General features: G+C 38.7%; 3 protein-coding genes across 22 annotated transcripts in view; 1 reads left to right on the top strand and 2 right to left on the bottom strand.

The window, feature by feature from the left end:
- Positions 1–22,481, top strand: part of LOC143032486 (solute carrier family 23 member 2-like) — an 81,448-nt gene extending 58,967 nt beyond the window's left edge. For all 3 annotated transcript variants that reach the window (XM_076197353.1, XM_076197354.1, XM_076197355.1), the window contains 7 exons: positions 1,544–1,685; positions 2,621–2,734; positions 5,719–5,858; positions 8,007–8,246; positions 9,766–9,895; positions 10,529–10,664; positions 21,507–22,481. In XM_076197353.1, coding sequence (XP_076053468.1) covers positions 1,544–1,685; positions 2,621–2,734; positions 5,719–5,858; positions 8,007–8,246; positions 9,766–9,895; positions 10,529–10,664; positions 21,507–21,576 — 972 coding nt within the window. In that variant the 3' untranslated portion in view covers positions 21,577–22,481. The remainder of the gene's footprint in view (positions 1–1,543; positions 1,686–2,620; positions 2,735–5,718; positions 5,859–8,006; positions 8,247–9,765; positions 9,896–10,528; positions 10,665–21,506) is intronic.
- Positions 22,482–77,702: 55,221 nt separating this feature from the next.
- Positions 77,703–169,466, bottom strand: LOC143032485 (calpain-D-like). 4 transcript variants are annotated; one of them, XM_076197352.1, is made up of 16 exons: positions 169,306–169,466; positions 157,212–157,236; positions 138,132–138,357; positions 137,993–138,031; positions 130,235–130,350; positions 117,176–119,276; positions 112,555–112,741; positions 106,158–106,270; positions 101,853–102,086; positions 100,870–101,027; positions 100,263–100,460; positions 95,019–95,183; positions 92,837–93,033; positions 89,231–89,412; positions 88,297–88,443; positions 77,703–81,705 (listed from the first exon to the last, which is right to left on the bottom strand). In XM_076197352.1, exons 3-16 carry the CDS (start codon positions 138,342–138,344, stop codon positions 81,532–81,534), a joined length of 4,224 nt encoding a protein of 1,407 aa, XP_076053467.1. In that variant the 5' UTR covers positions 138,345–138,357; positions 157,212–157,236; positions 169,306–169,466; the 3' UTR covers positions 77,703–81,531. The 4 variants fall into 4 exon arrangements, with proteins under 4 accessions (XP_076053467.1, XP_076053463.1, XP_076053464.1 ...); XM_076197348.1 differs by lacking the exon at positions 157,212–157,236 and adding an exon at positions 138,693–138,792; XM_076197349.1 differs by lacking the exons at positions 137,993–138,031; positions 157,212–157,236 and adding an exon at positions 138,693–138,792.
- A 928-nt stretch (positions 169,467–170,394) lies between these two features.
- On the bottom strand, positions 170,395–281,927 carry LOC143032483 (uncharacterized). Of its 15 annotated transcripts, XM_076197337.1 has the most exons (21): positions 281,533–281,925; positions 278,415–278,477; positions 256,828–256,961; positions 255,090–255,493; positions 252,231–252,408; positions 247,184–247,260; positions 245,509–245,653; positions 241,640–241,733; positions 232,459–233,666; positions 231,844–232,086; positions 227,615–228,760; positions 225,695–225,976; positions 224,725–224,913; positions 215,887–216,069; positions 212,474–213,220; positions 202,606–202,793; positions 202,302–202,484; positions 198,980–199,117; positions 198,666–198,839; positions 198,414–198,554; positions 170,395–173,830 (listed from the first exon to the last, which is right to left on the bottom strand). In XM_076197337.1, the coding sequence occupies exons 4-21, from the start codon at positions 255,402–255,404 to the stop codon at positions 172,808–172,810; spliced, it is 6,654 nt and encodes a 2,217-aa protein (XP_076053452.1). In that variant the 5' UTR covers positions 255,405–255,493; positions 256,828–256,961; positions 278,415–278,477; positions 281,533–281,925; the 3' UTR covers positions 170,395–172,807. The 15 variants fall into 15 exon arrangements, 13 of the variants coding, with proteins under 13 accessions (XP_076053452.1, XP_076053450.1, XP_076053453.1 ...); XM_076197335.1 differs by lacking the exon at positions 256,828–256,961; XM_076197338.1 differs by lacking the exon at positions 278,415–278,477.
- Between the last annotated feature and the right edge of the window lie 6,431 nt (positions 281,928–288,358).

Here is a 288,358-nt window from a genome sequence, read left to right as displayed (position 1 = left end):
TCGATTTAAGATTAGACTACAAAGCTTTGCAACTAGAAGTAACCAACCTACGTACAACGAACGAGGTAATACTAAGGGAATTAAACGAACTAAAAAGTGAACTAATCTTCCATCACTCATTCTTTCCATGTGTCCAAACCCTGCCAATACTCTTTCATCAGCTCTATCTGCCATCCCCTTTTCCACCCCCACTCTCCTCCTCACTCCCTCGTGTCTCACGCTATCTAACCTCGTAGCTTCTATCATACTTCTCAGACATTTCATCTCAAGCACATTTAAACTTTTCCTCCCTGCATCTCTTAAATTTCATGTCTCCACTCCATACAGTGCCGTTGGCACAATCACCCTTTCATATAATTTCCTCTTTGCGTTTATTCCAAAATGCCTATTTCTCATTACACTTTTTAATCCCCCGAAACATTTACTTGCTTCTCTCAGTCTATAATTTACCTCCACCTCTACTCCTCCCTCCCCTGCTACATGCGACTCCAAGTACCTAAAACTATCCACTTCTTCTCCAGTCTATCTCCTTTAAGACTTACTTCCAACTCTACCCATGTACATTTCATCGCCTTACTTTTACCTCTGACCCTGCCACAAGCGCAGTGTGTTGTCAGCAAACAACAAATGGCTCACCTCCCACTTTTCTCCATATTCTTAAACCATCTTTAGTCTCCTGTCCATTATCCCCGCATTTACCTCCTGCACCCCACCATTCATGTACACATTGAACACCCATGGCGACATGATACATCCCTGTCGCAATCCCACCTCTACCTCAAACCACTCTGTCTCTCCATTTCCAATTCTAACACAGCCCCCACTACTCTCGTAAAAACACTCTACTGCCCTTAACAGCTTTCCTCAACCCCATATATCTGCAATACCTCAAACAGTGCCTTTCTGTCTACCCTGACATACGCTTTCTCCAAATCCATAAAAGCCCCAGAAATACCCCTACTTTTTGCCAGAGCTTTCTCACATATCTGCCTTATCACAAAAATATGATCCACGCAACCCTTACCTTTCCTGAATCCACACTGTTACTCACCAATTAATCCCTCTGTTTCTCTCCTAATCTTCTCAAGTTTCTCTTACTAATATGAAAAATATTAACGTTGACGCACCATTCATGGACAAGGTTGGGAGATGCCTCTGTTTAGCAGTGGACTTCATATTTGATGCAGGGATAGGAGTCTATTACTGTATATCCCTTATAGTTGTTACATCTTTATCGCCACATTGCCTATGATAATTATACCTCGTTCCTTTTTCTATAAAACTCCATATTGAGTATTATGTGCAGTCACCATTTTAGGTACTTCAGCGACGTCCCTACGAACCAGGGTCGTACATTTTTTTTTTTTCTTTTTTTTAATTGAAGACATAAAACAATCTGATAACTTTGATCTTCTTCTATCCCTGCTTTACCACCTTTATGACTACCTCTTCAGGGTTATATTGACACCAAGGATAGAAACCATAATTACTGCCGACGAAGCATTTGATAAAAACTAATTTTTTCTCACTTTTTATTTTCAAGGTGTTGATGGCCATACTCTTGGCGTGGTTCCTTTGTGCTCTGTTGACGGTGACCGACGCCCTGCCACCGAAATCGAGCGCTCGCACGGACATACGTTTGGATATTGTCTACGGGTCTCCCTGGTTCTATGTACCTTATCCCTGTAAGTTCTTTATTCATCCATCTATTTTATTTAATTGTTTCTTATATATTTATTTATTTCATTTATTCATTCATTTATTCACTTACCTATTGACTCATTCATTTTCTTATTTTCTATTTATTGTTATATTTACCTATTTGTTTTAATGTTAGCTTATTTTATCTATATTGTATTTATTTGTTTTTTATGTTGATCTTATTCTATTTATTTATACATTTATTTGTTTATTTATCCATATATTCATTATGTATTCATTCATTTATTTGTTCATTTATCTATCTATGTAATTATTCATTTTTATGCCTCTAACCCTGGCCATACGGTGAAAAAGGCAGTGAAATTTTATGTTTAGTCTTCTGGTATTGGGCCCGTCACCGAACAGTATTTTCGCAAGGGTCAACAGACAGTCGGATGCTCGTGTGGGCGTACCTACCACTAAAAAGTTCCTTCATCTTTATTCACTTCATCATACCTTTAACAGGGGGCAGCTAATTATGTACATCAAATAAATAACCAGATAGACGATTAGATGAGCAAAGATGAAAAGTTTGAGGCAGTTAGTGCTTTAAAGATTTTAGTGACATCCTTACAGTCATACAGTACTGAAAACACCTCTGAATATCTTACATAAACCTCATTAGCAACAATACAAAAATGCAGAGAACACATTTTGGTATCACACTCTTATAATAATTCTTGTTTTTTACATGTAGGTATAATTACAAGTACATATCTTTGCAGTAACTTAGTTCGATTACAGGAGGTTTTCAAACCACTGCCCCAGTTTGTCTAAATATTCTTGAATATCTAATTGATGGTGTTTAAAACAGAGGAGAAAATATTCCATTTTTGACTGAAACAACTAAAAATGGTAATTGTCAAAAGTTTGTATTTTTATAGACAGAAAGATGACCCTTCTGTCCCTCTTCATACAGGTCAGTTTGGGATGCCAATCGTGTCGACGGCTGGAGTCCTCGGAATGATTGCTGGCGTCATCGCTTCCATGATCGAGAGCATAGGCGACTACTACGCATGCGCACGAATTTCAGGTTGGAGTTTGTAGACATTTTGTTCTAATCCTACGCCACAGAAAACCTATGAGGGCTAAGCCCCTCAAGAAATCACCCCTCCCAAAAAAATACGAAAATAGTGATAATAAAATATTAGTAAATAATTAAACAAATACATGCAAATACCATCAAACCATGGCTGTCCCAGTCGAAGTATGCAGCCACCTTTCATCCATCCCATTCTCGACAGACATTTCCCCTGTACACAAGACCCCTTCATTTCGTCGCCCAATCTATCCATCCTGTTCTCGGTATTCTCTTCAGGATCACTCTATCCACCTCTACCGTCCACACATTTCTTAACTAATATTTCTTATCTCATTCTTTCCATATGCCCAACCATCCCAGTGTTCTTTGACTAACCTCATTTGCTAGCTCTTTTTTTCATCCATACTATGTGCTTTGCTGCCTCATCTCTTACTATATTCACCTTAAGAACATAAGGGCATAATAATGAAGGAGACTGCAAGAGACCATAAGGGCTACACTAGGCAGTTCCATGTCCATTACCACCTGTCACCCTCATCCATAAAGTTCTCTAACAGTTTCTTAAAACAACTGATAGTTTCAGCACTCACTACATGGTTACTAAATCTACTTCATTCAGTGACCAGTTCTTGCCTATTTCCTTCTTAACCCATTCAACTCATGTCAGCCGCTTGTGGTGTAGATACGAAAAACCGGATATGGTAGGCCTCGCGCCGGCCCGTACATCCGAATATCATCTGATGCGGCTTGACCGCGCGAGGACTGACATCATATTTTTTCTGGTGTTTGATCAAACATTTTGGTGTTTTATGATTTTTTTTTTTATTATTATTTGACCAAATGACAAGAACCTTGTCATCGGAGTTTAAAGGATTAAATATAAATTTGTTCAGTTTAAATCCATTACTGCGAGTTCTGCCCTGTTGTCTTAATATTATGACCTTGTTTGTTTCACTCTTGTAAAAGCCTTTGATCCACTTGAACACTTCTATTAGATCACCCCACATTCTGCATCTTTCCAGAGAGTGTAAGTTAAGGTGCCTAAGCCTCTCTTCGTAAGGTAAATTTCTGAGCCCGTGTATCATTTTGGTCATTTTCCTCTGTACTGATTCTTGTGAATTTATGTCCATTCTACAAGACGGAGACCAAAACTGTACCACATGGTCAAGGATGGGTCTAACTAACGCTAGATAGAGTTTGATCATTACCTCTACACTTCTGTTCGTAACCATCCTAGTAATGAATCCTAATGCTCTGTTAGCTTTATTCGTAGCACTACTGCACTGTTTCCTGGATTTAAGGTCAGGACTCACTAGAACTCCCAAGTCTCTCTCGCACTCAGTTTTCTCTAAAAACGTGTTATCTAAGTTATATCTGTTTTCGGGATTGTGTAGCCCTACGTTTACCATGCTGCACTTCGAGATACCGAAGTCCATATGCCATTTCACCGACCATTTGAACAATTTGTTAAGATCATCCTGCAGTATTTCGGCGTCGCCTCCTGACATAATTAGGGGTCATATTTTAGTGTCGTCCGCAAACTTACTAACATCACTATTAATCCCATTGTCTAATTCGCTTATGTACATAATGAACAATAAGGAACCCAAAACCAAGCCCTGGGGAACTCCACTGGAAACGCTCCCCCATTTGGATTTTACACCATTTATGGTGACCCGCTGTTTTCTGTCAATGATCAAGGCTCTAATCCATTTTAACACTTTTCCTCTGCCATGGGCTTTGATTTTATTTAGTAGTCAATCCATCTCAAATACATTCTGGCTCCTCCTTTTTAACCTCCCTTAAATTCGAAGTATCTGCCTCATACAGGGTCGTGGGCTCAATCACCCCTTCAAACAGTTTTTTCATTACGTTCATCATATTACACTTTTCATTCCTCCAATACTTTTACTTCATTCCCTTACTCTACGATTATAATTTACCTCCACCCTCAGTCCACCATTCCCCGACAGGTGACCCTATATTCTTAAAGTTGCTCACTTAATGCAGCCTCTCTTTTTCACTATTTACCTTCAACTCACTGCCACCCTTTTCAGTTGTACATCTCATCACCTCATTTTCGCATGCATTTACTATGAGCTTTCTTCTATAATATACATTCCCAGACTCCACCATAAGCTGTCTCTGACCCTTCCCTGACCCAGCCTCAAGCAGTGCCATCTGCAAACAACTGGTCACCTTCTCGCTTCCCTCCACTATCACTAGCTCCGAGCCCCTCGCGTGTATTTACCGTATCACTCAATCCATGTACACAATTAATACCCATGGTGACATCACACAACCCTGACGCAGCCCTACCTTCACCACAAACTATTCATTCTCACCATTCCTAGCCCTAACACAAAATCTACTGCTCGTGTAAAAATAACCAACTGCCTTCAACAGCCTTCGTACTATCCCATACATCTGCAACACATTTTACAATATCTTCCAGCCAATCTTGTCATGTCTTCTTCAAGCCCATTACAACTCGAAAGGCATCCTTACCATTGGCTAAAATTTCTCACACACCTGCCTTACAAAAAAAAAAAAAAAAAAAATCCCACACATCCTCTACCTTTCCTAAGCCCACAATATTCCTCCCTAGTTACTCTGTCTGATCACTTCTTAATCCTCTCAACACCCTTCCATATGTCTTTCCAACTACATTTAACAGAATTGTCTCCCTAAAACTATCACATTTGTATCTGCCCCACATTCATTTGCACAGTGGAACTATACATTCACTTCCCCAGTCTTCTGACGCCCTTAGGCACACATTAAATAGCTTCACCAGCCAATCCACCATAACTATTCCTTCCTTTGTCAGACACTCCACATGACACCCATCTAACCCAGGTGTCTTACCAACTTTCACCGCTCACGTTGTTCTTTAATGATAAATAATATACTTTATGATATGATATGAGTATTTTGTGAGATTAAACTTAGTTCATTACCTACAAACCCACCAGGTGCCCCGCCTCCTCCGATCCATGCCATCAACCGCGGCATAGGAGTGGAGGGCATTGGCTGTCTGTTGGCGGGACTCTGGGGGAGCGGCTCCGGCACGACGTCCTACTCGGAAAATATTGGCGCCATCGGCGTCACCAAGGTTGGGTCCCCTTTACCAGACGATTTGATTAAGTTTAAGAAATCTCGCCATAATAACTATGCTGTAGATTTTATTCTGGCTATTGACAGACAATTTTATTCAGCTCAGTAGCCGTCACCATTGGGAAAAAAGGTTCATACATATTAGAAAACGATATCCAAGGGACAGACCGGTGGTCCTGCAGCGGATCTTCAACTCTAAACATTTACTGTGGTCACACTATCAGGACCGAAAACAATGATGAGGAGCTTACGTCAGGAGCCTCTTAACGGCAGATAGGTGCATTACTTTGTCGAAATGAGCTTTGCTCTCGCCTTTAGGTCAAAGGTTTAGCTCCCATATTTGGCTCCCAGTGATCAGAAGTTGTCCTCGCTCTTTGAACACACAAGTTCAAGGTGAAGGTTTCAACAACAACAACAACAGAGTGCCTACTACTACAAGTTGTTTTGCACAAGGAAAACAAGTAGAAGATCAACGACAACAAGAGGAGGAGGAGAAATAGAAAAATGGACAATGATGATGATTATAATGATAATTGTTGCCTCGAATTTCATTGACCGGAAACCCGAAGCCCTACAGTGACCGGCAACGGTACTCGGCCCTCCCATAGATCTGATAAGAACCATCGTACTGTTGTCTGTGTCGTATTAGTATGGGATTTTCTATGTCACCAATTTATGGTAGTAGGAGGGTAGCAACCACCGGTTGACAAAAGAAGTTGATTAAGGTCTTGGACCTGGTCCTAGACCTAGTATTATTATTAGAGTTGAAGGTACTGACAGAGGGACCTGAGTGATGATTCTGACGTCTGTCTTACAGGATCAACGCTTGCATGTACTCGTCATTGGTTCCTTTACCCATGAGAACAGTAATAAATACTGCAGCTCTTCTTCCATTGCCAATACCAGAAAGTCTTCCTCCACTCTTATTTTTTTTTTTTAAGAAACTTTCTTGTCCGTCCTTTAAGAAAATTTTTGTCTGTCTTTAAGATTTTTTCTTGACCATTTTTAATAAGTTTCTTCTCCCTTCCTTAATATTTTTCCTTGTCCGTTCGTTAAGAAAATTTCTTGTTCATTCGTTAAGAAACATCCTTTGATTTCTATAAGAAAAAAAAATCTTGCTCATTCTTTAAGAAAACTTCTTGTCCATTTTATATATATATATATATATATATATATATATATATATATATATATATATATATATATATATACACATATTCCGTTCTTTAAGATTTTTTGGTTTGATCTTTAAGAAATTTCATTGTCCTTTTGAAAAAAAAATATAGTTTAATTTTTTTTCTTGTCCGTTCTTTTTTCTTGTTTTTTTTAAGAAAATTTCTTGTCCACTGTGCAAGACATGTCCCTGTTCATTCCCTGACTATATATATATATATATATATATATATATATATATATATATATGCAAAGTAGACCACTTGGAAAAAGGAAACTAACAAAGCAGAGCGCTTTCGTATATTACATCTTCAGTGCAACAAGTACTGATGTAATATACGAAAGTGCTCTGCTTCGTTAGTTTCCTTTTTCCAAGTGGTCTACTTTGCATAAGTGAACACACGTACCCGTGTTCTTATTAGAATATATATATATATATATATATATATATATATATATATATATATATATATATATATATATATATTTAAGAAAGTTTTTGGTCCAGTCTTTCAGAAAATTTCCTGGCCACTCTTTAGGTAATTACATTGTCCATTATTCAAGAAGTTTCCCTGCCTGTTATTTTTTTTTTTTTTTTGGGGGGGGGGGAAATCTTAAGAAAAATTTCAGACCTTTTTTCAGAAAGTTTCCTGTGCGTTCTTTAAGAAATTATTGTGCATTGTTTATGTTTTTCAAGATATTTGTCCATTCTTTAAGTAAATTTCCTGCTCATTAAGTTTCTTATCCTTTATTTATTCATTTATTTATTCATTTTAGAAATCGTCTTGTTCATTCTTTAAGAAAAATTATTGCCCGTTCTTTATATTTTCTTGTCAGTTCTCTAAAGTTTTGGTCTGTTTATTTTTTCCTGGCCGTTCTTCAGGAAATTTTGCTGTCCGTCCTTTAAGAAATTCCTTGTCCGATTTAAAGAAATGTTTACATCCGTTCCCTAAGAAAATTTCTTGTGCCACAGGTGGCAAGCCGCCGCGTAATCCAGATGGCCTCGTTCCTCATTATCGGCGTCAGCGTCTTGGGCAAAGTCTGTGCCCTTTTCGTCACCATCCCAAACCCCGTCATCGGTGCGATCTTCTGCATCATGTTCGGCATGGTCGCCGCCGTGGGCCTCTCAGTGCTTCAGTTTGTCGACCTCAACTCCTCCAGGAACATCTTCATCCTCGGCTTCTCCATATTCTTCGGGCTAGCACTTCCCTCGGTAGGTGGATCTCTCCTTCATTTGGTAACCTTGGTCCCCATGAGAATATACAGGCCCTACCTTACCCACCAGTGAGTAAATATGAGTGCATACTAGTTCATATGATCTGATCCTATTAAGAATGTCGCCTCAGATAGTGTATTTACCTAATTGTACCTAATTGTTTTTACCTAACTGTCTTGCTGCATTAATTCTCACCCTGGGGAGTGGGTGAGATGCAGGGATGACCCGTCATCCAGGAGGAGCCAAGGAAAGAGAGAGGAGAGAGTGGTGGTGGGAGTAGAGTATGTGGGAATGATATGGGTGGGAGCGGATTTATGCCTTTAATTTTGGCTACCTCCCCTGTAAGGGGGAAAAAGCCCTTGGTATATGTAAAACATACCTAGTCTCAAATTCATGTACTGCTCCAACCTAATCTATATCCTTGATTTCCAATATTGATATTAAGATTTGAAATCGTGTTACGACACTATGGGTACCTTGTACAAAAAAAAAGAAAAAAAAAACAATTAAATTAGAAAGAATTCAAAGAGCAGTGACAAAAATCGCACCTACACTCTCTAATTTGACATACGAACAAAGATTGGATAAAATTACATCTATCAACACAGGAACAGAGAAGAGAAAGGGATGATTTGCTGACCATTTACAGAATTATGAAAGGGATGGAAGTTCTTGATAGAGACGACTTATTAAAATGGGACAGAAAAGAAACAAGAGGACACGAGAAGAAGCTAAAGAAGGACAGTTACGGAAGAGATTTAAAAAAGAATAGCTTCCCACAGAGTGATCGATGTTTGGAACAAACTAAATGGGGAAACAGTGAGTGTCAAAACTATACAAGATTTTAAAAACAAAATGGATGCGGAGAGATACGAAAACGGGCCACTACGAGCATAGCTCCCATCCCGTAAAATACAACTAGGTAAATACACTAGGTAAACACACACGCACACACCAGAGCTTACGCCATAGATATTGCCACATGTTTTCGGCCTAGACAACACTACAGGCTCTCCTGTCTACATGGCAACCCCTACCCGTCACTCCCTTTCTCAACCCTCGCCCTCCCAGAGGGGCAGCCATTCGAGCAATAATAAAACACTCCACAGCTCCTTCGCAGTTAACAGGTTGTTTCTTCCAAGTAATATAACATTTGTGCAATATATAAAATTAAATATTTTAATATTTTAGATGTCTTCACTGAATGCTGCTATAATGAAGATGCACATTAATAAACTACAAAGCTATGAGAAACACTAGCGCATTGATACACAGACGTACCAACGGTTTCCAAGTTTTTTGAACAATGTATCAGTTTAGCGTTTACTTACGTCCATTTCCGCACGATTTCTTACCGATACCTTTTTTGAGTGACTGTACCAAACATTTTTTACGATCTCAAACGTGTTCGTCCATCCAGCTCTCCCTTTCCCGTCTTTGTCACTTGATTTTTTATCTATTTATTTGTTTTATTTTATTCTATTTTATCTATTTACTTTTTAATCATACAATGCAGTGGATGAAAAATAACAAGGGTGCAGTACAGACAGGCTCTCCTACCTTCGACCAAATTTTGACTGTGATACTCCAGACTTCCATGCTTGTTAGCGGCCTTCTGGGGATCTTCTTAGACAACACCATCCCAGGTAAGTTGCTCAGGTTTTGTCCGGGCAGTAGATGTTATGGAAAGACAGGAACAAAGGTTCTTAAACGCAGCTGTCCTTTTCTTGACCTTATTTTTACAAAAGAGGAGGTCAGTGAGAGGGGGAGATGTGCGAATAGACGTTGGTTTTGAATACATGATAAATTAATTGGCCCGAAGTGATTTCTTGTTCGCTCTGTATTACTTGTGAGTATGCGAGGGTGAGGATCGTTATGTAACGAAGCGAGCAGGTGAGGGTAAGCCAGTTTCGACTATCGAGGCCTGCTGTGTAAGTTCTGGGTCTTGCTGCATTGCCTCTGACCCAGACAGTGGGCGGAGCATAGGACTAGCCCTTCATATTCAAGGAGTTAAGATGGAAGGGAACACAAATGAGGGTTGTATGGATGTGTAATGGGTGCATGCCTTAGATGGCCACTTCCCTTATAAGGGGGAATGGACCTCTTGGCACTTTGGGGGGGCTAATGACTTTTGGGGACCTAAATCCCCCATACCCCACCATCCAAATAGCTACGGGACAGGTACCTTAAAAAAAAAAAAAAAAAAAAAAAAAAAAAAGACTGGCTCGTCGTTTCGCCTTACACGCCTGTATCACCTCAATCCCTCTTCCCTTCGACAGGCACTGATGAAGAGCGAGGTCTGGTCGCGTGGAGGAACCAGATGAAAAGCCCTGATGAAGGGGAGGACCCCCAGCAGGAGGAGGAAAACGACTTGTCGATCTACGACATCCCTTACATCACGCCTTGGATACGAAAGTAAGTGGGAAGTTCTATTTCTCTTGCCCTTTCTTCATCTTCATTTGCTCATCTTCATGTACTTACAGGTTAGCGTTTGAGCAGGAATTTGTGGGAAATGTAGCTCTATGGACGTTTTACCAACGTGTATAGTAGTTTTCAAAAGTTTTTTTTTTATTATAGTCTAAAAAATAATCCTCTATTGATTGTCTTGGTTTGCCTGTTCATTCGTGACCATTTCTCATATGTATATATATATATATATATATATATATATATATATATATATATATATATGTATATATATATGCTTTTTTTATCAATTTGTTCATTCAATTCATTCATGCATCTACTTGTGTACACACACACACACACACAGACACTTTCAACGAACGGACGGCTTGAAGAACGCTCTGAAGAAAAGTGCAGATTGTGGATTCCAACGCAAAGAGAAGTGCCTTTTTGTATTTGCAGGGTGGGGGAAATTGCTCGTGGGGTAGTGGGAAAGTAAGGAAAGAGGAGAGGGGGAGGGATTGCTGGGGAAATGGAAGGTAATGAGGAGGTGGAGGAAATGGCCCTGACGGGCCGCCGTAAGGTAGACAAACGACCCCAAGACGAGTTGGATGATAACGACATGTCTAATAGGAATGTGAAGATTAGAGGTATAGATAGGAGCAATATAGCAGAAAGTGATGAGAATATTTTCAAGGGATTTAAAGAGAGTGGGGGGGACACAAACCCCCCCCGACTGACAAGACTAGAGAAGAAGGTTGATAAGGTGATCGAGGACTTGGAGAGTAGGTTAGGTCATATGAACACCATTTTACAAAGGGTTGAAAGATTGGAAGAACTGGAAAAGGCGAATAAAAACTTAACTGATGAAATAGAAGAACTAAAAAGACAGTTAAGAGAGGTAAAGGGGGAGAATGAGGAATTGAAGAAGAATAGTAAAGAAAACAGAGAAACAATAGCTAAAGAAAGTAAAAATTGGAAGCAAACCCAAGAAGGAAATAAGATTTCATTCACTGACATAGTCAAACAGCAATTGAAAGAACATACTGAAGACTCAGTCATTAAAGTGATGAGACAAAAGGAGAATATAGTAAGGGATTTAGCAGACAAGAAGAAATGTATAATTATATTAGGAATGGAAGAGAAACACAACACAGATAGAACCACAAGAATCAAAGAGGAAAATGAAAAAGTAAGCCAATTACTAGAATCAGTTCAGGAAGATGAACCAGGAATTATGAAACAAATCGAAGAGAAATTTAGACTCGGAAAGTATAGCACAGACAAGACCAGACCAATTAAGATTAAATTCAAGTCACAAACAACGGCAGAGAATATCTTATCCAAAACAGGGAAACTAGCAACAAGTGAACAATACAAAAATATATGGATAAAAAGAGAAATGAATAAAGAGGAAAGAGAGGAAGAAAAACAGAAAAGACTGGAAGCTAAGACAAAAAACGAGAACAGAACGGAGTCAGAGAAAGAGAGATTCTATTGGAGAGTAGTGAACATGAAACTAAGGAAGTTCGACATACAAAAGAAAAACATAAGGGAAACAGAGAACACAATGGAAGTGGCAGAAAACTAAGAGTGTCTTACACAAATATAGATGGATTAATAACAGGATTGAATGAGCTGAATGATTATTTGAAAGAAAAAGAACCGGACATAATGGGAATTGTAGAAACAAAATTAAAAGGCCCACTACCACCCATCAGTGTAGGACATGATGCATACAATTATTGGATTAGAAACAGAGAGAAAAAGCAAGGGGTGGAGTTATGTTCCTGACTAAGAAGGATATAAATGTGAAAGGTGTCATATATGGAAAGAATACAGTAGAGATGATTATGATAGAAGTGGAAGACAGAGATAAGAAGAGCAGAAAATTTGTGATCAATTATGTGCCTCCGAAAACAGCCTCATGGGAGGAGAGTGAATATAAAAGTATGCTAGAGGACACAAAGATAGCATTAACTAAAATAATGGAAGACGGAGGAAGAATAGTTATGATGGGCGACTTTAATTGCAAAGAAATCTGCTGGGAAGAAATGACAGTAAAGAGTGGTGATGACTCATGGGGAAATGCTCTACTTGAGATGATTACTGACCATTCAATGACACAATGGATACAAGAGAACACTAGGTATAGAAATGAAGAAGAACCATCGAGGCTAGACTTAATAATTACATCTGAACCTAGAATAGTGGACAAGATTGAATATAAAACACCAATAGGTAAAAGTGACCACATATTGATTGAACTGGAACTTAATGAAGAAAAATATATGAAAAGAAATGAACAATATAGAAAAGGAAGAATGATGTATGAAAAAACAAACTTTGATAAAATAAGAGAATTCTTCCAACAAGAAAACTGGGAAGAAATATACAAAGAAGAAACATCAGTGGAAGAGAAATGGAATATTTTGACAAAAATTTACAAAAAAGGAGTGGAAAAGTATGTCCCAAGGCAAAAACAAGAAAAAGAATATGTAAAATGCTGGTACAACAAAAGTTGTAGGGAGTTAAAAGACAAAAGAGACAAAGCCTGGACCAGATGGAAAAAAGACAGAAGACCTGAAAAATGGAAAATATATACTGGTTATAGAAATGAATATGTACAAAAGTGCAGAGAGAAAAAAAGAAAATATGAAAAAGATGTTATAGAAAAGTGTAAAGATCAACCAAAACTATTCTACAGATTTGTAAACAATAAACTGAAAAACAAACAAGACTTGGAGAAATTGAGACAAGGAGGAGTTGAATACACTGAGGAAATGGAAATGGCAGAAATTATGAACAAACATTTTAAATCAGTGTTTACAAGGGAAAATATACAACCTGAAGAGATTGAGTGGAAAGAAAAAGTCCCCCCTATGGAAGAAATAGAAGTAACAAAGAATGAAATATTGACACACTTGGGTAATTTTGATGTCAGAAAATCGCATGGGCCAGATGAAATAGCAAACTGGATTCTGAAAGAATGCAGGAATGAACTGGCAGACAAAATACATAGCATAATAAGCAGTTCCTTAAAAGAAGGAAAAGTTCCAGAAGATTGGAAAAAAGCAAATATAGTACCTATATATAAAGGAGGAAATAAAGAAGAACCTACCAACTATAGACCAGTCTCTCTAACAAGTACAATAGCAAAAATTTGTGAAAGAATTATCAAAAGTAGATGGGTAAAATACTTGGAAAAAAACAACGTACTAAATCCAAGGCAATTTGGATTCAGACAAGGACGATCATGCGTCACCAATTTAATATGTTTCTATTCAAGGCTAATAGATATAATACAAGAAAGAGATGGATGGGCTCATTGTGCATTTCTAGACCTAAAAAAAGCTTTTGACAAAGTACCACATAAGAAGCTGCTTAAGAAATTAGAATATGAAGGAGGAATACAAGGTAAATTGCTAAATTGGATGGAAGACTTTTTGCAAGAAAGAAAAATGAGAGTAGTGATAAGAGATCAGCACTCAAAATGGAATGAAGTAATAAGCGGTGTCCCGCAGGGAACAGTTCTGGCCCCAATAATGTTTGCTATATATATTAATGATATGGATGAAGGAATTGAAAGCTATATGAGCTTCTTTGCAGATGATGCAAAATTACTGAAAAGAGTGAAAACTGAAGAAGATTGTGAATCACTACAGAGAGATCTAAATAAAGTACAAGAATGGAGTAGGAAGTGGGAGATGGAGTTCAATACAAAAAAGTGTAGTATAATGGAATTTGGAAAAAGCAAAAACAGAATAACAGGATCATATAATTTGGGAGAAGAAGGAATAAAAAGAGTAGAAAATGAGAAGGACCTGGGAGTCATTGTTATGAATAATATGTCACCTGAGAAACATATAAATAAGATTTTTGGAGAAACCTATAATTTAATAAGAACAATCAAAGTGGCATTTACATACCTGGATGAAGAAATGGTGATGAAAATCCTAATCACCCTGATAAGACCAAGATTGGAATATGCAGCAACGATATGGTCACCAAGTACAAAAAAATGTATAAAAAAACTTGAAAGAATACAAAGAGCAATTACAAAATTGGCACCAACACTCTCAAAACTATCATATGAAGAGAGACTACAAAAACTTAAACTACAGACACTAGAGCAAAGAAGAGAGAGAGGAGATTTGATAGCTATTTACAGAATCATGAAAGGCATAGAAATTACTGATAGAGAGAATCTGATAAAATGGGATGACAGAAATACAAGAGGACACGGAAAGAAAATAAAAAAGACAGCTATAGAAGAGATTTGAAAAAGAACAGCTTTCCTCACAGAGCAATAGACAGTTGGAACAAGTTAGATGAGAAAGTGGTGTGTGCAAAAACAATACATGAATTTAAAAATAGTTTAGATAAAATGAGATATGAAGACGGGACCCCACGAGCATAGCTCCCCTTCCCGTAAAATACAACTAGGTAAATACAACTAGGTAAATACACACACACACTTCAACGAATGGACGGCTTAGAAGACGTTCTGAAGAAAATTGAAGTTTTGTGGATCCCAACGCAAAGAGAAGTGCCTATTGTATTTACAGGGTGGGGGGAAATTGCTCGTGGAGTAGTAGGAAAGTAGGGAAAGAGGAAAAGGGGAGGGATTACTGAGGGAAATGGAAGGAAATGAGGAAGGAGTAGACTTGGCCCAGGCAGACAGGCGAAAGGTAAACAAAAGGCCCCCCGACGACGATGAAATGTCTAATAAAAATGTAAAGATTAGAAGTATAGATAAGAGCAATACAGTAGAAAGTGATGAGAATATTTTCCAGGGATTTAAAGAAGGTGGAGGGGACACAAACCTCCCCCCCCCCCCCCCCCCCCCCCCCCCCCCGACTGACAAGACTAGAAGAGAAGGTCGATAAGATGATCGAGGACTTGGAGCGTAGGTTCGGTCATGTTAACAATATTATACGGAGAGTTGAAAAATTGGAAGAACTAGAGAAGGCGAACAAAAACTTAACTAAGGAAATTGAAGAATTAAAAAAACAGTTAAAAGAAGTAAAAGATGAGAATAAAGTCTTAAAGGAGAATAATAAGGAGAACAAGGAGGGTTGGAAAAAAATTCAAGAAAATAGCAAAGTTGCATTCACTGACATAATCAGACAGCAAATGAATGAACAAACTGAAAACTCAGTTATTAAAGTGATGAGACAGAAGGAGAATATAGTAAGAGACTTAGCAGACAAAAAGAAATGTATAATTATATTAGGAATGGAAGAGAAACATAACCCAGATAGAACCACAAGAATCAAAGAGGAAAATGAAAAAGTAAGAAATTTACTAGAATTAGTTCAGGAAGATGAACCAGAAATAATGAAACAAATCGAAGAGAAATTCAGGCTAGGGAAATATAGTACAGACAAGACCAGCCCAATTAAGATTAAATTCAGGTCACAAACTACGGCTGAGAATATCTTATCCAAAACAGGGAAACTAGCAACAAGTGAACAATATAAAAAGGTATGGATAAAAAGGGAAATGAATAAAGAGGAAAGAGAGGAAGAAAAACAGAAAAGACTTGAAGCAAAGGAAAAAAACGAGATAAGAACGGAGTCAGAAAAAGAGAGATTCTATTGGAGAGTAGTGAATATGAAACTAAAGAAAGTCGACATACAAGAGAAAAACAAAAGGGAAACAGAGAACATAATGGAAGTGGCAGAAAACTAAGAGTGTCTTACACAAATATAGATGGATTAATAACAGGATTGAATGAGCTGAATGATTATTTGAAAGAAAAAGAACCAGACATAAAGGGAATTGTAGAAACAAAATTAAAAGGTCCACTACCACCCAACAGTGTAGGACATGATGCATATAATTATTGGATTAGAAACAGAGTGAAAAAGGAAGGGGGTGGAGTTATGTTCCTGACTAAGAAGGATATAAACGTGAAGTGTGTCACATATGGAAAGAATACAGTAGAGATGATAATGATGGAAGTAGAAGACAGAGATAAGAAGAACAGAAAGTTTGTGATAAATTATGTGCCCCCAAAAACAGCCTCATGGGAAGAGAGTGAACATAAAAGTATGTTAGAGGACACAAAGATAACATTAAACAAGATAATGGAAGAGGGAGGAAAAATAGTTATGATGGGCGACTTTAATTGCAAAGAAATCTGCTGGGAAGAAATGACAGTAAAGGGTGGAGACGGCTCATGGGGAAACGCTCTACTTGAGATGGTTACTGACCATACAATGACACAATGGATACAGGAGAACACTAGGTATAGAAATGAAGAAGAGCCATCGAGTCTATACCTAGTAATTACATCCTAACCTATAATAGTGGACAAAATTGAATATAAAACACCAATAAGTAAAAGTGACCACAGATTGATTGAACTGTAACTTAATGAAGAAAAATCTATGAAAAGAAATGAACAATACAGAAAAGGAAGAATGATGTATGAAAAAACAAACTTTGATAAAATAAGAGAATTCTTTCAAAAGGAAAACTGGGAAGAAATATACAAAGAAGAAACAACAGTAGAAGAGAAATGGAATATTTTGACCAAAATTTACAAAAAAGGAGTGGAAAAGTATGTCCCAAGACAAAAACAAGAAAAAGAATATGTAAAATGCTGGTACAACAAAAGCTGTAGGGAGTTAAAAGACAAAAGAGACAAAGCCTGGACCAGATGGAAAAAAGACAGAAGACCTGAAAAATGGAAAATATATACCTGTTATAGAAATGAATATGTACAAATGTGCAGAGAGGAAAAGAGAAAATATGAAAAAGATATCATAGAAAAGTGTAAAGATCAACCAAAACTATTCTACAGATTTGTAAACAATAAACTGAAAAACAAACAAGACTTGGAGAAATTAAGACAGGAGGGAGTTGAATACACTGAGGAAATGGAAATGGCGGAAATTATGAACAAACATTTTAAATCAGTGTTTACAAGGGAGAACATACAACCTAAAGAGAACGAATGGAAAGAGAAAGTCCCCCCTATGGAAGAAATAGAAGTAACAAAGAATGAAATATTAACACACTTGAGTAATCTTGATGTCAGAAAATCGCATGGACCAGATGAAATAGCAAACTGGATACTGAAAGAATGCAGGAATGAACTGGCAGACAAAATACATAGCATACTAAATAGTTCCTTGAAAGAAGGAAAAGTTCCAGAAGATTGGAAAAAAGCAAATATAGTACTTATATATAAAGGAGGAAATAAAGAAGAACCTACCAACTATAGACCAGTCTCTCTAACAAGTACAATAGCAAAAATTTGTGAAAGAATGATCAAAAGTAGATGGGTAAAATATTTAGAAAAAAACAAAGTGTTAAATCCAAGGCAATTTGGATTCAGACAAGGACGATCATGCGTCACCAATTTAATATGTTTCTATTCAAGGCTAATAGATATAATACAAGAAAGAGATGGATGGGCGGACTGTGCATTTTTAGATCTAAAGAAAGCTTTTGACAAAGTACCACATAAGAAGTTGCTTAAGAAATTAGAAACTGAAGGAGGAATACAGGGCAAACTACTAAATTGGATGGAGGACTTTTTGCAAGAAAGAAAAATGAGAGTAGTGATAAGAAACCAGCACTCAAAATGGGATGAAGTAATAAGCGGTGTTCCGCAGGGAACAGTTCTGGCCCCAATAATGTTTGCTATATATATTAATGATATGGATGAAGGAATAGAAAGCTATATGAGCTTCTTTGCAGATGATGCAAAACTACTGAAAAGAGTGAAAACTGAAGAAGATTGTGAATCACTACAGAGAGATCTAAATAAAGTACAAGAATGGAGTAGGAAGTGGGAGATGGAGTTCAATACAAAAAAGTGTAGTATAATGGAATTTGGAAAAAGCAAAAACAGAATAACAGGAGCATATAAATTGGGAGAAGGAATAAAAAAAAAGTAGAAAATGAGAAGGACCTGGGAGTCATTGTTATGAATAATATGTCACCTGAGAAACATATAAATAAGATTTTTGGAGAAACTTATAATCTAATAAGAACAATCAAAGTTGCATTTACATACCTGGATGAAGAAATGGTAAAGAAAATCCTAATCACCCTGATAAGACCAAGATTGGAATATGCAGCAACGATATGGTCACCAAGTACAAAAAAATGTATAAAAAAACTTGAAAGAATACAAAGAGCAATTACAAAATTGGCACCAACACTCTCAAAACTATCATATGAAGAGAGACTAGAAAAACTTGAACTACAGACACTAGAGCAAAGAAGAGAGAGAGGAGATTTGATAGCTATTTACAGAATCATGAAAGGCATAGAAATTACTGACAGAGAGAATCTGATAAAATGGGATGACAGAAATACTAGAGGACACGGAAAGAAAATAAAAAAAGACAGCTATAGAAGAGATTTGAAAAAGAACAGCTTTCCTCACAGAGTAATACACAGTTGGCCAGGAGGCCAGGAGTCTTGTAAACAAGAGGCGGACGGACAATAATGATTTTGGTGACGACGGGATCAACAAAAATGTAAAGATTAGAAGTATAGATAAGAGCAGCACAGTGGAAGGTGATGATAATAGTTTCCAAGGATTTAAAGAGGGTGGGGGGGATACCAACCTCCCCCGATTGGCAAGACTAGAAGAGAAACTTGATAAGATGACCGAACATTGGGAAAACAGGTTCGGTAATGTAGCCAAAAATTTGCCCAAAGAGTTGAAAAATTGGAAGAACTAGAGAAGGTGAATTTTTTTTTTAATGAAATAGAAGAATTAAAAAGACAGTTAAAAGAAGTAAAAGAGGAGAATGAGGAATTAAAGAGGAATAATAAAGACAACAAAGAGGCCATAGCAAAAGAAGCACAGGGTTGGAAAAAATCCAGGAAAACAGTAAAGTTGCATTTACTGACATAATTAAACAGCAAATGAAAGAACAAACTGAAGACTCAGTTATCAAAGTGATGAGACAGGAGAATATAGTAAGAGACTTAGCAGATAAAAAGAAATGTATAATTATATTAGCAATGAAAGAGAAACATAACCTAGATAGAACTTCAAGAGTCAATGAGGAAAAAGAAAAAGTAAGCAGTTTATTAGAATTAGTTCAGGAAGATGAACCTGAAATCATGAAACAAATTGAAGAGATGTATAGACTCGGAAAGTATAGTACAGATAAGACCAGACCAATTAAGATTAAATTCAGGTCACAAACGACGGCAGAGAATATCTTAACAAAAACAGGGAAACTAGCAGCAAGTGAACAATATAAAAAGGTATCGATAAAAAGAGAAACGAATAAAGAGGAGAGAGAGGATGAAAAAATGAGAAGGCATGAAGCTAAGGAAAAAAACGAGATGAGAACAGAGTCAGAAAAAGAGAAGTTCTATTGGAGAGTAGTGAATATGAAAGTAAGGAAATACAACATAATAGAGAAAAACAAAAGGGAAACAGAGAATACAATGGAAGTGGCAGAAAACTAAGAGTGTCTTACACAAATATAGATGGATTGATAACAGGATTGAATGAGCTGAATGATTGTCTGAAGGAAAAAGAACCGGAGATAATTGGAATTGTAGAAACGAAATTAAAAGGTCCACAATCACCCAACAGTATAGGACATGATGCATATAATTATTGGATTAGAAACAGAGAGACAAAGCAAGGGGGTGGAGTTATGTTCCTGACTAGGAAGGATATAAACGTGAGGTGTGTCACATATGGAAAGAATACAGTAGAGATTATTATGATCGAAGTGGAAGACAGAGATAAGAAGAGCAGAAAGTTTGTGATAAATTATGTGCCTCCAAAAACAGCCTCGTGGGAAGAGAGTGAACATAAAAGTATGTTAGAGGACACAAGGATAACATTAAATAAGATAATGGAAGATGGAGGAAGAATAGTTATGATGGGCGACTTTAATTGCAAAGAAGTCTGCTGGGAAGAGATGACAGTAAAGGGTGGAGACGGCTCATGGGGAAATGTTCTACTCGAGATGATTATTGAACATACAATGACACAGTGGATACAGGAGAACACTAGGTATAGAAATGAAGAACCATCGAGACTAGACTTAATAATCACATCTGAACCTAGAATAGTGGAAAAGATTGAATATAAAACACCAATAAGTAAAAGTGACCACATATTGATTGAACTGGAACTAAATGAGGAAAAATACATGAAAAGAAATGAATATAGAAAAGGAAGAATGATGTATGAAAAAACAAACTTTGATAAAATAAGAGAATTCTTTTTCAAAAAGAAAACTGGGAAGGAATATACAAAGAAGAAACAACAGTGGAAGAGAAATGGAATATTTTGACAAAAAATTATGAAAAAAAAAAAAAAAAAGGAGTGGAGGGAAGGGGAGCTATGCTCATGGTGTCCCGTCTTCATATCTCATTTTATCTAAACTATTTTTAAATTCATGTATTGTTTTTGCACACACCACTTTCTCATCTAACTTGTTCCAACTGTCTATTACTCTGTGAGGAAAGCTGTTCTTTTTCAGATCTCTTCTATAGCTGTCTTTCTTGATTTTCTTTCCGTGTCCTCTTGTATTTCTATCATCCCATTTTATCAGATTCTCTCTATCAATAATTTCTGTGTCTGTGTGTGTGTGTGTATGTGTGTATATATATATATATATATATATATATATATATATATATATATATATATATATATATATATATATATATATATATATACATATATATGAAACATACAAATATTGATATTCAAACAATTAATAATACTAAAATCCAGAATGACAGTAAAGGTTATATAATATGGTCGTAAATATTAGTGATTGTTTTAAGCTTTGCAAATGGCACGACTGGTTGATGGATATTGATTATGTAATTAATTATAAATTTCAGGGTGAAATGGATGTCCTACATTCCAGTGTGTCCTACCTACAAGGGCTTCAAGTGTAGGGGAAAAGATTAGAAACCTCGCAAGAACTGTGGCCACGTAGCTCTATGAAGAATGTTGTTAAATATATGAATTAATCAAAATCATGTTCTTTATTATCGATAACCCAACGTATTGGTTGAAAATTCATACCGTAAATACCTGTGGTACAGAATCTAAGAGCTCGGTGAGGAAGTAGTTTCTGTTCTCACTAATTCAGCTGTTGGTAAGTACCTTTTGTGTGTTAGTGCTGTTATAATTTCTACATTTAGAAATCGTGAGATTAGTTTATCGTGAAGTGGTGTTTGCATAGTAAACTAGATATGAAGCTTACTAATGTGAGCATTTTACCCTAAATTGTAGGCACAAGCAAACTCTACCTGCCGATACTTGTACAGGTATGACAATTTGACGAGCCAATAGTGAGAATTTCAATTTGATATTCTAGTGAATGAGGCATCAGCAACTCAGAAAACGTTGACTGTGGATAGAGTACAAGATGAGGATTTTTAGATTCATTCTATATTGTCCTGTATATATATTTCTTTCAGTATAGATTAAAACAATTGTAGGAATGATTATGAGGGCATGTGTTAGGGTTGGGAATGGAGTGAGTAATGGTTTCAGGGGAATGCAGGGTCGGGTAAAGGGTGCGTGATGTTACCCTAGTTGTTCAATGTGTATTTGGATAAGATGGTGAGAGAGGCAAAGTTTGGAAAGGGTTCGCATTTGACGGTCAATGGAGAAGTTGACGTGGAGGTGAATTATAGAGTGAAAATAAATGAGTAAATGTCAGGGTGAAATGAACAGTTTTTACTATGTTCACAGACAGTTCCAGTTGGTCTGGAGGCTTTTGGTTCAACAATTGATTTCCCCAAAACATCCTCGGGGATTTCGTCATCAATTATTCAGGTTGTCAGTAACTGATGAATAAAAACAATCTACACAATCTGTATTTTTATTCTTTTGCCATTTACCCTGAATCATTCCTTGGAAACATTTTTATTTCTAAAACATTAATTCAACGATATTCAAGATACTGTATCCAGAGATGATCCTTTTCTCGCAGGAAGTAGTGAGACAGCCGACTTGTGTACCTGTACCATAACTGAGTATACATGTGTGTGTACACACACACACACACACGCACACACAATTCGTGGCGCAGTTGGTAGAGTTCCCGGCTGCCACTACTGAGGGTTGAGTTCAAATCTCGGCTAGGGCTGAAATAATTTCGACTCGCGCCTGGACAAGCAGGCAGCTCTCAACAATGGACGCAATCGATATCGTGAGAAACGAGGTGGTCGGTCCAGGCTGCATTGTCGGTCTTCGGTGGAGTTCTTCACTCTAACACAAACATCGAGTGATGGTGCATGTGCGTACGTATCCCATTGTCGCGCCAATGTTCCCTCTGAGGAGTATATGCTCAGTAAGAAAATAGTGACGGGGCTTCGTGATCGCACCGTGAAAGCGAAGGTGTTACGTTGCCTCTCACGCCCCGATTCATTTAGTGAGGTAGTGCGTGTGTGGGAAATTGAGGCCGCGGAAAAGGATGTGAGTAGGCTAAGCGTCCTTCGGACCACGTGGCCAGTATAGCGGTCAACAACCCGCCACCTCCACCCGTCATGCCGAGGTGGCGGCAGGGGACCAGACGAGCCGGCCAGGTGGGTAAGGAAAAGCCCACCAAGAGGGGATAAGGCCTGGCCGCTATCGGTGTGCAGCACGCGGGGATTCCGAGTGCACAGGTGGACGTCAGTGCAGAGCGTTTGCAGCGACATGTCGTTGCTGCCTCCAGAAGGGGCATCTATGTCGATTGTGCTCAGCTCTCACTCCACAGTGCGGCGATCGTTCCCCCGCCCACCATTTAAGTCCTTTTCCCATCTCCAGTGCAGTGATCGTTGGAGGAGCAGAGATGACGGCATCGCTGCCTGTGGTGATCAGCTGCTTACGCCCCCATGCAACAGGCTCTGACACAGTAGTGACAGACACTGAGGCTCAAGTGTCAGCCGCGGGCCCCCCACCGCTGGGGAACCTCCGTATATCCCAACGTAAGTTCCAGACTGCACCCACTTCAGTCAGCCACATTGCCGGGGTCGGCATGAGTATTCTGAGAACATCACATGTCAGGTCTCTGTGGGTCCTGCCTCGACCACGGAGTGCATCTACATAACCGAAGGTGTGCAGCGGATGTACCTATCGCTCAAGGCAGGCAAGGCCATATGTCTGGTCCCTCACACCTTACCCCCCCCCCCCTAGCGCCCACCAGCGTGTGTGCTTTGGAACCATCAGACGCCCCGCGAGCCCCACCGAGCCCTGAGTCGTGGAAGAGCCTCGATCCCCTAGAAAGATGGTTCTTGGAGCACTTCGGGCTCACTGTGTTTGGCGAGAGGGGCACGCCGCTTCCAGAAATGAGTGGCCCGCTGCACCACAGCCATCACCCGATGTCTGTCCCCATGCAGTCTACATTCCAGCCACAGTCCCGGTCCACTTCTTTGACGAAGTAGGACGACAGTAGGACGAGGCGGTGCCCGCCGGCAAGCTCACCGGGAGGTGTTCCAGAATGGTGGTGCTGACAAAAAAGGACGAAAGGCCCCGTCGTACGGTCGACTTTCAGCGCCTCAACCGCGCGAGCCTTAAAGACACACTACACTTCGATCTGGTCACTAGTGTGCCTAAGCATACTCAAGCTGCCACAAGGCCCCCCCTCGACGAGGAGAGCTGCAAGCTCACAACGTTCTCGCATCCGACCTAGATATGGACCATAAGGTCTCCTGTCGGCATGCTCCGCCTTTGTAATCCTTTGTACGTTCATTGCCCCTTGAGGGCGCTACCGGTAGGCTACTGTCGCACCCCCATGGGCCACTGCTTGTCGCAGAACGCTTTTATTAAACGCTACGACAACATCACTGACTTGTCTAGGAAGCTCAAATGCGTGGACAACACGCCACTCCAGGACAGCAGCGTCAACGATGTCTTTTGACACACATACAATTTCCTCGAAAGGTGAATGGAGAATAGTGTCACTCTGCGACCCGACAGTTCTGCTTCTGCAGGAGCGTCACGTCACCTTTGCCTACTACCTCCTGGCAGGGCTGTAGCCACGGGGAGGCTATGGGGGGCTTAGCCCCCACATCGATTTTTACTCAAGTTTTATAAATACACTAACCGGAAAACTTACAAAAAATAAGCTAAGTTCATGGTGAATTTATAATAGCCTACATAAAAGGAATTGCACTATAAGGGATGAAATATATTTTTCTATTAATTTCTTAAAGAAATTGCATTGTAAGAAATTACACACACACACACACACACACACACACACTCACACACATTAACGGCCCGGTGGCGGATTGGTAAGGCACTGGCCTCACAAGCCGGAGAACCGGGGTTCGATTCCCCGGCCGGGCGGAGACAAGTTGGGTTTGTCTCCTTTCACGTGTAGCCCCTGTTCACCTAGCAGCGAGTAGGTACGGGACGTTAGTCAAGGAGTTGTGACCTTGCATTCCCGGTGTGTGGAGTGTGAGTGGTCTCAGACCTACCCAGAGATCTGCTAATAACGAGCTCTGAGCTCACTGCCGTAGGGTGGTGTCTGGCTGCCTCGAAAAGAGGCTGCAGCAGATCCGAGGTGAATACACACACACACATATATATATATATATATATATATATATATATATATATATATATATATATATATATATGGTGGGGGCACAGTACAGCGGAAGCCCCCCTTAAAGCATGATTTGCCCCCCAACATTTAATTCCTGGCTACGGCCCTGCCTCCTGGGCTGGGGAGGTTACCAGCCAAGCCATGATCTCGTCAGGAACATGATAGACTTAAGATACCCATCCAGCCACCCTGACTGACGGGCGGTCATGGATTACAAAGGATTACAAAGGCGGAGCATGCCGACAGGAGACCTTTTGATCCATATCTAGGTCGGATAAAAAAAAAAAAAAAAAAAAAAACCAGGTCGCGTCCTTCTTCGCCCCTGTCATGAAACCCCTTTGGGGAACTGTGAGTATTAAAGAATCCAGGTGGGAAGACAGTATATTTGGACACGTAGCTGGAAGCACTCTTCGCCTCCGGACCTCAGCTCAGTCCGCTCGTGACCTCAGCTAGAGACCTCGTTTTTCTGCACAGACACCAGCTAGTGAATACCTGTGAATTTTATATCTCCGAATAGTGTTAAGTGATTGTGTTGTGTTTTTGTAATTGTATACGTATAGCGCTATACAGTTACAGATATAAGATAAAGTGCAGGGTTCTATTTAATTTCAAAACAGTTTTCTGTTACCGTATTCCAAAGGTAGGAGAAATAGTATAAGGTAAGCAGAGTAAGCTTCGCGTATTTAGTTTATTAGAGACCGCTTTGATTTTTTGTTGTTGTTGATTTGTATTTTCTCTTTGCCGATTTTATTGCTAAAGGGGGAGCGAAATGGCTTGTGAAGGTTGCGTGAACCTAGAGGTCCGTCTCAGGATGTGTGAGGAGGAAATTCGGCTTCTCAGGAGTGCGCTCCGTGAGAAGAGTGAACCCTCCCCACAACCCAAAGAGCGTTCCACTTCTTCACCTACTGTCACTGCCATGAGCGAGTGGCGCTCCGTGGGGTCCCGTTTGTCGAGCCCGCGTTCGGTAGACGTGTGCCCTGTGGAGCAACCGCTGGCTCTAGTCAATCGTTTTGCTCTACTGGAGGATGAAGTGGCTGAAAACCAGGAGTTTTTGGTGGTGGGGGACTCCATGGTTCGAGGCTATGACGACATCCTGCAGCGAAAGACTAAGCGACGTTGCAAGCTTGTATGTCAACCGGGCCGTGGGATCGTTGATTGTACCCGGTCCATCAGGGAGCAAGGACGGAAGAACACGGTTACGATTGTACATACGGGTAGTAACGATGTAGGTAGGGTGAGATCAGAGGAGCTTGTTCGGAATTACAAGGTCCTCCTTCAGGAGATGAAGGAACGTGGGAGCCGTCACGTAGTCTGTGGGATCCTCCCGAGGATCTACGCAGGTTCGTGTTGGAACAGTAGAGCCATAGGGATCAATGATAGGATATCGCAGTTGTGCACACAATTGGGATACCACTTTCTTGATCCTTGGTATCTCTTTTCTAGGCGCCATGACCTTTACGCTTCTGATGGGATCCACCTTACCCGCAGAGGCAAAGATGTTCTTACAAACCTCATTGTGGGAGTTTGTAATGAACCAGCTCCTTTTTTAGGGTAGAAGGCCAAAGGGAAGGGGAAATAGAATGTACTTGGGAAAACAGTGTAGAGTATAGCATTAATGTAGAACAATGTACCAGTATAGGACAAAATATAATTTTAGGATATAATGTCGCTAGAGGACGAAATGTCACATTAGGATATAATGTCATAGGACAAAATGTCGCAATGGGATATAATGACAGTGGAGGACAAAAGATCACGATGGGAAGTAATGGTAAAGGAGAACAAAATATCACGATAGGATGTAATGATAATGGAGGAGAAAATATCACGGTAGGATATAATGTCATTGAAGGCCAAAATGTAATTTTAGGAAGGGATACCGGACAGAATGTCAATGAAGGCCAAAATATCATGATAGGATGTAATATCGCTAGAGGACGAAATGACACATTAGGATGTAATGTCTTAGGACAAAATGTCACAATGGGATGTAATGACAGTGGAGGACAAAAGATCACGATGGGAAATAATGATAGTGGAGAACAAAATATCACGATAGGATGTAATGATAATGGAGGAGAAAATATCACGTTAGGATATAATGTCAGTGAAGAACAAAATATAATTTTAGGAAGAGATACCGGACAGAATGTCAATGAAGGCCAAAATATCAAGATAGGATGTAATGACAGTGGAAGACAAAAGATCACGATGGGATGTAATTATAGCGGAGGAAAAAATATCACGGTAGGATATAATGTCACTGGAGGACAAAATATAATTTTAGAAAGGGATGCCGGACATAATGTCACTGAACGACGGGAGGCCGGCGTGAATCACGGTGACGTAGGGGGACAAAATGTACAAAATAGATCGGATGACCGTAATCGACCAGATGTCCGTGATGGGGGAAATGTTAATTTTGATAGGAGAAATGTTAATGAGGCATTGAATGTCAATGAAGGACCAAATAATAATAATATAGAGCAAGGCATAAATAAAAAACAAAATGATAATATAAGACATGATATTGAAACTCAAAATGTGTCAAAAAGAAATAATCAGGAGTTTCTTAAAACTATGTACTTTAATGCTCGTAGTATTAGGAACAAATTTCAAGAAATACAGGCGTATGTCAAAAGCGAAAATCTCGATATGATAGGAATAACTGAGACATGGTTAAATGGTACAGAGTTCGAAGCTGAATTTAATATTGCGGGATTTAAACACTTTCATCAGGATAGAAACCACAATAAAGGTGGGGGTGTTCTATTGTACGTTAAAAACAATGTTCATGCTTGTGTTTTAGAGAAAGTGAAACAGGATGCATATGACAGTTTGTGGGTTGAGTTAACCCAAACAAATGGACAAAAAATGAATATAGGTGTAATATATAGGCCAAAGACATTATCATTAGCAGACGACAAACTGTTATTTCAAGAACTGGCTAGTTTCTGCAACCGGGATTTATTGATAATGGGTGATTTCAATTTTACTGACATTGATTGGATGACCCTTGAACATGGCCATATAGGTAGTCGCTTGATTGATTTTCTTGGTGACAATTACTTAATTCAGCATGTAAAAGAGCCCACAAGATATGGAAACTTACTTGATTTATTGATCACTAGCCACGAAAGCATGGCAACTGATGTAGAAGTCGGTGAATCTGTTGCAAATAGCGATCACAACTTAGTCAGATTCAAACTCCTAAACAATTTTAGAATAGATACTTGTGCTTCTAAAATACCCGATTTCAGTAAAGCTCAGTTCTTAGAACTACGTCAGGAGCTTCAGCTTACAGATTGGGAGGAAAAATTAAACGAAAGGCCTGTAGATCAGATGTGGGAAATATTTCAAAATACGCTCACTAAGATGATTCAAACTTACATTCCTTTTAAGGACAGACGTCCCCCAAATCAGGCTCGCCCAAAGTGGCTCGACAAAGAAACTGAAAAAAGTATTGCTAAAAAGAGACAGGCTTATAAGAAATATAAGTGCTCGGGTGCATCTAATGACTATGAAAGTTATGTATCAATACAGAGAGATTTAAAAAAGACAATAAGAAAAAGAAAACGACAATACGAAATGAACATCGCTGAGAAATCCAAAGAGAATCCCAAAGAATTCTATAGTTACATTAGAGATAAAAAGGTTGTTAGGAATCACATTGGTCCACTATTATCTGCTGACGGTCAACTTGAATATTCAAATGAAGGAATGTGTAATCTCTTAAACAATTATTTTAGCTCGGTATTCGTAAACGAAACACCTCAAAGTGAATTCCAAACTGAAACCTGTGAAAAGTCTGGGGTAAACTTACTCACTACGGTAAATATAACAAAAGAAACAATTAAAAGGTGTATAGACAAACTCAAAGTTAATAAAACACCAGGGCCTGACGGTTGGCATCCAAGAATCTTAAAGGAAATGAAAAATGAGATTGTTGTTCCATTAGAAATTATTTTCAAGAAATCCATCATATCCGGAGATGTCCCAAGAGAATGGAAGCTAGCTAACGTTACTCCCATATTCAAAAAAGGTGACAAAAAGAAACCAAATAACTATAGGCCTATTAGTTTGACTTCGATCGTAGGAAAAATAATGGAAACTATCATCAAAGATGCTATCGAATATAATTTAGAAAGTAACCGTTTGATAAATGATAGCCAACATGGTTTCAGACGGAAACGTTCTTGCGTGACTAACTTACTCGAATTCTACAACACAGTTGTCTCGAATTATGACAAAAGAAACAATATAGATTTAATATATCTAGACTTTGCAAAAGCTTTTGATACCGTCCCACACGAAAGACTACTTACTAAATTAGCTTTGCATGGAATAAGTGGTAGCCTATTAGGTTGGACTAGTAATTGGTTGAAAGGTCGAAAACAGAGAGTTGTTTTAAATGGAAAAACTTCTGGATGGAAAAGTGTTGCAAGTGGAGTTCCTCAGGGTTCCGTTCTTGGGCCACTTCTATTCATAGTATATATAAATGATATAGACCATGGACTAAAATCTACTGTTTCCAAATTTGCTGATGATACAAAACTGTGCGGAGTGGCAAATGATCACTCAAACCAATTAGATATTCAAGAAGATTTAGATCAATTACAGCAATGGTCTGAAAAGTGGCTAATGAAATTTAACACAAGTAAATGCAAGGTAATGCACATAGGTAAAAATAACAGCAAGTACGATTACAAGTTATTTGGAAATTCGTTAACAAAAGTGGATAGTGAAAAAGATCTCGGCGTAATTATCAGTAACGACCTCAAATCATCCAAGCAGTGTATTTCAGCCTCTGAGAAAGCAAATAAGATTCTGGGATTGATTGCGCGATCTTTTGATTTCAAAAGTCCATCGCTCATTAACAAGCTATATAAATCGTTAGTTCGTCCACATTTGGAATATGCTGTTTCCGTATGGTCACCGAATCTCATTAAAGACATTGACAGACTGGAAAAAGTACAACGGCGAGCCACAAAACTGATTCCAAATATCAAAAATAAATCATACGAAAATCGACTTAAGCACATTAATCTGTTTTCCCTAAAAAAGCGTAGACTCAGAGGTGACTTGATACAGGTCTTTAAGATTTTAAAGGGAATTGACAACATCAAAAGTGACCAAATTTTCACATTGAATGAGAATCAGACAAGAAACAATGGTCTCAAACTGTCCGGAAATAGATTCAATTTGGAAGTAGGTAGAAACAACTTTGCCAACCGTGTAGTTAATGAATGGAATAAACTTCCTGCACAGGTAGTGCAATGTAGTTCAGTTCGAAGCTTTAAGAATCATTTAGATAAATACCTAAGTAAGATGCTGTAATTATTATAATTTATGTTATATTATTTGTTTTTGTTTTGTTATAATTGGTCTGTCTGATTTTCATTTATTATTAGTTATATGTCAATTTATTATCATTTACTATTTACCTATTTGTTTGTTATTCAACTATACCAATGCATTTATTTATGTATTTTAATTGTTATTTATATTGTTATAGTTTTGATTTATTATAAATTTGTTTTTTTTTTTTTTTTTTTTTTTTTTTTTTGCATCCGACCTAGATATGGATCAAAAGGTCTCCTGTCGGCATGATTTGCCTTTGTAATCCTTTGTAAAGACACTATTGGGCGACTGACGGCCATTTTACACCCAACGGCAGTCTACACGGACCGCCAGGACGTCGGTTTCATTATCTTGCAGCAGTACTGCGAGTTCGTCTCCGAAAAGTCGCCGTTATGCTCCTGGGGGATGGAAACGTGCTTTGCGGCAACCGACATCTCATAGCGGCGGAGAAGAACTACAATACCCTCGAGGGGGAAGCACTCGCCATCGCCTGGTTCTTCCCCTACTGGGCTGGAAAAAAAAAAAAAAAATCGGGGACAAGGAGCTCAAGGACATAGCCAACTCTCGACTTCTCAACCTGAAGGAGAAGACATTTATGTTCACCTTCCGGATCAAGTACCTGAATGGTGCGCACCAACTGCGAGGCAGATGCCTTGTCGCGCCATCCGGTTCTGTAATGTAAGCCAGAGGGGTCAGACGAAGAAAATGAAGAACTGGTATGCGCAGCAATGACCGCAGCCACGGTCGCAGTATCCAAGGACGAGGTGAGGGATGCTGTGGACCTTCGTCAAATGGAGGAAGAGGCCGCACAGGACGAGGAGTACCGGCTTTTGAGGGAGTGGGTAGCCAGTGACCACTAGGCCAAGCGCAAGGACCAGGAACCACTCGCTTTCTGTCAATATTTCAGGATACGGCGCTATCACTCTTACCAGAACATCATCCTGTACACCTGTGATTGAAAAACACCCGCAGTTGGTGGTACCTACAACACTCAGATGTGCAGTCCTCGCAAACCTTCACGCTGGACCAGGGCCCCGACATGGGCAAGTGCCCCCCACCCCCCCACCCACACCACCACTACCACCCACCCACACCACCACCTTCCACATCTGATGGTCACTAGCACGATTCACATGTCACATTTATCCACAAAACAACGTTTATACACACATCATTCACACACACAACTCATGATGAATAAATCATGCATTAAAAGTACAGTAGTGGGAATTTGCTTTCCCTTCTTTTCACCAAAAGTACCGCCCCCCCCCCCCAAGCATGTCGCCCCGGGGCATTGCCCCCCACCCCCACCCCTCCCCTTGTCGGGGCCCTGCGCGGGACACCAGGGCAGAGGGTCTATGCTACGCAGAGCGAGACAATCAGTGCTGGCAGGGGATTGACGCAGAGGTGGAGCAGCAGAGGACCACCTCTCCCCCGCAGTGGTGACAGACTTGTTTCAGCAGGGCGATCAGACCTACACCGCCTTAGCTGGGGATGCCACCAGCGCACGTCTCATCACAGTATTTCGATGGTGGTTCAGGCGCTTCGGCATCCCAGAGGAGCTGCCATACGACGGAGGAACGAACCTCACCAGCCAGGAAATCCAGGGGCTTTTTCAACGCCAGGCGTGTGCGGATGAGGGTCTCGTCTACACATCACCCCGGAGTCAAATGGCCGAGCAGAGGTGGCAGTAAAGTGTGCCAAGATGCTGCTACGGGGCAACACTGCCAGGAACGATTCCCTGGACACTGACGCTACTCCAAGTCCAGTATCTTAACCCCCCCCCCCCCGCAGGGTTCCGAGGCCTCCCCAGCCCAGCTGCTCACAGGTCGTCAGTTGCAGGACGCCAGACCCGTGGACTATATCTACAAGGTGAGCAAGCAATGGGCATGGCTGCTGCGGAAATGTGAACGGGCCAGGGCTCTGGGTACAATGGAGCAAGCACAACCGACATTCAAACGCTTGTTTCGGACATTCTTTGATTTTAAATCAGATTTTACAATTACCGATCCCCACACACATCAGCTGGTGAGTTCCAGCTAATAAGAACATTCTAGTCATGGGGCCTCAGCCAATGACAACACGTCTTAACCGCTAAATATAAATACAGCGCCAACAAAAAATCTAAATTTACTGATGAGATTATGGTGATAAATCAAAATTGAAAAAAAAAAAACAAATCCAGAGAAATTCTTATGAAAAGTGTGTGGGTGCTACAGGTACAAACGTTTACGGTGAAACCAAAAAAATAAAATGTCAGGATATATATTGAGATACGGCAGGTCAATGAGCTAGCAATTACAGATCGTAAGAATCACTCCTACTCCATAGTACAGACGCCGGAAATGTATCATATTTTCAAAGCTGCCCATATACGCAGACGACTGGTATCACGATTCTGTGATAATCATAGGCAACCCCACATACACTGACGATTGCCATAGGATTGGCATGAGGATAAATATCAAGGCGGCAGTCGTCTGCATGTATACGATCAGAATTGTAGAGGCACTTCGTGCCAGTCGTCTGCGTGCGTGGCAGCATTTCGCACCAACCGTCTGCCACTTTCGTTCGTTCTTAGGCAGAAAATAATGCTTTGTTTCAGCACAAAACATTAAATAATCTTCACATCGATTGATCTAGGGCTACGATCATAGCAAGGTCCAGGAGTCTACCTGAGAGAAACGCGGTTGAATCATATTGGGAAAGTGTGGAGTTGTTCCAGGAAAAAAAAAAAAAACGTAGTGGAGAGTTGATGGTGATATGTCTAGAGAGTTGATGATAGCAAATAGTGTTTAGGAAGAAAGTCATGCATTAATACACATGGGAGAGGGTGGTGGATGGAAGGGTGGTGCATAGGGCTTTAATGGACTACATAGTGGTAGCCAGAAGAGTCGGAAGAGTTTTGGATGTACATGTTCTACGGGGAGAGAGTGAGGGAATATCGGATAATTTTTTGGTGGAAGGTAAATTGAGAGCAGAGGACATATGGAGAAAGAGGAAAAGGGCAGAAGGTGGGAGGTTCTTAGAGTAATTTGCTTAAATGAGAAAGAAAAGGAGTACAAGGGGAAGCTGAGAGGGGAGAGAAGGATAGTAGAGCTACGAGTGAAGGAGGAATGGGGATGGTTCAAGGAGGGAGTTATAAGGTGTGCAAAGATGATGTGTGTAACAAGGAGGAAGGGGGAAATAGAAGGAAGGATATTGAGTGGTGGGATGATGAACAAAGAAGGCTGTATAAGAGAAGCTAATATTCACAGATTGGTTACAAAATAGCACAAGAGAATCATGAGAGGTACAAAAAATAAGAGATGTAACGCATAAGAAAAAGAATGCAAAGGGGAGAGCAGATGTTAAATGGGGAAGAGTATGACAGAAAATTTTGAAAGTAATAAAAAGATGCTTTGGAGGGAAATTAAGAGAGGAAGAGGGGAATCAAGTAGAGAAGGAAAGGTAAAAGGTGCAGATGGAGAGATGATAATGGAAGATAAAGCAGTAAGAGGAAGATGGTCAGAGTATTTCAGGGAGTTGCTAAATGTGAAGGATAGGGAGGGAAAGGTGGTTGCTGTGGGAAGCACAAAGACAATGACAGTGATGAATGAGGAAAATGGAGGAGAAATAAGGCAAGACGAGATGAAAGCAGTAATTAAAATGATGGGAGCAGGTAAGGCACCTGGGTTGGATGGGTGTCATACGGAGTGTCTAGAAAAGGGAGGTACAGTAATGGTGGACTGACTGGTGAGGTTGTTTTTAAAAGGGGCTAGAGTGTAGGAAAACTGGAGGAGTGCCTGTATATTTCCACTTTACAAGGGAAAAGGGGACAAATGTGAATGTAGTAGTTTTAGAGGGATCAATTTGTTGGAAAGGCTTATGGGAAGGTTTGATTGAGAGGATTAGGAGAGGAACAGATGAAATGTACAAGGGTAGAATGTGGCAGCAAATTGGAAGTGATTATTAAGGGAGAGAGATTGGAGGAAGTGGATAGCTTAAAATACTTGGGTGCAACTATGACAGGAAAGGAAGGAGTGGAGGTGGAGGTAGAATGTAGATTGAGAGAAGTGAGTAAATGCCTTGGGGGATTAAAAAGTGTAATGAGAAATAGACATTTGGGAATGAATGTTAAGAGGAGATTGTATGAAGTAGTGATTGTGCCGACAGTACTGTATGGGGCTGAAACATAGAACATAACAGAGGAAGAGCTTAAATGTATTTGAGATGAAATGCCAAAGAAGTATGGTAGGGATGCTGAATAGAGTGAGAAACGAGGAGAGGAGGAGAGCTGGGGTGGAAAGGGAGTTGGGAGATAGGGTTGATGAAAGAGTATTGGGATGGTTTGGACACATGGAAAGAATGAGTGAAGAAAGATTAGTGAAAGAGGTGTGGAAGGCAGAGGTGGAAGGAGTGAACATCAGGAGGCAACCAAGGATGAGATGGATGGATGGGGTAAAATGGGTACTGGGAAAGAGGGAGTGAGTGAAAAATGATTGTGTATGGAAGGGAGTGGGTGAGGGAGTATGTATTTACCTAGTTGTATTTTACGGGAAGGGGATCTATGCTCGTGGTGTCCCGTCTTCATATCTCATTTTATCTAAACTATTTTTAAATTCATGTATTGTTTTTGCACACACCACTTTCTCATCTAACTTGTTCCAAATGTTCTATTACTCTGTGGGGAAAGCTGTTCTTTTTCAGATCTCTTCTATAACTGTCTTCTTGATTTTCTTTCCGTGTCCTCTTGTATTTCTACTATCCCATTTTATTAGATCCTCTCTATCAATAGTTTCTATGCCTTTCATGATTCTTTAAATAGTTATCAAATCTCCTCTCTCTCTTCTTTGCTCTAATGTCTGTAGTTCAAGAGCAGTATTGTGGCATGAATGAGATGTAGAACATCATTCTCACTCTTAAGATCAGCTGTCCTTCATTTCAAAGGTTCCAGGTCCCCATCCCCTACAACACAGGTACAAAACCTTGATTTTGAGCAGCAGACTGTAGTAGAAAGTCAGATGAATTAACCGTTATATTAGGGTTATTTAAAATTCTATATATATATATACCAAGGGATTTTTCTCTTTTAAAAGGGAGGTAGCCAAGTCAAAAGGCTCCCCTCCACCACCCTTTCCTCCCTCTCATCTTAGCTCCTCGTGGGTGACAGGTCATCCCTGTATCCCGCCTACTGCCCTTAATTGAAATTAAAATAAAGCATGTAAGGGTTGCCGACCACAGTCACTAGTGAGGGTAGGGCCAATGGACTGTGGTGGTGGTGGGTGATAGTGGTGGGGGGGCGGGGGGCAGTGGCAGCGGCGGTGGGGGCGGCAGCAGCAGTGGTGGTGTGTGGGGGGGAGGTTGACAGCGGCGGTGGTAATAGTAGTAGTAGTTTTGGAAGGAATGTTTCTCCCTCCTTGTTATGGACAATGTTACTTTTTTTTTTTTTTTTTAAGAAACCATCACTCCCCAAATATGATAAAAAGAAAGAAAAAGAAAAATCAAACTATTTTTGGTGCACAAAGATTTTATTAATTCACAAAGAACCACTCAATAATTTATCACAAGGGAAAGGTGTAGGGAGAAAGGAGTAGGAAAATACATCTCATGATCCAGTGGCATCTTCAAAATGTTCCTTAACTATGTACCCAATGCATTGCCAGCTCATCAGTATAGACAGGGGTACAGCAGAAATGGAAAATATGTATAAAGGTATAGGTAAGTATAATAAACATGTATGAAATCAAAATATATTAGAAAATAATTATCAAATGTACAAAACTAAAATTAAATGTGAGCACATTTGTGCATTATATTATAAAGGCAGCAGAGTTTGTTTTTATTCCTTGAAACTATTTGTCTCACAAATGATCTATTGTTTCATCATGCACAAACCATATATACTTTGTTGTATACATTACCATGTTCACTGGCATTTCCCAACTTCTAGTAATGTAAATCATTCCATACATGATAGATACTATTGTGTTATATATGAAATGCTAAATTCATTGGTTCAGAATTACCCAATTTTATAAATTAAATGCATTCAAACTTAGGTGGCACTCTACAAATAATGTGTGTAGTTTTAAGTGCATCAAATCTGGCACATGAAAGCCAGGAAATCGACAATAAACTAATCTCTTTTATTTTTGCCATGCTTTTATCAAAATGTGCCCTTAACCACTTTGATACGATGACACCTATGTAGGTGCCATGAGGTGCGAGTGGGTACACAAGGATGCCAGCGTCGGCATCTTGATTATATATATTTTTTTGTAGTTGTACATGAGTTACCCCCGGATTCTGTGAACTGGTTTGATCACTTTTTCTGTGTTTATTATTAATCATAGTAAAAGAGAATGAGCAATACAGCAGTGACTTTATATTTCATAATGCAAGTAGTGTGATGCAGTGTACATATGGCAGCCAATGCTGCACACGAGAATTTGACTCGTACTAAAGTGGTTAAAGCCCAATTACACTAAACTTTGCTGGATTAAGAACATTCTTATGATGCTTTAAAATGTTAAGCACCATCAAAAGACAGTATAGTAATATCATGGCAATGATCAAAACCAACAGTTTTCACACACCACTCAATGCAAAAACCATGTTACCCTGCATATGAGAATGTCTGACTGTAGCACATAATACTACTTTGTAAACAGATAACTACTAAGCTGTTCATGGCTACATGCCAACAAAAGTAGATTTCATTTCCTACACTCAAACTTCTACTTAATGACTAACATGAAGAAAGAGTTCCTCAGCTATAACAGTCATTGACAGTATACATAACTATGTATATATAGTTGATGTGTCTTGTTTTGCCCTCAATGCTAGCAGCATCTAATACTTGTGTTTATTTTATGTACTCCAGTATGTTTAAAAAAAATTCAACAAAGTGAAACCAACTAATGGCAACTTTTTCCTACTCCCCACAGTAGAGAGGAGCATCTGGTAGCAATTAGGAAAGACAGTAGAGATTTTTGTCTACTGCTTGTCACACCTTAGTCTTTACTTTTTATTTTAGCAATGTTATTACATTTTGTATAGTTCAACCCCATTATCAAAAACCTATTTAAATTTGGATGGCATGACAGTAGTGGAGTGTCACAAAACTGGATGTAATAGCTCAAAAATTATTTAGCAAACTAGTGTGGCATTAACACTCTCTAAATTGACATACAAAGACTGTCCAAACTGGAACTACCAACCCTGGATCAAAGAAGAGAAAGAGGAGGTCTACTGGCCATTTACAGAATTATGAAAAGGATGGAAGTCCTCGACAGAGATGATTTATTGAAGTGGGATAAGAGAAAAACAAGAGGACATGAAAAGAAACTCAAAAAGGATAGTTATAGAAGAGATCTGAAAAAGAATAGTTTCCCACACAGAGTGGTGGATATCTGGAACAAATTGGATGAGGCAACAGTGTGTGCAAAAACTATACAAGAATTTAAGAACAAACTTGATGCTGAAAGATACAAAGATGGGTCACTACAAGCATAGCTCTCTTCCCATATAATACAACTAGGTATATACAGTACAGTGGCTGGTAGTAAATTTTGTGACCATAGGGAGGGGTGGGGTCCAATAAGTTACCTCAGCATATCTGGAGTATTGTCAATTTGCTATTCCTTTTCTAGGTTATTAAACCCAATTTTGTGATACTCCACTATCCTCATATCATCTAAATTTGTACTACATTTTTTTTCTTCTTCTTGACCTGTAATAGAGTTGCTTAATTAGTTCTGAATAGTAGCCACAGCACAGATAACCAAGTCATAAAATAACTAAACCAATGGGGAAAAAAATTAGCTCTAGACTTAGTCCATAATATAATCACCCTTTTCACTATAAGCCTGTTTGCCGCTCCCACTGTCCACTGAAGCATCTTCCTCCAGGACTTCATCCAACACAGCATAAAAAACATCAGTACAGCTGCCATGTGACCTCAGAATAATTAATAACTAAACTGACAATGTTCACAAAGTAGGCTGAACTTTAAGGGTTGGTTATCAGGATAATACACAATAAAAAAGTTACCCACATTATTTCTTAATTTGTGGGCCTGGCACAATGGTGTGCAATAGAAATCAAACCATACAGACCCAGGGAACTTGACTGTAACTGTAATATATAGTACTGGACTTATGTTCATAAGGTCTCATTTCCGTTTCTTCATCTATCATACTTTCTTTAAAATTAATCTATACTGTCAGCCCAGATTGTTTCTTCTATTTCATTCAACACATTAGTGCATATATATAGAAAGATGCATTTCTTAACATCCCTCAAACATTCTATCTTTAGCTTTTAGCTATGTCCTCTCGATATAAAATTATTTCATCCCATTATGCTAACTGATCCTACATATTTTTTCCAGACCTTTCAAACATTCGAAAAATAACTATCCCTTTTTCTTCTCTTTTCCAGTGTGGGCAATCTCAGTTTATCTAATCTGTCTTCATATGGTTCAGCCAGGCTAGGGATCATTTTAATTGCTGTCCATTATAATCTCTATTTTCTGTATTCACACTGACTGAGCAGATTAGAATGTCACTATTTGTAGCGGAAGATGGGACTGGAGGCAGTTCTAATCCTGCCTAGCAAGTGAGTTTGTAATAAGGGCATACTGATTAAAGTACCTGCTTCAAAAAGTCCTCTTTAAGAAGGCACTGTCCTTACATCCTCTGAATGGGGAAATTTGTGACATTAAATGGAATCATTTTCCTTTCTGCATGGAGACTACACCATTCCCATGAATTCCAATCTGGGGCAGACAAGTTTCCAGAATTTTTTCTCATCATAACTTCATAGTGAAATGCCAATCTTACATTCTTTAACCACTAATCCTCTCTGTTAATCCATTGATATGTTTTTCCATTGACAAATCATTCACCATCAAGACTCCCAAGATACTTTTCCTCTTCAGTTTTAGTTTCATTTCCCACTGATGGTGACATTATCTTTTTACTTTCATCCATTTCCAGTAATGTGTATTTTTTACAATATATTTCATCTCTCATTCTTGGCTCCATTCATAATCTTGTCTAGATCATCCTGTAGTAGTACAAAGTACTATGTAAAAAAAAAAAGGGGGGGGGTTGAACACACTGACATATGACATGCAAGAGATGAAGCTCTCCACTGCATCTCCTAATTCCTGCCGAGTACTATTGCCTCCTCTTCTGTGAATGTGGGTGGTGAAGTAGTTGCATCTTTTCCTTTTATAACTGGTGGAAGACATATTAAAAAAAAATATTGATTATGGGCAAGTATTTGATTCTGCTGGCACTACAGACAAAACAAAACATTTCCAATGTATATACATACATGTGTGAGCATATATAATAATTGTTGCCTAAAGTTTCACTGGCAGGAAACTTGCAGTCCCACAGCAGTCAATAAGTCTTTACAACCTCCTACAGTTCACTCTTAGAAGAAACTAGCCAGATGCTGAGATTTTAATTTTGCCTAATGCTGTATGGGCAGAAAAGAATTACAAGTTTCAGTTTGAAGTTAAATTGGCAAGGAAGTTGATGGAAATGCTGGAGAGGAAGGTGAGCAAAAAGATAGTTGAAGGCAGTTCAACATCAATCAATCAATCAATATGTTGCCCCAGTATCTCTTGCAGGAGATCCATGTCTCCCAGGTAAATGACAACAGCCCCCAGATTGGTCTATTTATCACTCAAGGAAGAGATATTGTTTTGTTGTCTGAGTTAGGCTAGAGTGGGGCAGAGTAGGATGATATCCTAAGTCTTATGTGTGGTGATTATATCTGGGCCAATTTACTTCTGTGGTATTGTTTTAAAACTGGATGGTGACCTGAATATAGTTGTGCTATAGAGTGGTTCTTGCTTACTTTGGCTGAGACAATCTTCTCTATAGTTCTAATGTCAGGAGGAGTTTGGTTGAGTAGGGAGTTTGGTAGACAGTCTTGGAGTGTGTGTTCTTGTATGGTGTAGGTGGAAGGTTGTTGTAAACATATGAATAGTAATGCTGCTTTTTTCTGTATTCAGATGGCTGTGCTTGTGTTATGTAAAGAGAGGGAAGGGTAGGATCAAGGGCTCTTGCATAGAACTGTGCTTATTATTTAATGTGGTCTTCCATGGGGATCTTGGTTTCTGAGTGTTGATGTTCTACTTGAGTAGTTTAAGTGCAGGCAGTTCAATAGAAGGAACTAAATGGACCATGGGTGGATTATTTTGAAAGGCTGCAAAACATGATCAAAGAATAGAAGGCTGAGTTGATAACAATGGGATTGGATAGAATGGTCCAGATAGGAGTAACAGAAGATATGCTACAAAAAAAAAAAGAAGAAAAAAAAAAGAAGGAGGCTGCTGTATGATGAAGTAGTGTTGGTGGTACCAGAAGAAAGCACTTGAGCCATGTTGTGAAAGAACAGTAAGGCCCACAATGCTGTATGAAACATAGACTTGGAATTTGAAGGTGGTGAAAAACTTGTTACAAATATGAAGACAGCAGAAGAATCCAAATCAGTTGTTAAGTGCTGAGAACTATGGGACAATGAATTTGGAAAATTACTATTAGAAATGGGAAATGTTGAACAGGGAAAGACAAGAATGACAATGATGAAGAACTAAAAAAGGTAGCATAAGAACAATTGAAACTGGATAAAGAAGAATCAGAGAAGGATTATAACAAAATGAATGATAGATAAAATTGCAAGACAGTGTAAAGCTAAATAATGACGAAACTAAAATCAATGAAGAAAATATTGAAGAAATTAAATACGATGGCAAAAAGGGTGGTTAAAGTTAGAAGAGGAATACTCTACTTACATCACATGTCTTCATCCTTTTAATGATGGCAAATGCTACGCTTCTCCTTCCTTTTATGATTTGTCTGCTGAATTGGCAAACAATTTGGTTGTTGTTCTATATATTCTATCTTATGTATATCCTCCTTTTTGTGAGGGGGCCACATCACTGCTGCATGTTCTAATCTGGGACACATTAAGTTCTCCATCCATGTGGTGAAAAGCCAGGTTTATGTTCATCAACATCCTGTATGTCTCACTCCCAATCTTATTGATATATTTGTTGGGTGACATATTATCCATGCCCAGCTACTCCAAGGTTCTTCTCTTTCAAGCTAGTAATTGTTTTACTTCTTATTGAAATTAATATCTTTATACCTCTGCCCATTTAAAAAAAAATTGCAGTGTTTGCCACCAAAATTATTTATCTACACTTGGCTCTTGTCATATAATTTATGTCTTTCTGTAACAACTTGCAATCTTCCTCATCTTTAATTATCCTCAGTTTTTGCATTACTAAGTAAACAATAGGAATTGAACATCTTTGCTCCACTACTCAGTGTGGAACCCACTGAAAGAAATAATTCATCTGCAAGGCAATGATGCACTAAAGCTAGATAAAACATTCTATTGATTGCATTCTATATATGTTCTGTAAGTGCTGCTGAATTCCCCAATTTAAGGAGATAAGCATCAAAATATGCATCAGTGTTCAGAACAACTCACAGCTGTGAGCAGTTCTTTTCAAAACCAACCATTGCAAAGAGTTAACTGTGTTCCAGATTGACTGATACAAATTAAGAAAAGCAGTTATGAGTAACACCACCATAAATACCAGCTAACATTGCACACAGAATATCGAAAGGTTATAAAATTGGTGAAGAGGTCAAAAAAGTAAACTTGGAAAAAGACCTTGGAGTGATGATCAGCAAAGACATGACACCGGATAAGCATGTTAATTAAATAGTGGGAGAAACCTATAATTTATTGAGGTCAATAAAAGTGGCATTTGCCTATTTAGACGAGGAAATGATAAAAAAAAAAAATAATAATAATAACTACACTAATAAGACCAAAACTCAAGTATGCAGCAACACTATGGACACCCAGTACCAAAAAGAATATAAAGAAGTTAGAAAGAATACAAAGAGCAACAACAAAGCTGGCACCAACTTTTTCCAAAATGACATATGAACATAGACTGTCCAAATTAGAATTACCAACTTTGGAACAAAGAAAGGAAAGAGGAGGCCTCCTATTTATAGAATTATGAAGGGAATGGAAATCTTAGATAAGAATGACTTATTGAAATGGGACAATGGAAAAACAAGAGGACACGAAAAGAAACTAAAAGAAAGATAACTACAGAAGAGATCTGAAGAAAAATAGCTTCCCACACAAAGTGATACATACTTGGAACAAATTGGACAAAGAAACTGTGTGCAAACACTATTCAAGATTTTAAGAAAAAACTTGATGCTGAGAGATACAAAGATGGGTCACCACGAGCATAGCTCCCTTCCTGTATAATACAACTAGGTAAATACCTGATAAAGGAGAAGCAGTTCCAACAATTGTAATTGGAACAAGTGGAATGTTTGACCAAAGTTCTGATTTCTAAGTTGATAATTTTGTACAGCCCACAAATGATGTTTTAAAATTACAGATGACCTTCAGTAGTAAAAAGGTTCCTCAACTCTTCTTTTGGGGGATTTTGTGACACTCCTACAAACCAAGAGGGTTGACTAAATCAAAGCATGTGCCCACTCTAAATGCATCCCACACCCATCCAAACCCCATTTGTTGCTCCTCTTATCTCAGCACCTTGAGGGTGAAGGGTCATCCTCTGTCCCCCTGCCATGCCATTCTAGTCAAAATCAAAACAGATACCCTCCCTATATCTCTCCTTTACTAATGTACCTCTATTACTCTACCTCTTCATTGCAATGTTGTCCCCACAGATAGAAACATATTGGCAATAATGTACTATCATTTTCAGTTCTTTTCTACTCCTGCATTAATAACACCTCTATGGACTAGTGTCACACAGCATTTCTTTGTGGTTAAAGACAAATCTCTACCCACAGAAGAATGTCTATCACTTTTAACTTCTACTATCCCTCCTTACTGCAACCCCTCACCACCTCTATGCCAAAATGTCCTCAAGGATAGCAGCACTGGTTATTAGCAACAAAAATATAAAAGTGTATTCTTGGAACCAATAATGGTTCCCTGCAGGTGGTCTTTGCCTCCCATCTTCAAAACCCATCAACATCCTCACCTCCAAAAATTGTGAAGGAAAAGTATTACAAGAATGAGACATTTCTATCAATGACTGTATAATACTAGCTGCTACTTCAGGTTCCGATGACTGGAAATCCACTGCTCCATAGCAGCTGGCAACTGTCCTCCAGCCCTACCATAGATCTAAGAAGAAACATTGGAATATTGTCTGTGTTGTGAGACTATTTCTATGTTACTGTCTTGTAACAGAAGAAGAGAAGCAACTGCTAGCTGTCAGCTTTCCTTGTATGAAAAGTTGGAGCAAATATAAAGTTGATGGAGAGAGATATTGGGTCCAGTCCAGAAACAGTGCTAGTGTCTCAGGGTTACATCTCCAGACAGAAATGAGGGTGATGATAGGTACTCGGGACAGGTGGCAGAGATGATTCTCTGACATTCACCTTGTGGAATTATCACTTACAGGTACCTATCACTCATCCCCCATGACTATTAAAGACAAGATAAAATAAAGAAGAAAATAAAAAGAGAAAAGTATAGTACCCAAGATACTTGGTATGTAGGAAAACATTACAAGGTACAACCTAAAAATTCTTAGTGAAATCTATCTATTTACCTTGTACATTGTTACTTGCAAACCGAGACAATGGTAGGAATGCATATATTGCTCAGTATGCCAAGAAAGGTATTTGCCTATCTTTTACTGGCATAAATTTGTTTCCATCCACTAAATTCCAAAAGCCTAAACTATCTGGTTTTGTGCCAAGTAAGTCAACAACTTACTGCATCCTAGTGTCTCATGTATTGTGGAATGCCAACGGGTTTCAACAGGGATTCCTTACAGCCTATGTAGATGTCAAGATATTTGATTCAATGCATTGTAGGGTGCTTTAGGAACTTCTGCAGGTCAACGAGATTTCTGGGAGGATTATTGACCTTAAGTCTGGCCCATACTCTTACAGAAAGTGCTGAGAAGTGTGAAGGCATGTCTATCTTCTTTCCTATTCATTCAGAAAAAGGAGCGACAAGTACCTACTTGCAATGGTCTTGCAAGATGTGGTAGAGCTACCAATTTTCAAAATCTGTCAACCCCTTACACCTTTTCACATGGTGAGATGGTTAAAAAATTGTGGTTACACTAATAAGACCTAAACTAGAATATACTGCAACACTATGGGCACCTAGCACAAAGAAGAACATAAGAAAATTAGAAAGAATCCAAAGAGCAGTGACAAAAATGGCACCTACACTGTCAAATCTGACATACAAACAAAGATTGGAGAAATTACATCTATCAACACTGGAACAGAGAAGAGAAAGAGGTGATTTGTTGACCATTTACAGAATTACGAAAGGGATGGAAATTCTTGATAGAGATGACTTATTAAAGTGGGACAGAAGAGAAACATGAGGACACAAAAAGAAGCTAAAGAAGGACAGTTACAGAAGAGACCTGAAAAAGAATAGCTTCCCACATAGAGTGATTGATGTCTGGAACAAACTAAATGGACAAACAGCGATTGCCAAAACTATACATGATTTTAACCCCTTCAATACGGGCCACTTCGCACGTCTGGCAGCATTAGCTGCCAGATGTGCGATGTTGCGTCATAATGCTCACATTATAAAAAATAAAGTCACTGCTCTATCGCTCGTTCTCTTTCACCCGTGAATTTTGATAACCATAGAAAATATGATGAATCCAGTTTACAGAGTATGGGGGTCATGCAGGTACGACTACAATAAATATAATCAAGACGCCAACGTTGGCATCCTTGTGTACCCACTTGCTCCTCATGACGCCTACGTAGGCGTCACCGTATGGAAGGGGTTAAGAATAAACTGGATGCAGAGAGATATGAAAACGGGTCACTACAAGGATAGCTCTCATCCCGTAAAATACAACTAGGTAAAACTAGGTAAATACACATGACAGCTGACAAGCACTCGCCCTGGGAAAAAGTGGTAAGTGGAGTCCCACAAAGTTCTGTATTGGCTCCGTACTTCATTATATACAATGATTTTTCTGCTGTTAGGTGATTTTATTAATAGAAGGAGGCAGTCTCCCACCCCATCTCTCTCTCTTATCCTAGTTGCTGCCAGGTGATTTTATTCAACTAAGAACAAAAGTTTTGAACACAATCTATCCTTTTCTATCATCAGATATACTTATCAGACGATTTCATTGAGATTTAAGAGCATATCTCTAATTTTTCTAAAACCCTTAATTGTAAGAGAAAGATATTGCAATGACAATTCTTTTTCCATTATTACTTGAATATACACTTTATCTCGAGAAAACCCCAAACCAGAACATTTCTCTAACTTCTCCAAGCCCATCAAAACCTTTCAAGAAAGAGAAATAAAACTCAAATGATATCTTCTTTCAATCAAAGCATCCAGCAACAGGGCATTCAACCAAGACAGCTGGTACCCCTGAGCATCAATGACCATCTTGTGTAATTTCCTTTTTTTTCTCTTGTGACTCTCCCCATGCCCGATGAATGGAAGCCAAGGTTATTCCAAGTGGGGCTTCAATTGCCCGAGCAGGGTTTAATCTTGGATCACATTCTTCCCCCAATTTTTTTTTTTTTTTTTTTTTTTAGGTCTCCCTTGAGGTTCCTATACCCTCTTACGTATCATAGGTATCCCTGAGCTGAATAGAATATACAGTAGCGATCCAAGATGTAGGACAAAATCTAGACACAGAAATTGATGATGTACACAGGATGGGTACATACTCAAAAAGAAAAAAACACAGACCAATGAAAATCAAACTAAGAACACAAATGACAGCAGTACTATCAAAAGCGGCAAAACTAGCAAACAGTGAAAAATACAAAAATGTATGGATAAAAAAGGAAATGAATGCTGAGGAATTAGAGAAAGATAGGGAACTGAGAAGTGAGGTCAAGGAAAAAAACGAGAAAAGAACGGACAGAAAAAAAAAAAAAAATTGGAGAGTACATCTGAGACTGAGAAAATGGTACATCATAAAAATGGGAACTTAAACCAAAAAAGAGAAGAGAAGAAAAAATTAAAAGTGGCATAAACAAATATGGACTGTATAATTTCAGGATTAAACCTGACATAATGGGAATTGCAGAGACAAGACTGAAAGGTCCTATACAATCAAGTATGGTGGGACAAGGATTATACAACATTTGGTTGAAAAATAGGATAGACAAACAGGGGGGAGGAGTCATGATATTGACTAGAAAGGACCTAAATGTAATAAAGGCAACAGAAGGAAAAGATAATGTGGAATTAATCACAGTTAAAGTTGAAAACAGCAGTATGAAAAGTAGAAGGTTTATAGTTGTTTATGTGCCACCAAAAACTGGACTGACAGTGAACACTCAAAATTACTACAAGACACAAAGAATGAATTAACCAAGACACTGAAATACTGTACGGAGAAAATATAGTAATTATGGGTGACTTTAACACAAAGGAAATAAATTGGGAAGAATTGACAATGGGAGGTGGAGACGAACTCTGGGGAAATGTCCTACTGGATATGACCATAGATTACACATTGACACAATGGGTTAAAGAAAATACTAGATTTAAACAAAATGAAGAACCATCAAGACTAGATTTGATATTCACCTCTGAACCAGAATTAGTGGAAGAAATAAATCATAAAACACCAATAGGGAAGAGTGACCACATACTAATAGAGATCGAACTTAAGGAACAAAATGTGGTAAGAAGGAATGCGAAACATAGAGAAGGAAAACTGATTTTGTAAAACTTAGAATTTTTTTTTTTAAATGCCTGTTGGGAAAAATTTGAAAATGATGAAACAAAGATGGAAGAGAAATGGAACATTTTCAAAGAAATATATAAAGAGGGAACAGACAAATATATGTCTAAGCAGAAACAGAAAAGGGAGTACATAAAGTGCTCGTATAATAAAAAGTGTAGCGATGCTAAAGATAGAAGAGACAAAGCTTGGAAAAGATGGAAAAGAGACAAAAAAAAAGAGACTAAATGGCAAACATACATTAAACTGAGAAATGAATATGTAGACATACGAAGAGAGGAAAAAAGAAACTATGAAAAAGATATAATAGCAAAATGCAAAGATCAACCTAAACTATTTTACAGATATGTAAACAACAAACTAAAAGATAAACACAAAATAATAAACTGCATAAAGGAAATCAAGAATATACAGAAGATGTAGAAATGGCTGAAGTAATGACCAGACACTTTAAATCTGTTTTTACAATTGAATGCTCACAATTGTGGGATGATAGTCACCAGGAAGGATCCTCTAAAATGAAAGAAATAAGGGATCAAATAAAGAAACTTGATATCAGAAAGTCACATGGGCCAGATGGAATAGCGAACTGGATATCAAAAGAATGCATAGATGAACTCACAGTCAAAATACACAAGATGATTGACTTCTCTCTCAAAGATGGAAAAGTACTACAAGACTGGAAAAATGCTAATATTGTACCAATATATAAGGGAGGAAATAAAGAAAATCCAACAAATTATAGACCAGTATCCCTTACAAGCACAATTGCAAAAATATGCGAAAGAGTTATTAAAAACAAATGGACTAAACACTTGGAAAAGAACAAAATATTAAACCCCAACCAATATGGATTTAGAAGTGGAAGATCATGACAAATTTAATATGCTTTTACTAAAGATTGCTAGACATAATACAAGAAAGAGATGGCAGGGCAGATTGTGCCTTCCTGGACCTACAAAAGGCTTTTGACAAAGTACCACACAAAAAACTAAGAAAAATATATGTAATAGGTGGAATACAAGGAAAATTATTGGAAAGGATGGAAGACTTCTTGGAAGAAAGAAAAATGAGAGTGATACTTAGAGAAAAGAACTCAAAATGGGTAAACATGATAAGTGGAGTACTCCAAGGCTCTGTGTTGGCTCCAATAAAGTTTGCTATTTATATAAACGACATGGATGAAGGAATTAAATGCTATATAAACTTCTTTGCAGATGATGCAAAACTATTGAGGAGAGTAAGTAACGAAGAAGACTGCAAATCTTTTCTGGGAGATCTGGACAAAGTCTGAAAGTGGAGTAAAAAGAATGAAGTGAATTTCAACATTAAAAAAATGTAGTATAATGGAATTTGGAAAAAGCAAAAATAGGATATCCAGTCAATACAAAACTGGAACAAAAGAAGTTACAAAAGTAAACTCAGAAGGAGGCCTAGGAGTGATCATTTCAAATGACATGACACCATGACACCAGACAAACATGTAAACAAAATAGTTGGAGAAACCTACAACTTAATAAGATCAATGAAAGTGACCTTTGACTACATGGACAAGAAGATGGTGAAGAAAATCCTAGTTACACTGATAAGACCAAAATTAGAGTATGCAGCGTCACTATGGACCAGTAAAAAAATAAATAGATAAATAAATAAATAAAATAAAAATAAAGAAACTAGAAAGAATTCAAAGAGCACTGACTTTACCAACTGAGCCATCAAAAGGGATGGCCCAACTGGTAAAGTCACAGTGTCAGAATAAAAACTTGAACTCAGCCCACAGTCACAGACTGACTGACTGAGACATCAAGAGGGATGGCTTATTTTGTAAAGTCACTGTGTCTCTGTTTATGACATGCAATCTAGGTTTGAGTCCTCAGCCCAACCATGTTTCAGTTTAATTTTTATTTTATTTATTTATGTTTATTATATATATATATATATATCATATTATATTAATCACGAAGAACCCACAGTCGGAATAAAAGGAAACTTTAGAAGAAAGTGTAACTTCTATATTTCGGCTAATAGCTATAGCCCTCTTCAGGAAAGTACAGATTACAAGAATTTGTAGAGACATAAGTACAATTGAGATGTGAGTAGAAGGGGAACATGCAGAGCTAAAACAGGACAACCCGTCATGCAGGGCAGAGTCTGAGGTGAGGGGATTTGTGATGGGTTGTCCTGTTTTAGCTCTGCGTGTTCCCCCTCTACTCACATCTCAATTGTACTTATGTCTCTGCAAATTCTTGTAATCTGTACTTTCCTGAAGAGGGCTATAGCTATTAGCCAAAATATTGAAGTTACACTTTCTTCTAAAGTTTCCTTTTATTCCGACTGTGGGTTCTTCGTGATTATTATTTACAAATGTGCTACAACATTTTGTCTAAGTTATACATATATATATATATATTATATGTATATATATATGTATTTACCTAGTTGTATTTTGCGGGAAGGGGAGCTATGCTCGTGTTGTCCCGCCATTGTATCTCGCAGTGTCTAGTTTGTTTTTAAACTCATGAATGGTTTTTGCGCATACTATTTCATTATCCAGTTTGTTCCAAGTGTCCAAAACTCTATGTGGAAAACTGTTTTTCTTCAGTTCTCTTCTATAGCTATGTTTTTTTATTTTCTTACCATGTCCTCTTGTGTTTCTTTTGTCCCAGTTAAGTAAGTTCTCTCTATCAAGTATCTCTGTGCCTTTCATGATTCTGTAGATGGTCAGTAGGTCACCTCTCTCTCTTCTTTGCTCCAGTGTCGGTAATTCCAGCTTAGCCAATCTCTCCTCGTATGATAGGTTTGCAAGTGCAGGTGCCATTTTTGTAGCTGCTCTTTGGATTCTTTCTATTTTCTTTATATTCTTTTTGGTACTGGGGGACCACAATGTCGCTGCATACTCTAATCTAGGCCTTATCAATGTAACCAATATTTTTTTCATCATGTCTTCGTCCAAGTATGTAAATGCCACTTTTATTGATCTTAGCAAGTTGTAAGTCTCCCCGACAATTTTGTTAATCTGTATATCATAGGACAAGTCGTTCGTGATAATTACACCCAAATCTTTTTCGGATCCTACTTTCTTTACTTCCTTGGTTCCAATTGTATATTTTCCTGATATTCTATTTCTATTTTTGCTTTTTCCAAACTCCATTATGCTACACTTCTTAGTATTAAAGTCCACTTCCCATTTCTGACTCCAGTTCCATACCCTATTTAGGTCTTCTTGCAGTGCTTCACAGTCCTCATCAGTTTCTACTTTCCTTAACAGTTTGGCGTCATCAGCAAAGAAGCTCATGTAGCAGTTCACGTCCTCGTCCATGTCATTCATATAGATAGCAAACATTATTGAGGCCAGTACAGATCCTTGCGGTACTCCACTGATCACCTCTTTCCAATCTGAATATTTTTCTCTGAGCACTACTCTCATCTTTCTACCAGTCAGAAAGTCCTCTACCCATTTTAGTAGGTTTCCTTGTATTCCTCCTATGTGTTCCAGTTTTTTTTAGTAATTTTCTGTGTGGTACTTTGTCAAAGGCTTTTTGCAAGTCTAGGAATGCACAATCAGCCCATCCATTTCTTTCTTGCACTATGTCTATTAGTCTTGAGTAAAAGCATATTAAGTTTGTGGTGCATGATCTTCCTTGTCTGAACCCGAATTGTCTTGGGTTTAATATGTTGTTGTCTTCCAGATGTTTTACCCATCTATTCTTGATTATTTTCTCACAAATTTTGGCTATAGTGCTTGTTAGTGATACTGGCCTATAGTTGGTGGGTTCTTCCTTGTTTCCTCCTTTATATATTGGTACAATGTTAGCGTTTTTCCAGTCCTTGGGTATCTTTCCTTCTTTGAGTGAGCTGTTTATTAAGATGTGTATTTTGTCTGTTAGTTCTTCTTTGCACTCCTTTAGAATCCAATTTGCAATACCATCCGGGCCATGTGATTTTCTGACATCCAGTCTTGATAGATGTTCTGATATTTCTTTTAGTGATGTTGTAAACTCACTCATGTGGGGAGATTGCTTGTTATTATCTATGTCCCAATTTTGTATTTTCTCTCTGGTGAAGACAGATTTAAAGTGATTGTTCATGACTTCGGCCATCTCTAAATCTTCTGTGTATTCTATATTTCCTTGGCATAGTTTCACCATTTCCTGTTTGGTTTTAAGTTTACCATTCACATACCGATAGAATAGATTGGGTTGATCTTTACATTTGTCTATAATATCCTTCTCATGGTTCCTTTTTTCCTCTCTTCTCACATTAGCATACTCATTTCTATAGTTTATATAAATTTGCCATTTGCTTTGTTTTTTGTCTTTTCTCCACTTTTTCCAAGCTTTGTCCCTTCTGTCTTTTGCCTCACTGCATCTTTTGTTGAACCAACATTTAATGTACTCACTCTCTCGCTTTTGTCTTGGTACATGCCTGTTTACCCCTTCATTGTAATTATCCATCAATATATTCCATTTCTCTTCCACTGTTGTTCCACTGTATATATATGTGTGTATATATATATATATATATATATATCACATCGAGGTAAACACTTTAGTTAGTCTCAATCATGTTGCTGGGAATTGAAAAAGAAAAGTTTATCGTTGTTGGTAAGATGAATATCTACATACTGGGGACCATTCAGTATTGGTACACACACACACACACACACACACATATATATATATATATATATACACACACACACATTTGAAGCTAAAAAAAAAAAGCGAGAAAAGAATGGAGACCAAGAAAATGAAGTTCTATAGTTCTATTGGAGAGACTGGAAAAATGGTATATTAAAAAAAAAAAAAAAAAAAGACAGATTATTCTTAGGATTAAATGAACTACCACCAATTAGGCAGGGGATGCAGGGGTTGGACAGAGATATATAATGAATAAATCAACTTAAAATGTGTTTGCCAAATTTTATAATGAGTAAAATGTAAAGATAGAATGAGAAAGTTGACGTACATGTAGAATATTGTGTGAAACCTGTCGAACAAAAGATCATTGGATATTTCCCCACCAAGCTAGATCGGTGCTGTCCTTGCGTTGTTCCTAATGGCTGCATATTTCACCGTGTATAAAAGGGGATCTATCACCTCTCCCAATATTCCTTTTTATAATATTTCTATACATGTATAGCTTTACAAATAAAATTACCAGAAGATGCCTGATGTATAGGCAAAACGTCATAATGCGCTAGTTTTCACATCCAACCATAATGGACACTCGGAAATTATTGTCTTTCCCTAGTTCAAAGAAGAGAATACAGGGATTTCTTGATTTATGCGAGGGATACGTTCCTGAAGATATTGCGTATTGTAAAAATCGCATAACATGAACATGATTACTGAACTAAACTGTACAGTACATACCAAGTCTGTAGTATTGCATTCAGCTGACATTAAGTTGAAGGATATAAGTTGTGGGATATCAAACAAACTTATAAAGAAGTTAAGTTTTACTATTGCTTACTTGTACATGTTTATATTAAGCTGTACTGTTACATAGCTTTGTATTATCTCAATCACTGGGTTGCTCTGCCTCTGCCTCATGCTCACTGGACCATCTTGCCTCTGACTCCACCTCTCATATTCACGCATGAATACTGTTAAAGATTTTTTTTTTTTCTTTTCCTTTAGCAACACTTCATAGCAGAAATCTTCAGTGTACTGCCACTTGCTAGAGAAGTCAAAGGACACTCAGAAGCCGTGGTAAAAACTGTGGTAAGGCACTGAGAGAGGAGAGCGGAGAGAGACGTTAACATTAGCGCTGTGCAGGTAACAATGAGCTTGAAGCACCACACAAACAGACAGCGTGTTGGCAGTACACACGGGGAACACCTGGTGACATCTGTGGCCACATCTTGGAATTAAACCAGCCGTGCAACTTGATTCTTTTTTACATAGTGTTATTCTAAATAATCTGTGTAAAATTAAAAAATTACTAGTTTTTTTTTTTTTTACCTATGTTATTCCAAAATCGCATATTCTAAACACGCATAAATTGAGAAATCCCTGTATATAATTAGAACTGAAAACCTTAAGAAAAAGATCACTAATGCTGAGTATGCTGTGATATTTAATTGAAAGTGTTTTGATGAAAACCTGCTCCCTAAATTCACTAATATATATATATATATATATATATATATATATATATATATATATACACACACACACACACATACGCTATAGAAGAGAACTGAAGAAAAACAGTTTTCCACATAGAGTTTTGGACACTTGGAACAAACTGGATAATGAAATAGTATGCGCAAAAACCATTCATGAGTTTAAAAACAAACTAGACACTGCGAGATACAATGGCGGGACAACACGAGCATAGCTCCCCTTCCCGCAAAATACAACTAGGTAAATACAACCTGTTGTAGAAACTGGTCTGAATTTGGACATACATATGGAGGAGAGGCAGCAAATGGTCACGGCTAGAGTATGGAGTTTTATTCAGACTAGACATTTCGACCTCTTAGGCCCTCTTCAATTAATTGATGCTAAAAGAAGATATCAAAACCATTAACAACTTTCATTTGCAAATGGCTCCTGTTGGGACCTGATGAGACTTGGGAGGAGCCATTCTCAAAAGAAAAGTTGTTAAAGGATTTGATCTATTCTTCCAGCATAAGTCCACTGAAGAAGGCCTACCAGGTTGAAATGACTGGTCTGAATAAAACTCCATACTCTAGCCTCAACTTTTCATTTGCCATATCTCCTCCAGAATTTGTCAATCTTGACATATATATATATATATATATATATATATATATATATACATACATTATGTAAAAATACAGAGATGAAAAGAGAAATTATGAAAGAGATATAATAGAAAAATGCAAGGAACAACCTATTTTACAGGTACGTAAATTGTAAACTAAAAAAACAACAACAAGAAATAGAAAGACTGCACCAAGAAATCACAAATATAAAGAAGTAGAAATGGCTGAAATTATATACAATCACTTCAAATCAGCACAATTGAAAATTCACAAAACTGTGAGGAAGTAAGGAGAGATACCCACCAATGAAGGAAATAACCATGACATAAGAGGAAATCAGAGACCAACTCAAAGAAGGAAAGGTACCACAGGACTGGAAAAATGCAAATATTGTACCAATATATAAAGGAGGGAACAAGGAAAATCCAACCAACTACTGACTGGTCTCCCTTATAAGCACAATAGCAAAAATATGTGAAAAAGTTATCAAAAGTAGATAGGTTAACCATCTGGAAGAACAAAAATTTACTGAATCCAAATCAATTTGGATTTAGACAAGGAAAATCATGTACAATAAACCTGATCTGCTTCTATTTGAGACTAATAGAAATAATACAAGAAAGGGATGTATGGGCGGACTGTGCTTTTCTAGATCTACAAAAAGCATTTTATAAGGTACAAAAAACTAATAAGAAAAATAGAATCAATAAGTGACATCAAAGGAAAATTATTGGAATGGATGAAAGAACTTCTTGACTAGGAGGAAAATGAGGGCAGTAATTAGAGACAAATACTCGACCTGGGAAAAAATGATAAGTAGTGTCCCGCAAGGTTCGGTATTGGCTCCAATCATGTTTGCCATATATATAAATGACGTGGATAAAGGAGTGGAATATTATATGAACTTCTTCGCAGATGATACAAAAATATTAAAGTACAGAAGATTGTGAGTCATTACAGATACCTAAACAAAATCTGAAAATGGAGTCAAAATTGGGGAGTAAAATTCAATATCAAGAAGTGTAGTAAAATGAGTTTGGAAAAAGTAAAAATAGAATATAAAAAAATTATAAAATTGGTGAAAAAGTAAAATAGTGAACTTAAGAGACCTTGGAGTAATAATCAGCAAAGACATGTCACCAGACAAACATACATATAACAAAGGCTTTTCTCCCCCTTACAAGAGAGGTAACCAAAAAACAAAGGCATACAAACCATTCCCACCCATTCCATCCCTAATACACTCCACTCCCCTCCACCCTCTTCCCTCCCTCTTATCTTAGCCCCTCCTGGATGACGGGTCATCCCTGCATCTTGTCCACTGCCCTGGGTCAGAAGCAGTGTCACAAGACAACGCACATTCACAGCAAGGCCACTTCATTAAATCAGCAACCCCCCTCTCTGTCCCCTCATGCAGAAAAGAAGATGGGGAGAAATCCCTTCAGACTGCATCAAATTTTTCTCACACACACTACCTCACCCCCCATCCCCCCACCCATTCCACCTCATGCATCACATCATCATCCATATACGACCATTCTCCATTTGCCCCTGTCATCTGTCCTCTCCCATCCTTCCTCAACAGACAATCCCCTCTTCCCCAAAGCTCATTTTACCCATCCATCCATCTCATCCTTGGTTGCCCCCTCATGTTCACTCCTTCCACATCTGCCTTCCACACCTCTTTTACTAGTCTTTCTTCACTCATTCTTTCCATGTGTCCAAACCATCCCAATACTCTTTCATCCACCCTATCTCCCAACTCCCTTTCCACCCCTGTTCTCCTCCTCACCTCCTCATTTCTCACTCTATCCAGCCTAGTAACCCCTACCATACTTCTCAGACACCTCATCTCAAACACATGAATTTAAAAACAGTTTAGATAAAATGAGATATGAAGACGGGACACCATGAGCATGGCTCCCCTTCCTGTAAAATACAACTAGGTAAATACATTCAAACTCCTTCTCTCTTCCTCTCTTATGTTCCATGTTTCTGCCCCCATACAGTGCTGTCGGTACAATCACTCTTTCATACAACCCCCTCTTAGCATCCATTCCCAAATGTTTATTTCTCATTACACTTTTTAATCCACCAGAAAAACATATCTATAAAATAGTCGGAGAAACCTTCATCCTATTAAGGTCAGTGAAAGTGGCATTTGACTATTTGGATGAGGAAATTATTAAAAAATATTAGTTATACTAACAATACCAAAACTGGAGTACACTGCAACACTATGGACACCCAGTACTAAAAGAATATAAAGAAATTAGAAAGAATACAAAGAGGAACAACAAAGATGGCACCATCTCTCTCCAAATTAACATACATAGATTGTCCAAATTGGAACTACTAACTCTGGAACAAATAAGAGAAAGAGGAGATCTAATGACTATAGAATCATGAAAGGAATGGAAATCCTAAATAAAGATGAATTATTAAAATGGGACAACGGAAAAACAAGAGGACATGGAAAGTAACTCAAAAAGGATAATTATAGAAGAGTTCTGAAAAAGAATAGCTTTACACACAGAGTGGTGGATACCTGGAATAAATTAGATAGGGAGAGTGTGTGCAAACACTATTCAAGATTTTAAGAAAAAACTTGATGCTGAAAGATACAAAGACCATCTATGAGGATAGCTTCCTTCCCATATAATACAACTAGGTAAATACATAAATATATATGTATATACACATTATATATATATATTATATATATGTATATATTATATAATACCTTTTATATTCTAATTCCTTCCAAGCATGTTTGAGACTATCAGTAGTATGTACCTCAATAGAAACATATATATATATATATATATATATTAACCTAGTTGTATCTTACAGGAAGGGGAGCTGTGCTCGTGGTGAATCTCTGTATCTTGCCACATCTAATTTGCTCTTAAATTCTTGTATCATTTTTGCCCACACTATTGTTTTGCCTTGTATGTTCAATACATCCACCACTCTTTAGAGACAGCTATCAAGGACTTCTACACCTTTCTTTTCATGTCCTCTTGTTTTTCTTTAATCCCACTTTAGTAAATCTTCTCTGTCAAGGACTTCCATGCCTTTCATGATTCTGTAAATGGCCAGTAGATCTCTTTCTCTTCTTTGTTCCAGGGTTGGTAGTTCCAGTTTAGGCAATCTTTGTCATTGCTCTTTGGATTCTTTCTGATTTCTTTATATTCTTTTTTGTGCTTGGTTAGTGTCGCAGCATACTCCAATCTTGGTCTTATCAGTGTGACTAATATTTTTATTTTATTATTATTTTTTTTTTTTACCATTACCTCATCCAAGTAATTAAAAGCCACTTTTATTGATCTTAGTAAATTGTAGGTTTCTCTGACTATTTTGTTTATATGCTTGTCTAGGGACATGTCTTTGTTGATAATTACTCCTAGGTCCTTTTCAAAACCAGCTTTCTTTACTTCCTTTGTACCAATTTCATATTGTCCTGATATTATTCATTTTACTTTTTCCAAACTTCATTATACTACATTTCATGATGTTGAAGTTCACTTCCCACTTTTGGCTCCATTGATATTAAGGCAGCTGCAGATTCCAAGAACCTCCATGAGCTTTTGAAATACGAGTGTACTCCACACCAGTCTCATGATGTGCCTTGCACCTCTGACATTTACATTGATGATCATCAAGTTGACATCACTATAGCAGACTCTGAAGACCTACTTCAGACTAGTGATACTGTCAAATATAAAGTTATTTTTCTAGCTGGACATTTGGAACATAAATTTCAAGCTCATATTGTAAGTGCTGAAACTAAGCACGACGATGAAGATTGTATCAATTCACAGTTTTTCATGAATCTAAGTAAAGGTGGACTAACTGTACCTCTGCTCTCAACAGTACATTTCGTACACTCAGCTTACAAACTTGTTGAAGAGTGCAACTTGTATTGCTGCCAATGTCATCTGAGTAAATCTTTATCTTGTATTGACAGCCCAATGGCCAGACTTAAAGGAGCTTGTGTTACTTTAGTGAAAATTCTTTTAAAAGCATTTGTATTTGATAAAAATGACAAAGAAAGACAGCTTGGCTGCCTCAGAAGGAAGGAGTAACTTATGGGAAAAAATTAACACAATTTTTTATATCAATAAGTAGTTTTGTACCAAGCAGTTTCATAGTGTTGTAGATGTATTTTTGTGTATTATCCTATATCACGTTACATACTGCAACATAAAGTGTGTACTTCATTATTTTAAATGAGAAAATATACAATATTTTGGCCAATATGGGCTTTTTTTAATGTGATTTGAACTTCCTATGACCTTTAGATGACATTGTAGAAAGTTGAAATTATGAAAAATTAATTCCTTGCCCTTTAAAACCCCCTAATAGACACTAAAAAGAATGTTTTACCATGCATTTGTAGTGAAAAATGGTGGGACCCAAGTTACGATTTGGGACCCAAGTTACAGATGCGAAGCAGGGGATTTACCAGTCCTTCTATTTAAGGGGTCTATGCTTGCAACACTATTTCTGACCCAGGTCAGTGGGTGAGATGCAGGGATCACTCATCATCCAGGAGGTGCCAAGATAAGAGGGTGGAGGGGAGTGGAGTATGTTAGGGATGGAATGGGTGGGAGTGGTTTTTGTGACTGTTTTTTGGCTACCTCCTTTGTAAGGGGGAAAAGCCTTTGGTATATATATGTATATCTATAGAATAATATAGGTTGATCTTTACATTTGTCTATTATGTCTTTTTCATAGTTTATTTTTCTTCCCTGTGTATTTTTCCATATTCATTTCTTATTTTGATACATATTTGCCACTGCTTGTGACCCAGGCAGTTGGAAGGAGACAGGGATGAGGATGACACTTCATCCATGAGGGTGCATTCCTTGACTGGCTACCTCCCTTATTAGGGGGGAAAAAGCCCTTGGTGTGTATTTACCTAGTTGTATTACACAGGAAGGGGAGCTATGCTCGTAGTGACCCATCTTTGTATCTCTCAGCATCTAGTTTGTTCTTAAATTCTTGTATGGTTTTTGCACACACTATTGTTTCATTCAATTTGTTCTAGAAATCCACCATTGTGTATGGAAAACTATTTTTTTCCCCCCATATCTCTTCTATAACTATCTTCTTTGAGTTTGTTTTCATGTCCTATTGTTTTTCTTCTATGCCTTTCATCCATGGTTGGTAGTTCAGTTTAGACAATCTTTGTTCATATGTTAATTTTGAAAGTGTTGGGACCATCTTTGTCATTGCTCTTTGGATTCTTTCTAATTTCTTTATATTCTTTTTTGTGCTGGGTGTTCTTAGTGTTGCAGTGTACTCCAATCTTGGTCTTATCAGTGTGACAAATATTTTGTTTACCATTACCTCATCCAAGTAATTAAAAGCCATCGTTATTGATCTTAGTAAATTGTAGGTTTCTCTGACTATTTTGTTTATATGCTTGTCTGGGGACATGTCTTTGTTGATAATTACTCCTAGGTCCTTTTCAGAACCAACTTTCTTTACTTCTTTTGTACCAATCTTATATTGTCCTGATATTCTTTTTTTACTTTTACCAAACTCCATTACACTACATTTCTTGATGCTTAAGTTCACTTCCCACTTTTGGCCCCATTCCTAGACTCTCCAGGTCTCTCTAAGGTTTGGGTCTTTTAATGTGCATGGATGTGGTACAGATGAGTAAAAGGGAAGAGATAGGTGGTATGTTTGTAAGAAGAAAGATGGATGTGTTGGCTTTGAGTGAAACTAAGTTGAGAGGGAAGGGCAAGTGTGAGTTTGGGAGTGTAAGTGGGAGGTTCTCAGGAGTGACGAGAGGGCGAGGGAGATAAGGGGTAGCTATACTGGTAAGTGAAAAGATAGGCAAACTTGTAATGGAGTGGATGGAGGTTTCTTCAAAGTTAATGTGGATGAAGGTGAAACTGGGAAGGGAGATGTATTTACCTAGTTGTATTATATGGGAAGGGAGCTATGCTCGTGGTGACCTGTCTTTGTATCTCTCAGCATCAAGTTTTTTCTTAAAACCTTGTATAGTGTTTGCACACACTGTTTCTTTGTCCAATTTATTCCATGTATCTATCACTCTGTGTGGGAAGCTGTTCCTTTTTAAATTTCTTCGGTAACTATCTTTTTTTAGTTTCTTTTCATGTCCTCTTGTTTTATCGTTGTCCCATATTAACAAGTCATCCCTATCTAAAACTTCCATTCCTTTCATTATTCTGTAGATAGTCAGCAGGTCACCTCTTTCTCTTCTCTGTTCCAAAATTCAAAGTTAGTAGTTCTAATTTGGACAGTCTTTGCTCATATGTTAGTTTGGAAAGAGTTGGTGCTAGTTTGGTTGTTGCTCTTTTCTTAATAGCTTATTGTGTGGTACTTTATTAAATGTCTTCTGTAAATCCAGGAAAGCACAATCTGCCCATCCATTTCTTGCACTGTATCTATTAACCTTGAATAAAAACAAATTAAGTTTGTGACACATAATCTTCCTTGTCTAAAACAAAATTGTTTGGATTCAGCATACAGTTTTCTTCCAAGTGTTTAGTCCATCTACTTTTGATTACTTTTTCACACGTTTTTGCTATTGTGTTTGTTTTTATTTACCTAGTTGTATCTTACAGGGAACTATACTTATTGTGACCCATCTGTATCTTTCAGCATCTAGTTTGTTCTTAAATTCTTATGGTTTTTGCACATAATATTGTTTCATTAAATTTGTTCCAGGCATTTACCACTGTCTGGGAAACTTCTTTTTTTCCAGATTTCCTCTATAACTATCCTTTTTTAGTTTTCTTTTTCTCTGTCAAGGACTTCCATCCCTTTTATGATTCTGTAAATGGCCAGTAGATCTCCTCTCTCTCTTCTTTGTTCCAGAGTTGGTAGTTCCAGTTTGGACAATCTATGTTTGTATGACAATTTAGAGAGTTGGTGCTATCTTTGTCATTACTCTTTGGATTCTTTCTAATTTCTTTATCTTATTTTTTGTGCTGGGTGTCTATAGTATTGTGTCATATTCCAATCTTGGTCTTATCAGTGTGACTAATATTTTCTTTACCATTTCCTCATCCAAGTAGTTAAAGGCCACTTTGTTGATTTGAGTAAATTGAAGGTTTCTCTATTTTGTTAATACATTTGTCTGGTGTCATCTCTTTGTTAATAATTACTCCTAGGTCCCTTTCTGAGCCAACTTGTTTTACTTCCTTTGTATCAATTTTGTATTGACCTGATATTCTATTTTTACTTTTTCCAAACTCCATTATACTACATTTCTTGATGTTGAAACTTACTTCCCACTTTTGGCTCCCTTCCCAGACTTTGTCCAGGTCTGTAGTGATTCAGTCTTTTTCTGTACTTACTTTCTTTGGTAGTTTTGCATCATCTGCAAAGAAGTTCATATAACATTCTACACCATCCATGTCATTTATATATATGGCAAACATTATTGAAGCTAATACAGAACCTTGTGGGACTCCACTTATCATTTCTTCCCAAGATAAGGTTTTGTCTCTAAGTACCACCCTCATTTTTCTCCTACTTAAAACTCTTCCATCCATCTCAGTAATTTTCCTCATACACCTCCTGTTATTTTGAGTTTTCTTAGTAGCTTTTTGTGTGGTACTTTATAAAATGTCTTTTGTAAATCTAGGAAAGTATAATCAACCCATCCATCCCTTTCTTGCATTATCTCTACTAGCCTCAAGTAAAAACAAATGAAGTTAGTGGCACATGATCTTCCCTTGTCTAAAGCCAAATTGTTTTGGATTCAGTATATTATTTTCTTCCAGATGTTTAATCTATCTACTTTTGATCATTTTTTCACATGTTTTAGTTATTGTGCTTGTAAGGGAGACCTGTCCATAGTTTGTTGGGTTTTCCTTATCTCCCCCTTTATATATTTACATTTTTCCAATCTTGTGGTACCTTTCCTTCTTTGAGTGAGCAATCTATTATCGTATATATTTTGTCTGTTAATTCATCTATACATTCTTTTAGTATCCAATTTGCAATTCCATCAGGATCATGTGATTTCTTGACATCAAGATTTATTATTTGGTCTCTTATTTCTTTATGTTTCACAAATATTTCTTTTAATGGGGGGATCTCTCTCTTTGTTCTTCAACCCAATTTTGTGTATTTTCAATGGTGAATACATATTTAAAATGTTTGTTCTTAATTTCAGCCACTTCTACATCTTCTCTTTAATTCTCATTCTCTTGACACAGTTTCACTGTTTCTTGTTTATTTTTTAATTTGCTATTTACATACCTGTAGAATAATTTAGGTTGATCCTTACATTTGTCCATTATGTCTTTTTCATGTTATTTTTTTCTTCCCTGCATATTTTTACATATTCATTTCTTAGTTTGATATATATTTGCCATTTATTCTTTTTTCCCCATCTTTTTTATATTTTGCCTCTACATTTTTACTTTTTTTGTTTTACCAGCACTTAGTGTACACCCTTTCCTGTTTCTGCTTTGGTACGTATTTCTCTATTTCTTCTTTATAAATTTCTTTTAATATATTCCATTTCTCTTACATCTTTGTTTCTTCATTTAAGAAGTTATCCCAATTTACTTTTTGGAAGAATTTTCGGAGTTTCTCAAAATCCATTTTGTTGTAGGTCTACATTAGTCTTCCTTTTCTATGTTTCTCATTTCTTCCCAAATCCATTTCTTCTTTTAGTTTGAATTCAATTAGTAAGTCACTCTTCCCAACTGGTGTCTTGTATTTCATTTTACCCACAATTTCAGGCTCTGACATTAATATTAATTCTAGTCTTGATAGTTCTTCATTTCTATATTTGGTATTTTCCTTTACCCATTGAGTCATTGTGTATTCAATGGTCATATTCAGAAGTATATTTCCCCAAAGGTCATCTCCACATTTCACTGTCATCTCTTCCAAACATATTCTTTAGATTTAAAGTCACCCATAATTACTATATTTCCTTTTAGTAGTTCATTTAATGCATTTCTTAGTGTCTTCCAACATTTTGGAATGGTCACCCTCTGTCCAAGAATATGTTTTTGGGGCACATATATTAATACAATTTTTCTTCTTTTCATGTCGCTGTTTTTAATTTTTATCATAATCAATTAAATCATTTTTTCCTTCTGTTATCTTTGTCACATTTAAGCCTTTCTTAGTCAAAAAACATGACTCCTCCATCCTGTTTTTCCTTTCTATTTTTTATCAAATGGTTGTATAAACCTTGTCCTACAGTATTTGGTGGTAGTGGACCTTTTAATTTTGTCTCCACAATTCCCATTATATCCATTTTCTCTTCTCCCAGATGGTCATTTAATTCGTTTAGTCCTGAAATCATGCCAACTACAGTATGTTGGTATACATTTTTTTCTACTTTTTTGTGTTTCCTTTTTTTTTTATACCATTTTCTCAGCCTCAGGTCTAGTACTCTTAAAAAAAAAAAAAAAAAAAAAAAAATCTTTTCAGTCTGTTCTTCTCTCACCACTCCTTTATTTAATTTCTTGGCATCTTTTCCCTATCTCTTTTTCTCATTGCTCATTTTTTATCTATTTTTTTTATATCCATACATTTTTGTAATTTTCACTTTTTGCCAACTTTGCTGTTTTTTATGGTACTTCTGCTACTATTTGAGATCTTAGTTTAATTTTTTGTGGTCTATTTTTTTCTTCAGAGTATAGTCCTATTCTATGCACTTCTATTTCTTTTTCCATTACTTGTCCTTCCTCTTGTAACTCTTTCAGAATTTCTTTTGCAATTTCTTTCTCCTCTTTTTCTTTTAGGTATCTAGCTACATTATGCTTTTCTTTAATACCATAAACTACTATGCACTTTTTTTTTATTCATTGTGTCTCTGACCCAATTCTCTTTCTCCTTTCACTTGTTGCTGTACTATTTCTTTGAAAGTTATTTTCCAGTTTTCTTGTTGCACTTCCCATTGATTTTTTTTTACTTCTTGGAGAGAGAGATCTTTTACTGTTCCTCCAATTTCTCAGTCACCACTTGTATTTGTTCTTTTACTTCTTTTTTCATAGCCTCGTTTTTGTTTGTATCTTCATTTTTCATTCTTTCATTTTCACTTTTGACTATACTGTGATATTATTAATTGTTGGCAACACTGATTAGCACTATTGTTTTCACATTTGGCATTGCTGTGTATCATTATTTACAATGGTGACACCAAACTGTTTCCTACTGTTAATGTGCAAGTGTTTCTTTTATGTTGTTTTGTTTTGTGTTATGTGTTGTGTTAATGCTGTTTTGTATGAGTCAATATTTATTTTGTTTTGTCTGTTGTGTTATGTCTGTTATGTGTTGCGTTAATGCCATGTTGTATGCTTGTTGGCAGTTATTTTGTTTTGTCTGTCTCTGTTACAGGTATGGTAGCCTGGTATTTTGCTGAATAAAGCTTAGAATTTGCCATCAAGCATTTCAGTCTTATTTCAATTTATTCAACAAATACCCATCATGGCTAAGCTACTGAAGCCGTCCAGACTGGACACAAATCCCAGCTCACCTACAGTGGCCAAAGAGTGGAAACATTGGTAGAGAACATTTACTAACTTCATAGAGGAGAGTGGAGATGCTGCACCAGACAAATTGAGGACTAGTGAATTGTGTGTCCCCGAATGTGTATGAACTCATTGAAGACTGTGCTACATATGAGAGTGCTTTTACTAAACTAGAGTGCTTATGTAAAGTTACCGAATGAAGTTTTTGCTAGACATGTTTTGGCAACACAACGGCAACAGTCACGCGAATCCCTTGATGAATTTCTAAGGAAGATACATAAGCTAAGCAAGGATTGTAACCTCAAGGCAGTCACACCCGAACAATATCGGGAGGAGCTGGTACGTGATGCATTTATTAACAGTATTGCCTCACCATTCATCAATGCCTGCTGGAAAATAAGTCGTTGAATCCGGAAACTGCATACAGTCAAGCCTGTAAATTGGATCTCACCCAATGTAATGCCAACGCATATATTTCTCCAATGCCTGTTCCTCATGCTGTTCCTTTAGTTCCAGGACAGCAGGAACAGCCCAGTGATGACCAACAACAGCAGTCAACGAAAGAGGAGGCAGAAAGAAGATCACCTGGAAATTCAACTGTCGCTGCTGCATACTTATCTAAGAAGAAATGCTATTTTTGTGGTAAAGCATTCCTCATTACAGGTAGAGTGAGTTGTCCTGCACGTGCTGTTACATGTAACAAATGTGGTAAAACAGGTAAATTTGCAAAAGTCTGTAGATCCAAGGCTAAGGCTTCAGATAGCACTACTGCTACGTTGTATAACCCCACTCTGCTTACATTGGCTACCACTTTTCCAAAGAATCTTTCACATGCAGCTACAGATGTCACTATAAATGGTCATTCATTGAAGGTATTAACTGACTCTTGCAGTTCAGAAAGCTTCGTAAGTGAGAAAGTAACACAGAAATTAAAACTGTCAGTAGTTCCTGCGAGCAAGGAGATTTCAATGGCATCTGTATCTTTAAATACTAGTTCCCCTGGGTTTGTTACAGTAGACTTACTGCATCTTGACCAAAGTTATCGATGTATTCAGCTAGGGGTCTTAAAGGATTTATGTTGTGATGTTATCTTGGGTCATGAATTTCAAAAGTAACATAAGAGCATAACTTTTCAGTATGGAGGAAATAAGCCAAGTTTAAAGATAACCTGTCTGTGCATTAACAACAGCTGATATTGAGGAGCCATCACTGTTTCCAAAGTTGCCTCAACAGTGTACACCTATTGCAGTCAAATCTAGACACTATAGTAAAGATGACAAGTTGTTTGTAAAGGGCCAGATATCACATCCCCTATCTGAAGGTATCATTGAGCCAAGCATATCCCCCATGGCGAGCACAGGTTGTAGTGGTAAAAGAACCACTTGACAGGCTCAAAAAGAGACTTTGTATTGACTACTCCCAAACCATTAACCAATACACAGAACTAGATGCACAACCCCTCCTAAGGCTAGAGGACATGGTACATGATCTTGCAAAATACAAGGTGTTCTCCACATTTTACTTGAAGAGTACATACCACCAAATCATCATTAAAGAGAGTGAGAGGAAGTATACTGCTTTTGAGGGTGCAAGGAAGCTGTATCAGTTTTGTAGGGTTCCATTTGGTGTCACTAATGGTGTAGCAGTATTTCAAAGAGCTATGGATAAACTAGTCGAAGATGAGAATCTCAAAGACACTTTCCCATACCTATATAATATTACTGTAGCTGGATCAACTCAGGTTAAACATGATGAAAATGTTAAGATCTTGGAGGCTGTTTGGAATTGGAAGCTTACCCTCAATGAATCCAAATCAGTTATGTCTGTGCCTACGATTAATGTTCTAGGGTATTGTGTCGGTAATAATGTGATAAAGCCTGACCCTGACAGATTACATCCCCTTCAAGAATTACCACCTACAAATATGGGGTCTCTGCTAAGAGCTCAAGGGTTGTTTGCATATTATGTCAAATGAATCCCTGGTTTCTCTGATAAAATCCAACCCTTGGTAAACACAAAAACTTTTCCAATGGGTGAATCTGCACTAGCTGCCTTTAACTCCTTGAAAAAGCAACTTACGGATGCTTCTCTGTGGTCTGTGGATGAGTCTTCCTTTTGTTGTGGAGTGTGATGCTTCAGGAGTCGCTATCTCAGCAGTCTTAAACCAGGGTGGCCGGCCAGTAGCTTTTATGTCAAGAATGCTCCAAGGAAGTGAGTTGCACTATCCAGCTGTAGAAAAAGAGGCTACAGCCATCATTGAAGCTGTTCGCAAATGGAGCCATTTCTTAGCTAGACGGCATTTTACTCTGGTTACTGATCAGTGCTCTGTGATGTTTATGTTAGTCAACAGGAAGCGACATAAAATAAAGAATAGCAAGATACAAGAGTGGAGGTTGGAGCTGGCATAATTCAGTTATACGATACTGTATTGTCCTGGGAAACAGAATGTTGTGCCAGATACCTTGACTCGTGCTTATTGTTGTTCTGTTTACCCAATGTCGAATCTCACTGACATCCATGAGAGTCTGCCATCCTGGGGTCACTCAGCTTTGTGTGATCTAAGAACTTTCCCTTCTCAACAGATGATGTGAAGAGAGTGTGTGCTTCTTGTAAAGTCTGTGCACAACAAAAACCACAATTCCATCATCCAGTAAAAGGGGTCCTTATTAAAGCCACCCAGCCAATGGAATGTCTAAGTATTGACTTAAAGGGACCTTTGCCCTCTACCATGAACAATATATACATACTTACAGTTGTTGATGAATACTCACATTTTCTCTTTGCATTTCCCTGTCCAAATATGCATTCAAAAAGTGATCAAATGTCTTGAATCTATCTTTAGCCTTTGTGGAATGCCCAGTTTTATTCATTCAGATCAGGGTCCTTCTTTCACTTCCCAAGAACTGAAGATGTACCTTTCTCAGAAGGGGGTTGCAACAAGCAAAACAACACCTTATCACCCAATGGATAATGGCCAGGTTAAGAGATACAATGGCATTATTTGGAAAGCTATTTGTTTAACACTTGAGACTCATGGTTTGAAGAATCAACACTGGGAGATGGTACTTCCTGAGGTTTTACATTCAGTAAGATCGCTCTTATGTACTGCAACCAATGAGACCCCACATGAATGTTTCTTTAGGTTTCAATGACATTCTAGTCTTAGAAATACATTACCTTCATGGCATTTGACCCCTGGACAGGTATTATTGCGACAACGTGTTAGGTCTAGCAAATACGAACCATTAACTGATCAGGTAGAACTTGTTGATGTGAACTCAATGTATGCAAACATCAAATATCCAGATGGGAGCAAGACATCTGTGTCTACACATGACTTAGCTCGAAGTCCTGAGAGTCCAACAACTCCAATACACCAGGAGAGCACAGAACAATATGGAGACTCCAGATTCACCAAAAATCCAAGATACACAAGCTCATAGTAACCATGACTCTCATGTACCCAATGAACCCATTGAGTTAAGGAGGTCAACTTGGGTGTCAAAGCCCCCAGATCATTACAGGTGGGATTAAACATGATTTCTTTGAAGACATCTATCTGGAATTCATTTGTTTTAATAATGCTGAATTTCTCTGGGAGAGAAGAATGTGATAATAATTAGTTGTTGGCAACACTGATCACTACCATTTTTGCATTTGGCAACACTGTGTATCATTATTTACAATGGTGACATGGTCGGTCTAGGTTCTACATACCAAACTGTTTCCTACTGTTAATGTGCGAGTGTTTCTTTTATGTTGTTAATGCTGTTTTGTATGATTGTCAGTATTTATTTTCTTTTGTGTGTTATGCACTATGTCTGTTATGTGTTGTGTTAATGTCATGTTGTATGACTGTTGGTAGTTATTTTGTTTTGTCTGTCTTTCTGTTACAGGTATGGTAGCCCAGTATTTTGTTGAGTAAAGCTTGGAATTTGCCATAAAGCATTTCAGTCTCATTTCATATACTTAATTCCTTTTTTAGATCATTAAGCTCTCTGTTGGTTTCAGCATTCTGTTTTATTCAGTTGGTTCACCTCTATATACATTACCCTGTATTCAGCTTTCAGATCTAAATTTAATTGATTAATTCTGTAATCGCGCAATTTCTTAGGATATTTTTAAACCTTGATTCTCTTTCCAATTCTAAACCTCTACTTAGTATTCCACTTTCTATTATAAACCCTGAAAAATCATTATTTTCAAATCTTTGATTCAATTTTGGGGTTTCCATGTTGCAATTCTTTTTGGGGATGACACCTAATGGTGGTTCAACTATACTTACATCCAGTCTTCTCTTTATTGGTTCACTAAATTTTAGTCTTCATCATTCTCCATTTTATGTATTGAACACTAATGTGAAATTACTCTATTTTATAAATTTTGTTGCTGCTGCTGTCCTGTACCATTTCTCTGAGTATTCATTTCCTTTTTTCGCCTACCCTGTGGTGGGGGATAGAATGCTGCCACCAAGTATTCTCACTTGAATTGTAAGAGGCGACAAAAACAGGACGGGGATTAGGACCAGGCATCCTTCCCCTTGTAGCCCCACAGGGGACATTCCTAAAAATAAGTAAAGGCATAAGAGGGTCTAGGAGTTTTCCAACCATTACCCTAAGGTTTGGGTCTTTTAATGTGCGTGGATATGGTACAGATAAGAGTAAAAGGGAAGAGATAGGCAGTATGTTTGTGAGAAGAAAGATGGCTGTGTTGGCTTTGAGTGAAACTAAGTTGAGAGGGAGGGGTGAGTGTGAGTTTTAGTAGGGAGGTTCTCAGGAGTGAAGATAGGGCAAGGGAGATAAGGGGTGGCTATACTAGTAAGTGAAGAGATAGGTAAATGTGTAGTGGAGTGGAAGGAGGTTTCTTCAAGGTTAATGTGGATGAAGGTGAAACTGGGAAAGGAGATGTGGGTTTTTGTAAGTGCATATGGGTCTGGTAGTGAGAAGAGTGTAGAAGGGAGGCTTTTTGGATAGATTTAAATGAGTCCATAGAGGGATTAGGGAAAAACATCAATGTAGTGGTTTTGGGAGACCTTAATGCTAGGGTAGGAAATGAACCAATAGACAAAGTGGTTGGGAAATGTGCAGTTCCAGGAAATAATCGTAGTGGAGAGTTGATGGTGGAGATGTCTCTGGAAAGGGAGTTGGTGATAGCAAATACAGTGTTTAGGAAGAAAATCAAGTATATGTACACATGGGAGAGGGTGGTGGATAGTAGGGTGATAGAAAGAGCATTAATGATCTATGTAGTGGTAGATAGGAGTATAATAGGAAGAGTTAAGGATGTACATGTGCTAAGGGGAGAGAGTGGAGGAATATCAGATAATTTTCTGGTGGAAGGTAAGTTGAGAGTGGGGGATAGATGGAGAAAGAGGAAAAGGATGAAAGGTAGGGAGGTGCTTAGAGTGAACTGCTTAAATGAGAAAGAAAAGGAGGAGTACAAGAAGAAGCTGAGAGAGGAGTGGGAGGGAGTGAAGGATAGAGTAGAACTAGGAGTGGAGGAGGAATGGGGATGGTTCAAGGAGGGAGTCACAAGGTGTGCAAAGATGGTGTGTGGAACAAGGAGGACGGGAGGAAATAGAAGGAAGGGTAGTGAGTGGTGGGATGAGGAAGCAAAGAAGGTTGTAGAAGAGAAGAAGCAAGCTTTCACAGATTGGTTACAAAATAGGACAAGGGAATCATATGAGAGGTACAAAGAAAAGAGAAGAGAAGTAAAGCATAAGATAAAGGAGGCAAAGAGGAGAGCAGATGTGAAATGGGGTAAGAGTATGACAGAAAATTTTGAAAGTAATAAAAAGATGTTTTGGAAAGAAATTAAGAGAGGAAGAGGAGGCAAATCAAGTAGAGAAGAAAAAGTAACAGGTGCAGATGGAGAGATGCTAATGGAAGAGACGGTAAGAAGAAGGTGGGCAGAGTATTTTACGGAGTTGCTAAATGTGAAGGAGGATAGGGAGAGATAGGTAGTAGCAGTGAGAAGTGCTAAGAAAATGACCATGATGAGTGAGGAAAATGGAGGAGAAATAAGGAAGGATGAAGTGAAGGCAGTTGTTAAGATGATGAGAGCAGGTAAAGCACCTGGTCTGGAAGGATGTCATGCAGAATGTCTGAAAAAAGGAGGTACAGTGAGGTGGACTGACTGGTGAGGTTATTTAATGTTTCTCTGAGAAACGGTAGAGTGCCAGTGGAGTTCCACTTTACAAGGGAAAAGGGGACAAGTGTGAGTGTAGTAGTTTCAGAGGGATTAGTTGTAGTTAGGAAGGCTTATGGGAGGGTCTTGATTAAGAGGATTAGGAGAGAAATAGTGGGAGTAATTGGTGAGGAACAGTGTGGATTTAGGACAGGTAGAGGTTGCATAGATCAGATTTTTGTGGTAAGACAGATATGTGAAAAAGCTATAGGAAAAGGTAAGGATGTGTTTTGGGCTTTTATGGATCTAGAAAAGGCTTATGACAGGGTAGACAGGAAAGTGCTGTGGGAGGTATTGCAGATATAAGGGATAGGAGGAAAGCTTTTAGGAGCTGTCAAGAGTTTTTATGAGAGTAGTAGAGCGTGTGTCAGGATTAGAAATGGAGAGAGTGAGTGGTTTGAGGTAAAGGTGGGACTTCATCAGGGATGTGTTATGTCACCCTGGCTGTTCAATTTATATATGGATGGGGTGGTGCGAGAGGTAAATGCAAGGGTGATGGGTCAGGGATTGGAGATGGTTAAAGAAAATGGAAAAAAGTGGGAGGTAAGCCAGCTGTTGTTTACGGACAACACTGCGCATGTAACAGGATCAGAGGAGGAATTGAGGAAGTTAGTGACAGAGTTTGGGAAAGTGTGTGAAAGAAGGAAGTTGAAGATAAATGTGGGTAAAAGTAAGGTGATGAGATGTACAAGGGGTGAAAGTGGCAGCAGACTGGAAGTGAGTATTAAGGGAGACTGGAGGAAGTGGATAGTTTTAGATACTTGGGTGCGAATGTGGCAGGAAACGAAGGAGTGGAGGTGGAAGTAGAATGTAGATTGAGAGAAGCGAGTAAATGCCTTGGTGGATTAAAAAGTGTAATGAGAAATAGATATTTGGGAATGGATGCTAAGAGAAGATTGTATGAAGGAGTGATTGTGCTGACAGCACTGTATGGGGCAGAAACATTGAACATAAGAGAGGAAGAGAGGAGTTTGAATGTATTTGAGATGAGGTGTCTGAGAAGTATGATATGGGTTACTAGGCTGGACAGAGTGAGAAATGAGGTGAGGAGGAGAACAGGGGTGGAGAGGTAGTTGGGAGATAGGGTGGATAAAAGAGTATTGGGATGGTTTGGACACATGGTAAGAATGAGCGAAGAAAGACTGGTAAAAGAGGAGTGGAAGGTAGATGTAGAAGGAATGAACATGAGGGGGCAACCTAGGATGAGATGGATGGATGGGGTAAAAGAGGCTTTGGGGAAGAGGGGAATGTCTGTTGAGGAAGGACGGGAGAGGACAGAAGACAGGGGTGAATGGAGAATGGTTGTATGTGGTTGAAGTTGTGATACATGAAGTGGAATGGGTGGGGGATGAGGGTGTATGTGTGAGACAAATTTGACACAGCCCAAAGGGATTTCTCCCCGTCTTCTCCTTTTCTGCATGAGGGGACGGAGAGGGACGGGGGTCGCCTATTTAATGAAGTGGCCTTGCTGTGGATGTGCTGTGTCTTGCGACACTGCTTCTGACCCAGGGCAGTGGGCAAGATGCAGGGATGACCCGTCATCCAGGAGGTGCCAAGATAAGAGGGAGGGAAGAGGGTGGAGGGGAGTGGAGTGTGATAGGGATGGAATGGGTGGGAGTGGTTTTTATGCCTTTGTTTTTTTGGCTACCCCCCATGTAAGGGGAAAAGTCTTTGGTATATGTAAGTATAATTTTGGTCACTCAATAAACAAAGCACCCTATCCCAAAAACAAATGCAAAACTGTTTCCTCCACAGTTATTGAAAAAGGGTTGGACTGCAATGCTCATTCTAGACATCCATTCCAGCCTGTTTGTTCGTGTGCACGCACGCACACACACACACACAGACTAACAGCGAAGATTGGAACTCTGGAAAGGAACAATTTTCGTGGATTACAGCGACAAGGGAGTAGCGGTGTTGTATTAGTAGAGAAGGGGAGAGCTCGTGGTGTAGTGGGCAAGTGAAGAAAAAGAAGGGGAGTCATTATTAAGGAAAATGGAAGGAAATGAGGAAGAGGATGAATGGGCCCTGGACATCAGAAGGGTTGTCAACAAAAGGTGTGCAAAACACACAGATGAGGTAGAACAGGAGAGCAGAGGTATCAAAAGCAGAAATATAGATAATAGCAGCTCAATTGAAAGAAGATACCTACTTTTATGGATTTAATGAGGGAGATGGCAACCTCCCCTGATTAGTAAATCTAGAGATGACACTAAAAAAAATGAATGAAGCATGGGAGGTTAGGTTTATTCAATTAACACTAGTTACATAAAGAGTTGATAAACTGAAAGAACTAAAGGAAATTGAAACCTAAAGAAATTGAAGAATTAAAAACACATTTAAGAGAAGTAAAGGATGAGAATGAGGAATTAAAGAAGAATAAAGAGAATAGAGAGTCCAAAGCAAAGGAGGTAAGTGGTTGGAAAAAACTACAACAAAATTTAATTTAGAGATATAGTGACACAACAAATGAAAGAACAAACTAAGGACAGTTATAAAAGTGATGAGGAAGGAAAATACAGTAAGAGACTTGGCGGATAAAAAGAAATGTATAATTTATATTAGGGATGGAAGAGAAGCATAATCCAAACATGACTACAAGAGTAAAGGAGGAAAAGTAAATAAGATATTAGAAGTAGTTCAAGAAGATGAACAAGAAACAGGGAAAGAAATTGAAGAAATATATAGACTAGGGAAATACAATACAGATAAGACCAGACCAATTAAGGTTAAATTCAGGTCACAAACAATAGCAGAGAATATCTTAGCAAAAACAGGGAAACTAGCAAAAAGTGATCAGTATAAACAGGTATGGGTGAAAAGAGATGAATAAAGAGGAGAGGGTAGGAAAGCAAAAAGACTAGAAGCTAAGGAAAAAAACAAGAACAGAACAGAGTCAGACGAAGAGAAATTCTATTGGAGAGTAGTGGATATGAAAGTGAGGAAATGGTTCATAACAGAGAAAAACGGAAGGGAAACAGAAAACACGATGGAAGTAGCAGAAAATTAAAAGTGTCTTACACAAATATAGATGGCCTAATAACAGGCTTGAATGAACTGAATGATTACCTGAAGGGAAATGAACTGGACATAATGAGAATTGTAGAGACAAAATTGAAAGGTCCACTACCACCCAACAGTGGATTTAGACAAGGACGATTATGTGTCACAAACTTAATGTGTTTCTATTCAAGGCTAATAGATGTAATAAAAGAAAGAGATGAATGGACTGATTGTGCATTTCTAGACCTGAAAAAAGCCTTTGATAAGGTACCACATAAGAAATTGCTAAAGAAATTAGAAACTGCAGGAGGAATACAGGGCAAATTGCTGAAGTGGATGGAAGACTTCTTGCATGAAAGAAAAATGAGAGTGGTGATAAGAGACAAATATTCTAATTGGAATGAAATGATTAGTGGAGTTCCACAAGGAACAGTTCTGGCCCCAATAATATTAGTTTGCTATATATATTAATGATATGGATAAAGGAATTGAAAGTTATAGGAGCTTTGCAAAATTGTTGAAAAAAGTGATCAGCATAGAAGATTGTGAGTTGCTGCATTGTGATCTCAAATATGGGAGTGGAGTGGAAGTGGGAGATTGAATTCAATATTAAGAAGTGTAGTATAATGGAATTTGGAAGAAGCAAAAAAAGAATAGTGTGATCATATAAATTGGGCGAGGAAGAAATTAAAAAAGTAGAAAATGAGAAGGACCTGGGAGACATTATTATGAATAATATGTCCCCCTTGCCACAATTCTTCCTGATTTTTCAACACTAAACTCTATCTGGAAGTGAAGTTTCAAATGGCTGACCTTTGGTGTCCAGCCTAGTTCAAAGATTTCCATCAATTTCAACTGTATTTCAGTTATCTTCAAATATGAAGAAAGTTGACAATCAATGACTACTTCCATCCTACTACTATATGCTGGTGACATAGAAACAGATCAGATTGCTGGTGTAGTGGTACTATGTTAGCCTAGCTGTTTGAATTTGGTCCCCTCCCAGGGCTGAAAAAACATTATTGTATTACAAGCCAGCACCCTGTTCTATTAGATAAGGAGTTGAAAAGGTGTGTATTTACCTACTTGTATTAACCTAGTTGTATCTCACAGGAAGGGGCGCTATGCTCATGGTGTCCCGTCTCTGTAGCTTGTCATGTCACTGCTCTTTGGATTCTTTCTAATTTCTTTATATTCTTTTTTGTACTGGGTGTCCATAGTGTCGCAGCATACTATGTCTTATCAATCTTGGTCTTATCAATGTGACTAATATTTTCTTTACCATTTCCTCATCCAAGTGGTCAAAGGCCACTTTCATTGATCTTAGTAAATTGAAGGTTTCTCCGACTATTTTGTTGATATGCTTGTCTGGTGACATGAATTTGCTGATAATTACTCCTAGGTCCCTTTCCAAGCTAACTTTTTTTTTACTTCCTTTGTACCAATCTTATATTGCCCTGATATTCTATTTTTACTTTTTCCAAATTCCATTATACTTTTCTTGATGTTGAAGTTCACTTCACACTTTTGACATAATTCCCAGACTTTATCCAGGTCTCTCTGTAGTGATTCACAGTCTTCCTCTGTACTTGCTTTCTTTAGTAGTTTTGCATCATCTGCAAAGAAGTTCATATAACATTCTACACCTTCATCCATGTCATTTATATATATGGCAAACATTATTGGAGCCAATACAGAACCTTGTGGGACTCCACTTATCATTTCTTCCCAGGTTGAGTTTTTGTCTCTAAGTACCACCCTCATTTTTCTCCTGCTCAAGAACTCTTCCATCAATTTCATTAACTTTCCTTGTACACCACCTACCATATTTTTCGGACCATAAGGCGCAGGCAAAATCCTTAAAATCGGCCAAAATCAGGTGGTGCGCCTTATGTGTGGCTTCAGTGCAAAAAAATGCCTCGGACAGTGACATACAATTTTGACACATTTCGTAGCTAGCCTGCCAACGGCGACAGTGCACAGGCATAGCAAAAGTTACAACCAAGTTATAACCAAGATGCATGTATCTTGACAAGAAAATTGCGAAAACTTCCGACAGTTTTTGAGTCCATGCCACCGCATTCATTCACGCTATCATGGCTATGACATGATAGCATCCACAACACAGACAGCCATTTTGCATTGGTCTAGTCTTGCTCCACTCAGACTGTAGTCATTTGGGTATTTTTTTTAGTTTCAACCATGGGCGCAATATAGCAATAGAAAATTAATTATTAATTTTGTAAATTAGAATGTATCAATGTAATACGCAATTTTGTGGGCAGAAATGAAAATAAAAAATACCTTGCTACAAGCAAATATGCTAATAAACGAAGTCGGTAGCATAGGATCAGCCTCGGTACTTTCAACAGTACCTCGCCAGGTTCATTTTCTTGAAGGCATGTTATGGAGCGGAGATACATGCATTCCTTCAAGCTGCAAGAACTTTGTATACCCCGCAAGCTGAGTGATTGAAAAGCCCGCCAACGTCTCTCACGACGACGACAACGAGGACGAGCCGGATGACATTTAATTTGCAGGTAATGATTTATTAAACACAGGTTAGGTTAGGTTAGATGAATTTATCCTTTCATTTCTTCAACGTCGGCATCTATCATAACAAACATGGCGTACCATTTGTCCGACACGACTTCGTTACTTACGAAATCTGTTTTAGCACCTTTTTTGTTTTTTATTTCCGCTCACAAAATTGCATATTACATTGATACATTATAATTTAAAAAATTAATAATTAATTTTCTATTGCTATATTGCGTCCATGGTCGAAACCAAAAATTTACCTTCATTTGTAATCTTGCGTCTTTAAGTGAATAGAGAATTCCGGGAATAAAACTGCTACTGTTGGTTTTATTCCCCACAATTCCCGTAACATGTTTATGTTGTTTTTTCGGGGTATTGGCAGGGCAGACCGTCCATGGAGGTGGTCTGATTTCACTGACCAAAATAAAAATATATATCATTTATTTATGTAATTTTGCTAAATCCCAACCGATTTTTCTCATTCAACAATGAAAATGTTCAGTTCTGAATGCACTCGCATATGCATGATTATCCGATAACGAGACCAGGTGCGCCTTATGTAAGGACGGGGAATAGCAAATTACAGGTGTGCCTTATGGTCCGAAAAATATGGCATTATTTTGATTTTTCTTAGTAGCTTTTTGTGTGGTACATTATCAAATGCTTTTTGTAAATCTAGGAAAGCACAATCAGCCCAACCTTCCCTTTCTTGCATTATTTCTAGTAGCCTCAAGTAAAAGTAAACCAAATTAGTGGCACATGATATTCAGTATATTATTTTCTTCCAGATGTTTAATCCATTTACTTTTGATAACCTTTTCACATATTTTTGCTATTGTGCTTGTAAGAGAGACCAGTCAATAGTATCTATCACTATGTGTGGAAAGCTGTGAGTGTGCAAGATCATGGCATAACCCATAGATCAAACCATATGAGCCCTGTGAGTGTAATAGTTTTTGATCATGGGTCCAACTTGTGATCCAAAACCATGGTAAATCACAACATATATAATGGTTCCATGTTTCTTCCCAGTGAGCCTAAGAACTATTGTCAACTGCTGTGGGACTGTGGGTTTTCAGTTAATGAAAACTAAAGCCAACAATTATTATTATTGAGCACATACATGTGTTTGCATGTGCACACACACGTGCACCCACACTATTAATTTATATATAAATCTCAAGATCAACTACAATATCATATTCATTTCTGTTTCAGGAAATTCAGTCATGCCTTACCTTATCAAGAGTAGGCACTGGTATTTCTCCCATAACTTGTCCTCCTGTGCATTGACTTGTGCTTGATCCTTTTTTTTTTTTTTTTCCTCTTTTTTTCATTCATGGCATGACATTGTATTTTGAAACCTGATGGTATTCACATGGTAAATGCACGTACTCTATAATTTGGATTTTACTTAAACCTGAATAAAAAGTATATGGCACACAAAAAAGTAATGTACATATATCAACAAAAATAATAATAATAATAATAAATAGAAATAAATCAAACCTGAGAGCCATGGGCCTCCCACGAGGCAACTGATTGACTGATTGAAAATAAAATTTATAAATATACATAAAGAAATAATAATATTTATGATAAGTATCCTTATGGAGAAAATTACTGAAGGGTAAATGGGATGGCTTTTGTCATGAAATGCTTGCCTGTATTATGATGGGGTTGAATGCTAAGAAGCTGTTACACGTGAGTGACCAACTTCAGTAGCAATAACACATCAAGCTTGTATTCCTCAAATCATATTAGGACTTCAAATATTGGTCATTTCAAAATATTTAATTTCTTGGTTCTCTGTATTTCAACGAGTGCTGGTATAATCAGAACAATGTCAAATACAATAGCTTTATCAATTACAACTTTGTAATGTTAAAATATATGAAAATTTTCAGTAAAATAATTTTAAACTCAAACAGCAAACGATAATCAATAAAATTCTCCATAACATCTTATCCCATCCTGAAAGAAGGAAGAAAAAGATTAAAAGTTACAGATAAGAAGTTTCATGACATAAACATGTGCTGAATTCCTGCACCTTCTACTAATCCTTTCATCAACTACACATCCCACAGGATATAAAACAGTACTTTATCATGAAAACTTGCTCACTATTTCCTTTCCTGGAGATCAAGGTCTCATTGGAGGAGGTGTGGGAGGAGGACATCCCGTCACCTCAAAAGCACCGACACACCCTGGCAGTGGACAAAGGTACACTCATCATCATCTTGACACAGTGATGCACATAGTACATTATCTTGATGCAAGCATATCACTTCAATGCATACATTTCATAGCAATACACACGAATCACCCTGATGCACTTAAGTCATGAAATATATACATCACCAAGCATCCACACCTTAATGCACACAACCTTTATAATCACACACCACCTTGATAGGAAAAGATCATCTATTTGCACATGCATCATCTTTCCACAAATGTCTAGTTGCTCATAGATTCACAGGCACTCAACCTTATCAATTTCAAATGGCTTCTAGTTAGTCTTCTTTTTTTCTACCTACATTACTTAAGAAGGTTTATTTACAATCACTCTTATGCTTTCACATCCAAGCTGATGATCTTCCATTGGCCTCAGTTTAATCTTTATCTCTATTTTACGGCTATGTACAATCACATGCGTGAGGCACAGCTTCAGTAAATTGACCCACATCATCATCTTATAATTCTACTGAGGAATGTTGATAGTGATGATCTGTGCAGTCAGTGTTTGACCAATGAGTTGAAGCAGTCTTACAGGTGTGTTCCTTTAAAAAGCATTCTTGCAGTTCTATATACAAAGCATCAAATGTTCAAGTTTACCTTGATGACTAGTTTTGCAGGCAATAAAAGTAAGGTTCTCATACTATCAAAATTAATCCCCTTACTTGAGTGATTAATTCTACTAATTACTGGAGCACAATTTTCCCTGAATGTGATATTCACAAATCTATTTCCAGTTTACCTGTCAAAATAACATTAATAAATTAGAAAAAAAAAATAGGATTGTATGAAATTTCTGGCCTTGTTTTCAATGAGCAATTATGAGTATTTCAGAATAAATATTCCTTTGATCTAGAAAGAAAAAAAAAGAAAAAAGAAAATCTTATTACTGACAAAGTATGATTGTGTTTAGGCCAAGGAAATCTATCATCTCTTTGGCTTCTCAATAAAGCAATTCACAACAATACACAACTTACACAGAGCCTGGCTATTGACCCTAATTATCTATCTGACCTAAACAAATGTTATATTATGGTGAAACTATGCTTACTTACTATTACAATGTTTACTAGCCAACACAGTAGAAACAAACCAAATGCATGCAATCTAAAAAACATAACATCTTTCAAACAATACTGAGTGCAATAAATGCCAAAACACTAATAAACATTTCATATTCAACAAAAATAACACTTTCACAAGAATATATGGGTTCAACATATCTTCCCCACTCATTCATTCGTGTAAAAAAATAGCCTGTGAGTAAACATAATGTAAATGACTGCAGAGCAGCAAACAAATGAATCGGACATTTGACAAATCTCATTCAAGAGGGAAACTATTAAATCAATGTTTCAATGCTCCTTCTTAGACTGGAAATATCAATTTAATGATGCCCATCACATTGTGAGGATACTTAGTTATTTCTTTAATGATTATGAAAACGTGATGTATGATCAATGTCGTTACCATGAAAATGGTCCAAGTCATTCAATTACATATGAGGAATCATGAAGGTAATTCATGCTGCATGGTGGGTATACTACTGTTTGAACAATACTCACAAAAAAAGAAAAATCATGTCTAAGTTTCAACTATTCAAAAATATTTAAAAAGGAAGATAAACCTGTGTAAAATTGGATCCACAAGTACCAAACTGTGTGAAAGAAATGGAAAAAAAATTCACACACACACCCTCAATCCTGGGTGCTTCTGTCATCATGGTCATAATTGCAGATGACAATTATCATATTGAAAAATAGGTGCTGGATTAATTTCTAAAGGATCCATTTCACTGTAAAAACAAGACCTCGTGTCTTCATGGCTTTACAAAGTCAAGTCTGTATGAGTAAATTTCAACTATGGATGGTATTCTGTGGTCTGATTATGTTACGGGTGTGCCAATTAATTGGTATCGGCATGAATTGGCACTTTTTTGGTGAACTGGCATCAGCATTGGCAAGAATCAGCATTTTTTTTTAATTGGCATCGTCATTGGCAATATTTTGCTGATGCCGATGCTGATTCTAAAATAAAAAGCCAATTCTCGCCGATGCCGACTCACCAAAAAGTGCCGATTCTTGCAGATGCCAATTAATCGGCACAACCCTAGATCATTTACTGTACTGTTTGACTTTAGTGATTCAAATTTTGGCTCATATGGTCATCTATTTCATACATACATTAAGCACTTTAATATTCTAGTGTTTCAAATTTCAAGATATGAGCATTCAATTTTTTGTTAAGTATCTAAATAGATGTCCACATTTGAATAAGTGTTTGTATCTGTGGAAATGTGGATGTTAACACATACAACATTGTGCATACAAATGCATATTAAATACATGACCATAAAAAGTATTCATACATACATTGGTACCTACTTTCATGTCTGTATCGTTTGGCATATACAATTCTTGGTATGTCGATGTCTAGCTGGGGGACAGTTACATTATAGTAGATAATGAAGATATGGTCACAAATAAATGTTGAAAATTATATCTGCTATGTTTAGGTAAGGCTGAGCAGCTAGAGTGAATGAATCATAGGTGATTAATTAACAGAGACTAAATCATGATGATTATGGATACAATCATTCCTACATCATTGTAATGCTGACATAAATTAAACTTCAAACATTCTTTGGTGATCTACATGATGTGAAATTAATAAATGCCCATACTATTGTCACAGCATTAAAAATATTTAGTGATTTTGCAAAGTACAACCTTATCAGATTTGCCTTTAATGCATGTACAAACTGGCACTCCATGAAATGCTTTGTAAATTCAACCTCAATGAAAACTAGTTGCAGGTTCACATATCATCATTTCATGAAGTAATGAGTACTTCTACAAAGTAGTGTATTAACTGCTATTTCACGGAGCACAATTTCATGAAGTGTGCAGTACATCCACTATGTAGAAAATACATTCAACTTTAACACTTGGTATCAAATTGCTGCTTGCAACCAAAGGCCAGAACTTTAAATAGGCCTGGGTGTATGAAGACCAAGAGTTGTGGCATCGATAGGAGGGTCATGATTGGTGCCAGGAGGTCCCCAATCATGTAATCCCCCTGAGTGAGAGGAGCGATGAGTAAGGCGGTGTGCAATGCTGAAGCCACCACTACTTTCTAGCTGTGTGAGAACAATTATCACCTGTCTGTAATAAAAAGAAGTTATATTTATTTAAAAAGCTTTTAAGTGTATCTAACAAATACACAATATGTACACACCTGCAAAGAAACAAACATTAAAAAGCATGCATACTTTTTTTTTTATTATTAAATCTATATGTATTTGTTGGCACAAGATTTTTTTTTTTTTTTCTGAAGGAATGCTAAAATCCTTCTGCAACCACTTTACCCCATCACTCCAGTGTATGGCAACCCCTCTCCTCATTCATTTAAAATAGTTTATGGAGCAGACAAAACATCTCATCAGGCTTCTTCATTTCTATATGTTTATAACCCCTCTCCATTTTTGGCTTTCTCTTTTCTTTGCTCAACATACTCTAGTTTTGCATCCAACACTCCCATTACCCTATCTGTGTGTTGTCAAAGTGAACGGAGGGCTGGTGATACGAGTTCTAAGCCAGCGATTTTTTGCTTGAAATAAGGAAACACCTATGTTTGTATTTGCAGGGAAGAAGCTACAGCTTACGAGGGACCGCTTTGGTGATAAAATATAAAGTATCCAGGTTGATAAGGCATATTAACGTATAGAATGGAGGAAGGTAGAGAAGAAAGAACAATGAACCAATGAAAAGAGGACTAGACATGAGTAGAGTAGAATTGCCACTTGGAGTGATACCAAAGAGGACTTGTCTAAATGACACATTAAAAAAAAAAACACTCAAAGGTGGGAAAATAATGTTTTTTTCAGGGTTCCAAAGGGACAGGACATTATTAGGTAAAGGATTAGATGAAGAGAGGGAATCTAGGTATAGCAATTTACTAAGAATTTGAGACATTAACAACATGGAGGAATTAATAGATTTACGAATAGATTATAGAGCAATGCACAGAAAAATGACTAATCTACGAAAAGCAAATGAAGAAATGAACAGAGCTTAATGAACTAAAAAGTGGACTAAGCATGATCAGAAGTGATAATGAAAGAAAAATGAAGACAGAAACATACATGAAGAACTAAAAAAAAAAAAGAGGTCAAAGAACAATTACAAGCAGTGACTGAAAAAGTGGGAGAATCAATTAAGGAGACAAATCTCCTAGAATTAAAAAATCAGTGGAAACAGGAACAAGAAAATCAGAAAATAACATTTAAAGAAATAGTGCAACAGCAGTTAGAGGAAAATGCTAAAGAAATGATAATTAAAGAACTTAAAGAAAAGGAAAATTTGGTAAGGGACACAGTAGATAAAAAAAAAGTGCATTGTAGTTTATGGCATTCAAGAAAAACATAATGTATACAAACATCAAATAAAAAAAAAAAGAGGAGAAAGAAATTGTAAAGGAAATTCTGAAAGTGGTTCAGGAAGAAGGAATGGAATTCGATAAAGACATCAACGAGGTGCATAGAATGGGGCCGTACTCTAGAGAAAAACACTATAGGCCACTAAAAATCAAAATAAGGGCTCAAATTATAGCTGAAGAAGTACTATTGAAAGCAGTAAGATTAGCAAACAGTGAAAATTATAAAAATGTATGGATAAAAAAGGAAATGAGTGATGAGGAAATAGAAAAGGAAAAGGCATTTAGAAATGAAGCAAATGAAAAAACAAGAAAAGAACAAAGACTGAGAGGAATTAGTTTTCTGGAGGGTACTGGACCTGAGGCTGAGAAAATGGTACATAAAAAAGGAAACATAAACCAAAAAAGAGAAGAAAGGAAGAAATTAAAAATAACATACACAAACATAGACGGAATGATTTCTGGACTAAATGAATTAAACGACTATCTGTTAACAGAGAAACCTGACATAATGGGAATTGTGGAAACAAAATTAAAAGGTCCACTACCATCAAATACCATACCACAAGGTATAACCACTGGACAAAAAATAGAATGGAAAAACAGGGTGGAGGAATCATGTTCTTGACTAATAAAAAGTTTAAATGTGACAGAGGTAATAGAAGGAAAAAATAATGTAGAATTGATTATGGTTAAAGTTGAAAACTGAAAGTTATTGGAATGGATGAAAGATTTCTTGAATGGGAGAAAAATGAGAGTGGTACATAAGAACATAAGAATAAAGGAGACTGCAAGACCATAAGGCCTACACTAGGCAGCTCCGTATCCATCACCACCTGTCATCCCCATCCATAAAGTTGTCTAATCATTTTTTAAAACAACTGATAGCTTCAGCGCTTACTACATGGTTACTAACTTTATTCCATTCATCGACCACCCTATTAGTAAACCAATTCTTGCCTATTTCCTTCTTAAATCTAAATTTGTTCAGCTTATACCCATTACTGCGAGTCCTGCTCTGTTGTTTTATTATGATGACCTTGTTTGCTTCACCCTTGTTATAGCCTTTGATCCACTTGAACACTTCTATTAGATCACCCCGCACTCTGCGTCTTTCCAGAGAGTGTAAGTTTAGGTGCCTAAGCCTCTCTTCATAAGGCAAATTTCCGAGTCCATGTACCATTTTGGTCATTCTTCTCTGTACTGGTACTCAGACACAAGAACTCAAATTGGGAAGAAATGATAAGTGAAGTTCCACAAGGCTCTGTATTGGCTCTGATAATGTTTGCCATTTATATAAATGACATGGATGAAGGTGTGGAATATCATATGGACTTCTTTGCAGATGATGCAAAACTACTAAAGAGAGTAAGTACAGAAGAAGATTGCAAGTCATTTCAAGAAGACCTGGACAAAATCTGGAAATGAAGTCTGAAGAGCGAAGTGAATTTCAACATTTAAAATGTAGTATAATGGAATTTGGAAAAAGCAAAAACAGAATATCAGGACATTACAAAATTGGTACAAAGGAAATTAAAAAAGTCAACTTGGAAAGGGACCTAGGAGTAACTATCACCAATGACATGACACCAGACAAACATATCAACAAATTATTTGGAGAAACTTTCAATTTATTAAGATCAATGAAAGTGGTTTTTAACTACATGGATGAAGAAATGGTAAAGAAAATATTAGTTACATTGATAAGACCAAAATTGGACTACGTTGTGACACTATGGACACCTAGTACTTAAAAAAAAAAAAAAATGAAAGAGCAATGACAAAGATGGCACCAACACACTCCAATTTGACATATGAACAAAGACTGGATAAACTCGAACTACCTACACTGGAACAAAGAAAAGAGGAGACCTGCAGACCATATACAGAATTATGAAAGGGTTGGAAGTCCTTGATAGAAATGACTTAGTAAAGTAGGATAAAAGAAAAACCAGAGGACACAAAAAGAAACTTAAAAAGGATAGTTACAGAAGAGATCTGAAAAAGAATAGCTTCCCACACAGTGATACCTGGAAAAAACTGAATGAAGAAACAGTGAGTGCAAAAACTATGCAAAAATTTAAGATCAAACTGGATGCTGAAAGATACAAAAGCATGTCACTACAAGCATAGCTCTCTTCCCATAAAATACAACTAGGTAAATACAACTAACTGTGAAGGAATAGAGAAACAGAAATCCCCCAAATGAAGGAAATAACCATAACAAAAAAGGAAATCAGTGACCAAATAAAAAACCTAGATGTTAGAAAATCACATGGTCTGAATGGAATTGCAAATTGGATACTGAAGGAATGCGTGGAGGAACTAACAGATAAAATACACACTATAATAAAAATACTCGCTCAAAGAAGGAAAAGTACCAGAAGACGAAAAATGCAAACATTGTACCAATATATAAAGGAGGAAGTAAGGAAGATCCAACTAACTACAGACCGATCTCCCTAACAAGCACAGTAGCTAAAATATGTGAAAAAGTGATTTAAATTAGATGGGTTAAACATCTGGAAGAAAAATCTATACTAAACCCAAGCCAATTTGGATTTAGACAAGGAAGATCATGTTCAACAAATCTAATCTGCTTCTATTCGAGAATAATAGATATAATAGATGAGAGAGATGGATGTGCAGACTGTGCCTATCTAGATCTACAAAAGGCATTTGACAAAGTACCACACAAAAAATTAATAGGAAAATTAGAATCAATAGATGGCATTGCAGGTAATTTATTAAAATTGATGGAAGACTTCCTGACTGGGAGAAAAATGAGGGTAGTAATTAGAGATAAATACTCGAAATGGGAAGAAATGATAAGTGGTGTTCCACAAGGGTCAGTACTGGCTCTAATCATGTTTGCCATATACGTAAACGACATGGACGAAGGAGTTGAATGTTATATGAATTTCTTCACAGATGATGCAAAAATATCAAAGAAAGTATCAACAAATGAGGACTGTGACTCGTTACAATCAAACCTGGACACAATCTGGAAATGGACTCAAAAGTGGGAGGTACATTTTAATATCAAGAAGTGTAGCATAATGGAGTTTGGTAAAAGCAAAAACAGAATTTCAAAAAATTACAAAATTTTCCTCACTCATCACGGTCATTTTCTTAGCACTTCCCACTGCAACTATCTTTCCCTCCCTATCCTTCTTCACATTTAGCAACTCCCTAAAATACTCTGCCCATCTTCCCCTTACTGCCTTCTCTTCCATTATCATCTCTCCATCTGCACCTTTTACCTTTTCTTCTCTACTTGATTTGCCTCCTCTTCCTCTCTTAATTTCTTTTCAAAACATCTCTTTTTATTACTTTCAAAATTTTCTGTCATACTCTTACCCCATTTCACATCGGCTCTCCTCTTTGCCTCCTTTACCTTGTGCTTTACTTCTCTTTTCTTTTCTTTGTACCTCTCATATGACTCCCTCATCCTATTTTAAAGTGCACACCGAAAAACAGTGCACTGGGCTTCATGCTTACTGCCAGTAGTATCCCACAGTGGGCAGCACATCCTGGGAGTAGGCATGTGACACTCTCGACTAGAGGACATACTCACTCTGAGGATCTCGCATCCTCGACAATGAACACGAACATGAACATATTATTCTCGTTGTTGGCCACCGCCAATCACGTTGTAGTGACTCATGTTTAGAGTGTCCTGGAAACTTAACAGAAACAAGAAAAGTGTTACATGACGTGCCCCTGAAATGTGTTTCATAACGTGCCCCAAAATCAGAATCTACAAGATCAGCTGAGGTTCGTTGCCAAACCCACTCCAGTGATTCAATACATGGAACTTACATGTTCAGGAAGACAGACTTCTAGAGTGTATGAAGTGGAAAGATTGACGAAATTGGAGAAATGAAATCCTTGGGCACGATTCCCCTCCCCCACCACATGTTCAGTGCTATCGACTAAGGACAGGCATGGTTCCAACTGCCCCTATATGATGAATGGATCTATGAATATCGACAGCATCCTGTTCAACGGAGTGCATATACTCATTTGAAGACATCACCAGTCAGTGCACTATTACAGGAGAGAATAATCAGAGATATTATCTTTATATTCAGCTAGGTCTTAGAGTGTGTAGGGCTAGCCAGGTAGGAAGTCTCCAACCAAATACTTATGTTATATCTTGCCCAATTAGTTGATATGTGATTCTCTGTGAAATAATTTACATGATAAACATATGGATGATAAAACTTGATGAATAATTGCATGCCACTGATTGTGGAGATATTTTGAATCATGATAAAATCAGTGTAGTAAGTTCTGTTTAATTAGCATAGGACTGTGATTTCCGTGAGTTTGCTCCCCTCTTTTGTGAAACATTTCTCTGGTCCTTCCAAAATCGAAATTACACACTTGACTTGAAGGGAGTGTGTGTGGTCCTGGCCAGTGTCCCAAATTTCCCAACTGCAGCTATTCCCCTTCACCAATTTCCCAGTATATGAGAATTCTCATGCCCATCAACCCCTCCCTCCTCCTTCCACTGTCCAGGGATTTTAGGACATGTTATGTATCAAATATTCATATTAAGTATAAGGTTAACATAATCAACATGTCATGTGTTAAAAATGTTGTAATTCATACCTTCCTGATGTATTGATGGGAAACGGACATAACATGATTTCCCAGTATTTACCTAGTTGTATTTTACGGGAAGAGAGCTATACTTGTAGTGACCCACTTTTGTATCTTTCAGCATCCAGTTTGATCTCAAATTCTTGTTTAGTTTTTGCACTCACTGTTTCCTCATTCATTTTATTCCAGACATCTGTCATCTTTTTTAAGTTTCTTTTTGTGTCCTCTTGTTTTTCTTCTATCCCACTTTAGTAAATCATCTCTATGAAGGACTTCCATCCCTATCATAATTCTGTAGACAGTTAGGTCTCTTTCTCTTCTTTGTTCCAGGGTTGGTAGTTCGAGTTTGTCCAACCTTTGTTCATATGTCAATTTGGAGAATGTTGGTGCCATCTTTGTTGTTGCTATTTGAATTCTTTCTAATTTCTTTATGTTCTTTTTAGTACTAGGTGTCCATAGTGTCGCAGCACACTCTAATTTTGGTTATATCAATGTAACTAATATTTTCTTTACCATTTCTTCATCCATGTAGTAAAAAGCCACTTTCATTGATCTTAATGAATTGAAAGTTTCTCTGACTAGTTTGTTGATATGACTGATTCAAAGCATGCACCCACCCTACACCCATCTACTGTCTCTCCCATCTTGGCACCTTGTGGTCAAAAGAAACTAAAAATATCAATCTACAACATCAGAATGGAGACACTACTTGCCTGTGCAGAGGAGGGACCGAATCCACTGTTTTTAGTTGAGCTCTTGTGGAGACAACATTGTAGCTCTCCCTGCAGTCACACATTACCTGGATGCATTTGTCTGGGTGCCTATTTTCAACCATGACCACAAGGCCTGCCCAACCCTGAAGGAAAAAATTGATTTTTCTTTATTAGCTTTAACATATTACTGGCTTTGCTCATAATTTATTCGCAACTTGAATCCAATCAATCAATTATTGCCTCAAGTTTCATAAAGTGGAAAACCCACAGCCCCAGAGAGGCTAGCAACTCTACTTACTAACATTTACCTCCATTACCACCTACCTACATCATACACAATCCCGATGCAGCTCCACATTCACCTCAAACTATTCCTTCTCTCCATTCATGACCCTTACCACATACTCTACTTCTCCTGTAGAAACTTTTTACTACTTTCAACAAATTTCCCCACATTCCATACATCTATAATATATAGCACAATGGCTGTCTATCAAACCTATATGCCTTCTTCAAATTCATAAAAGCCAAAATAATGCCCTTACCTTTAGACAAAAACTTCTCGCATTCTGCCACCACAAACACTTGTGTATATACCATCTTGCTCTCATAAACCCACACTGCTTTTCCACAATCTTGATAATATCTCCCAAATACCCAATACTCACTCACTACACTCACCCAATACACACTCACTACATACACATTAAAACCAATTTAATACCCCCTCCCATCTCAGCAACTTTTGGATGAAGGGTCTTCCCTCTCTCCCACCACAATGCGTAAGCTGAAGGCAAGGTGGCAGGGCCCAACAGCCATAGTTAGCTTACCCCATTCACTTCATTATATGGCAAACCTCCCCTCTCCACTACACATTCACTCAAGAGCAACAATAAATCACATTAAAAAAATTCATAAGACACTAATTACCTTTGTAAGATAATAGACAGTCATGCCTTGCCTCCCTTCGTGCCGCTGTCCCTTGGCGAGGCAGAGATTGACGAGTGAATCAGCTAAGAGGGATGGAGGTGCTCCAATTTGTTCAACAGCTACTCGTTTGCTACTGTGGATGGCTAACACATAGCGTGGATAGCCCTCTGATACATCCAAACCTACCATAGAATAAGAAGCATTTTCATGTACAGTATATCCTTTTCAATGATTTTGAAGTGATGACAAGGAATTACTAGCAAAACCTAAAAATGCACAGTAATAATATATATAAATAAATTATTAAATAAATCAATTAAAAATAATAATAGTATTTCTTATATGGAGGTGGCCTAGTGAGGAATACACCCACCCTTCATATATTTATTATCCCTTATATTTTGCCTTCTTCCAGATGAAGGGTCATCCCTGTCCCCCACCTATTGTCTGGGTCAGAAGCAAAACAGTAAAACATAGGTCTCTGCATATAATTATGCAGTGTCAATACCTCAGTATAGAAATACCCCAGTACAGGGTGATTCTGATTATTCCTACATCATCATCAATACATACGGGTACATATACCAAGGGCTTTTTTCCCCTTACAGAGGATTAGAGGAGGGATTGAGGAAGTTAGTGACAGTTTGGGAAAGTGTGCAAAAAAAGGAAGTTGAAGATGTGGGTAAAAGTAAGGTGATGAGATGTACAGGGGGAGAAAGTGGCTGCAGACTGGAAATGTGTATTAAGGGAGAGAGACTGGAGGAAGTGAATAGCTTTAGATACTTGGGTGTGAATGTGGCAGGAAAGGGAGGAGTGGAGGTGGAGGTTGAATGTAGATTGAGAGAAATGTAATGAAAATAGACATTTGGGAATGGATGCAAAAAAGGAGATTGTATATTTACCCAGTTGTATTTTACGGGCTATGCTTGCAAAACTTCCCACAGTGCCTTCCTGTCTACCCTGTCATAAGGCTTTTCCTGATCTATAAAGGCCTAAAAAACATCCTTACACTTATATTGCCACTACACTGCCACAAAAAATTTGATCCACATAACCCTTAACTTTCCTAAACCCACTCTGTCCTTCACCAATTACTCCCTCTCTTCCTCTCAATCAAAACCTCCCATAAGCTTTCCCAATTACACTCAACAAATTGATCCCTCTGAAACTCCTCCACTCACATTTGTCCCTTTTTCCCTTGTAAAACAAAACTATACAGGCACTCCAGTCCTCTGGCACTCTACCTTCCTTTAGACAAACATTATACAACCCTGCCAACCCATCATCACTGTACTTCCATTTCTAAGACACTCCACATGACATCAATCTAACCCAGGTACTTTACCTGCTTTCATCATTTTAATAACTGCTTTCATCTCATCTTTTCTTATTTCTCCTCTATTTTCCTCATCCATCACTGTCATTTTCTTAGTGCCTCCCACAGCAACTACTGTTCCTGCCTTATCATCTTCCACATTTATCATACATACATATACCAAGGCTTTTTCCCCCTTATAAGGGGGGTAGCCAAAAAGGAAAAGGCATAAAATCATTCCCACCCACTCCATCCCTCAATACACTCCACACCCCTCCACACTCCCTCTTATCTTAGCACCTCCTGGATGACGGGTCATCCCTGCATCTTGTCCACTGCCCTGGGTCAGAAGCAGTGTTGCAAGACACAACACATCCACAGCAAGGTTGCTTCATTAAATTGGCAACCCCCCCTCTCTGTCCCCCCATTCAGAAAAGGAGAAGATGGGGAGAAATCCCTTCGGGCTGTGTCAAATTCTTCTCACACATACTACACATCAAATCCCTAAAATATTCTGCCCATCCTCCTCTTACTGCATCTCTTCCATTATCATCTCTCCATCTGCACCTTTTACCTTCTCTACTTGATTTGCCTCTCATTCCTCTCATAATTTCCTTCCAAAACATCTTTCTATTACTTTCAAAATTGTCATACTCTTACCCCATTTACATTTGCTCTTCTTATTGCCTTCTTTATCTCACGTTTTACTTCTCATCTATTTCCTTTGTACCTCTCTTGTCCAATTTTGTAAACAGTACCTTCTCTGTTTCAACCCATCACTTACTACCCTTCCCTCTATTACCTCTCATCCTTCTTGCTCTACACACCTTTGCACATTTTGCTACTCCCTCCTTGAATCAACCCATTCTCCCTCCACTCCTACCTCTACTCTAGCCTTCACCTCTTCCTACTCTTCTTTCAACTTCTTCTTGTATTCCTCCTTTTCCTTCTCATTTAAGCAGTTCACTTTAAGCACATCCCTACCTTCTGTCCTTTTCCTCTTTCTCCATCTATCCTCCACTCTCAACTTACCTTCCACCAAAAAATTGTTTTATATTCCCCCATTCTCTCCCCTAAGAACATGTACATCCAAAACTCTTACTACTCTTCTCCAGGATACCATTATATGGTCCATTAAAGCCCCATCAATCACCCTTCCTTCCACCACCCTCTCCCATGTGTATTTATGCTTGACTTTCTTCCTAAACACTATGTTAACTATCATCAACTCTCTAAATACTTCACCATCAACTCCACTTTGATTTTTTTCCTGGAACTCCACACTTCCCAAACACTCCCATTTATTGGTTCATCTACTCTAGAATTTAGACTTCTCAATACCACTCCATTGCCATTTCTTCCTTAAATCTATCCAAAAAGGCTCACTTTCCTCTACACATCAACTCCACTATGATTTTTTCCTGGAACTCCATACTTCCCAACCACTCCCATCTATTGGTTCACCTCCTACTCCAGAATTTAGATTTCTCAATACCCCTCCACTGCCATTTCTCCCTTAAATCTATCCAAAAAGCCTCCCTTTCCTCTACACTTTTCTCACAACCCGGCCCATATGCACTTACAAAGACCCACATCTTCCTTCCCAATTTCATCTTCATTCACATTAATCTTAAAGAGATCTCCTTCCACTCCACCACATAGTCATCTCTTCATTTACTGGTATAGCCACCCCTTCCCTAGTTTGTCTTCTCACTCCCAAAAACCTCCCCCACCACATTCCCAAACTCAATCTCACCCTTCCCTTTCAACTTCATTTCACTCAATGCCAACACATCCATCTTTCTTCTCACAAACATACTGCCTATCTCTTCCCTTTTACTCTCATCTGTACCACACCCACACACATTAAAAGACCCAAACTTTAGTGTTTTGGTTGGAAAACTCCTCCCAGAGCCTCTTATGCCTTGATTTTTTTTTATGAATTTACCCTTTAGGGATACAGAGAGTAGGATGCCTAGTCCTATCCTCCATCCTGTTTTAGTCACTCAGTGGCAGTATTCTTTCTCCCCTACCACAGGGTTTGGCAAAAATGGAAATATTCATAGCAGCAGTACAGGACAGTATTAAGAGGGGGGGGGGAGACAGCATAATGGAGGGACAGTCATAGTACAATAAAGTTGTATGCTACTGAGTGGATTTTTACCTTACAATAAAACATGCAGACGGAGTTAACAAAAAAAAACAGACATTTCCTTCCAAATCCATACAAACTGTCTTACAACAATAATATACTGTTTGTTTCCAAAAAGTCACAACACATGTACCAATACCTGTATGCCAATGGTTGAATGCAAGACACACTGCTAAATATGCTCCTGGCTCGAGCATAGCATGGCACCCCACAAAACCACGAACTTGACGCTTGGAATGCTTCATGAGTGCCCCTACTGTTGGTGCAGCAGTAGGGGTTGTACGGAATAATACCACACACAGGTCGAGAGGAGAACGTTGCGAACTCTCGGAGTTCCTGTGGTAAAAGCAATATTCAGGTTTTGAGAAAACTAGTGTATCTAAATCCATTTCAAGGATTTGCATGGACATTATAAATCAACATGACAAATACAAGTTTGTACCATACTGAAAAGCACCTTGGAGTAAGTTTGTAAAAATACAAGGGTATTTGTAGAACAGGGAAGAGAGGGGGCAAGATATAGGTATAAGTGGACTGTGGTCTGATACATTCTGAATGGATTTCTTATTTGCTATGATTCTTAAGTGCATGAAGTGGGAAGGGTAAACATATAATGAGGCAGAGAGGCTAACCTCACCCACTGCGTGGGTCAGAAGCAATGCAACAAGATAGAGCACCTCCATTGACATCTTTTCATTTCTCCATTTTGGTTTCAAGGCACCTCCTGCTTTCTCCCCCTTCCTCACTCTATGGCCTATATCAATTCAGACATACTAACTCTACATGTTCCAAGCAGTTGTATATCAACCTAGTGTCCTCCACTTTTAGATACCACTATCATCCTGTTCTCATGAATCCAGTCTTTTCCACTAAAAATGAAAATAATGGCTCACAATTTACAGGGTCTAACAGATAAATCCGTACAACTTCTTATCATGTTTTAAGATTAATATCTCGGGTTATAATAAACAGTTATGAAATTTTCAGTATATTTAGAAAAGGCAATAAGAACAATGATTTCATTCAATGTAACCACCTTCAGCTGTTATGACGCTTTCAACGCGTTTACGAAACTTGGATACAGCGTTGATGATCTCAGACTTTGATAATGAACCCACAGCCTTCTTGATGTCTGTCTTCAGGGTTGTTATACTTCTGTGTGGCTTGTCACATGCCTTGGCCTCAATTCGCGCCCAAAAATAATAATCTAAAGGGTTTAGGTCTGGCGAATTTGAGGGCCACAACTCTTTGTTCCAGAACTGCACATTTGACCCTTCGAGAAGGTTGGTGGTCCTCTTCGCTGTGTGGGCTGGAGCCGAGTCTTGTTGGAAGACAAACTGGTTGTCACTAGCCTTATCTTTCATCCAGGGTATTATTTTCTCTTCTAGAACTTTGCAATAGACAACGGCATTGACTTTCTCCTTGTTGTTGAAGAAGTGAGTGAAGACGTCCCCCTCAGTTGACACCACACAGAGCACCATGACACTTGCTGGTTTCTTCGTCGTTGTCTTGTGTTGAACCTCTGAGGATGAGGAGGCTATCCAGCGATCATTCCGCTTATTGAAAGTCGCATCAACCGTGAAAATCTTCTCGTCGGAAAAAAACTTGATGACTGAGCCATTCGACTTCATCCAGTTCAACAGCTTTTGGCACCTGGTCAAGCGGATTTCTTTCATTTTTCGTGTCAAAAGATGTCTTTTTCCTTGTGAGAATGAGGTTAATCCCAATTTCTTTAATGCTCTGTGAATTGTCATTGTGCTGACACCTCTCTTCTTTGCCAATGTCGATAATGGTAAGGCTGGATTTGCATTGACACTTCTCTTGAGACCAGCTAAAAAGCGAGGTGTTAGAATTCTGCCCCTTCTGGGCTTGTGAGCAGCTCGTTGGTCTTCGCCGGTCTCATCAAAACGTTTACAAACATCGTAAACAGTTTGTCTGGAGTATTTTAGCATCCTTATTATGGCGCTAGGAGTGTGACCCGCACGACGAAGTTCGCATATGGCTGAACGTTTGGCTTGTTCCATTGCCTAATGTTTATTGCACCGGTGCTAGTATACAACTGGCTAAATTATTAGACAAATGGAAGTATCAGGAAACAATCAGAATTGCCATATGTTACTTTTTAAGTGCTTAAAACCTCTTCAAAGTTTGTACGGATTTATCTGTTAGACCCTGTATGTACAAGATGGGTAGGATGGAGAGAGAAAAAAGGTGTGAAACTAGAACAAATACAAATTTCTCTCTCCTGTACCTGACTGACTGACTTTGAAGGAAATGGCATATGGGGAAAAACATAAGTATATATTTGTATTACTACTGACCTGTGCCCTTCTTGGAAGAGTGAAAATTCCACTTCTGTTGGCTCAAGGACGGTAATGAGAGTTGGTGACAAAGCTTCACGATCAGCTTGTGATGGTAGACACCCTGTTACCCGTACTTCAGACCAGTCACTGCGAACCTTGCAGATGTCTATGCAATCAAAATATCTGGAAAAATATTAATCTCTTAATATATATACTAATACAAAAATACGAGATCTTTATATTGTTTTGTTGTGTCATGTACCAGTATACTTGTGGTGTACATGCATGTTAAGGGCATTGTATAATTGTCATGTATTGTACTTGTGAGTAGATTGGGAAATACATGCTTTCCCCCTTTGGTATATAAATATTTAGTTGTATTAATTTATTAAAATGATTGTATTCTGCACGTCCATGTGGCCATGTATGTTTTTCCCATCGACCCAAACTGGTGTCAGTTTCTATTACACCTCCAAGGTGTACCCATGTTTTTGTTGTGGGTTTTAAATTGTAAAATTCATACACTGTTTTCCCTTGTAATAACTTTCATTAGCCACCTGTGTACATATAGTGGCAGTGCATTAAACAATATGGTGAACATTTCATTTTGTGCGTTCTTATTTTGGAACGCTACTTTGAATGTTTGAGATTTCTGGCTAGCCAGTTCATGGCATCATGTGTCTGTATTTTCTTTCCCCCCCTCCTTTTATTTTTTTGTCACCCAGGTGATTTTATCCAATGCCATTGGATTAATTCATACCAGTGACTTGAAACAAAATTTTGCATACTTAAGCAGTGAAACAGTTTTCTTTGGATGTGCCAAGTGATTTTTTTTATAGTCCCACATGGTTTTCACTTTAACATTTGCATCGGCTCTATGAACTTTTCTATTATAGTCATCTCTGTTCAACACTGGACTACCTCTTGTTTCTCAGTGCATTGACTGTAAATCTAAAGCCAGGATAGAACAGGATTTCTGAACAATATTATCTCTATGTAATTCTATCAGACATTGAATTGCGTTCACTACCTTCTCCAGTGACTGGCCCTTTTTAATGTTTTTCATTGTACTCAGGCTTATACATTTATTTATTTATTTAATTTTTTTAATGCATGCAATGCCATATTGTTTTTCTGGTTTTATATTGAATTGATATATAATTACTTTTCTGGCCAGGTGTATTGCCTTGGTGGCCATGTTTGTTTCCATCATGATGACATTTCATGACTGTCACATTTTCTTTGTTTGAGATTTGAATTCCTGCAATTCTTTCACTGTGATTCATGGAGAAGTGTGTATCTATGTGCCTTCATTGTGAATAGTTTATATTAATAACGTTCTTGCTTTGTGTATCTAAGCAAATATTATTGTTTATGTTCTTTCAGGTCATTCTTCTGATTCAAGGTGTGCATTCATTGCATGCGCCATTATTAACTGTATGTATTTTCTTTGTTTTGACTTTGATGTTACTATGAAGTGTGTTGTTGTTATCTTATCCCTCTTTTAATATGTCTAAACAGATTGTACCATCCTTTCTTCATTCCCCAAATCCAACTGACACAATAGCTCATACTTTCACATTATTACATCTGGATCCTTCTGTTCTTAAATTTCCTGGTGATGATCCCCAATATAAAATTACTGATTTTATTTGGGAAAGAGGGAAATGTCTGTTAAGGAAGGATGGGAGAGTATAGAAGATAGGGATGAATGGAGAATGGTTGTGTATGGATGATGCTGTGATGCATGGGGAGTGGGTGGGGGATGGTCAAGCCACCTAGCCAGATGGTTTCTCACAATTGAGGAATTTAACCCAACCCTTAAGCATATTCCAGGGCATGCAAACAATGTTGCTAATGCATTTTTACTTAATATCCCTGCTGCTGCTGTTGCAGTAACTGACAACTTCTCTCTGAAGGATCTGGCCAAAGCTCTGCATGAGGACCCTGTTTGGTTTGCTGTTATTTGTGCTTTGGAGTCTGGTGATGATACCACCTTACCAGATTTACCTGTTCCCCTGTCCCAATTTTCCTTGCAGGACAAGGTTCTCATTCATAATGTGGAAGTGTTTGAGCAGGATGTGGCACAGCTAGTGATCCCTGAGTCCCTAGTTCCTGTTGTTCTGTCCCTTGCTCATGATGCCCCTCAGGCCGGTCACCCAAGTTGTGACAAAACCCTGGCTATGGCATGTAAGAAGTATTATTGGCCAAAAATGCAATTGGACATTACCTCTCATGTAGCCCAGTGTAGCTCTTGTGCCCAGAACAAAGGTTCTATGCACACTGCTCCCATCTTAGAGTGCCCTACTCCTTCTTGCCCTTTTCAGACTATGGCTATAGACCTTTTACAACTACCTTGTAGTACTCAAGGTTCTGTGTATGTCCTTGTGTGTGTGTGGACCACTTTAGTCATTTTGTAATATTGGCTCCCTTATGTAGCAAGTCTGCTCCAGTAGTAGCCCATGCTTTAGTTTCTCATGTTTTTTGTCCATACTCTACTCTTTTGATGCTCCTTAGTGACAATGGGTCCGAATTTAGGAATGAGGTTTTAGCGAGCATTTGTGAGTGATATGGTATCATGCAAACATTTGTGACTGCTTACCACCCTGCGTCCGATGGTCTTGTAGAGAGGACATATATGAAGATTTTGGATATACTCTGGCACATTGCTAGTAGCCTTCATGAATCTTGGGAGGGCTTCCACATGTCAGTGCTTGTATCAATAGCACCATAAATGTCTCTATGGACAAGATACCTCATTACGTCATCTATGGAGTGGAAAAACAACTCCCTTATGATGTGCTTGATAGCCCTGCTTGTCCCTTCTACAATATTGAGGACTATAGGCAACTGCAATATCATACATTGCATAATACTTATAGTTCTGTAAGATATCAACTTGATATCTCCAAAGCCAAAATACACCAGCATATCTGGGCTAAGCCTGTTAACATCAGTATTGGTGATCATGTTTATAAGAGCATGCCTGACCACCAATCTAAACTTGATTATAAATTTAAAGGTCCCCTTTTAGTTACTGGGAAGTTGCATCCAAATAAATTCTGGGTCTTTGATCCTTCCCAGGGACTGAGCGAAGTGGTGCATGTTAGACTTAAGGTGACAAAGAGTGTCTATCCCAGCATTTACTCAACCTCCACCAAGGCTCCCTGTACAAATTATGTCTTCTGTACCTACCCTTCACAATTATAATCTCCATTCAAGGGGTCCTATGTCTTCATAATTGTATTTGTGCATTGCTTATGTTATTATTCATGCTTGTCTTGACCTGTATCTTGTTTCTTTATTAAGTGTATTGTTTGTATAATGTATATATCTTGTTTATCTACTGAGTCTATTAATTTGTATTGTGTGTAACTTTTGTGTCACGCCCTGGACATCTGGCAATTGCTGTCTTTTTGTCTTGTGTTAATTGGTGCCAGTTCTTTTGTGTATTTCTTGTACTTATATACAGTTCTGGTTTATACATTCTTGTTTTGTACATGTATTCCTATGTATTGTCCTTATGTCATGTAATTATGTATGTTATGTTTATGTGTAATGAGGAATAGACATTTGGGAATGGATACTAAGAGGAGACTGTATGAAGGAGTGATTGTGCCAACAGCACTGTATGGGGCAGAAACATGGAACATAAGAGAAGAAGAGAGAAGGAGTTTGAATGTGTTTGAGATGAGGTGTCTGAGAAGTATGATGGGGGTTACTAGGCTAGATAGAGTGAGAAACGAGGAGGTGAGGAGGAGAACAGGGGTGGAAAAGGAGCTGGGAGATAGGGTTGATGAAAGAATATTAGGATGGTTTGGACACATGGAAAGAATGAGTGAAGAAAGACTAGTAAAAGAGGTGTGGAAGGCAGATGTGGAGGGAGTGAACATGAGGGGACGTCCTAGGATGAGGTGGATGGATGGGGTGAAGGGGGCTTTGGGGAAGAGGGGAATGTCTGTTGAGGAAGGACGGGAGAGGACAGAAGACAGGGGTGAATGGAGAATGGTTGTATATGGATGATGTTGTGATTGCATGAGGTGGAATGGGCAGGTGGATGGGGGGTGAGGTAGTATGTGTGAGCAAAATTTGACGCAGCCCAAAGGGATTTCTCCCCGTCCTCTCATTTTATGCAATGGGGGGACGGAGAGGGGGGGTCGCCGATTTAATGAAGCGGCCTTGCTGTGGATGTGCTGTTCTGACCCAGGGCAGTGGACAAGGTGCAGGGATGACCCGTCATTCAGGAGGTGCTAAGATAAGAGGGAGGGTGGAGGGGTGTGGAGTGTATTTAGGGATGGAATGGGTGGGAATGATTTTATGCCGTTTTCTTTTTGGCTACCCCCCTTGTAAGGGGGAAAAAGCCTTGGTTAAAAAAAGTTGATGTATCTGGGAGTGCTGTCATGACTCTTTTCCATACATTTGTAATTAGCCTGTACCGCATTTACTTAGTTGTATTATATGGTAAGGGAGCTATGCTTGTAGTGACTTGTCTTTGTATCTTTCAGCATCAAGTTTGTTCTGAAATTCTTGAATAGTATTTGCACACACTGTTGCCTCATCCAATTTATTCCAGATATCCACTCTGTGTGGGAAGCTATTCTTTTTCAGATTCTCTTCTATAACTATCCTTCTTGAGTTTCTTTTCGTGTCATCTTGTTTTTCTCTTGTCCCACTTTAATAAATCATCTCTATCTAGGACTTCCATTCCATTCATAATTCTGTAAATAGTCAGTAGATCTCCTCTTCTCTTATTTGTTCCAGGGTTGGTAGTTCCAATTTGGACAATCTTTGTTCATATGTCAATTTGGAGAGTGTTATGTATGGTTTGCTTTTGTCTTGCCTGGTCATTTCTTCTTTTTGTTTGCTCAGTGGGGTCACCGAGTGGTGGTGGCCAAGCAATGTTGTGGTGTATGTGTGTTTTAAGGGCATTGTATGATCGTCATGCATTGTACTTGTGAGTAGATTGGGAAATACATACTTCCCCTTTTTGTATGTATTTATTTATATTAATTCATTAAAATCATTGTATTAATTGCACTTCCATGTGGTCATGCATGTTTTTCCCGCCAACCCAAAGGGGCACAGTTTCTATTATACATCCAAAGTGTACACACATTTTTGTTGTAATGCTTTAAATTATAAAATTAATACACTGTTTTCCCTTGTAATATACTTTCATTAACCACCTGAGTACATACTTGATATATTTTTTTCATTAGAGTATAAAAATATATAAGTCTGATAATAGAGAGGTTACTTTACTTGAGTACATCTCCAAAGGATATCCAGAAGACACCATCACCAGCACCCTGAGGCATCAAACTCTCCCGCAGCTCTTCTGTCCATACAGGGGACTCATCTGCCCACTCCCCTTTCCAGGAGTAGTGACCCCATGGATTACGCAACTGTAGCAAGCGTATTCCACTTAGGTCTCGTACATCTAACACAGAATAGGCATGTCTGAAAAAAAATAAAAATAGTAATTATTGGTGGTATGCCACACCCTAAAAGGATTCTTTGGAGTGCACAGACTGTAGTATATGTACAACAGTCTGTTTCTTTCCAACAAGGACCCTCTGACCATTGATAGCTACTGCAGAACTGCAGGTTTGCAAATGTATATCTTATTTATAATTCTAACCAATTTTTGAGAATAAACCACCTATTCATTAGTACCAAGTCAGTTTTTCCCTACTTGGGTTTTATAGAATACATACATACATATACCTAGGGCTTTCACCCCCCTTCCAAGGGAGGTAGCTAAAGTCAAAGGCATAAATCCACTCCCAATCATTTCATCCCCACCACCCCTCCCTCCCTGCCATTATAACGATAGAATACAATTGAAAAAATTCTTTATGATACTCACCTTGGTCGAAGTCCTTGTGCTTTATATTCTTCATCTATAACCTTCATATTACCTCCCCCACAAGAAGCTCCCATTAGGAACCCTGCTGCCCTGGAGCTTAATAGTTGTGCCCATATAAGGTCTTCATCTATATCATCCTCATGAGGAGATGACGAGGCCTGGTTATGGAACAAACAAAATAAAAATTTATAAAACATGACCTCACAATCCATAAAAGCAAACTTTATATATTTTTTCTGATCTGTACACCATTGCCTACAGAACAAGAAGGGCTAACTCTCATGGATGGGGAGACAGGGAGTTAGGGGTGTGTGTGCATGTAAGGTCACAGCATTACCCATAGATCGGTCATATATGAGCTATGAGCTCTCTTCCAGGAGGGAAATAGCTGATTATCATGAGTCCAACATGTGATCCAAGACCATGGTGAATCACAGACTCTAGATATAACCCATCAAAAAATACCACAACAGACATCCTCAACAATGACAAGAAATGGCTGACAAGCTTTCTAGCTAACTGCAAATGTAGTGACTCTGATTATGTATATATGAGCGTAATTACTTAAGGCAATACACAAGTTATGTCAGTAACTATATCAGACATATATAAATACATTTAAACATATATATATCAAAGGCCCTTTCTTCCCTCTGAAGTTGCCTGTTCAAGGCTTCATCATTATGTTTGGCTAATGATTTCAGTTCTAGTTACATTAGCTAAGCAAGGTCTTCAGTTGAATTCCTAAACAATGAAGACAATTGTAACGGAAACAAAATATGCACGAAGAACTGTCTTTTTCCAGGATGGGTATCCTAAACAATGAAGACAATTATAATGGAAACAAAATATGCATGAAAAACTGTCTTTTTCCAGGATGGGTATCCTAAACAATGAAGACAATTGTAATGGAAACAAAATATGCACGAAGAACTGTCTTTTTCCAGGATGGGTAGTGCAAAACATGATCAATTTTACCTTACCTGAAGAGGAAGACTCTCACAGGGAGCCCCAGTGAGAGTAGCCAGCCCCTCAATGGCTCTCCCGGACACTAAGGCTTCATAGCATCCATGAACTTTTGCCACTGCTTTCTCAATTAGCGGAACCCACAATTGGTGACGCTTTGCTTGTGAATAGACTAGATGGCCTCGACGGTCACATGGCAAAAGGTCATCCACCAGCACGGTGACCCATCGTCCTGCTTTGCACAGACGTACCTGCACAAAGTTAAGCCATCAACGCTAATTAATGATAATCTAAAATAGTTGCCAAAAGAAGAAACAACAATATTTGATACAACAACTTACACAAATATATGGTAATCCTGAAAGTAATAAGTAACTATCTACCTATTTAAATACCAAAGGCTTCTTTCCCTTTATAAGGGAAGTAGTGAAGTCAAAAGGCAGACACCCACTCCCACCCATCCACAACCCTTTCCTCCTTCTCATCTTAGCTCCTCATGGATGAAGGGTCATCCCCGTCTCTTGCCCACTGCCTGGGTCAGAAGCAATGCAGCAAGACACAGTACATCCACAACAAGGCTGCTTCACTTAAGTGGTGACCCCCCTACTCCATCCTCTCGTGTGAAAAATAGAGAAGACGGGGAGAAATCCTTTCAGGATGCATCAAAATATCATCCACACACAACCCCTCTCCACCTTCTTCCACCCCCTCCCTGTGTGCTGCATCAAAATACAGTGAGCCCTCTCATTAACGGACATTAATTAGCTGCGTTTGCGGTGTTTTCGCTGTGTTTTCGGTGTTTTGGAGTGGTTTTTGGGCGGCATAGTGATTGCACGCGCTAATCAACAGCACCAAAAACACCGCAAACACGGCAAAAACACCGCAAACACAGCTAATTAACGTCTGTTGATGAGAGGTCTCACTGTATCATCCATACACAGCCATTCTCCACTCACCCGTATCCCCTGCCTTTTTCCTTTCTTATTCAACACAATCCCCTCTTACTCAAAGCCCCTTTCACTCCATCCATCTATTTCATCCTCAGTTGTCCCCTCAGGTTCACTCAATCCACCTCTGCTTTCCGCACCTCTTTTACTAATCTTTCTACACTAATTCCTTCCATGTGTCCAAACAAACCCAATACTCTTTCATCAGCTCTATTTGTCATCTCCTTTTCCACCTCAGCTCTTCTCCTTTCTAATTTCTCACTCCATCCAACCTTGAAACCCCTACAATACTTCTCAGACACTTCATCTCAAACACATTTAAACTTCTCATTTCTGCCTCTCTCAAACTCCAAGTCTCCATCCCATACAGTGTTGTTGGCACAATCACTCTTTCATTTAATCTCCTATTTGCATCCATTCCCAGATGCCTATTTGTAAGAGGCTGGTAGACAAGTGGGTAGAGAGGTAGATGATGAGTGTTATATTTTTATAGTTTATGTATTACATAATACCCAAAGGTGAGAAGGCAAAGGGAGTTGCACAAGCTTGCTCTCTGTCTAATGTTTACAATCAGTTGCCAGGGACCCAATTTCATTGCTGTATAATGTTCATTTTTATGCTGCTGTAACAATATGTAAACTAAGTCAGTGTGTCCATTGATTTTGAGATTGCATTTAGTAAGCAGTGTTGCATATGAGATTGTAACAGCTATTCTGATTGGAGAAAGGGTGGAGGAGAAAATTAAATTGGTTCACAACTGCAAGATCATGCCCTTAGGGAAGGTATTTAAATATAAAATTGAAGATCACAGGACTAAAGAAATCATGTCATTGCAGAACTGACCTAGTACCAAAATTAAGTATTCCAGATGGGAGTACCTTGGTGTAACTTAAAGAACCAAGTGTGTTAATATTCAGGAAGAAAAGAAAGAAAAATTAAGCTCCATTTATATACCCTCTCCTATACATATACTATTTGAAACTTGACAAAGTCGGATGATCTGAGGCATGAGGCCTAAAAAAAAAGAAAATAGTGAGTGATTAATCATATTTAACATAAGACAGTGGTGAAAGGAAAGTGTAAAGTAAAAGCACAAGAGAAAGATGGCCCAGTGATGACAAAAGAGTGGGTTTGGTCCTGAAAACTTTTTAACATCCACCTAAACACCTTGGAAAGCTATAGCTATTCAAACAGCACTATACCCAACATCTGGAAACATGGTAAAATCATCATAATCATCAAACCTAACAAAGATGTAACAGTTCAAGCATTATACTGCCCAATCACATTTCTCTGCACCCCCTCCAAAGTCACAGAATGCATCATACTACTATTTGTCACACCACAAATCCCCCTTGCCAAATCACAACATGTTTTTACACCCCTTCACTCAACACTCCTAATAGATCTCACACAGTTTTTTTTACACCATCAATTCAGATAGCTTTCCACATAGATCACTTCTAATATTGTTAGACATTAATAAAGTTTTTGATGCCACCCCCCAAAACAATCTCACCAACAAAATACATAACACAGACATGCTCAATGATATCTAAAAATAGCTGGCCAATTATTTGGTAGGCAGAAATGCCTATGTGTCATATAATGGCCAATCATTGCACACCAGAAATTGTAGAAACAGAGTACCTCATTGCTCTGTCCTATCCCCCACACTCTTTAATCTTTATATACATGAAATATCCACACCTCACACCCCAGAAATACAAATATCTTCTTACACAATGACATAACAATTATGTGCAAAAATTGTAATACAGACAGATCTACAGAAATACTACAACCATGCCTCAACACCTGGTTCACTACAACATACATACATACATATACCAAGGCTTTTTCCCCCTTCCAAGGGAGGTAGCCAGAAAGGGAAAGGCATAAAAACACTCCCACCCATTTCATCCCTAAATACACTCCACACCCCTCCCACCCTCCCTCTCATCTGAGCACCTCCTGGATGACGGGTCATCCCTGCCCACCGCCCTGGGTCAGAAGCAGTGTCGCAAGACACAGCACATCCACAGCAAGGCCGCTTCATTTAATCGGCGACCCCCCCTCTCCGTCCCCCCTTGCATATAAGGAGAGGACGGGGAGAAATCCCTTCGGGCTGCGTCAAAATTTACTCACACATACTATCCCCCCCACCCCACCCCCCGCCCATTCCTCCTCACTACAAACAGGCTCAAAATAGCCCCAATGAAATCCACAGCCACATTTCTCACCAACTGAGCAGCAGAACACAAAAATACATACCACACCTCTTTATCAACAACACCCTCATACCACACACACACACTCACACAAAAAATTAATAGGAAAATTAGAATCAATAGATGGCATTGCAGGTAATTTATTAGAATGGATGGAAGACTTCCTGACTGGGAGAAAAATGAGGGTAGGAATTAGAGACAAATACTCGAAATGGGAAGAAATGATAAGTGGTGTTCCACAAGGGTCAGTACTGGCTCCCATCATGTTTGCCATATACGTAAACGACATGGACGAATGTTATAATGAATTTCTTTGCAGATGCAAAAATATTAAAGAAAGTATCAACAAATGAGGACTGTGACTCATTACAATCAGACCTGGACACAATCTGGAAATGGACTCAAAAGTGGGAGGTAAACTTTAATATCAAGAAGTGTAGCATAATGGAGTTTGGTAAAAGCAAAAACAAAATTTCAAACAATTACAAAATTGGTGAAAATTAAATAAAAAAAAAAGTGCACTTGGAAAAGGACCTTGGAGTGATAATCAGCAATGACATGACACTGGACAGACATATAAACAAAATAGTAGGTGAAACATACAAACTACTAAGGTCAATGAAAGTGGCAGAAAAAGAGAAGACAGGGAGAAATCACTTCAGGCTGCATCAAATTTTTCTCACACATACTCCCTCACCCCCCATCCCCCACCCACTCCACCTCATGCATCACAACATCATCCATATACAACCATTCTCCTCTCACCCGTCTTCTGTCCTCTCCTGTCCTTCCTCAAAAGACATTCCCCTCTTACCCAAAGCCCCTTTTACTCCATCCATCCATCTCATCCTAGGTTGCCCCCTCATGTTCACTACTTCCACATCTGCCTTCCACACTTCTTTTACTAATCTTTCTTCACTCATTCTTCCCATGTGTCCAATCCATCCAAATACTCTTTCATCCACCCTATCTCCCAACTCCCTTTCCATCCCCGTTCTCCTCCTCACCTCCTCCTTTCTCACTCTATCCAGCCTAGTAACCCCTATCATACTTCAGACACCTCATCTTATGAGCCACATTAAACAAACCAATCCTTTTAAATCTAATAATATCTGCCATTATGTACAGAAGAACAATGACTTACTTGATAAACTCCTTCTGGGCAAAAATCCCTGGTGACCATTATCTTCTTGACTAGGTCCTCTCGTTCTGCCAACACTGCTAAAGCACTTAGAAGCCAGCAGTTGCCTAGCACACCTGCATGTAAAAAAGCACAAAGTGTGATAGATATTTGCAACATACTTTAGCATATTATCATGGAGAAATATCTAAAATGGCATGTCTATTAGAAAGACACAGTTAAGAGGAACTTAACATAAAAAAAAAAAAAAAAAAAAAAAAAAAAATTCTCTTATTGCCCCGAGTTTCACTATGTGAAAAACCTGCAACCCTCACTAGCTAGCAACAGACCTTGGGCCCTCCCACAAATCTCCTGGGAAAGAAACTTTGGACTGTTGTAAATATTGTACTGCTGGGGGCTGTTTCTATGTCACCAGCTGAAAGTGGTAGGAAGTGGGGAGCAGTCACTGTTCTACACTCTCCATATGTGAAAACATAAGAAATACTGTGGAAATTGATGGAAAGATCTAGGTCCCAGTCTAAGGACCAAGTGTCAACCCCCTCAGAGCTGCACCTCATGAAGTTAGCAGGTTGACAGATTTTGAAAATTGGAAGTTTCATTGTCCATTCTCCAGGGCCATGCAGGTAATCAACACTGGTCCCACGTAATATACAACTTTATAATAGAAGTGCTGGTAGAGGTGGGTTGGAAAAGTGTTACAACAGAGGGTGAAGGAATTGGAAGGAAGTGAAGAGCTTTTAAGTACTTGGGATCAAATGTACTAGGGAATGTAAGGGTTCACTCCCTCATTGTAAATTTCTTTTGGTATAGTCCATTTCTATTCCATCTTTGTTTCTTCATGTTATCCCAATTTGCATTTTGAAAGAATTTTCAGAGTTTTTCAAAATCCGTTTTGTTGTACATTAGTCTTCCTTTTCTATGTTTCTCATTTCTTCTTAAGTCCATTTGCTCTATTAGTTTGAATTCTATTAGTACACAGTCACTCTTCCCTATTGGAGTTTTGTAATCAATTCTGTCCACAATTTCTGGTTCTGACATAAATATCCAATCTAGTCTCGATGGTTCCTCATTGTTTTTGTATCTGGTATTTTCCTTTACCCACTGAGTCATGGTGTATTCAATGGTCATATCAAGTAATATGTTTCCCCAGAGGTCTTCTCCGCCCTTCACTGTCATTTCTTCCCAACATATTTCTTTTGAGTTTAAATCACCCATAATTACTATACAGTATTTCCTCTTACAATAAATTAGTTCATATTTTGTGTCTTCCAACAGTTTGGAGTGATCACTTTCAGTCCAGGACTGTACATGCCACACAGAAGACACTGAATACAATATTACACAGAATGTTGTGAGAAGAAATGAGAAACATAGTGAAGGAAGATTAATGTACAACAAAACTGACTGTAAGACTTAGGAAAAAAAATCAAAATGCTAGTTGGAAAAAATTTGCCAATGATGAAACAAAGACGGAAGAGAAATGGAACATTTTTTAAGAAATATATAGGGAGGGAACAGATAAACATATACCTAAGCAGAAACAGAAAAGGGTGTACCTAAAGTGTCGGTATAATAAAAAATGTAGTGATGCTAAAGATAGAAGAGACAAGTCTTGGAAAAGATGGAAAAAAGACAAAAATGTGACTAAATGGCAAACATACATCAATTGAGAAATGAATAGGTAGACATAAGCAGAGAGGAAAAAACTATGAAAGATATATACCGTGTTTTCCAGCTTAAAATGCGCATTGGGTTATAATGCGCACCCATGCACTTCGTTATCTCAGTACACAGATAGCGCGCACCGACGTATAACGTGCATGCCCAATCGCATTTGTCTATAATGCAGTTTTACCTTGGTATTTATATCATGTGAACAAGGTTACATGGAGAAGTATTTTTCATTGGCTAGAGCCACTGCTGGGAAATCTGTTGATTTGTCACTAAATTAAGTGTCAGTTTAGGCATCAATCAGGACACAACTAAGAAAAAGTCGGAACTACATGTACCGGTATATGACTCATGTTGTGCGTTGGTCCCTTATTACTTTGTAGCTTAAATAGTTTGTAGGAAATATGATCTAAAAAAAGTTTATTGAAAGTAAAATATACAGAAAAATTTCGGGATTTTTACAGAAAATTTTCATTTTATATCTTGAGGAAATAATTCGTCTTTACCATTTTTTTTATCTAACAAGCACCTGGCTTATGCCAGCCCTGGCTACGCCAGGGGTACTTGGCCTTCGGCAAGACCCGCTGCGCGGATCGCTCGCTTTGCTTTCGTGTTACACGGGTAGTTCTAATCTTTAATTGTTGGTCTTTGTCATAATAAAAGTATAGGTCCAAATACGAATTATCATTTCTCCGTTTCGGCGCCCCTGGAAACGGGCAGAGACATTGTGTCCAATGTGCAACCTTGACCACGATTGGGGTACTTTCTTTTAAATGTCTTGAACCTACACTCTAAATAGTACAACTGTTATTGCCTGTGTTCTCTTCCACCATTACCACAAAAATTTTTGTAGCCTGCGTAATAGTGCTTCTTGAAATTTTCTACAACCTCGGAAGAAATACGAACACCAAGAACTTCGAGATCTTCGAGACCTTCCAGACCTTCGAGAACTTCGGCACTTTCGAGAACTTCGGCACCTTCGAGAGCTTCGGCACCTTCGAGAACTTCGGCACCTTCGAGAACTTCAACACCTTCGAGAACTTCGGCACCTTCGAGAGCTTCGGCACCTTCGAGAACTTCGGCACCTTCGAGAACTTCAACACCTTCGAGAACTTTGGCACCTTCGAGAACTTCGGCACCTTCGACAACTTTGGCACCTTTGAGAACTTCGGCACCTTCGAGAACTTCGGCACCTTCGAGAACTTTGGCACCTTCAACAACTTCGGCACCTTCGACAACTTTGGCACCTTCGAGACCTTCGAGAACTTCGGCACCTTCGAGAATTTCGGCACTTTCGAGAACTTCATGAACCTCGACACCTTCGAGAACTTCGGCAGCTTCGAGAACTTCGACACCATGGCTTAACGATGATCGTTCTTTACTCAACGATGATCGTCCACGGCTCAACGATGATCGTCCATTGCAAAACGATGATCGTTCAGGGCTCAACGATGATCGTCCATAACTAAACGATGAGCGTCCATGGCCTAACGATGATCATCCACGGCTCAAGGTTGAGTCGTCGAAATCAAAGTTAGTCGATCAATCGAATCGAGAAAAAAGTCTGACAGACAGACAGTCAGGCACGAAACCGCTTTTATTTATAAGACAACAAAAATTTACGATGAAATGACTTTATTGATTCCTTGATGGAGAAATCCTTGCAAGTTTGATATAACGTTAGAAATTTAGCGGCATGTTCTCGTTTTAAAAACACAACTTGCTTTTTGTTTTTTGACAGGTGCTGTTTTGTTATTTTTTTCGTTTCTGTAACCCATTTCCAAAAATGGCGGTTTCTTCGTTTCATTACTGCTGAAGTTTCAGGCATCTTTCACAGGTTGAATGCACACGTGCCCTTGATATCACGTCGGGCCCTGCCAAAAAAATCGAATAGACCTTTACTCTCGGACAAGGGTCAGTATGTCCACATTCTGCCGAGTTCTGACGGATTGGGAAAACCGATCGGGTCACAGATTTTTAGTAATAGAGATACTGAAACAAACTACAGACTGTTTCATTTTAGCTTTGAACCTGCAATGACAGTGGTGAAATAGGACAGTCTCTCATCAAGGTGATGTTTAGTTAATATAACTCCCGAAAGAGGGTGTTGTAGTAAGGTGTTTGACACGAGTTTATGAACGGCTGCAACGGAATTTGTACCATACCTAAAGTGAAGCAACAAAGCCAACATAAAAATTCAAACTAAGATGCTGTGAACATGGGCAAATATCATGAATATTGATCATGTTTCATGGTGTTTAGGCCTATTTAAACATGAAAAATAAGATTCGATAGATACCTACCTATACCAAATATTTATATACGGTAGCCCATGCTGGCGTATTCTTTCATGTCACCATAGCTGTTCTTCTTGTTCTCACGGAACGTCACGGAGAAGTGTGCCTCCCGACTTTGTGACGGCCAACATCGTCACGTTGTTGTGAAAAAAATTACACACACAGCCGCAGAATTTTTATCGTAGGCCGTAGATAATGCGCACCACCGGATAACGCGCACCCCCCATTTTTAGGCCCTTCCAATGGAAAAAAGTTGCACACTATACGCCGGAAAATACGGTAATAGACAAATGCAAAGACCAACCTAAACTATTTTACAGATATGTAAACAATAAACTAAAAGACAAACATAAAATAGTAAAACTGCGTGATGGAAACAAAGAATATATAGAAGATGCAGAAATGGCTGAAGTAATGACCAGACACTTTAGGTTTGTATTTACAATTGAAAGCTCACAAATGTGGGATGAAGGACACAAAGAAGGATCCCCAAAATGAAAGAAATAACAGTGACACAGAAAGAAATAAGGGACCAAATAAAGAAACTTGATGTCAGAAAGTCATACGGGCCAGACAGAATAGTGAACTGGATATTAAAAGAATGTATAGATTAACTCACGGATAAAATACACAAGATAATTGACTTCTCAAAGATGGAAAAGTACCACAAGATTGGAAAAATGCAAATATGGTATCAATATACAAGGGAGGAGATAAAGAAAATCCAACAAACTATAGACCGGTATTTCTTCCACACGCAATTGCAAAAATATGCGAAAAAGTTATCAAAAATATATGGACTAAACACTTGGAGAGAACAACATACTAATCCCCAACCAATTTGGATTTAGTAGAAAATCATATACTACAAACTTAATATGCTTTTACTCAAGATTAATAGAAATAATACTAGAAAGAGACAGTTGGGCAGAGTGTGCCTTCTTGGACTCACAAAAGGCTTTTGACATAGTACCACACAAAAAGCTACTAAGAAAAATTGAAATAATAGGTGGAATACAAGGAAAATTATTGGAATAGATGAAAGACTTCTTGAACGAAAGAAAAACGAGTGATAATTAGAGAAAAAGAACTCAAATTGGGTAAATATGATAAGTGGAGTCCCCTAAGGCTCCGTATTGGTGCTAATAATGTTTGCTGTTTATATAAACAACATGGATGAAGGCGAAACAGATGCAGATGATGCGAAACTATTGAAGAGAGCAAGTACAGAAGAAGATTGTGAATCTTTTCAAGAAGACCTGGACAGTCTGGAAATGGAGTAAAAAGAATGAAGTGAATTTCAACATTAAGAAATGTAGCAAAAATAGAATATCGGGTCAATACAAAATTGGTACAAAGGAAATTACAAAAGTAAACTCAGAAAGAGACCTAGGAGTAATTATCTCAAACGACATGACACCAGACAAACATGTAAACAAAATAGTTGGAGAAACATACAATTTAATAAGATCAATGAAAGTGGCCTTTGACTACATGGATGAGAAAATGGTAAAGAGGATACTAGTTACACTAGTAAGACCAAAATTACAATATACAGCATCACTATGGACACCTAGTACAAAAAAAACACACACACACACACACAAAGAAACTAGAAAGAATCCAAAGAACAATGACAAAGATGGCACCGACACTTAGCAAGTTGACATATGAACAAAGATTGGATAAACTAAAACTTATTAACTCTGGAACAAAGAAGAGAAAGAGGCGATTTGATAACCATCTACAGAATTATGAAAGGGATGGAAATCCTTGATAGGGATGACCTACTTAAATGGGACAGAAGAAATACAAGAGGACGAGAAGAAACTTAAGAGACAGTTACAGAAGAGATCTGAAAAAGAACAGCTTTCCACACAGAGTAATAGATACATGGAACAAATTGAAAGAGAAAACACTGAGTGCTAAAACTATCCATGATTTTAAGAAAGACCTGGATGCGGAAAGATACAACTGCGGGTCACTACGAGCATAGCTCTTTTCCCGCAAAATACAACTAGGTAAATACAAGATCTCTTCTTTGAAAGATCTGGGGTTCAATCTGGAGTACCACTGCTGAAAACTTTGGAGATGTATGTCTCCTGTAAGAGAGACCTGATACAACATATTGATTGATTGTATGTAAAAACTCCTTCTTATTCATATACATCTCTATGAAGTCATCCATGTAGACATCTAATAAAATACAATGGGAAAAACACAAATTTGTCAGTACACTTATATATTCTCCCAATCTATTCCATTATTTCACGAAGTTCTATTGAACTCTACCATTACCACATCTCCTTGGGTACAGACATTTTCACACACTAGTATCTGAATTTTAACAAGGAAACAAAAGTAATTTTTGCCTTATTTTCAGTATCATGAAATACAAGTAAAGTAAAAAATACAACCAAAGGGATCCCTACCCTGAGATATATCTGATGGAAGCGGTGTACGGAAAACTGCCCACTTAGCAGCTCGCCCATCTGTACTGGTTATAATTTCATGTGGTCTTAGCCACTGAGTGACTCTGGAGTCTTGCTTCTCTGAGGTACTATAGTACAAAGACTTGGGGGCAGGAGGAAAGGAGTCATCTACAAATGGATGTTTATTCTGTAACATGATTCCAATAAGAACATCATTAGTAATTCTATATTCTATTAGCCCTAATGAAATATTACAAATACACAAGGAAACCTAAACAATAAGAAATAATACATACATTTTTATAATTTTATACATTCATGTGTGAATATCTTTATAAATATTGTATATGTGGGTCTTGAGCAGTGTTTCATAATCTGGAGTGTTAGCACCTTAGGAGTCCTGAAATCAGTTTTAATTGGTACTGGAAAAGGGTTTTTACATGCAGTATGGCATTTTAGGTACTGTGCTATCAAGATGGTATTACACATAGGATAAGTGAGAAAAAACAAAGGTAGTGAATTGTGGAATGCAAAGGTGAGGGTGGTGGTGGCAGAAAAGGGCTGCGTACATGAGGAATGGTTGCAAAGATGAAACATGTAATCATAATAAGTATGGAGTAAATAGGGGGTAAGTGAAAGTCAAAATGAGGGAGGCCAAGAGAGTAACAGCTACAAGGTGGGGTACAAGTTAAACAATTTATATATATATATATATATATATATATATATATATATATATATATATATATATATATATATATATATATATATATATATATATATATATATATAAATAAAATAAAAATAAATACATACATATACCAAAGGTCTTTTTCCCCTTACAAGGGAGGTAGCCAAAAACAAATGCATACAATCCACTCCTACCTATTCCAACCCCATATACTCCACTCCCATTCACCCCCTCCCTCCCTCTTATCTTGGCTCCTCCTGGATGACGGGTCATCCCTGCATCTTGCCCACTGCCCTGAGTCAGACGTAGTGTCGCAAGACACAGCACATCCACAGCAAGGCTGCTTCATTAAATCAACAACCCCCTTTCTCCATCCCCTCATCCAGAAAAAGAGAAGATGAGGGAGATTTCCTTTAGGCCGAGTCAAATTATTTTTTCACACATACTCCCTCATGCCCATCCCCCATCCACTCCATTTCATGCATCACAGCATCATCCATGCACAACTATTCTCCATTCACCCCTATTTTCTGCCTTCCCTCTTCCTTCTTCAACAGACTTTCCCCTCTTTCCCAATGCCCATTTTACTCCATCCATCTCATCCTTGGTAACCCCCGTGTTCACTCCTTCTACCTCTGCCTTCCACACTTCTTTTACTAATCTTTCTTCACTCATTCTTTCCATGTGTCCAAACCATCCCAATACTCTTTCATCAACACTATCTCCCAACTCCCTTTCAACCCCCGTTCTCCTCCTCACCTCCTTGTTTCCCACTTTATCCAGCCTAGTAACCCCTATCATACTTCTCAGGCACCTCATCTCAAACACATTCAAACTCCTCCTCTCTTATGTTCAATGTTTCTGCCCCATACAGTGCTGTTGGCACAATCACTCCTTCATACAATCTCATCTAAATATCCATTCCCAAATGACTATGTCTCATTAGACTTTTTAATCCTCCAAGGCTTTTACTTGCTTCTCTCAATCTACATTCTACCTCCACTCCTCCCTTTCTTGCCATATTCACACCCAAGTATCTCAAAATATCCACTTCCTCCAGTCTCTCTCCCTTAATACTCACTTCCAGTCTGCTGTCACTTTCACCCCTTGTACATCTCATCACCTTACTTTTACCCACATTTATCTTCAACTTTCTTCTTTCATACACTCTCCCAAACTCTGTCACCAACTTCCTCAATCCCTCCTCTGATCCTGCTACAAGTGCAGTGTCATCCGCAAACAACAGCTGGCTCACCTCCCACTTTTCTCCATTTTCTTTAAACATCTCCAATCCCTGACCCATCACCCTTGCATTTACCTCTCGCACCACCCCATCCGTGTATCAGTTGAACAGCCAGGGTGACATAATACATCCCTGACAAAGTCCCACCTTTACCTCAAACCACTCTATGCACTCATTTAAATCTATTCGAAAAGCCTCCCTGTCCTCTACAGTCTTCTCATTACCAAGGCCATATGCACTTACAAAAAACCCACTTCTCAAATAATAATAATAAGTAAAATACTTAATTAATACATACATACATATACCAAGGCTTTTCCCCCCTTTCAAGGGAGGTAGCCAAAAAGGGAAAGGCATAAAAACACTCCCACCCATTTCATCCCTAAATACACTCCACACCCCTCCCACCCTCCCTCTCATCTTAGCACCTCCTGGATGACGGGTCATCCCTGCACCTTGCCCACCGCCCTGGGTCAGAAGCAGTGTCGCAAGACACAGCACATCCACAGCAAGGCCGCTTCATTTAATCGGCGACCCCCCCTCTCCGTCCCCCCTTGCATATAAGGAGAGGACGGGGAGAAATCCCTTCAGGCTGCGTCAAAATTTACTCACACATACTACCCCACCCCCCACCCCCCTGCCCATTCCTCCTCATGCAATCACAACATCATCCATATACAACCATTCTCCACTCACCTCTGTCTTCCGTCCTCTCCCTTCCTTCCTCAACAGACATTCCCCTCTTCCCCAAAGCCCCCTTCACCCCATCCATCCACCTCATCCTAGGACGTCCCCTCATGTTCACTCCCTCCACATCTGCCTTCCATACAGGGAGAAAGATGGTAAAGGGACCCATTGGGTAGTTGTTAATGGAAATTAAGGTAGTAAGTGGACGATGGATGGAGTATTTCAAGAGAGGAAAAGGAGGGTTAAACTGTAATAGGGGAGGAAGATACAAGTAGCACTAAAAGGGATGATTCTTGGAAAGGCACTTAGGTTGGATGGTTGTCATGCAGAATGTCTTATAAAGGGTGGAATAAAGTGGAATGGTTGATGAGACTGTTTAACCTCTTCAATACAAGTCAAATTCTCATGTGCATCATCAAATAACTGATGTACAATGATTCAGTGATACATCACAATACTCGCTTTATAAAATATAAAGTCAGAACTTTATTATTCATTCTCTTTCACTCTGAATATATGAATAACTACAGAAAATGTGATCACAAGCCAGTTCACAGAATACAGGGGATTTTCAGCTACAACTACAAAATAAATATAATCAAGACGCCAGCATCCTTGTCTACCCACTCACACCTTATGACACCTATATTGACATCATCATATGGAAAAGGTTAAGAATGCCTAAAAGAAGTGTACCAGTGGATTAGAGGAATGCATTTATAGTTCTACTATGCAAGGGGAAGGGAGACAAATACTCAGAGGGATCATTCTGCTGGGTGTGGTTAGTTAGGTATATGAACATGCGTTAATTGAAAGAATTGGGAAGGAAATAGAGGGTGTGATTGGGGAAGAGCAAAGTGATTTAAGGAATAAAAAGTGTATATAGTTTCTGAAGTGTGAATTTCTTTATAAATATACATATATATATAAATAAGGTTTGTCTTTTAAGATGCACATTTTTGTGCCTGCTCCATAATGCACCTAAATTCGAAATGAGGACTAAAAAGGGCACCTACAAAAAATTGAAGTTCAAATTTCGTGTGCCTCAATGACAACGTTTACCACACAATGAAGCCGAGCATCATGGTATGTTCATCGAGTAAGCCTACCATACCTCATTCCAGGGATTTACTGCTTGGGCTCTTGTAAGACGTAGCCCAAAATAAGTAGGAGGAAGATTGAGACAGGTTTCAAGCTGAAACTTAGTATTCTAGAATTGGGACTGGCCACTCGTATTTCATTGTCCTATAAATTGTAAGTGAATTATTCACCTGACTCAACTGCCTGAATTTAAAATAAAAAAGTGGTTTAGTAGTATAATACACTACCAGCAGTATGTACCATTTGTGTACAAAGGCAGGAGCAACCAGTGGTAAGCACAGTTAGCACACTACACCTGTCACCAAGGAAATTGAGTAAAGGTGAAGTGAAGGAAGGCGCAGACTAAATCTACGTGAGACAGACATGCAAGATGAATGGGTGGGTTAGTGCCCCCACCAATCGAGAATACATAATGAGTATTTACTAAAACATGGTAAAGTTTAAGGGTAAGTACTAATCAACAAAGATAAGACAACTGCATAAAAAGGTGGAAACAATTTAATATCCCCCACTTATTATCAAGGAGACAGGTAAGTCTATTGTAATATTCACATGTTAAAGAAAATAGACATCTCTGTTTAGTGTGTCATGATTCAATTCCAACAGTATGAAAAAAGTGCTCGCCTAGCAATCACGGAGAAAATTTAGGCGAATACTTTTAAGCTTGCCAGCATTTTTTTGAGGACAAGGCTTCCAAACATAGGCAAGCATAGTTCCTACTGAGAAATAAAAAAATTCCCACTCAGCTACAGGGCAGTGTCATTAACCAGTATGCTAAGTAAAACCCTAGGAATAGTTGCAATAGAAAAATGGACAAAACCTGGGAAAAAAATTATATCACCAAAGCAATTTAGATTAAGAAAATTAGCACTAACAAAAAGAACACAGGATCTACATACAACTCTGCAATACTTGACAATGCGCATCCACTTGTTGAGTGCCCCTTGCTCCTCTACTTCCCTCAACACATCCATCAATTCAGACTGTCTACGGTAAGTTCCTGTTCCATCATTCCCACTCCGACTATCTGGCCATCGAGTCAACACATCATCAAGGGTGGGGGAAGAACCACACATTGCACAAGACACGGCACTAGGCGAATTGTTGAAGGTACATGCTCCACAGGTCCATGTAGACTTGGAGAGACTATTGGTGAGGCTGGAGGGTTTGTGCTGCTGGGACGAACATGATGAAGAGATGGTAGTGCTGGTTGATGATGATGGTGATGACGATATCGATACAGATGAAGATGGTGGTGGTGGAGGTGGAGGTGATTTAGAGTCACAGGTTTTAGATGTCATATCATTATGTGAAACTGCTTTTGGTATGGCACCATTATTACCCTTTCTCTTGTCTGTTGTTTGAGCACCATTTTGATTTAGAGTCAGTGCCTCACTTTTCCCATTTCCCTTGGGATCAACTGGACTGATTCTCAAGTCATTAACTGGATTCTTGGTAGTAGTAAGGCTCAGGTGATCTGACTGAGGGCGACCCTCCTTTGGCTTCTCTGTGTTTGCACTTAGTTTATCTCGTGTGCCACCAGTACCATCCACTTTAGCCTTACATGCTTTACAGCGACGAGCAAATGTTGGGTTTTTCAGTGTACAAACAACACACTTCCAAAACTCTCCTCGCTTCAGGGTAGCATCGTCAACATAACAAATGCTTTTCAGTCTAGAACCACCACACACTTTGCAGGCATTTTCTGAACCTGGATTTACAAGTGTGCACTTGATGCACTTCCAACTCTGGTCAGGGGAGTCCATGGCCACCCCAATGTCAGGGGTAAGCAGTTGGAAGTCATCCTCCAACTTTTGTTTCAACACCACTTTTGTTCGTTCACTCAACTTGCTGTTGGGACGTGTGCTATTACACATGTCACAGGAGGAGGACCAAGAAGGGTTATATGCAAAGGAGCACTTAGCACAGGCCCACATATCTGCCTCTGTCAAGGTCAGATGGTCCTCCTGAGGGCTCATACTTGCACCGCTGCTTGTGGTCACTTCCATGGAGGGGGACAAGGGGCGGACCTCCTCGCCCCCACCACTTGCCATCTTCTTCTCTTCTTCTGGTGACAGCCTACTTGCAACAAACTTAGCAAGTGATTCTGAAATGCTGACACTGGATACATCTGTCATCGCTTTCCTTCCTGGGCTTTTGCTGTTGGGTCCAGAACTGCTGCCTTCTCCTGCTTTGGATGAGCTCTCAATATTGCCATTTTGAATGTCTTTCTCACTCTTCTTATCCTTGACCTTCTTTGGCAAGGTGGTGGGAATATTGGGCTTTCTTGGGGCCTCACACACTTCACAGTATTCAAAGTCTTCTGGATTCTTCAAAGTACATCGCAAGCAGGTCCAACTTTCAGCATCCCCACCATTGTTGTTGTCTCCACTGTTATTATTGCGGTTATTTTCTGCCTGCCTTCTACATTTCTCATTTATGCACTCAGGTAGAGAAACAGGCTGTGTTTCACATGGTCCAGACTTACTTAGTTTTGATTTCACTTGCACATGACTGACAGAGATTTGTCTTTTAGGAGATCTATTACTTTCACTCTCTGGGAATCCAACCGATGAGTGATTCCCAAGAAAATAAATGCTATTCTCAACCATCAACGACCCTTCCACCTCTTCAACAGGTGTAATGATGTGTGTGTATTTATTGAGCTCATTGGCATTGACGGCAGCACTGAAGTTAATGCATGACGAACATTTGCTGCTGTGTGCTGAGTTGTAGTGCCGACATCGCTTGCACTTCCAGCTCAACTTGATGGCTTTCTGGACTAGACCTTCTGAGCTCATGGCTGTGGAAAATATTTTTGCCAGAGCATCTTGAACACCATTCCCTGTGCTACTTTCCCCTACACAACTTGCCTCTCCAATGCTGTTCTTCTCTGATACTGGACTCAAAGTTTCCCGGGGCAGAGTTAGGTTACTACTTACATCTTCTGGCTTGCAACTGCATATGATGCACTCGTAAGCATGGGATACATTCAAAAACCTGAAAAGACAAGAGGATACACTAAGTAACTATATAAATATACCATTCTATACATAATGCTCAATAATCACCACCAAAATCATATCACAAACATAAATACATATACTAGAGGCTTTTTCCCCCTTACAAGGGAAGTAACCAAAGTCAAAAGCCATAATCCACTCCCACCCATTTCATTCCCACATACTCCATTCCCATTCACCACCCCTCCCTCCCTCTTTCTAGGTTCCTCCTAGATGATGGGTCATCCCCGCATCTCGCCCACTGCCCTGGGTCTGAGGCAATGTGGCAAGACACAGCAAGGTTGCTTCATTTAATTGGTGACAACCCCCTCTCTGTCCCCTCATGCAGAAAAAGAGAAGATAGAGAGAAATCCCTTCAGGCTGCATCAAAATATCATTCACACATATTCCCTCACCACCCCATCCCCAACCCATTCCCTTCCATGCATCACAGCATCATCCATACACAACCATTCTCCAATCACCCCTATCTTCTGTCTTCTCCCTTCCTTTCTCAACAGATATTCCTCTCCTTTCCAATACCCAATCCATCCATCTCATCCCCAGTCATCCCCCATCTTCACTCCCTCCACCTCCTCCCCCAACCCCCAATCTTTCTTCATTCACTCCCTCCATGCATCCAAACCATCCCAATACCCTTTCATCAATACCCCCCAATTACATTTCCACCCCCGCTCTCCTCCCCACCTCTTCATTTCTCACTCTATCCAGTCTTGCAACCCCTACCATACCTCTCAGGCATTTCACCACAAACACATTCAAACTCCTCCCTCCTCTCTTATGTTTCATGTTTCTGCCCCATACAGTGCTGTCAGCACAATCACTCCTTCATAAAATCTCTTTGGATCCATTCCCAAATGTCCCCCAAGGGATTCTACCTCTACATACTACCTCCACCTCCACTCCTCCCTTTCCCACCACATTCGTATCCAAGTATCTAAAGCTATCCACTTCCTCCAATCTCTCTCCCTTAATACTCACTCCCAACCTGCTGCCATACTCTCCCCTTGTACATCTCATCACCTCATTTTTACCCACACCTATCTTCAACTTGCTTCTTTTGCAGTAAGCAAACAACAACTGGCCTATCATTTCTCTCCTTTTTCCCGAACCATCTCTAATCCCTCGCCCACCACCCTTGCATTCACCTCTCACACCACCCCACCCATGTTTAAATTGAATACCCAAGGCAACACAATACATCCCTGGCAAAACCCCACCTTTACTTCAAACCACTCACTCTCTCCACCTCCAATTCCAACACAGGCACAACCACTCTTGCAAAAACTCTTGACCGCTCCCAACAGTCCTCCCCATCCCACACATCTGCATGCAACACTCCCCACAGTGCCTTCTGTCTACCCTGTCATAAACCCTCTCCAAATCCACACTCAACAAAAAGTGGGTAGTGTAATATTTCCTCTTAATAGAGTATGCCAACTATCACCTCAGAAAAATATCATTCCTGCCCATAACCAGTAAATTGACCATGTTTACAGTATGTCTGTACTGATATACAGATCTCACTTGTCGCTAATACTTAAATGAAGGTAATGATTTTTTTCAAAGCCACAGTATATATTACTTTCACTGAACTTTACATCCTAAGATTCTCTATAATATACATAAAACTACCTAACTAATTTTACTTTTGTCTTCTTATTAGTACACTAGTTCTTCTGTGATAAACATAAGCATTAAAGTAAGACTTGTTGACCCACTGTCAGAGAATGAGATAAGAGGACAGAAAATCTGTATATTTTGACCACTACCTGTGGTCCTCTTCAGCAGAATGATAGTGTGGAGTGTGAGAATATATATAGCTAAGAGTGGTACATTTGGGGACAGGGAAAAGGGGGCTCAGGTTATGTCTTTGATGAGGTTGGAGCGAAGGTTGACTGATGGTGAGGTCAAGTCCAGCTGCTTCTGAGATGGATCTCTTTGCAACCAGCCAAGTTATGTAGTCTAGGGACCAGTGACCTTTGGAGGTGTTAAAATTAGGTATATGATATATTTAGTCTGTTAGTTTTTTACATTTTTTTAAAATACCCAATTTGCTATTCTATCTGGGCCTTGTGATTTCCTGACATCAGGGTTCATTATTTGATCCATTATTTCTTTCCATGTTACTATTATTTCCCTCATGGGGGAGGGTTCACGTCTCTCCCTTCATCATGATGTTGCATTTTTTCTCTAGTGAAAACAGATATAAAGTGTTTGCTCATAACTTCAGCCATTTCTATATCTCCTGTGTATTTTGTATTCCCTTGGCATAGTTTCACTATTTCCTGTTTATTTTTTAGTGTGTATTTAACTAGTTGTATTTGGCGGGAGAAGAGCTATGCTCATAGTGACCCGCTGTTGTATCTTTCCTCATCCAGTTATTTCTTAAAATCATGCACAGTTTTAGCACTCACTGTTTCCTCTTTCAGTTTGTTCCAGATATCTATTACTCTGTGTGGAAAGCTATTCTTTTTCAGATCTCTTCTGTAACTGTCTTTAAGTTTCTTATTGTGTCCTCTTGTAGCTCTTTTGTCCCATTTTAATAGGTCATTCCCATAAAAAATTTCAGTCCCTTTCATAATTCTGTAAATGGATATCAAATCACCTCTTTCTCTTCTTTGTTCTAGGGTTGGTAAATTTAGTTTGTCTAATCTTTGTTTGTATGTCAAGTTGCAAATTGTCGATGCCATCTTTGTCGTTGCTCTTTGAATTCTTTCTAGTTTATTTTATTTTTTTTTATTTTTTGTACTAGGTGTCCATAGAGACGCTGTGTATTCCAATTTTGGTCTTATCAGTGTAACTAGTATTTTCTTCACCATTTCTTCATCCATGTCATCAAAGGCCACTTTCATTGATCTTGATAAGTTAAAAGTTTCTCTGACTAATTTGTTGACTTGTTTGTCTGGTGTCACGTCATTTGAGATAGTTTACTTTTTTTACTTCCTTTGTACCAATTTTATATTGCATTTCTTAATGTTAAAATTCACTTTACTCTTTTGACTCCATTTCCAGACTTTGTCCAGATCTTCTTGAAAAGATCTGCAATCTTCCTCTGTACTTATTCTCTTTAATAGTTTTGCATCATCTACAAAGAAGTTCATATAACATTTTACACCTTCATCCATGTCATTTTTTATAAATAGCAAACATTATCGGAGCCAATACAGAGCCTTGGAGGACTCCACTTATCATATCTTCCCAATTTGAGTTCTTGTTTCTACCACCCTCATTTTTCTTCCATTCAAAAAAATCTTTTATCCATTCCAATAATTTTCCTTGCATTCAAACCCATTGTTTCAATTTTTCTTAGTAGCTTTATGTGTGGTACTTTGTCAAAAGCCTTTTGTAAGTCCAAGAAAGCACAACCTGCCCATCTGTCTCTTTCTTGTATTATTCCTAATAATCTTGAGTAAAAGCATATTAAGTTTGTAGTACATGATCTTCCACTTCTAAATCCAAATTGTTTAGGGTTTAGTATATTTTCCTCTTCCAAGTGTTTAACAAATTTATTCCTAATAAGTTTTTTGCATATTTTTGCAATTGTGCTTATAAGGGATACCGGTCTATAATTTATTGGATTTTCTTCGTCTCCTCCTTTATATATTGGTACAATATTTGCATTTTTCCAATCTTGTGGTACTTTTCCTTCTTTGAGTGAGAAGACAATTATCTTGTGTATTTTGTCTTTCAATATCCAGTTTGCTATTCCATCGGGCCCATACGTTTGGACATCAATATTCTTTATTTGGTCCCTTATTTCTTTCTGTATCACTGTTATTTCTTTCATTTTAAGGGGATCCTTCTCACTGTCCTTCATCCCAAATTTGTGAGCTTTCAATTACAAAGGATTACGAAGGACTACAAAGGCAGAGCATGCTGACAGGAGACTTTTTGGCCCATATCTAGGTCAGATGTAAAAAAAAATCATAATGGTAAATAAATAAATGAATAAATAAAAACTATAATAATTTAAATAAATAAAATACATAAATAAATGCATAGGTATAGTTAAATAATACACAAACAGGTAATTAGTATTTAATAATTAATTGACATAACTAAAAATAAATGAGAATCAAGCAAATAATAATAAACAAAACAAATAAACAAATAAAATAAACGATAGATAAATTGTAAATACAGACCTAAAATGTTTGGTCATTACTTCAGCCATTTCTACATCTTCTATATATTCTTTGTTTCCTTCATGCAGTTTCACTATTTCATGTTTGTCTTTTAGTTTGTCATTTACATATCTGTAAAATAGTTTAGACTGGTCTTTGCATTTGTCTACATCTTTTTCATAGTTTCTTTTTTCCTCTCTACGTATATCAACATATTCAGTACTCAATTTGATGTATGTTTGCCATTTGGTCATTTTTTTGTCTTTTTTCCATCTTTTCCAGGCTTTGTCTCTTCTATCTTTAGCATCACATTTTTTGTTATACCAGCACTTTATGTAAATCCTTTTTTGTTTCTTCCTAGGCACATATTTATCTGTTCCCTACTTGTATTTTTCCTTAAACGTGTTCAATTTCTCTTCCATCTTTGTTTCATTATTTGAAAATCTCATTTCTTCTCACTTAATTTTGTTCCTTAAGTTCAAACTCTATTATTATGTGGTCACTCTTCCCCAATGGCATCTTATAATTCATTTTGTCCACAATTTCAGGCTCAGAAGTGAATATCAAGTCAATGGTCAAATCCAGTAGAATGTTGCCCTAGAGTTCCTCTCCACCTTTTATTGTCAATTCTTCCCAATTTATTTCCTTTGCATTAAAGTCGCCCATAATTACTATGTTTTTCCCATCTATCAGTATCTCAGATAATTCATTCTTTGTGTCTTCCAGTAATTTTGAGCATTTACCTAGTTGTATCTTTGTATCTCTCAGTGTCTAGTTTGCTCTTAAATTCATGTATAGGTTTTGAACACACTCTTGTTTTGTCCAGTTTGTTCCAGACATCCACCAATCTGTATGGAAACTTTTTTTTTTCTTCTTCTTTTTTAAAGATCTCTTCTATAACTGTCCTTTTTGAGTTTCTTTTCATGTCCCCTTGTAATTCTCTTATCCCAATTTAGTAAGTCTTCTCTATCAAGGACTTCCACACCTTTCATGATTCTATAGATCATTAGCAAGTCCCCTCTTTCTCTTCTTTGTTCCAGAGTCAGTAATTTCAGTTTTGATAATCTCTCCTCTTATACTCCATTTCCAGACTTTGTGTATTTACCTAATTGTACCTAGTTGTATTATACAGGAAGGGAGCCATGCTCGTGGTGACCCATCTTTGTATCTTTCAGCATCAAGTTTTTTCTTAAAATCTTGAATAGTGTTGGCACACACTGTGTGTGTATGTGTGTGTGTGTGTATGTATTTATTTACCTAATTCTATTTTACAGGAAGACAGCTATGGTCGTAGTGACCCACTTTTGTATCTTTCAGCATCCAGTTTGATCTTAAATTCTTGTATTTTTTGCACTCACTGTTTCCTCATTCAGTTTGTTCCAGATATCTATTACTCTGTGTGGGAAGCTATTCCTTTTCAGATCTCTTCTGTAACTATCCCTTTTAAGTTTCTTTTCATGCCCTCTTGTTTTTCTGCTATCCCACTTAAGTAAGTCATCTCTATCAATGACTTCCATCCCTTTCATAATTCTATAGATTGTTAGTAGGTCTCCTCTTTCTCTTCTTTGTTCCAGGGTTGGTAGTTAGAGTTTGTCCAATCTTTGTTCATATGTCAATTTGGAGATTGCTGGTGGCATTTTTGTTGTTGCTCTTTGAATTCTTTCTAATTTATGTTTTTTTTAGTACTAGGTGTCCATATTGTCACAGTGTACTCCAATTTTGGTTTCATCAATGTAATTAATTTTTTTTTTTTTTACCATTTCTTCATCCCTGTAATCAAAGGCCACTTTCATTGATCTTAATAAATTGAAAGTTTCTCCAACTAATTTGTTGATATTTTTGTCTGGTGTCATGTCATTGGTGATAGTTTTTCCTAGGTCCCTTTCCAAGTTGACTTGTGTGTGTGTGTGTGTGTATGTACCTAGTTGTATTATACAAGAAGGGAGCTATGCTCGTAGTGACCCATCTTTGTATCTTTCAGCATCAAGTTTGTTCTGAAATTCTTGAATAGTATTTGCACACACTGTTGCCTTATCTAATTTATTCCAGATATTCACCACTCAGTGTGGGAAGCTATTCTTTTTTTCAGATCTCTTCTATAACTATCCTTTTTGAGTTTCTTTTCATGTCCTCTTGTTTTTCTCTTGTCCCACTTTAATAAATCATCTCTATCTAGGACTTCCATTCCTTTCATAATTCTATAAATAGTCAGTAGATCTCCTCTTTCTCTTCTTTGTTCCAGAGTTGGTAGTTCCAATTTGGACAATCTTTGTATTTTACCTAGTTGTATCTTATGGGAAAGGGGAGCTGAGCTCGTGGTGTCTCGTCTTTGTATCTCTCCATATCCAGTTTGCTCTTCAATTTTTGTATTGTTTTTCCACACACTGTTTTTTCATCCAATGTGTTCCATAAATCTACCAACCTGTGGAGAAAACTGTTCCATTTCAGGTCTCTCCTATAATTGCCCTTTATAAGCCTCTTTCCATGTCCTTTTGTGTTTCTCCTATCCCAATTTAGCAAGTCTTCTCTGTCAAGAACTTCCATGCCCTTCATGATTCTATACTGTAAATGGTCAACAAGTCACCTCTTTCTCTCCTCTGTTCCAGAGTCAGCAACTTCAGTTTTATAAGTCTTTCTTCATATATTTTGAGAGTTCTGGGGCCATCCTTGTAGCTGCTCCCTGGATTCTCTCAATCTTCTTTATATTTTTTGTATTGGGTGACCACAGTGTCGTTGCATACTCCAATTTATGCCTTACCATTGTGACCAGTATTTTCTTTACCATTTCTTCATCCAAGTAGGTAAAAGCCACTTTTATTGCTCTCAGTAAGTTGTAAGTTTCGCCAACAATCTTATTTATGTTTGTCAGGGAACATATCTTTTGTGATAATCATTCCCAGGTCTTTTTCATATCCTTCTTTCTTAATTTCTTTTTCACCAATTTTATATCTTTTCACTTCCCACTTATGACTCCATTCCCACACCCTGTACAGATCTCTCTGTAATGATTCGCAGTTCGTTTCAGTACTCACTTTCTTCAACAGTTTTGTATCATCTGCAAAGAAGCTCGTATAACATTCCACTCCCTCGTCCATGCCATTCACATAAATGTGTATTTCCCTAGTTACCTAATTGTATCTTGCAGGAGGAGAGCTATGCTCACAGTGACCCGCTGTTGTTATCTTTCTGCATCCAGTTTATTCTTAAAGTCATGTATAGTTTTAGCACTCACTGTTTCCTCTTTCAATCTGATCCAAATATCTATTACTCTATGTGGAAAGCTATTCTTTTTCAGATATTTTCAGTAACTGTCCTTCTTAAGTTTCTTCTCGTGTCCTCTTGTAAATGGTTGTCAAATTACCTCTTTCTCTTCTTGGTTCTAGGGTTGGTAAATTTAGTTTGTCCAATCTTTGTTCGTATGTCAAATTGCAAATTGTTGGTGCCTTTTTCTTTTGTGCTATCTTTGTTGTTGCTCTTCGAATTCTTTCTAGTTTTTTTTTTTTTTTTACTAGGTGTCCATAGAGACCCTGCGTATTCCAATTTTGGTCTTATCAGTGTAACTAGTATTTCTTTACCATCTTTTTATCCATGTAGTCAAAGGCCACTTTCATTGATCTTAATAAGTTAAAAGTTTCTCTAATTTGTTGACATGTTTGTCTGGTGTCATGTCGTTAGAGAGACTCTTAGGTCTCTTTCCGAGTTTACTTCTTTACTTCCTTTGTACCAATTTTATATTGACTCGAGATTCTATTCTTGCTTTTTCCAAATTCCATTATACGGCATTTCTTAACGTTAGAATTTACTTCACTCTTTTGACTCCATCTTTTGACTCGAAAAAATTTGCAATCTACCTCTGTACTTATTCTCTTTAATAGCTTCACATCATCTGCAAAGAAGTTCATTTAACATTTCTCGCCTTCATCCATGTCAGTTATATAAATAGCAAACATTATTGGAGCCAATACAGAGCCTTGGAGGACTCCACCAATCTTATCTTCCCAATCTGAGTTCTTGTCTCGCAGTATCACCCTCATTTTTTTTCTATTAAAAAAATCTTCCATTCTAACCATTTTCCTTGTATTCCACCTATTGTTTAAATTTTTCTTAGTAGCTTTTTGTGTGGTACTTTGTCAAAAGCAAAATCTGCCCATCCGTCTTTCTTATATTAATTCTACTAATCTTGAGTAAAAGCATATTAAGTTCGTAGTACATGATCTTCCACTTATAAATCCAAATTGTTTCTCTTCCAAGTGTTTAATCCATTCATTTTTAACAACTTTTTTGCATATTTTTGCAATTGTGCTTGTATGGGATATTGGTCTATAATCTGTTGGATTTTCTTTGTCTCCTTTATATATTGGTACAATATTTGCATTTTTCCAATCCTGTGGTACTTTTTCTTGTTTGAGCGAGTCAATTATCTTGTGTATTTTGTCTGTAAGTTCATCTATGCATTCTTTCAGTATCCAGTTCACTATTCCATCAGGCCCATATGACTTTCTGACATCAAGATTCTTTATTTGGTCCCTTATTCCTTTCTGTGTCACCATTATTACTTCATTTTAGGGGATCCTTCTTGCTGTCCTTCATCCCAAATTTGTGAGTTTTCAATTATAAATACAGACCTAAAATGCCTGGTCATTACTTTGGCCATTTCTACATCTTCTATACATTCTTTGTTTCCCTCACACAGTTTCACTATTTCATATTTACCTTTTAGTTTGTCATTTATATATCTGTAAAATAGTTTGGGTTGGTCTTTGCATGTCTATTATGTCTTTTTCTTAGTTCCTTATTTCCTCTCTACCTATATCAACATATTCATTTCAGTTTGATGTATGTTTGCCATTTGGTCTTTTTTTTTTTTTCATCTTTACCAGGCTTTGTCTCTTCTATCTTTAGCATCACATTTTTTGTTATACCAACACTTCATGTAAACCCTTTTCATTCCTTCCTAGGTACATATTTATCTGTTCCCTCGTATTTTTCCTTAAATATGTTCCATTTCTCTTCCATCTTTGTTTCATTATTTGAACATTTTTCCCAGTTAGTGTTTTGAAAAAAATTCCTAAGTTTTACAAAGTCCATTTTGTTGTACATTAATCTTCCTTCTCTGTGTCTCTCATTTCTTCTCACTTAATTTTTTTCTTCCAGTTCCAACTCTATTATCATATGGTCACTCTTCCCTACTGGTGTCTTATAATTCATTTTGTCCACAATTTCGGGCTCAAAAGTGAATATCAAGTCTAGTCTTGATGGTTCTTTATTGTTTCTATATCTAATGTTTTCCTTGACCCATTGAATCAATGTATAATCAATGTAGAATGTTGCCCCAGAGTTCCTCTCCACCTTTGATTGTCAATTCTTCCCAATTTATTTCCTTTGCATTAAAGTCACTCATAATTACTATGCTTCCTCCATCTATCAGTATCTCAGATAATTCATTCTTTTTGTCTTCCAGTAAATTTGAGTGATCGCTATCAGACCAAGCCTTTGTTTTTGGGGGCACATATACTACTATAAACTTTCTGCTTTTCATACTGCTATTTTCAACTTTGATTGTGATCATTTCCACATTTCCTTTACCTTCTGTTGTCTTTATCACATTTAAGCCCTTTCTAGTCAATAATGTGACTCCTCCCCCCCTGCTTATCTATTCTATTTTTTGACCAATGGTGGTATAATCCTTGTCCCACCATACTTAATTGCAGAGGACCTTTCACTTTTGTCTCCATGATTCCCATTATGTCTGGTTTCTCTATTAACAGATAGTCATTTAGTTGTATCTTATGGGAAGATGAGCTATGCTTGTGGTGTCCCATCTTAGTATCTCACAGTGTATAGTTTTTGCACACACTACTGTTTCATCCAGTTTGTTCCAGACATTCACTGCTCTGTGTGGAAAACTTTTTTTTTCCAGGGCTCTTCTATAACTGTCCTTTTTGTGTTTCTTTCCATGTCCCCTTGTATTTCTCTTATTTTGATTTAGTAAGTCCTCTCTCTCAAGGACTTCCATGCCTTTCATTATTCTATAGATGGTCAGCAGGTCACCTCTTTTTGTTGCTCTCTGAATTCTTTCAATTTTCTTTATATTCTTTTTGGTACTGGGTGACCATATTGTCTCAGCATACTAGTCTAGGCCTTATTAGTGTGACTAGTATATTTTTTTTTACCATTTCTTCATCCAAATAGGTAAAAGCCACATTTATTGATCTTACCAAGTTAGGATTCTCCAATTTTGTTTATCTGTTTATCAGGGGACATGTCATTTGTGATGATTACTCCCAGGTCTTTTTCAGATCCCACTTTCTTTACTTCCTTTGTTCCAATTTTATATTGTCCTGATATCCTTTTTTCAAATTCCATTATGCTACATTTCTTGATGTTGAAGTCCACTTCCCACTTCTGACTCCATTTCCAAACCTTGTTCAGGTCTCTCTGCAGTGATTCACAATCCATTTTATTGATCACTTTCCTCAGCAACTTAGCGTCATCTGCAAACAAGCTCATGCAACATTTCACATCTTCATCCATGTCATTCACATAAATACCATACATTATTGGTGCCAATACTGATCCCTGTGGATATCCACTCATTATCTCTCAAGCTGAACTCTTTTCTCTGAGTGTATGTATGTGTACTTACCTAGTTATAGCTTATGGGAAGGGGAGCTACGCTCGTGGTGTCCTATCTCTGTATAGACATGTGCATATTTACCTACATAGTTGTATTTATGTATTTACCTAGTTGTGAGTGTGTGTGTGAGTGTGTGTGTGTGTTTGACTGTGTGTGCATATATAATATTACCTGCATTTGGGACAGATCCATTTAGAACTGTCCTTACTGGCCTTTCGACTCTCTTTGATGTGCTCTGCGGGACCTAAATAAGACCACCTTTGAGGTCGTACTGGAGGGTGGGACTTCTGTGTAATCCAGTTCAAATTGTAAAAAGAAAAAATATATCAGTATCAGCCATTTGAGATGTTTAATAAGTGCTACATAACTATATACTTTCTTCTACAACGTTAACTTCCTCTAACCATTTAACTCTGCACAGATGTACATCCCTTCCTCTCTCAACATTATTTTCTTTCACAATTTATATGTTATACCCCACAATGCAAAGTGGGTAAGCATGGGAGAGGAACAGCCTAATCCCTTTCAATCCCATCAGATGGATCCTTTTCTCCCCTTCCTGCTTATACCTAGGTTAAAAGAGCACCTCATCACTCCCCCCCCGCACCAGCTCATCCCAAAAACACCCTTCTTGTAGAACAGGTAATCACCTTAATCTATACATTGTTCTCCAACATAGTCTAACACCTGTGCAAAGGGGAAGTGGGAAACAATGGGATAGACAGTCAATAAAGAAGATAGGAGTCAATGGGTAAGAGGGGGGGGTCACAAGGAATAGGGATGAAAAAGGGGGTCAAAGAGAGAATAAAACAATAGAGGAGGGGGTTGAAGGCGAAGAGAATAAAGGGAAGGATAGATGATAGGGGTTGGGATGACAGGGGAGGGGGATGATAGATAGGGTGTATATTGGGTGAAGAAATACCAAGCACGAAATCAATAAATGCAAATAGTTAAAACCATAAGCATTACCTAAGGTTGTTGACACCATATCATATATAACACTAAATCACTATTAAAGGTATATTATGAGGCATCATGTGGTAACGTATACACAAGTGCCACCAGCAGCTTGAAAATATATATACATATATATATATATATATATATATATATACACACATACATATACCAATGGCTTCTTCCCCCTTACAAGGGAGGTGGCCAAAAACAAAGGCATAAAATCTACTTCCACCCATTCCATCCCCACATACTCTACTCCCATTCACCCCCCTCCCTCTCCCTTATCTAGGCTCCTCCTGGATAATGGGTCATCCCTGCATCTTGTCCACTGCCCTGGGATAGAAGCAATGTAGCAAGACACAGCACATCCACGGCAAGGCTGTTTCATTTAATCGGCAACCCCACCTCTCCATTCTCTCATGCGGAAAAAACAAGGAAAGGATAGGCCCAATTAGGTTCAACAAGGATGTCTTGATAGATTAAAAATAAAAAATACGAGCAAGGTGAATAAATATTTTCTCTGTATTTACAAAGGAGATGATAGATATGGTACCTGACAGTGACCCAATCTTTGGTGGGGTTGAGGGAAGCAGACTAACTAGCATCAGCATTAGCAAGGAAGTAGTCAAACAGATTGATAGACTTAAAGCTACAAAATCCCTGGGTCCAGATTAAATTTTTCTGAGAGTGCTAAGCAAGTGTAAATTTGAAATCTGCAACCAGTTAATGAAAGTATTAAGTAGGTTGGCAAACACTGGATCTGTGCCCATTTCTTTATGGGACAGGCAAATTTTGTTCTGGTTTTCAAAAAGGGTGATAAATCTTCTATGCACAAATACAGGTCAATCAATTTTATATCAGTTATAGGTAAAATGCTAGAATCAATATTGGCTAAAATATTCTGAGCTCACATCAAGAGGCATAATTTGACTTGTGACTCACAGCATGGATTTACCAAGGGTAGGTTATGTGTAACTAATCTTCTTTTTACATTGTCTACAAGGCAGCAGATAAAAATGATAGTTACAACATTATTTACCTTGACTTTGGCAAAACATCTGATAGGGTGCCCCACCAAAGACTACTAAATGAAGTCTAAGCCCATGGCATAGGAAGAAAATTATTTGAATGGATTACAGCATGGATTTGAGACAGACAACAGAGGGTGACCATTAACAATGTAAAATCTGAATATGGTTATTTTACTGCTGGAGTTCTACAGGGTTCAGTTTTGGGTCCCTTACTGTACATTATGTATACAAACGACTTGAAAACAATAGGATTAACAGTGATGTTAGTAAGTTTGCGGACAACACTAAAATAGGACACCATATTAGGTCCAAGGAAGATGCTGGGATACTGCAGGAAGATCTTAACAAATTGTTTGCATGGTAGGAGAAATGGCAGACCCATCCTTGACTATGTGGTACACTTTTAGTCTTCATTCTATAGAATGGACATAAATTCACTAGAATGAGTACAGAGGAGAATGATCAAAATGATACATGGGCTCAGAAATTACCTTAGAGACAGGCTTATGCACCTTAACTTGCACTCCCTGGAAAGACAGAGTGCAGGTTGATCTAATAGAGGTATTCAAATGGGTAAAGGGCTTTAACAAGGGTGATGTAGACAAGGTCATCATACTAAGACAGCAGGGTTGGAGTAACAAATTTAGATTTGATAAGAAAATAGGCAAGAACTGGTTTACCAAAAAAGTGGTTAACAAATGGAATAGAGTTAGTAATCATGTAGTGAGCACTAAAACAACGGTTCTTTTAAGAGGTTAGATAACTTTACAGATGGGGATGTGAGGTGGTAATGGACATGGAACTACCCTGTGTGGGCCTTGTGGTCTCTTGCAGTCTCCTTCATTCTCAAGTTCATATATATATATATATATATATATATATATATATATATATATATATATATATATATATATATACGTAGAGAGAGAGAGAGAGAGTGAGAGTGGGAGAGATGTAATTACAATACAATGGGACAAATTTCACCAAACATGGCAGCCAAGTAACCAAAGGTTCAGACACACACTTTCAAATGCAAAATATGGTCAACAACAATGAAATAGGGAACCATTTGACTTGTGGCATAAAATACAAAATTGCTAAAGTGAAACACAATATACAAGTAATTCTATTACATACAGTAAACACTTTCATATCCAAGAAGTCCATATTCAGGCATTCACTTATCCAAAAAAATTTCCTTGGCAGAATTACATATGTATCTGGAAACATATGTAAAGGAAGAAACCACAGATATCAGGTTTGTACCCAGGAGAAAAACTAACTACACTTTTCCAAATGTATATATTCTGATGAAAGTCTGAATAAAAACCATCATTGTCACAAGCACTGTGATGTGAAATTCCACCTTCATTGCCATGCTTGAAACAATTCATATCACATGTGTTATGGGCAGTTTCTTTTTTATTATTGTTTGTTTTATTACATAATAGCCATATATCCATTTGAAAACCTCTACTGTATTCCCCCAGGAAACTCCTAGGAAGGTTCAGGAACTCTCTTATAGACTTTCTAAAACTATGTCTGCATCAGGGGAAATTATGCATCTAAGAAGGACTTTGGCACAATTATCCTAGATACAGGAGCGTTTACAGCATAACTCAACAATGTCTTTGGGGAAAAAAGATTTCAGACCCTATCTTCTCAAGAAAAAAATAAAGAAATAAAGAAAGGGGAGTGGGGAGTGAAAAATATAGTAGCACTAGGAATGGAGGAGGAATGGGGATGGGATAGGAGGAAAACTGTTAAGAGCAATCAAGAGCTTTTACAAGAGTAGAAGAGCCTGTGTTAGAATCAGAAATGGAGAGATTGAGTGGTTTGAGGTAAAGGTGAGACTTCACCAGGGATGTGTTATGTCACTTTGGCTGTTCAATTTATACATGGATGGGGTGGTGCAAGGGGTGAACACAAGGGTAATGGGCCAGGGATTGAAGGTGGTTAAAGAAAATGGAGAAAAGTGGGAGGTGAGCCAGTTGTTGTTTGCTGATGACACTGTGCTTGAGGCAGGATCAGAGGAAGGATTAAGAAAGTTAGTGTTGGGATTTGAGTTTGTAAAAGAAAAAAGTTCAAGATAATTGTGGGTAAAAATTAAGTGATGAGATGTTCAAGGGGAGATGATGGCAGCAAATTGGAAGTGAATATTAAGGGGTCTGAATGTGGTGGGATATGGAGTAGTGGAAGTAGAATGCAGACTGAAAGAAAAAAGCAAATGGGGGATTAACCAATTTGATACAAGTACTTCTAATGGAACAACAATCTCATTTTTCATTTCCTTTAAGATTCTTAGATGCCAACTGTCAGGCCTTGGTGTTTATTAACTTTGAGTTTCTCTATACACCTTTTAATTTTTTCTTTTGTTATATTTACCATAGTAAGTTCACCCTAGACTTTTCACAGGTTTCAGTTTGGAGTTCACTTTGAGTTGTTTCGTTTATGAATACTGAGCTAAAATAGTTGTTTAAATTATCACACATTACTTCATTTGAATATTCAAGTTGACCATCAGCAGATAATAGTGGGCCAATGTGATTCCTAATATCCTTTTTAGCTCTAATGTAACTATAGAATTCTTTGGGATTCTCTTTGGATTTATCAGTGATATGCATTTCATATTGTCGATTTCATTTTTTTATTATCTTTTTTAAATCTCTGTATTATTACATAACTTTGATAGTCATTAGATGCACCCAAGTACTTGTATTTCTTATAAGCCTCTCTTTTTAGCAATACTTTTTTCAGTGTATGACAAAGGGTAAAAGGGGTACTGGGAAAGAGGGGAATGTCTGTTGAGGAAGGAAGAGAGAAAACAGAAGATAGGAGTGAGTGGAGAATGGTTGTGTATGGATGATGCTGTGATGCATGGAAGGAAGTAGGTGTAGGATAAGGGATGAGGGAGTATGCATGAGGGGCGGGAGGGGGTCACTGATTAAATGAAGCGTCCTTACTGTGGATGTACTGTGTCTTGCTGCATTGCTTCTGACCCAAGGTAGTGTGTGAGATGCAGGGATGATCTGTCACCCAGGAGGAGCCAAGAAAAGAGGGAGGGAGGAGTGGTGAATGGGAGTGGAGTATATGGGGATGAAATGGGTGGGAGTGGACTTATGGCTTTGACTTTAGCTACCTCCCTTGTAAGGGGGAAAAAGCCCTTGATATATTTATGCATATATGGGAAAAAGTAAAGTGATGAGATGTGGCAGCAAATTGGTAGCGAGTATTAAGGGAAAGCGACTGGATGAAGTGGACAGCTTCAGATACCCGAGTGTAAATGTGACAGGAAAGGGAGGAATGGAGGTGGAGGTAGAATGTAGATTGAGAGAAGCAAGTAAATACCTTCAGGGATTAAAAATTGTAATGAGAAATAGACATTTGGGAATGGATGCTAAGAGATTGTATGAAGGAGTGATTGTGCTAAGAGCACTGTATGGGACTGAAACATGGAACACAGGAGAGGAAGAGAGTTTGAATGCATTTGAGATGAAATCCCAAGAAGTATGGTAGGGATTACTAGGTTGAATAGAGTGAGAAACAAGGAGGTGAGGAGGAGAGCTGAGGTGGAAAGGGAGTTGGGAGATTGGATTAATGAAAGAGTATTGAGATGGTTTGAACACATGGAAAGAATGAGTGAAAAAAGATTAGTAAAAGAGGTATGGAAGGCTGAGGTGGGAGGAGTAAACATGAGGGGGCAATCAAGGATGAGATGGATGGATGGGGTAAAAGGGACATTGGGAAAGAGGGGAATGTCTGTTAAGGAAGGGAGAAGACAAAAGATATGGGTGAGTGGAGAATGGTTGTATATGGATTATGGTGAGATGCATGGGAGTGGATGAGGGATGGGAGCATGTTTAAATATTTTTGATGTTGCCCAAAGGGATTTCTCCCCGTCTTCTCTTTTTCTGCATAAGTGGGGAGGGGTTGCAGAATAAATGAAGCAACCTTGCTGTGGATGTATTGTGTCTTGCTACATTGCCTCTGACCCAGGGCAGTTGGTGAGATACAGGGATGAACCATCATCCAGGAGTAGCCAAGATAAAAGGGAGGGAGGGGTGGTGAATGGGAGTGGAGTACGTGGGGGTGGAATGGGTGGAAGTAGATTTTATGCCTTTGTTTTTTGGCTACCTCCCTTGTAAGGGGGAAAAAGCCATTGGTATACATATGTATATATATATATATATATATAATGTATATATGTATATATGTATATATATATACATATATATATATATATATATATATATATATATATATATATATATATATACACACACACACACATATGCAGAAAAACCACCAAGGAAAATAATAAAATTATGACCAAGCACTTTTGTCTATTCAGACATCTTCAAGTACCCTGAGGATGTCTAAATAGACAAAAGCACTCAGTCATCATTTTATTATTTTCCTCAGTGGTTTTTCTGCATGTTTAGAATCATGAGCTCATGTGATTTCTCAGGCATATATATATATATATGTTGAGACATTGTGACAAGTTGATAAAGGTGGAAAAAGAGAGTCACGAGTCTTGTTCCGAGTTTATTCCTGACTGGTTTCGCTAGTAGCTTCTTCAGAAGAAGCTTCAAGTAAAACCGGTCAGGAATAAACTCGGAACAAGACCTGTGACTCTCTTTTTCCACCTTTTTCATATATATATATATATCCATAAGTTTGGATGTGATAATGCTGATGTCAATACTTATGCCACAAATTATTAGTCCCTTGCCTTTAATATCCTGAGCAAGCCAGATATTTATTCACATGCCTGGCAACGAGACCAAGGTTGGTTGCCACCAGAGCAAGCAGTGTTTCCAGGCTCGGTGCTGTTTGAGATTCGGCATGGGGAGGATTACGTTTCTGGAGCTCCACTTTGCCTTCAATTTTACGTAAATTCTCAGTGGTTTGGCATCTGTGTTGCCAGCTATGGGTAGTGGACATGAAATCAAACGTGACAAGATTGCTGCTATAGTGGTCTTGTTTAAGGCAGGGCATTCTGTGAAGGAAATCTTTGAAAATACAGGACTTGCAGTATGTTCAGTGCAATGCTGGTTGTTACATTTCAAGGATGGTGGTGGTGTTGGGGGGGGGGGGCATCACTACCTACCCCACATCAGCACTATGGCACCCAGGAAACTCACACCACACACTTTAAATGTTATTTAGCATGAGACAGACAAGTCTCCTTGTAAATATGCTAAGTAAATTCAGCCTGAAAACCCTAGGTTATTAGGTGGTGTGCATCTTCGCACAGTGCAACGCTGCTCTCCCCATCCTTGCAATGTAACAACCAGCGTTGCACTGAATGCATGGTAACTCCTGTGTTTTCAGAGATTTCCTTCACAGAATGCCCTGCCTTAAACAGGGCCACTATAGCAGCAATTTTGTCATGTTCAATTTCACGTCCACAGACACCAAACCAGTGAGAATTTACATAAAATTAAAGGCAAAACGTGGAGCTCCAGAAACATAATCCTCCCCCTTTCAAATTTCAAATAGCATTGAGCCTGGAAACACTGTATGCACTGGTGGCAGCCAACCTTGGTCTCATTGCCAGGCATATGAAAAAACATCTAGCTTGCTCAGGATATTAAGGGCAAGGGACTTCCAATTTGTGGCATACGTATTGACATCACCTTTATCGCGTCCAAACTTATGGTGGTTATGGTATGTATGTATGTATGTATGTATGTATATATATATATATATATATATCTATATATATATATATATATATATATATATATATATATATATATATATATATATATATATATGTATACTATATATATATAAAACAGTACCATCCAGAAGTCAGCGTAGATGCAACCATCACACAAAAGATACAAAGCACCTAGTACTACACAATCCTACACATACTCATTCCAGCCAACAAACAAAAAATTTTCACTGAATGATTTCTGGGCTATACCTGCAGTTGTGACCAGTTTTCTGGAGGGACACAGGTCACCTGCAAGGGAGAACATGGGACAATGAATTGATTGATTGCAACCCTACTGATGTTTCAGCTTCAGTTTCTACACAGAAAACACCAACTAAAGCAGTCTTACTTGTCGTGCCAATTGTTTCCTCTGCCTGGTACAAATAATGCACTCCTGAGTTGTTCCTACATTGAGAAATTTGCAGCCCACACAAGTCCACTTGTCCACAGGACTACCAGCAGCTCTGGACAAGTTGGCACCAGTTGAAGCAACATCACAGCCATTGTCAGCATCTCCACTAGTGCTCCACTGCCCTGCCACCACACCTCCTCCACCTGCCATACCAACACTCCACCTAGAATATTAACAGAAATAAAACCAAACTTTAGACAGATCACAAAATGCCTCTATAACATTATACAAATGATACATAATGTTTAATTGGACTGAACAAGTTTAAGATCGTAACAGGTCACAAATAAATTTTCTATACCATACATTGTGAGTGAATGCAGAGCAATGACTAAGCACATAATACAAACTTAATATAGTAGTGATTACTAGACAATTTCTTGCAATTTGTTTAAAAAGCTAAAGCTTAGTAAGCTATAAACACATTCTTATGACAGAATATATATATAAAAAAAAAAACATGCAAAATAGGTGAAACTACTTATTACAAAAGCACACCTCGTGATATTGTACCACACATCAATCAATTGTTGTCTGACTGGAAACCCACAGCTCCACAGTAGTTGGCAATGGTCCTTGGGCCCTCCCATAGATCTCTCTGGGAAGAAACCTTGAACTAATATCTGTGTTGTACTGGTGTGGAACTGTTTCTATGTTATTGGTTGAAAGTAGTTAAAGGTGGGATGTAGTTGCCAGTTGTTGGCACTCACTGTGTTTAAAGGAGGAAATACAGATGGAGCTGATAAAGAGAGATCTTGAGCCCATTCCAAAGACAGAGTATATGCCCTTCAGGGCTGCACCACTAAATGGAAGTGAGAAAGTTGATCGATGGGCAGCTGGAAAATGACTCGACATCATTCTCAAGGGGTCATTTTGTGCAGGTACCCAGCATCAGTCCCTGTACCACACAAGTATTAACAAAATAAATAGCTGACTTACAACTCCATGCCTCTGCTTTTTTCAGGAATCTCCCCTTTGGGGCTACAGATAGCAGGATGCCTAGTCCTATCCCCATCCCTTTTTTGTTGCCTTTTACGACTCATGTGAGAGCACTTGGTGACAGTATTCTTTCTCCCCTACCACAGGGTTCAGCAAAAAAGGAAATGAATATTCAGAGATGTGGTATAGAACAGTATTAAGTGTGGATGGACAGCATAACAGAGGGATAGTCACAATATAATAAAGTAGCATAATTTCTCTATGGATAGAGATTTCCTCTATCACAGACAAATTGATGTGTGCCTCTGGTCTGTAGGTGTGCCCCATATAGACCTTAAAGTATCAGCTGCATGCTACTGAGCAGCCTTTAACCCCACAATAACATGCAGCCAATACCCCAGATGGGCATGACAGTGATAAATGAGGAAAATGGAGAAATAAGGAAAGATGAAGTGAAAGCAGGCACAGCACCTGGGTTGGACAGGTGTTATATGGAGTGTCTAAAAAAGGGAGGTACAGAGATGATAGATTGGCTGGAGAGGTTGATTAATATTTGTTTAAAAGAGGGTAGAGTACCAGAGGACTGGAGGAGTGTCTGTATAGTTCTGCTTTACAAGGGAAAAGGGGACAAGTGAGAGTGTAGTAGTTGGGAAGGCTTATGGGAGGGTTTTGATCGAAACGATTAGGAAAGGAACAGAGGGAGTAATTGGTGAGGAACAATGTGGGTTTAAGAAAGGTAGGGGTTGCATGGATCAGATTTTTGTGGTAAGGCAGATATATGAGAAAGCTTTAGGAAAAGGATGTTTTTTTGGGCCTTTATGGATTTGGAAAAAGTTTATGACAGGGTGGACAGAAAGGCATTGTGGGAGGTATTGGAGATATATGGGATAGGAGAAAAGCTGTTAAGAGCAGCCAAGAGTTTTTACAATAGTAGAGCCTGTGTTAGAATTAAAAATGAAGAGAGTGATTGGTTTGAGGTAAAGGTAGGACTTTGCCAGGGATATGTTATGTCACCTTGACTGTTCAATTTATACATGGATGGGGTGGTGTGAGAGATAAATGCGAGGGTGGTAGGTCAGGGATTGGAGATGGTTAAGGAAAATGGCAAAAAATGGGAGATAAGTCAGTCGTAGTTTGGTGACAACACTGCGCTAGTGGCAGTATTTGAGGAGGGATTAAGGAAGTTGCTGATGGAGTTTGGAAAGGTGTGCAAAAGAAAGTTGTAGATAAATGTGGGTAAAAGTAAGGTGAAGAGATGTACAGTACTACCTCTCATTAACGGACTAAAAGGGGGGTAACGGTGTCCGTTGATGTGAATAATCCATTGATTTGGAGTGGTTTTTGGGTGGCATTGTGATTGCATGCACTAAACAACAGCACCAAAAACACAGTGAAAACACCGCAAACACAGCTAATTAACGTCCGTTAATGAGAGGTCTCACTGTAAAAGGAAGGCTGACATCTCCCATGGTCCTTATTTTAGGACCAACAAAATTTTTACATATGAAAAGAAACGATATCCTTTAATAATTTCACTTTTTGATGATAAAACAACCTTTATTCCTTACAGGCATATAATTTATACTTGCAATCCCTTTCTTTGGAACGTAAACAAAAAGGACATCTTGGCAGTAAGAGTGATAAAATTGCTTTGTTCAAGTTTGAAGTTTGTATTCACACAGTGATGGGTGCTTGATTTTTCTGAAACTTGTGCATCTTATACGTTTGTCTATGTAGTTTCCTAGTATAGTGCTGAAAACATCTATTTCATATTCATTGTTTAGCTAGATGACTAGATACATTGGTCCTTAAAAAAGGATTATGGGCATAGTACTGCCAAAAAGTCCATTTTCTATGATGATGCAATTAGAATGTACTTTCTTATTTATGGCTATTATTTTATATATATTTGTAACTTTTTTTTATACTTTCCTTGCAGGTCATGGACCATTCACCATGCTTTGCTGTGAAATATTTTTACTCAATCAGAGGAGCAATACAGCATATTGAAGAACAACCGGTTCCAGATAAAGTGGAAAGCACCGACATTACTCAGGTGCCACCAGATGTCGATGAGCTTAAAGCTACAATTCCCATTATGTCTAGTTTTTCTAATGCCAGATAGTCATTTAATTCATTCAGTCCTGAAATCATTCCATCTATGCTGGTACAGGCTATCTTTAATTTTTTCCCTTGTCCTTTTATACTTTGTATCCTTTTTCTTGATGTACCATTTTCTCAGCCTCAGGTCTACCACTCTCGAAAAAATATATATATATATATTTTCAGTCTCGGTTCTCTTTTAATTATTTTTCATGTGCTTCATTTCTAAATTCTTTTTCTTTCTCTTTTTCTTCATCACTCATTTATTTTTTTATCCATACATTTTTGTAATGTTCACCATTTGCTAGTTTTGTTGTTCTAGATATTACTTCCTCTGTTATCATTTGAGACCTAAGTTTTACTTTTAGTGGCCTATACTGTTTTTCTTTTATTTTCCTATTCTATATGTTTCCTCAATTTCCTTATCTATATTTTGTACTTCCTCTTGAATCTCTTTCAGAATTTCTTTAGCGATCCCTTTCTCCTCTTTTTCTCTCCGATATCTAGGAACATCATGTTTCTCTTTAATACCATAGATTACAATGCATCTTCTTTTTATCCACCGTGTCCCTGATCAAATTTCCTTTCTCCTTAATTAATTATCATTTCCTTAGCATTTTCCTTGACTTGTTGCTCCACTAATTCTTTAAAAGATAATTTTTATTTTCCTGTTCTACTTTCCACTGTTTCTTTATTTCTTGGAAATCATTTTCTTTGATCTTCTCTTCCATTTTCTCAGTCACTGCCTGTATTTGATCCTTCATTTCTTGATCTAATTCCTCATTTTTATTTATATCTTCATTTTTCAATCTTTCATTTTCTCCCTTGATCCTATTTAGTTCCTTTTTTAAATCATCTCCCTCTTATTTTGTTCATTAACCCTCCTTAGCAGGGCTACCTCTTTGTACATCGCTTTATACTCACTTTTGAGTTCAATTATTTCATCTAATAAGTCATTGATTTCTCTATTTCTCATTATATTTTTAAACCTGGGTTCTCTATTTCTATCCCTCTATACATAATTCCACCCTCTCTGTCAAAAATTGGAAAATAACCTTTTTTTTCAAACCTTTGGTACATCTTTGGAGTTTCATTCAGGGATGTCCTTTTGGGGATCACCCCCAGTGGTGATTCCACCCTACTTATGTCCAGGCATGTCATATTCAATTCTTTATTCCTTAGGTTGCCATTATTTTCTTACATTTTTAGAGTAACTGACCAAGAAAAAAAATAATAAAGACACGAAGACAGTTACATTTTTTTGATCACTTGTAGTACACTTCTCCCTTCCCACTTTTTAGTAAACACAACTAGAGCTGGTTTCAAATTTGTCTGTCAACGAAGCACTGCTTAGCACTTCGGAATGGTTGTGTATGGATGATACCGTGATGCATGGGAATACGTGGGGGATAGGGGGATGAGTGTGTGTGAACAATATTTTGATACAACCCAAAGGGATTTATCCCCATCTTCTCTTTTTCTGCATGAGGGGAGGGAGGGGGGGGGTTACTGATTAAATGAAGTAGCCTTGCTGTACATGTGCTATGTCTTGCTAAATTACTTTTGATCCACGGTGGTGGGCGAAATGCAGGGATGACCCATCATCCAGCATGAGCCAAGAAAAAAGGAAGGGAAATACAGATAAAATTGGTAGAGAGAGATTTTGGGACCAGTCCAAAGACTAAGTGCCAGCCCCCTAGAGCTGCACTTCTAAATGGAAGTGAGGAAAGTGAGTGATTTGAAGATGAACATTTGTAGATGGACATCAGGGAAATTATTCTCTTTGGTGACCTTGCAGAAGACACTCAATATCTTGTATAGTATTACAATGTCTTATTCTCACTCTTTCTGGAGAGCAACACAAAATCTCTTTTCTGAGTGATTCAAAGGTTGAACCAGTAGCTGCAGCCATTTTCCTGAGAGCCATGAGTCTTCTCCATAGGAGAACTATGGCAATCAGTTGATTGACTGATTGATAGCACTACTCCATAGAAACAATGGACTGCAGGAATGTTACAGGTTTCAGGATTCATTAAAACAAATGTCCTGGCAATATGTTGTAATGTCTGCTAAGGGGTTATCTTGTTTGCTTGTTTGTCTGTAATTACTTTTTTTTTTTTTTCTACATCTGATCTCAATATAGGATAAATTTTTTCCTGTGGACAAGTTTTGTCACTGTGATCCAATGTAACTCTAACCATTCATTGATTTAATCAAAAATACTTAGGTAAGCAAACTTACTGTTGAAAAATTACAAAATCTAGCCCCAATTAATACAGAGTAATGCACAGAGGTAAAAGTAATAGTTTATTTATATATCTATATACAAGAGGAAAGGACTGTGGATGGGAGTGGGTGCATGCCTTTTGACTTGGCTACCTTCCTTACAAGGGGGTGTAGGAACCCTTGGTAAATAAATATCTAAGTTATTTAGCAATAACCTAACTAGGGAGTGAGAAAGTGTAGTGATATGAATCAAAAGTAGTCATACTGATTTAACTAGGCCTAGCATTTCTGCCTCTCTTTAAAAAAAAAAAAATAATAATAATAATAATAATAATAATAATAATGATAATAATAATAATAAAATAATAAATAAATAAATAAAAACAAATAAAATCATACTATCTACTTCCAGTTGTTATCTACAAACCTCATATATATTTTAACTGTCCAGTGTTTCTGCATCATCCTCAAAGCTCATTTCTGACATTGAGAGTTTGAAAAATGTGTAACAATGAGTTAGCACACAGCTTCCTAAAGTCTTGAACAAACTATAAGCAAAATTTATCTTATTTTATTTATTTATTTTTTTCTAACATGGAAAATATTCTGGTGGTGATACCTGGCACTTACAAAGGATTACAAAGGAGGAACATGCCGACAGGAGACCTTTTGGTCCATAACTAGATTGGATGCAAAAATTATGATAAATAAATAAAAATAATAATAACAATAAATTAGACAAATAGGCAAAGTTAAATAATAAACAAACAGGTAGGTAGTAAATACACCTATCCCCCAGCTATCTTGTTTTACTGCTATTGCGCATACTTGGAGCTGACATAATTTCCCTATCGCACATCAAATTGGCTGCTATTGTGCGCCTCTAGCCCAAATTTTCATATCACGTGGCGCATGGCTCCTATCATGCACCCCTGTGATGTCATGGGCGGCGGCCCTCTTTGTTGACTTCAGCTGCACGCTGATTGGTCGAGGGTTTGTTTACATGTACAGGCCACCACAATGCTACACGATGCGCTGTGTGAGAGTGTTTGCAACATTTTTTGTAGAAGTGACTTGTTACTTGTTCTCAGGCCCCACTCCGTGAATAAGTGAGTACTACAGTACATACAGTATTCAATTTCTTTTTGAACACCTCTGGAAAAATGTGACCCAAAAGACAATTCACCATGTATGGTGAAATGTGTTGGAGGGTTTGCCGGAGGACCGACGTGGGAGAGTGGAAGGTGAGGCACAGTCAGTGCAGGCTGAGGCAGAGGCAGCTGCACAAGAGGCCCGCCAAGTTCCTGGAGGTGGTTTTGAGGACACAACAGAGGGTGAAATCCTGGAAATAATACAGCCAGCCCCTGTTACAGTTGCTGACATCATGGAAGAGGACGAGGATGAGGAGAGAGGAGAACATGAGGAGGAGGAGGAGGGTCAGGTAACCATGCGTGTGGGACTCACCATAGCCAGCGTCAAGGAACTGATAGACTTGGGCATCAGGATGTGGCACCTCCTTGAGCAAGATAGCTCCATCAACAGTGAAGCAAGATGTTTGCTCGTTATTAAAGCACTAGAAGGTTACAACAAACAGTATCATGCCCACATCAACGCCCTGCAGCAATGCCAGATCACAAAATTCTTACACCAACGTGCCGAGACACAACCAGTACCATCACAAGAGGATTCTGGGGATGATGCAGATGATTTTGAGGGTTTTGAGACTCCTGCAGCCATAGATGACTTCCTCAATGAGATACAACATCAAGTGGGTGGTCAGTAACAAGCCACCCCAGCCTCGGAATCTCTGTAACCCACCCAAGCGCCTCATCACTCTCAAGGAGGCAAAATAAATGTCTATGAAATGTCTATTTTTTATTTCATAGCCTTGATGTGCTTATTACATTACAACACTGGATTGTATGTTTAAGCAATTTTGTTAAGAAAGGTGAAAACAGTGAAGATAAAGTAGAAATATTGGTGAAGTTGAAGGAAAATTTTTGGTCTGGGTACCAATTATAATTAATAGCATCAGTTCTTAAGTTCCGCTATCGCGTTTTCAGCTATTGCGCGGCTTTCGCTGCACCAATTAGGCACGAGAGCAGGGGGATGGGTGTAATAATAAATGGACAGATAAAAATTAATAATAATCAAATAATAGTAAACATACAAATAATAACAAACAATATAAAACAAATATCAGGCATTACAGCATCTTGCTTAAGTGTTTATCTAAATGAATCTTAATCATAAAGTTTTGAACTGAACTACATTGCACTGCCTCTGCAGGAAGTTTATTCGATTCATTAACTACACGGTTGGTGAAGTTGTTTCTACCCACTTCCAAATTAAATCTATTTACTGACGGTTTGAGACCATTATTTCTTGTCCAATTCTCAGTGTGAAAATGTTGTCACTTTTGCTGTTAATTCCCTTTAGAATCTTACAGACCTGTATTTAGTCACCTCTGAATCTATGCTCTTTTCGGGAAAATCAATTCATATGCTTTAGTCAATTTTTGTATAATTAAGTTTTGATATTTGGAATCAATTTTGTGGTTCGCCATTGTACTTTTTCCAATCCGTTAATGTCTTTAATGAGATTTGGTGACCATATGGAAACACCACATTCCAAATGTGGATGAACTAACAATTTCTATAACTTGTTATTGAGAGATGGACTTTTGAAGTCAAAAGATCGTGCAATCAGTCCTAGACTCTTATTTGCTTTCTCAGAGGCTGATATACAGTACACTGCTTAGATGATTTGAGGTCATTACTGATAATAATGTCAAGATCGTTTTCACTATCCATTTTTGTTTTTAACTTTTCAAATAACTTGTAATCGTACTTACTGTTATTTTACCCATGTGCATAACCTTGTATTTACTTGTGTTAAATTTCATTAGCAACTTTTCAGACCATTGATGTAGTTTACTTAAATCTTCTTGAATACCTAATTGGTTTCAGTGATTATTTGTCATTCTGCACAGTTTTGTATCATCAGCAAGTTTGAAGACAATAGATTTCAGTCCATGGTCTATGTCATTTATATATACTATGAATAGAAGTGGCCTAAGAATGGAACTCCATTCATATAATTTTTCCATCTAGAAGTTTTGCCGCTTAGAATAACTATATGTTTTCGATCATTTAACCAATTACTATTCCAACTTAATAGGCTACCACTTATTCCGTGTGAAGCTAATTTAGTAAGTAGTCTTTGCTGGGGGACAGTATCAAAAGCCTTTGCAAAATCTAGATATATTAAATCTATATTGTTTCATCATAATTTGAGATGATTGTGGTGTAGAATTCAAGTAAGTTAGTCATGTAAGAATGTTTCTGTTCGAATCCATGCTGGCTATCATTTATCAAACAGTTAATTTCTAGATGGTGTTCAATATCATCTCTAATGATAGTTTCCATAATTTTTCCTACAACTAAAGTCAAGCTTGTAGGGTTGTAGATTTTTTTTTTTCCCACCTTTTCTGAATATGGGAGTAATGTTAGATAACTCTTATTCTCTTGGGGCATCTCCAGATCTGATGGATTTTTTTTTTTAAATAATTTCTAATGGAACAACAATCTAATTTTTCATTTCCTTTATGATTCTTGGATGACAACTGTCAGGCCATGGTGTTTTATTAACTTGGAGTTTTTCTTTGGGGACATAATCACACTGAAGAGGTGGAGTCACAGAGGTGGCAAAGGAAAAATTAAGGAGGGCAGTAGAAAAGAGGGAGAGCAGAAGTTAAAAGTGATCAGTATTCTTTTTTGAGTAGAGATCAGTTTCCAATTATAAATATATTTTGCATGACTTGTCTATAGGGGTGTCACTGTGTCCCTAAAATATTGACTACATAAAACTTACCCAGTTTATACCCTATACCTTGGAAAAATGCAACATACCTTCTAGAAAGTCTGGTGGTATAAAGTGGAACATATTTCATGAAGGCCTAAGGTGATTTGAATTTGCTGTAGTCAAAAAGTTTGTGCAAAAAGCAGTTACTTGCCCTCAAAGTGCCATTATTTTCTTAATTACCACTAGCATGAGTCTCCTAGCTGTGTTTCAGAAACTGTGAGTTACAGATGCACATTAAAGCTTACCTCCATGTTTATTTACATGTCAAAACCTCACACTACCTCCTCAACCCCCCTTACCTGGATCACAACTTTCAAGAACCAGGATCGTTCCAAAGCAGGTTGAAGTATATCTATAGTGATTCTATAGATAAAGAGACAATAAGTGAGTATAAGAAGATGCATAGCCTGATCCATGAAATGAAAAAAATACAAAAATTTTCAGTGATTTTTCTTTCTGCACTGACCAAAGTAGTTACCATTCCAATCCCACTATGAATTAAAATGTAAACTTGAAGAAGAAGAAGAAGAAAAAATAATAATAATAAATAAATAAATAAATAAAACATAAGTGGGAAATATTTTCATACTAAATTTAAAATAAACATTGCACAATGAACAAGAATTATCAGCATGTATAGTTACACCTTCCTTAGTTTAACTAAGCAAATATAATTTCCCCTAATTAAGGTGTCTCTTTATAATAATATATATATATATATATATATATATATATATATATATATATATATATATATATATATATATATATATATATATATATATATATTAGTTGTCTTGGAGTACAATGGATTTCCATCAATTGAATTCCACTAAATAAAATATGGAAGTTATATAACTTATATTGAATTCAGATATGGTAAGGATTGATGATGGGTACCTGCAAGTGGTGATCCAACAAGAAAGATGTCAGAGAAAATCATAGCTGCCTCTCACCCTTCATATTCAAATTCTCCTATCATCATAATTCTTTGTACATCTCATCACTTTACTTTTGGCCACATTCACTCATAACTTTCTTTTCTCACATACTCTTCCAAACTCACTTTACATATCCTTTTTCCTGTTTTTGTCTTGGAACATACTTTTCCATTCCTTTATAAATTTTTGTCAAAATATTCCATTTCTCTTCTACTGTTGTTTCCTCCTTATGTATCCTTTCCCAGTCTGCTTTTTGAAAGAATTCTCTTATTCTATTAAAAAAAAAAAAATCCCTTTCTTTATTGTTCATTTTTTTTTTCATGTATTTTTCCTCATTTAGTTCCAGTTCAACCAATATGTGATCACTTTTACTTATAGGTGTCTTATATTCAATCTTGTCCACTATTTCAGGTTCTGGTGTGATTATTTGGTCCAGTCTCGATGGTTCTTCATCATTTCTATACCTAGTATTCTCTTGTATCCATTGCAGCATTGTATGTTCTATAATCATATCAAGTAGTACATTTCCCCATAGGTCATCTCCACCCTTCACTGTCATCTCTTCCCCGCAGATTTCTTTACAATTAAAGTCACCCATTATAACTATTATTCTTCCATCTTCCATCATCTTATTCAGTGTTATCCTTGCGTCTTCTAACATACTTTTGTGTTCTCTCTCTTCCTACGAAGCCATTTTTGGAGGCACATAATTTACCACAAACTTCCTGCTCTTCCCATCCATGTCCTCCACTTCCTTCATAATCATTTCTATTCTTTCCATATGTGACATTCCTCACATTTATATCCTTTAGTCAGGAACATAACTCCACCCTCTCTGTTTCTAATCCAATGATTATATGCACCATGTCCTACACTGTTGGGTGGTATAAATTTTGTCTCTACAATTCCCATTATGTCTGCTTCTTTTTCCTTCAAGTAATCATTAAATTCATTCAAGCCTGTTATTAAGCCATCTATATTTGTGTATGACACTTTTAATTTTCTGCTACCTCCATCCTGTTTTCTGTTTCCATTCCATTTTTCTCTGCTATGAACCATTTCCTCACTTTCATATTCACTACTCTCCAATAGAATTTGTCTTTGACTCTGTTCTGTTCTCATGTTTTTCCTTAGCTTCAATTCTTTGTTTTCTCTTCCTCTCTTTCCTCTTTATTCATCTCTCTTTTATCCATACCTATTTATATAGATCACTTTTTGCTAGTTTCCCTGTTTTTTATAAGATATTCTCTGCTGTTATTTGTGACCTGAATTTAACCTTAATTGGTCTGGTCTTATCTATATTGTATTTTCCTAGTCTATATATTTCTTCAATTTCTTTCCCTGTTTCTTGTTCATCTTCTTGAACTACTTCTAATATCTTGTTCACTTTTTCCTTCTCCTTTATTCTTGAAGTCCTATTTGGATTATGCTTCTCTTCCATTCCTAATATAATCATACATTTTTTTAATCCGTTAAGTCTCTTACGATGTTCTCCTTCTCTCTCATCACTTTAATAACTGTGTCCTTAGTTTGTTCTTTCATCTGTTGTTTTACTATATCTCTAAATTAAATTTTGTTGTTCTCTTGGACTTTTCTCCAACCCTGTACCTCTTTTGTTATGGACTCTATTCTCTTTATCATTATTCTTTAATTCCACATTTTCATGCTTTACTTCTTTTAACTTTTTAATTCTTCTATTTCTTTGTTTAGGTTTTGGTTCTCCTTCTTTAGTTCTTCCAACTTATCAACTCTTTGTGTAATCTGTGTAAGTTGACTGAACCTAACCTCCCACTGTTCATTCATTTTTGCTAGTTTTTCCTCTAGACTTGCTAATCAGGGGAGGTTGTCATCTCCTCCCTCATTAAATCCATGGAAATAATTATTTCACCTTTTATTGTGCTGTTCTTATCTATATTTCTAATTTTCACATTTTCACTAATGTCTTGGACTTCACCTCTGTTGTCTGCACATCTCTTGTTGACATTCCTTCTGATTTCCGGGTCCGTTCGTCCCCTTCTTCATTTCTTTCCATTTTCCTCAGTTATCCCTCCCCTTCTCCTTTTTCTTCACCTTCCCACTGCACAATGAGCTTTCCCCTTCCCTACTAATAAAACACAGGTACTCCCTCATCGTTGAGATCCGCGAAAATTGTAGTTTTTCTGGAATCCAATCTTCGCTGTCACTTCGACTGTCGTGTGTGTGTGTATTTACCTAGTTGTATTTACCTAGTTGTATTTTACGGGAAGGGGAGCTATGCTCGTGGGGTCCCGTCTTCATTTCTCATTTTATCTAAACAATTTTTAAATTCATGTATTGTTTTTGCACACACCACTTTCTCATCTAACTTGTTCCAACTGTCTATTACTCTGTGAGGAAAGCTGTTCTTTTTCAAATCTCTTCTATAGCTGTCTTTTTTTATTTTCTTTCTGTGTCCTCTTGTATTTCTGTCATCCCATTTTATCAGATTCTCTCTATCAGTAATTTCTATGCCTTTCATGATTCTGTAAATAGCTATCAAATCTCCTCTCTCTCTTCTTTGCTCTAGTGTCTGTAGTTCAAGTTTTTGTAGTCTCTCTTCATATGATAGTTTTGAGAGTGTTGGTGCCAGTTTTGTAATTGTTCTTTGTATTCTTTCAAGTTTTTTTTATACATTTTTTTGTACTTGGTGACCATATCGTTGCTGCATATTCCAATCTTGGTCTTATCAGGGTGATTAGGATTTTCCTCACCATTTCTTCATCCAGGTGTGTAAATGCCACTTTGATTGTTCTTATTAAATTATAAGTTTCTCCAAAAATCTTATTTATATGTTTCTCAGGTGACATATTATTCATAACAATGACTCCCAGGTCCTTCTCATTTTCTACTTTTTTTATTCCTTCTTCTCCCAAATTATATGATCCTGTTATTCTGTTTTTGCTTTTTCCAAATTCCATTATACTACACTTTTTTGTATTGAACTCCATCTCCCACTTCCTACTCCATTCTTGTACTTTATTTAGATCTCTCTGTAGTGATTCACAATCTTCTTCAGTTTTCACTCTTTTCAGTAGTTTTGCATCGTCTGCAAAGAAGCTCATATAGCTTTCAATTCCTTCATCCATATCATTAATATATATAGCAAACATTATTGGGGCCAGAACTGTTCCCTGCGGTACACCGCTTATTACTTCATTCCATTTTGAGTGCTGGTTTCTTATCACTACTCTCATTTTTCTTTCTTGCAAAAAGTCTTCCATCCAATTTAGTAATTTACCTTGTATTCCTCCTTCAGATTCTAGTTTCTTAAGCAACTTCTTATGTGGTACTTTGTCAAAAGCTTTTTTTAGGTCTAGAAATGCACAATCAGCCCATCCATCTCTTTCTTGTATTATATCTATTAGCCTTGAATAGAAACATATTAAATTGGTGACGCATGATCGTCCTTGTCTGAATCCAAATTGCCTTGGATTTAGTACGTTGTTTTTTTCCAAGTATTTTACCCATCTACTTTTGATAATTCTTTCACAAATTTTTGCTATTGTACTTGTTAGAGAGACTGGTCTATAGTTGGTAGGTTCTTCTTTATTTCCTCCTTTATATATAGGTACTATATTTGCTTTTTTCCAATCTTCTGGAACTTTTCCTTCTTTCAAGGAACTGCTTATTATGCTATGTATTTTGTCTGCCAGTTCATTCCTGCATTCTTTCAGAATCCAGTTTGCTATTTCATCTGGTCCATGCGATTTTCTGACATCAAGATTACTCAAGTGTATCAATATTTCATTCTTTGATACTTCTATTTCTTCTATAGGGGGGACTTTCTCTTTCCATTCAATCTCTTCAGGTTGTATGTTCTCCCTTGTAAACACCGATTTAAAATGTTTGTTCATAATTTCCGCCATTTCCATTTCCTCAGTGTATTCAACTCCCCCTTGTCTTAATTTCTCCAAGTCCTGTTTGTTTTTCAGTTTATTGTTTACAAATCTGTAGAATAGTTTTGGTTGTGTGTGTGTGTGTATGTATTTACCTAGTTGTATTATACAGGAAGGGAGCTATGCTTGTAGTGACCCGTCTTTGTTTCTTTCAGCATCTAGTTTGTTCTTATAATCTTGTATAGTTTTTGCACACACTGTTCCCTCATCCAATTTGTTCCAGATATCTATGACTGTGTAAGAAGCTATTCTTTTTCAGATCTCTTCTATAACTATCCTTTTTAAGTTTCTTTTCATGTCCTCTTGTTTTTCTTTTATCCCACTTTAATCAATCTTCTCTGTCAAGGGTGTCCATCCCTTTCATAATTCTGTATATGGTCAGTAGATCTCCCCTTTCTCTTCTTTGTTCCAGGGTTGGTAGTTCCAGTTTGGTCAATCTTTGTTTGTATGTCAATTTACAAAGTGTTGGTACCATCTTTGTCTTGGATTCTTTCTAATTTCTTTATATTTTTTTTGTGCTAGGTGTCCACAGTGTTGCAGTGTACTACAATCTTGGTCTTATCCACTACCTCATCCAAGTAGTCAAAGGCCACTTTTATTGATCTTAGTGAATTGAAGGTTTCTCTATTTTGTTAATATTCTTGTCTGGTGACATGTTCTTGTTTATAATTACTCCTAGATCTTATTATGAGCTAACTTTTTACTTCCTCTGTACCAATTTTATATTGCCCTGATATTCTATTTTTACTTTTTCCAAACTCCATTATACGTTTTTTTATGTTGAAGTTCACTTCCCACTTTTGGCTCCATTCCCAGATTATATCCAGGTCTCTCTGCAGTGATTCTCATTCTTTTTCTGTACTTACTTTCTTTAGTATTTTGCGTCATCTGCAAAGAAGTTCATATAACATTCTATACCTTCCTCCATGTCATTTATATATATGGCAAACATTATTGGAGCCAATACTGAACCTTGTGGGACTCCACTTATCATTTCTTCCCAGGTCGAGTTTTTGTCTCTAAGTACCACCATAATTTTTCTCCCATTTAAGAAATCTTTCATCCATTTCAATTACTTTCCTTGTACACTTCCTATTATTTCAATTTTTCTTAGTGGCTTTTTGTGTGGTACTTTATAAAATGCTTTTTGTAAATCTAGGAAAACACAATCAGCCCATTCATCCCTTTCTTGCATTATTTCTATTAGTCTCGAGTAAAAGAAGTCACAGAATATTGTTCAGGACTTAAGAAATTGTACAATGACAGACCTCAGAATATTTTTATTTCCTATTCAAATTCCTGGAGTTCATGCACAACCCCCCCTCCTCCTTCTCCTTCCACTCCATCATGGCACAGGTGGCCAAAGTCTCAAAAACACTCAGAGCTTCACTCAATGGTCCCTCCCAATGGGTCTGAAAGAATAATCAAGGTGTAAACTATGTCAAGGGAGAAGACATAGCAAATCTCTTCAAGCTTGCCATGTTTTCCATGGCCCTTCCTATCAAGTGTGAGAGAGAACCCCAGCGAGGTGACATTGACATAAATGATACCTCCCCATCCAAATACATCCTCGACATAAGACAAATGTGGGATTGATAGATTCAGCAATGCTCAACCTGCCAGAATAAACACAATATCCTCCATAAACAACAACCCAACCCACCCTAACCACTGTAACCCAAGAGCACCTATAAATAACAACCTTGGCATCATCTGGTGCAATATCCACAAATCCAATTCCCACAACACATGGGACTGCAGATAACGCCCAAGACAAAATACAATGTGTTCCCTTCATAACACTACATCCCATTCAGACACTGAATGCAAAGCCCAACAGGCTTACAACCACTCAGCTAGCATGGGTAATAACCAAACAAAACCCCAAAGATCACCAAACAACCAAAGTCATACTGTACTCTACATAACTCCTATAACCATTCAGATAGAGACTGCCACCAATAGAACTACCAATCTACTCCCAGGTTTACCCATCACAACCAGAACAGACAATGCTCAATCCATAACACATAGTCCTACTCCAACAATGAGTGCCGGGCCCAAAACCCAACATCACAACCACAATCCACCAACCCCAAACAGGAACACCCCACAGCCTTCAACAGGAATCATCAACCAAACCCCCCCACATAACACACACACACAAAACTGACCGGGGAATGCATACAAGCCTAAAAAAAAAAAAAAAAAAAAAAAAAAAGCATCACCCATAGATGAACCAGCAGCCCTATGTTTAATGGGCATAATAGGAAATGTCCCATGTACATTCCTAATAGACACAGGCACAAAGATAAACATACTTTCACAATCCATATGCACCCAATTAGGTGACTCCTACCCTACTGACAGACCACACCTTACAGGAACCATGATAAGTGGAACACACCTAAACTTTACTTCAACTATAACCTCCCCCATTCCCACCCACTACCTTCTACGTAGTCAAAAACTGGACCATTGAATGTGATGGCATTTTAGGATTGGAATTCTTAGCCAATCATGAAATCACTGTAGATACCAGGAAGGAGGAAGTTCTAGATAAATATGGGTAAATAAGGTGATGAAATGTACAAGGAAAAAGGATGGCAGTAAACTGGAAGTATTAAGGGAAAGAGTCCGAAGGAAATGGATAGTTTTAGACACCTAGGGGCCCATATGGCAGGAAAGGGAGGAGTGTAAGTGGAGCTTGAATGTAGATTGAGAGAAACAAGTAAATGCCTTGGGGGATTAAAAAATCTAATGAGAAATAAACATTTGGAAATGGATGCTATGAGGAGATTATATGAAGAGGTGATTGTGCCAACAACACTGTATGGGGTAGAAATATGAAACATAATATAGGAAGAGTTTAAATGTTTTTGAGATAAAACGCCTGAGAAGTATGGTAGGGATTACTAGGCTACATAGAGTGAGAGACCTGGAGGTGAGAAGGAGAGTGGGGGTGGAAAAGAAGTTAAGAGACAGGGTTGATGAAAGAGTATTAGGATGATTTGGACACATGGTAAGAATGAGCGAAGAAAGATTAGTAAAGGAAGTGTGTAAGGCAGAGGTGGATGGAGGGGGCAACCAAGGATGAGATGGGTGGTTGGGGTAAAAGGGGGCATTGAGCAAGAGGGGGATGTCTGTTGAGGAAGAAAGGACAGAGAAGATAGGGGTGAGTGGAGAATCATTGTGGTGTATGGATGACACTAGGATGCATGCATAAGAGTGGTTACAAATGGGGGGGGATTAGGGAATGGTTATATGTGAATGATATTTGATGCAGCCCAAAGGGATTTCTCAGTTTTCTCCTTTTATACATAAGGAGACTGAGAAGGGTCACTGATTAAATGAAGTGGCCCTGTTGTGGATGTGCTGTGTCTTACTGCATTGCTTTTGACCCAGGGCAATGGGCAAGATGCAGGGATGACCAGTCATCCAGAAGGTGCCAAGAAAAGAGGGAGGGAGGGTGGTGAATGGGAGTGGAGTGTGTAGGGGTGAAATGGGGTAAAAGTGGATTTATGCCTTTTGTCTTTGGCTACCTCTCTTGTATGGGGAAAAAAAGCCCTTGGTATATCTATGTGTGTGACTTTGGCTACCTTCCTTGTAAGGGGGAAAAAGCCCTTGATATATGTATGCATGTACAGTGAGACATTCAAGAATAGAGGTTCTATGGTGTATATATATATATAAATGTATATGTATATATTACATATATATATATATATATATATATATATACATATATATATATACATATATACATAAATATATATATATACATATATATATATATACATATATACATATATATCATATATGATTGATATATATACATATATATATATACATATATATATATATATATACACACACATTTTTTCTTTCTTTAAACTCTTATTGCTCAAATCTGGGCTTGCAACTGTTCTGGCCATTCTATTTCAATACATGGTTTCTTGCAGCCTCCTGTTTTGTTTACTGTCAATTCAGCCCCACAGTGGATGGCAATGGTTGTCAGGTTTTTTCATAGGTCCCAAGGAAGAAACAATGCACTATTAGTGGTACTATTTCTATGTCACCAGCTTATAGTGGTTGGAGAAGGGGACCAATCATTATATAGTCAAAATCTAAATTCTTGGGCCTAGTCCAAAGACAGTTTCTACACTCCACCTCTAGATGGGGGTAAGGATGTAGATAACTTTAAAAAAAAATTGGGCAACAGTAGGGTGATTTTTTTGTTTTTCTGGTGCCCAGCTCTCAGGACCATTATTTGCAGGTATGCTGATGTTAGTCCCAAATTTCTCACTCCAATATAGGGAACAAAAGTCATGTATATCTAATATGAACCCCAGTGAATATACTATACTGTAGTGCCCCACTTTCCTGTGCATTCACCCAAAGTATGGACTGATAAATCTTTTGTCAAAATGGTATGACATGGAGAAAGAAAAAAAAAAAATATATATATATATATATAGAAATAATGAGTTAAAATGATAAGATAAAACAAAATAAGATGGAAATAAAACAAATCCAAATCCTCCATTTCTCCCCATATACATACATGCAAATATAAACTGCATATATTGCATGTGGATCCCTACTTTTACCCATACCATAAATCTTTTTCACAAATTATACTATAATACCACCTGAAATACTTTATCATAAAGTATAATATCATTAAACTATAATAATTAATCAGTCACAAACACAAGTGCAAACAATTCAACACAAAAGCACATCCAATCCCTACAATATTCACTATTAATAATCACTCCTAAAAACCTGTAGGGGAACTGCATATTCATGGGTCATTCAAAACTCATATCTTTCTGGACAATGTGTCTTGGGACACTGTTGGTCCTATATATAATCAAGTGAGGACAAAAACAAGACACTTATCATCCAGAAAGAGGAAGAACTTCTGAAGACCAGTCCACATGCATATCCCCACCACTTTTTCCGAGTGATTGCAAGGCAAGTGCTAGCAATTCACACTTTGTTCATTATCAGGTTGTGTGACATACCTGCTCACATCATCAGATTCAAGACCTGTAACATGCAAAGGAAAAGTACCATTAAAATGGTACTATCCTGAAACACTGGAAAGTCAAAGTCATATCACAACACAAAACTAGTCACATGTATTATACAGAAGTATTACACTTGTCAGTACAATATTTCTTTATTCTATATATCTGTGGGGCAAACACATGAATATTCTTTTTCCACAAGTGCAGGAGGAGCAAGTGAAAGTAAAGCAAGTAATGGAACATGTGCAGCCAAATAATGAGGTCTCATGCTATGCTATCAAATCAATCAAATATATCAATCTTTGTAATCATCTAGCTAGTAAAACTGTAGATTTTTGGTTAAGTACAAATATATGAATATTCAACAACTAATCATCACATTGACTGTAACAGTAATGAAGCAATCACAATTATAGTTAACTGCTGAGTGCAATTCAAACTACTGGTATTGTCAACAGCTATATACTAAAACCTATCCATATCTCTATTCCCTTTCCAATCCTTAACCCCTTCGTTACCGACCCGTCAACCTTACGTAAACAAACATTTCAAACCGTCCCACGAATGGCTGGAGCCTTATGTTTGTAAACACAGACACTTGCCACCACGTGGGTAGAAATAACCCAGAAACCGAGGCAATGAGAGCCCTCAATACACACAGTTTATAACTGTGACACGTGCGTGTCACGGGGAGCATGCTCGGTTCCTGGCGGGTGCACTCAGCCGTGACACACAGGTGTCACAAAACACACATTCGGTACTATAAGTAAGATACAGTACATTCTTAATACTACTCCATTTTCAAGATCAATATTCAGAATTTATTATTGTATGGTCTGTTTCTAATGTCACTAGCTGGCGAGAGGAGCAGTGAGCAGTTGCCAGTTACAGCCACTGCAAAAGATCTTGGAATCAGAGTCACTGGGATGGAAAAGTGTACCAAGTTATTTTGCAGTAATATTTTTCTAGCTAATGATATCTAGCAACTTATCTGGTATCTTTCTGCCAGTTGTTACAGGTATGTATTTCAGTGTTGTGCCTGACGTATTTGAGAGAGGGTGTGTTAAGTTGCTCCAACCTTGAGTGCCTATGATTGTGTGTTGTTTTGTTGATTTTTTTTTTCCAGCATTGATATGGTTAGTTCTTCATCTTTAAATGAAGAAAAGGCCCATATCATGGCCTGGAAACAGGAGACTATCTTGAATGAAATTTGTATTCATTCTGGCAGAAGCAAAAGTACAGTTATGCACCTGCTTGCAGCAGTGTGTGGGTTCCTGAAAATTTTTATTCTGTCCTACAAACCTATCTCTGGTAAAACACAGAAAAGTTCTAAGACCACAAAAAAACTACTACAATGGAAAGTGATCAACAACCCTTGTTTGACATCCTCACAGCTAAAAAATTCTTACCCCAAGCTGATGGAAACTGTTGCAGTTTGCACCATACAACATTGACTTAAAAAAAAAACTAAAGCTCCTCAGCTGCACTGCTGCCAAGAAACTTCTCACTGACAACACAAGAAAAAGCCTTACTCTCACCAAAAAATATAAAAATTGGATGACACAGCAGTGGGAAAAGGTGATGTAGTCTGTTGAAAGTACCTTCCAAGTCTTTCATAACCATCTTGCCAATGTGAGATGACCCTCTTCTATCAGCTGGTACACCACTGCCTACACCATACTGACAGTAAAGTACCAAAAAATCATGGTGTGGGGGTGTTTTAGTGATATTAATAGTCATGGTGGTCTATACTTCCTTCCTAAGGATCAAATGATGAACACCAATTGTTATCCCAGTGTCCTCAATGATCACTTACTGCACTTTTGTGATGGCTGCATCACTTTCATGTATGACTGCATCATGCAACAAGGCAAGGAAAGTGAAAAAGTTTCTTGCTGATCATAATATTAATGTTCTGGATTGGCCCTCTCTCACTTGACTTCATCCCTATTGAGAATTGTTGGAAAGTTGGCAAGTCTTGAAAAGGAAGCTTGCCTAGTCCACATAAAACACTTCATGGACAAATTCAAACTTCTGTGGGTGGAGGCCATGTCTCTGGATTACTTCATCACTCATAGCATGCCTGAACATCACTGGGCAGAGGTATTGCCGATTGCACCACCAGATTCTCCTGCTCAGGAGGTGAATTTTTTAGTCCCTGGACCTGCCAGGCCCATGACCACACCGACCTTGTCCCACTGCAGGGACATCCAGTCCTAAATTCGCACACTTTGGCTGATGCTCAGGTTGGGGAGGGGACAGGCATTCTCATTTTATTGCTGGAGCATCTGGGTGGCCTGAGCTGTGGCGCGGCAATCACACTCCTCCGAGCGAGCTTGCCATTCCACTGAGAAAGACTCCAGATGGGCTGGGACGCATCACTATACCACACCTTGTAAGATTGCTGGGAACCATGCTATGAAAGCATAGACAAGTGTAGTTCTCAAGACCTGTTTGTAGACTGTAATTAATTTCCTTCTGCTGTCCAATGACTGTACTTTTAATGTATTCTAGCATGCTTATTTTCTTGTTGATTTTCAACATCAAGACTTTCATGCGTGGACTGAAAACCATGTGCCATGATCACAAGAGGTTGCCCTGCCAAATCAATCAATTTGTTGCCCCTGGTCTCTTTTGTAGAAGACCTGCAGCCTCCACAAAACTGGCAACAGCCCCGGATGGGACCATAGATCACTTGGATGTGGGTGGGGGAATGTAAAATAAGGTGTTCTGTGTCTTCTGTGTGATGGATACATCTGGGGCAGTTTGAACCTGTGGCTTGGCCTTTTATGTGTTAGTACCTTCTTGATGCCAGATGGTGTACTGAGTGCAGGCATGCTAGTGTGGTTCTTATTAGGTGTGGTATGGTTTTCTCTATGGGGTTTGTTGTTTGAATATTAAGTTTGGTGGTCTTTCTTGAAGGGCATTAGTTGTCTGGGTATGTATGTGTTTCTGTTTGGATATTTTGTGTGGTATAGGAGGTAAGTTGTTGTACATGTTCAAGTAGTATGCTGCTGGTGCAGTTTTTTGTTGTATTCTGTTTATTGTGCTTGTAAAATGTAGTGTATTGTTTAGGGTTTTGCCATAGAAATGTGTTCCTGTCATTTCCATGTGATGTTCTATTTGGAAGACTTTGGTTTCTGTATATACAGGATGTTTGGGATAAATTCTACACTTTTTTGGAAAGGAAAGGAAAAAGTCATATCTTGGCCAAAAATTTATGTACCTATTCTCAAAATTCAAAGTGCATCTCTTAGAGGATCTTTTGCCGAATACAGCTCACTCAAAGAAGCCACCCTGAGCCTCCAGGTGGGACCTGAACCTGCAGCATGCAGCCTTCACAGTGTCCTTTGAGAAATGCCTGAACACCAGTTTGATCCTGGCAATCAGCTTGTCCTTGGTGTTGCAGATTACAATTGGTATCTTTTTCAACTATGCCCCACACATAATAGTCCATGGGGTTGTAATCAGGTGAGTTTGGGGGGGGGGGGGGGCAGATGTTGGGACTGGTGAAGTCGTAGAAGTTCTCAGACAGCTGCTACATGTATGGTATTCCCACAGCCACTCTCTCCACCCAGCACTTGACAACAGAGGACAGCAACTCAATATAGCCATCTGAAGTGAGTCTGAGTCCCTCTTCAAAGATGTGGGGTGGCATAACGTGGCCTTCGCTGGAAACACACCCAAAGACCATCACATTTTGAGGGAACTTCTTCCTCTTTTATTCAGCCAGTGACATAGAAACAGTCCCCCTGACAAACACAGTAGCAAAAGTTTGCGAAAAGGTTGTAAAAAATAGATGGTTTAAACATTTGGAAGAAAAAACTATACTGAATCCAAATCAATTTGGATTCAGACAAGGAAGATCATGTACAACAAACTTGATCTGCTTCTACTCAAGATTGATAGACATAATACAAGAGAGAGATGGTTGGGCAGACTGTGCCTTTCTGGACCTACAAAAGGCATTTGATAAGGTACCACACAATAAACTAATAAGGAAGATAGAATCAATAGGTGGCATCAGAGGAAAATTATTGGAATGGATGAAAGACTTCCTGACTGGGAGGAAAATGAAAGTAGTAATTAGAGATAAATTCTCAAATTGGGAAGAAATGATAAGTGGTGTCCCGCAGGGATCAGTACTGGCCCCAATCATGTTTGCCATATACATAAATGACATGGATGAAGGAGTAGAGTGTTATATGAATTTCTTTTGGAGACGACACAAAAATATTAAAGAAAGTAAAAACTGAGGAGGATTGCAACTCATTACAACAAGACTTGGCCAAGATCTGGAAATGGACTCAAAAGTGAGAAGTGAAATTCAATATCAAGAAATGTAGTATAATGGAATTTGGAAAAAGTAAAAACAGAATATCGAGAGATTATAAAATTGGTGAAGAAGAGGTCAAAAGAGTAAACTCTGAAAAAGACTTTGGAGCGATGATCAGCAAAGACTTGACCTACAACTTATTGAGATTAATAAAAGTGGCATTTGCCTATTTGGATGAGGAAATTATAAAAAAAAAAATATTAACTACACTAATAAGACCGAAACTCAAGTACGCAGCAACACTATGGACACCCAGTACCAAAAAGAATATACAAAAATTAGAAAGAATACAAAGAACAACAAAACTGGCACCAACTCTTTCCAAAATGACATATGAACAAAGACTGTCCAAATTAGAATTACCAACTCTGGAACAAAGAAGGGAAAGAGGAGACTTACTATCTACAGAATTATGAAGGGAATAGAAATCTTAGATAACAATGATTTATTGAAATGGGACAATGGAAAAACAAGAGGACACAAAAAGAAACTAAAAAAAGATAATTACAGAAGAGATCTGAAAAAGAATAGCTTCCCACACAGAGTTATAGATACTTGGAACAAATTAGACAAACATATGTGCAAACACTATTCAAGATTTTAAGAAAAAACTTGATGCTGAGAGATACAAAGATGGGTCACCACGAGCATAGCTCCCTTCCCGTATAATACACCTAGGTAAATACACTGATGCAACGCAAACAACAGTCCAAATTTTCTTCCTAGAGGTCAGTGAGAAGACATGAGGACTTGCCAGCCACTGCAGGGTTGCAACTTTCCAGTCAGTGAAAATCAAGGCAATAATTCTTTTCACTATTAAGAAACATTACTAGTTTTCTCAGATGTTTTCTTTAAAGAAGCATGCTTTTCACACATCTCCTTAGCTGTACTAATGAACACATTAAGGTTGAAATCAGAGTTTTTACTGCTTAACAGATTACTCCAGTCAACTGTAGTTAGTGAGCCATTCAACTATTCCAGTTAGCTTTATTACTTAGGTTACTTAGGTGAATACTGGGCACAGGCTGTTCAGCCTATATGTCCAGTTCTTGTATATTTTGATGTTGTCATTAGCCAGCATGCAGCAAAAGTGACAATGCAACTTCATAATAAAATTTCATTTCTCGATGTCTTCAATATTTATCCAGTCTTCTTTCAAATGCAAATACACTCAGGGCTTCTACAATAGTTGATAGGAGGTTATTCCATATGTTGACAATTCTTTCTGCAGAGAAATTTTTTGCCTCAGCCTTGTATGACATCTCTCTTTCATTAACTTGAACTTGCATCCTCTTGTAGCTGGGCCTATACCCTCATTGAGCTGCAACAATATAGTTATCCCCATTTCATACTTTCCAGTTATTAGTTTATATGCTTCAATCATATCACCCCTCTAGTGTAGGCAGCTACAGCACTTTCAATCTCTCTTCATAACTTAAGTTCTTGAGTTCTGGAATCATCTTTGTCACTCTTCTCTGTACATTTTCCAAAGAGGTCACATCTTTTTTTCTAATTGGGCTCCAGATTATGTTACCAAATTCAAGATGAGGTCTCATTAATGCAATATAAAGTTTCTTGAAATTTTCTTGGTTTAAATAGATGAAAGATCTGATAAGCCCCATAACTCTACTTGCTTTGTTAATCTTTTCATTTATATGGTTTTCAAAATTCAATTGTTCATCCACCATTATGCCCAGATCTTTTTCTATGTCAGCTCTCTCTAAAGATACTACTTGATCTTCATTCCTCATACCGGTAGTGTATTGCCTGTGTTCATGTAATTTCTCAAAACCATTGGTGAAAAATAAAGATTTTTCACCAATGGAATTTTCTATCCTGCATACATCTTGACTTGAAGGACATCCTTATGATTAGATACATACAGGAGGTAGCAACTGCCCCAAACTTGGATAGTGTCTTCTACATTATTCCACTCCAAATCTAAGACATTACTTTCTCTGGTTAGTATTTGTATTAATTGTGGTGTAAAAATTTCAAGATAAATCACAACATATTTTTAGCTCTGCCTTGTTTTCATTTTAATCAAGTTAGGATCACACATTTCAGTTTGATAACACTTCTCAATTGTTACAATTTCATAGTTCAGATTGTCTTTCATTACTTCACACACAAACAAATTCATGATGCCTATTATCTGAAGGACAATAGAATTCTATGAAGAAGATGAAGAGCAAAATGCCAGGAGGTGCACAGTTGTGGCTAAAGCCATCACCTTTACCTTATGTGCTTGGACTGTTGGGGCAACTAAAAGATCACTGCTGGGAATCAGACTTGAACCTGTGACTATGAAGATACAAGACCCACATGCTTGATTTTGCCATAACACACAAAAGGCTTGCATTAATCTTTTATATGGTCTACCATCCGTGCTTCACAATTACTATTATAAAAAGTTTAATCAATTCATGATTTACATATAATCTCACAGGTATAAACACTCCTCCATGTATTAACCTAGTTGTATTATACAGGACGGGGAGTGATACTCATAGTGACCCATCTCTGTATCTCGCAACATCTAGTGTGTTCTTAAATTCTTGTATGGTGTTTGTATGGTGTTTGCACACACTATTTTGTCCAATTTGTTCCAAACATCTACCATTCTGTGTGGATTTCTTTCAGATTTCTTCTATAACTATCCTTTTTGAGTTTCTTTTCATGTCCCCCTTGTTTTTCTTCTATCCCACTTTAATAAGTCTTCTCTGTAAAGGACTTCCATACCTTTCTTGATTCTGTAAATGGCCAATAGATTGCCTCTTTCTCTTCTTTGTTCCAGGGTTGGTAGTTCCAGTTTAGACAATCTTTACTCGTATGTCAATTCTGAAAGTTTTGGTGCTACCTTTGTCATTGCTCTTTGGATTCTATTTTCCTTATATTCTTTTTTGTACTGGGTGTCCATAGTGTTGCAGCATACTCCAATGTTGGTCTTATCAGCATGACTAGTATCCTTTTTTTTTTAACCATTACCTTATCTAAGTAATTAAAACCCACCTTCACTGATTTCAGTAAATTGTAGGTCTCTACAACTATTTTGTTTATCTGCTTGTCTGGGCACATGCCTTTGGCGATAATTACTCCTAGGTCCTTTTCAGAACTAATTTTCTTTACTTCCTTTGCACCAATTTTATATTGTCCTAATATTCTTTTTTTTTTCTTTTACTTTTTCCAAATTCCATTATACGACATGTCTTAATGTTGAACTTCACTTCCCACTTTTAACTCCATTTTCAGACCTTGTTCAGGTCTCTCTGTAGTGATTCACAATCTTTTTCCATACTTTCTTTAGTAGTTTTGCATCGTCTGCAAAGAAGTTCATGTAACATTCTACACCTTCATCCAAGTCATTTACATATATAGCAAACATTATTGGAACCACTACTGAACCCTGTGGGACTCCACTTATAATTTCTTCCCAGTAGAATTTTTATCTCTGAACACCACTCATTTTTCTCCCATGCAAGAAATTTTCCATCCATTTCAATAATTTTCCATGTACACCTCCTGCTGTTTCGAGTTTTCTCAGCTTTTAATGTGGTACTTTATCATATGCCTTTTGTAAGCCTTGGAAAGCACAGCCTGCCCATCTGTCCCTTTTTTGCATTATATCTACTAGCCTTGAATAGAAACATAAATTCATTATGTATGTTCTTATATACATATACCAAAGGCTTTTTCCCCCTTACATGGGAGGTAGCCAAAAAACAAAGGCATAGAAACCACTCCCACCAATTCCATCCCCTACATATTCCACTCCCCTCTACACTCTTCCCTCCCTCTTATCTTGGCACCTCCTGGATGACGGGTCATCCCTGCATCTTGTCCAATGCCCTGGGTTAGAACCAGTGTCGCAAGACACAGCACATCCACAGCAAGGCCACTTCATTAAATCGGCGACCTCCCCCCTCTCCTTCCCCTCATGCAGAAAAGGAGATGGGTAGAAATCCCTTCAGGCTGCGTCATGTATATTCTTATAACTACAAATTCTTTAATTTAGATTCCTTCATTAATTCTTTCCTCTTTATGAGGACTTCCTAACACTGCTATACATATAGTTTGCTCATTCCTAACCATCCAATAGGCTCTACTCTTATCTATCCTATTATTTGTTAACAAACCTTAAAAATTTAGGTATAAAAGTGCTGATAACCATTCACACCCAATTTTAATTGAGTTGGGTAATCTGTCCTGGCATTCTGGGACATTGCTGAGTCTCTTGTGTGCTAAGGAATCAACTGTGCTGACATTCCTCGATTCATATGATGATGAGTAATGGAATGGGTTATACTGGTATGCCTTAACTCATATATTGCACTGGATGTTGAGCTATTTACTGCATAGTATGATTTTGTAAGTTCATCTTTTGTAGTCCAGTCAACTTTGACATCCTTTCCAGAACTATGTTTACTCAACTGCATTTAGCCTTTTACTTCCCCATATATTTTGTGTTCACATTGTATCTACATATTAATGCCATAGTAATTCTTTAAACATGGAGAAATCCAAATGCACATACAGTCAGCACCCAAAGTGATGGCACAAAACACCCAGCATCATCACTTTGGGTGTGTAACAAACCACCCTCTAAAAACAAGGAACAAATCTGCCAATTTTGTTGCTGCGGAAATGGTGGGCTCAGACACGTGATCTTGAGCAACTTGCCAAGAGTAGCTGCCTCAGTGTGGGCCATTACTTCATATGAATTGCACATGTCTGAGTGTGTGTGTGCTGTACCACTTGTTTTTTTTTTTTGTTTTTTTTTTGAGTGTCCATTGCTTTCCTGTCTTGTGCATGATAATGGGATCAAGGAAAGAGCTGACAAGAAAACTAATTACAGCTATAAGTTCCCCGAGCCTTGGAGGAAAAGGAAATAAAGAGACAGTGGCACTGCATAGTGTGCAGCACTGGACCAAAAATGCAGGGACATGGGAGGTACCATCCCATCACCACCTGCGAAGAAAAGGACAGGGATGCCTCGTGTCACTTCTACAAGGGCCCTGAAGGTGCTGAAGTGTCAAGTGGACAACGAGCCTCACTTCAGGACATCTCAGTACAAAACATTCAGAAACACCCTTGTAATGACCTTAAATTCTGGTATCATGCACCATGAAGGAAGCCCATTTTAACAGCCTTACAAAAGCAGAGAAGACTATTGTTTTACCATAAATATTTAGCCTGGGATCCAGAGAAATGGAAAACTCTTCTGTGGTCTGATGAGGCTACATTCACAGTGATTGCCAACTAAGGAGGGAAAGTAAGGATATGTCCTGACTCAGATCCCTACCTCCCACTGTACACTGAGGGAACTGTAAAACACCCATCTAGTGTGATGATATGGGGAGCATTCAGGTATTATGTACTGGGACTTTAGTGGTGCTGCCAAAAAAAAATCATTCTCAACAAAGAATGTTATCCAGAGCTTCTTGCAAAGCATCTGGAAGACTGTTTCACAAAATGCAAAAGTGAAATATTTATGCAGGTGAGTGCCCAGGCTCACACAGACAAATTGATCACAAATGGGTTTGAGTGGGTTGATATTGAATACATCAAAGACTGGCCAAGTAATGGTCCTGATTTAAACCCAATTGAGAACATCTGGAGTTTGATGAAGTGCTGATTATGGAGTTGTGACACCACAGTGGCCAAGCTTATTATTCACATCTCACATCCAGGATATCTAGGAAAACCTGGAACCTTCCTTCCTCCAAAATCTGGCTTTATCAGTTCCAAAATATCTTCATAGTTGCCTGAAGAAGAAGGGTAACCCAACGAAGTATTAGAGGTAAGATATGTACCATATAAATATTTTTTCTATCTATTTTCCATGCATTGTGAACCAAATAACATGTTGCACCATCACTTTGGGTGCTAACTGTATACTTAGCCACACCTTCATAATCCTTGACATTCCTCATAGCATTTAACCCATTAACTGCAACATACTTTTTAAAAGGTCTGGTGGGTAGCTGTGACATTTTTCAGAGGATAGTATTCATTCTGAATTAGGCAAACTTATTTGGTTTCATATTTATATAGTGATGTTTGGCATTTCATAGACTGGCCTCCTGCACTTGTTTTGCTAATTTCTAATTGTCCTTAATCACCATACAAGGTCACCATAATTTGCTCTCTTGCTTCCCTGCAAGATGACAGCTGGTGACAGTGAGCAGCCTTCAATTCATCATCATGACCAAACTAAGGTAAATATTGAACTCAAATTTTGTTTACATACATGATTCAATATATTCTTTTGTAATGCAAAAGGAAAAACCTTGCTTGGAGGAAAAAAAATATATATATATCAGGTGGTGTCAATAACTTCCAATGATGTAACCAATGGGTCAATTTACACAGCAGTACACGCAGAGACATTTTGCTCTGTTATATATGCTTCTTCCTTTACCTTTCGCTGCTATTCATAACACGTACATTTCTTTTTGCTTTGGCCACCAGGCAATTTTATTCAGTAGAATGAACCTTAATGTGCAGTGAATCCAAACAAGCTCATATTTGCCATCGTACTATGTATCATCATGGTCCAATAATTAACATTTAATAAAACCTGTCTCAACTCCTTCATCTTTATCTACAACTTATTCATTCTGGCCGGCACCTGCTATTTTATTTATTCAAGGGAAAATCTCTCCATAACTAAAGGATTACTCAGCATACAGTCAACCTGGTCCTATAGGCCTCAGACCCATTACCAGAAGCTATCCTCAGTATCCTGAGTTTACTTCCACTGTGCTACATATCTTCCTCTCATTTTTTTAGGTCATTTATTACTTCTCCCTGAAGGATGCACTTGCTTTAGCTAATAATTATTCCTCTTGTTGTATAATATTATTGAATACCTTAAAGGTTAAACATTATATAGCTTTGTTCTGACCGAATTACTATTCCTATTCCTCATATTTCTACAATTCTTTCTCCAAGTCATTCACTAGATTTATCAAACAATTTTCAAGTGTTGTGCTTCCACTCCCTTATCTACTAAGAAAGTAGAAGTTATGTTTTATGCAGCTTTCAAACAATGAGATATTGTAGCTTTAATCACATGCATTCATAGCGTATAACCTATGACTATGTGCATACCACAACTCTTAAAATGTCATAAGTCAATTTAGATCTGAACAAATCACAATGCAGCATTTCCCTTCCCAACATAAAGTTTACAATCATATGATAAAAACTATACAAGTTATTGCTGTGTAATCTGCAGTCCTTTGTGAAGGGTACAAAATATACTTAAATATAAGAACTGCTGTAGCATTTGAATAAACAAACCAAACTTTAAATAGTTCCTCATCTTTGCTAATTCACATACACCCAAACTATGCAAAAATTACTCAAATACCACTTGATATTACCAGCCAAACTGCTGAGGTTTAGTTGTTGTTGCACTGATTATTTTGGAAATCCCAATGATGTTCTCAAAGACAGCAAAACCTACTAAAAAATAATGATCAATTCCGCTCTGGTGTCCTACTTTACATAGTTCGATGGAGTTATCAGATACGGAATTTCAGAGGCTCTATAGTTTCATTTTTCAATACGACTCTTCCAGACTATCTATACACATATCTCTGATAACAATAATTATATTTATTCTTGGTATGCAGATATTCTTGAACAAATCGACCACTGGGTGCTGACCTTTCCGAACTGTCATCCATCATTCACGCATTTACCTCCCACATTCTCTATTCTGTACTGCTTTGATCTACCACTTACCTTTATCATCTCCCTGAAGTAAAACAAACTAGGCTAAGGACATAATGGCGACGTTAAAGACTAAACAAGATGGACAGGTAAAGGGTCCGTGTTCTTTGTTCCAAATGTTTACATCGGGATGCCAACCAACTAGGCAACCTGTACTACAGCCGACTGCACAACTAAATCTTTCTATTGTATAGAAAATGTATACATATATATTCCACCACAAGTTCAGTCCTAAGTCGTTATCAACACTAGCTTCTTGATAATGTTTAATTTTACCATGAAATTACACTTGCGTTGAAAAAAATAAGTAGGTAATTATTCAAGAAGAAATAGCGGAAAACTGGGCGAATGCGCGCTCAGCTGATTGGAAAAGAGCTTCTGCTAAGAGCGGGACGTTTGAAATTCATATTTCATACAATATGATCATAATATATCTATCACGGGATTCTCATATTTCTACAACGTTTCATACTAAATGACAAGAATTTACTAAACCTGGAGTTATTTTTCTATATTTCGTGGAATTTTTACTTTTTATATTTACGAAAACATCCGAGTCAAAAAAGTTTAAAGAGCAAACACAAGTACATAATATAGAAACGTTGCGACACAAACTGCCAGGCAGGAATCAGAATAAACACGACTCAATTATAATCAGATTTAAGGACAAACTCAACAATATTTTTTCAATCACTAGTTATTTATATATATATATATATTGCTTTGTTCTTAATGTGATAAAATCACGTCATTAAAATAAATTGCTAAATTTGTCCTTAGATTTCATACATGAGTTATGTTCCTTCAGGTTTCTGCAGGGCAGTTAATTTCTAAATTAACCTTTTCTGTATTCATATCTTACACTTATTTTGACTGCAGCCAGGCAACTTCATTCATATGAGGAAATTCTTCATCACCTATATTCAGCTGTTAATTTTGGCTGCCACTGGGTGATTGACTGAAACCCCTATTGGTGCATATATTTATTTCAGTGCTTTTAACTGCCACCAAACAGCTTTATTTAGTTGCTGATAAATATATTTTTTGTATCTTAAATTAAATCTATCCACTTTTTTCAAACAAGTTTATAAAACACAAGCATAATTGCTTCAGATTTATTGTCACACATCACAATTAATTGACAAGATCAAGTCAGCAATAGAAAAATAGTGACCTATGTACATGTGACCACATTGTTGGACTCTACAATTAAAAGAGAAACCTTAGATTTTTCGAGATCTCGTTGATGGCAAACTGCAAGCAATCGGTTCCCTTTTCGTTGTTTAAACAGGAATGCTTTTGTACAATGTTCCAGTGGGCTGAAAACAACACTGTTTAAATAAAGAAGGCTTCAACCGGGCTACGAACACCTACTAGACCAGGTATGACATTGTGAAGACATCAACAACAAAACAATTAACATTTCATGGTATGTAATTTAGCAAAGGGACATTTACAAATTTGAGTACAATCATTATTGCTGAGACTATGGAAGGGTCATACTTTAAAACATTAACAATCATAAATAATTATTGTCACTTACATTGTAATCACTATATTAATATTAATATTACTCTCTTTTCTTACCCTGTTGGTTTAGAACTTTGATAACAATAAGAAGTGGAATCACTGGATTCTAAACAGCTGAGACTGGGTGGAAATGTCTCACTTTTGGAATCTCATCTTTCCAAAGCCATTGAGGGACGAGAGACTTGGGGCCCATTTTATCCCACCCCAACCACCCCCACCCACCCTCCCTTAGGCCTTTACTCCTTCCCCAACTGCTACTGGAAAATTACTCCCAATTACACACAGTGTAAAAGACGACAAACTTTTTAGCACCACCTACTTTGTCTTGGAAAAACAATATGGCATCAAATGACTTCCACCCATTCCCTCCATTCTGTTATTAAAGCCCCAACTTGGATACTGACAAAATGAAAAAAAAAAAACCAAGATGCTTCCTAATAAGTGTTACAATTAGTGAAAACTAAAGGAATCCAAAATTATACAAAAGTTACAACCTTGTTCCGAACATTTTTAAAAGAAAGTGACAGATGATTCCCAAACTTAATTAAAAAATTCTCCTGCAAAAAGTTCAATTAAACACAACAATGCATCTGACTTGGAAATAAAAGATTCAGTGGAAGAAATGCATGTGACCTGCCATTAGGAAAGAGCTGGATACTTGGCAGTCACAAATTCATTCTACAACACAGAAAAAGACATGGAAACAATAGCACAACTAAAACAACTAATGACAAGGCTTCAACTGCAATTCCCCAAGACTATAACTAGATATGAAAGCTATGACAACTACTGCAATAACAGACTTGAATCTGTTTGTCAATATGGCATTGTGCTCCCTTAAAGAAGGAAAATAAGGTGGTGACTGCTGACCATCATGAGAAAATCTGACCAATTTGAAATGGCAACCTCTAGCAAAGCAAGGCAATGTGAAGGAAAAAATGCAAGTAAAAAACTACAAAACTAAAACTTTCTATCAGCTATGGATTCTCTTGTTCATGAAGACACTAAGTAGTGAAAGACCTATGTAAAGCAAAAAACACCATGGGCTGACAAACAAGACAAATAAATAAAGCAAGTATAAAAAAAGACTTGTCCGCATGTCACACTGCGGACAGGATACAAAACTTTTAAACTATTAACATAAGTAAGACCGGGGGCACACTATAATCCAAGGAAAACAATGTGTTTAGTATCACTTTCATTTCTTAGAAATCATTAAATATATTTTCAAAGCATTTCTGACCAGATCTATGACATGATAAAAACCCACCATAATTTAAAAAAGGATGGCTACATCTAATAAAATCAAATAGCCAAATGCCATCAAAAGCAATAAACTATCTATAACATCTACATAAAAAACAAATTAACTACAAACAGCAATTTTTTTCTTTTTCTTTTTCCTTCAATCAGGGAATAATAGGAACATAAGACATGGCACTTCAGCATAACTAATACATTATCACTTCTACTTGGGTTCACATTCAAATGAACTATATACTAGAAATAACAACAAAAAAGTAAATAAGTACAATTTGCACTAGTACGCTTCACTGGGATCAACATTAAAAACCTCTGACCAAGGAAGAAACTGAGCTTCCATTTGCACAATTCAGAACCCAGACCTGTTTGTCACATGATAAAGTTAACATTTTAAGTACAATACATATCAACATTTTTAAAAATTTATACACTGCTCAACAAATCCAAACCAGGATCAATAGGAGCAGGCATACAACCATACAGATGTACATAACCATTTTACATGCACAAATAACATTCATATGAGCAATTCAGTATGTATTCCTAACTTGGGGTGAAATGCATTCATGATTATAAAAATTGAAAGTACAACAAGGAATCGGCAACTTAAATCCCCTTTTGACAATACCAGTGGGATGGTAGAAGAGGTATCTATCTCAGGTCTACAGTACTACAGCTAAAAAAAGTAGTAAGTATTCTGTGAGCAACTCTTGAGGTCATTTCAAGCCTTGACTTCTTCTTTTTCATTCTGCTCAGCTTCCGCTTGCTGCACCTGCACCTGGTCGATGGTGTAGGCACTCACAATGGTAAGCCTAGGTTCATCCTCATCATCATCATCAGTGCTGTCATCATCACAGTCATCCACCAACAGCCATTCTTCTTTCTTATGCCACTCTTTTCTTTTCTCCATGTCATCCCTACTGCTGGTATCACAGTCATCCAACAACATCCATTCACTTCCTTCCTTTTCACTCATTCCATCCATACTATTCTTCTCATCTTTTTCTTCAACATCCTCAGGTTCTATTTCTTTGCAATCCTTTCCTTCTCCCTCAATATAATTTTCTTGCACCATATTTTCTATGGTTCTTGTAAGCCCTTCTCCTTCCTTCCCTCTTTTCTCCTCATTCACTTTCCCACTTTCCTCTACAGTATCCTTTTCCATCCCTCCATCAACCTCCATCCTTTCTTTCTCCTCTTCTGCTTCCTCTTCCACTTTCTCCTCCTCCTCCTCCTCCTCCTCCTCCTCCTCCTGGCCCTGCACCTTTTGTGACACACTAGTTCCCTCCCCAATACTTGGTTCTCTGGCTTCAAGGGTATTCTGAATCTCCACTGTTTTTGTACCTTCACTGTCAGGTGATTCCTTCCCTTCCACAGGGCTGATTGCTTCCTTCTCTGCCTTTTCCAAGTCATTAAAAAGGCCACTATGAATCAGCTTATGGGTTTCCAAGACTGTAACCGAGATGAAAGACTTTTTACACACGCTGCAAACATGAGCAGCTTTTGCATGAGCCTCAATGTGCTTGAGCACTAGCCCCTCTGACACTAGTTTGGCCCTGCAGGTTTTGCATTCTGCATATTCTCCTTTGAACCCAGTTGATACTGGATTGGACATCATCAGTTTTCTCCTTCTCTTCTCAAATTCTTCGGAGAGCTCATCAAAAGACAGCCTAGTACACTTGGAAAGTAAAACAAGCTCAACTTGACCAGGGTAATTGTTCTGCTCAAAATGAGCTTCAACAATCTGCAAAGAAAAAGAAAAAAATATGAATTAATATAATGTATTATAGTTACAACAATAAAATTTTACAGTACAATTTTCTACTTACAACTGGAGATGATACTAAGAAATTATATACAAGTATTCAAAGAAATTCATTACACATAAGATCATGCCTTCTTCAGTATCTTCTTAGTAAAGTGAAGGCTAGCGATAGTTAGACCCATCCTTGACTATGCGGTACAGTTTTGGTCTCCGTCCTACAGAATGGACATAAATTCACTAGAATCAGTACAGAGAAGAATGACCAAAATGATACAAGGACTCGGAAATTTGCCTTACGAAGAGAGGCTTAGGCACCTAAACTTACACTCTCTGGAAAGACGCAGAGTGCGGGGTGATCTAATAGAAGTGTTCAAGTGGATCAAAGGCTATAACAAGGGTGATGCAAACAAGGTCATCATAATAAAACAACAGGGCAGGACTCGCAGTAATGGGTATAAACTGGACAAATTTAGATTTAAGAAGGAAATAGGCAAGAATTGGTTTACAAATAGGGTGATCGATGAATGGAATAAACTTAGTAACCACGTAGTAAGCGCTGAAACTATCAGTTGTTTTAAAAAACGATTAGACAACTTTATGGATGGGGACGACAGGTGGTGATGGATACGGAGCTGCCTAGTGTAGGCCTTATGGTCTTTTGCAGTCTCCTTTATTTCTTATGTTCTTAAGGGCGATTGTGCCACCAGCCTTGTATAAGACAGAGACTTGGAATTTAAGAGTGGAGTTTAAATGTGTTTGAGATGAGATGCATGAGAAGTACAGTTGGGGTTACTAGGCTGAATAGTGAGAAATGTTGTGAGGAGGAGAGCAGGGACGGAAAAGGAAATGGCAAACAGGGCTGGTGAAAGAGTATTGGGATGAATTTGGACACAAGGAAAGAATGAGTGAAGAAAGATTACTAAAGGAGGTGTGGAACATAGAGGTGGATGGAGTGAACTTGAGGAGGTGACCAAGGATGAGATGGAGCGAATGGGGCTTTGAGCAAGAGTGTCTGTTGATCAATGAAGGGAGAAGGCAGGAGATAGGGGTGAGAGGAGAATGGCTGTGTATAGATAACACTTTGATGCAAGGAAGATGGTGGGGGGGAGGGGAGTGGTTATGTGTGAATGGTATTTTGATGCAGCCCAAAGGGATTTCTCCTCATCTTCTCTTTTTCTACATGAAGGGATGGAGAGGGGGGTTGCCAATTAAATGAAATGGCCTTGCTGTGGATGTACTGTGTTTTGTTACATTGCTTCTGACCAAGGGCAGTGGGCTGGATACAAGAATGACCTGTCATTCATGGAGCTAAAATGACAGGAATGAAAAGGTGGTGGATGGGAGTGAAATGGATGGGAGTGGGTACATGCATTTTGACTTGGCTACTTCCCTTGTATGGGGGAAGAAGCCCTACGCATATAGAGAGATAAGTAATTACACAGTGTAACAAATGTTTTGTTCCCCAGTTCTGTCATTTCCTGGTTTTGTTATATCCCACTATCACATATACATACATACATATACCAAGGCTTTTTCCACCTTACAAGGGAGGTAGCCAAAAAGGAAAAGGCATAAAATCATTCCCACCCATTCCATCCCTGAATACACTCCACACCCCTCCACCCTCCCTCTTATCTTAGCACCTCCTGGATGACGAGTCATCCCTGCACCTTGTCCACTGCCCTGGGTCAGAAGCAGTGTCGCAAGACACTGTTTCTGACCCTGTCTGGGGTATTGGCTGCTTGTTATTATAGCAAAGTAGCATGCAGTTGATACTTTGGGGTCTATATGGGGCGCCCCTACGGACCAGAGCCACACATCATTTTGTCTATGATAGAGGAAATCTCTGTTCATAGAGAAATGATGACACTTTTATACTACGACTGTCCCTCCGTTATGCTGTCCCCCAACCCCTTGTTGCTGTCCTGTACCATTTCGCTGAGTATTCTTTTTCTGTGGTGGGGGAATTCCCTGTGGTGGGGGAAAAGAATACTGCCACCAAGTATTCCCACTTGGTTCGCAAGAGGCGAGAAGAAAGGGACGGGGATTGGGACTAGGCATCCTTCTCCTTGTAGCCCCACAGGGGACATTCCTAAACTATCACATATATATATATATATATATATATATATATATATATATATATATATATATATATTATATATCTTAATCAGAAGTTTGGGTTTGTGATCAGGACTTTATTTCAAAATTTTCGTATTTTCATTTTTTTTTAATTTACCAGTTCATATAATTAAATCAACAGAGCATACTTATTTTATGACACAAGGCTTATCAAAACAACTAACAAGAAATAATGACAGTTATAAAGGAACTTAAACACGTCAGAAATAACTGGATTTCTTGGATTTGCAGTTGTAGTCCAGGTTGCACTTCTGCATCAGCCCCCAGATATAATCCTCCATCTTTTTTGTCATTGTAGAGGCCCTGCTACCTCCACTCTATCTCCACATCTTGGTGAAATCACTCACTTTGTTCTTCTGAGCACGCGCTCATATTGTCCTTGAATTTGTCCCAACGAGTGTCCGGCATTTGAAGTTTAAGGGACATCCTGCATCCCATGGCATTAAAAGCCTTTACCAGATCATGCACCACCTGCTGGTAGTTTTCAGCTGTGGTTGCCCTGGAAGCCCTTGACAACTGCTTTGAAACAGTTCCATGCTGTTCTTTCAATCCTTGTGAGCTTACTGGAGGACTCAGTACACTGAAGCACCTTCTTTATCTGAGGTCCAACAAAAATCCCACCTTTGATTTTGGCCTCGCATAACTTGGGGAAGAACTCAAGAAGGTACTTAACCCTTTTGATACAATGACACCTACGTAGGCATTATGAGGAGCAAGTGGGTACAGGTTGAGTCCCGATTATCCGGGCTCGGATATTCTGAAATTCCGGAAATTCCGTAAAAAATCACCGTTAAATCGATAATCCGTACAAATCTGTAAAATCCACAAAAAATCACCACTAAATCAATAATCCGTACACTATCCCACAAAATCCGTAAAAAATCACCGCTAAATCAATAATCTGTCCACTATCCTGCAAAATTCGTAGAAAAATCAGCAGTTTAATGTTTATTCATCGTACCGTACTGTACCAATGGGTGTTTGTGTTTACAGTTAACATTCCTGCCACTAGTTGGCACTGTCATTCATTTTTTACAAGTGGGCTTTGTTAGGAAAGTGTATGCAGTGTCATCTGTTAATTTTGGACATTTTTACCTAAGTGACAAAATGGCTCCAAAAAGAATAGCAAAGACAGGTGGTGCTAACAGAGCGAAAAGAAAAAGAGTAGCCTTAACTATTGCTCAGAAAGTTGATCTTTTAAAGAAACTTGAGTGTGGTGTGTCTGTCCGTACCCTCAGTGAACAACACAATGTCAGCAACACTACCATATATGATTTAAAGAAACAGAAAGAGCAGATCTTTAAGTATTTCACAAAAATGGATTCTAAAAGCTAGATGGAAAAAAGAAAGAACATGAGAAAAGGTAAATATGAAGAGTTAGAGAAGTGTTTGTTTCAGTGGTTCCAGCAGCGCCATAACAATGGTGTAAAGATTTCTAGTGACATGTTAATGGAACAAGCTCAAATATATTTCGAGATGCTTAATATTGAAGGTATTTTTTCAATGTCTACTGGGTAGCTGGACAGGTTTAAAATGTGCCATGGCATAGAACAATGTTGGGCTTGTGGTGAATCTAAATCTGTTGATCATGAAAAAGCACAAAAATATGTGGACACTTTTGCTGAATTAGTGGAGGAAGGACTTTCTGCTGAACAAGTGTACAATGCAGACAAAACAGCATTATATTGGCGGTGCATGCCTCACAAAACGTTAAAACTCGAAGAGGAAACGGACCTCGCTGGCTTCAAGGAACCCAAAGATAGGATTACGGTCTTAACTTGTTCAAATGCTGCCGGTACACATCAATGTAAACCCCTCATGCTAGAAAAAAGCCAAAATCCACATGCTCTGAGGGCTGTAAAGATTATGCCTGTGTTATACCGTGCAAATTAAAAGGTGTGGATCACGCAGATGATGATGTACGAGTGGTACGAGAACCATTTCATCCCCAAGGCTCGCGCCCACTGTAACAAGGCTGGGTTTGCTCCTGACTACAAAATTTTGTTAATTCTTGACAATTGTTCAGGACACCCCCCTGCTGAACAAATGATCAAAGACAATGTTTTTGTAACTTATCTGCCGCCTAATTGTACCTCACTCATCCAACTACAAGATAGAGGAACAATTCAGTCATTTAAATCCAAATGCATGTACAGGCATGTATTCATGCAAAAATTGTTGGTAGGAGTCAATGCAGGCAAGACTGTCGAAGATTTCAGAAAAGAATTTAACATTAAGAATGTCTTGTACACTGTTGCTGATGCATGGGAAAAGGTTCCTAAGAGTGTTCTTAAAAATCGTTGGCATAATCTGTGGCCCACAATTGTTTGATGACAAAGTTCGCACAGCTGACGGAACTCTCGCTGACTTTGAGGGTTTTCAGGCTACTGATGTGAGGGACACTGTAGCAGACATTTTGAATTATGCAAGAGAATTCAACACTGAGGTTGCAAGGAGTCTAAATGAGGAAAACTTAAATGAATGGATGGAGGCTAGACGCTGATGCTCCACTCGCTCACCAGCTGTCAAATGAAGAAATTGTTAGGATGGTAACAACTCCTGATGGAGGAAATGAAAGCAGTGATGAAGAAGAAGTAGATGACGGCGTTGTACAAGCTGAAGATAAGATTTCCCTGGATGAAACCATCAAACTCGCGGAGAAATTTATTGCTGCACTTGAGCAATGACCATTTATTTCTGAGCAAGAAATTATGTGGATTTACAACCTTCAAGGAAAACTCATCAAAGAGAAGCCCAAATACATGAAACAATGGAAAATCCAGGATTTATTTTTAAGAAAATGTCTGCCCCTACACCACAGCCTCGGCCAATGTCACCTCAACCAGGACCTTCTAGTGCACCAGACCTACCTAATCCTAGGAGCAGCACACCAGCAGCATCGAACCCTACCCCCAGAAATGCCTGATATAAGTTTACCTGGATTTTTACATGATGACACATCTGATGAAGACCACCCAATCCCTGATATCACCCTTGCCACTGATAAAACTCCATCCACCTCTATGTAATTCATCTCTGCAGTGATTGTGTGGGTTCTACAATTTGTGAGCGGAAGAAATCACTTACCCTTGGTAAATACAGTACAGTACTATGAATCATTTCTGTATTTATGGATTCTTTTTATCATTTACCTGTATCTGTATTTCCTTATTTAACTTCTTTAATGACTACTTAATTAATTTCCTTATCTCTAGTACCATTTTTATTAATTTACAATGAATTCCCGCATAATCTGTAAAAATCAATTATCTGTTCCAATAAAAGTCCTGAGGATTTTGGATAATCGAGACTCGACCTGTATATGAGGATACAGGCATCAGTGTCTTGATATTTATTTTGTAGATGTAGCTGAGCAACCCCCATATTCTGTGAACTGGCCGGATCATAGTTTCTGTGGATATCAACATTCAGAGTGAAAGACAACAAGTGATACAGCTGTAACTTTATCTGCGAGTATTGTGATGCATTATTGTACATAAGGCAGCTAATGCTGCCTATGAGAATTTGACTCATATTGAAGAGGTTAAAAGTGGCTGATTCCTGGTTGAGAGCCTTCACAAACTGCTTCATCAACCCCAACTACATGTGCAGTGGTACCATGAACACAATCCTGGGATCAACCAATGGCTCCCACATGATGTTCCAGGTCCCACCTACAAACTCTGTTTGCTGCTCCCAGTTCTTCCTGCTGTAGTGGTCAGAGGTGGCTCTACTGTCCCAAAGGCAGAGGAAGCATTGGAATTTGGTAAAGCCTCCCTGGAGACCAAGCAGGAACGCCACCATTTTAAAGTCTTCAATGATTTCCAAACTGTACTGGTTGTATTGCAGAGCTTCCAGGAGGGCTTTCACACTGTATTAGTATTCCTTCAGGCAGACTGAATGAGCTAGGGGCAGCATCGGGAACTTGTTTCCATTGTGGAGGACAGCCTTCAAAATAGTGGTAGAGCTGTCTAGGAAGAGCCACCACTCCTTGGGCACAAATGGCACCCCAATAACATCAAACAGTCCAGACACATCATGACAGAAGCTGAGGCCATCCCTAAGATTGCAAAAGCCTGAGAAAGGTTTGTGCCAACTTCTCTGACTTGCCACCCTCCTTCTTGACTAAGTTCCATTGCTTCATTCTGGAGATGAATAACTTTGCAGTGGACTTGGTCAGACCCATATCCCTGACCAAGTCATTTACTTCTTTTTGATTTGAGAAGTGAGGAACTTTCTCTGGTAACTCAAGCAGGTAAGCCAAGTCCTCAGCATACATCTCCTCCTCTTCATCAAAATACTTGTCTTGAACTTCACCTGGAGCAGGTGGCACTAGCACTGGATATTTGGAGCAGTGAGGAATTGGAGCAATTGATGATGGGAGATCTGGCTATTACACAGCAGCAACATTCGTTCCTTTCCATTGCTTGCTAATATCCACCATGCAAAAAAAGCAGTTTGTGGAGTGGTCTGTTGGCTCTAACCAGACCTGTGAGTCGGAGAATTTCAGGATCCTTCTCTCACCTTGCAGCCACACCCTTCCAGTATCTTCTTCAATGCTCACAACAGTAGCGAGGGGCCCAGGGCTTGTCCTGGTCACTGGCATTCCAAGGTACTTCTAGTAGGCTTCACAAACCTTCACTGACAGTTCCAAGGAGAATCTTTTGTCTTTCTTCTTTATATACTCACTGCATATATAACAGAAGGAGTTACGGGGGTGCCAGAAGCCCCTTAAAGCCATCTAAAAATATAGAAATATATGCAATCGGAAAATATGGGTCTTATAGATTTGAAAGTATGAATTATAAACATGTTACATGAATATATATGTATGAAATCAATAGGGTAATTCAGGTTATAGTCATCAATTTGAAAAAAAAAAAATAGAACCAAATTGCACTCAAAAATATGACAAATGGCTTTTACTGCAATTCTAAAATTTTATTAGGTTGAATGCTAGTGGCTAGCTAGAATTTTTACAAAACCAAACTTCTAACTGTTTATGTACATTGTATATATATATATATATATATATATATATATATATATATATATATATATAATTGGGAGGGGGCTAAGTGACATAAAAAAGTTATTATAAGCCAGGAAAAGATACATATATATATACATATATATATATATATATATACACATATACATATTACAAAGGATTACAAAGGCGGAGCATGCCGACAGGAGACCTTTTGGTCCATATCTAGGTCGGATGCGAAAAAAATCATAACAATAACAAAAGAATAAATAAAAACTATAAAATGTAAATAACAAATAAAATACATAAATAAATGCATAGGTATAGTTAAATAATAAACAAACAGGTAAATAGTAAACAATAATAAATTGACATATAACCAACAATAAATGAAAATCAGACAGACAAATGATAACAAAACAAAAACAAATAATATAACATAAATTATAATCATTACAGTATCTTGCTTAGGTGTTTATCTAAATGATTCTTAAAGCTTCGAACTGAACTACATTGCACTACCTGTGCAGGAAGTTTATTCCATTCATTAACTACACAGTTGGCAAAGTTGTTCCTACCTACTTCCAAATTGAATCTATTTCCGGACAGTTTGAGACCATTGTTTCTTGTCGGATTCTCATTCAATGTGAAAATTTTGTCACTTTTGATGTCAATTCTCTTTAAAATCTTAAAGACCTGTATCAAGTCACCTCTGAGTCAACCTTTTTAAGGGAAAACAGATTCATATGTTTTAGTCGATTTTCGTATGATTTATTTTTGATATTTGGAATCAGTTTTGAGGCTCGCCGTTGTACTTTTTCCAGTCTGTCAATGTCTTTAATGAGATTTGGTGACCATACAGAAACAGCATATTCCAAATGTGGACGAACTAACGATTTATATAGCTTGTTAATGAGTGATGGACTTTTGAAATCAAGAGATCGTGCAATCAATCCTAGAATCATATTTGCTTTCTCAGAGGCTGAAATACACTGCTTGGATGATTTGAGGTCATTACTGATAATTACGCCGAGATCTTTTTCACTATCCACTTTTGTTAACGAATTTCCAAATAACTTGTAATCGTACTTACTGTTATTTTTACCTATGTGCATTACCTTGCATTTACTTGTGTTAAATTTCATTAGCCACTTTTCAGACCATTGCTGTAATTTATCTAAATCTTCTTGAATATGTAATTGGTTTGAGTGATCATTTGCCACTCCGCACAGTTTTGTATCATCAGCAAATTTGGAAACAGTAGATTTTAGTCCATGGTCTATATCATTTATATATACTATGAATAGAAGTGGTCCAAGAACGGAACCCTGAGGAACTCCACTTGTAACATTTTTCCATCTAGAAGTTTTTCCATTTAAAACAACTCTCTGTTTTCGACCATTCAACCAATTACTAGTCCAACCTAATAGGCTACCACTTATTCCTTTTCTGCACGAGGGGATGGAGAGGGGGGGGGGGAGTCGCGCATTTAATGAAGTAACCTTGCTGTGGATGTCCTGCATCTTGCAACACTGCTTCTGACCCAGGGCAGTGGAAAAGATGTAGGGATGACCCATCATCTAGGAGGTGCCAAGATAAGAGGGAGGGAAGAGGGTAGAGGGGAGTGGAGTATGTAGGGGATGGAATGGGTGGGAGTGGATTCTATGCCTTTGTTTTTTGGCTACCTCCCATGTAAGGCGGAAAAAGCCTTTGGTACAACCACTCCTCGTTTAACAAAGACAATTGGGACCAGCACGCCGTCGTTAACCGAATTGGTCGTTAAGCGAAAGTGTATACATATATGTACATGTATTGTATGTACAATGTCCAGCAATACAGTACATGTATCTTTATTTTCGTGTATTTTCCCTCTTTTATACAGTACATTAAAGCTTTATTTACTGTTTATTTACGGTGGTTAGGTTCCTAAAATTACCGTATATGACCAAATCCGCGTATGCTGACATTCCATATTGAATACCGGGGTATTTTTTTAGTTTCGACCATGGGCGCAATATAGCAATAGAAAATTAATTATTAATTTTGTAAATTAAAATGTATCAACATAATATGCAATTTTGTGGGCAGAAATTAAAGTAAAAAATACCTTGGTACAAGAAAATATGCTAATGAATGAAGTCGGTAGCATAGGCTCGGGACGCCATCTTGTCATCTGCCAACGTCTCTCATGACGACGACAACGAGGACGAGCCGGATGACATTTAATTTGAAGGTAATAATTTATTAAAGACAGGTTAGGTTAGTTTAGCTTAGGTTAGACGAATTAATTTATCATCCTTTCATTTCTTCGACATCGGCATCTATCATAACAAACATCGTGTACCATTCGTCCGACATGACTTCGTTACTTACGAAATCTGTTTCACCATTTTTTTTTATTTCCGCTCACAAAATTGCATATTATGTTGATACATTATAATTTACAAAATGAATAATTAATTTTCTTTCTATTGCTATATTGCGCCCATGGTCGAAACTAAAAATTTACCACTACCGGTATATACTGTACCCCAGGTAGTCTTTGCAGCTTGCAGGATGGTAATGTAGATCTAAGCTTCAGAACACTTTACCTCACAGCTAATATCCACCGTACAAGTTCATTTATAACATTATACAAATTTGCCTCAGCCAACTTAATTATTGTACACGACGTCGTAACTTCGGGAGATTTACGTTAAACGACGTCATAAAGCCCGTCGTTACTCCGAGTTGTCGTTAACTGAGTAGGTCGTTAAACGAGGAGTGGGTGTATATATATGTATGTATGCATGTATATATATATATATATATATATATATATATATATTATATATATATATAATTTTTTCTAACATGATGTTATCTAAAGAATAATGTACTTTCCCCTCAATTTTACCCTTTGGCAACAACTTACATTCTTAATGGTGATACAGATTACAAGCAAAATATTCATCCCAAATCATGTCAAACTGATCCATGGCTCAAGTCACATTATATGATACACGAGTAGCCCAAGTTTGAGTGACAAAGAACTGTTGACAGTACTGACAAGAGGGTATTCAATGCCTGAGGCCAGCCATACAATGTGTGTGCCCTCCCCACTTCTTGGAAACATCAAACCACCTCAATCTGTATCTGCAGTATAGCTGGAATGACACCCAGTCTCCCAATTGGGCAATAGACCTCCAACTTCAACTGATGTCATACACCTTTACACATGTATGGAGAGCTGACAACCAGCAACTGCTCCCCTCCTATACAGTATCTATTTCCAGCCAGAGGGACATGGAAATAGTCCCAAGTCAATACAACACAGACAACACCCCAAAATTTCTTCCCAGAGATTTGTGGGAAGACCTGAAGACTATTAACACCTGCTGTGGGGCTGCAGGTTTTCTAGAGAGTGAAACTCACGGCAACAATTACTATTACTAAAGTTATAAAACAATAGCGAATCAAACTACAGGCACCTTCTCATCATAGAAGCTCTTCACATTAAAAGACAAAATCCCATCATACATACATACATATACCACGGCTTTCTCCCCCTTACAAGGGGGGTAGCCAAAAAGAAAAAGGCATAAAATCATTTCCATCCATTCCATCCCTTAATACACTCCACACCCCTCCACCCTCCCTCTTATCTTAGCACCTCCTGAATGACGGGTCATCCCTGCACCTTGTCCACTGCCCTGGATCAGAAGCAGTGTCACAAGACACAGCACATCCACAGCAAGGCCGCTTCATTAAATCGGCGACCCCCCCTCTCCGTCCCCCCATTGCATAAAATGAGAGGACGGGGAGAAATCCCTTCGGGCTGCGTCAAAATTTTGCTCACACATACTACCTCACCCCCCATCCACCCACCCATTCCACCTCATGCTATCACATCATCATCCATATACAACCATTCTCCATTCACCCGTCTTCTGTCCTCTCCCGTCCTTCCTCAACAGACATTCCCCTCTTCCCCAAAGCCCCCTTCACCCCATCCATCCACCTCATCCTAGGACGTCCCCTCATGTTCACTCCCTCCACAACTGCCTTCCACACCTCTTTTACTAGTCTTTCTTCACTCATTCTTTCCATGTGTCCAAACCATCCTAATATTCTTTCATCAACCCTATCTCCCAGCTCCTTTTCCACCCCTGTTCTCCTCCTCACCTCCTCATTTCTCACTCTATCTAGCCTAGTAACCCACATCATACTTCTCAGACACCTCATCTCAAACACATTCAAACTCCTTCTCTCTTCCTCTCTTATGTTCCATGTTTCTGCCCCATACAGTACTGTTGGCACAATCACTCCTTCATACAGTCTCCTCTTAGCATCCATTCCCAAATGTCTATTCCTCATTACACTCTTCAATCCACCAAGGCATTTACTCTCTTCTCTCAATCTACATTCTACCTCCACCTTCACTCCACCTTTTCCTGCCACATTTTCATCCAAGTATCTAAAACTATCCACTTCCTCCAGTCGCTCTCCCTTAATGCTCACTTCCAGTCTACTGCCACTTTCACCCCTTGTACATCTCATCACCTTACTTTTACCCACATTTATCTTTAGCTTTCTTCTATCACATACTCTCCCAAACTCTGCCACCAACTTCCTCAATCCCTCCTCCGATCCTGCCACAAGCGCAGTGTCGTCCGCAAACAACAGCTGGCTCACCTCCCACTGTTGTTTGCGGACAACACTGCGACATGAACAAACAAAATCCTGACCAATTTATCATTCCTACTTCTAAGTATATAGATCGCAGGCATAGGTTCACTGTTCACCTAGTGGGTGGAGCTTCGGATCCTGTCTCCTGAGTGACTGTCCGAATCCCCATCTCTCCTAATGTTCCATATGTTTTTGTATATATTGTCACCTTTACTCTTTGTACTCAGTTTGTACTGAAGATGCCTAAAGTTAGGCGAAAGCTCTACAAGTAAAATTAAGAAGCTAGTATTGTCTTTACATCTATTCCAAATGAAGTTTGGACACATAATAAGACAACTCAACGATATTCAACATTAAAGTATTAGAAAAGTTGTACATGTCAGCAAGAAACTCATGAATGCAGAAGCTGCTGCAAAGCTTAATCATATATATATATATATAATATATATATATATGAAAAAATTAAGCCATAAGCTTTGGCTATTAGAATCAGTAAAAAAAAAAAAAAAAAAATTACACTAGCATTTTTCATATAATTAACACATAAGTGAGTACCATATTTATATGTTGTCCATCAAATGTGCATATTTTTCACACTTAAACTCCTAATCTAATCAATTACCTTTATTTTAATAAAAAATAAAATAAAAGCACATTCCTAGGCTATTATAAACAGCCATATCAAGGTTGTTTATCTTGGTAATTTTCATGTAATTAACTTATACTTGAACACCATGTATTTACAAATGGTTTGTCAATTCTAAGAGTGCCGAATGATCTGGCAATTTTTGCAACATGTTGCTACTTGTACAGAATCAACAGAGATAATTGTATTTTGATCTACAAATTAGTACAGGTTCAGCCAGAAGTGTGTGGTTGGTTGTTATAGTTTTCTAATGAGCCTCAAGAATTAAAATATAGTCTATAACTGTATTCTAAAATGTGTCATCTTATTGTATATTTTTTATTTACAGATTTATAGAAATTACTTAAGTGATATCTACATCTTGGCTATTAGGCCTTTTCAGCAAAATACAATGGTTTGGCATTTGAAATACTGCCAAGACCCTACTAAAAAACATAAGTGCATAACAATCAATCCTAGAAAAGTGACTGATGTGCTTATTGGAAGAAAAAAAAAACCTCATTGTTGTGTGTAAGCTGCTGGACACTAATAATGAATAACCCCATGATACTTACAACTACTGAAAACACTGAGACTGAGCAACATTTATTTGAATCATTTTCAAACATTGATTCGAGTGACAGTATCTTCAAATCGCAATCTGTACAGTGAATACTCGGTTGAAGAAAATCCTTCAACTTCAATTGAACCAGTTCTAGCGTTTCTTGACCAAACACCAGTAAAAAAAAGTGAGTAGCAAGATAATTATCTAGGTTTGTGTGATCTATTTGGTATATCTCTTTATATAAAAATAAATCTAAATCACTTCACATTCTTAATCGCTAGATATTTTTATTTCAATGACATTTTTGTTTAATTAGCAATTTTTTCATAGTAATGTATGCATTTGTTTAGCATTTCTAAAAATAAATGGATAACTCATAAGGAATATTCATTTCCTCTAATTATGCCTTACAAGTTATCCATTTATTTTTAGAAATGCTAAACAATTAAATCACTGTGCCAGAAGAAGCACAAAGCTCGTGGTAAGCTATCAGATGCAAAAAAAATTGTTTGTAGGAGAGCCTATAGATCCGTTATGGTGTTCATATTAATCATGAGGTAGAAAATGAGGCTTCAAAACCTGAAACAAAATCTGAGAATCATCTACAAACAGTAATGAATGAACTGAAACTGGCATTCCTGGATAGCAAATGTCATAATCACAAACTACAAATATTGACTCTCCCCATACACTTAAAGAAACTACAAGTTTTTTCAAACTACCACATATATGGTGAGAAAAAGCAGATTCCAATCATAAGCAAAGGAAATGGGGTATCAGAAGTGCACAAAGATTTAGTTAGAAGATTCTATGAGTCAGATGAGGTTAGTCGTATGTGTCCTGGCCTAAAGGATTACATGAAAAACACCAGTGGTGAAGGTGCAATTAAGGTGCAAAAGCGGCTGGTTCTTGAGAATTTAAGAGATATATTTGAACTATATAAAAATTATAAAAAGAATCCTAAAATAGGATTCTCCGCATTTGCTAAATTACGGCTATCATATTGTGTGCTTGCTAGTAGTGATGGGACTCATACTCTTTGTGTCTGTACAAATCATCAAAACCCAAAATTACAGTTAGGTGCATTGGGAGAAAAAAGTCTCATACAAAGATATTATGGATTATAGTGTCTGGAATACAGAAAAAGAAGCTTGCATGATGCAAATTTGCAAAGACTGCCCAAGAGGTGTTCTGAATTTTCTTGAGTTGTTTGACAGTGTTAAATCAGCTCCAAATGAACATCTTACAAGCGATGGGAGACTGTTGACTGTTGTACAATGGTAGACAAAGTGGAGCCACTTCATCACTAAGCAAAATATCCTGCATGGTTTGTCATCATTTTGTTGCACAGCAGCAATCACAGTACTTAAAACAGTTGAAAGAAACACTACCACCTCAGAATGAAGCAGTTATAGTAGGTGATTTCTCAGAAAATTATTTTCATTGTACAAGATGATGCTCAGGAATTTCACTGGGACAACTCACAATGTACAATCCACCCTTTTGTCATCTATCATAGGTAAATACAACTGAATTTGAGAAAGATAGGGAACTGAGAAGTGAAGCCAAGGAAAAAAAAATGAGAAAAGAATAGAGAGATTTTTTTTTTTTTTTTTTTTTGAGTGCTGGATCTGAGACAGAAAATGGTACATCAGAAAAATGGAAACTTAAACCAAAAAAGAGAAGAGAAGAAAAAATTAAAAGTGGCATATACAAATATGGACAGTATGATTTCAGGATTAAATTAATTGAATGATTATCTCTCAATAGAGAAACCTGACATACAGGGAATTGCAGAGACAAAACTGAAAGGTCCAATACAATCAAGTATCGTGGGACAAGGTTTATACAACCTATGTTCAAAAAATAGGATGGACAAACAGGGGGGAGGAGTCATGATATTGACTAGAAAAGACCTAGACGTAATAAAGGCAACAGAAGGAAAAGATAATGTGGAATTAATCACAGTTAAAATTGAAAACAGCAGTATGAAAAGTTGAAGGTTTATAGTTGTATATGTGCCACCAAAATCTAAGACTTGGACTGACAGCAAACACTCAAAATTACTAGAGGACACAAAGAATGAATTAACCGAGACACAGAAATATGGAGAAAATATAGTAATTATGGGTGACTCTAATGCAAAGGAAATAAATTGGGAAGAATTGACAATGGGAGGTAGAGATGAACTCTGGAGCAATGTCCTACTGGATATGACCATAGATTACACATTGACACAATGGGTTAAGAATATACTAGATTTAGACAAAATGAAGAACCATTGAGACTAGATTTGATATTCACCTATGAACCAGAAATAATGGAAGAAATAAACTATAAAACACCAATTGGAAAGAGTGACCACATACTAATAGAGACTGAACTTAAGGAACAAAGTGTGGTAAGAAGGAACGAGAAACATAGAGAAGGAAGATTGATGTACAACAAGACTGATTTTGTAAAACTTGGAAAAAAAAATCAAAATGCTAGTTGGGAAAAATTTGAAAATGATGAAACAAAGATGGAAGAGAAATGGAACATTTTCAAAGAAGTAAATTAAGAGGGAACAGAAATATGTGCCTAAGCAGAAACAGAAAAGGGAGTACATAAAGTGCTGGTATAATAAAAAGTGTAGCGATGCTAAAGATAGAAGAGACAAAGCTTGGAAAAGATGGAAAAGAGACAAAAAAGAGATTAAATGGCAAACATACATCAAACTGAGAAATGAATACGTAGACATATGAAGAGAGGAAAAAAGAAACTATGAAAAAGATATAATAGCAAAATGCAAAGATCAACCTAAACTATTTTACAGATATGTAAATGACAAACTAAAAGACAAACATGAAATAGTGAAACTGCATGAAGGAAATCAAGAATACACAGATGTAGAAATGGCTGAAGTAATGACCAGACACTTTAAGTCTGTTTTTACAATTGAAAGCTCACAATTGTGGGATGATAGTCACCAGGAAGGATCCCCAAAAATGAAAGAAATAATGGTGACACAGAAAGAAGGGATCAAATAAGGAAACTCGAAGTCAGAAAGTCACATGGGCTAGACGGAATAGCAAACTTAAGGACAGTTACAGAAGAGATCTGAAAAAGAATAGCTTTCCACACATGGAATAAATTGAAAGAGAAAACACAGTGTGCTAAAACTATACATGACTTTAAGGAGGAAATGGATGCAGAAAGATACAACTGCTGGTCTCTACAAGCATAGCTCTTCTCCCATAAAATACAACTAGGTAAATCTGAAGACCACTTAACCATTTCAGCATCTGTTTCTTATCTCCATCACTGAAACACAACAATATGATGGTTTACTCATTTATAAAACAGCTTATGGACCATGTCAAACTCAGATGCCCACAACTGTAGGTGTACTATTTTTTGCATGGATGTGCTGGCCAATATAAGAACAAACACAACTTCACAAATCTCTGTTACCAAGAAAAACACAACTTCACAAATCTCTGTTACCAAGAAAAACACAACTTCACAAATCTGTTACCAAGAAGAGGATTTTGGTTTGTCTTGTGAATGGCATTTTGTTGGTATATCTCATGACAAAAATGCATGTGATAGGATTGGCAGAACAGTGAAGAGAGCTACTGCTTGTGCCAGTTTGCAGAGAACTATAGAAGCAAATTTTTACACCAGAAAACATGTTTCAATTCTGCAAAGAACACTTGAGCAAGACAATAAAACTTTCTTTGTAACCTCATCTCATTTGAAAGATGCAGAACAATGGTTGGAGCATCAATTCCATGACAGTGTGGCTGTTCAGGGAACTCAGAAATATCATAGACTTGTTACAATAAACAAAGAAGAACTGTTGTAGTACATGATTAAACAAGAAGTACTGGGGGAATGGGGGGAGGGAGGGAAGGAGGGAGAGAGGGAGGCAGGGGGAGGTGGTCACTGAATATTAGGAGAGGTTAAGGAGAAGGTGGACCAAATGTCTGGGAACAGGAAATATTAGGGATAAGATGGAACAACTGGCTGGGTGAAGGACATTACAATGGGTATTGAAGGAATTAGGTGGGGTGAGATATTGAATGTGCCCCTGTTTTGTTCTCTTGTGTTGGTTCCTTGTATGATGGCTGCTTCCAAACATTTTCTGTGGATCATGTCAGGTTCATGTTCTAGAAGTTCTGCATTTTCCCAGTCCATCAAGTGGTTGCTACTGTTCCTGTGTACAACACACGCATTGGTGGTGACATCATGGCAGACATCATATTGATGTTCTCATATCAGGATTTTTAGATCTAGTGACGTTCCCCCAATATAGGACTTTTCACATCCCAAGCATGGAATCCGATAAACACCAGCTTTATTGGTCGGGGGTATTGGCTGCATGTTGTTGTGGCAAAGTAGCATGCAGTTGATACTTTAGGGTCTATATGGGGTGCCCCTATGGACCAGAGCCACACATCATTTTGTCTGTGATAGAGGACTCTGTTCACAGAGAGATGATGACACTTTTATTATACTGTGACTGTCCCTCCATTATGCTGTCTCCCAACCCCTTGTTGCTCTCCTGTACCATTTCTCTGAATATTCATTCCTTTTTTTGCCTACCCTGTGGTGGGGGACAGAATGCTGCCACCAAGAATTCCCACTTGAATCGTAAGAGGCGAGAAAAATGGGTTTGGTTGTGGGACTAGGCATCCTTCTCCCTGTAGCCCCACAGGGGACATTCCTAAAAAAAAGTAAAGGCATAAGAGGGTCTGGGAGTTTTCCAACCAGTATCCTAAGGTTTGGGTCTTTTAATATGCGTGGATGTAGTACAGATGAGAGTAAAAGGGAAGAGATAGGCAGTATGTTTGTGAGAAGAAAGATGGATGTGTTGGCTTTGAGTGTAGCTAAGATGAGAGGGAGAGGTGAGTGCGAGTTTGGGAGTGTAGTTGGGAGGTTCTCAGAAGTGAAGAGAGGACAAGTGAGAGAAGGGGTGGCTATACTAGTAAGTAAAGAGATAGGTAAATGTGTAGTGGAGTGGAAGGTTTCTTCAAGGTTAAAGTGGATGAAGGTGAAACAGGGAAAGGAGATGTGGGTTTTTGTATGTGCATATGGGCCTGGTAACGAGAAGAGTGCAGAAGGAAGGCTTTTTGGATAGATTTAAACGAGTGCATAGAGGGATTAGGGAAAAACATCAATGTAGTAGTATTGGGAGACCTTAATGCTAGGGTAGGAAATGAACAAATAAATGGAGTGGCTGGGAAATGTGGAGTTCCTGAAAAGAATCATAATGGAGAGTTGAAGGTGGAGATGTGTCAAGAAAGAGAGTTGACAATAGCAAATACAATGATTAGGAAGAAAGTCAAGCATAAGTACACATGGGAGAGGGTGGATGGAAGGGTGGTAGATAGAGCATTAATGGACTATGTAGTGGTAGATAGGAGTATAATTGGAAGAGTTAAGGATGTACATGTGCTAAGGGGAGACAGTGGGGGAATATCAGATCATTTTCTGGTGGAAGGTAAATTGAGAGTAGGGATAGATGGAGAAAGAGGAAAAGGACAAAAGGTAGGGAGGTGCTTAGAGTGAACTGCTTAAATGAGAAAGAAAAGGAGTACAGGAAGAGGCTGACAGAGGAGTGGGGGGGGGGGAGTGAAGGATAGAGTAGAACTAGGAGTGGAGGAGGAATGAGGATGGTTCAAGGAGGGAGTCACAAGGTGTGCAAAGATGGTATGTGGAACAAGGAGGATGGGAGGAAATAGAAGGAAGGGTAGTGAGTGGTGGGATGAGGAAGCAAAGAAGGTTGTAGAAGAGAAGATGCGAGCTTTCACATATTGGTTACAAAATAGAATGAGGGAATCATATGAGAGGGACAAAGAAAAGAGAAGTAAAGCATAAGATAAAGGAGGCAAAGAGGAGAGCAGATGTGAAGTGGGGTAAGAGTATGACAGAAAATTTTGAAAGTAATAAAAAGATGTTTTGGAAGGAAATTAAGAGAGGAAGAGGAGGTGAATCACATAGAGAAGAAAAGGTAAAAGGTGCAGATGGAGAGATGATAACAGAAGAGAAGGCAGTAAGAGGAAGATGGGCAGAGTATTTTAGGGCATTGCTAAATGTGAAGGAGGATAGGGAGGGAAAGGTAGTTGCAGTGGGAAGTGCTAAGAAAATGACTGTGATGAGTGAGGAAAATGGAGGAGAAATAAGGAATGAGGAAGTAAAGGTAGTTGTTAAGATGATGAGAGCAGGTAAGGCACCTGGTCTGGACAGATGTCATGCAGAATGTCTGCAGAAAGGAGGTACAGTAATGGACTGGCTGGTGAGGTTATTTAATGTTTAAGAGAGGGTAAAGTGCTGGAGGACTGGAGGAGTGCCTGTATACTTCCACTTTACAAGGGAAAAGGGAACAAGTGTGAGTGTAGTAGTTTCAGAGGGATTAGCTTGTTAAGTGTAGTTGGAAAGACATATGGGAGGGTCTTGATTGAGAGGATTAAGAGAGGAACAGACTGAGGGAGTAATTGGTGAGGAACCATGTAGGTTTAGGACAGGTAGAGGTTGTGTAGATCAGATTTTTGTATTTACCTACTTGTATTAAACAGGAAGGGAGCTATGCTTGTGGTGACCCGTCTTTGTATCTTTCAGCATCAAGTTTTTTCTTAAAATCTTGAATAGTGTTTGCATATACTGTATCTTTGTATAATTTGTTCCAGGTATATCACTCTGTGTAGGAAGCTATTTTTTTTTCAGATCTTTTCTGTAATTATCTTTTTTGAATTTCTTTTCGTGTCCTTTTGTTTTTCCATTGTCCCATTTCAATAAATCATTCTCTAAGATTTCCATTCCTTTCATAATTCTATTGATATTAGGTCTCCTCTTTCCCTTCTTTGTTCCAGAGTTGGTAATCCTAATTTGGACAGTCTTTGTTCATATGTCATTTTGGAAAGAGTTGGTGCCAGTTTTATTGTTGCTCTTTGTATTCTTTCTAATTACTGGGTATCCATAGTGTTGCTGCATACTTGAGTTTTGGTCTTATTAGTGTAGTTACAATTTTTTTTTTATCATTTCCTCATCCAAATAGACAAATGCCACTTTTATTGATCTCAATAAATTGTAGGTTTCTCTGACTATTTTATTAATATGTTTGTCCGGTGTCATGTCTTTGCTGATCATCACTCCAAGGTCTTTTTCCGAGTTTACTTTTTGGACCTCTTCACCAATTTTGTAATCTTTCGATATCCTGTTTGTACTTTTTCGAAATTCCATTATACTACATTTCTTGATATTGAATTTCACTTCTCACTTTTGAGTCAATTTCCAGATCTTGTCCAAGTCTTGTTGTAATGAGTTGCAATCCTCCTCCATTCTTACTTTCTTTAGTATTTTTGCATCGTCTGCAAAGAAATTCATATATCATTCTACTCCTTCGTCCATGTCATTTCTGTATATGGCAAACATGATCAGGGCCAGTACTGATCCCTGCAGAACACCACTTATCATTTCTTCCCAATTCGAGAATTTATCTCTAATTACTACTCTCATTTTCCTCCCAGTCAGGAAGTCTTTCATCCATTCCAATAATTTTCCTCTGATGCCACCTATTGACTCATTTTCCTTATTAGTTTCTTGTGTGGTACCTTATCAAATGCCTTTTGTAGGTCCAGAAAGGCAAAGTCTGCCCAACCATCTCTCTCTTGTATTATATCTATTAATCTTGAGTAGAAGCAGATCAAGTTTGTTGTACATGATCTTCCTTGTCTGAATCCAAATTGATCTGGATTCAATATAGTTTTTTTCTTCCAAATATTTAACTCATTTATTTTTGATGACCTTTTCACAAATTTTTGCTACTGTGCTTGTCAGGGAGACCAGTCTGTAATTTGATGGATCTTCCTTGTTTCCTCCCTTATAAATCGGTACAATGTTTGCATTCTCCCAGTCCTGTGGCACCTTTCCTTATTGAAGTGAGAATTTAATTATATTGTATATTTTATCTGCTAATTCCTCCATGAATTCTTTCAGTATCCAATTTGCAATTCCATATGGACCATGTGATTTTCTGACATCAAGGGTTTTGATTTGGTCACTGATTTCCTTCTGTGTTACAATTATTTCTTTCATTGAGGGGGATATCTATTTCCTCACAGTTAGGTGAGTTTTCTATTGTGAATACTGATTTGAAGTGGTTCATAATTTCAGCCATTTCCAGTTCTTCTGTATATTCGTATTTAACCTGGAGCAGCTTTTCTATTTCTTGTTTATTCTTCAGTTTGCCATTTACATACCTGTGGAATAGTTTGGGTTCTTCCTTGCATTTTTCTATATTGTTTTTCGTAGTTTCTCTTTTCATCTCTGCATATTTTTACATAATCATTTCTTAGTTTGATGTACATTAGCCATTTGCTTGTTTTCTTGTCTTTTTTCCATTTCTTCCAAGGTTTGTCTCTTTTACCCTTAGCCTCACTTCCTTTTCTGTTGTACCAGCTTTTTATGTATGTATTTTCCTTTTTTTGTTGTGGTACATATTTATTCACTCCCTCATTATAAATTTCTTTAAGTGTATTCCATTTCTCTTCCATCCCCCACCCATTCCACCTCATGGATCACAATACCATCCATATACAACCATTCTCCATTCACCCCTGTCTTCTGTCCTCTTCTATCCTTCCTCAACATACATTCCCCTCTTCCCCAAAGCCCCTTTCACCCCATCCATCCATCTCATCCTAGGTCGCCCCCTTATGTTCACTCCCTCCACATCTGCCTTCCATACCTCTTTTACTAGTCTTTCTTCACTCATTCTTTCCATGTGTCCAAACCATCCCAATAATCTTTCATCCACCCTATCTCCCAACTCCCTTACCACCCCGTTCTCCTCCTCACCTCCTCATTTCTCACTCTATCCAGCCTAGTAACCCCTATCATACTTCTCAGACACCTCATCTCAAACACATTCAAACTCCTTCTCTCTTCCTCTCTTATGTTCCATGTTTCGGCCCCATAAAGTAATAAAAAAATGTTTTGGATGAAATGAAGGCAGTTGTTAAGATGATGAGAGCAGGTAAGGCACCTGGTCTGGATGGATGCCATGCAGAATGTCTAAAAAAAGGAGGTACAGTGATGGTGGACTGGCTGGTGAGGTTATTTAATGTATGCTGGAGGGTGCCGGAGGACTGTAGTGTGCCGGAGGACTGGAGGAGTGCCTGTATACTTCCACTTTACAAGGGAAAAGGGGACAAGTGTGAGTGTAGTATTTTCAGAGGGATTAGCTTGTTAAGTGTAGTTGAGAAAGCTTATGGGAGGATCTTGATTGAGAGGATTAGGAGAGGAGAGGGAGTAGTTGGCGAGGAACAGTGTGGATTTAGGACAGATAGAAGTTGCGTAGATCATATATTTGTGGTAAGACAGATATGTGAGAAAGCTATAGGAAAAGGTAAGGATGTTTTTTGAGCTTTTATGGATCTAGAAAAGGCTTATGACAGGGTAGACAGGAAGGCACCGTGGTTTTTTTTTGCAGATATACAAGACAGGAAGAAAGCTTCAAGGAGCTGTCAAGAGTTTTGACAAGAGTAGTAGAGCATGTCAGGATTAGAAATGGAGAAGAGTGAGTGGTTCGAGGTAAAGGTGGGACTTCATCAGGGATGTGTTATGTTGCCCTGGTTGTTCAACTTAGACATGGATGGGGTGGTGCGAGAGGTAAATGCAAGGGTGGTGGGTCAGGGATTGGAGATGTTAAAAAAAAAAAAAAGGAGAAAAGTGGGAGGTGAGCCAGCTGTTGTTTGCGGATGACACTGCACTTGTAGCAGGATCAGAAGAGGGATTGAAGAAGTTGGTGACAGAGTTTGGAAGAGTGTGTGAAAGAATAAAGTTGAAGATAAATGTGGGTAAAAGGTGATGAGATGTACAAGAGGTGAAAGTGGCAGCAGACTGGAAGTGAGTATTAAGGGAGAGAGACTGGAGGAAGTGGATAGTTTTAAATACTTGGGTGCGAATGTGGCAGGAAAGGGTGGAGTGGAGGTGGAGGTAGAATGTAGATTGAGAGAGGCGAGTAAATAACTTGGTGGATTAAAAAGTGAAATGAGGAATAGACATTTGGGAATGGATGCTAAGAGGAGATTGTATGAAGGAGTGATTGTGCCAACAGCACTGTATGGGGCAGAAACATGGAACATAAGAGAGGAAGAGAAGAGTTTGAAAGTGTTTGAGATGAGGTGTCTGAGAAGTATGATGGGGGTGGATAGAGTGAGAAATGAGGAGGTGAGGAGAACAGGGGTGGTAAGGGAGTTGGGAGATAGGGTTGATGAAAGAGTATTGGGATGGTTTGGACACATAGAAAGAATGAGTGAAGAAAGACTAGTAAAAGAGGTATGGAAGGCAGATGTGGAGGGAGTGAACATAAGGGGGCGACCTAGGATGAGATGGATGGATGGGGTGAAAGGGGCTTTGGGGAAGAGGGGAATGTCTGTTGAGGAAGGACAGGAGAGGACAGAAGACAGAGCTGAATGGAGAATGGTTGTATATGGATGATGTGATGCATGAGGTGGAATGGGTGGGGGGATGGGGTAGTATGAGAAAAATTTGACACAGCCCGAAGGGATTTCTGTCTTCTCTTTTTCTGCATGAGGGGTTGGGGTGGGGGGGTTGCCGATTTAATGAAGCAGCCTTGCTGTGGATGTGCTGTGTCTTGCGACACTGCCTCTGACCCAGGGCAGTGGACAAGATGCAGGGATGACCTGTCATCCAGGAGGTGCCAAGATAAGAGGGAGGGTAAAGGGGAGTGGTGTACATTAGGGATGGAATGGGTGGGAATGGTTTTTATGCCTTTTTCTTTTTCGCTACCTCCCTTGTAAGGGGGAAAAAGCCTTTGGTATATGTATGTACAGTGCTCTCAGCACAATCACTCCTTCATACAATCTCCTCTTAGCATCCATTCCCAAATGTCCATTTCTCATTACACTTTTTAATCCACCAAGGCATTTACTCGCTTCTTGCAATCTATATTCTACCTCCACCTCCACTCCACCCATTCCTGCCACATTCACACCCAAGTATCTAAAACTATCCACTTCCTCCAGTCTCTCTCCCTTAATACTCACTTCCAGTCTGCTGCCACTTTCACCCCTTGTAAATCTCATCACCTTACTTCTACCCACATTTATCTTCAACTTTCTTCTTTCACACACTTTCCCAAACTCTGTTATGTGTGAATGATATTTTGATACAGCCCAAAGGGATTTCTACCTATCTTCTCTTTTTCTGTAAAAGAGTACTATTGGGGGTGGGGCATTGCCGATTAAATAAAGAGGCCTTGCTGTGGGGGAGCTGTGTCTTGCTGCATTGCTTCTGACCCAGAGAAGTGGGTGAGATGCAGGGGTGACCTGTCATCCAGGAGACAAGAAAAGAGGGAGGGAGGGGTGGTGAATGTGAGTGGAGTGGGTGACGATCAAATGGGTGAAAGTGGAATTATGCTTCTGATTTTGGCTACCTCCCTTGTAAGGGGAAAAAAGCCCCTGGTATATGTATGTACTATTATTATGTCCCTTTGGGGAAAAGGCCAACTCTCATTCCTTCTGAGACACATGAAAGGTATTCTAGCAATTATGGAGGAACCTACCATATTTTGTACTTTGGCAAGTTCTGAGTCTTGTTGCTTTTCATCAAATTCTTTGCTTCTACCTGGCATATTTGGGTGGCATAGCTGGTGTGTTTCCAGTGCCGTAAGATTTCCAAACTCTTCTCCACACTGTCTACACACCTATAAAATGTTACAAAATTTCATCAATCAAAAGATCTTGCTTGAATAAACAACTATTGATATTGGGTTACTATTTTCCTTATTACAATAATAATGCTTCAAGTTACTCACCTGCATCTTCTTGGTACCATGGAAGAGCTTGTGCATCTTAAGGTCCCTTAACAAGACGAAACTACTGCCGCATTTCCCACAGCTCTTGGCCACCTCTTCATCCAGCTCTTCATACATAGGACCAGCAATATCACCACTATCTATCAGTCTCTGAATCAACTGTGATCTCCTATCCTATATACGAGAAATAATAATACTTATTTCCATGGACCAAAACTATTATTACAGTCTCTCCTTCACACACACAATCAGAATTTCTCCACGACAAAGTACAAGATAAAGGCATGTCACTCATACAAGGGACAACCACATACCTTGTACCAAGTTGTTATGTGTTGTCGTGTTACACCAAGCCTCCATGCAATCAAATCACACTCCTTATCACCAGGGTAGTTATTATCATTGAAGTGAGCATCCAATATGGTGAAGTTTTTCATTGATGGAATCTCCTGCTAAAATGGCACTTGTAATTTTTTTCTATATACAAAGAGCTTTTTCCCCCTTATAAGGAAGTTAGCAAAGTCAGAGGCACGTACCTATTCCCACCCACCATCCTTTCCACCCCTCCCATCTCAGCTTCTCATGGACAACGGGTCATCCCTGGATGTGCCAACTGCCCTGGGTCAAACACAATGCAGCAAGACAGTACATCCACAGCAAGGCTGCTTCACTTAATCAGCAACCCCCTTGTCCCCACATGCCAAAAAAGAGAAGACAGGAAGGAATCCCTTGGGGCTGCATCAAAATATCATTGACACATAAGCACCTCCTATCCCCCATCCCTCTCTTCCTTGCATAACAGTATCATCCATTCTCCACTCATCCCTATCTCCAGCTTCTCCCTTCCTTGTTCAACAGATATTCCCCTTGTAATCTAACATAGAAATACAATCAATCACAGGATCTATTACCCTACATCAAGTCACATTTTTCTAAGTTTCAACTTTCTTTTTCAAATAAAAATCAATATCATTCAACACAGATATACCCACACACTTTTCTGTTTCAGTTAAAATGGACATTATGGGAAGCTGTGGGATGGTTTCAGCATTGAACATGTCAACTGATCATCTTAATTTTTCATATAAACTTGGACCACCAACAGGCACCTGCAAGATGTGGTCCTACTTGAAAAGCCTCAGCTTACTTGAACAAACTAGAATAATGGCTTAAAAAATAACAGAATGGAAACTTCACCACAAAAAATCAACAATAACATTGCTCACTCCAGAAAAAAAAAAAAAGTATACAGAAAAATTAGATGGCCAAATCCTCTCTCTCTCTCTCTCTATATATATATATATATATATATATATATATAAAAGCAGGAAGCTGAAGATCAATGTGGGTTTCTCCAACTATTTTATTGATACGAGTGTCTGGTGTCATGTCTTTGCTGATTATTACTCCAAGGCCTCTTTCCGAGTTCACTTTTTTAACTTCTTCTTCACCAATTTTATAATTTCTTGATATTCTATTTTTACTTTTTCCAAACTCCATTATACTACACATCTTGACTCGATACTCTAGTTTTGTTTTTTCAAATTCCATTATGCTACATTTCTTAATGTTGAAGTTCATCTCACATCTCTGACTCCATTCCCTTATTTTGTCTAGGTCTTCTTGTAGCGATCTGCAATCTTCTGTTCGTACTCTCTTGAGTAATTTGGCATATTCAGCAAAAAGTTCATGTAACAATTTACTCCTTCATTCATATCATTTATATATATGGCAAACATTAACCCGCTAAGACCGACAGGCCTTAAATAGGGCTGCATCGCAAACGTCCGACAGGCCTTAAATGGGGCAGCTACTTTCAGCGCTAATAAAAACCGCGCTAAAATTGGTAGCACTGCTATATTTGGCCATGACGTAGTCCTATGGTAGTACTGTAGGCTAGCAGGAAGTAAACTGCTCTCGCCAGCCAGTGTGCCGCAAAATTTTGTGAGAGGCGTGCGCATCGTGTCACGGCGAGAATTTTTACGTATTTACGTATTTACTTATTTACGAAACTATTATTTACAACTATGCATCTGGTGGTGACCATAAACGTGCCAAAAACGGCATCAACAACCCCTGTTGTTAGTGCACGAGGTCGGGCAAAGCGGGATTCTGTGAAGCCAATCGTGTCCACCCAGCACTGCGTGCCACCGCCAGTGAGGCGGAGAGTTGCCGCTACCACAATCTTCTCCAACTCTCGGTAATTATTCCGAGACAACTATGGTGAGTAGAGCAATAAAAACTTGTAGGATGATGCATTGTCATGTCTACTAACAGCAGATTTTTTTCCAGAGTAATTCATAAGAGTTGATTTTTTGATGATAATTGCGGTACTGGGAGATTGCTAAATTTTCGGCCGTCGGTCTTAGCGGGTTAAAGGAGCCAATACAGAGCCTTGCTGGACACCACTCTTCACATCTTCCCACTTCGAATTTTTGTCTGAGATGAGGTGCCTGAGAAGTATGATAGGAGTTACTAGGCTGGATAGAGTGAGAAATGAGGTGAGGAGGAGAACAGTAGTAGAAAGGGAGCTGGGAGATAGGGTTGATGAAAGAGTATTGGGATGGTTTGGACACATGGAAAGAATGAGTGAAGAAAGATTAGTAAAAGAGGTGTGGAAGGCAGAGGTGGAAAGAGTGAACATGAGGGGTCAACCTAGGATGAGATGGCTGTATGGGGTAAAAGGGACATTGGGAAAGAGGGAAATGTCTGTTGAGAAAGGACGGGAGAGGACAGAAGATGGGGTGAATGGAGAATTGTTGTATAAGGATGATGCTGTGATTGTGCTGACAGCACTGTATGGGGCAGAAACATGGAACATTAGAGAGGAAGAGAGGAGTTTGAATGTGTTTGAGATAAGGTGCCTGAGAAGTATGATAGGAGTTACTAGGCTGGAGAGAGAAATGAGGTGAGGAGAACAGGAGTAGAAAAGGAGCTGGAAGATAGGGTTGATGAAAGAGTATTGGGATGGTTTGGACACATGGAAATAATGAGTGAAGAAAGATTAGTAAAAGAAGTGTGGAAGGCAGAGGTGGATGGAGTGAACATGAGGAGATGACTGAGGATGAGATGGATGGATGGGGTTAAAGGGGCATTGAGAAAGAGGAGAATGTCTGTTCAGGGAAAAGACAGAAGGTAGGGGTGAATGGAGAATGGTTGTACATGGATGATGCTGTGAAGCATGGACAAGAGTGAGTGGAGGATTGGGGGTGATTAGGAAGTGGTTATGTTTAAATGATATTTTGACACAGCCCTATGGGATTTCTGTCTTCTCTTTTTCTGCATGAGGAGACTGAGAGAGGGGTGGTTGCCAATTAAATGAAGCAGCCTTGCTGCATTGCTTCTGACACAGGGGAGTGGGTGAGATGCGGGGATGACCCGTACTCCATAAGGAGCCAAGAAAAGAAGGAGGATGGGAGGGGTGGTGAATGGGGGTCGAGTGGGTGGGAATGAAATGAGTGGGAATGGAATTATGCCTTTTGACTTTGGCTACTTTCAATGTCAGGTGGAAAAAGCCCTTGTTATATGTATTTTTTTTCCCACAACAGCCATATATCTAAAATAGAACTTATGCAAATCTTGTAATAAACTATATACTTCTGAAATTTCATTAATAAAACTTTTCATTATACATACTCTAACTCCCAACTCTTCTTCTTCATCCTCCATCCTCTCCATATCAATCTGAAGAGCAGGTTCATCGTCATCATCATCCTCATCTTCGTCTTCATCCTCCTCACCATCAATACGATCTTCTCCAACTGGTCCTTCAACTTTTATCTCCTCCATCAATTCTCCATTCTCTTTAAGGTCTACACCCTAGAATATGAAGAACACAAATTTAAATACTCTCTGTAAAGGTACATTGTCACTATTCTGGATGAGTTCTCATGCAGTTAACACATAAGGATATTTTGGCATAATAAAAGCTAAAACTAACTTTAAGGTGTTGTAAGCTATGTGTTTTGAGGAGCACTGGATGAGGGAAAGACTCATCACATCCTCGAATAAGGCAGCGATACTTAGGATCCTTGTGTGGTCCATGAGCAAGACCTTCGTGTAAGTCTAAGGCTCCCTGGTGAACAAACGTAGCTTTACACTTGGGGCAGTCTATGGGTACACCTTTACCTGGACAGAAGTGGGTGAACATTATTGATAGCAATTATTATAATATATTTTGTCCTCAAACTAGTATTATCATATCAACCCTAATTAATAATTATCGACCCTCATTTTAAAGGGCCCCCCCACTTAATGGATTTTGGGGGTAATGGACAAAATCATGTGACTTGAAATAAATTTCTAAGTACAATCCCCCCTCTGTCCCTCTTTATGCAATAATGGCATACTATTTGGAAAGTTGTTAACAAAAGTGGACAGTGAGAAGGATCCTGGTGTAATCATCAGTGATGATCTCAAATCATCTATGCAGTGTATTTCTGCCTCAGAGAAGGCAAATATGATTCTAGGACTGATTGCATGATCTTTTGATTTTAAAAGTCCATCTGTCATTAACAAGCTATATAAATCATTTGTTCATCCACATTTGGAATATGCTGTATCCGTATGGTCACCAAATCTCATCAAAGACAATGACAGATTGGAAAAAGTACAACGAGCCACAAAACTGATTCCAAATATCAGAAACAATTGAAATGAAAATTGACTAAAATATAAGAATCTATTTTCTCTACAAAAGTATAGGTTCTGGGGTGATTTGATACAGGTCTTTAAGATTCTTAAGGGAACTGACATCAAAAGTGACAAAATTTTCACACTGAATGCAAATGAGACAAGAAATAATAGTTTTAAACTGTCAGGAAGTAGATTTAATTTGGAAGTGGACAGAAACAACTTTGCCAACTGTGTAGTAAATGAATGGAATAAACTTCCTGCAGAGGCAGTGCAATGTAGTACAGTTCAAAGTTTTAAGATTCATTTAAGATAAACACCTATCCAATATGCTGTGATGCCTGCAATTTTTTTTTATTTAGTTATTATTATCTATGTTTATTTTTTGTTATTTATGTATTATTCATTATAAGTGTTATTTTAGTTTGTTTATTATCATTATCTATCTTATTCCTTTGTTTACTCTTTTTTTTGTTATGCATTTATTTCTTCTGCATCTGACCTAGTTATGGACCAAAAGGTCTCCTGTCGGCATGCTCCTCCTGTGTAATCCTTTGAAAGGAGATAAAGGAGAGAGAAAGAGAGAGGAGAGTGTGGGAGACATGGCTAGAGGAAGGGACGGCAGGAGAAATGACATGGGATGGGTCAGGTCAGGTCAGAGCACAGGGGAGAGAGGGAGAGGGAGGAGAGGGCAAGGCAGGGAGGGCAAGGGAGAGAGAAGGAGAGGAGAAGAAGGGAGGGCATGGGAAGGGAGGAAGATAGAGGGAGGGGAAGGGAGACGGGGCAAAGGAGGGAGGGCAAGTGAAGGGAGAGAGAAGGAGGGTAGGCGAGGGAAGGGAGGGAGAAGGAGGGGATGGGAGGGAGAAAGATGAAGGGCAAGGGCAAGATGAGGGAAGGGAATGGAAGGTGGGAGGAGGAGGAGGAGGAGGAGGAGGAGGAGGAGGAGGAGGAGGAGGAGAGAGACAGGAGAGAGAGGAGGGTTGGAGGGAAGGGAGGGAAGGGAGGGAGGGAGGGAGGGAGGGAAGAGAGGGAAAAGAGGGGAGAATGAAGAGAGAGGGGAAGTGAGGAAGAGGGAGTGAAAGGGTCAGAGAGAGAAAGAGAGGAAAGAGAGGGGAGAGTGAGGGGAGAGATGGGAAGTGAGGAAGTGGGAGAGAGAAGGGAGAGAGAGGAGAGGGAAGGGAAAGAGAGAGATGAGGAGAGAGAAAAGGAGAGGGAAGTGATGGGGAGAGAGGAAGTGAGAGAGAAAGGTGGAACAGATACAGTGACAGAGACAGAGAGAGAGAGAGAGAGAGAGAGAGACAGAGAGAGAGAGAGAGAGAGAGAGAGAGAGAGAGAGAGAGAGAGAGAGAGAGAGAGAGAGAGAGAGAGAGAGAGAGAGAGAGAGAGAGAGAGAAAGAGAGAGAGAGAGAGAGAGAGGGGACAGAGATGGGGAGAGAGAGGAAAGAGACAGAGAGAAAGAAAGGAGAGAGGAAAGATAGACAGAGGGAGAGAGAGGGAGAGGGAGAGAGAGAGAGAGAGAGGAGAGAGAGAGAGAGAGAGAGAGTAGACAGACAGAGAGACATGGGAGAGAGAGAGGAGACAGCAAGAGGGGGCAAGAGAGAGAGAGATGAGAGAGGAGAGAGACAGAGGAAAAGAAAAGGGAGAGAGAGAGAGAGGGGAGAAAGAGAGAGAGGGGAGAAAGAGAGAGAGGGGAGAAAGAGAGAGAGGGGAGAAAGAGAGAGAGGGGAGAGAGAGAGCCAGAGAGAGGAAGGTAAAGGGGAAGAGTGAGAAGGGGGGGGAGAGAGAGAGAGAGAGAGAGAGAGAGAGAGAGAGAGAGGGGGGGAGAGGGGAGAGAGAGGGGAGAGAGGTGGGAGAGAGAAAGAGACGACAGAGAGTGAGAGGGGGAGAGAGAGAGGACAGAGAGTGATAGGGGGAGAGAGAGCCAGAGAGAGGAAAGAAGAGAGAGAATGGGAGAGAGAGGGAAGAGGAAGGGAGACCAGAGAGAGAGAGAGAGAGAGAGGGAAGAGGAAGGGAGACCAGAGAGAGAGAGAGAGGAGAGAGGGTGAGGAGAGAGAGAGAGAGAAAGAGAGAGAGAGAAAGAGAAGAGCGAGTGAGAGAGGAAGAGAGAGAGAGAGAGAGGAGAGAGAGAGATTGCGAGAGGAGATGAGGAGGAGAGAGAGAGAGAGAGAGAGGAGAGAGAGAGAGAGAGAGAGGGGGGGGAGGGGAGAGAGAGGGGAAAGAGGTGGGAGAGAGAGAGGACAGAGAGTGAGAGGGGGAGAGAGAAAGAGAGGACAGAGAGTGAGAGGGGGAGAGAGAGCCAGAGAGAGGAAAGAAGAGAGAGAATGGGAGAGAGCCAGAGAGAGGAAAGAAGAGAGAGAATGGGAGAGAGAGGGAAGAGGAAGGGAGACCAGAGAGAGAGAGAGAGAGAGAGAGAGAGAGAGAGAGAGAGAGAGAGAGAGGAGAGAGAGAGGAGAGAGAGAGAGAGAGAGAGAGGAGAGAGAGAGGGGAAAGAGAGAGAGAGGAGAGAGGAGAGAGAGAGAGAGAGAGAGAAAGGAGCGGAAAGAGAAAGAGAGAAAGGAGAAAGAGAGAGAGAGAGAGAGACAGAGAGAGACGAGAGAGAGAGACAGAGAGAGAGAGAGAGAGAGAGAGAGAGAGAGAGAGACCGAGAGAGAGATGAGAGAGGAGACGAGGGAGGAGAGGGAGAGGAGAGAGAGGGAGAAAGAGAGAGGAAGAGTGAGAGAGAGGGAGGGGGGAGGGAGGAAGGGAGGGAGGGAGGGAGGGAGGGAAGGGAGGAAGGGAGAGAGGGAAGGGGGAGGGAGGGAGGGAGGGAAGGGGGAGGGAGGGAGGGAAGGGGGAGGGAGGGAGGGAAGGGGGAGGGAGGGAGAGGGAGGGAGGGAGAGGGAGAGAGGTGGAGAAGGAAAGAGAGAGGGAGTGGTGGAGAAAGATAGGAGGGAGAGAGAGGGAATGATGAAGTGAGGGAAGGATGAAATGAGGTAACGATGGAGAGAAGGAAGTATGAAGAGAGTGAAGAATGGAGTGAGGAAAGGATGGAGTGAGGAAAGGATGGATGGATGGAGATGGAAGGATGGATGGATGGATGGATGGATGGAGATGGAAGGATGGATGGAAAGGATGGAAGGAGGGAGTCACAGACAGAAAGAATGAGAGATGGAAAGAGGGAGAATGTGATGGAATGTGGGAGGAATGGAGTGAGAGAAGGGTGGAGGGCAGGGAGGAATGGGTAAGGGATGGATGGATGGATGAAGGGGAAGGATGGAGGGAGAGAAGGATGGAGGCAGGGGAAGGACGGAGTGAGGGAGGGATGGAGTGAGGGAAGGATGGAGTGAGGGAAGGATGGAGTGGATGGAGGGATGGAGGTAGGAAAGGATGGAGAGAAGGAAGGATGGAGGGAAGGAATGGAAGGATTGAGGGAGAGAAGGATGGGGTGGGTAAAGTAAGGAATGAGGGTAAGGATGGAGCGAGAGAGGGATGAAGTGGAAGTAGAGATGGAGGGTGGAAGGAAAGGATGGAGGAAAGGAAAGGACGGAGTGAGGGAGGGATGGAGGGATGGAGGGAGGAAGGGAGGAAGGGAAGGACGGAGTAAGGTAGGGATAGAAGAAGGGAGGGATGGAGAGGGAATGAGAAAGGGATGGACTGAGGGACGGGAGGTGGGATCCCCCCCCCCCAAGGTAACCAGCATGTCTATCCTTAATTAAGGACAATACTGTGCCAACGAGTCACCACACAGGTGAAGGAAAGATTTAAACATGTTTGCAGAAAACATATGGTAGAATTTAAATGAAAATTTCCTCTTTAAGTGGTCTGCTAGTGATGGGATAAGGAAGAAATTATGTCTGGAGATGTTACATATTGAATTCAGTGTCATCTTGATTAGTTCTGGCTTTATGTGTGTGTGTGTGTGTGTATTTACCTAGTTGTAATTTACGGGATGAGAGCTATGCTCGTAGGGACCCATTTTCGTATCTCTCCCCATCCAGTTTATTCTAAAATTCGTGTGTGTATTTACCTAGTTGTATTTTACGGGAAGGGGAGCTATGCTCGTGGGGTCCCGTCTTCATATCTCATTTTATCTAAACTATTTTTAAATTCATGTATTGTTTTTGCACACACCACTTTCTCATCTAACTTGTTCCAACTGTTTATTACTCTGTGAGGAAAGCTGTTCTTTTTCAAGTCTCTTCTATAGCTGTCTTTTTTTTATTTTCTTTCCGTGTCCTCTTGTATTTCTGTTATCCCATTTTATCAGATTCTCTCTATCAGTAATTTCTATGCCTTTCATGATTCTGTAAATAGCTATCAAATCTCCTCTCTCTCTTCTTTGCTCTAGTGTCTGTAGTTCAAGTTTATCTAGTCTCTCTTCATATGATAGTTTTGAGAGCGTTGGTTGCCAGTTTTGTAATTGCTCTTTGTATTCTTTCAAGTTTTTTTTTTATACATTTTTTTGTGCTTGGTGACCATATCGTTGCTGCATATTCCAATCTTTGGTCTTATCAGGGTGATTAGGATTTTCTTCACCATTTCTTCATCAGGTATGTAAAATGCAACTTTGATAGTCCTTATTAAATTATAAGTTTCTCCAAAAATTTATTTATATGTTTCTCAGGTGACATATTATTCATAACAATGACTCCCAGGTCCTTCTCATTTTCTACTTTTTTTTATTCCTTCTTCTCCAATTTATATGCTCTGTTATTCTGTTTTTGCTTTTTCCAAATTCCATTATACTACACTTTTTTGCATTGAACTCCATCTCCCACTTTCTACTCCATTCCTGTACTATATTTAGATCTCTCTCTGTAGTGATTCCATAATCTTCTTCAGTTTCCACTCTTTTCAGTAGTTTTGCATCATCTGCAAAGAAGCTCATATAGCTTTCTATTCCTTCATCCATATCATTTAATATATATAGCAAACATTATTGGGGCCAGTACTGTTCCCTGCGGTAAACACGCTTATTACTTCATCCCATTTTGAGTGCTGGTTTCTTATCACCACTCTCATTTTTCCTTTCTTGCAAAAAGTCTTCCATCCAATTTAGTAGTTTTCCCTGTATTCCTCCTTGAGTTTCTAATTTCTTAAGAAACTTCTTTATGTGGTTACTTTGTCAAAAGCTTTCTTTAGGTCTAGAAATGAACAGTCCGCCCATCCATCTCTTTTTTGTATTATATCTATTAGCCTTGAATAGAAACATATTAAATTGGTGACGCATGATCGTCCTTGTCTGAATCCAAATTGCTTGGATTTAACACTTTGTTTTTTTCTAAATATTTTTACCCATCTACTTTTGATAATTCTTTCACAAATTTTTGCTATTGTACTTGTTAGAGAGATGGTCTATAGTTGGTAGGTTCTTCTTTATTTCCTCCTTTATATATAGGTACTATATTTGCTTTTTTCCAATCTTCTGGAACTTTTCCTTCTTTCAAGGAACTGTTTAGTATGCTATGTATTTTGTCTGCCTGCCAGTCATTCCTGCATTCTTTCAGAATCCAGTTTGCTTATCATCTGGTCCATGCGATTTTCTGACATCAAGATTACTCAAGTGTGTCAATATTTCATTCTTTGTTACTTCTATTTCTTCTATAGGGGGGGACTTTCTCTTTCCATTCAATCTCTTCAGGTTGTATGTTCTCCCTTGTAAACAGTGATTTAAAATGTTTGTTCATAATTTCAGCCATTTAAATTTCCTCAGTGTATTCAACTCCCTCTTGCCTTAATTTCTCCAAGTCTTGTTTGTTTTTTTCAGTTTATTGTTTACAAATCTGTAGAATAGTTTTGGTTGATCTTTACACTTTTTCTATGACATTCTTTTTCATATTTTCTCTTTTCCTCTGACGTTTGTACATATTCATTTCTATAACTGGTATATATTTTCCATTTTTCAGGTCTTCTGTCTTTTTTCCATCTGGTCCAGGCTTTGTCTCTTTTGTCTTTTTAGCTCCCTACAACTTTTGTTTGTACCAGCATTTTACATATTCTTTTTTTCTTGTTTTTGTCTTGGGGAATACTTTTCCACTCCATTTTTGTAAATTTTTGTCAAAATATTCCATTTCTCTTCCACTGTTGTTTCTTCTTTGTATATTTCTTCCCAGTTTTCTTTTTGAAAGAATTCTCTTATTTTATCAAAGTTTGTTTTTTCATACATCATTCTTCCTTTTCTATATTGCTCATTTCTTTTCCTATATTTTTCTTCATTAAGTTCCAGTTCAATCAATATGTGGTCACTTTTACTTATTGGTGTTTTATATTCAATCTTGTCCACTATTCTAGGTTCACATGTAATTATTAAGTCTTAGTCTCGATGGTTCTTCTTCATTTCTATACCTGGTGTTCTTCCTGTATCCATTGTGTCATTGTATGGTCAGTAATCATTCTCAAGTAGAGCGTTTCCCCATGAGCCGTCTCCACCCTTTACTGTCATTTCTTCCCAGCAGATTTCTTTGCAATTAAAGTCGCCCATTATAACTATTATTACTAAATCTACCATAATTTTATTTAATGTTATCTTTAAGTCCTCTAACATATTTTTATGTTCACTCTCTCCCATGAGGCTGTTTTCGGAGGCACATAATTGATCACAAATTTTCTGCTCTTCTTATCTCTGTCTTCCACTTCTATCATAATCATCTCTACTGTATTTTTTCCATATATGACACCCTTCAATTTTATATCATTCTTAGTCAGTAACATAACTCCACCCCCTTGCTTTTTCTATTTTTTTTTAATCCAATAATTATAGGCATCATGTCCTACACTGTTGGGTGGTAGTGGGCCTTTTAATTTTGTTTCTACAATTCCATTATGTCCGGGGTTCTTTTTCTTTCAAATAATCATTCAGCTCATTCAATCCTGTTATTAATCCATCTATATTGTGTAAGACACTCTTAGTTTTCTGTCACTTCCATTGTGTTCTCTGTTTCCCTTTTGTTTTTCTCTTGTATGTCGAACTGCCTTAGTTTCATATTCACTACTCTCCAATAGAATCTCTCTTTCTCTGACTCCGTTCTGTTCTCGTTTTTTTGTCTTAGCTTCAAGTCTTTTCTGCTTTTCTTCCTCTCTTTCCTCTTTATTCATTTCCCTTTTTATCCATACCTTTTTATATTGTTCACTTGTTGCTAGTTTCCCTGTTTTGGATAAGATATTCTCTGCCGTCGTTTGAGACCTGAATTTAATCTTAATTGGTCTGGTCTTATCTTTACTATACTTTCCGAGCCTGAATTTTTCCTCAATTTCCATCATAATTTCTGGTTCATCTTCCTGAACTAATTTTAGTAAACTGCTTACTTTTTAATTTTCCTCATTGGTTCTTGAGGTTCTATCTGGGTTATATTTCTCTTCCATTCCTAATATAATTATACATTTCTTTTTGTCAGCTAAGTCTCTTACTTTATTCTCCTTCTGTCTCATCACTTTAATAATTGAGTATACAGTTTGTTCTCTCATTTGCTGTTTTTAATTATATCAGTAAATGCAACTTTACTGTTTTTTTTTTATCGACTTCCATCCCTCTCTGTTTTCTTTATATTCCTCTTCAATTCCTCATTCTCCACCTTTACTTCTTTTTAACTGTCTTTTCAGGTTTTCTATTTCATCAGTTAAGTTTTTGTTCGCCTTCTCTAGTTCTTCAAATTTTTCAACTCTTCGTATAATTTTGTTAACATGACCGAACCTACGCTCCAAGTCCTCGATCATCTTATCGAGCTTCTCTTCTAGTCTTGTCAGTCGGGGGGGGTTTGTGTCCCCCCCACCCTCTTTAAATCCCTGGAAAATATTCTCATCACTTTCTACTGTATTGCTCTTATCTATACTTCTGATCTTTACATTTTTAATTTAGACATTTCATCGTCGTCGGGGGGCCTTTTGTTTACCTTTTCGCCTGTCTGTCTGGGCCAAGTCTATCCTTCCTCATTTCCTTCCATTTCCCTCAGTAATCCCTCCCCTTCTCCTCTTTTTCCCTACTTTCCTACTACCCCACGAGCAATTTCACCCCCCACCCTGTAAATACAATAGGCATTCTCTTTGCGTTGGGATCCACAATACTTCAATTTTCTTCAGAAACGTCTTCTAAGCCGTCCGTTCGTTGAAGTGTGTGTGTGTGTGTGTGTGTGTGCGTATGTATTCACCTTGGTCTTTGGGATCACATGTTGGACTCGTGATTGACAGCTATTTCCCTCCCGGAAGAGAGCTCAGAGCTCGTATGGACGATCTGTGGGTTAATGCTATGACCTTTCACACACACACACACCCAACTCCCCACCCACGAAACGTCAGAGTAAAAGAAGTAACGACCCGAAGCACAGCTGATACCGAAATAATTTCGGCCTGGGCAGGATTCGAATGGGTACTGTGAGCACCACCGTACTTACCATGCCAGCTCTCTACAACTGCACCACCGAGTCATGTGCGTGTGTGTGGATTTACCTAGTTGTATCTTACGGGAAGGGGAGCTATGCTCTTGGTGTCCCGTCCTTGTATCTCTCCATATCTAGTTCGTTCTTATATTCTTGTATTGTTTTTGCACACGCAGTTCTTTCATCTAATATGTTCCATACAGCCACCACTCTGTGTGTGTATTTACCTAGTTGTATTTACCTAGTTGTATTTTACGGGACTGGAGCTATGCTCGTGTAGACCCATTTTTTGTATCTCTCTACTACCTCTAGTTTGCTTTCGAATTCATGTTATATTTCCGGCATTAACTGTTTCACTGTTCAATTGTTTTCAGACGTGTGTGTGTGTGTGTGTGTGTGTGTATTCACCTCGGATCTGCTGCAGTCTCTGTCGAGACAGCCAGACACCACCCTACGGCAGTGAGCTCAGAGCTCCTTATTAGCCGATCTTCTGGGTAGGTCTGAGACCACTCACACACACCACACACCGGGACAGCAAGGTCACAACTCCTTGACTAACGTCCCGTACCTACTCGCTGCTAGGTGAACAGGGGCTACACGTGAAAGGAGACAAACCCAACTTATCTTCGCGCCCGACCGGGGAATCGAACCCCCCCGGTTCTCTGGCTTGTGAGGCCAGTGCTTTACCAATCCGCCACTGAGCCGTGTGTGTGTGTGAGCGTGCACAAATGAGTAAGTGCATAAGTCAAGTCAGTCAGTGAATGAGTTAGTGAGTTAGCAAGTCAGTGAATGAGTTAATAAGTGATTGAGTGAATATTAACTTACCCATATCCCCTAGGCTTTTTCTCTCTCTGCTTCGTCTGTTCTGGAACCAATGAAGTATCTGCCTATGCCTGACCCCAATTCTCTTTGACAGAAGAAACAGAGTTCTTGAAGGAGGAAAGTTGTTGAAATCGTAATGTGTGTTAAGTAGGGACTGCTCCTTCTCCGAGTACTCTACACGATGTCTTGTATTGCACTCCTTAGCCTCCAAGTGCTTTCCAAAATAGGCTTCATTGTTGAACAAAAGATTACATGCTGAGCATCTCCATTTAGGGCCACAGGCAATCATCTTGGGAGTCTTTGTGCCTGTGCGCATCCCTCTCCGTCTCTTGGATAAAGGCTGTCCCGACAAGTTTCGTTTCCTTTTCCTTTTTCTCTTCCTGGCTCCACACAGCCGCCCACCGTGCTCCTTGAGGGCTACAAAGGAGGCAAACGTGTTACCGCAGTTGTAGCATCGGTGTCCGGTGTAATCTTCCAACTTTCCCTCGATGCCTCCATCTGAATCCTCTCCTGCACCCTCCAGCACACACTCCACAGGCATGACCATGTGCTCTTCTCTTTCGTTGCTCTCTTCCTCTTCATTATCGACGACGTCTCTTTTGATCTCTTCCTGGATCCCTGTTCTCCCTGGTAAACTTATTTCGTCTTCCAGATCATCTGAACTGTCGTCTCCATCTTCACTCAAACTGTTGTTCAGTGAACAGTCATCCATGTTCTTCGACTTCAATTTGCCTTTAACGGATTCTGCAGCTGAGGAGAAAAATAAATAAATAAATCTATCTTCATCAACATACCAATAAGTAGCTAGCCAAAGCATGCACCCATCCCACTCTTAACCTCTTCAATATGAGTTGAATATTTGCATGCACACCAGGTTGCCTAATGTACAATGATGCATCACAATAAGTGCATTACAAAATATAAAGTTATTGCTGTAACACTCACTCTTTCACCCTGAATAAAGGTCACAGAAAACATGATCATAGAATATGGAGGTCACTCAGCTACAACTATAAAATAAATATAATCAGGAAGCTGATGCCAGCATCCTTATATACCACTCACGGCTCATGATGCATACACAGGCATCAACATATTCAAGAGGTTAACCATCACCCACTTCCCACCACTATGGAAATAAAAACTTACACATACACTAGTATATAATGAATAAGCAATATTATTTTCTTCAACACAATCTCCTGGTAAATAAATACTGATCATTATGTAATCATACATACATATACCAAGGCTTTTTCCCCCTTACAAGGGAGGTAGCCAAAAAGAAAAAGGCATAAAACCATTTCCACCCATTCCATCCCTAAATACACTCCACCCCCCTCCACCCTCCCTCTTATCTTAGCACCTCCTGGATGATGGGTCATCCCTGCACCTTGCCTAATGCCCTGGGTCAGAGGCAGTGTCGCAAGACACAGCACATCCACAGCAAGGCCGCTTCATTAAATCTGCAACCCCTCCCCCTCCACCCCCCCCATGCAGAAAAGGAGAAGACAGGGAGAAATCCCTTCGGGCTGCATCAAATTCTTCTCACACATACTACCTCACCCCCCATCCTCCCACCCATTCCACCTCATGCATCACAGCATCATCCATATACAACCATTCTCCATTCATCCCTGTCTTCTGTCCTCTCCCATCCTTCCTCAACAGACATTCCCCTCTTCCTTAAGAATGATTTAATTTAATTTACAAGACCCATCATCCAGGAGGAGCCAAGATAAGGAAGGGACTGGAGTGAATAGAAGTGGAATGTTTGGGGATAGAATGGGTGGGAGTGGACTTTACACCTTTGTTCTTTTTGGCTACCTCCCTTGTAAAAGGGGGAAATAGCCATTGCTATATGTATGTATGTAATTAACAAGATCAGTCATTACACTATAGGGGTGATCTATAAATACTATAATCACTTTTACCCCAAGCACCGCATCAGACAGTAGATTTCACATTAAGTATATCAGTCATATTTCCAAGATCCTGTCATTAATTCTAGTAATGGTATCGACAGGACCCTTCACAAACATTCCTTTCTGATGAAATTTTTTATGCCCAAGATCACAAAAACCTATTTCTCATGCCATTACTCCACTAGTTTTTGATAACCCACATACAAATTTATTAAAGTCAATGCTACCTTATTTCAAGAAGGTAATGTTTGCTTTCAGCCTGGTTTGACCAATTCATCATATCCATTTATTGTGTGGTACACCTCTATTATATGTCAGCTTAATGGACATCCATCCATCCATATACCAAGGACTTCTTCCTCCTTATAAGGGAGGTGGCCAATTCATGGCTTGCACCCACTCCCACCCACCACCCTTGTGTCCCGCTTTATCTTAGCTCCTCATGGATGAAGGGTCATCCTGTCTCCCGCCCACTGCCTGGGTCAGAAGCATACATACATACATATACCAAAGGCTTTTTCCCCCTTACACAGGGGGTAGCCAAAAAGAAAAAGGCATAGAAATCACTCACACCCATTTCATTTCCCATATATTCCACTCCCCTCCACCCTCCTCCCTCCCTCCTATCTTGGCACCTCCTGGATGACGGGTCATCCCTGTATCCTGTCCACTGCCCTGGGTCAGAAGCAGTGTCGCAAGACACAGCACATCCACAGCAAGGCTGCTTCATTAATTTGGCGACCCACCCTCTCCATCAGAAGCAATGCAGCAAATCACAGCACATCCACAGCAGGGCCTCTTCACTTACATGGCAAACCCCCTCCTTGTTGTCTCATGCAGTGATGGGATGGGGAGAAACCCCTTTGGTCTGTGTTAAAATATCATCCATACACAACCATCCTCCACTCACCCCTATACCCTGCCTTTTCCCTTCCAAATTCAAAAGACATTCCTCTCTTGCTCAAAGCCCCTTTAACCCCATACATCCCTCTCACCCTCAAATTCACTCCATCCACCTCTGCTTTCCACACCTTTTTCGCTAATCTTTCTTCATGCATTCTATGTGTCCAAACAATCCCATTAATCTTTCATCAGCCCTATATGCCAACTCTCTCTCCACACCCACTCTCCTCCTCACCTCATTCCTCACTATCCAACCTTGTAACCCCTACAATACTTCTGACACTTCATCTCAAACACATTCAAACTTCTTTCTGCCTCTCCTGAATTCCACACATATTTTTGTTAATAAATTGCAGTAATCAAAACAGAAAAAAATATATAATAACAATATGCAGCGGTCACATTTTTCATAACTATACCCTCCCCCTCCCTTTTTTTTTGCAATGAAGTTCTATATTTTTCACATACATACAATGCACCACCTTAACCAATTCCTCAACTGAATGAAATTATCTATTCTTTGTCACTCACCCTCTTAATGTGTAATACTACTGTGAGTTGAAGATTAAATACTATATATCTACTTACACATGTGGGCTAGTAGATGAGTTCCATAGACTGTGGGGTGAGCAATAAAAATTCCACATTGTTTGCATTGTAATTTGTCTTTAGTGATACTATGGCTTTCTATATGGTCCAGATATGGTGCTTGTAGAATGAAAGCTACATTGCAGCCTTCACAGGAAAAGGGCCCAACTTCTTTGAAATTGTCTGTAAACAAAATTTAATTAATTAGAAGCATAACTGCATGCATGATGAAAGTCCAATATATAGACTTACAGTACTAAAATAAATTTTCTTGACTTGCATTTGTATACATACATATACCAAAGGCTTTTTCCCCCCTTACACGGAAGGTGGCCAAAAAGAAAAAGGCATAGAAACCACTCCCACCCACTCCACCCCCTACACACTCCACTCCCCTCCCTCTCATCTTGGCACCTCCTAGATGATGGCTCATCCCTGCATCCTGTCCACTGCCCTGGGTCAGAAGCAGTGTCACAAGACAAAGCACATCCACGGCGAGGCTGCTTCATTAATTTGGCAACCCCCCTCTCCGTCCCCTCATGCAGAAAAGAAGACAAGGAGAAATACCTTTGGGCTGCGTCAATTTATTTCTTATATATACTCCCTCACCCCCCATCCCCCACCCCCTTATGCATCACAGCATCATCCATACACAACCCTTCCCCACTCACCCCTATCCTTCGCCCCCTCCCGTCCCTCCCCAACAGACACCCCCCTCTCTCACAATGTCCCCCACCCCATCCATCCATCTCATCCCAGGATGCCCACCCCATATTCACTCCCTCCACCTCTGCCTTCCACACCTCCCCTACTAATCCCTCTTCACCCACTCTTTCCATGCATACAAACCATTACAACACTCATCAACCCAATCTCCCAGCTTGCATTTGTGAAGTACATAAATTTAGAGTACTAATATTGGATGCACAACTATGTACAGTTGATGATATAGTTTAACATCACAAACTCCTTCTATTGGAAGGCTAGGACAGTGTCCCTCTCAGAGGACTTTGTAGCATGGAATTTAATGAACCATGCCCTTGGTTCAACTTCACTGGTGGCAGAGAAATAAAGCACAAGATCAAGGAGGCAAAGAGGAGAACAGATGTGAAATGGGGGAAGAGTATGACAGAAAATTTTGAAATTAATAAAAAGACGTTTTGGAAAGAAATTAAGAGAGGAAGAGGAGTTGAATCCAGTAGAGAAAAAAGGTAAAAGGTGCAGATGGAAAGATGATAATGGAAGAGAAGGCTGTAAGGGGAAGATGGGCAGAATATTTTAGGGAATTGCTAAATGCGAACGATAGGGAGGGAAAGGTAGTTGCAGTGGGGAAACACTAAGAAAATGATGGTGATGCATGAGGAAAATGGAGGAGAAATAAGGAAAGATGAAGTGAAGGCAGTAGTTAAGATGATGAGAGCAGGTAAGGCCTGGTCTGGATGGATGTCATGCAGAATGTCTGAAAAAGGAGGTTCAATGATGGTGGACTGGCTGGTGAGGTTATTTAATGTTTGTTTGTGATAGGGCAGAGTGCTGGAGGACTGGAGGAGTGCCTGTATAGTTCCACTTTACAAGGGAAAAGGGGACAAGTGTGAGTGTAGTAGTTTCAGAGGGATTAGTTTGTTAACCACTTCCATACGGTGACGCCTACATAGGCAACATGAGGAGCAAGTGGGTACGCGATGATGCCGACGTTGGCGTCTTGATTATATTTATTGTAGTCATACCTACGTAACCTCCATTCTCTCTAAACTGGCTTCATCATATTTATATGGTTATCAAAATTCACGGGTGAAAGAGAACGAACGATTGAGCACTGACTTTATTTTTTATAATGCGATTATTATGACGTGTGATGTGCCCCGGAGTGAAGAGGTTAAGTGTAGCTGGGAAGGCTTATGCGAGAGTCTTAACTGAGAGGATTAGGAGAGGAACAGAGGGAGTATTTGGTGAGGAACAGTGTGGATTTAGGACAGGTAGGGATTGCATGGGTCAGGTTTTTGTGGTAAGACAGATATGTGAGAAAGCTATGGGAAAAGTTAAGGATGTTTTTTGGGCTTTTATGGATTTGGAAAAGGCTTATGACAGGGTAGACAGGAAGGCACTGTGGGAAGTAATGCAGATGTATGGGATAGGAGGAAAGCTTTTAGAAGCTGTCAAGAGTTTATACAAGACTAGTAGAGCGTGTGTCAGGATTAGAAATGGAGAGTGGTATGAAGTGAAGGTGGGACTCCATCATGGATGTTTTCTGTCACCTTGGCTGTTCAATTTATACATGTATGTGGTGGTGCAAGAGGTAAATGCAAGGGTAGTGGGTCAGGGATTGGAGACGGTTAAAGAAATTGGAGAAAAGTGGGAGATAAGCCAGCTATTGTTTGCAGACAACACTGCACTTGTAGCACGATCTAAGGAGGGATTGAGTAAGTTAGTGACAGAGTTTGGGAAGGTGAATGAAAGAAGGAAGTTGAAGATAAATGTGAGTAAAAGGTGATGAGATGTACAAGGGGAGCAAGTGGCAGCAGACTGGAAATGAGTATTAAGGGAGAGAGACTGGAGGAAGTGGATATTTTTAGATAATTCGATGCAGATGTGACAGGAAAGGGAGCAGTGGAGGTGGAGGTAGAATGTATGCTACATTTTTTTATGTTGGAGTTCACTTCGCACTTCTGACATTTCCAGACTTTGTCCAGGTCTTCTTGAAAAGATTTGTAGTTTTCCTCTATACTCTGTCAAGTAGTTTCGCATCATCTGCAAATGTTTGCTGATGACATTGCACTTGTGGCAGGGTCAGAGGGGGGACTATGGGAATTAGTGTCAAAGTTTGGGAAAGTATGTAATAGGAAAAAGTTGAAAATGTGAGTAAAATAAATGTGGGTAAAAGCAAAGTGATGGGATGTACAAGGGGAGAGGATGGCAGTGAATTAGAAATCTTAAGGGAGGGAGGCTGGAGGGGGAAGGGAGGAGAGGAGGTAGAGGTAAACTGTAGATTGAGAGAAGGAAGTACATCCATTGGGCAATTAAAAAGTGTAATGAGAAACAGGTGTCTAGGAATGGATGGAAAGAGAAGATTACATGAAGGGGTGATTGTGCTGAAAGGATTACATGGGGTAACATGGAATTTAAATGTCAACTGAGAAAGTTTTGGATTTCTTTACTTTTTGTTATTTTCTGTATGAAAATATAACTTAGAAGAAGTTAGATCACTAAAATGCATGTTTCTAGCATTTATAGTCTTGATTTTATCCAAATAGCATGATCTTAAAAGTTCCAGATAGCAGACAAACTTTTCAATGTCGTACTTACATTTTCCACCATTTGGGCACCTAATGATATAACAGCTGTTGTTTACATTTGCACACAATCACATTAGGGGAAGAGGATTTATCAAATTTGGATGTCCTTTTGTGTTCTAATGTGGGTATGGTACAAGGATACATGTAACAAAATATACAACAGATTTTGTAAAAATGCATTTTTTATGTAATTACCTAGTTGTATTTTACAGGATGGGAGCTATGCTCGTAGTGACCCATTTTCGTATCTCTCCACATCCAGTTTATTCTTGAAATTGTGTATAGTTCTGGTATTTACTGTTTCCCTGTTCAGTTTGTTCCAGACATCAATCACTCTGTGTGGGAAGCTGTTTTTCTTCAGGTCTCTTTTGTAACTGTCTTTATTTAATTTCTTTTCATGTCCTCTTGTTTCTCTTTTGCCCCATTTTAATATGTCGTCTCTATTGAGAACTTCCATCCCTTTCATAATTCTGAAAATGACCATCAAATTGCCTCTTTCCCTTCTCTGCTCTAGTGTTGACAGCTGTAATTTCTCCAATATTTGTTCATATGACAGATTTGATAGTGTGGGTGCCATTTTTGTCGCTGCTCTTTGGATTCTTTCTAATTTTCTTATGTTTTTTTGTTGTTGTTGTAGGTGCCCACATTGATACAGCATATTCTAATTTCGGTCTTATCAGTGTAACAATTATTTTCTTAACCATCTCATCCATGCAATCAAAGGCCACTTTCATTGATCTTAATAAGCTGAAAGTCTCTCCAAATTATTTACATGTTTGTCAGGTGTCAAGTCACTAGAGATGATTACTCCTAGGTCCCTCTCTGAGTTTACCTTTTTGACTTCTTTGTTTCCAATCGTATATTTTCCCAAAACTCTATTTATACCTCTTCCAAATTCCATTATGCTACATTTCTTGATGTTGAAGTTCATCTCGTGTCTCCGGCTCCATTCCCATACTTTATCCAGGTCATCTTGCAGCGATCTGCAATCTTCTGTTTTCACTCTCTTGAGTAATTTGGCATCATCAGTAAAAAAGTTCATGTAACAATTTACTCCTTCATCCATACAATTTATGTATATGGCAAACATTAAAGGAGCCAAAACAGAGCCTTGGGGGATGCCACTTTTTACATCTTCCCATTTCGAATTTTTGTCTCTAAGTACCACTTTCATTTTTCTCCCAGTTAAGAAATCCTTCTCCCATTCCAATAGTTTGCCTTGAATTCCTCCTATTTTTTCAAATTTTACTTATTAGTTATGTATTTACAGCAAAATGAATAATCATAAATTGGTACTTTTATTTCTTTCAGGCTGTACAGGTATCTTATCTATCGTAATTTGGTGGAGTGGTGTAGGCAACGACTGGGCAAAAGAAATCACCAGCCCCTTCCAGTTTGTGCCAGAGACCAAATTAGGGCAAAAATGGCCAGCACTAGATGGACATTACACAGGATTCAAATACCCTTCAGCAATGACTTTAGTTCAGATTCTTGGAATTATATTCAGAGTACTATCTTCTTTGGTACATGAAAAGAGTTCACTGTGTTGGATGATTAAACCTGGACCTTTGTTTCTGGATGATGTCAGACTTCTCTTGCTTTTCAGACTTGGAGCAGACTAGTTCAGGAACTTTCATAGCAGACTGAAGCTTGGCATCTCTTCCAAGTCTGTATGATGGATATTCAGAATGCAATCTCGGTAATTCACCAAGTAAAATCTGTACATATTCTGTAAATACACAATGGAGATTTATGGTTTGTACATTTTATTGTTTAGTTAGTCATATTATCAGAACAATACCAAATTTTTTAGAAAAGTATTAATTCCGGATTTATCACACTGCTCCAGTAGGAAGTCCTATGCAGTTTCACCATTTGGATGCAATAAGTAGCACAACAGTGCTTCATACATTCCCCTTATGTTAGATCAAGCTTCTCCTTTGCCACTCCAACACCTACTCTGGCTTTGGGATAAGATATAGCCCATTGCGCCTCTCCATTTTTTCCAGTTTTCTGTTTTTTACATGAATTTTCATTGAAATGAAGGGCAGCAAATAGTAGTATGAAAGTGGAAAATTAATAATGATAATTTTCAATCACCATGCATACATTTTACCATTCTCAATATGAATTCTCCCTTGTGCCTGAATTACCGTAGTGAAATTACATCAAGTGATGTTTTACATTACATATGTATTTGCCTTCCTTTCATTGCTTCATAAAAAAAAGACTTGGGAGCAAAGAAGCACACAACCTTGTGGTACAATTCCAGCACTGATGTTTGTTGACAAGGCAAACGCTGACTGATATCTCTGAGATGTGGTTCCTGCTTTACTAGGACCTCAAGCTCTTTGTCAAATGCATTACTACACTTTGTATTATAATTTACAAGAAACACCAGGTTCACACTGTGAAAGACTTAAAATTTATTACACTGTACAGGGGAGAGGACAAAAATTAAATCAAATCTGACAGTGTGAACTGGACTTGTTACCATCTTTCAGCCATTCCCTACTCTGTTGTCAACCAGCTTGTGCAGGCTTGTTGGATATATTTCACCGTGGCCTTCGTGCTTGTTGACAAGGCCAGGATCCTGAGTGTACTGTTTTTTTCAAAATGTTTCGAACAGAATTTCACTTTCAATCCAGGCTTCCATGACTCATGCCATCTGCACCGAATGATCCAGTCCTTTTTGCGAACAGAACCTTTCAGAAAAGAATGAAAATGAAGTCCATTCACAGCAGAAAGTTTCATCAAATCACTGTTGCAATTTGCGGTGACACAATTAACCATTTTCTAACCTAATGCTTGATAAAACCTTGCTAACACATGAAATATGACAAATCACTGATCAAGTTGACAGCGCAGCATGGCCTTTTATAGTGCACGTATATGGCATGTGTGTGAATGTAAACAGTGAGACTGATGTCACAGCCAATAGAGCCTTATGAGAACAGCCAAATATTGGCGAAGGAAAAGTTTGTCTGCTACCAATATTTTTGATAAGCCTTTTTATCACATTGTGTAATAATTAGGATCTATTTTTGCATTATTTGATCAAAAAGTGACTAAGCCATACATCTAGCAAATATTCACTACCTCCTCTTTGAAAACCTTCTCAGTTGACCTTTAAGAGAGGCAGAGAGGAAAACTTTGAATGTGTTTGAGATGAAAAGTCTCAGAAGTATGGTAGGGGTTACTAGGTGGAATAGAGTGAGAAACGAGGAGGTGAGGAGGAGAGTGGAAGCAAAAAAGATGGCAGATAGAGCTGATGAAATAGTACTGGGATGTTTTGGACACATGGAAAGAATGAGTGAAGTAAGATTGGTAAAAGAAGTGTGGAAGACAGAGGTGGAGGGAGTGAATTTGAGGGGATGACCGAGGATGAGATGGATGGATGGGGTGAAGGTGGCATTGAGAATGAGGGGAATGCCTGTTAAGCAAGGAAGGGAGAAGGCAGGAGATTGGGATGGGTAGAGAATGGCTGTGTATAGATGATATTGTTATGCAAGGAAGGAAGGGGCAGGGTATGGGGGGGGAGGTTAGTGGGTTATGTGTGAGTGATATTATGACACAGTCCAAAGGGATTTCTCCCGTCTTCTCTTGTTCTGCATGAGGGGACGGAGGGTGTCGTCAATTGAGTGAAGCAAACTTGCTGTGGTTGTACTGTGTTTTGGTAGATTGCTTCTGACCCAGGGCAGTGGGTGGGATACAGGGATGACCCATCATCCATGAGGAGCTAAGAAGAGAGGGAGTAGGGGGTGGTGAAGGGGAGTGAAATGGGTACGTGCGGGTACGTGTCTTTGACTTGGCTATCTCCTTTATAGGGGGGAGGAAGCTCTTGGTGTATATATATATATATATATATTTGTGACATCATGACAGGTTTATGAATGGTAAGAATGGAAAGACACGATTGAGAACAAGAGACTTTATTCCTGACCAGTTTCGCCTTTGAGGAATAAAATCTCTTGTTCTCAATCGTGTCTTTCCATTCTTACCATTCATATATATATATATATAATTAATGTGTTTTATTTTCATTTATATTTATACTGCCACATATGAAATCATCTGGGCAAACTAGCTCAATCAGCCTAAGTTTTGTTTTTCATACATGCAATTTTTGTCTACTCATTTATAGTGTGTATTTTATTTCAATCTAATATTTTTTTAATATAGGTTTTAATGAATGTATCATATTTCTATTTATATTAATTTTCTAGGCTACAAAATGCTTATCTTCCCTCAAAAATAATGAAAACCTAAAAAAATAATAATACCTATAGGCTGCAGAATCCTGCAGCCTAGTATTTTACATATACTAGTGTGAAAAATTCACGATGTACAGAGTCCACGAAAAGTGAACTGTGATATGGCAAGGGATGACTGTACTAGCAAGAAAAATCTGCATTGCACTACCATAGCCACCATATATTTGGACACAATAATGCTGACATCGATTCTTATGCCACAAATGGGAAGTCCCTTGCCCTTTATATCCTGAGCGAGCCAGATATTTTTTCATATGCCTGGCAATGAGACCAAGGTTGGCTGCCACCAGGGCATGCAGTGTTTCCAGGCTCAGTGATGTTTGAGATTCGACAGAGTGAGGATTACATTTCTGGAGCTCTGTGGTAGCCTTCAATTTTACGTAAATTCTCAGTGGTTTGGCATCTGTGTTGCCAGCTATGGGTAGCGGACATGAAATCGAATGTGACAAGATTGTTGCTATAGTGACCCTGTTTAAGGCAGGGCATTCTGTGAAGGAAATCCCAAAAAATACAGGAGTTACAGTGCATTCAGTGCAACACTGGTTGTTACATTTCAAGGATGCGGGAGTAGCGTTGCACTGTGCAGAGACACACCACCTAATAACCTAGGATTTTCCTGCTGAATTTTAGCAAATTTACGAGGCGACTTGTCTATCTCACGCTTAATAACATTTAAAGTGTATGGTGTTAGTTTCCTGGGTCTGCCACAATGCTGATGTGGGGTAGGTAGTGACCCCCCCCCCCCACCATCCCTGAAACATAGCAACCAGCGTTGGACTGAATACACTGTAACTCCTGTAATTTCAGAGATTTCCTTCACAAAATGCACTGCCTTAAACAGGACCACTATAGCAGCAATCTTGTCACATTTGACTTCATGTCCACTACCCATAGCCAGCAACACAGATGCCAAACCACTGAAAATTTATGTAAAATTTAAGGCAAAGTGTGGAGATCCAGAAATGTAATCCTCACCCGTCAAATCTCAAACAGCACCAAGCCTGGAAACACTGCATGCCCTGGTGGCAGCCAACCTTGGTCTCTCTGCCAGGTATGCGAAAAAATATCTGGCTTACTCGGGATATTGAGAGCAAGAGACTTCCAATTTGTGGCACAAGTATTGACGTCAGCATTACCATGTCCAAACTTATGGCGGCTAATGTAAGTCCGTGAAAAGTGAACCATGATATGGGGAAGGATGACTGTACAAGTGCACATGCACATATAAAAGCATGTACACACACACACACAAAAAATTAAATTACACTTACTTTCTTCTTTCATTTGGCGCCTGAGTATTTTGCGGGTATTTTGGAACCAGGTCTTGACGACAGCATATTCGACACCCAACTGCTGTGCCATGGAGGTTTGATCAGCAGCACAAGGGAAGTTGTCATGGTCAAAATGGAGGTCAAGGAACTCTTTCTGTTTTTCAGTGAAGTGAGTTGGTGGGCGGCGTTCTGCAACAAACATGTGAAATGTATATATAAGAAACCTTAATCCAAGTGCTCCTGGTGCTACGCTTATTGAACCCATCTCACAAACATATTTGATAACACAGCTTTATTCTTATTCACACATATTGACTCCTGTATCTGTAAAGCATACATTGAATCCCATATCTGTAATACATATCTCCATGCAAAGCAAATATGATATTAAACTTTGAACTTTAATTCAACTAAGGAAACACTACATATATTTACAAAATACCCTGACATCTCTATGCTAAAACTCATGGTTCAAATCTTTGACCCAACCCTAAATTGCATTATCGAACAATACCTACTTTGCTAGTTATATTTAACCCCTTCCAGCCCTAGGAACAATGAACAAGCTTTCATCTCCTAAATCTATCTATATACCAAATGGCTTCTTACCCCTTATAAGGGAAGTGGTCAGCCACGGCATGCACCCAACTCCCAGCCATCCATCACCCATTTGTTTCCCTTTACCTTGGCTCTTTTTGGACGAAGGGCCATCACTGCCACCACCCCAACCACTGCCCAAGTCAAAACCAACTGGACTCTTGGTTGGTCAAGAGTCCAGTCAGGCTGATACACCTGAGCTAAATAAAAGTGTCTCCAGTTTCCCAAATCAAAATCTATTTTGTGCAACATGGTATTAAAGGTGTTGTATGAATTAATCAAAAAGCCAAAACCCTCCCTCTCTAAGAAAAAAAAAAAAAAATTCTTAAGTGTCGTGTCTATCACCTGCCCTTGCCACTCAAAAGACGCTTACTTTTCCAAATGCTGGATTCAGTGTTAGGACTGATTTCTGACTTGAGAATAGACTCCTGGGCACATGTGATGTTAGTTGTGTTGTTATTATTGTGGAGCTGAGTCATGTGGATGGGGATGAGGGGCAGAATGGGTACAAAGCGTTGCTGGGCCAGTGGGAGGAGTTTGTTTTCTGACGCATTAGGTGGGGGCTCCCCATTGGCAACATGGTCAACCCAGTCTTTGTTCTCAAGCTTGACAAAAGTAACTTTTGTGTTGCTATTCAAGGACACCACAGGTTCCTCTGCAATGAACAATTAAGATCATTTATCGAAACTGTTTGGCCTTCTGTGACTATGTATTACAGAATACTATTTCTTCTGAACTATCACAATACTTAATTATATTACATGGCAATCTGAAGAGCATGATGTAAAAATTACAGTAGCACTGTACAAAATGATGATCACTAAATTCAACCAGTTAGCCGATCTCTTAAGTGACCCACTGACTCAATTCCCCTATTCCTCGTTGAGAAATGGATGAAAGCACAATGTCATCAGCATACTGGTCCACCCTAAACCTAACATATACATTCTGAAACTAGAAAGAACTTCTCTTTGATAGCATGAATGTTTTAAATTTTTTTACGAGTTTGTGTGTACTGGTGTGGGTAATGTAAATATGTGATCCAGAAGAATGTTAGGTTTACATTTGAGGATGTAATAGTCTACTGGTTGAGCTGGATTGTACCTGGTTTTGCATAATGTTCTATGAGAATGTTGGCCTATTCTGTACAGGAGGGAGTGTTTGCATTACAAATGGTGACTTGCATGTGTCATTGTGTCCATCTGGAGGTGCAATCCCAAGGTGCTGCCACTCAGCCTCCAGACTGGGCCCAAAATCTATATAAAGATCATCTTCCTTCCACTTTCATTTAAGGGGAGCTAACAGCTGGTAACCACTCCCCTCCTTGCACTTCTACCAGCCAGTGACTAACAAAAGACCCACACTGATACAAAATAATCCAATATTTCTCCTCATGAGAGATTTGCTGAAAGACCCAGGGACCATTCTGGCTACTGTGAGGCTGCAGGTTTCAAACAAGTGAAACTTAGCAATGATCATAGCCTTACATATAAAATACAGTGAGCCACACAGGACTTTCCTGGGGTATATAGTAACCTGACATGTTAGATTCACAAAGCTTACTTTCTAGAGGTAATAATACGTAAGCCTTACTTTCATAACATTTCATTCATTCATTCACTGAAAAACTGTGTATTCCATTCATATAATGTTATTGCAACATGTTCTACCTGTTTGAAATCTATACTATTCAAAAAAGAAATAGTAAGGACTTCTAGAATAGTAGAAGGGGGACTTGGTGTGTAGACATAACAGTGAAGTATCAACAACTTGACTAAGGATAAAGTAGCCTAAATGTATAAGGGAATTTACACCAGGTTACTACTACCATGGTCAGTTTGCTATTACTATGTTTCAAATAGCAGTGGTAATTCTACAGTTCAAGGGTGCAGGAATTCTGGTTTGAAAGAGGGGCAGTTTTGTGACTCAAAGCTACAATAAATTCAGTCAGTGACTAGTGAAGAAAACCCATGGCTGAAGATTGTGGTAGCCTTAAGGTTTCAGAACAGGTTAGGTTTGAGGATCAGATTTATTGGTTCTATGGGTAAAAATAAATTATAAGTCCTGAGGCCTTTGCAATGAGTCTGAGGTTACAAAGCATGTCTCAAATATTTTACCTTTCCTTGGGGTTACATTCCAATGAATTCAGCTTAAAGCAGAAAATACAAAAGAAAACCACTACAAGGTATGTTAAAGCATAATAAATCACCAACAAAGTAGTCCAGCATAAAAAGAGGCAAATCTCATTAAGACAAGACCAGCAGTAGTTGCCCATTACCCAGAATCACTTTACCTTTTTGTGACTTCAGTGGCAAGATGAGACTTTCTTTACTGTCCAACTTTCCATTTATAATTTCTTCTTTTTCTTCCTTGATTGCACTTGAAATCAACACTTCCTTACTCTCACCTCTGTTTACATTTGTACTTAAATCCAAGGGGTCTGAGGAAGGACCCTTACTGAGTAATTTCTGAAGAAGTAATCTGTTAGGATTTTTCCCAACAGCTCTGACTTGGCTTGTAACCTCTTCAATAGGTATTAAGTTTGGCACCGTCTTCAAAGGGTTCGCACCATCACTGGTATGGCTTCCAATGCGGGAATTGCTTGATGATAAAGGCGAGGTTAGGTTTCTTGGTAGTAATTTACGATGTTTTGGACCCGCTTCTAGAAGCTGGTTGAGAGTTGGGTTGGCACTTCGACTACTACTCACTGCCAAAGGGAGAGAGACTAGGGTGGTGGCAGTAGTGGGAGTTGCAATTTTAGCACTAGTTGACCCTGTTTGACTCTGGACTAGGGAACTGACAGGTATGAGATGAACAGGGATTAGCTTGACCACATTGACACTTTGGGGTATGGGCACTTTGCTGGCTGTTGTGACTACTGATGGCAACGTTCCCCCTTCTCTCGGGCTGGTACTGGGCTGGAGGCTCGTTTTGGCCACGTAGTTGGCTTTTTCTATTCTAAACTTGTGAGCAATTTGGTGTGTCTCAAGAAGCACCTCATGGGGAAACGATTTTGCACAAATATCACACTCATACTTCCACTCCTCCTTGGCATGCATCTCCATGTGGGCTTCCAGACATATGGCATTTGTGAAGGCAGTCTTACATTTTGAACACTCCTGGTTTCCTCCCCGTTTATCTTTCAGATGTCCCTGCTTGTGAATCATCAGACTTTCCTGATCATTGAACTTTTCCTCGCAAAGATAACACATTAGGTTCTCCTCATTACTATCTTCTACCAAACTCATGTTGACATCATGCTGAGTCTTCAGGTGAATCATCAGCTCATCCTTTTCTACTTCTTTTCCACAGGCTGGGCATTTGCAAGTGTTACTTTCCAGGTCCACGTTGTGTCGCATGCTGTGTTTCACTAGGAAAACCAGCATCGCAAAAGAGGCCCCACAGTCTTTACACTTGTAGGGCTTTTCTTTTATGGCATCTGCAAACAAAGACGATGTCCAATATCAATTATGGAGAACCAAAAGGAAAAGGAAAAAAAAAAAAAAAAAAATTATATCATTATGTCAACAATTATGGATAAATAGTTGAGTAAATTTCCTTCAGTAAGAGGAGGAAAAAAAAAAAAAAATCATTATGTCAACAATTATGGATAAATAGTTGAGTAAATTTCCTTCAGCCTATGCCATTCTAATTATATAAACATACCAAAAGACATTTAGGGTAGAGTCAAAGCAAGCATCCACACTACACCTATGCCATACCCATCCAAAAACCCAGTTACTGTCCCTCTCATCCACTTCATGAATGAAGGTCATCCCTAGCCCCCACCCATCATACAGCTTGGGTAAGACACAATGCAACATAACAGCACCTCCACAGCAAGGCCCAAAAGCCACTACATGGCAACCCCCGACTCCTCATTCACTTAAGAAATATGTAGTGCAAACAAGATAATTTTGAGCAATGTCATTTCTTTATCCAATTAAAACCACTTCCCATTCCCTCCTATCTTTTACACTCAATTCTTTACTCAACAGGCATTCCTCTTGCATACAATATCCTATCCATCCACAACATTCCTGGTCTTCCCCTGAAATCATCTCCCTTCACTTTTGCTTTCCACATTTTTCTTGTTAATCTTTCCTCACTCATTCTTTCCATGTGCCTAAACCATCTCAGCATTGACCAACCCTATCTGTTAGCACTTTCAAACCCCACTCTTTGCTTTACATTCACATTTCTTGCTCTATCCATCCTCCTAACTACCCATCATTCCCATCCATAAAGCTATCTAACTTTCTCTTAATACAACTGATAGTTTCAGCACTCGCTATATGGTTTGTCTATTCCACTTGTTCCAGTTCTTGCCTATTTCCTTCTTAAATCTAAAATTGTCCAATTTAAATATTTTTATTTTTTATTACTGCAAACCCTGCGTTTGTCTTAATATGACGACTTTGTCAACATCACCCTTATTAAAGCCCTTGATCCACTTAAACACCACTATTAGACCATCCCACTCTCTGCATCTTTCCAGTGAGTGTAAATCAGGGTCCCTAAGCCTGTCCTCGTAAGGTAAATTTCCGAGCCCATGCATCATTTTGGTCATTCTCCTCTGTACTGATTCCAGTGAATCTATATCCAATCTATAGGACAGAGACTAAAACTGTAGTCAAGGATGGGTCTAACTAATATCAGTCTGATAACTACCTCTGCACTTTTATTCATAACCATCCTAACAATAAAACCTAATGCTCTGTTAGCTCTATTCCTGACACTAATACACTGTTTCTCAGATTTAAGGTCAGGACTCACTGGGACTACCAAGGTGTTACCTAAGCTATATCTGCTTTCTGGGTTACGTAAACCTATGTAACACACAGCACTTCGAGATACTGAGGTTCATTTGCCATTTAACCAAGTCAATCTTTTAAGATCTTCCTGCAGTATTTCAGTGTCTTCCCCTGATCTGATTTGGCATCCTATTTTAGTCTCGTCCATAAACTTACTAATATAACTAACGACCCCATTGTCCAAATCATTTATATACATAATGAATAAAGGACCCTAAACTGAGCCCTGGAGAACTCCACTAGTAACACTCCCCATTTGGATTTTATACTGTTAATGTTTTCTGTCACTGACCCATGCTCTAATCCATTTATACACTTTTCCTCTTATGCCATGGGCTTTGACTTTTATTCAGTAGTCTCCAGCAAGGCCCCTTGTTGAATGTTTTGCTACAGTCAAGGTAAATAACATTGTAAATATCACTGTTATCAGTGTAAAAAGATGGACGATTAGTTACACATGACCTACCTTGGCAAACCCATGCTGTGAGTCATGAATCAAATTATGTCTCTCGTTGTGATCTCTGATTCTATTACCTGTTATTGATTGTAGCATTTTACCTATAACCAACATCAAATTGATTGGCCTGTGATTGTGCACAGATGAATTATAACCTTTTTTGAAAACAAGAACAATGTCTGCCCCCAAGAAACAGGCACAGATCCAATGTTTACAGACTTAAAAAATATTTCTGCTAACTGGTCACAGATTTCAAATTTATGCTCTTGAAGCACTGTTGGAAATTTTTCATCTAGACCAGGGGATTTCGTGGCTTTAAGTTTTTTTTTTTTTTTTTTAAGTTTTAAGTTTTAAGCTGTTTGACTACTTCTTCCTTACTGATGCTGATGTTAGTCTAAGTCCCTCATCCCCAATGAAGACCAGTTAGCAGTCTGGTATTATCTAACTCTACTTTGTAAATACTATGAGAAAATATCTATTATATCCTTCATTTATTTTTTGCTCCAAATCTATCAAGACATCTTAGTCATTTTTAACTGGGCCTATCCTTTCCTTATATTTTGTTCTGTTGAGATGAAAGAAGCCCTTCGAGTTTGATCTCGCTTGTCTAGTAACCTTAACTTCGTAGTTACATTTCACTGTGCACGTGTTTTCTTAACCAGTCAAGCCATATCGTTATATTTAGATCTGAGGCATGTTTCCCCATTTTTTATTCTGAATTAAACCTCTCTTTTTATTCTGATCTTATTTTTCAGCCTGTCCATCATCCATTTGGGAGTTTCAGTATTCTTCATTATTGCCCTGAGGGGAATGAATTGACTTTTTACACATACAATAATAATGATTAGGTTACTGTATTGATCTCAGTCTCGTATGTGACCTGACCTGAGGATTGCATACCTACATCAGTGACTTGACCTTCCTCTCAAACATGTTTGCTCTTTTCCTTTCTGCCTCATTCAAATTCCAAGTCTCTGCTCCATATAGTTCCATGGGCATAATCACTCCCTTTCACAAACTTCTCTTTACATTCATCCCCAGATACCGATTTCTCATGACACTTTTTTCATTCTCCCAAACCATTTAGTTTAACTTCACCTCCACTCCTAGTCTCTAGTACATGTGACCCCAAATATCTTATGCTCTCCACTTCCTCCAGCCTCCCACACTTTAACCTGACCTCCAACCCACCATCATCTCATCACCTTACTTTTACCTACATTCAATTCTAGCTATTTTTCAGACACTTACAGTCATCAATGGTCTGTGAGGCTCTTCTTCTCTGCCTTGACCTCTCATTCTGGAACCAAATTTTGATGACTTGTGGGTCAAGGTTTGTGACGTGACCAATAATTTTGAACATGCAGGGATCTGGGAAGTTGCAGTAGGTGAAGTGCAGGTACAGGATACGGGACTGAGCTTCAGTGAACACTGTAGTTTTCCTCCTCATTTTCTTATTGTTATTGTTATTGTTATAAGGAGAATGTGGTGAACCTGAATGAATACATAAAACAAATTGGGTGTTATTGCCACAGTTATGGATGACCATTTTACAGCCTTCTCATGACTGTATGGCTAACGTTAAGTGTTATCCAGAGAAAAAGAATGAATGAAAAGAATAAGAAGAAAAAGTGAAATGGGAAAGACAGACATAATAGAGTAAACCATACATCTTTTAAATTCTATAAGACTATTCTTTTTTTTTAACAACTTATCATCATATACTAAAGATAGCCATGCTATTTGTGTTGGAGTATTATCAAGAGCAAAGAAATAATCATCAGCTACATTATTATTCACATCTTATGCACTTGAAGCTATCATTCAAAACGGTGAAAACCAAAGAAAAACTGGGAAGATTATTACCATCTTCCTCCTTAGGAGGACTTTGCTCAACATGATGTCGGATGTCTTGGCTACTAAGGATTGTTCGAATTTGTTCCTGCATGGTTTGGGGTTCCTTGCTGCTTGCCTGGGGACTTGGTACCCGAGTTGTTAAGTCCTTTGGGGTTATAGATGGTATCTTTATTTTAACTTGTTCTTTCAGCAGAGACAATACATGTTCTTGTACAGTATTGTTTTCTCTCTTAGGTTCCCCTATTACTCTCTTAATGGTAACTATATCTTCTGTAGAACTCCTTCTTTCTTCCTTCACCTTTGGAGGAGCAGGTACAGGGTGAATAGTAATATCAGGTGTATTTTTCAGTGAGCTAGAAAGGTTAACTGGAACTTGCTGTTCTGTTGAATCTTCAGAGTCCCTCTGTGACAGACCACTTTGATGCTGAATCTGTTGTAGAATCTGCTGCTGCTGTTGCTGTAAGTGCCCAAGAAACAACTGCTGTAGTACTTTTGACTGTTGAACATTCTGTGTACTATCTTGCTTGGCCTGCTGCTGTTGCTGCAAATGTTGTAATAATTGTTGTTGCAAAGGACCTATCAGCATTTGTTGCATCAACTGTAGTTTTTGATGATCAATATTTGGCACATCTGTTTGTTCTTGCTGCTTATTGGTATTTGGTTGCTGCTGTGAAAGGAGTGAAGGTAGAGTATTTTGTTGCTGGAGCATCTGCTGTTGTAGCTGTGCCTGCAGGATACTAAGGGGTAAAACTACAAGAGACTGGTTCGATGTTTGGCTAATGTGGTGGAGAGGGGGTGGTTGCTGCTGCTGCTGTGGTTGTTCATTTTCCTGCTGCTCTTGCTGATCCTCCTCCTCCTCCTCTGGTGTTGGCTCTTGGTCTTGGTCTTGATCTTGATCTTGTTGTTGCTGTTCCTGCTGTTCTTCTTGTTGCTCCTCTTGTAGCTCCTGTTGCTGCTGCTGAGTAGATGATTTGGGGTGAATAAGGTGCTTAGGGGGTGGGACTTGTGGGACTGTAAGGGTAGTAGGATTGTTAATCCCCTTCACTCCTGCTTCATCACTAGGCTCTTCCTCCTTCAGAGGCTTAGACCGTGATCCTCCAAGGGAGCATTTTGCAAGTTGGTGAGTCTCCAGCACAGCTGGATGTGTGAAACCCACTTTACAAACAGGACAATACAGTGTCTCCTTCTCATGATTAATTTCATGTTGATTTAGGAACCTGAAAGTACACATTAGTATTAGTTCATTAAAAAATAATTACCATAAAACCAACATACAATACAAGCATAGATATAATCAAAGCCTTCATTTATAGTATCAAATTTAATACAGCAAAAAAATCAAATAAAATGAAATAAAATAAAAAATAGATAAATAAAAAAAGTACACCTCACCAATTTCCAAAAACAACTACAATGAAGCTTTGCAAGTCCAGATTGATTAGTTTGGTTTAATATCACAAACTCCTGATCTAAGACAGTGCCACATTACAGAAGGCTTTATGAAGAAGGGAATTCAATGTACACCCATCCTACACTCTCGCTTTCCAGGTTTCAATCTGCCTCCATACCAACCTCTAGCCCAAGCAGCAAGCATCCCAATCCTTAAAATATATACACACACCAAAAGGCCCTTTCCCCTATATACAGGGGGACCCACATGGACCTACCTTTCACTAACCCCACATTCATCTGTTTTCCCTTTTATCTTAAGGACACCAATCCACTTTATTGTTGTAAAAAAAATTAAAATTATACAAACATACATATACCAAAGGCTTTTCTCCATTATAAGGGAGGTAACCAAAAAATTATGAAAAAATAAATAAAATAAAAAAATCAAATTTGCCGATTTATTTCGAGTGGTGTCTTGTATTCGATTTTATCCACAATTTCGGGTTCCGATGTGAATATCAAATCCAATCTTGAGGGTTCAATGTTATTTCTAGAATATCTGGTGTTTTCCTTGACCCATTGAGTCAATGTGTAATCAATGGTCATTTCCAGTAATATGCTTCCCCAGTGATCTTCTCCACCTTTCACTGACATTTCTTCCCAACATATTTCTTTTGAGTTAAAATCACCCATAATTACCAGATTTCCTTCTTTCTTTAGTATCTTATTTAGTGTTTTTCTTGTGTCTTCCAGCATTTTGGAGTGTTCACTTTCATTCCATGCATGAGTTATAGGTGGGACATAAATCACTGCATACTTTCTATTTTTCATATCTCTATCCTCAACTTTTATCAGATTCAACTCCACACTGTTCTCCCCTGTGATTTTTGTCACATTTAGGCCTTTCTTGGTTAATAACATCACTTCTCCACCCTGATTTGTTTCTCTATTTCTGTACCAACAATTATATAATCCTTGGCCTACACTATTTGGTGATAATGATCCTTTTAATTTTGTCTCCACAATCCCAATTATATCTGTTTTTTCTTGTTCCAGATAGTCATTCAATTTATCTATTCCTGATATCAATCTCTATGTTGGTATATGTTATCTTCAATTTTCTTCCTTTTCTTCTTTCTCTTCTTTCTCCTGCATTTCCTCTTCCCTTATGTACCATTTCCTCAGTCTCAAGTCCATCACTCTCCAAAAAAACTCCTTCCTTTCTTTTTCTGTTCTTTTGTCGTTCTTTTCCTCATCTTCCTCTTTAAGTGTTTTTTCCTTTTCTTTTTCCTCATCACTCAGTTCCTTTTTTATCCATAGTTTTTTAGTTCTCATTTTTTGCTAGTTTTCCTACTTTTGTTAATATTTTTTCTGCTATTCTCTGTAAATTAAGTTTTACTTTGAGAGGTCTATTCTTCTCTTCAGAATATTTGCCCATCCTATAGATCTCTTCTATTGCCTTTTAGAGTCCTTGGCCCTTTTCCTGTATTTCATTTAGTATTTCTATCACTATATTCTTCTTCTCTTTTTCCCTTTGGAACCCTATTCGACCATGTTTTTCTTTGATACCATAGATTACAATACATTTTTTTTTTTTTTTTATTATGTCTCTTACCCAATCTTTATTTTTTTCATTTATTACTTCTATCACTGTGTCCTTTGTACTTTCATTCATTTGTTCTATAACTATTTCTTTAAATAGTATTTTTTTATTTTCTTTTGTCTTCTTTCATTTGGATTTGGATTTCCATCGTGTGTTTGTATTTACCTAGTTGTATTTTACGGGCCTGGAGCTATGCTCATTATGATCCGTTTTTGTATCTCTCTACATCTAGTTTGCTTTTGAATTCGTGTATATTTCTGGCATTAACTGTTTTGCTGTTCAATTTGTTTTGGACGTCAATCACTCTGTGTGGGAAGCTGTTCTTTTTCAGGTCTCTTCTATAGCTGTCTTTCTTTAGTTTCTTTGCGTGTCCTCTTGTTTCTCTTTTGTCCCATTTTAATAGGTCATCCCTATCAAGAACTTCCATTCCTTTCATAATTCTAAAGATGGTCAACAAATCCCCTCTCTCCCTTCTCTGTTCTAGTGTTATCAGTTGTAATTTCTCCAATCTTTGTTCATATGTTAAATTTGATAGTGTAGGTGCCATCTTGGTCACTGCTCTCTGGATTCTTTCTAATTTTTTTATGTTTTTCTTTGTGATAGGTGCCCACAATGATGCAGCATATTCTAGTTTCAGTCTTATTAATGCAACAATTAGTTTCTTAACCATCTCTTCATCCACGTAGTCGAAGGCCACTTTCATAGATCTTAACAAATTGTAAGTCTCTCCAAATATCTTGTTTACATGTTTGTCAGGAGTCAAGTCACTTAAGACAATTACCGTATTTTTCGGACCATAAGGCGCGGGCAAAATCCTTAACATCGGCCAAAATCAGGTGGTGCACCTTATGTGTGGCTTCAGTGCAAAAAAAATGCCTAGGACAGCGACGTACTATTTTGACAAGTTTCATAGCTAGCCTGCTGACGACGAGTGCACAGGCCTAGCAAAAGTTACAACCAAGTTAAAACCAAGATGCATGTATCTTGACAAGAAAATTGCGAAAACTTTGACAGTTTTCAAGTCCATGCCACCGCATTCATTCACACTATCATGGCTATGACATGATAGCGTCCACAACACAGACAGCCATTTTGCATGGGTCTAGTCTCACTCTACTCAGACTACAGTATAGTCATTTATTAACCCCTTCCATACGGTGCCGCACACGTAGGCGTCATGGGGTGCGAGTGTATTCGCGAGGCTGCCATATCGGCGTCTTGATTATATTTATTGTAGTCGCCCCTCCATAATGACATTCTCTCTAATTCTTTTGTAATCGCATTTTCTATGGTTATCAAAATTCACGGGTGAAGAGAGAACGATCGATATAAGCGGTGACTATATTTTATGATGCGAGTATTATTACGACACGTCGTACTGCTGGCATTGGTTGCTGCCACCGAGATCTATGACCATCACGCCTACGTGTGCGGCACCGTATGGAAGGGGTTAAATCTTGTGTTTTTAACTGAATCGAGAATTCCGGGAATAAAACTGCTAATGTTGGTTTTATTCCCCACAATTCCTGTAATATGTTTGTGTTGTTTTTTAGGGGTATTGGCAGGGCAGACCGTCCATGGAGGTGGTCTGATTTCACTGACCAAAATAAAAAAACATATCATTAATTTTTGTAATTTTGCTAAATCCCAACAGATTTTTCTCATTCAACAACGAAAATGTTCAGTTCTGAATGCACTCACATATGGAATAAGTTATATTAAGAAGTCTACCAATCGTAGTGCAGATATTCGGGAGCCAATTAAAACAATGGACCCAGCTTGGAATCTCAGGGAAGTCTGCCAATGGTAATGCATATATTCAGGGGCCAATCAAAACAAGAGGCCCAGCCTATGGGGTATTATATAAGGGGCAAATTTTCGTTCTTAACCATATCATCTTTTTGATGCCCTACAACTACTGACGGAGAAATCAAGACCAAGAACCATGCCAGCTGCAAAGAGACACACCTATCGAGCAGAGTTTAAGCTGAAAGCTATCGCATTTGCAGAAAAGAACGGAAACAGAGCCACAGGCCGGGAATTTAGTATTAATGAATCCATGGTCCGCAAATGGAGGAGCCAGCACGACGCACTGAGGCAAGTCAAGAAGTCGCAGAGGTCGTTCAGGGGGCACAAGACAAGATGGCCAGAACTGGAAGACAAAGTTCAGCAATGGGTACAAGAACAACGGGAACAAGGCAGGGGCATCTCCACCGTTACTATACATTTGAAATCGCATACTGTTGCGAAAGATATGGACATCACAGATTTCCAAGGCGGTCCATCCTGGTGCTTCAGGTTCATGCGGCGAAAACACCTAGCAATTCGAGCCCGTACTACCCTCTGCCAGAGACTACCCTCCGACTGGGAAGAAAAGGTCGATGCTTTCCGCATGTTCACCAAAGAGAAGATAACCGAGCAGTGTATTTCAGCCTCTGAGAAAGCAAATAAGATTCTGGGACTGATTGCACGATCTTTTGATTTCAAAAGTCCATCACTTATTAACAAGCTATATAAAATCGTTAGTTCGTCCACATTTGGAATATGCTGTTTCCGTATGGTCACCGAATCTCATTAAAGACATTGACAGACTGGAAAAAGTACAACGGCGAGCCACAAAACTGATTCCAAATATCAAAAATAAATCATACGAAAATCGACTAAAGCACATGAATCTGTTTTCCCTAAAAAAGCGTAGACTCAGAGGTGACTTGATACAGGTCTTTAAGATTTTAAAGGGAATTGACATCAAAAGTGACCAAATTTTCACATTGAATGAGAATCAGACAAGAAACAATGGTCTCAAACTGTCCGGAAATAGAATCAATTTGGAAGTAGGTAGAAACAACTTTGCCAACCGTGTAGTTAATGAATGGAATAAACTTCCTGCACAGGTAGTGCAATGTAGTTCAGTTCGAAGCTTTAAGAATCATTTAGATAAATACCTAAGTAAGATGCTGTAATGATTATAATCTATCTTATACTATTTGTTTTTGTTTTGTTATCATTTGTCTGTCTGATTTTCATTTATCATTAGTTATATGTCAATTTATTATTTACTATTTACCTGTTTGTTTATTATTCTAACTATACCTATGCATTTATTTATGTATTTTATTTGTTATTTACATTATTATAGTTTTTATTTATTATTTTATTATTAATATGATTTATTTTATTTTATTTTATTTTTGCATCCGACCTAGATATGGATCAAAAGGTCTCCTGTCGGCATGCTCCGCCTTTGTAATCCTTTGTAAACATAATATAAAACACGAGCATGTCATCATCATGGACAAGGTCCCTCTTACCTTCGACATAACCATGACAAGAACAGTTGACGAGGCAATGAGAAGACAAGTTTTACTGTTGCACTGTCATGCCCGGCTGATGGTAAAAAGCTGCCCCATGTTGATTTTTAACCCCTTCCATAAGGTGCCGCCTACGTAGGCGGCATGAGGAGCAAGTGGATACGCGAGGCTGCCATATCGGCGTCTTGATTATATTTATTGTAGTTGCCCCTGCATAATGACATACTCAACTGTCATCACATTTTCTATGGTTATCAAAATTCACGGGTGAAAGAGAGAACGATCAATATAAGCGGTGACTATTTTTTATGATGCCAGTATTATTACGAAACATCGTACATCTGGCAGATAATGCTGCCCATGAGATTTTGGCCCGTAGTGAAGTGGTTAAAAGGAACACCATGCCAAAAGAAAAGTTTCCACCAGTTGTTGTGAAAGTAAATCCAAAGGGGTGGATGGATGAACAGAAGATGGGGGAATAGCTCAAACAATTGTTGGGATAGCCTAAAATCTAGAGTACTTTATTGTGCCATTCGGTCATGCCAGCCAGACAGGTCCGTCGTCCGCGGCCTGTCTCATGTGGACGCGTAATCGATCGACCTCGTGTCGTTGGTCGTCATGCATGATTATCCGATGACGAGACCAGGTGTGCCTTATGGTCAGGCACACCTTATGTAAGGATGGGGAATAGCAAATTACGGGTGCGCCTTATGGTCCTAAAAATACAGTATATACGGTAGCCAAAGTCAAAGGCCTACCCTGGAACTTAATTTCAGTTTTATATGTTCACTGCAGTCACACTTTAGAAACTGACTAAATATGGGCATGCAGTATAAGAATAAATGCAAAAAACTCTTGTCACGTGCTGGAACGGAGTGGTATGCTCTTTGTGATACTTGTATTTACCTAGTTGTATTATACGGAAAGGGAGCTATGCTCATGGTGACCCGTCTTTGTATCTCTCAGCATCAAGTTTTTTCTTAAAATCTTGAATAGTGTTTGCACACACTATTTCTTTGTCTAATTTGTTCCAAGCATCTATCACTGTGTGGGAAGCTATTTTTTTTTTTCAGATCTCTTCTGTAATTATCTTTTTTTAATTTCTTTTCATGTCCTCTTGTTTTTCCATTGTCCCATTTTAATAAATCATTCTTATCTAAGATTTCCATTCCCTTCATAATTCTATAGATAGTAGGTCTCCTCTTTCCCTTCTTTGTTCCAGAGTTGGTAATTCTAATTTGGACAGTCTTTGTTCATACGTCATTTTGGAAAGAGTTGTAGTGAAGCTTTTGTTTTCACATAATTTTATTTATTTTTCTTTTATTGATTTATTATTATTATATTTTTTCTGCAACTGATGTAGTTATGGTCCAAAAGATCTCCTGTTGGCATGCTACTCCTTTGTAATCCTTTGTGTGTAAACAATCTAAAATAATGTATCAAACCTGTCATGTAAAGAATAATCAAGCTTATCTTGTAGTAACAAATCACCATAATTAACCTTTTACTCGGCAAACTAGGGCCAAGATGAAAAAATATCTGTATTATGTTGTAGAAATAATTGTTTACAAAGCTTGTGGCATCTAGGAGGCATAGAATGAACATGATCCAGTATTTTGTATAGGAGCACACTCCAAAAATAGTGAATGCACCACGTATACTACCCTTGCTTTTTTTGAGGGCCCAAAGACAGCAATGCAGAACCAACATGCATACAAGTACCAATGATGCACCAATATGAAAATTTCTTCAGTGATATTACAGTTCAAATTGATGGCCCATAACTATGCCATCTATCCACACATCTTAGCTGTTGTCAGAGATATTTAACCCCTTCCATACGGTGCTGCATACGTAGGCGGCATGAGGAGCAAGTGGATACGCGAGGCTGCCATATCGGCATCTTGATTATATTTATTGTAGTTGCCCCTGCGTAATGACATACTCTCTAAACTGTCTTCATCACATTTTCTATGGTTATCAAAATTCACGGGTGAAAGAGAGAACGATCGATATAAGCGGTGACGATATTTTATGATGCGAGTATTATTACGACACATCGTACGTCTGGCAGCTAATGCTGCCCGCGAGATTTTGGCCCGTACTGAAGAGGTTAAGGAGTTGAGACTACTCTCAAATGATAATGAAAAACTCTAAATATCACTGAATAATGCCTGTTTTGCTACTGGGAACTTAGGTAGGCACACAGCTCATGATGTCATCAAAACTAAAGCCAAGAGATGGCACTGTATGTTGTGTTTTAGAATGCAAATTAGCAGATAGCAAAATTTTCATAAAAAAATCCCATAAATAGAACTTTCGAAATAAGTTATTTGTTTTAAACATTGTTCTCGTGAAAATAACATTACAAATGAGAAAATGCAAAGTTGAACCTAGGCTTGGTGATTACCCTTTAAAGTAAGCCGTATACCATCTTCAATTCATCAAATTGATAAGAAACTATGGAAAAAAATTGAGCATTTTGTTGAGTAGAACTTAACCACTTCCATACGGTGACGCCTACGTAGGCGGCATGAGGAGCAAGTGGGTACTCGATGATGCCGACGTCGCCATCTTGATTATATTTATTGTAGTCGTACCTACGTAATTTCCATTCTCTCTAAACTGGCTTCATCAATTTTCTATGGTTATCAAAATACACGGGTGAAAGAGAACGAACGATTGAGCACTGACTTTATTTTTTATAATGCGATTATTATGATGCAACATCACAGGTCGGGCAGCTAATGCTGCCAGACGTGCGATGTGCCCCGGAGTGAAGAGGTTAAAGTAAGCCATATACCATCTTCAATTCATCAAATTAATAAGAAACTATAGAAAAAAAATTGAACATGTTGTTGAGTAGAACTTAAAACATCCTTACTTTTGAGCAATAAAGGCAGAAGGGCACTTGGAGCACTTGAATCGTGGGTCCACCTGGTTGCTGGGAAACTCATCCTCCTTAGTTTTAGTTTGAGCTGTAAAATAAAAAAATAATAATAATAATAATATATACACACGACTCAGTGGCGCAGTTGGTAGAGCGCTGGACTGGGAGGTATGGTGGTGCTCGCAGTACCCAGTTCGAATCCTGCCCAGGGCCGAAATTATTTCGGTATCTCTGTGCTTCGGGTAGTTACTCTGACTCTCGTGGGCGGGGAGTTGGGGGTGTATGTGTGTGAAAGGTCATAGCATTACCCATAGATCGGTCATACGAGCTCTGAGCTCTCTTCCGGGAGGGAAATAGCTGTCGATCACGAGTCCAACACGTGATCCAAAGACCAAGGTGAATACACATACACATACATACATATACCAAAGGCTTTTTTCCCCCCTTATAAGGGAGGTAGCCAAAAAACAACTACCCATTCCATCCCTATCACACTCCACTCCCCTCCACCTTCTTATCTTAGCACCTCCTGCATGACGGGTCATCCCTGCATCTTGTCCACTGCCCTGGGTCAGAAGCAGTGTCGCAAGACACAACACATCCACAAGAAGGCTGTTTCATTAAATCGGCGACATATTCATACAAACATTTATACATATACCAAGGCTTTTTCCCCCTTACAAGGGAGGTAGCCAAAAAGGAAAAGGCATAAAATCATTCCCACCCATTCCATCCCTGAATACACTCCACACCCCTCCACCCTCCCTCTCATCTTGTATGAAAAAGCATACAAACATTTATACAGTACATATACCAAAAGGCCCTTTCCACCTTATAGGGGGTATGGACCAACCATGGCATACATCCACATTTCAATCATCCCACATGAGAAATGGAACATAGTTAAAGAAAAATACAAGGAGGGAACATAAATATGTACCTAGGAAGAAACAAAAAAGGGTTTACATAAAGTGTTGGTATAACAAAAAGTGTAGTGATGCTACAGATAGAGACAAAGCATGGATAAGATGGAAAAAAGACAAAAAAAAAAAAAAAAAAGACCAAATGCAAATATACATCAAACTGAGAAATGAATATGTAGATATAGAGACAGGAAAAAAGAAACTATGAAAAAGATAAAATACACAAATGCAAAGACCAACCTAAACTATTTTACAGATATGTAAATGACAAACTAAAAGACAAACATGAAATAGTGAAACTGCTCAAAGGAAATAAAGAATATATAGAGGTGTAGAAATGGCTGAAGTAATGACCAGGCATTAAGTCTGTATTTACAATTGAAAGCTCACAAATTTGGGATGAAGGACAGCAAGAAAGATCCCCCAAAATGAAAGAAATAATGGTGACACAGAAAGAAATAAGGGACCAAATAAAGAACCTTGTTGTCAGAAAGTCATATGGTCCTGATGGAATTGTGAACCAGATATTGAAAGAATATATAGATGAACTTACAGACAAAATACACAAGATAATTGACTTCTCACTCAAAGAAGGAAAAGTACCACATGATTGGAAAAATGCAACTATACAGGCATTCCTCCAGTCCTCCGGCACTCTACCCTCTCTTAAACAAACATCAAATAACCTCACCAGCTAGTCCACCATAACTGTACCTCCTTTCTTCAGACATTCTGCATTGCATCCATCCAACCCAGGTGCCTAACCTGCTCTCATCATCTTAACAGCTGCTTTCACTTCATCTTTCCCTATTTCTCCTCCATTGTTCCCACTCATCACTCATTTTCTTAGCGCTTCCCATTGCAACTACTTTACCCTCCCTATCCTCCTTCACATTTAGCAACTTCCTAAAATACTCTGCCCACTTTCCTCTGACTGCCTTCTTTTCCACTGTCATCTCTCCATCCGCACCTTTTACCTTTTCTTCTCTACTTGATTCGTCTCCTCTTTCTCTTTTAATTTCTTTCCAAAACATCTTTTTATTACTTTCAAAAATTTCTGTCATACTCTTACCCCATTTCACATCTGCTCTCCTCTTTGCTTCATCTTATGCTTAACTTCCCTTGTCTTTACTTTGTACCTCTCACACAATTCCCTCATCCTAATTTGTATCCAATCTATGAATGCCTGTCTCTTCTCTTCTACACCCTTCTTTGCTTCCTCATCCCACCACTCACTACCCTTCCTTCTATTTCCTCCCACCCTCCTTGTTCCACACACCATCTTTGCACACCTTATGACTCCCTCCTTGAACCATCCCCATTCCTCCACTCCTAGTTCTACTCTATCCTTCACTCCCTCCCACTCCTCTCTCAGCTTCTTCTTATACTCATTCTCCTTTTCTTTCTCATTTAAGCAGTTCACTCTAAGTACCTCCTTACCTTCTGCCTTTTCCTCTTTCTCCACCTTTTCTCCCTCTCAATTAACCTTCAACCAGAAAATGATCTGATATTCCCCCACTCTCTCCCCTTAGAACATGTACATCCTTAACTCTTCCTACCATACTCCTGGTCACCACTATATAGTCCATTAACGCTCTATCTGCCACCCTTCCATCCACCACCCTTTCCCATGTGTACTTATGCGTGACTTTCTTCCTAAAAACTGTATTTGCTATCATCAACTCTCAAGACACATCTCCACCATCAATTCTCTACTATGATTTTTGCCTGGAACTCCATACCTCCCAATCACTCCGTCTATTAATTCGTTTCCTACCCTAGCATTAAGGTCTCCATTTTCTTTAACCCCTTCCATACGGTGCCGCACACATAGGCGTCATGAGGAGCAAGTGGATTCGCGACGCTGCCATATCGGCGTCTTGATTATATTTATTGTAGTCGCCCCTGTGTTTTTACATTCTCCCTAATCTGCTCTTAATCCCATTCTCTGTGGTTTTCAAAATTCACGGGTGAAAGAGAGAACGATCGATATAAGCCGTGACTATATTTTATGATGTGAGTATTATTACGACACGTCGTACGGCTGGCATTGGCTGCTGCCCGCGAGATTTAAGTCCCGTAGTGAAGTGGTTAACCATCTCCAGTCCCCTGCCCATTACCCTCACATTTAGCTCCTGCACCATCCCATCCATGTACACATTGAAGAGCCATGGTGACATGACACATCTATGATACAGTTCCACCTCACATCACTTGCTCTAGAGATAGAAAACAAAAAGATTGATCATTTCCAACATCTGTCCTTCAAGGCAACCATGCACAAATATTCACTGCGAGTCCCAACATAATCAATTCTTAGTGAAAATATATAAAGACTGCCTTTGTATGTACTTAGTGATTCCTATTCATTTTATTCTTCTTTTCTTTTTTCTACAGTGATCCTATGTTGTGGTGTCCCTTATAAGTTCTAGCACAACTATCATACATATACCAAGGCTTCTTCCCCCTTACAAGGGAGGTAGCCAAAAAGGAAAAGGCATAAAATCATTCCCACCCATTCCATCCCTGAATACACTCCACACCTCTCCACCCTCTCTCTCATCTTAGCACCTCCTGGATGACAACTATCACTAATAATAAACATATACCTATATCATTATTCCAACACTGAAGATTTGTCTCGTAAAGGACAACAACCTTGGATCACATTCATCAAATTTTGTTTGGGGACCATGAAAGAGTAATGGTTAGGAACTACTGCTAAGTTCAAACTTTAATCACTCCTGCAACTACATAAAATATTACCCTTCTGGACGTGTTCTCAAGAATTAATTCAAATGGATTCACCAACCTTTTTCTTCAGGAGTTAAGCTTTTCCTAACATTTGCTTTTTTTATTCTGAAACCACATCCTGCAACTACATAAAATATTACCCTTCTGGACTTGTTCTAAAGAATTAATTCAAATGGATTCACCAACCTTTTTCTTCAGGAGTTAATCTTTTCCTAACATTTGCTCTTTTATTCTGAAACCACATTTTGATGCTTCGATAAGGTGTCTTGAGACGCTGGGCAAGGCAATGCTGGTCCACGGATTCCAGGAAATTGTTGTGTTCAAAATGTGTCTGCAAGTAATGAAAACATGCACATTATCTATGTATAAGGATAAAAATTGTAAGTTCATGTTAATCAGGCTAAAGTTAAGGTTTCCCAATACCACTACATTGACATTTCTCCCTAAACCCTCTATGCATTTAAATTTATCCAAACACCCCCTTTCCTCTACACTTTCCTCATTTACAAAAACCCACATCTCCCTTCCCAGTTTCACCTTCATCCATATTATCCTTGAAGATATCCCCTTCCACTCCACCACACATTTACCTACGTCTTCACTTACTAGTATAGCCACCCCTTCTCTACCTCATCCTCTCTTCAATCATGACACCCTCCTAACTACACTCCCAAACTCAAACTTGCCTCTCCCTTTCAATCTAGTTTCATTGCCAACATATCATCTTTCTTCTCACAAACATACTACGTATTTCTTCCCTTTTACTCTTATCTGTACCACATCCATGCACATTAAAATATCCAAACTTTAGGGTTCTGATTGGAAAACTCCCAGACTCCTCACATGTACCCTACTAATAAAAAATCTTTTGAATCCCTTCAACCGACTTCTCTTATTTCATATATTTGTAGCACACTCCATAAACTGAAATAACTTTAATTCATCTAAAGTATATCTCCTCAAGAAGGTCACCAACCCAACCACATTGATACATACCAAAGGGCCTTCTCCCCTTTACATGGAGGGTGGCTAAGTCAAATACATGCACCCTACACCTATCCCATACCTATCAAAAACCCATTCACCTCTTCTATCTTAGCATCTCCTGGATGAATGGCTATCCCTGTTCCCCAACCACACCACTCTGATTAAAAGCAATGCAAAAAGATACAGCACGTGTACAGCAGGGCCCAACAACTAAACTGATTTACCCCTACCACTTCATTCTATACCAACCTCACCACCACCCTACCCCAATCCACTCAAAAAACTTATAGAGCAGAGAATAAAAACATCCCTTTACATACATACATATACCAAAGGCTTTTTCCCCTACACGGGGGGTAGCCAAAAAGAAAAAGGCACAGAAACCACTCCCACCCATTCCATTTCCTATATATTCCACTCCCCTCCACCTTCTTCCCTCCCTTCTATCTCGGCACCTCCTGGATGATGGGTCATCCCTACATCCTGTCCACCACCCTGGGTCAGAAGCAATGTCGCAAGACATCCCTTCAAATCACATAATTTTTTTCATCCACTTGTATCCACTCTCCATTCCGTACTATCTTTTGCTTTCTCTCTACAATGACTAACAGACATTCCTCTGGCATCCAATGCCCCCCTTTATTCCACACATTTCAGTCTTTGTCCTACTTTCTGGTCGAGTAGTCCTATTCTCCACTCTCTTTTCCCTACAAAATCTGCTTGTCTTTCCTCAATCATTCCTTCTATATGCCCAAACCATCACTCTATGATCTACTCAATCCAACAGCTCTTTTTCCACTTCCATTCTCTATCTCATCTCCACATTTCTATCACATTGATGGATCAACATATATATGGAAATAATTTCACTTACGGAGAGAAGTTCATATTGCTTGTTGGTGAACGCAATTCTCTTGCGTTTAATTTGAAGTGACCCTCCGTTGTTTCCTTCTGAAAGACAAACATAATCATTACTCTGCAACAAAGCAATACTCCAAATGTAATGGAATTTAGAAGAGCTATATTGGGGAAATGGTGTACATAAATGGATGCTGGCTTGTGGATTGAGAATGGGCAAGAAGAAGAAGAAGAAGAAGAAGAAGAAGAAGAAGAAGAAGAAGAAGAAGAAGAAGAAGAAGAAGAAGAAGAAGAAGAAGAAGAAGAAGAAGAAGAAGAAGAAGAAGAAGAAGAAGAAGAAGAAGAAGAAGAAGAAGAAGAAGAAGAAGAAGAAGAAGAAGAAGAAGAAGAAGAAGAAGAAGAAGAAGAAGAAGAAGAAGAAGAAGAAGAAGAAGAAGAAGAAGAAGAAGAAGAAGAAGAAGAAGAAGAAGAATAAGAAGAAGAAGAAGAAGAAGAAGAAGAATTGTAATGTTTACTGAAAAGAAGAGATTAAAAAGGAAAGACATGATGGGAAAGATTTTGACAAATTCAAAAAACAATCTTGGTAATACTAATGCAGTCTTACAACAATTGATGCTACTAGAGTTAACATTTAGGGATGAATATTATGTTTGAATTACAGTTCAAAATACAGACTTCAAAATAGTAGCTGCTTTGATAAAATATTTTACCTGCAAACTTAAAAAATAAGTAAAAACATGTATAACAGAAATATTTCCCAAAATTTCAATACATCTTTGAAACTTAAAACATCATCTTCTGGATTGCAAGCATCATCCCACAGCAGGAAGGAAAGTCTAGAATAAATTGGAGAAGGGAGAGGTTATGGATGTAAAAAACAGAGGGAATGATGGTTGTACATAAATTCACCATGGGCTCCCCCCCGTCCCCCTTACAACAAGGGAGGTTGCCAAAGTCAAAAGGCATAATTCCACTCCCACCCACTACACTCCCATTCCCCACCCCTCCCTCTCTTCTTGGCTTCTCCTGGATGACGGATCATCTTTGCATCTCGCCCATTGCCCTGGGTCAGAAGCAATGCAGCAAGACACAGCAAGGCTGCTTACTTTAATCAAAGACCCCCCCTTCCATCCCCTCATGCAGAAAGAGAGAAGGCAGGGAGAAATCCCTTCAGGCTGTATCAAAATATCATTCATGCATAACCACTCCTTAACCCACCATCCCCCACCCACTCCCTTCCATGCATCACAGCATCATCCATATACAACCATTCTCCACTCACCCCTATCTTCTGTCTTCTCCCTTCCTTCCTCAACAGACATCACCCTTTTTCTCAATGCCCCTTTTACCCCATCCATCCATCTCATCTTTGGTCACCCCCTCCTGTTCACTCCATCCACCTCTGCCTTCCACACTTCTTTTATTAATCTTTCTTCACTCATTCCTTCCACGTGTTCAAACCATCTCGATACTCTTTCATCAATCCTATCTCCCAACACCTTTTCCACCCCTGCTCTCCTCACCTCTTCATTTTTTACTCTAACAAGCCTAGTGACCCTTACCATAATTCTCACTCATTTCATCTCAAACACATTTAAACTCTTCCTCTTTCTTTTTCCATGTCTCTGCCACATACAGGGCTGTCGGCACAATTACCCCTTCATACCAACACTCTCCAAGTTCACATACGAACAAAGATTGGACAAATTTGAACTACCAACCCTGGAACAAAGAAGAGAAAGAGGAGAATTACGAAAGGGATGAAAGTCCTTGATAGAGATGACGTACTAAATTGGGATAGGAGAAAAACAAGAGGACACAAAAAGAAACTTAACGAGAATAGTTACAGAAGAGATCTAACAAAGAATAGCTTCCCACAGAGTGATAGATATCTGGAGCAAACTGAATGAGGAAATACTGTGTGCAAAATCTATACAAGAATTTAACCCCTTCCATACGGTGCCGCACACGTAGGCGTCATGGACTTAGATCTCGGTGGCAGCAGCCAATGCCAGCCGTACGACGTGTCGTAATAATATTCTCATCATAAAATATAGTCACCGCTTATATCAATCGTTCTCTCTTCACCCGTGAATTTTGATAACCATAGAAAATGCGATTACAAAAGAATTAGAAGGAATGTCATTATGGAGGGGCGACTACAATAAATATAATCAAGACGCCGATATGGCAGCCTCGCGAATACACTCGCTCCCCATGACGCCTACGTGTGCGGCACCGTATGGAAGGGGTTAAGATCAAACTGGATGCTGAAAGATACAAAAGCAGGTCACTACGAGCATAGCTCTTTTCCCGTAAAATACAACTAGGTACAACTAGGTAAATACAATCTCTTCATACAATCAAGTGCTCCCTTAACCACTTCCATATGGTGACGCCTACGTAGGTGGCATGAGGAGCAAGTGGGTACTCGATGATGCCGACGTCGCCATCTTGATTGTATTTATTGTAGTCGTCCCTACGTAACTTTCATTCTCTCTAAACTGGCTTCATCATACTTTCTATGGTTATCAAAATACACAGGTGAAAGAGAATGAACGATTGAGCACTGACTTTATTTTTTATAATGCGATTATTATGACGCAACATCGCACGTCGGGCAGCTAATGCTGCCAGACGTGCGATGTGCCCCGGAGTGAAGAGGTTAATATTTGCTATATATGTAAATGACATGGAAGAAGGCATTGAAAGTTACATGAACTACTTTGCGGATGACGCAAAATTATTAATGAGAATAAACTCCGAAATAGACTGACTCATTACAGAGTGATCTCAACAGTCTCAGAATGGAGCAAGAGATGGGAGGTAGAATTCAACATCAAGAAGTGCAGTATAATTGAATTTGGAAAAAGCAAGAATAGAATATCAGGACAGTATAGAATTGATGGAAAAGAAATAAAGAAAGTAAATTCTGAAAGAGACCTAGGAGTAATCATCACCAAAGACATGTTGCCAGATAAACATATAAATAAAATAGTCGGAGAAACATACAATTTGTTGAGATCAATAAAGGTGGCCTTAAATACCTGGATAAGGAAATGATTAAGAAAATATTACAAACACTGATAAGGACAAAATTGAAATATGCAGCGCTGATATGGTCACCCAGTGCAAAAAAGAATACAAGAAAATAAAGAATACAAAGAGCAACGACAAAGATGGCCCCAACTCTTTCAAACCTGACATATGAACAAAGATTGGCTGAACTGGAATTAACAACCCTGGAACAAAGAAGAGAACGAGGGGACCTACTAACCATCTACAGAATTATGAAATGTAAGGAACGACTTGATAGAGAGGACTAATTAAAGTGGGACACAGAAAAAAAGAAAAAAAAAAAAAAAATGAAACTCAAAAAGGATAACTATAGAAAAGACCTGAAAAAGAACAGCTTCCCACACAGAGTGATGATATATGGAACAAATGGGATGAGAAAATAGTGTGTGCAAACACAATACAAGAATTTAAGAACAAACTTGATCTTGTGAGATAAAAAAAGGGGTCACCACGAGCATAGCTCCCCTTCCCATATAATACAACTAGGTAAATACATTCAAACTCCTTCTCTCTTCCTCTCTTATGCTCCATGTTTCTGCCCCATACAGTGCTGTCAGTACAATCACTCCTTCATACAATCTCCTTTTAGCATCCATTCCCAGATGTCTATATCTCATTACACTTTTTAATCCACCAAGGCATTTACTCGCTTCTCTCAATCTACATTCTACCTCCACCTCCTCTCCTCCCTTTCCTGCCACATTCACACCCAAGTATCTAAAACTATCCACTTCCTCCAGTCTCTCTCCCTTAATACTCCCAGTCTGTTGCCACTTTCACCCCTTGTACATCTCATCACCTTTTACCCACATTTATCTTCAACTTCCTTCTTTCACACACTTTCCCAAACTCTGTCACTAACTTCCTCAATCCCTCCTCTGATCCTGCTACAAGCGCAGTGTCATCCACAAACAACAGCTGGCTTATCTCCCACTTTTCTCCATTTTCTTTAACCATCTCCAATCCCTGACCCACCACCCTTGCATTCACCTCCTGCACCACCACATCCATGTATAAATTGAACAGCCAGGGTGACATAACACATCCCTGACGAAGTCCCACCTTTACCTCAAACCACTCACTCTCTCCATTTCTAATCCTGACACACGCTCTACTACTCTCGTAAAAACTCTTGACAGCTCCTAAAAGCTTTCCTCCTATCCCATATATCTGCAATACCTCCCACAGTGCCTTCCTGTCTACCCTGTCATAAGCCTTTTCCAAATCCATAAAAGCCCAAAAAACATCCTAACCTTTTCCTATAGCTTTCTCACATATCTGTCTCCCTAAAAATCTGATCTACACAACCTCTACCTGTATTAAACCTACACTGTCCCTCTCCTAATCCTCTCAATCAAGACCCTCCCATAAGCCTTCCCAACTACACTTAACAAACTATTCCCTCTGAAACTACTACACTCACAGTTGTCCCCTTTTCCCTTGTAAAGTGGAACTATACAGGCACCCCTCCAGTCCTCTGGCACTCTACCCTCTCTTAAACAAACATTAAATAACCTCACCAGCCACTCCACCATCACTGTACCTCCTTTTTTCAGACATTCAGCATGACATCCATCCAGACCATCTGATATTCCCTCACACTCTCCCCTTAGAACATGTACATCCTTAACTCTTCCTATTATACTCCTACCTACCACTACATAGTCCATTAACGCTCTATCTACCACCCTACCATCCACTACCCTCTCCCATGTGTACTTATGCTTGACTTTCTTCCTAAACACTGTATTTGCAATCACCAACTCTCTAGACACTTCTCCACCTTCAACTCTCCACTATGATTCTTTCCTGGAACTCCATATTTCGCAACCACTCCATCTATTGGTTCATTTCCTACCCTAGCATAAAGGTCTCTCAATAATACTACATTGATGTTTCTCAAAAGGCAACTAAAAATCCATCTATTAGAAATATAAGTGTCATACTTCAATATGAAAACCTTTCGTATGTTTACAGATAATGACCTTCATTTTCTTGCTGTTGCTGCTGCTGCTGCTGCTGCTGTTGTTGTTGTTGCTGTTGTTGTTGTTGCTGCTGCCCTGCCTCAGATCCTGCCTGCCTTTTGTCACTGAGGGAAAGGTTGAGTGCACCGCCTGTCTGTTGGTCTGCTGGATTTATCTGAGTTAACATCTGCTGCTGCAGCTGCAAAATGCAGAAAGATAACTATATTCATCCATATAATACCAAAGGCCCTTTCTCCCTAATTTGGGAGGTAGCCCAGTCAAAACACACATCTAATTCATATACAATTAAAATCCATTCAATGTCCCTCCTATCTAAAAGCTGAACAAGCAAGTCTAAATCAAAAGTGATAGTAGTTAATGGCTAATTTACTGGCTATCAATCAATTGCTCCAAAACCTAAATCTTTCTTGCAAGAGATCTGTGGCCCCCAGGTAATTGGCCACAACCACCAGTTTGGCCCATAAGATATTTTGTGATGTTGTCAGAATAGGGTGTGAGTAGGACAACACAGAACAAGGTGCTCAGTAAGTCTATGTGGTGGCTGCATCTGAGAGCACTTAAAAGTCTGAAGCCACACCAATTCAGTTTTAATGCTGGGCGGTGACCTGAACAGTCATGCCACGTACAGGGCGTTCAGGATAAATCTGATCATTTTATTTTCTGTGATTTCAGAACCATTTGAAGGATTTAATAGCAGTAAAGTGCAATGGATAGCTGATTCTGTGTACTCTTGGTGGGTGTGACAGCTAGAGTATGGACAACTGAAAAGCACCAGAATATTGGAAGACAGTGACCTGCATCATCATGATTCGTGCCAGATTAAAACATTCAGAAATCTTAGCTGCAGCTCAGTGCTCCTTGAAAACCGTGAGGGCCATGGGATGTGAGCTGAAGAATTGCAACGAAGATGTGGAAGCAGTGGCTAGCACAAAGAATCATACCAGGCATTCTGACTCCATCCGCACAACAAAATTCATCGAAAAGCTGCAAAAAAAGGTGCAGCAAGATCTAGGCAAGGCAATCAGGACCTTGGCGAGAGAGATGGACGTCTGAGTGGTGACTATGAAGAAAGCGCTGAATGAGGATCTTTGCTACTCTTCATACAAGAGGCACAAGAGCCAATTACTCACCACCAAGGCCCAAGAGAACTGCCTTAAGAAAGCCAAGAAACTCCTTAACAAGGTCAAACACCCAGTTGAACTGGGGATGCTCTGGTTCTTCTCAAATGAGAAGAACTTCTGCCAAGACCAGTTGGACAACATGCAGAACACCAAGTGGCTAGCCTACAGTCCACACAAAGTCCTGCGCTTCATGAAGACCAAGTTCCCTCAAACTGTGATGGTCTTTGGGTGCGTTTCCAGCGAAGGCCATGTCATGCCACCCCACATCTTTGAAGAGGGACTCAGATTCACTTCAGATGGCTATATAGAGTTGTCCACTGTTGCTAAGCACTGGGTGGAGAGTGTGGCTGTGGGAAGACCATAAGTGTGGCAGCAGGACTCAGCTCCATGTCACATCTCCGGGAAAACCCAGAGGTGGCTGCCTGAGAATTTCTACAACTTCACCAGTCCCAAAATCTGGCCCCTCCAATTTGCCTGATTGAAACCCATGGACTATTATGTGTGGGGCACAGTTGAAAAAGACACCAACTGTACCGCCTGCAACACTAAGGATGACCTGGTTGCTAAGATTAAACTGGTGTTCAGGCATCTCTCGAAGGACACCATGAAGGCTGAGTGCTGTAGGTTCAGGTCCCACCTGGAGGCAGTGGTGAAGGCTCAGGGTGGCTTCTTTGAGTGAGCTGTATTTGGCAAAAGATCCTCTTAGAGATGCACTTTGAATTTTGAGAATACATAAATTTTTGGCCAATATACGTTTTTCCTTCTTTTCCAAAAAAAGTGTCAAATTTATCCTGAACACCTTGTAGTTCAAGTAGTTCTTGCTTATCTTGGGAATGATTTCTCTGCTGATATGATATCTGGAGGAGCCTGGTGATGTACAGGATTGAAAGACCCATTGTGGAAGGTTCATTTTGCAATTTACGTATGTGTGTTTATGTATGGACATATGTGAAGAGCTGAAGAGCTGAGGACAGATTACTTCAAATATTTGAATAGTGCAGTTCTGAGGTCAATTCCTACTACTTTCAGATGGCTGTATTTGTGAAATACTGAGTGAAAAATGGAAGAGTTCAAGGGCTCTTGCATAAAATAGTATGCCTATCATTCTCTCGTATGCTGTTCTATTGGGACGGATACTGACTAGATTGGTGAAAGAAGAATGGTATGCCCACATTCAGGTTAACTTTTGTACTAATGCAGTATCAGTAAAGAATTGTCCTGACAATATATATTGAATGCAACCACCACCAGAAGACTGAGCACATTGTACTACATTGTTTTACACTCACTCAAGACAGCTACATAAAATGTCTCCATTGAGTGAATTATGTGCTGAACTGAAGGTAATATCCAGTTTCCTGGGTGTCACAGCCTCCTGCAGAATTTATCTATGACAGCAAGATCGATTTGTGAACGAGAATGTTATTCATCCCCTTTACCACTTAGCCTTTGATACCTCATCTATTTTCTACTTCCTGCAACAGTCTTCTGTGGTACTTTGTAAAAAATTACGAGCCCAGTTAAGCCTCAATTCTAAGATGGGTGACTGAGTCAAAGCACACACCCACTCAACAAAACGAGTCACTGTAGTGAAGAGGTTAGACAGTGCATGCCCCAGGACACATAAGAGTGGCCTTCCATCATACAGAACAATAAGCCACGAAAATTCTTCATATTCTACATGATTTGGAAAAAAATAAAATAAAATAAAAAACAAAACAAAAACAAAAAAACAAACCTGTTGAAACTGTGCAAGCATTCCAGCTTGGTACTGAAGGATGTGACTCATAAGATTCTGTTGCAGTTGGTTCAGTTGTGTAATGACTATGTCTTGTGGCACAATTGGGGCTGGGCTAGCACTAGCTGACAAAGAGTCAGCCCCAGAAATGCTGGCAGGTGTAGCAGCAGCTGCAACAGCAGTGATGGTATCACCTGAAGTTGCATCATCATCAGAGGAGGGTGCAGCAGCAGCAGCAGTAATGGTAACAGCAGGAGAAGCAGCTGGTAAACCCCTTTCTATTGTGGCGCCCCCAGAATCCTCAGGACTGTCCATGACACCCGACTCTAGGGGCTCAGCTCCTTAGCTACTAGACTTAACGAGGGACATCTTGTGAGGCAGCCCCTGGGCATTACATTGTGGAGCTGGAAAACAAAATTTAAGTATCTCAGGAATACTGTATCGCAACTAAAAACTGCTAAAAATTAAAACAGAAGTTACCTTTGATAAAACTAAATGCAGCTAACATTAGAAATAAAATAACATGGATTATAATAAAAAACATGTCAAATAACAATGAAAAAAAAAATAAATCAATCAATCAACCAACCAATCCATTACCACAGATCTCTCTTATAATCCACCAATGGCTACCAGTTCAGCTCATAAGTCACTCAGCGATTAGATTCTCTGGACTTGTCTGGTGTGTATGTAGGATAGTGTGGTATAATGTGCTCTGTGCCTTCTGTGTGGTGACTGCTTCTAGAGCATTTAATATCTATTGCCTGGCCAATTCTGTGTTATTACCATTTCCTTGTGGCACAGTGACAAACAGGTGTACCAGAGTAATCCATGCTTGTGTTGGGAATCAGTCCTCTGATGGAGTGATACCTGGGAAGTGGTACCTAGGTGAAGTATAAAATTTGGTAGTTTATCAAGGGCTGTTTTGTGTGCATTTACAAAATTACAGTATAGAGTAAAAGAGCTAAATATATGTATATGTTTTCGTGTGGAAATGTTAACAGTTTTATTCAACTAAGATCACCCAACAAGCACTGAAGAGAGAAAACTGACAGAACTGTAATGGTGACTATAAACATGATATTTGACACAATCCAAAAACACATCCTGTTAAACAAGTTCATACAAACCTTCAACAATAACAAGATATGACTTACACATTTCTTGTGTGTTACAGGGTAATGAGTAGGCCTTTCCCACAGCAACCACTTATCAGGAACTAAAAACATGTACAACAGGGTCCCCGTAAAAGCAATACTATAGCTATTCAACCTGTCTATAATCTCTCTTTAATCCCTACCTGGAGCCACCAAAGCATATAAATAACAGCCCAGCACCACAACTACAAAACAGAAAATAAAAAAACATATCTCCACAAGCTAGAACTGTGGCCAACATCACACAATGACCACACCCCCTCAAAAGTCCACAGTCAAGCTGTTCACCCTCTACCCTCCATCAACCTCACCCAGGGGCAGACTGGCCATTAGAGCATTTGGGCAATGCCTGGTGGGCTGGTTCTTTTGTGCCCAAGTGGGCCAGTACAAGGGCCAGCTCTGCTTAGGAAAAAGCTTTCTCTGGTTGGGTCAGGGAATTAACATGGTCATTTATGTAAGAGGCTGGTAGATGAAGGTAGACAAGTAGGTAGAGGGGTAGGTGGCAAGAAATTTATTTTTACGAGTTAAATGTTTTGAAAACAACAGGCATAAGAGAGTTGGAGTTGCATAATCTCACTCACCATCTAAGTTTGTAAACACAGCTAGGGTACCGATATTGGTGCTGATGTGACGAAATGTAAACACTAAGCCATTCCGCTTCGAGATCATGATTGCTTGTGCAAGCAGTATTGCTTGAGACAGTGTAACAGTCTTTCTGATTGGAGAAGGGTGGAGGAGAAAAATTTATTGGTACATTGAGTGAGAAGTTACACCTTAAGGGGAGGCACTTATTTCTAATGGTCAAAATTATTGGATGAATTAAGTAGTGACGTCGGAACAGAGATGGCTTAGTGAGTGAATTGGGGATCCCAGGCAGGAGTCCTCTGGTGTACCTAAAGCTAACAAGTTGTAGAAGATTCTAGTGAAGAAAATCAAGAAAATATCTCAACCGTTTAAATACCCTACTAGAAGCACATACTAAGTGGAGCTTGACTAAGTAAGATGAACTGAGGCTTGGGGCCTACTCTATAAAGTGATGTCACACTCCCTTAATGAAGTGGTTTCCTGTGGATGTGCTGTGTCTTGCGACACTGCTTCTGACCCAGGGCAGTGGGCAAGATGCAGGGATGACCTGTCATTCAGGAGGTACCAAGATAAGAGGGACGGAAGTGGGTGGAAGGGAGTGGAGTATGTTAGGGATGGAATGGGTGGGAGTGGTTTTTGTTTTTTGGCTACCTCCCTTATAAGGGGGTAAAAGCCTTTGGTATAAAAACAAAGACAACTCATTAGTATAAATGAGGTCTTTGATGCTCTGCTATGGATTTGATGTGGGTACGTCTTTTGTGACCAAGTTACATAGCAACAGCAATAGAATTGGTTCTGCATTCTCTTCCAACTAGAAAACTTGTAGAGGACACCATCCAATATCATCAATGAATGAAATAAAGCCCAGTGTCTTCTTTTGAGTTTAGGTCAAAATAATTAAAAATTATTTTATCCAGCTTACTGGGAAACCTCTGGTGTCTATCTATATATCAATCTATATACCAAAGGCTTTCCCCCTTATGAAAGTAGTCAAGTCAAAAGGCATGTAGCCTACCCGTTCCACTCCCATGCACCACCCTTTTTTTCCTTCTAATCTTAGATCCTCGTGGATTAACCATCAACCCTGTATCCCACCCACTGCCCTGGGTCAGAAGCAATGCAGCAAGACAAAGCAACTCCACAGCAAGGCTGCTTTAGTTAATTGGTGACCCCTTCTCTGTCCCCTCATGAAGAAAAAGAGAAGACCAGGAGAAATCCTTTCAGGCTGCATCAAAATATTATTTACACATAACCACTCCCTACTCCAATTCCCCACCCCTCCCATCCTTGCATCAAAGTGTCATCTATACATATCTATTCTCCACTCGTCCCTATCACTTGCCTCCTTCCTTCCTTACTTTAAGTCCCTTTCACCCCATCCATCCATCTCATCCTCGGTTGTCCCCTCAAGTTCGCTCCTCCACATCTCTTTTACTAATTTTTTTCACTCATTCTTTCCATGTGTCCAAACCCTCCCAATACTCCTTCCTCAGCCCTATTTGTCGTCATCTTTTCAAACCCCCACCCTCCTCTTCATTTTTCACTCTATCCAACCTACTATACTTCTCAGATATTTCCTCTCAAACACATTTAAACTTTTCCTCTCTGCCTCTCTTAAATTCCAAGTCTCCACTCATTATAGTACCATCTGAACAATCACCCCTTTGTATAATCTCCTCTTTGCATCCATTCCCAGATGTCTATTTCTCATGACTTTTTAATCCTCTAAGGCATTTACTTGTTTATCTCAATCTACAATTTACCTCCACTTCTCCCTTTCCTGCCGCATGCAACCCCAAATATCTAAAACTGTCCACTTCCTCCAGCCTCCCTCAAGACTTACTTCCAACTCACAACCCTCCTCTCCCCTTGTACATCCTTACTGTTACATACTTTCCCAAACTCCATCACTAACTGCCTTAATCCCTCCTCTTACCTTACCACAAGCACAGTGGCATCAGTAAACAACTGGATTATTTCCAATTTTTCTCCATATTCCTTAACCATTTCCAGTCCTTTGCCCTTTACCCTCACATTTACCTTCAGCACCACTCCACAATGTACACATGAACAGCCATGGCAACATGATACATCCCTGACACAGCCCCACATTTACCTCAAACCACTCTATTTCCAATTCCGACACAGGCGTAGTACTACTATTGTAAAATCACTTGACTGTCCTTAACAGCTTTCCCCCAATCTCATATATATGCAATAAATCCCAGTGCCTTCCTGTTTACCCTGTTATAAGCCTTTTGTAAATTTATAAAGCCCCCCCCAAAAAAAAAAAAAAAATCTTAACTTTTGCTAAAGCTTTCTTACATATCTGCCCTACCACAAAAATCTGATCCATGCAATCCCTATTTTTCCCAAACCCACACTGCTTCTCATCAATTACTCCCTCTATTCTCCTAATCCTCTCAATTAAAACCCTCCCAATTACTTAACAAACTGATCCCTCTAAAACTACTACAATCACATTTCTCATTTTCCCCTATAAAGCAGAACTATAAATGCAGTCCTCTGGTGCTCTACCCTCCATTAGACACACATTAAACAACTTCACCAGTCAGTCCACTATCACTGTACCTCCCTTCTTCAGACACTGCATAACACCCATCCAACCCCAGGTGCTTTACCTGCTCTCATCATTTTCAAAACTACTTGTACATTACCTTTTCTCTTTTATCCTCCATTTTCCTCTCCCATCACTCATTTTCTTAGTGCCTCCCACTGCTCCCAACAATCCCTCCCTTTCCTCCTCCACATTCCACAGCTCTCCAATATATTCTGCCCATCTTCCCCTTAGCTCTTGAATATGATGATGCTTATGTATGTGTCATGAGCTGCAAGTGCAGGTTATGCGGATTCCAGCATCAGCTTCCTAATTGTATTTATTTTGTAGTTATAGCCGAGTGACCACTGTGTTCTGTGAACAGACCTGATCACATTTTCTATTATGCCAGGATTTAAAGCTTACAAGGATAGGCTTACTCTTCTACTTGGTGGGAATATCGCAGGATTCAAACTGAAGCTGTTCTTAATTTACCATTCGGAAAGCCCACATGTCTCAAACGCTATGTGCATGATTTTGCTGGATTTGACAGTGAAAAAGAACTCGGTGAGATACATGAAAAAAATATTGATATTTTCAAAAGAACTTTCATTGGAATGTGAATTAGAAGATGTGGAAGAATTATTAGATCAAGAATCTGGTGAACTAACAAATGAAGAACTCATCGAATTGGAAGAGGGACGAGTGGCTGAAGTGAAGAGAAGACAAGCAGACAAAGAAGAAGAGTTGCCAGTAAGGAAATTCACCACTAAGGGATTATCAAAAAGCTTTGCTACAATGAATGAATTCCTTATACATTTAGAAGTAATGGACCCCAACTTACTTCAAATGCTTTACAAGGATTGAAAGGATGATAACAATGTGGTGTGTCCATATTGTGAAATTTATGGAGAGAAAAAAAAAAAAGCAATCCAGTCACTCCTACCGTTGCACCTGCTGCCACCTTACTGACCGTTACCCCACACCCCCTACAACACTGACCGTTACCCCTCCTCCCAACACACCAACAGAGCCCAGTACCAGCTATCTGAGCAGTGACTTAGTTTTGTTTGTGTCTTTGTTTTAAATTGTCTTTCTGTATTTCCACAAATGTTTTCTATTTTTTTTTCAACATATTCTGTACATAATTGTATTTTTCAGTATTACTGTATTACTTTTATGTTTTCAATATCAAACCAACAGTAGTAACTTTAATATTCTGTGCTTGATTTAAGCATAACTTAATATGAAATGGTATGATGTTTGGAGAAATATGTTGTAGAGACACGTGTTCAGAGTACTTAAACTTCAATATGATATATATATATATATATATATATATATATATATTATATATATATATATATATATATATAGATATATATATGACATAAGCGGAGTAGGAAACACAGGAGTCTTAGTCTTGAGTTTATTCCTGACTAGTTTCGCAGGTATGCTTTTTCAAAGGAATGGGTTTACAAACGGGCTGTGGGCATTATATACATGGGGTGGACCTCACTACCACCTCGTGTTACCATAGTTGGTGACGAGTGTGAACATTACATTGTGGCTAACGTAACAATGATGAAATTTTGCAATTAAATATGATGATAACACTAATAACAAAGAAATTATTAATAGTAATTGTAACTGATAATGATAACAATGATAATAAAAAAAAAAAAAAAATTATATTTAAATAATAATAGTAACAATAACAATAATAATAAAAGTAATAATAATAATAATAATAATAATAATAATAATGATAATAATAATAATAAAAATAATATATAAATGATAACACTAATAACAAAGAAATTAATAGTAATTATAACAATAATAATGATAATAAAACAAAATTTAAATATTTAAATAATAATAGTAACAATAATAATAACAATAATAATAATAACATAATAAATAATGATAATAATAATGATAAAATTTAAATTTAAATATTTAAATAATAATAATAACAATAATAATAATAACAATGATGATAAAAGTAATAATAATAATAATAATAATAATAATAAAAAATATATAAAATAAAAATAATGATAATAACAATAAAAATAATAATAATAATAGTAATAATAATAATGATAATAACAATGATAATAATAATAATAATAATAAGTGTTGAAAATAGTAATAAATAATATTAAAAGAATAATAATCATGATAAGACTCCTGTGTTTCCTACTCCGCTTACGTCAACCTGTCAGAAGTCTCAACATATATATATAATATATATATATATATATATATATATATACATACTGTATATTATATATACATATATATATCTATATATAAAATGTTATATAAGAAAATGTGGGTAAATTATGACTGGGAGTCTACTATTCCTATGGGAATTTAACACATGTCCGACATACAACCAAATCGAGTTACGACTAGACGGTCGGAACCAATTGCAGTCGTAAGTTGACGACTACCTGTATTTGACTCATATTGATGAGGTTAACTCCTTGAATACATGCCTATGCAGGTGTCATGAATATACGAGGATGTAGCTGAATGACCCGCTTAATCTGTGAACAGGTTTAATCACCTTTTCAGTGGTTTATTTTAGCTCTGTTGCCACCATCACTTTCAGTTCCCTTCTCTCCTTAATTATTGGTTTTAATTCTGTCAACTGTTCCTTCTATGATATATTTCTTCATTCACTTTTAAGTTTCCTTCACTTTCTTTTCACCATTGTATTAATGTACGTCACTCATCTGTAGGCCCCATGCATGACTTTTCTTCTGTGTACCAAAAAATTTTCTCCTCCACCCTTTTCTCCAATCAGAAAGACTGTTACATTGTCTCAAACAATACTGCTTACACAAACAATTTTGGTCACGAAGCGGAGTGGCTTAGTGTATACATTTCATCATATCAGCACCAATATTGATACCCTAACTTGTGTTTACAAACTTTAGATGATGAGCGAGATTATGTGACTCTGCAATTCCGTCGCAGCTGTTGTTTTCAAAACATCTATCTCATAAAAATGAATTTCTCGCCACCTAACCCTCTATCTACCTACTTGTCTTTGTTTCATAGTATGGTTTTCATATTTGATAATCTTAGAATTATTTCAGTCAGCATTGTGGCCTGTATCGTATCTACAGTGCTCAACAAGGAAGTACGAACGGTTAGTGAGAATGAATGAGTCATAAATCAATAAACAAAAGCTCACTTTGTACATCTAATACTTTGATGGGTGGCCTTTACGTGCAATGATCTCACGAAGGCAGTTTGGAATGGAAGTGGCATACTTGGCAAGATGTGCAGGGGTTATACTGGCCCAGGATTGGCGAATGGCTGCCTCGAGCTTGGGCACAGAGCTCGTATCTTTACCCTGCAGGTCTTGTTTAATGTGGTTCCACAGGTTTTCTATTGGGTTTATGTCAGGACTATTGACTGGCCAGTCTGCTATGTAAGGTATATGATTGTCTTTAAGCCACTGAGTAACACTACGAGCAGTGTAGGCTGGGGCGTGATCATGTTGAAAGATGTTAGCACCTGAGCTATTAGAAGAATCCTCCAGGTGGTCATTTAAGAGTTCATAATTAACATATTGGTTCACTTTTACATTTTTTGGTAGTCCCCCACCCACTCCCCTTCATGCATCATCCATACACAACCATTCTCCATTCACCCCTATCTTCTGTCCTCTCCCGTCCTTCCTCAACAGACATTCCCCTCTTTCCCAATGCCCCTTTTACCCCATCCATCCATCTCATCCTAGGTTGCCCCCCTCATGTTCACTCCTTCCACACCTCTTTTACTAATCTTTCTTCACTCATTCTTTCCATGTGTCCAAACCATCCCAATACTCTTTCATCAACCCTATCTCCCAACTCCCTTTCCACCCCTGTTCTCCTCCTCACCTCCTCATTTCTCACTCTATCCAACCTAGTAACCCCTATCATACTTCTCAGGCATTTCATCTCAAACACATTCAAATTCCTTCTCTCTTCCTCTCATGTTCCACGTTTCTGCCCCGTACAGTGCTGTTGGCACAATCACTTCTTCATACAATCTCCTTATAGCATCCATCCCCAAATGTATATTTCTCATTACACTTTTTAACCCACCAAGGCATTTACTCGCTTCTTTCAATCTACATTCTACCTCTACCACTACTCCTCCCTTTCCTGTCACATTCGCACCCGAGTATCTAAAACTATCCACTTCTTCCAGTCTCTCTCCCTTTATACTCACTTTCAGCCTGCTGTCACTTTCTCCCCTTGTACATCTCATCACCTTACTTTTAGCCACATTTATCTTCAACTTCCTTCTTTCACACACTTTCCCAAACTCTGTCACTAACTTCCTTAATCCCTCCTCTGATCCTGCCACAAACGCAATGTTGTGCAAACAACAACTGACTTATCTCCCACTTTTCTCCATTTTCTTTAACCATTTCCAACCCCCTACCCACGATCCTTGCATTTACCTCTCGCATCACCCCATCCATGTATAGATTGAACAGCCAGGGTAACATAAAACATCCCTGACAAAGTTCCACCTTTACCTCAAACCACTCATTCTCTCCATTTCTAATCCTAACACAAGCTCTACTACTCTCGTAAAAACTCTTGACTGCTCTTAACAGCTTTCCTCCTATCCCATATATCTGCAAAACCTCCCACAGTGCCTTTCTGTCTACCCTGTCATAAGCCTTTTCCAAATCCATAAAAGCCCAAAAAACATCTTTACCTTTTCCTATAGCTTTCTCACATATCGTCTTACCACAAAGATCTGATCTTCACAACCCCTACCTGTCCTAAAACCACAATATTCCTCACCAATTACTCCCTCTGTCCCTCTCCTAATCCTCTCAATCAAAGACCCTCCCATACGCCTTCCCAACTGCACTCAACAAGCTGATCCCTCTGAAACTACTACACTCACACTTGTCCCCCTTTCCCTTGTAAAGTGGTACTATACAGGCACTCCTCCAGCACTCTACCCTCTCATAAACAAACATTAAATAACCTCACCAGCCAGTCCACCATCACTATACCTACTTTTTTCAGACATTCTGCATGGCATCCATCCAACCCAGGTGCCCTACCTGCTCTCATCATCTTAACAGCTGCTTTTGCTTCATCTTTTCTTATTTCTCCTCCATTTTCCTCATTCATCATTGTCACTTTCTTAGCGCTTCCCACTGCAACTACCTTTCCCTCCCTATTCTCCTTCACATTTAGCAGCTCCCTAAAATACTCTGCCCACCTTCCTTTCACTGTCCTCTCTTCCATTATCATCTCTCCATCTGCACATTTGACCTTTTCTTCTCTATTTGATTTGCCTCCTCTTTCTCTTTTAATATCTTTCCAAAACATCTTTTTATTACTTTTAATAGTTTCTGTCATACTCTTACCCCATTTCACATCTGCTCTCCTCTTTACCTCCTTAATCTTATGCTTTACTTCTCTTCTTTTTACTTTGTACCTCTCATACGATTCCCTCATCCTAATTTGTAACCAATCTATGAATGCCTACTTCTTCTCTTCTACACCCTTCTTTGCTTTCTCATCCCACCACTCACTACCCTCCTTCTATTTCCTCCTGTCCTTGTTCCACACACCATCTCTGCCCACCTTATGACTCCCTCCTTGAACCATCCCCATTCCTCCTTCACTCCTAGTTCTACTCTATCCTTCACTACCTCCCACTCCTCTCTCAGCTTCTTTTTATACTCCTCCTTTTCTTTCTCATTTAAACATTTCACTCTAAGTACCTCCTTACCTTTTGCCCTTTTCCTCTTTCTCCACATATTCTCCACTCTCAACTTACCTTCCACCAGAAAATGATCTGATATTCCCCAACTCTCTCCCTTTAGAACATGCACATCCTTAACTCTTCCTACCATACTCCTGGTCACCACTATATAGTCCATTAACCACTTCCATACGGTGATGCCTACGTAGGCCTCATGAGGAGCAAGTGGGTATGCAATGATGCCGACGTTGGCGTCTTGATTATATTTATTGTAGTCGTACCTACGTAACCTCCATCCTCTCTAAACTGGCTTCATCATATTTTCTATGGTTATCAAAATTCACGGGTGAAAGAGAACGAATGATTGAGCACCGACTTTATTTTTTACAATGCAATTATTATGACGCAACATCGCACGTTGGGCAGCTAATGCTGCCAGATGTGCGATGTGCCCCGGAGTGAAGAGGTTAACACACTATTTGCCACCCTTCCATCCACCACCCTCTCCCATGTGTACTTATGCTTGAATTTCTTCCTAAACGTATTTGCTACCATCAACTCTCTTTCGAGACATGTCTCTACCATCAACTCTCCACTACATAGCAGAACACCCACACACACCAAGAAACATTAAAACAACACCCAAAGACCTGTATCACACACAGATACTCTCTTCTCTTCCTCCACAACCACCAAATACCAGCCTCTGGAAATATATTCATAATCATATCACTCACCGCTCCATTAACACACTGAAAGACAACACATTGCTGCATGCCAGACACCCTGATATCCACCCTTTTGAATCCTCTCTCCCATGAGAGGACAGAGTCCACCTGGCCAGACTGCGGTGCGGCCACCACCCAGCACTTCTAAGCTACCAGAAGAGGCTGGATGACTGCATTGTGAACAGCTGCCCAGGATGTAACACTTCACCCCATACCATACAACACATAATGGAAGACTGCATTATACACAATCATGCACGCAAACAACACAACATACACTCTATAAAGGATTTGTGGGAAAACCCAGTTTCGGCTGTGGCATTCCTTGGGGAGACGGGACTGCTCGGACAGACAGTCTAGGGAATGACAACAACAACAACAACAACTCTCCACTACAATTTTTTCCTGGAACTCCATACGTCCCACTCTGCCTATTGATTCCTTTCCTATCCTAGCATTAAGGTCTACCAATACAACTACAATGACATTTCTTCCTAAGCCCTCTATGCACTCATTTAAATCTATCCAAAAAGCTTCCCTTTCCTCTATGCTTTTCTCACTACCAGGCCCATATGCACTTGCAAAGACCCACATCTCCCTTCCCAGCTTCACCTTCATCCACATCAACCTTGAAGAAACCTCCTTCCACTCCATTACATGCTTACTTATTTCCACTTACTAGTATAGCAACCCCTTCTCTCCTTCATCCCTTCTTCACTCCTGAGAACCTCCAAACTACACTCCTGAACTCACACTCGCCCCTCCCTTTCAATTTAGTTTCACTCAAAGCCAGCACATCCATCTTTCTTTTCACAAACATACTTCCTATCTCTTTCCTTTTACTCTCATCTGTACCACATCCACACACATTAAAAGACCCAAACCTTAGGGTACTGGTTGGAAAACTCCTAGACCCTCTTATGCCTTTACTTTTTTTTTTTAATGTCCCCTGTGGGGCTACAGGTAGAAGGATTCCTAGTCCTATCCCCAGTCCCTTTTTTTGTAGCCTCTTACGACTAAAGTGGGAAGACTTGGTGGCAGCTTTTTTTTCCCACCACAGGGTAGGCGAAACAAGGAAAGGAAATTTTCAAAGAAATGATATAGGACAGTAACGAGGGGTTGGGGGTCAATACAATGGAGGGGCAGTCGCAGTATAATAAAAGTGTCATCATTTCTCTATGAACAGTCTTCCTCTATCACAGACAAAATGATGTGTGGCTTTGGTCAATAGGGGTGCCCCATATAGACCCTAAAGTATCAACTGCATGTTACTTTGCCACAATAACATGCAGCCAATACCCCAGACGGGGTGGCAGTGTAATACTAGACATAAAAATTAAACCACCTTTCTTGAGTTGATATGAAAGTCTATCCAGTTCCTAAAGAATTCAAACAATATTTCATAATACCATCAGAAACACTGATCAACCATAATTGTACTGACAACCATACTCAACTTGTTTCTAGACATACATATACCAAGGGCCTCTTCCTTCTTACAAGGGGGGGCAGGCAAAGCCAATGGCATAAATCCACTCCCACCCATTTCATCCCTACATACTCCACTCCCATTCACCAGCCCTCCCCTCCCTCTTTTCTTGGCTCCTCCTGGATAATGGGTCGTCCCCACATTTCACCCACTGCCCTGGGTCAGAAGCATTGCAGCAAGACACAGCACATCCATAGTATGGCTGCTTCATTTACTCGGTGATCCCCCCACCCCCTCCATCCCCTCATGCAGAAAGAGAGGACAGAGATATACCTTTGTGTCAAAATATCATTCACACATACTCCCTCATCCCCCTGATCCCCCAACCACTCCCTTCCATGCATCACAGCATCATCCATACACAGGGATCAGTATTGGCTCCTATAATGTTTGCTATTTGTGTGAATAACATGGGTGAAGATATGGAATGTTACATGAGCTTCTTTGCAGATGATGCAAAATTGCTGAGGAAAGTGAATACTGAAAAGGATTGTGAATTGCTGCAGAGATCTGAACAGGGTTTGGAAATGGAATCAGAAGTGGGAAGTGGACTTCAACATCAAGAAATGTAGCATAATGGAACTTGGGAAGAAAAAAATATATATATATATCAGGACAATATAAAATTGGTACAAAGGAAGTAAAGAAAGTGGGATCTGAAAAAGACCTGGGAGTTATCATCACAAATGACATGTTTCCTGATAAACAGATAAACAAAATTGGAGAATCCTACAACTTGCTAAGATCAGTAAAGGTGGCTTTTACCTACTTGGATGAAGGAAGTAAAAAAAGTGGGATCAGAAAAAGACCTGGGAGTAATCATCACAAATGACATGTCTCCTGATAAACATATAAACAAAATTGTTGGAGAATCCTACAAATTGCGAAGATCAATAAAGGTGGCTTTTACCTACTTGGACAAAGTAATGAAGAAAATACCAGTCACCCTGATAAAGCCTAGACTGGAGTATGTTGTGACACTATGGTCACCCAGTACCAAAAAGAATATAAAGAAAATTGAAAGAATCTAGATAAAAACTACAAAGATAGCCCCAACTCTTTCAAAACTGTCATACGAGGAGAAATTGTCAAAACTAAAATTATGGACTCGGGAACAAAGACGAGAAGAGGGGACTTGCTAATGATCTATAGAATCATGGAAGACATAGAAATCCTTGATAAAGAAGACTTACTAGATTGGGATAAGAGAAATACAAGGGAACATGAAAAGAAACTCAAAAAGGAGTTATAGAAGAGTGAGAGAAAAAAAAAAAAAAAATCCATATAGTGATGGATATCTGGAACAAACTGGATGAAACAATAGTGTGTGCAAAAACTATACACGAATTTAAGAGCAAAACTAGACACTGCAAGATACAAAGATGTGGTACCATGAGCATAGCTCCCCTTCCCATAAGATACAACTAGGTAGGCCTAAATACAACCATTCTCAATGAAAAGATTTAAATTTCAGAAGATACATAATACCTATCTTCAAACAAAATCACCAAACTAACATTTTATTGACCTATTTCTCTTCTCTCTACCATCTCTATACTAATAAAGATATCAACCCTACAAATAGGCATACTTCACATATTACTCCTGCCTTAATAGCAAGACTTCCATGTTGTTCACTAACCTAGCAGCAAACTAGTTCCACAAAAAAGCACAATACTGATAGCAATGCAGACAGAAACATGGTATCTATCATGAAGAAACATGCATTACAAAGACAATATCAGTGACACTGTCTGGAAGGAATGCAATGCTGAGTGATACAAGGACAATAATAATATTTGTTGCCTCGAATGTCACTGACTGGAAATCATCAACCCTACATCAGCTACAGCAACGGACATTGGTCCCTCCCATAGATACAAGGACAATAATAATATTTGTTGCCTTGAATGGTCCCTGGGCCCTCCCACAGACTTTAATGGGACGAAATATTGGATTATTATGTGTAGGACTGTTTCAATATCACTGGCTCAATAGCAAGAGAAGTGCAGCTTGTTGCTGTTGGCACTTCTTATATGAAAACATAGACAAAATAAAGATGATAAAGATCTTGGGCCAGGTCCAAAGACCAAGTGTCAGCACATCATGGCTGCGACTACATCCAAGATAAAAGCCAGGGTGTGTATGAATCCTGTATATGGGCAGCAGGGAGATGATTCTCCTTGACATCTGCTTTACTGAGACACCACTTGCAGGAACCCATTGTTAATCCAAATGCGAAAACCCGTATCAGGGAGGTAGCCAACTCAAAGGCATACAGTACCTACTCCCATCCACCACCCTTTCCCCCAATCTCATCTTAGCTCCTCATGGATGACAGGTCATCCCTGTATCCTGCCCATTGCAAGACCAACAAATTAAAAATAATTTCAGTGATAGAATCTATTTCAAAACAAAAAAATCAATCATGCAATCAACCTCTTGCATCATGCCTCTTTTGCGGACAACCCATGGCTCCCAGCTATTGACACTGGTCAGGCCTGTAAGTGACTCAGGGAAGAAATATTGAGTTCTTATCCAGGGATTGTTAGTGTGGGGCATAGTAGAATGAGATGCCCTTATCTTCTGTGTGATGGTTGCATCTAGGGCACTTTGCCTCTGTGTCCAGGCCTATTCTGTATTAATACTGTTTTACTGCTGGATGATGTCCAAAAGGAGTATCTGGCAAACTTGATTATTACTATGATACCTGGATCTATAGACTTTTATTGATGTACAACCACCAACAAAAGCAATGTTTCTTTGCTAGGTCAGGCTCTGACTGGTATGCCCTTTTTGTCCTAAAAGATGGCTGGCCTAAATGAGGTAATTGATGCTCACAGTGGTTGGACTCACTACCAAGATTCAATTGTAATGCAGAATTACAATTTAACTTGTTCAATGTGTGAAGATGCACACTTAATATCAGTCCTACAGTAACTGCACTGAGCAATGAAATATATACAAATCTTGTACTACAATATGATATTCAGAAAATTCTTCTTAGCAAGTTGTAAGTTTTTATGACGTTAAAAACACAGTCACGAAAACTAAACATTGTATAATATTCGCATAAAGAGAACTGATTTTATTACTGATGATGAAAAAACTAATACATCTGTATATGGATGCTATCACCTCATTTCTGAAAAGTAACCTCAACATGCCTAAGCAACACTTGCAAGACATTGGACACAAGTGAAGATGGCATTGGAGGAATTTCTACTTGTTAATTCTAATGTTTGGGAGCTCAAGAGGTGTTCATTGAAATGAGAGTTAATGAATGAAAAAGCTATGCATTATATTCTCTGGAAAAGCAAAATTCATCTATTTACTGAGAAATATAATCATGTCCAATGGTCAGAGGCTCACATAAGATGGAGTTTTTTTTTCTAAAATAGGTGATAAATGTGCATGGCACTAACCAAGAACAATATTCTGTCAATATAATTTACAACTTCGGTCTATTGTGGATAGGATAATAGCATGGCTATTCATGTTCTCTGTGTTCCTTTACTTTTTTCTGAAACTTTCTTGAGTGCTGAATGAAATATCAATAAATGTAAACACCAAAGACTTGAAAGAAAAGTATCAGTGGTGTTTAAGCCTGCTGGTGAACTGATAAAATTATGAAACTATTTTATTCTCCATTGATAGTATCAGTGAAAATTACACCAATACATTCCAACATATGTTTCTCCAATATGTGAATACATATATGATGAACCTTATGTATAGTAGATGTAAAAATTTCAGTTATGCAAGCTGATGGCTACTATTTTTTATGCAAACATAAATTGGGGTATTTTGTTTAATCATTATAAATATAAATTAAGTATACCAATCATTTTATGCAAATTCATGAATTTACAGCACATAAACAGACTACCAAACAAAGACTTCTCAACAAAATACAAACTATCCACTAACTTTCCCTTTGAAATCAAGGACATGAGTAACACTATGATCAGATCATCATCTCTTGCTATGTGAATAGCAACAAAGAATCGATCCGGCAACAGACACCAATCAATCCCTTGCCCCAGGTCTCTCTTGCAGAAGACATGTGGCCTCTGGTCAGGACCATAAATCACTTACAGAAGAGATATTGTGTTGTTTTTTACAAAGGATAACAAAGGCAAAGCATGCCAACAGGAAAAAAAAAAAAAAAAAAAAAAAAAAAAAAAAAAAAAAAAAAAAAAAAAAAAAAAAAAAAAAAACCCTCATATTAATAATAAATTAAAACTATAACAATGTAAATAACAATTAAAATACATAAATAAATGCATTGGTATAGTTGAATAACAAACAAACAGGTAAATAGTAAATGATAATAAATTGACATATATCTAATAATAAATGAAAATCAGACAGAGAGCGTATTTTGAAATATTTCCCACATCTGATCTACAGTTAATTTTATCTGTAAGCTGGTATTTTAGAAGCACAAGTATCTATTCTAAAATTGTTTAGGAGTTTGAATCTAACTAAGTTGTGATCGCTATTTGCAACAGATTCACCGACTTCTACATCAGTTGCCATGCTTTCGCGGCTAGTGATCAATAAATCGAGTAAGTTTCCATATCTTGTGGGCTCTTTTACATGCTGAATTAAGTAATTGTCACCAAGAAAATCAATCAAGCGACTACCTATATGGCCATGTTCAAGGGTCATCCAATCAATGTCAGTAAAATTGAAATCACCCATTATCAATAAATCCCGGTTGCAGAAACTAGACAGTTCTTGAAATAACAGTTTGTCGTCTGCTAATGATAATGTCTTTGGCCTATATATTACACCTATATTCATTTTTTGTCCATTTGTTTGGGTTAACTCAACCCACAAACTGTCATATGCATCCTGTTTCACTTTCTCTAAAACACAAGCATGAACATTGTTTTTAACGTACAATAGAACACCCCCACCTTTCTTGTGGTTTCTATCCTGATGAAAGTGTTTAAATCCCGCATTATTAAATTCAGCTTCGAACTCTGTACCATTTAACCATGTCTCAGTTATTCCTATCATATCGAGATTTTCGAGCATTAAAGTACATAGTTTTAAGAAACTCCTGATTATTTCTTTTTGACACATTTTGAGTTTCAATATCATGTCTTATATTATCATTTTGTTTTTTATTTATGCCTTGCTCTATATTATTATTATTTGGTCCTTCATTGACATTCAATGCCTCATTAACATTTCTCATATCAAAATTAACATTTCCCCCATCACGGACATCTGGTCGATCACGGTCATCCGATCTCTTTTGTACATTTTGTCCCCCTCCGTCACCGTGATTCACACCGGCCTCCTGTCGTTCAGTGACATTATGTCTGGCATCCCTTTCTAAAATTATATTTTGTCCTCCAGTGACATTATATCCTACCGTAATATTTTTTCCTCCACTATAATTCATCGTGATCTTTTGTCTTCCACTGTTATCTTGATATTTTGACCTTCATTGACATTCTGGTCATTACATTGTGACATTTTGTCCTAAGACATTACATCCTAATGTGTCATTTCGTCCTCTAGCGATATTACATCCATCGTGATCTTTTGTCCTCCACTGTCATTATATCCCATTGCGACATTTTGTCCTATAATGTGACATTTCGTCCTCTAGCGACATTATATCCTAAAATTATATTTTGTCCTATACTGGTACATTGTTCTACATTAATGCTATACTCTACACTGTTTTCCCAAGTACATTCTATTTCCCCTTCCCTTTGGCCTTCTACCCTAAAAAAGGAGCTGGTTCATTACAAACTCCCACAATGAGGTTTGTAAGAACATCTTTGCCTCTGCGGGTAAGGTGGATCTCAGAAGCGTAAAGGTGCCTAGAAAAGAGATACCAAGGATCAAGAAAGTGGTATCCCAATTGTGTGCACAACTGCGATATTGACATACAAGCTTGCAACGTCGCTTAGTCTTTCGCTGCCACTTCATCCTCCAGTAGAGCAAAACGATTGACTAGAGCCAGCGGTTGCTCCACAGGGCACACGTCTACCGAACGTGTGCCCTGCAGTGACAGTAGGTGAAGAAGTGGAACGCTCTTTGGGTTGTGGGGAGGGTTCACTCTTCTCACGGAGCGCACTCCTGAGAAGCCGAATTTCCTCCTCACACATCCTGAGACGGACCTCTAGGTTCACGCAACCTTCACAAGCCATTTCGCTCCCCCTTTAGCAATAAAAACGGCAAAGAGAAAATACAAATCAACAACAACAAAAAATCAAAGCGGTCTCTAATAAACTAAATACGCGAAGCTTACTCTGCTTACCTTATACTATTTCTCCTACCTTTGGAATACGGTAACAGAAAACTGTTTTGAAATTAAATAGAACCCTGCACTTTATCTTATATCTGTAACTGTATAGCGCTATACGTATACAATTACAAAAACACAACACAATCACTTAACACTATTCGGAGATATAAAATTCACAGGTATTCACTAGCTGGTGTCTGTGCAGAAAAACGAGGTCTCTAGCTGAGGTCACGAGCGGACTGAGCTGAGGTCACGAGTGGACTGAGCTGAGGTCACGAGTGGACTGAGCTGAGGTCACTTTGTATTGCCCATGTGGGGTATTGAAGTAGTCTTTTGTGTGCTGATTACTTCTGAGGCAGTTTGAGACTGTAGCCAAGCACATTCTGTGTTGGTATTAAGGGATAGAGTCCTGAGTACTGCTGTACTAGCGTGATTCTTGTTTAGTGGGGGATGATTTTTTTTTGTGGGATTTGTACTGATGGGGGGGGTTTGCAGTATCGAGTTTGGTGGACTTTCTTGAAGGGCTTGATTAAGTAAAAGGATGTGAATGTGTTTGTGTGTTGATGTTTTGTGTGGTTTGAGTGGTAGGTTGTTGTAGGTGTTTGAGTTGAATATATATATTTTTTTCTGTTGGTTGTGCTTGTGATATGTAGTGTGAAGGGTGTGTGTTGTTCAAGGTTTGGTTTTGGCATAGAATTGTATTCCTGTCATTTTAATATGATGTTCTGTTGGAGGGCTTTTGGTTCATGAGTGCAGGTTTCCCATGGGGTGGTTTTGGTGCATCCTATTATTACTTTTAGGGCTTCATTCTATAGTATTTGTAAGTCTTTTACATTCAATTTGCTGATTGCTGGAAGCCAGGCTGTGGAGATGTACTCTAAAGTGGCTCTTATGAACCATTTAAAGATGGTTATTAGTTTCTTTGTTTCCCAAAGTCTGTACTAGAGATCCTTTTCATTAGGTTTGTTTTACGGTTGATCCTCACTGTCAGATCCTTGACATGTGGGCTGAATATCACATGGGTATCAAATGTTAGACCATGAATTTTGTATTTCTTTCCAATGGAAGGGTCTGGCCATTTAGCTTCACTATAGGATGTTTTTTTGACTCATGGTTGTCTGGGGTGGGCAGTTACTGTTGATTTCTGGGGTGAAGCTTCCATTGTTATTTCTGAACAAATGTTCCAGTTTTTTCAGGTATACTAGAATGATTTTTGTTCCTATTTTGTATTTACTGTGCCGAGTTATTAATAACATCGAGTCATCTACATAAGAAAGAACTTTGGTTTTAGTTCTGGTCCAGGAGTTGGTAAATTACTCATGAAGAGGTTAAGCAGTTGAACAAACACCAAATACTCAAGATATAACCACCAGCAAAAACAGAATAACTAATACTACATTGTTCCTTGTTCACTCCCAACAGACAACACAAGATATCTTCACTAAATGAATTATGAGCTGAACCAGTGGCTGCCAGGGACCTGGAGGCTATGGGCATCCTGCACAAGAGCTGGGACAACAAATTGTTCAGATGAGAACAATCTTCAAATATACTGGGAGACCAGCGTAATTGTTTTTGATGCACCACTGAAATCAGCATCTTCTTGCATCACAGGTAAAAACTATGTGGTACATGGAGATGATACCATCATCACAATTTGTCCTACAGACCAAATGACCTTAATGCAAGCTAAATATTCTGACATTATCCTGAAATCCAAGAACATGATCAACTCTAAGCATCAGCAAGATACAAGAAATAATGGATATAAAAAGCCCATGTACCACCACTAGCGAAATCTTTCTAATGATAACATCAACCTATAGATCTATGAATATCCTCCAGAATCTAATGTCACTCATCTTCAAAACTTGTAAACACCCTCACCTCCATCTGTTTGATACTTGTTCTCTAGCCTGGGTCAAAGAACTCATTCTATACATTTTCAAACGTACTTTCCCATCTTCTAACACAAGGTAAGCTCTCCCTTCATATTATAACAAGGAGGAGACAGAAGTACCACACTGCAGTAAACCCTCTATAAATCAGATACAGGATAAATTTGACTCTATATAGCCACCGGATCATTTCTATCTAAATCGGATGGCAACAACATCTGCAGCGGGCATCTGGTATAATTTCCTGCCAAATCAGCCACCCATACTGACCCACGTTGCTCCTTGGTCAGTTTATGTTGTGTCTCCCTACCGATCGGACATACGGTCATTTAGTCAATCCTCATTTGTGTTATTCACTTCCTTATTTTGTACTTTGTGATGCCTTCCAAGGCTAGTGCTGTGCTTTCTACATCATCCGGAAAAGGAAAGAGGAAGTCTCAGCATGAGTGAGAAATTGAAGGTGATAGAGTTGTATGAAAAAGGCACCAAGGGGGGAGATCTCATGACCAACCTTAAAAGATCCATCCTCCATGATATTCTGCAGACCAAATAAATAAATAAAAATAAAAATGTAAGGTGGAAAGGCACAAGAAGTGTTTCACTCACAAAAACTCCACCATGAAAACTTTGATGAGGCAATTTATAAGTGGTACATGCAGCAGTGAGAGGCCTGGACATTCAAAATGCTGATGCTTGAGCTGTGGACCCTTTTATTGCAAAATTGCCCAAGTTGATGGAGTAGGAAGGCTTACACGAGTTTCTGGTGTACAATGCTGATGAGACTGGGCTATTCTGGCATGCTCTGCCCAGAAATACCCAGATCTTCAAGGAAATGTTTAGCATTCCTGGACACAAAGTGATAAAGGAGCGGCTATCTTGCGTGTGGAAATGCAGACGGTTGACACGGTCTCAGACCTGTGATTGTCAGGAAGATCAAGAAGCTCCGCACCATCAAGGATATCATGAACAGGCTGCCAGTGGAGTATTACGGGGCTCCTTCTGACAGGGCATTGTTGAAGAATGGTTTCACTAGCACTTTGACCTGGCTGTAAGGAACCACCAAGCTAAATATGGGATAAAATCTGATGAAGTGAAGGCCCTAACTCTCAATAATGCCCCAGTTCAGTCATCAGCATTCAGACTATAGTAAGGATCGCTTCATAAATACATTGTTCCTCCCACCCAACACTACCTCAATGATCCAGCACATGGATCAAGGCATCATTGAAAGTGCCAAAAGGCACGACAGGAACATAATCCTCGAGCAGTGCCTTGTTCTGGTCAAGGATGGGATGGATGAGCCAGGTTATATTGATTGTAGAGCCAAGAACACAAAAGAAAATTTCAAGGCTTACACAGTGAAAGATGCAATATTATCTGGGCTGAGCCTTGGAAGGTGCCCCAGTCAACTCTCAGAAATAGCTGGTGCAAGCTACTAATGGCCCCTAAAACTCCAGCAGCAGGCAAAGACAATTTTGAGGGGTTTGAAACTTCAAGGATGTTGGACGTGATGCATCAAGCTGGACAGGGAGAAATTGAGCAAGAGGAGATAGTGGACTGGGTGCAGGAGGAGTTAAAGGTGTCTGGTTACCACTACATGACTGACAAGGAGAGCTGGCAGTTTGCAGAATGAACTGGAGGAGGAAGACAAAGATGAAGAGGCAACAGGTGGGGTCCATCTCTGGCAGCTGGGCTAGAAGTAATTTCAACCTGCCTAAGACTCCTCTATAATGGTGGAGAGCCCTTGACTGACCACTATGACGACGAAGATTTTCAAGATGCAGGATGCAAAGCAGGTTCAACAAAAATCTCCTCATTTTTCAAACCACTGTTCCCCACATCATGGATGAGGCAACGCACACAGTCTGAGGAATCAGTTGCATCCACCCCTTCAGTGTTATCCACTTCTTCAGCCAGTCTCCATATCGTGTCGGACACGCATTCAAGCAACAGCAGCTCCTGGACCATCATGCCTAGCATCTCTCAAGCAAAGAGTACAGAGAACTTGGCGACAACAATTCCCATCACTACACCTGAGGTTCCAGGAGATATTTTTGATAACAGAACATAGGAGTAACATACATAAATACAGGAAGTGTATTTTGAAATTACAATTATTATCTGTAGTATATGAATTAAGTTTGGATGCTAAAAAGCAAGTGATTTTGTGCGTGTAGCAGGATAAATCAGATCCTCGGATATTTCAACAAGGGGTTACTCCAATCAATCCGTTTTATAGAGGGACTACTGTAATTGAAATCAATGGTCGTCTTAGATCTCTTTCTCCATGAGGTGATCTGTGGGAGAACCCAAAGGTAATTGCCAGCCACTGCAAGGCTCTAGGTTCTCAATCTGTGAAACTTGAGGCAACATTTGTTTTTATCATTGTTCCTCTAGAACAGACTTGGTACAGTTTATTTCATATTAACCCGTCAGTATAAACTCTCAAAAAAAATTCTTTTTCACAATGTTCAAAATTCATACCCACACGTAAGTCACATTTTCTAAACCAAAGGACACTCAGATGAATTAAATTGTCCAACATAAGTGAAATGAAACTAGACTTCAGCAAGAACATACATACCAAGGAGACTTTTCCTACTTGTAAGGGGCCAAATCAAAGCATACTCCCCCTACAGCCATCCCACACTCATCCAATACCAATAGGTCACCCCCATCTTAGCACCTCACGGCAGTCTTAGCACTGTGCTGCCACACCACTCAGTTCAAAGGCAATGCAACAATTGAGGTAAGAAACCTTGGCCTAATAAATTATATGAAAAGCATACACTGAATATTATAAAAACATGTAATTACCAATCAAGCAATATTGCATTCATTAAAATACACTATATCAAAGGCTACAGAATATACAAAATTGAGCTGACAGACCTGCATTCTTGGGGTACAGCCATCCCATCTGGCAACACAACTTGCTCCTCTACCCATCCAGAGCTAAATACAGTAAAACAATAACAATAATCCCTTGTATACTCAAGTTGAGATAACTTGCACAGTAATAATCCCTTGTATACCCAAATTCAGGTAATCTGCACTTTTACTGATATAACTAATTGGTTGTTGGTCATTTATTAAGCAGTGGAGGAATATACTGTGTTGCTGGACAAGGTCAATGCACTCCAGAAATTCCTAAGTCTACACAAGTGAATACCTCCTATATTTATGACTCTACACTGGCCACTGAAAAAAGTAATAATCATATATAAGTTTTCCTAAAAAATATCCTAGTGACCAAAGCCTTTACAGTATCACTATCTTAGTTTTATCACTGTCCCTAAACTAATATAAATACAGCAGGTATGCTATCTGATTCAGACCTTTCTTGATTCTATTTGACTATCTACTGACGTGTGGCTCCCCAGGAAAAGGTAACCCATACAAGATACCCAGGTAATATAAGTGACTAGTTTTCAGTGCTTCAATCACTCCAACTTTCATTGAAGGGCCAGTGGTACCTCTTAGCCACAAAGTTAGAATGACAATAGCTGTACCACCTCACTTTAATTGTTACTCAAACCTTACACTCACAATTTGATGCTAGACATGATAAATTAGAGGGGAGGAGATTGGACCTAACAGTTGGTTAAAACAGCCTAAACACTAAACATTACAGAATTGTAACTAACAACATCTAGTGGTATATAATCAATATGAAAAGTTATGTTAATGTATTTACCATACCTTACTTATTGAAATCATAGAGAACTGTGTTTTTGGATGACACTTTGCTCATGATGTTTCAGTGTTTTGTGTGACAAACACTTTTCACAAAACTATTCACTCACTAGATGTCTCTTATTGAAGTTAGGTTATTGCTAAAGTGTGGGAGATGAACACTTCTTATTGTTCATAAAGTTTAGAATCCTTTGGGAAAGCATGGGGATCCCAGAAAACAAAATCCTAGCCAGTATCAAAATAAATGGATATAAATTGAATTTTTTTAATATTCTAACTCTCATTGAACTCAACTGAAATAGAAACAATATTTTGAAACATGACCTAAAATCATACAAAACACTCAAAACACAGTGTTTTTTGTGTGTTTTGGGTTACAAATCAGGTATTTTGGGTGGTGTTTCAACCAACCCATACCCAACAAGCACTGCTCCTTCCCCGTTTACTACAATTAGGTAAATAAAAAAAGTTGTAAATTATCCCTGTTAATATTAACAATCTGGCTTATACATGACAATTGTACAGTTCAAATTGGCTAAAACTAAGGAGGCTTGAACAAAATTATTGAGCAGGCTTGGGGTATTTCATTATTTCAAGTCCCAGACAATATTTCCATACTAGATTTTGAATAACAACTATGAATACCAACAGAGGTTTTTGGTCCATTCTCCAGTCTCCCTTAAATGCTAAAACTGTCTTATATAACCTGCAGTTAAAAAAAATCACTGACCTTTCATGGGCTTACAAAATATTCCTTGTGGATTTCTTTAGCTCTTATAAAAATTCCTTATTCAACTTTTCTTTTATAACAAATTTCAAGTTTAATTTTCTTTCTGGTTATTCTTCACAAAATACACACACTTTATTCACAAATCATGTTAAATAATTTTTCTATCCTCTTTACCTATGTATGGAATCATGATCTATAAGTATGTTTCTGTTTTTGAGCTTCATACCTGGTCCAGGTAAAGAAGTATGCCTATATCACAAGTAGTCAAGTTCATACTATTATTTCTTGTTTGGCTTTTGCTCCACATTATCAACAATCTTCATATCTATTTCAAAATCTGTCTAGTTTATACATTATCAAATGCAACACTTCATACCTGGCCCAGGTAAAGAAGTATGCCTATATCACAAGTAGTCAAGTTCATACTATTATTCCTTGTTTGGTTTTTGCTCCACATTATCAACAATTTTCATATCTATTTCAAAATCTGTCTAGTTTATACATCATCAAATTCAACACTTCACATTTCCATATTTTAGATAATGCACTGTCATCTAACATTTTTTTTCCAACAACACCCTGTCTCCACAAAACAAGTAGTGCTCACTGTTTATAGCATCTTCTTTAGTATAATCACTTTCATAACTGGCCACAATACACCACAATGACCAATGTCATTTACAATAAATTTACCCAACTACATGTTATTTTCTTTCATCACCTATCCAATAACTCACTTCATTGATGAATCATTAATTTGCATGCACTTCAGACTATTGGAATTCAATCAAATACTTAATACATGTGGCACTTTAAATTTTCTAACAAAAAAGATTAGAGCTTAGAGGCTTCCATAATAACTAGTGATGCTCATAGGATCTCCTAGTTTCAAACACCCAGTTAATCCCTAAATGATTCTAAATTTAATTAATACCTACCTAAATTTAATTACCAGTATATAATTATATATACTACAGTCCAATATCAGTTTCTTATACCAGATGCCTACATTCCTCTACCTTAACCAAAAAAGTAATTAATTGGTTCATAATAATGCAACTTGGAGGAGGGGCTAGTGAGAGGGCATTCACCCAGTCCAGACGATCTGACTACGTTCGTGCACAGCATCACCAGCCTTACACAATAAAAACAATGTCCACCTCTCCAATATCCAAAGAAATACGGTGGTATATAATGCGTACACTAGTGAAACACACACATCAGCAGCTAGACGACAGCAGCAGCATTGTGCAGAGCCATTAGGCAACACAGCTGCAACAACCTCTGACATTTCTGCTACGTTTAAGTCAAACACAATGCAAACGATTATTCTCTCCAACTTTATTACTGAAACTTTAAAAACTGGACACTATGCTACTAATCACGATTTGGGGTGGCAAGAGAACTACCTAAAATGTGAAATATGAGTTCGGGCAGGCCACATTCCTGAGGCTATGTGGTCTCAGGTAAGACCCTTACACCTGAGCCTCGCCTTTTAACCAAATACCAAATGTAAACAAACCTTACCACGCCTCACATGAGCAGTATTACATCTCTTATTCCACCAATAACAATAAAACCAACCTTAAAAATGTTTCAGGAGCATGGCAGTGATGCAAATGAGGTGAAATTGGTGAAATACGGCCAAGCAAGGACAGCACACTTCAACAAGGCAGTGGAACTGGGCTCTGAGTCGTCAAGTCTACAATTACGGCGAACGACTTTGTCCGATTGCGATAGTTTCTGCCTAAGCCAAGGTTACAATTTCATTAATCTTACTTCATTTATATGTTAGTAGCCTCGATTTACTTAGCTACGGCATTCTTTACAGTATTTATAAATCTAAGTACTCGAACCAAAATTAATTGAATCGGTGATCAGTAAATGAGAGCCATTGAGGGAGGTTAGCGATGCAGGCTGTCGTTAACCACCCTTACCGACAGGGCCCAGCGCGGATTGGCCTAACCACTGCTGCGGACCGCCCGCCTCCGAGTCGGCGCAAACAGCCTCGACTTACTCTCATGTGCGCCGGCGTAAACCACTGCAAACCACTCCCAGGACGTGCACTTGAGCCGCAATAGCAGTAATTACTGTCGAGATCAATACATAAGGTAGTCGAAGCGAGTGCAAGAACAACAGCCGCGGGATATGTCAACTCTTTATTAAACCCAAATTAGATCAATATATACGTGCATGCAATCGAAGCGAGGCGAATGATCGGTTGATGACGTAGTTACGGCGGGGCCAAGACCGGATAAAAGTTTTGTCTCGTGCACCTTCGGAGCTAGCCAACTACTCCTCGACCCCATTACCTGCCTGCCCGACCACACCGTGATCAATGAGTCCCTTTATATCTCGCACCTCCCCCACCCGTATTATCCCGCGGCTCGCCATGATTCTTCCATCAAATCTACTGTCGCACCATCAATTTATCGAATGACACCGCTCAACACTTCCAACCCGCACGTACGCACCTGTCCTATGATGCTAGGCACCTGCATACCTGAAAGTCGCTGGAACATCAATCTGCAAATCATTGACGCATTCAGTTGCTATTGGAAAAATGAAATTATTCTATGTGTAAAATGTTCATATGTGTTCTTTGCGTGTTGCAATTCGCCGGGGTGAGTAGTGCTCACTCATGCATTTCAAAATTTAAAGTGTGTGTAGGATGCATAGTTGCACAGGTACATGCATGCATGAATGCGCTCGTGTGCGTCAATGAAAATGTGTTGTTTAACTGCTAACGGTTTTCCTCAGTTGAAATTACCAGTTGGCAATCAACGCAATTAAATACATGATTGCGTATCAACGTTAAATTCCAAACATTCGGACAGCATGCTCTTCGTAGTTGAAAGTACATCGCCTTGCGGAAGCCATAATAAGTCACACATTCCAGTGAAAGTTTGGAAATCGAATTCGAAGTTCAGAACATTAAAATGTGGACATTTTGAATACGATAAAAATCTACCAAACTATTTTCTCACTTATGATGCCTATGATGCTGAATACTATCTCCGGATTTCCGCCATTGCCCCGCACATGATGAATGATTCGAATGATGAGAAGCCTTTTCCATACTTGTCAAGCTACTATGGTGTCTTGCCGCAAAATTTTGCGTTAGAGACCATAAGTTTGTGTATAAAACGGTAATTAAACCATACGAAAAAAAAAATTCATTCAATATCTATTTGTTTCAAAACAAATGTACCATGAAAACACAATATAAACACATGACAGTATGAAGAACACATAACTAAAAACAGTATTGTTTACAAAGGGTCTTATAAACAGTACTGTCTTTCATTATGTGGTGCTCATACTGTGTCATGTATTTACATTGTGTACTACAACAATACAATAAGTGGAAGAAGATTAAGATCAGAGGCTGCCACCGTGCTGGGGACTGGCGGCGCACCGGAGAGGAAAAAAGGTGAACGGACAAAACCCCAATCAATAGGTTACGTTATGTTCCCCCCCCCCATTTTTCCATTAAGGTTTTGTCTACTATGCAGATTGGGGTCTTACCATGTGTTCAAGAAAGGGACAGGGACGAAGAGGAAGACAAACCCAAGGACTGACAAGCGGCTGGAACGTGAAGAAAAGGGAGAGATGTCGTATATATAACACTTAAAAATTGTGGACACTCAAAACTGACCTATGGTATTTTCAGAACTCTAATGTTGTTTTTGCATGTAATTTTGTTGGCAAAATAGTTATCGCAAGAGATTTAATGATTACACAATTAAATGCGACAAGAAATGCATTTGATTTTCATTCACCATGGATAAAGTACGGCGTTTACAATAGGATTGTCGTTATTGCGAAAGACGCTACCTGTGCCCCCACTGTTTGGACAGCCAGTCACTGGAAGCCATTATGAATAAAATCCTAGAATGAGGTCACGAGACGGGACTCAACCCAAGCATGCCACAATCACCCATCAAAATCTGAACACCCTTTCATCACTGCGTACTTTGGATATTTGGCTCTGATCAAAGGCAAATGATTTTATGCGGAGATCATTTTCTTCTCAACAGCTCCACAAAGCAATCTGCGTTTAACCAAAATAAAACATATCAAGTACGTCACAATAGGGGGAAATCTAATTCGAAAATTACACGGGCTATTACATAAGCAGTAATTAGAATTGTGTTAATAATTATATAATAGTCTTGAAGATGATAAATGATAACAGCAATAATATTTTTAATACTAAGAAACAGAATACCAATAAAGATAATTGTAATTATAACATTAATAATAATTTTTATCACAACCCACTTGTGGACCAGTTAATCGTGCACAGCTCGTACGAGTGACAGAGTTCACGCAGGATAATTAAACTCCTCGTTAAAATTTATTATGTATTACAAAGATAAAAACGCTTATAATGCACATACATAATAAAAATGTAAATATTCACAAACACAATGAATGAAGTATAAGCATAAATATCTAAATGGATTCAATTTGACCAAGTATGGCAGGTTGTGGTGCGTCTGAATGCTGCGCGCACTGACATTGACAGAACGAACTAGTCTTGGTTCTGGTGACGCGCCAACGGAAGTCGTCTGGGCCGTGCCTCTCAAGCTCTTCACTAATGGGTGATTTGGAGAAAGTCGGTTGCCAGACGTATGATGTTCGGAGATATACATGTTTGTAGATTTGTATCTGGCACAGAGGACGGCAGATGGACATACTTAGCTTTCTGGCAGTCTTCGAGATGATATCCGAGACAACTCGGATGGCAAAGACTTGTAGCTTCACTGGAAGACTCCATACACGGGCTTATATAAATTGAAGACTGCTAAATGTAAGCGAAGGAGGTCCAAAGGACTGCTTGTGTCTAAACGACGGGTAGAGGAAATCTACGTAGGAATTGGTGAACAGCGGGCTGATCTCAATATGGCTTGTCTACAGTTTCTGGTCTCTGCTTCTTTGTCATCGCCACTCGGGTCCTCTCTGCCTGACCTTATATAGCTCGGGTAATGTTGATTACATTTCCTGGATGTCTATACATAGCATGATTACAAGTAATTTGGAAATTCGTTAACAAAAGTGGATAGTGAAAAGGATCTCGGCGTAATTATCAGTAACGATCTCAAATCATGTAAACTGTATTTCAGCCTCTGAGAAAGCAAATAAGATTCTAGGACTGATTGCGCGATCTTTTAACTTCAAAAGTCCATCACACATTAACAAGTTATATGAATCGTTAGTTCGTCCACATTTGGAATATGCTGTTTCCGTATGGTCACCGAATCTCATTTAAGACATTGACATATTGGAAGAAGTACAACGGAGAGCTACAAAACTGATTCCAAATATAACAAATAAATCTTAAGAAAATCGAATAAAACATATGAATCTGTTTTCCTAAAAGCGTAGACTCAGAGGTGACTTGATACAGGAATAAGATTCTAAAGGGAATTGACAACATCAAAAGTGACAAAAAATTCAAACTTAATGCAAATCAGACAAGAAATAATGGGCTCAAACTGTCTGGAAATAGATTTAATTTGGGAGTGGGGAGAAACAACTTCGCCAACCGTGTAGTTAATGAATTAAATAAACTTCCTGCAGAGGCAGTGCAATGTAGTTCAGTTCGAAGCTTTAAGAATCATTTAGATAAACACCTAAGCAAGATGCTGTAATGACTGATTTATTTTATATTATTTGTTTATTTGTTTTGTTATCATTTGTCCGTTTGTTTATTATTATCTGTTTGATTCTCATTTATTATTAGTTATGTCAATTTATTATTATTTACTATTTACCTGCTTATTATCTAACTATACCTATGCATTTATCTATTTTATCTATTATTTACATTATTATTGTTTTTATTCATTCATCTATTTTTTTTATCATTATTATGATTTTTCTCGCATCCGGCCTAGATATGGACCAAAAGGTCTCCTGTCGGCATGCTCCGCCTTTGTAATCCTTTGTACTTGGCACTTCAGCTACTTCTGACCAATGGGAAAAAAGAACATGTTTTCGCGCCAAATTACAAAGGCGGAGCATGCCGACAGATGAGAAAAAATAAAATAATGATAAATAAATAAACATAAATATATAAACAAAAAACTAGATAATGTAAATCATAAATAAAATACATAAATAAATGCATAGGTATAGTTAAATAATAAACAAACAGGTAAATAGTAGATAATAATAAATTGACATATAACTAACAATAAATGAGAATCAAGCAAATAATAATAAACAGAAAAATTATAACTAAACAAATAATATAAGATAAATGATAGTCATGACAGCATCTTGCTTAGGTGTTTATTCCATTCATTAACTACATGGTTGGCGAAGTTGTTTCTATCCACTTCCAAATTAAATATGTCAATGTCTTAAATGAGATTCGGTGACCGTACGGAAACAGCATATTCCAAATGTGGACGAACTAACGATTTATATAGTTTGTTAATTAGAGATGGACTTTTGAAATCAAAAGATCGCGCAATCCACTCCAATCCCCTCTGCCTTACAAAGTCGCTACCAGTGACGGTTGGTTTTAAGGTCGCTACCAGTGACGGTTGGGTTTAAGGTCGCTACTAGTGACGGTAGGTTTTAAGGTCGCTACCAGTGACGGTTGGTTTTAAGGTCGCTACTAGTGACGGTTGGTTTTAAGGTCGCTACCAGTGACGGTAGGTTTTAAGGTTGCTACCAGTGACGGTAGGTTTTAAGGTCGCTACCAGTGACGGTAGGTTTTAAGGTCGCTACCAGTGATGGTAGGTTTTAAGGTCGCTACCAGTGATGGTAGGTTTTAAGGTCGCTACCAGTGACGGTTGATTTTAAGGTCGCTACCAGTGACGGTTGATTTTAATGTCGCAACCAGTGACGGTAGGTTTTAAGGTCGCTACCAGTGACGGTTGGTTTTAAGGTCGCTACCAGTGACGGTAGGTTTTAAGGTCGCTACCAGTGACGGTAGGTTTTAAGGTCGCTACCAGTGACGGTAGGTTTTAAGGTCGCTACCAGTGACGGTAGGTTTTAAGGTCGCTACCAGTGACGGTAGGTTTTAAGGTCGCTACCAGTGACGGTTGATTTTAAGGTCGCTACCAGTGACGGTTGGTTTTAATGTCGCAACCAGTGACGGTAGGTTTAAGGTCGCTACCAGTGATGGTTGGTTTTAAGGTCGCTACCTAACCTAACCATACCCCACCCAATTTTAACCGTTAACCCTAACCAATATATATATATATATATATATATATATATATATATATATATATATATCTTGGAAATGAAATATAGTTATCCAAGTACCTGGAGTGATAGAGTATCAGAATATATATGGTTATGGGGGTCTATCTCCAAAACACAGACAAATAAAAGATAGTTATCCAAGTACCTTGGGCTATAAGGTTTCAGAATATGTATGGTTATAGGGGTTTATCTGCAAAAACCTAGGAGGAGTTCGTGAATAATCTTTAACGTAACCATTGATAGATTTAAATGAGTGCATAGAGGATTTAGGGAGAAATGTCAATGTAATAGTACTGGGAGACCTTAATGCTAGGGTAGGAAATGGTCCAATTGATGGAGTGGTTAGGAAATGTGGAGTTCCAGGAAAGAATCATAGTGGAGAGTTGATGGTGGAAATGTGTCTAGAAAGAGAGTTGATGATAGCAAATACAGCTTTCGGAAGAAAGTCAAGCATAAGTACACATGGGAAAGGGTGGTGGATGGAAGGGTGGTAGATAGAGCGTTGATGGATTATGTAGTGGTAAATAGGATTATGATAGGAAGAGTTAAGGATGTACATATGCTAAGGGGAGAGGGTGGGGGAATATCAGATCATTTTCTGGTGGAAGGTAAATTGAGAGTGGAGGATAGATGGAGAAAGAGGAAAGGGACAAAAGGTAGGGAGGTGCTTAGAGTGAACTCTTTAAATGAAAAGGAGAAGGAGTACAAGAAGAAGCTGAAGGAGGAGTGGGAGGGAGTGAAGGATAGAGTAGAGCTAGGTGTGGAGGAGGAATGGGGATGGGTCAAGGAGGGAGTCACAAAGTGTGCAAGGATGGTGTGTGGAACAAGAAGGTCAGGAGGAAATAGAAGGAAGGGTAGTGAATGGTGGGATCAGGAAACAAAGAAGGTTGTAGAAGAGAAGAAGCGAGCTTTCACAGATTGGTTACAAAATAGGACGAGAGAGTCATATGAGAGGTACAAAGAAAAGAAAAGAGAAGTAAAGCAAAAGGTAAAGGAGGCAAAGAGGAGAGCAGATGTGAAGTGGGGTAAGAGTATGACAGAAAATTTTGAAAGTAATAAAAATATGTTTTGGAAAGAAATTAAGAGAGGAAGAGGAGGCGAATCAAGTAGAGAAGAAAAGGTAAAAGGTGCAGATGGAGAGATGATAATGGAGGAGAACGCAGTAAGGGGAAGATGGGCAGAC

Source organism: Oratosquilla oratoria, chromosome 13, assembly GCF_046742065.1.
Source record: "Oratosquilla oratoria isolate Oo_2021 chromosome 13, ASM4674206v1, whole genome shotgun sequence".
Lineage (NCBI taxonomy): Eukaryota > Metazoa > Arthropoda > Malacostraca > Stomatopoda > Squillidae > Oratosquilla > Oratosquilla oratoria.
Note: the sequence above shows the minus strand (reverse complement) of the source record. Positions and strands in the feature narration are given on the sequence as shown.

Excerpts from the sequence above, each read along its gene's own strand:
- LOC143032483 (XM_076197337.1), bottom strand. The coding sequence starts at position 255,404 with ATGGACAGTCCTGAGGATTCTGGGGGCGCCACAATAGAAAGGGGTTTA. Across the intron at positions 233,667-241,639 it reads TCTGCCTTTATTGCTCAAAA|GTTCCTAAATCAACATGAAA; the intron begins GTAAGGATGTTT and ends GTGTACTTTCAG. Across the intron at positions 224,914-225,694 it reads TGAATCCAGCATTTGGAAAA|AACGCCGCCCACCAACTCAC; the intron begins GTAAGCGTCTTT and ends TGTTTGTTGCAG.
- LOC143032485 (XM_076197348.1), bottom strand. The coding sequence starts at position 138,784 with ATGGGAGGGCCCAAGGACCATTGCCAACTACTGTGGAGCTGTGGGTTT. Across the intron at positions 112,742-117,175 it reads TTGTCAAGTATTGCAGAGTT|AATAAACATCCATTTGTAGA; the intron begins GTATGTAGATCC and ends ATCATGTTACAG. Across the intron at positions 88,444-89,230 it reads CTGTCTATTATCTTACAAAG|GGTTGGGCAGGCCTTGTGGT; the intron begins GTAATTAGTGTC and ends TTTTTCCTTCAG.